This window comes from Hoplias malabaricus, chromosome X2 (genome assembly GCF_029633855.1).
Source record: "Hoplias malabaricus isolate fHopMal1 chromosome X2, fHopMal1.hap1, whole genome shotgun sequence".
In the NCBI taxonomy this organism is placed as follows: Eukaryota; Metazoa; Chordata; class Actinopteri; order Characiformes; family Erythrinidae; genus Hoplias; species Hoplias malabaricus.
The window spans coordinates 29,093,504-29,375,182 of NC_089819.1; the positions used below are offsets into that span (position 1 = coordinate 29,093,504).

Genomic DNA, 281,679 nt, shown 5'->3' on the forward strand with positions numbered 1-281,679 from the left:
AAACAGAAATGAGTCTCATGGGCTAAATCAAGCCTATTTATAGATTTGTATTGAAGGATATTATGTTTAGAAAGTTTTATAAATTAGTGGTCGGTATTGTACTGTTTCGTATTACAGTAGTGTGCTATTCGTCTTGTATTAAGTGTAGAACATTTACTGAGATGTTAAGGCTTTCTGTTATTATTTCAGACACAAGATTAATGTTGCAGCGCCGAGAAAACTCCACCACCCAAATAGGACCTGATTTGTGGGGGTCATGACCTTTGAAATACAGGGTGAAAGGGGGCGGTAGGGTATGAACAGCACATGGTCTTCAGTTGTCCAGCAGAGGGCGCTCTATGAACGCGTGTCGACTTAGTTTACAATCTGTTTTCTGATTAGATTAACTCTGTGCTCTAAATAATACAATACATGCACAATCTGTAAGAACTATATTTCTCCTCATTAGTAACTTATTTGAAAGCTTTTATCAACGTAAAGATCAAGAACCAGCCAGAAATCCTGCTACATGGAAGACTTCACAAGACATTTTAATCAGTCTGTGTACGGACAAAGGCGTTTGAGCACCTGCTCATCCTTAATGTCTCCTAAAATAAAGACAATGAGTTTGTCCTGAGACTCCAGTTCGCACTGCATTGAGCATTAAATGGCAGTCAGCCACGTCACAAACACCACTCCAGCTCAAAGATACTGGATGGTTACTCCAGAGCCCATTGCTAGGAGGCTTTATACTTGGCACTTGGCATTGACCATGGTGACCTTAGGTTGATTGGCAGCTGCTCCAGAGCATCCCTTTCACATATTTTATGACGATTCTAAAAGCTGTGTGTACACTACAAAATAGTGCACTGATGTGTACCAAGAATGTACATTTATCACACTGTGGGCACATGTCTTGCTTGTGGGGACCACATAGGAAGGTTAAAGGTAAATCACCACAAAATTAATAAAAGTCTGTAATGTCCCCATAATTCACGGAGATACAAGAGCTCAGCACACTTGGAGGAGACCGCTAACTGCCTAGTTCTGTGAGTGACAGCCCCGTCAGAGAGAGCTAGCCCTGTTATACCTGAATTGTGATTTACTGTATACTGTATAGGGCGGCACGGTGGCGCAGTCACACAGCTCCAGGGTCCTGGAGGTTGTTGGTTCGAGTCCCGTTCCAGGTGACTGTCTTTGAGGAGTGTGGTGTGTTCTCTCTGTGTCTGCGTGGGTTTCCTCCGGGTGACTGTCTGTGAGGAGTGTGGTGTGTTCTCTCTGTGTCTGTGTGGGTTTCCTCTGGGTGACTGTCTTTGAGGAGTGTGGTGTGTTCTCTCTGTGTCTGCGTGGGTTTCCTCCGGGTGACTGTCTTTGAGGAGTGTGATGTGTTCTCTCTGTGTCTGCGTGGGTTTCCTCCGGGTGACTGTCTTTGAGGAGTGTGGTGTGCTCTCTCTGTGTCTGCATGGGTTTCCTCCGGGTGACTGTCTGTGAGGAGTGTGGTGTGTTCTCCCTGTGTCTGCGTGGGTTTCCTCCAGATGACTGTCTGTGAGGAGTGTGGTGTGTTCTCTCTGTGTCTGTGTGGGTTTCCTCTGGCTGAGTGTCTGTGAGGAGTATGGTGTGTTCTCTCTGTGTCTGTGTGGGTTTCCTCCGGGTGACTGTCTGTGAGGAGTGTGGTGTGTTCTCCCTGTGTCTGCGTGGATGGCCTCCGGGTGACTGTCTGTGAGGAGTGTAGTGTGTTCTCTCTGTCTGTGTGGGTTTCCTCCGGGTGACTGTCTGTGAGGAGTGTGGTGTGTTTTCCCTGTGTCTGCGTGGGTTTTCTCCGGGTGACTGTCTGTGAGGAGTGTAGTGTGTTCTCTCTGTGTCTGTGTGGGTTTCCTCCGGGTGACTGTCTGTGAGGAGTGTGGTGTGTTCTCTCTGTGTCTGCGTGGGTTTCCTCCGGGTGACTGTCTGTGAGGAGTGTGGTGTGTTCTCCCTGTGTCTGCATGGGTTTCCTCCGGGTGAATGTCTGTGAGGAGTGTGGTGTGCTCTCTCTGTGTCTGCGTGGGTTTCCTCCAGGTGACTGTCTGTGAGGAGTGTGGTGTGTTCTCCCTGTGTCTGCGTGGGTTTCCTCTGGCTGAGTGTCTGTGAGGAGTATGGTGTGTTCTCTCTGTGTCTGCGTGGGTTTCCTCCAGGTGACTGTCTGTGAGGAGTGTGGTGTGTTCTCCCTGTGTCTGCGTGGTTTCCTCCGGGTGAATGTCTGTGAGGAGTGTGGTGTGCTCTCTCTGTGTCTGCATGGGTTTCCTCCGGGTGACTGTCTGTGAGGAGTGTGGTGTGTTCTCCCTGTGTCTGCGTGGGTTTCCTCCAGGTGACTGTCTGTGAGGAGTGTGGTGTGTTCTCTCTGTGTCTGCGTGGGTTTCCTCTGGCTGAGTGTCTATGAGGAGTGTGGTGTGTTCTCTCTGTGTCTGTGTGGGTTTCCTCCGGGTGACTGTCTGTGAGGAGTGTGGTGTGTTCTCCCTGTGTCTGCGTGGATGGCCTCCGGGTGACTGTCTGTGAGGAGTGTAGTGTGTTCTCTCTGTGTCTGTGTGGGTTTCCTCCGGGTGACTGTCTGTGAGGAGTGTGGTGTGTTCTCCCTGTGTCTGTGTGGGTTTCCTCCAGGTGACTGTCTGTGAGGAGTGTTGTGTGTTCTCTATGTGTCTGTGTGGGTTTCCTCTGGCTGAGTGTCTGTGAGGAGTGTGTTGTGTTCTCTCTGTGTCTGTGTGGGTTTCCTCCGGGTGACTGTCTGTGAAGAGTATGGTGTGTTCTCCCTGTGTCTGCGTGGGTTTCCTCCGGGTGACTATCTGTGAAGAGTGTAGTGTGTTCTCTCTGTGTCTGTGTGGGTTTCCTCCAGGTGACTGTCTGTGAAGAGTGTAGTGTGTTCTCTCTGTGTCTGTGTGGGTTTCCTCCAGGTGACTGTCTGTGAGGAGTGTTGTGTGTTCTCTCTGTGTCTGTGTGGGTTTCCTCTGGCTGAGTGTCTGTGAGGAGTGTGGTGTGTTCTCTCTGTGTCTGTGTGGGTTTCCTCCGGGTGACTGTCTGTGAGGAGTATGGTGTGTTCTCCCTGTGTCTGCGTGGGTTTCCTCCGGGTGACTGTCTGTGAGGAGTGTAGTGTGTTCTCTCTGTGTCTGTGTGGGTTTCCCTCCAGGTGCTTTAGTTTCCTCCCACTGTCCAAAAACACACTTTGGTAGGTGGATTGGAGACTCAAAACTGACGGTAGGTGTGAGTGAATGTGTGTGTGTGTGTTGCCCTGCAGGGTGTGTTCCTGCCTTGCATCCAATGATTCTGGGTAGGCTCTGGACACACTGCGGCCCTGAACCGGATAAGGGTTACACACAATGAATGAATGAATGTTGGAGCTGTTACCACCAGTAAAATATGCAGTGAATGTGAGATATTTTATTTAAAGGTGCAGTCAGTAAAAGTTCTTTTACAATTGTTTTCCTCATAAAGAGTGCTCTGTGTGAGTGACTGCAGGTTAAGGCTGAAGTAAAGTGTTGTTTTGCCGTGTTGCAGGGCTATGGTGGGAGTGATTGATAAGGGCACACGGTGTAGCCGTTTAAGCCTGTAGTCGAGCTGAAGTGCCGATGGCATCTAATTACCAAGCCTCTCTCACCTGAACAATCTGCCAAAGGAACATACACATACACATACACACACACACACACACACACCTGAGACCTTGCCTTTATTAACCTTCACTGGTGGTATTGGCAGTACTTTGACAGAAGCAAGACCCCAATTATTGTAGGAATCAAAGCAGCTGCTGCTAAGCTGAGGCAGAAGCATGTAGAAGCTCGCAGAGCTGGAGTGGCTTGTTAGGCCGCTTAGTGTTGAGTCCGCTGGGACTCTCTCTCTCCAGCTCCTGTCTCTCGCAGCGTTGTTATTCCAGCGTGAAATCGAACGGCTGGACGTTCCTCAAGCCATTTTTGTCAAGTGCGAGCCGCCTGGTTCTTGAGGGCTAGCAGCAATTTGCTTGGCGTATCCCATTTCCAGCTCTAGATGTAATATCAGCTCACTGGGAAGTCCACCACTAATTCGTTACCGCTGACACATTGATTGTTTAAGGTCGAGAGCATTATCACTAGCACTAATTAATTTAATGACAGACTCTATTTACTGTATTTGATGGACTGATAAACTGAGCAGTCCCTGCCTTGCATGGGATAACAGTGGTCTTCTTGCTCAAGTCTCCGTACATCCAAAGGTTTGTGGAGCCTCTCTCTGAGTGAGTGAAGTGAACTAGTTTAAGGGGCACGCACTGTGGACATGTGCTCCTTTGTGCATGCACAGTTTGCACAATCACACTGGAAAAGCTTGGTAGGATGCTCTGGAGCAGCTGCACATGAGCCTATGGTAACCGTGCTCATTGACAAGCCCCTCCTCCCATCTCTGGATTACGGGAGCTGGAGTGGTGCTAATCATTCAAACTCAGTACCTGACTTCACTGATGTTTATGTGCCTGAAAGCCATCAAATCCTAACAGCTATGTTCCAATATTGCTGCAACAGTCTAAAGCTGCCTCAGACGTGTAGTAGCTGTTTCTGCAGAACGGCAGGGGGCGGATTCCCTTGGTTTAAATCATGGAAATTATTTAAGTTGCCCTCCCATATTTATTTCCATTAGTAGCCTGTTTTGTTGTGTGAAAAGCTAGAAGCAGCCCGTCAGCCAGTGATCAGACCTCCATTCATGTGGCGCTACCATGTCCCTTTGTGATGAGGAGAGCCGCGATCATGAACAAGGCCCTCCATTTGTAAGGCAAAACAGAAACATAAGCAAAGGCTAGCACAGGCCAGCTGTGTTTGTTAGGACATCAGCATGTTTGTAGCGATGCATTCATCACGTTGCTTCATAGCTACAGCCCTGGCTTTGTGTGTTTTGGTGAATTTGCATTCTAAATGTTTCATATCATCCACACAATGGTGGGGACAGAGTCCGTGTGGTGTTGGGACAGAGAGAGAGAGCCTGGAAAAAGAGACCCACAATGGGCCTCGTTGTGAAGTGTTGGCTGATTTATTTATTTATTTATTGGTGGGCTCCAGTTTATTTAAATAATGTGCACATGCACTGAACATGTTTAATAACATGCCTCACACAAACCAAAACATAAGCCAGAGACACATGAAAATTCGTCAACAAATTGATGCTGGATCTACAGTGACATGAACTGTACAAATCATCATTATTATTATTATTATTATTATTGTTGTTGTTGTTGTTGTCATAAATAAATATGCTAAATACAATGAACATTCATTCATCATCTGTAACCCTTATCCAGTTCAGGGTTGCAGTGTGTCAAGAGCCAACCTGGAATCATTGGGTGCACGGCGGGAATACACCCTGTAGGGGGCGCCAGTCCTTCACAGGGCAACACACACACACTCACACATTCACTCACACACTCACACCTACGGACACTTTTTTGAGTCGCCAATCGACCTACCAACGTGTGTTTTTGGACTGTGGGAGGGAACCTACAATGAACATATAAAGTGTAAATAAATGTATATGTCCACCTTGTAGATGTAGAGTCAGAGACAGTAGCTCATCTGTCGCTGCACAGTGTGTGTCGCTCGTCCTCTAGTCCTTCATCAGTGACACAGGACGCTGTCGGCTGGATGTTTTTGGTTGGTGGACTGTTCTCAGTCCAGACACTGAGGGGTTTAAACACTCCAGCAGCACTGCTGTGTCTGATCCACTCTACACCAGCACAACACACACTAACACACCACCACCACGTCAATGTCACTGCAGCACTGAGAATGATCCACCACCACATCTCACCTGCTCTGTGGGGGTCCTGAGCGCTGAGGAACAGGGGGAGAGGGGGGGATAGGAAAGTAAGCTCCTGTGTGTCTCCACAGAACCCACAGATAATCAGGGTGTCTACAAACGTAGCAAAACTAAAGCCAGTGTAGGCCACGTCCGTTAGAGAGCCATCCTACCTTTGAGTTTGAGGCTGAAGCAATGCTGCAGTGTTTATTTTTCCCCGTGAACAAACAGGTGCCTCATTTTAACGCCGCTTCCGGACCGATGCCTTATGGCAGGTTAAGTTCGATTTATGGCCACTCGATGAAATCTGGGCCAGGGGCAATTTACAGTGAATCTGAAGTGATCAATGACTGATTTGTTCATTGATTACATATCCTGTTACTATGGTATTTGTCACCATAGCAACCGCTGGTGATGATTGCAATGCTGTTTCGAGTGACATGGACGACAAAAAGCTAACTTCATTGTTGGGAAGACAATGGGAACGAGTTGATCACTGGCAATTTTCCAGTTCGATGAAGTCGTCCATTACAGACGGGTTACTGTTTAAACGATCGCCTTCGCCTCGCGCTGATCTCGATTGTCACAAATTGCCTCGATGTGGCGTCCAGAACCACGCCAGACAAACTGGCGAAATCACAGAACTGAAATGTCCATAATCCATTTACCTCCATCCTTCAGTTCATTATTCACAAAAACCAAATGCTGAAGAAAAGCAAACCCCTTCACTTCAGCTTCTTCTCAGAGGAAATCTAAGGGTGGTTCGTGGTGTGATGGAGGGAATCCACTAGTCTCAGAAGACTGAAGCCTGATGGACTGTGGCCTAGAAGAAAATAATCCCATCACATTGCCTTAGTCCCTCGCTTAATATTTAGAATTATACAGCCATTCCCCCTCCACTCATCCTTCACACTCCCAGCACCAACAGGATGAATACATGAGCACATCCCATCAGTGCCCACTCAACGTCAGTCAACTTCAACTCTGCTCCCAGACAAAGAGGGCAAATGACCTCAGGATCTGCAGCTCACATCCAGAACGAAGAACACTGCCGCCTCAGTTTACAGACTCCACGATACACCGTACGATGTCAGTTTGTGGACTGCTAAAACCGGTAAGCTACGCGCAATTGTTTACCATTTGCCAAAGAGACGAACACGACCAAGCACCAGAGCAAAATGGAAGCTGAGGCAGATCGGCTTTTAAAGGAACATTATGTCATATATTTACCTTACAATTACAGCTTCAAAATCATTTTCACTGAGCTGTAAAAATGCTACACTTTGCCGCACTGGGCTCAGCACTGAAGAAACTGCATTATGTAGCTTTCCTTCTTCCCACTTTATTTTAGTAAAGTGCTGTACATATGAATTCCACTAGAAGGAGACACAAAAAAAAAAACACATTTTACCTAGTGTTCCATTAATTAAAGTTCACTGATGAATGTCACAGCCCTTTCACAAAAACGGTAAGCGCTAAATACATTTGTATACGTACTGTGTGTGTGAGTGTGTGTGTGTGTATGGGGTGGCCCTGGGATATGACTTATAGGTAGTTTCTGGAGGTTTTGATTTGAGAATGAGATGGTTCCTCTACTGCTCCAGGGCTGGGGGACTTTAAACGACTGTAGTCCACACTTGACATTGGATACAGTGACCGTAAGCTTACTCCAGGGCATATTACAGCATTCTACACTTTTCTATGGAGAACAACCGTTTTTACTTTGATTGACTGAAGCTATCCACCATGGGACCACCTTAAGGTGAGTTAATGGATTATTAGAGGTGTCGTACCCTGTCAGTTTTCACCTGGAACAGATACACTTCATAACTCTGAGCATCACAGCAGTGCCAGCAAAGACCCGGCGTTCGGCCGCTGACGAATCGTCTTCTTGGTTCCCTTTGAAGTGCTGCTTCCTTTGGAGTCTCTGTGGCCCCATAAATCTCAGCGATGAGATCATCCTCATCTGACCACTCCCCCTCCAAGGCAGGTCCGGCAGATGAAAGCCCCTGAACCTGACGACATCACGTCTCACCACAGAAATGGGAAGATGAGCCCTTAACAAACACACGTTGAATCTAATCCACACATCTACCCTTTCTCTTTGTGAGACCCGTGTTATAACAGAACATCCATAGATTACTCTTCAGCAGTTCAACGATCACTTCTGCTTGTTTTAAGTGATTATTGGAGGAAAATGTCTTAATTCATTGCCAGATTGTTTCTGGAAATGATGCTCAAAACAAGGAAAATTACTTGCCACTTTTACAGGAGACAATGGCTGTGTCCCAGTGTATGTTTCTTCCATTCTCCTGTTCTTCCTCCACGTCATCTCCCGCTGCCACAGTCACCCAGATACTCAGATGCGTACCCAGATGTTGTCCTCAATCCGCCCACAAGGATGAGGATGCATCGGTGTGTGACTTGCGAACAAGAACGCCCTGAACTTCCCATCATTCACCGTGGCATCACAGATGTGCTCCTGTGAGGTGAAGTCCATTCTTTGGGTTCTTGGTGCTGAGGAATTCACTGGTAAAATGGTGAACAGTCCATCGACCTCCTCACGTCTGTCTCATAATCATTTTTTTCTACATATTTACATCAGTTAAAGCAACTCTAGGTAAGATTTGGTGTTTGTGCTCATGGGCTCCCCCTACAGGTGCAGAATGTAATTTAGTTTTACAGCACTGTCCTTCATCCAGCTCACACTTCACACCACATACAGGACTTTTAACTGCTTTTACTGCATATACTCCTTCATTTGTATTTAATTTCTCACTGCATTAATTTGCACATTATGTCTTTAATCCACATCTGTATTCCATAGCACGTGTCGGACAGCCATCAAAGCATTTCACTGGAAGTTGTACCGTGTATATTTTTCTATTTTGAAATCAAGAGGGAGGGGGAGGAAGGTGGTTCCTCCAAACGTTACATAGTGCAGTTTCTGCAGTGCTTAGTTTGGAGTAGCCTTCTCTCTACTTTCTCTGTTACAGCTCAGTGGAGCATCACCAAGATTTTAAAGCTGTAACTTTAAGTTAAAAATACTTCCTAGTGTTGCTTTAAAGGGGAAGTTCCACATTTGATCTTTTTAAAACTCGTACAGTTAGGGAAAAAGCTGCATCAGACATGTTTTGTTTCAATACTTTCAAGTTTTAAATAATATTTTCTTCACGAATTATTGTTTTGGAAGAGAATAAAATATGACTCTGATTGTTCTAAATGATACTTTGGTATAAAATTCCTACAGACTTTCGTTCATTCACTCATTGTCTGTAACCTGGTGGGTTGGGAGCCTACCCTGAATCACTGGGTACAAGGCGGGAACACACCCTGGATGGGGCACCAGTCCTTCACGGGGCAACACACACTCACACCTACGGACACTTTTGAGTCAATCCACCTTCCAACCGTGTGTTTTTGGAGCGTGGGAGGAAACCGGAGCACCCGGAGGAAACCCACGCAGACACAGGGAGAACACACCACACTCCTCACAGACAGTCACCCGGAGGAAACCCACGCAGACACAGGGAGAACACACCACACTCCTCACAGACAGTCACCCGGAGGAAACCCACGCAGACACAGGGAGAACACACCACACTCCTCACAGACAGTCACCCGGAGGAAACCCACGCAGACACAGAGAGAACACACCACACTCCTCACAGACCGTCACCCGGAGGAAACCCACACAGACACAGGGAGAACACACCACACTCCTCACAGACAGTCACCCGGAGGAAACCCACGCAGACACAGGGAGAACACACCACACTCCTCACAGACAGTCACCCGGAGGAAACCCACGCAGACACAGGGAGAACACACCACACTCCTCACAGACAGTCACCCGGAGGAAACCCACACAGACACAGAGAGAACACACCACACTCCTCACAGACAGTCACCCGGAGGAAACCCATGCAGACACAGAGAGAACACACCACACTCCTCACAGACAGTCACCCGGAGGAAACCCACGCAGACACAGAGAGAAAACACCACACTCCTCACAGACATTCACCAGGAGGAAACCCATGCAGACACAGGGAGAACACACCACACTCCTCACAGACAGTCACCTGGAGGAAACCCACGCAGACACAGGGAGAACACACCACACTTCTCAGAGACTGTGTGACAGCGACACTACATGTTGCGCCACCGTGTCGTCCTTCCTACAAACATCATTCTTAAAAACATAAAACAGTAAATAAAAACAAAGGCATCTCACATCCACCCCGTCTCCACCCTTTATTCATCTCCAGCGAGGAGCTTGGCTTCGTACGCATTCAGAAGCCGTACTGAATTCCTGCCCAAACTACATCTGAGGTCACCTCCCTGTTTCAGCCTTTACAGGTGTGATCCGCACTATCAAATACATGCTTTAGCCTCTGCTAATGCCTTTTCATGAACAATAACAACAAAGGAGCATTAGTGTCTGCATCTGCACCAGGGGAAAAGAAGTCTTCGTGTATCATTATATTTTCAGCGTATGTTCATTTTCGAGCCCGGCTCTAAGCCCTTGTGGACGAGACCGCGTTAACGGCTGTATGCTGTATCCGTAATGAATGGAGAGGCCAATTAATTGCTAGTGCTTCCTTATTACAGCAGGTATATGCTGAAGCTGCTAATTGGTATTGACAGAGCAGGACCCGACGTTTCAGATCAGCTGAGCTAATCACCCCTGACAGCTATTAGGTGATTTTGGTGTGGAATTTTACTCCCGGGGTGAAAGTTCATCAGCTAATCGATGACTCCTGGGAAAACACAGTGAGGACACACTGCCTTTGTGCTTTCTCTGGTAAGGATTGGTTCATCAGTGAATGGAAGCGAGGGGTGCACACATATGTATTGCATCACTGTGTGAACACAAAGGTTAAAGCAACACTAGGGAGTATTTTTATCTTAAAATTACAGCTTCAGAATCATTGTAATGACCCACTGAGCTGTAACAGGAGAATGGAGCCTCTGTCGTTGCTACTCTGGGCTCAGTGCTGCAGAAACTACACTATGTAACTTTTGGAAGAGGATAGGAAACCACACCCCTTTCCTTCTCCCCTTCCTCTTGATTTCAGGCAGGGCTGTAAAAGTCAGTTACACTCTGCAACTGTAGGGGGAGCCCAGGACCAAAAAAAACCAAATCTTCCCTAATGTTGCTTTAAATATATGACACTGTTTATGTCCAAAGGTTTGTAGACATTTTATAATTCCTGAATTTAATTTAACAACTTAAAGTGACATTCACTGTGGACAGCTTCTCAACATCAACAAGATCTCCTTAATGTCTCTGTAGTTTCTCTTAGACATCAATGAGATCTGATGGAAAGACAAAGGAAACTTTAACATAAGTCTCCTGATGCTCAAATGTGTCTCCTGAGATAAAGAGCTCAGTGTCTCACGAGTCTCATCTTGAGTTTTAGTGGAGATCTCAGTAAAGTCGCAGATTGTGCTCAGATTTCCTTGTTGAACCCTCTCTCCTTTATGTCTCATTTATCTTCTTTAAATCTCTCTAGTGTCTCTTGCTTTTTTTGTCCTAAAGAATTTCAGCAGATTCACCATTGTCTCCTGAGCCATTACAGAGCAACCAATGAGCAATGAAAAATGCTGAAGAGAGCCCCCCCCCACCCCGACCCTTTGTGTTTCATGCTTTGAATAGTTCAGGAGACACAATGCTAAATCACCTAAAATTCCTTAGGAGAAACTGAGACATAAAGGAGACATGAGACACGAGAGAGATAAAGGAGAGAGTAGGGTTTAGTTCATCTGGCGAGAGGAGATACGTGTGAGACACTGAGGTCTTTATCTCAGGAGACACATTTGAGCAGCAGGAGACTTATGCTAAAGTTTCCTTTGTCTTTCCGTCAGATCTCATTGATGTCTAAGAGAAATGACTGAGATATTAAAAAGATCTCCATCCGTTCTCTTAATGAATTTTAGGAGAATCACAATTATGTCTCCTGAGCTATTACAGAGCAACCTATGAGAAATAAAATTGACCTCAGGGAAGTAGTAGAAAGGAGGCCAATGTACTGCTCACTCCCTGAAGTCAGAGAAGAGCATGAAAATCAACCTGGTCCACAAGTTGTTACGTGTAAATATGTGATTGGATTAGCAGAGCTCAGACGACCCCGGGCGCAGTAATCTGACCCTGGGCTCACGTGGGGGCTTTAATGCTCTATTTGCGATGACGATAGTGGCGCAGCACGGTCTTGGGTCAGTCCACAATCAGATCATATTCACACTGCCATACACAGAGGAGGGCAGACGAGCCTTGATCCATTCGCGAGTAAAAGAAAAGTTACCTGAGTTAAAGGTGATATTCATGATTTTAATGAAAACTGAAAACACTTTTTGTAAAGTTTATAAAAGGTTTCCTCTCCATGTGCTGCTCTGCAGTCGGTTTGTGCTGGTGTCTAATGTGTTTATAAAGCACCGGTGTCTGTAAATGTGTAAAAAAACAAAGTGTCTCGGTCTGTTATGCTTGGCTTTCTCTCTCTCTGCTCACAGACAGGATCTGGAGGTTTAACTTGCCATTGGTGAAGTTGGAGTTACAAGCAAGTCATGTTCAATTGAGTAAAGCTGTGAACAAGGATCACATCGCAAACATAAGCAGCTAATGTCAGCTAATTTAACTTTAATAACTTGCTCTATGCTAGCAGAGCTGTCTGTTTGGATTGGATAGTAGCAGAAATGTCATTGTTCTACATCAAGTTAAATGAACATAGATTACTGATTACAAGACTGTGAACAAACATACATTCATTCATTATCTGTAATCCTTATCCAGTTCAGGGTCGCGGAGGGTCCAGTGCCTACCTGGAATCACTGGGTGCAATGTGGGAATACACCCTGGAGGGGGCGCCAGTCCTTCACAGGGCAACACAGACACACACACACACACTCACACCTACGGACACTTTTGAGTCTCCAACCCACCTACCAACGTGTGTTTTTGGACCGTGAGAGGAAACCGGAGCACCCGGAGGAAACCCACACAGACACAGGGAGAACACACCACACTCCTCACAGACAGTCACCTGGAGGAAACCCACGCAGACACAGAGAGAACACTAAGTGTCCCTAAGTGTAAGTGAATGTGTGAGTGTGTGGTGCTCTGTGGGTTGGTGCCCGTCCTGGGTGTGTTCCCACCTTATGCCCTGTGACTCAGGGTAGGCTCCGGACCCACCGCCACGCCGAACTGAATGAATAATGTTTTTCAAAAATAATAAACTTTAAAGGTACACTAGGTAAGATTTGGGTTTCTCTCTCCTGCAGCTCCCCCTAGTGTAATTTATTTTTACAGCACTGTACTGAAATCAGTGGGGAAGGAGAGGGCGAGAAAGTGTGGTTTCCTGCCCTGCTACAAACATTACATAGTGCAGTTTCTTTAGTGCACTGAGCCCAGAATAGCAGCCACAGAGGCTCTGTTCTTGTAGTTACAGATCAGGGAAGCATCACAATGATTTAGAAGCTGTAATTATAAGGTAAAAACATTACACAGTGTTCCTTTAAAAGACTAAAAGTCACGATGTAAAGTGACTCTGTTTATAGCTGTGTGAATGTGATGAGAGACGAAGACTAAATGATGGAAATGATGTCGCGATTGAGACGAGACAGAGGCCGATCTTGAGTCCTGCTGACCACAGCTTCCTGAACCAGTGCGGTGTTGTAGTTCAGAGTAGACTCTTCCTCGGGGAATAATGTGCTAACAGTGAACTCCAAGGAAAAACAGCAGTGAGGCAAGAAGAAGAGGAAAAAAATCTCCTCCTGCACCTGTCCTGCGGTCGGATTGATGGGCTCCTTACTTTATAGCAGCTATATTGATTGTGACGGCGGTTGTCAGTGGTGCATAAAATTAACACTGTGTTATAGAGCATGGATTTCTGTCAGGACCTGACAAGATAACCCATTACGGCCCGGCGCCGCTAATTTGTTTTTGTTTATTCTGAAGTGTAATGTAACACTGCTTGAGCCCCGCGATGATAACTCTATTACCTGCGAATCCCAGGCTGGGCCATTGACAGCCACTAATCTTGGCCCCGGCTCCTAATTACATCAGGTTCTCAGCCCTTAATTAACCAATCTTTACTCCATTTTAGCTGCTTAATGCTGCACACACCCCTGGCATCATTAGTTTAATTACCTGCGCTTGCAGAGTAGGGCTCTGACCTTTGTCCTGCCCAGTCATCTTTTTTTTTCTTGGTCTTTGTTGTAGCAGTGTCAGCTAATGGTTGATTTTGACTTTGTCCCTCTGTAATGCTCAGTGTTTATATTTTGCTGTTCTTTCTTAAAGCTGACACTTACTCCCTCTTCTCCACAGTGGAACACAGTCCTGGATCTTAATGGAAAATCTGTGACCTGCTTTGATCAAAACCCCATAAGGATCAAACCCCACAGCAGCATTCTCCCCGTTCTGTTTTTTAGCCGTTTTCGCTCCGTTCTCTTTCTTCTCCGTTTTTACTCAGTGCTCTTATTTCTCCGCGCTCGTTGTGTCTGTTTTGCTGAGTTTAACCTCGTCTTTGTGCTCTCACATAAACACGGGTCAAGCGCTGTGATTGGACAGACTCAGACGAGGGGGCGGGCCCATTCTAAAGTCTCTGCACTTGACGTCAGAAGTGGGGTAGAGTCAGAACGACTCGTTTTAGCCCGTGTTTTCTGACTTCGGCAGCGCACAGAAAACTGACTGGGGTCTTGTTTCACAGTGTGTGGGTTGGTGGGCTCCAGATCTACACATTAAAGGTGAACATGCTCTGAACATGAAATGTATTCCTAAAATGGCCCCTTTAATTCCCCTCTGCTCTGATGGGGATGAGAGGAGGCAGATTTATGCTGTGTTTCAGGTTTATTTCCGCTCACTGAGTCCCAGTGGAGGACGATGTCATCTCTTCATCATTTTATCTGAAAACCAAGAGAACGCTCTTAATCCAGAGTTGGTTCCCTTTTGCTGTAGTAAATGTCGTGATTGTTCTGGGAAGACTTTGCAGTAGACGTTAGAACATTTTAAGCTCCACAGCCCAACACTAGGGGCATTACACCCCTCTAAACCAGGCTTAGACTCATGTGCAGCTGCTCCAGAGCGTCTCATTTCAGACATCTATATGTAGATGAAACCTCCCTTACACCCCGACCCCCCCCCGGCTCTTATGGTTATATTCTATCCATCCATCCATTATCTGTAACCGCTTGTCCAATTTAGGGTCGCGGGGGGTCCAGAGCCTACATGGAATCATCGGGCGCAAGGCGGGAATACACCCTGGAGGGGACGCCAGTCCTTCACAGGGCAACACAGACACACACACATTCACTCACACCTACGGACACTTTCGAGTCGCCAATCCACCTGCAACGTGTGTTTTTGGACTGTGGGAGGAAACCGGAGCACCCGGAGGAAACCCACGCGGACACGGGGAGAACACACCAACTCCTCACAGACAGTCACCCGGAGCGGGAATCGAACCCACAACCTCCAGGCCCCTGGAGCTGTGTGGCTGCGACACTACCTGCTGCGCCACCGTGCTGCCCTGGTTATATTTCTTTGCTGAAGTAATGATTGCAGAGGTTTGGTTGGTAGTTGAAAGCAGTACTTTATTTCTATTTATGCTACAAGGTAATGGCAAAACAAACAAACAAACAAACAAACAAAAAATCTCTTTCACCTGTTTTTTTTTGTACTTTTTTTTTAAACCCCTGAGCACCACAATCCAGCTTTCCCATAATGCACTGGATTTATCCAAAGTAAATAAAAGAGAAGTTAAAGAAATGTTTTGAAGCTTCATACACAGCGAATAGGATCTAAAATCTACCAGCATAGCATTGTTTACATATCTAACAAAGTAAACCTATTATTTTTTCTTTCATAAGCACATGAGAGAATCCATGTTTTTTCCCCTCAATCGTCAGAAAAAACGACATCGTTCTCTGATGAAGAGCTTCCGGAAGCTCTCCTCGTTCTTCGAGAATCGGAGGAACATAGTTTGCTTGGTTTTGTTGGAAAAAGAGCTTTGGTTACAGGAGCTGTTCTCGCTTCACAGTCGATAAACGCTGCAGATCTGGACACAAATCTCCACAGCTCTGAGATATACGGGGGTTATGAGGGAGCTGAAGGCTGAGTGAGAGAGGAGACTGTGCCTCGTCTGTGGGGAAAAAAAGAACAACAGCACACCCTTTGATATGTCAAACAGAAAACAAGGACAAACACAGGGAAACGTGACGGTTGTGCGGTGATTGTGCTCCATTTTTGGTTTTCCACATAAATATATTCATATATTTCCTTTAGTTTTTGCCTCTACAATGAGAACAATGATCGTCAAGCTGTGATTCACTGTGCTCTACGTCACTGAAACATTTCAACTCACTTCTAAAGTCAGGCATGGAGTGAACACGCAGAGTAGCATCTCAGGGCCCAGTCGCTATTTAATCCCATTTAAATATCAAGATTGTTTACGTTTTAAGAAACGGAACTAGGAAAAGATCAATACAGACATATATTTGGTTGCTGAGGTGAATGGTTAATAGGTTAAAGCTGCATTATGTAACACACAGCAAATGGGATTTGGAGCCCCCTCTGGTCAGAAAGAGTGCGGTAGAATGTTTTGTAACTGGCTCCATCAGTAAAACTTTGATTTGGTGGCTCTCTTCATTGTTTTTGTACCCATTTGAGGTCACGGTTCAGATCTGTGAGTGTGACATTAATACACAGACATTCCAAAGAACTGAAAAAAAAAAACAAAAAAAACATTCCAAATCCCGCTCTGAACTCAGGTCTTTCAGAAAACTACAGGGGACTCAAATCCTGACTCAATGATCCCACTTCTACCCCAACTCTTACACAGTGCAGCTTTAAGGCCCACGACCCCTGATTAGTTTAACATTTCCAGAACATTTCAACATTCAGACCTCATTTCTGTGAAGAAACTCCACGTAGGAAAAGACGAAGCGTTTTTGGTGTTGTTTAAAGGGCCAGGTTTACTGCAGACATTTGAAGTGCATCATTTCCTAGAGTTCTCAAAACCACTGAACTCAGTCAGAGAGTGAGCAAAAGACTTTCATGTGCCGTTCTCAGTCATAACAAAACCTCCCGTCTCTGAAACGGTAACTCTACAGGGGCAGGGTAACCTTCAGAGCTGGTGACGGTAGGAGGGTGTAGCGTGGTTTTACTCCACGTCGCTGTGGACCATTTCTCTCGGGTTCAGAATGAAATATTCAAACGGAGAGAAAGGAGGATTTGATACGACTGTGAAGAAAAGCTTTAATAAACCTAGCCCTCACTCTCCTGAAGCCTAAAAAACAGTGATTCAAGTAAACACCGGGATTGATAAAATATCCGCTCCACACCACTGCACATCATCTGACACCTGAAATCCAGAAGAGGTCTCAGTGGGTGGAGCTCTGTTTAAGTTTTTGGTGCAGATCTTTTAGGAGCGGCATCTCACATCTATATTAAATAGATTGTGTATATACAATAACATCCTTCTGGCATTTGCTGCCACACACACACACACACACACAAAAATAAAAAACACCAAGTGATGCAAAGGAGGTCCGGCTTTAAGCGATGCCTGGACACGAAAGAAAAGGTTACACGTAGAAACTGGCAATCGTGGTGGTGTTTGTTGGCACAGTCTTTAACAAATGAGGTAGATGTGTGTTAACAATATATTCCCTTCTTTGGTAGAACAATACAAAATAGGAAAACAAAATAAAATCCAGTGATCGGTTGAAATAAAAGCATTCATTTTCAAGTGGCGTCACACAAAATAATAGAAATGAAATAAAATGAGGTATATCTTGTTTTCATCCTCTAACATATGTATGTACAGACATCTGTGAGGTATCTGGCTGTATGTAAAATAACTTTAGGGGTTTTTCAATAATAAAAAAAAGAAGAAGAAGGAAAATAAAGGAGCGTGAAGCTGCTGCTCGGGATTAAAAACAAGATGAAAGTGATAATAATAAATAGGATTTGAAATCATGTTTACAGACTTCTAAAAAATAAGGAAACGACATCCTCCCGGTCCCTTTTCAGACGCAGACGCTGTTTCCTTCGGCACCACAGACGTTCATCGGGGAGATGCTCGACGGTATGTTTCTGTAATTGATTTTAAAATACATAATCCAAAAAACGTAATGTAATACACTGAGTAGCTTTGAGAGCCTTTAACGCTGCTTTGATTGATTACGGAATATTTTATTTAATGAAAACGTGCCATTGATTTGAGGCTGATGCAGTGGGTTAGTGATAATTCTCCTCCTGAAAAACAGATTTAAATACCTTCCTGCATCTCCTGTAGGACGCTAACCGCCGTCGTCATGATTCTGGTGATTGCCCTCTGTCTATAAAGGACCATGTGGACAGACCTTGACAGCGGTGTTCGGTTCTAAAGCATCTCCCTGACTGTTGACGTCCTCAGTTAAGTGGGATGTGCTTAATCACCAACAAACACCTGTCTCTGAGTGTGACCGTCCTCATCATCGCTCATATAGAGATACAGATATATATTATCTTCAGTTTCTGAATTGGCATGATCTAGACATGACGACAACGGGAGAGAAGCGGTGCATAAGCAAAGGACGTCACGAACACCATCACAATGTCACCCGTGTGCTCTTTGGTATCAGCTGAGAGTTGCGCGAGTCTCTTGTTCGAGCTGAAGATCCACGTGAAAAGATCATCAAAACAGTTTTAAAAGAAGGACAGAGTGTTTGTTCGTGCTCAGTGGCCGTAAGAGCGGGTTTCTTAAGTGGAAGACCCTGCTTGGGGGTGGGGCGCGGGGGGGTTGTCCTCATCTCACGGCCGCTCGTGATGGTGGCACTGCCTCGCGGAGGAGTTCACACTTAAATAAAAACACGTCCTCGGAGGTAAAGTAAGAGCTTGTCTCGTACGTTTGTTTAATGCACTTCACACACGTGCTGCCGTGAGTCGCTAGGGCAGAGAGGGAACCTTTTATCCTCTCGTGGTCGTACTTTGCAGGAGAGACAGCCGTCTGGCTCAGCCACGAGGATCATGGGAGGACAAAACAAAAAAGAAAAAACAAAAGAGCAGGGAGCCACCGGGGGGAGGATGTGAAGAGGGTGAGACATTAGTACGGCAGTCTGTGTCTGTCTCGGAGAGAAGTGTAGCAGGTCCGGTGGCGTCAGGGAAGGGAGAGAGAGAGAGAGAGAAAGAGAGAGAGAGAGAGAGAGAGAGAGAGACAGAGAGAGAGACAGAGAGAGAGACAGAGAGAGACAGAGAGAGAGACACAGAGAGAGACAGAGAGAGAGAGAGACTCAAGGCGAGGTGGCTGGTCCGTGCTGGGAGGAAGAGGAGGAGGATGAAGAAGAGGACGGCTGGAGGTGGTTGAGCCCGGGGCTGCTGCTCTTTCCCTGAGAGCCGACGTGCTGCTGGACTCGCTGGCTGGCCGGCAGGACAGAGATGGCCGGTTTACGAGCAAACAGCACCCCTGAGGTCAGCACAGGACAAAACAACGTCAGGGACATGGCCATTCAGCTTAAATAACACACACTGACCAGCTACATGCACTATTAATAATTTCAGCTGAAAAGATCTGAATCATAAAGTTCCTGAGCAGTTACTGAGTCATTTAAATGTGTTACGATCAGGACTTATCGTTTAAATCAGAGACGTCCCGATTCGGGACGTCTCAAAGATCGGTACTGGAGCCAATCAAGGCGTGTTTTAATGGATCAGTATTGGATTAATTATTGATTCACAACATATTTATAAGAAACCTGATGAAAATGACACTTAATTAATGAAATATTGGTTTCAGTTTTTTTGTGAGCTGTGCATATTCCATTAAACACAAATGTGACACAGATGTGAAATGTGTAGCTAGCTCAGGTTCTAAGCTGTTAGCTGATAAATCTGTAGCTGTTTCATCAAGTTGCCCACCATCAGATTCACTGCTGTTAATAGGTGAGCTATAAACTAAACCTCTGATTATCAATAAGCTTAGATTCTAAAGGGTTAAACATATTAAACAGTGCTATCTGATCCTGCACATTTTTATATAACATTGCTCTCTAATTAAAACCATGTATCTCCGTGTTTGTGGATGTTTAGTTACTACTTCATTTGAACACAGCAGGTGTCCTTCACACTGTGGGAAAATTTCATGAACGACCAATAGAAATGCTCCAAAATAATTTGGAATAAAATCTTTTTACATTCACTTTTGGAGACACATGTTTTTATTTGGGGAGTGAGGATAAAACAGGGTGAGTCAAAAGTTGCGAGACACCCTTTTATCTGAATACCACAGCAAGTAACGGGTGAGGGGCCTATCTTTTAGACTATGTCCAGAACATGGCAGCCATCTTGAAAGCCGCCATATTGGATCAAGGGCAAGTTTTTGTCCAATGGGAATTTAGTCATGTAGCATATCAAAGAAGATCAGAATTGTCTCAGAAATCGATTGCCGCAGTCAGATTCGGTTCAAAAGTTATCAACACAGAAATTAAAACCTTCTGTTGTTCGTTACAGGTTCATTACAGGCTCGAGCAGACGCTAAATGCTCAGCACCATCTTTGGTCAGAATGGATGGGAACATTGTTTTCTGTAGCAATGCTAGGTAGCGCTGAGCATTAAGAGTGTGGCTGAGCCTGTAGTGAAACTGTAATGAGCCACAAATGTTTTGAAATTCCATTTTTCTCTTGGATTTGGTCCAAATGAATAATTACTTATTTGTTTTATTTTAGTAATAGAGCTATAATTTTTTTTGCCAGGGCTATATATATATATCTGTGTTGTTTACTCTTGAACCATAAGAGATATTGCAAATCTGATTGTGGAAATCAGGTTTAGAGACAATTCTGGTCTTTTTTGATATGCTTCATGACCACCTTCCCATAGGATAAACATTAATAACCCCAGCTGTGTGACAGACTCAGTGTCATCTGTAAGTCACAAAACACTTCTATAAATGTTGTAAACGTGCCTGAGGATGAAATAACAGACTGACTGCTACTATAGAAACAACCTGTTGCAATAAACACAGACATGTCTCAGCTCCTTTGAATCCGTTAAAGTGGCAGAATGAAGTAAACTTTCATCGAACCACAGTGTGATGTCTCTGATGGTGAAACAACCTCTAGCTTTCAGCAGAAATCCAAAAAGCACTAGCAGCTGCCCCCCAGGACGTGGTGTGATATCGCAGTGGCGGAGAAACATTCCGATCGGTCTTTTATGGATGAAGACACCGAGATAAGGTTTTGGACGTGCAGTTCTGCCGAGAGAAAAATGAATCTTCCGTGAAAGAAAAGCACTTCGACTTGATCTCGTTGTGAGAAAAAGTTTCCTGGCGCCGTGACGGAGGCCGCTGCGATGGGCCATCTTCAGGTAATTACAGTCACTTGCTCGCCAGGCACAAGCACTGTATCCACCTTGAGCAGGAGCCCTTTCCTCTCAGGCACGAAAGACAATAAGCCTCATCGACCTCTCGGCGCCGGGGCCCAATTTCGAGATATTTAACTTTTTTAACTCTATTGGACTTGCCACTTCATTACAATGGATTTTATAGCAAAGACATCAAATTGTGTGGAGGACTAAGCGCAGGGGGTGCTGCTATAACTTATTGAATTTCCTGCCTGCAATTACATCAGCAAACGGCCGCTCTATTTACCTGTGTAGACAACTCCATTTATTTCTATTGACATGTTGATGCTGCTAATGCCGTTGGTAGACAGGTTCAATGCGGTCTCTTGTCTATCATCTGTCAGGAGAGGAGCCGGAGAGCGAGGGAGAGAAAAACTCAATATGAGCATTTATAAAAGGAACACAAGAAGCAAGAGGAGCGCCGCTGACTATCGGCGATAACTCATGAGTGACAGGATAAGGAGCAGTTTATTAAAAGAGTTCAGAAGGAGGGAGAGGAAGTGGGCTGGGGGAGAAAGGCCTGTCAGAACCGTGTCGCATCTATTTGAACTTTCTGCTCTTCTCTCCGGAGGAGCTCCTACACACAGGGGCTGTATTATAACACAGAGGTTTTTATGGCATGGAGACATACGTTAATACATTCAGGAATGGCATTTTGGTTTAGTCACAAATAACAAAAGCATGGTTTCCTCTCACACTGGGTCTGAAACAAGTGGAAAATTCTGCCGAATGAAATACGTGCAGCTGGTATGACATTTCTGGAAGGTTAGACATTTAATAACACATTGTACTAGGACAGGGCTCATGAGACTAAAGGACACCTACATGAGCGTGTGATATCAACTGTTAAACATTTATAAACTCTCAATATCTGTTTTTGCTGTAAATTTTTTGCTGGGTATTGTTCATAGAAATAAAGTCAGAAGTGCAGACTCGAACCCACTGGAGAATGCAAATGAAATCTATATAAAATCTAAAGTTCTGGGAGCCAAACTACAGAATCCATAATCAATAAATGACATTTTTGTAATTGAGAAAACTGTCTTTAAAGGCTAAGCAGCAGCTCTGTGAAAGAGTCAAAGAAATAAATACAGTGGAGTTTGAGTTCCTAACTTGTGTTTATTGATAGTCAGAAAACATGTTATTTCTTACTAATTGAAGGAATAAGGTTTAAAAGACTGTTGGTCCCCCCCTTCCCGATGTTGGGAAACTCTAATAGGCGTCTTATCTGTGACGTAGATGGTGGACAACAACTCTAGAAGCTGCACTTAATTTAATGCAAAATGATGAAAAGGTGTGTTGTTTTTGGCTGCAATCATTCAATGTACAGTGGGACATCTGTGCACAAATGGCCCAAAGATCCCAAAATATCCAGAACATGAACTAAATTTGTCCACTTTAAACGGGCACTTTGGAAAGGACCCTCCGCTCACTCCGTTATCTGTAGCTCATTTCACTGGCGCTTTTCCAACAATATGGGCATGTAAGGACACCAACGAAAGGTGTTCAAGAGCCTCTGTAACATGGAGGTAAACAGGGTAAGGACACTCACTTCGCCTGTTTTAGTTGGTGTTAGTTAACGTTAGCTTGACTTGCTAAACTCGGTGGCTCAGATTATACTCGGCTACGTAGCTGCATTACGGAGGTTTATAGTGTCGGATGAATTCGAGTTCGACTTCGATCACATTTACAAGAATAACGGTACCTCTAAATTTGAGTTTAGCTTATTGCTAGGCTATTGTCATGAATAATGTTGGTTATTTAGCTAGCTAGATACTGTCATAACAGTCAGTCATAACAGTGTTTTACCGCGGCGTTGTTCAGCTGTTGTCCACCAGTGACGTCACGGTCGCGTTCAAGAATTTCCGTAGAGAGCTCTGGTTTTTCCGTCAATTTAATAAAATTGTCAGTTTTAAAGCAAATTAAGCTGCTATTTTCATTTTAATTCATACTTGTATCTGTCAGTAACTACAATAATGTGGAATATTCATGGAGGTCCATTAAGTGGTGCTTAGCCTTTAATATTGAGAGTTAATAAAAACAGGTTTGTAAACTGAATATTTCTGTATATAATTCTCTATTTAGAGTTTAATGTCCTTGAAGAATCCGTTTTCACTTTCATTCCACCTTTTCTCAGTTGCGCTTCTCTCCGTCTCGCTGTCGGCTCCAGAAGTTTCTCACTTTTGACAGGGGGCAGGATCTAGACAGCGTTAATAAAAGACATAACCGTTAAAAATAGTTGACCTGGCTTTGACGGTCGGACATTTTCAGGGTCAGATTGACGCGCTCTCGCTGACGTAGCGGAGTGTGCAGAATGTGCTGAGTGGGTGGGGCTTAGCATCAGCAGCCAATGACTGTCTAGATCCTGCCACCTGTCAAAAGTGAGAAACTTCTGGAGCCGACAGCGAGACGGAGAGAAGCGCAACTGAGAAAAGGCGGAATGAAAGTGAAAACGGATTCTTCAAGGACATTAAACTCTAAATAGAGGATTATATACAGAAATATTCAGTTTACAAACCTGTTTTTATTAACTCTCAATATTAATGACCATTTTCTCAATTACTCATTTATAGATTATGGATTGGGTTTTGGTTCTCGGACCTTTAGAACCTATTTTGACACCATTGTGTATACTTTTGAGGTTTGTTGTAAAATATGTTGTAATATGTGTTTGTAAAAGGTCTCGTGTCTGATTGGTTGGTTGTGAAATGACCCCAGGCTGCTTCTGTCTGCAGTTTAACATTAAAACTCTATTATTTAGTATTTATTTGACCAGAGGAGGATGGGTCCCCTGTGAGTCTTGGTTCCTTTCCAGGAAGCTTTCAAGCTTCGAGGGAGTTTTTCTTGCCACTGTCACCTACGGCTGGACTAAGGGTGTAAAAAACAATAAACACATTAATTTGACTTGATCCCCTATTTTTATATTTTATTATATTTATACTTCTACGTGCAATTTCATATTTTATTTTATAATCTATCCATCCATCCATCCATTATCTGTAACCGCTTATCCAATTTAGGGTCGCGGGGGGTCCAGAGCCTACCTGGAATCATCGGGCGCAAGGCGGGTATACACCCTGGAGGGGGCGCCAGTCCTTCACAGGGCAACACAGACACACACACATTCACTCACACCTACGGACACTTTCGAGTCGCCAATCCACCTGCAACGTGTGTTTTTGGACTGTGGGAGGAAACCGGAGCACCCGGAGGAAACCCACGCGGACACGGGGAGAACACACCAACTCCTCACAGACAGTCACCCGGAGCGGGAATCGAACCCACAAACTCCAGGTTCCTGGAGCTGTGTGACTGCGACACTACCTGCTGCGCCACCGTGCCGCCCTTTTATAATCTATATTTAGTTTATTTCGTTAATCTCCATTCAGTTCTACATTTCTATTTTTGTTGTCTGTCTTATTTTTATATTTGACTCTAACTCTCTCTCTCTCTCTATCTATCTATCTATCTATCTATCTATCTATCTAAATATATAAAGTGTATGTTGTTGTGTATCACATTTAAACAGATGTCCCTCAGCCAGGGTTCACCTGGTTCACGGTTCCTATTAATGATTACGTTGGTTCACTCTGTGTTGGGGTTAAGGACGGAGAACGGCGCTGTAGGAGTCAAAGCCTCAGAAACAGACTACGTATCAAAATAAGTCGGACATTTCAATGACATCTGGTAAAATAAGAGCTTCCTAATTTCTCACTGTATTTCTGCACATTTTAGAGTAACTTCCAGTGACTCTCTGAAGTTAACGGATAAAGACGTGAGGCATGAGCCCAGACTTTAATACAGTTTTATTCGGTCAAAATAAAGCAAAGTATTAGTTTTCGCCGGGACACTTTCCTTCACTGAAAGACAATGTGAGGATTGTTGTGCATCGTTACGTGTGATTCCCTTCTTGAGGGAAAACATTACACCGAGGCCTGCAGGTCCTGATGGAGGCTAAATTATTTGTTGCATCATTTTTGGGGCTGCAGCTACAATAAAGAGAGCTTTAATGTCTATCATTTCTATCTCATGTGTCATTACTAGGGACGCCTCAATGTATTTCCAGACGTGGTTAAAGCAAATAACATTTAAAATAATCTTTAAATTGCAGAGTGTTTGAGCGTATTACATCAAGGCCCTGCCCAGCGCCGCGGAATTACGCTTCATTTTCCCATGGTGCAGTATATAAAGCCCGGTCTGTCATTACGACTGATACGAGACTAACACTCATGCAGAAATAACATATTGCTCATAGAGAGATAGACCCCGCAATCTTCTCACGACTCTGTCATTATCCAATGCATGACTTATAGCTCATCTCCCAGCCAGGTGTAGTGGAGTCATTATCATTTTACTAGCGGCCAGACAGCAGCATTTTTATTCATTTGGGAACTGCTCCTGTTTGACCCCAATTTATGGGAGTTGTTGCTCAATAGCAATTATTCTCTCAGCACTTCAGATACTCGGATTAAATGTGATAGATGATTGGAAACTCATTCTGACCCGAGTTCAATCGCTAAGAGAAAGTGTGTCACAGACTCTTTGTGCCTTATTTACAGTTAAAGGAGTTATTCCTCTGTCTGTGTGAATGTTATAGTGACCCTCTGGGTGTCACAGTCCAGTGGAAACAGCTGGGAATGTCACAACCGCTAATAAAGCCTTTAAAACACAACAATATTTTCACCTTAAATCACTTTAACTTTTACAAAATTAACCCCTAGATGTAGAGAGTTGTTTAATTTTACAGTGAATTATAACACAGTAGACGCCACTGCTGTTTAAAACCGATTATAAAATGAATTGCAAATCCATGTCATGGCTTTTGTAAAAGACGTTTTTGGGTTTTGTCTTTTTTAATGAAGCACAGGCTCAGGACGATTTCTGAAATGAATCCATGAACCCAGCTGTGGTCAGAAAAGCAAAAAAAAAAATGTTTGGACACTCCACTCAGGGGGGGTTTCCTTTGTTTTGGGCCGTTTTCCACATGTTGAGAATGTACAGCTCCAGTCAAAAGTTTGGATACAGCCTCAGTCAATGTTTTTTCTTTGTTTTTTATTATTTTCTCTGTTGTAAATGAATGTGGAGGACATTAAAACTATGAAGGAACACATATGGAGTGATGTAGTAAACAGAGAAGTGTTAAAGAAAGCAGACTATGTTTTATTCTTTAGACTCTTCACAGTAGCCCCCTGTTGCTTTGACGACAGCTTCACACACTCTCTCCGTTCTCTCAGTCGGCTTCGTGAGGTCGTCACCTGGAACGGTTTTCAGTGAACGGCCGTGGCCTCGTCGAGAGTTAATCTGTAGAACCGCTCCCTTCTGAATGTGTCTGAGACTGTAACTGGGGCTGTGCAGAGGTAGGGGTTCTCTACAGTTCTCTATTCCACCAATCACTGAGGAGAAGGTGTGTCCAAACCTTTGACTGGTGCTGTACATGTACACAGTTACTACTTCTCACTCATTTTTTGTTTGTAATGAAACACTTTGCCTTACTGTCACTCACTCATCGGTCTCAGACATCTGCAACCCAAAGGAGGTCTTTCCACAAAACAACACAACACCAAAATAAACCCAATCATAAATAATATATTAACCCTTCTGCCTGTGGTTCTGCACTTTTGACTTAATATTTCTTCATTTTTCAATGAGCAGTGTGAGAAATCACTGATATAGAGTTACACCATGCTTTTGTTGACCAATAAAATGACCCATTTCTACGAGTTAAAGAGGGGTTTGAACCACAGGTGGCTCCTGAATGAGAAAACCATCCCTATACGATGTTTTGTAAAAGCAAATTGTGACTGTGATCTGATTTAAAGACGACTCCTGGGTGTATATAAGACGTTGAGGACTCCAGGGTATTTCTAGCTGCTATGAGCTGCTGTGTTTTATGGCGTGAGATGGATGAAGTTTTCCTTTGATGACATTAAAAATGATACATGTAGCGATGATGGGGACCATCTCAGCTCTAAAATTACAGAGCCATAGCATAAACCAGACATCTATTATTACTCCACTGTGAATACTGTAATTACAGTCAAATATATACGTTTTAATGGTAGGTGTTGTTTTTCTCATCATCACTTCAATATCATTAGATGTTTAATGAGAATCTTGGATTAAACGCCATCGTGTTAAAAGGCCACAGTGTACTGAGCTATAATTAAACTATGGTATACTCCAGCAGGAATAGAAGCATCATATATATTCTTCTGTACAGTGGTAAACACCCCTTACACACACACACACACACACACACACACACCTCTGTTGTTGAGCTTGATGTTCATTGGCAGCTGGGTTGCCATGGCGAAGAGGTTCTGCTGAAGGGCGTGCTGCATGATCCTCTGCTGCTCTTCGGCCATCAGCATCACCTTCTTCTCCGGCGGCTCCCCGGACTCCAGCTTCTCGCGCAGTTGCTCCAGCGCAGCTGCCTGCACCGCCGCAGCCGCTGCAGCCTGAGCCGCCGCCGCCCCATGGTGTCCACCCACCGACACTGGGAGACCCACCCGGCCGCTCAGACACCCGGCCACCATCGGGTCTTCTGAAGAAACAGGGGACAGGGACACGGTGAGAAACACTGAACTGACCAGGGCAGGACCTGGCCTTGTCCGTGCTTTTCTCAGGATCTACATCAGATTAAAACTAGTGCTGTTTGAAAAATAGATTTCGATAAAAAAACAATTACAATTAAATGCTTTGTGTTTTTTTTTACAACTGAAGTGTTTATTAATGGACATTTAAATGTAAAATAAACAAATCAATGTAAGATCAACACAAAGGAATTATATAATTAGTGTCTAAATAAAACTGCTGATACGTCACTAGACTGTAAAAAGGGTTAATCATAGGAGGAAGTTGTGGCCAAATTTGGTGAAATGACAAATTAGTGTTAAAAAAATGAACTTCCCATGTGAGTTACATTACCTCTCAATTTTGAGAGCACTAATTAAAATGAAAGAACATTAAAGAAGCTCAGAGATGATCAGGTAGGCATTTACACCGTACGGACAAAAGACATGATCTGTCCCTGGTAGGAAATGGGAAATGAGACGAATGAAAATGTTTCTTTTGTGTTGAGCATGAGTTGTTGATGAAGCTGTATGTTCATTCATTCATTATCTGTAACCCTTATCCAGTTCAGGGTCGCGGTGGGTCCAGAGCCTACCTGGAATCATTGGGTGCAAGGCGGGAATACACTCTGGAGGGGGCGCCAGTCCTTCACAGGGCAACACACACACACACACACACCTACAGACACTTTTGAGTCGCCAATCCACCTACCAACGTGTGTTTTTGGACTGTGGGAGGAAACCGGAGCACCCGGAGGAAACCCACGCAGACACAGGGAGAACACACCACACTCCTCACAGACAGTCACCCGGAGGAAACCCACACAGACACCGGGAGAACACACCACACTCCTCGCAGACAGTCACCCGGAGGAAACCCACGCAGACACAGGGAGAACACACCACACTCCTCGCAGACAGTCACCCGGAGGAAACCCACGCAGACACAGAGAGAACACACCACACTCCTCACAGACAGTCACCTGGAGGAAACCCACACAGACACAGAAAGAACACACCACACTCCTCACAGACAGTCACCTGGAGGAAACCCACGCAGACACAGGGAGAACACACCACACTCCTCACAGACAGTCACCCGGAGGAAACCCACACAGACACAGAGAGAACACACCACACTCCTCACAGACAGTCAGCCGGAGGAAACCCACGCAGACACAGGGAGAACACACCACACTCCTCACAGACAGTCACCCAGAGGAAACTGACACAGACACAGGGAGAACACACCACACTCCTCACAGACAGTCACCTGGAGGAAACTGACACAGACACAGGGAGAACACACCACACTCCTCAAAGTCACCCGGAGGAAACCAGCGCAGACACAGAGAGAATACACCACACTCCTCACAGACAGTCACCCGGAGGAAACCCACGCAGACACAGGGAGAACACACCACACTCCTCACAGACAGTCACCCGGAGGAAAATAAATACAATTATTTAAATCACAGAGTGTCAGAAATGTCCTGCAATGCGACTCTCGAGCACACAGCGACCGTGATGACGATGCTAAAACCATATATCGTGCAGCCCTACTTCGCACGTCTAGACTGCATTAAATAGACTGCATTAAAATGACCACAGGACGTGTGGGTTTCCCACAATCTTCTTGGAGGTGCCACGGTGGCACTTGATCATCTACGAGGTGCATGCTGGCTCTGCAACTGACCGCCGCTGATGGGTTTCTTTCAGCCAGAAACGACACTTCTTTCTGCCCAGAAATGGGTGTATTGGGGCAGCTTAGAACACAGGTTATCAGTCCAATGTCACGGGGGCACAGTTTGCGTGTCCTACATATTACAGACTACAGTTATGTCACTGGCCACTTCTCAGTCCGCAGACTAACCTCAGCATCAGGCAGGACCGCTCCTTTACTGACACTCTATAAAGGTATAAAGCCTTAATTTGGATTAAATCACTGGTTCATATCCCTTCCTAACTAACCTGTCTTTACATTGTGAATATATGTAAATGCCTATTGCTGTGCTGAACGAGTCCTGTGCTGTGGTCATGTGAGTGAAACACTAAATCATGTCATTCATGTCATACACACTCTGATCTATTTTAATCACTTTGGTGACCACCCTGAATACCATCAGACCTTAAAAAAGCCATTGATCCTTTAAGTAGGAAGCTTTGCGTGACTGCTTCTTTTTCCATAAGGAGCCGAAGTGAATCATTCTCACTGTGCTCCAGTGCTCCCACTGCCTTAATGCGGAAACTGGCAGCCAGGGCAAGAGGAAGTCCTGCAAGCTGTTTCCTGTCTGCAGTTACCAACATCCAAGCCACAATGAGCAGTGAGCGTGAGTAAACAAGCACCGTGCCATTGCTCAAGAGAAATGACTTCTCCTTAAAACCTGAGATATGAGTTTGAATGAACTCCAACTTGGGTCAAACTGCAGTCCAGTGTTATACGCGCCAGGATCACTGTCCTAACTATCCATTATAAACATTATTTTAAAACTGAACTTCTCTATGAATCGCCAGTGAATCCTTGAAGTGAAGACAATGGTCTTTTTAAATGCTCCTTTGTTTTGCCCAGTCCCCGGGTTCTGAGGCACGATCCGACTTTAAACTCCAGCCTGAAGGAGCAGGATGGTCACACTCTTAAGTGAGAGGACAAACCTCACACACTGAGGGACTCAGAGGCACTGAGCTAGAGGCTGCATGATCCCTAGAGCCGTGGCTCCCGAAGTGGGGGGCACAATTTATTTTGTTTTACAGAATAAGTTCGGGATTCACTGCCCTAGGGGCTGAAGGATGTCCCCTTGGTTGCCCTATGCCCTCCAGAGAGCGAGGACTGTCTCTCTCTCCACTCCAGGTCCGCTCTACTCCTCCAGGTTGGAGGTAAAAGCTGTCCGTTGTCAGGGGAGTGCCTATTTGTTGAGTTTAAGGTCCTCAGAGTCCAGTGGTTCCTTCATCACATGCCTAAAACCTAAACGCTTGGATTTGTTCGGGTCGTAGTGGGTCCAGAGCCTATCTGGAGCACACACTGGACTGGTTTACTACATTTTTAGTTTATTACATTATTATGTGGTGTGTTCTCCCTGTGTCTCCGTGGGTTTCCTCCGGGTGACTGTCTGTGAGCTAGTGTGGTGTGTTCTCCCGGTGTCTGTGTGGGTTTCCTCCGGGTGACTGTCTGTGAGGAGTGTGGTGTGTTCTCCCTGTGTCTGTGTTGGTTTCCTCCGGGTGACTGTCTGTGAGGAGTGTGGTGTGTTCTCCCTGTGTCTGTGTTGGTTTCCTCCGGGTGACTGTCTGTGAGGAGTGTGGTGTGTTCTCCCTGTGTCTGCATGGGTTTCCTCCAGGTGACTGTCTGTGAGGAGTGTGGTGTGTTCTCCCTGTGTCTGTGTGGGTTTCCTCCGGGTGACTGTCTGTGAGGAGTGTGGTGTGTTCTCCCTGTGTCTGTGTGGGTTTCCTCCGGGTGACTGTCTGTGAGGAGTGTGGTGTGTTCTCCCTGTGTCTGCGTGGGTCTCCTCCGGGTGACTGTCTGTGAGGAGTGTGGTGTGTTCTCCCTGTGTCTGTGTGGGTTTCCTCCGGGTGACTGTCTGTGAGGAGTGTGGTGTGTTCTCCCTGTGTCTGCGTGGGTTTCCTCCGGGTGACTGTCTGTGAGGAATGTGGTGGGTTCTCCCTGTGTCTGCGTGGGTTTCCTCTGGGTGACTGTCTGTGAGGAGTGTGGTGTGTTCTCTCTGTGTCTGCGTGGGTTTCCTCCGGGTGACTGTCTGTGAAGAGTGTGGTGTGTTCTCCCTGTGTCTGCGTGGGTTTCCTCCGGGTGACTGTCTGTGAGGAGTGTGGTGTGTTCTCCCTGTGTCTGCGTGGATTTCCTCCGGGTGACTGTCTGTGAGGAGTGTGGTGTGTTCTCCCTGTGTCTGCGTGGGTCTCGGGGTGACTGTCTGTGAGGAGTGTGGTGTGTTCTCTCTGTGTCTGCGTGGGTTTCCTCCCGGTGACTGTCTGTGAGGAGTGTGGTGGGTTCTCCCTGTATCTGCGTGGGTTTCCTCTGGGTGACTGTCTGTGAGGAGTGTGGTGTGTTCTCTCTGTGTCTGCGTGGGTTTCCTCCGGGTGACTGTCTGTGAAGAGTGTGGTGTGTTCTCCCTGTGTCTGCGTGGGTTTCCTCTGGGTGACTGTCTGTGAGGAGTGTGGTGTGTTCTCCCTGTGTCTGCATGGGTTTCCTCCGGGTGACTGTCTGTGAGGAGTGTGGTGGGTTCTCCCTGTGTCTGCGTGGGTTTCCTCCGGGTGACTGTCTGTGAGGAGTGTGGTGTGTTCTCCCTGTGTCTGCGTGGGTCTTCAGGTGCTCTGGTTTCCTCCCACGCTCCAAACACACACGTTGGTAGGTGGATTGGAGACTCAAAAGTGTCTGTAGGTGTGAGTGTGTGTCACCCTGTGAAGGACTGTAGAGTCCGAGTAGGCTCCGGACCCACCATGACCCTGAAGTGGATAAGCGCTTAAAGACAATGAATGAATTAATATATATTTTTTAAAAAACAGGGCATATTTATTGTATGAGAAGATTAAATATATGTTGAAATTATGCAAAACTCTACCTATATTTTATGCATTTCTGAGTTTCTAAACATCTTTTGTGTTGTCTGCTAGCCTTTGCCTGTCATCATCTGAAGCTTCTGGGGGGAGGGGGGCACGGCTCTACGCCACCTCGAACTCCAGCCCAAACCTTCAGAGTTCAACCCCCTCTCTAATGCTTCTCTGAGCGTGGTCTACTCCAGCAAAACCAAACCCGCGATGGGAAAGTGGTGATGCAGAAGGGGCAGCAGTACATTTTTTAAGGGGTGATAATCATTCTTTTTTCTACTCGGTAACAGAGAATTTTTCTGACCTTTCTTGATGATAGGTGTGTGTGTTAGCTGAGCTCCGTTGGGGCTGGGCATGCTGATGTGAGGCATGGTGAGTTTGGGGGAGGGCAGCAGGGTGGGAGTTCCTACAGGAGAGTAGTTGAAGAGCGCTGAGCCGTAGCTCTGGCGCCGGCCCTCGCGACGGTTGCTGTCAATCGCTGCTTGCAGTTCCCCGGGAGAGCTGAGTCCACGCTTTTCACATTCGTAGGGGTATAGGTACTTCATATATCTGAGGAGAGAGAGGGAGGGGATTCTTTGAGAAGCGCATTTGGGCGTTACGGTTATTTGTGGCCTATTTTCTGTATAGATTGGGGTCGAGGAAACACTGGAGAGTTTTATTCTGATACACTCACTTTCAGAAGCAATCTTAATATGATTAGAAGTAAAGCTCACTTTGACTTTGGGTCAATCAGCTTGATTTAAAGAGTTCCCTGAAAGGCTCTCCCTTACAATCCATAATTACAATACATCACCGCAAACTAATGCACCGATAATTTGAGCTTTTTTTACATTTTTAAACCTCACAGCCTTTGTTCCATATTTTTGTCTGTAGTAAATATATAAACATAAATGCATTAAAATAAACTGAAAAAAGCATTTTCATTTTTCAGATTCATGGTCAACCCCCCCATGAATGGTCAGATTAGGGTCAATTACATTCAGAAACACTTTAGTCACACTGTTAAAAGATTCATTTCACCTAAAAAAAGCAGGGACAGAGGGAGGACACTGAGGAGAAAAACAGGCAGTGAATTTTGTAAACTTTCACCTTCTGTTAGATATTTTTCCATTATCTGTAACCGCTTATCCAATTTAGGGTCGCGGGGGGTCTAGAGCCTACCTGGAATCATCGGGCGCAAGGCGGGAATACACCCTGGAGGGGATGCCAGTCCTTCACAGGGCAACACAGACACACACACATTCACTCACACCTACGGACACTTTTGAGTCGCCAATTCACCTGCAACGCGTGTTTTTGGACTGTGGGAGGAAACCGGAGCACCCGGAGGAAACCCACACGGACACAGAGAGAACACACCAACTCCTCACAGACAGTCACCCGGAGCGGGAATCGAACCCACAACCTCCAGGCCCCTGGAGCTGTGTGACTGCGACACTACCTGCTGCGCCTATTTTTCCTACGAAAGGAAATGAAAGCTATAACATCTCAAAGATAAAACAAATTAAAGACAAATAGAAAGTTACTGTGCTTTCCCTCTCAGTATCTGTGTAATACCTCGGGGTCTCCCGCTTTCCCTTGATCTAAGTGGCTCTGGTTGAAGGACATCTGTTTTAAAGACCACATGAAAGAACACCTTCGTTCTATGAGATGGGTTCATGACCAGGTGAAGCTGATTGCACATGAGTTCTTTGAATGCCATTGTGTATGTTTATGGTGCTCTGCAATGGGGATACTGGAGAATTTGGCTTCTTTGAGGGTGATGTAATTGCTTTAATTGATGGTTTAGAGAACGAACTTGCACAAACAAGCTCTGCTTCAACTCAAGGGGTCAAGATGTTGCATATGGAGCCGACCGGAACCGTCATCAATCTTTCAAAACACACTACACGGAGTAAACATCATAGCTATTTCTGTAGTATTATTTATAGAACGTGGAGGGGTGAGATGTGAACAAAACCATATGGTGGAGGAACAGTGCGTGTGTGTTCTGTGGTTGTGGGAATGATACATAATGTTAGGAGTATTGCCCAAGGACTCCTAGTGGAGCTGGGAATTAAACGGGTCACCTATGAAAGGGAAGACCTCCAGTCTCCAGAGTTCAGCGCTGGTAACGGCCTGTCACTGCTGATGTCTGAGTACTTTAACTTTATAAATAAATCACACAACTGCAGTCGATATTAAATAACTGATATAAGTATTAATAAATAAGTGGACGATACACAAATTAAAATAGAAATAAATGAAGAAATAAACCTTTTTTTGTCGTGAGAACGGGTGTAATTAGGTAAATATGGATTGTAAACGTCATGGTGTCATGGTGGATCTGGAATCACATTTTGTAAATTACAAGGATAACTATGTAAATAACCTTCCATTTAATTCTGCATTCCCATTACAACAGCTTTAATGTGGGCTGTATTTCCACATTTATTAATTTCTGCACCATTTTCACACTGAAATGTCGTAATACAGAAATGAATAAATGTGGAAATAAACAAACATTGAATGAGTAATGAATAATTAATTAGTAAATTAATAAATGTAAAAATACAGAAATAAATAAACATAGAAATAAACAGATACAGAAATATCCCACATTAAATAATCAATAAAAGACTTTTACTTATTTATGTGCTTTAAGATCAGACAAAAGTGCTTTCATTAATCCCTTTGTTTTAAATGATTTATTTGTACATATTTATTTATGATTATGTAATTCCTCTTCCTCCATAAAAAAGGGCACAGGTTCATAAAAATAACTGATATCTGGGTAATTTCTATTTTCCAACACAGTGACTAACTTCTACATGTTTACAGTCAAATCTCACTCTCTGTTTGAGTCTCACACACACACACACACACACACACACACACACACACACACACACGCACACACACACACACACGCACACACACATCACACACACAGTCTGTACTTTAAAAGCAGATAATTGAATTGATGGCCAAGAAGCAGCTGGAGGTTATCAACAGGTTGAAGGTGTGAGAGGTTATCACACTCACTGGGTCCGAAGAGTGAAAGCTGCACTGGTGATGGAGGTAGGGAGGTTCAGGCCTTTGGTAATCTCGCGCCATATTTTCTTATTGATGACTTCCACTAAGCCGCCTTTTTCGGTGACAAGCTTGTAGAGAGTGTAGAGATCCAACACCTGCTTGGCCATGATAGGAATCCGATTCACTGGAGTCCCTGCAGGAGTGGGGGAGACACACACGCGCACACACACAATATCCACAATCAATGCCATTAACTCTACCTCGTCGATGGGTCTCACCACTGCTTATAAGGCCAATCAGTCTGGCATGAGTAAAATGTCCGACATCCTCCCTCTCACGGAACCCTTCTCAGATGCTCAATCAAAAGTCTCTATTGTAGGCTGGAGATTGACTGATAATACATTTCTACAGAAAAGTTTATTATGTGTTTTTTTATGATTTAAAAAGAAGTCAATCTGAAATTATAATAATAAACTGTTTTTGTGTCTCTGAAATGGCAAGTTTACAGCATTATACAGGCTTTAAACACTCAGTGGTATTTCTGAACATGTGCCTGAATACTCAGAATCTGTCAAACAGGTCAGGCTTCAGCCCCGCCTTCTCTCCGTGGTACAGGGACGTGTGCGTGTTTAACGAGGTCATATTATGAAATAAATCCAGTGTTTCAGTGTATATCATCAAATCAAATCCAAATGTATATATACAGCGCTTTTTTACAACAGATTTTGTCGCAAAACTGATGAATGTCCACGTTCACATGGGGATCTAGAGCCCACCAACCCCCACATGGTGAAACAAGGCCACCCAGTTGGTTTCCTGCATCTTGCTCAGATTTCAGACACATTAGAATTGCCCCGCCCCCTCATCTGAATCTGTACAATCACAGCGCTTTTGTGAGAGTGAGAGGGAACATGCTGCTGTGGTGTTTGATCCTTGTGGTGTTTTGACCAAAGCAGGTCACAGATTTTTCATTAAGATCCAGAAGTGTGTTCCCCGTGGAAACAGGAGAGAATATGTTCACTTTTAATAATCGTGTTGATTTTATTTATTTAGAGGTCAGAGGTACCTAAATGTGGCCGGTGTGGTCACACCCCCTCACACAGTAACACCACCACGCAGTGCTTATCATTAAAGTGATTTTGATTAAAACACACAGGATGTGTCTGAGATTCCTCGTGTGACCTGCAAATGAAAACTCATTACTGAAGAGAAATGGTGGATAAACAAAAAAAGAAAACATTCTGTAAAGCTGGCCTTTTTTTAACCTCCTAATTTCCCTGAATCTGTGGCAATAATTTGTGCTCACAATTTAATGCTAGGTCATAAAGAAAGGAGAAGACCAGTCCTTTGTGCGAATCACAGGCCGGCTGACCTCAAGATAATTAACCTGTATTTTGCTGATAGAATTCCATTGTGCCCATCGGATTTACCATAATAGCAATCAATACTGGGAGAAATATAGTGCAAACAACGGCACGCAGGGCTTGGGCTGTGAAAAGAGAGCCAGGAGTGGAGGGCTAGTCCATAATAGTAAAAACACATCAATTAAGCCTTGTAATTACGGCTTCATTTTGCCTCCCTGGCATGTGAACTAAGAGACACTATTAAAACAAAAGATTTATCTGCCCACCTGAAACAGGACAATGATGGAATTACATTTAACTAGCGCCACCATCTACAACAATCAATTGCTATTTCTAACTTCCCCTAAACTGTCCATATATCACACAAGCATTAACAGAAAAAACAGAGCAGGCGTTTCAGCTGATTTCTAGAAGTTTCTCATTGATTTTTCAAACTCACAGTGGGTGTGAAGGTAAGTGTGTGTGCTAATGATATTAACCACATTAATAAGGGCAGGCGGCTTGGCTTTACTTAGATATATGTTCATGTGAAAAAAAATGATATTAATCTTTACGCTACGGATGTTACAGTGTCAAATGCTGCAAAATCACATTAACTAACATTAACAGTTAAAGAGGACACGTTCTGCCTCTTCTCCGCAGTGGAACACAGTTCTGGATCCTAATTAAATGTCTCTGACCTGACACAGCCGCGTTCTCCCTCCGTGTAAACAGCCCCGCTGTTCCTTTAAATGATAACGAGCCGCTCGCCGTTCACCCCGCCCCCGAGCGCACAGCAGTGAGGAGCAAAAGCTCTGGTTTTAGTCGTTTTGGCTCGGTTCTCTTTTTTTTCTCTTTCCCCCATGGGCTCCAGATTCATACATTAATGTGCACATGCACTGAAGCAATACCTGACAGATCTGGCAAATTTTGTACACAATTTCTAGAGGTGTTTAGGGCTGCTTTATTGTAATATTTTCCTGAATTATTGGAGTACTGTAAAGTTATCCAGTGACTGGTCTATAATCCTCCGCCCAATGTTCTCCTCTCATTTAAGGGTTAATTACACCTCCTAATTTAAGAGTAACTTAACAATCAAAAGGAGAGAATACCACATGCGTCCTCCTCAGCCCAGATTTGAAACAATAGGCTTCATAATACACAGCTCCCCAAAGATAATCTATAAAACAATTATTTATCCACATACACAAAAGGCTAAGCCAAAAGAGCTCAGGGCAATAAATAAAAGGCGGCTCGACAAAAGCCAGTGTCGGGTGGAATCTGACCTGGGACAAGCCCTTTTTACAATGAGATTTATGTGTGCTCGATGGCTGAGGTGATGCATTTGCCCCCTCTGATTCCCTGAAAGAGATACAGCGAATAAAAGCCAGAACGAGCTTTTGTCAACCTCAAGAACCTGATGCAGCCATGCATCATTATGACAATGAGCGATGGTAGATCATGAGGTGGGGGTAAGCACACACACACACACACACACACACACACGTTAGGCCGACCCCACCGAACCGTCCGCCCTTTAATTGCTTCCTCGCTAAAAGTGCGTAATTGACAAAGTGGTGAAGGGAATAAGCTGCTGGGAGCCAATCATCTCCATGGCTGGCTTCATTGGTGATGTGTTTCCTTCACTCTCTTCAGGCAGATAATGGAACAGGAGCGTGTCTGTACTCTACATCTCTCCTCTAGAGCGTGAGACATAAGAATAACCAAACCTGACTTCATTCACGTGTATAAACAGGAAATGGCGCTAACTTGCTTGAGTAAGTCTCGTCTGATGCGTTTGTCAGAGACAGAGGGGTGGTTTGTCTGCATCCTTTGCAGTTGAGTGTAAAGAACCGCAGTATCCTCTCTGTGAGGTGGAATGCAATCAGTCTCAGGACAGAGACGCGGGGATAACTGCAGCGGACCGTACACAGAGGTATAGAAGACACTAAAAAGATTTCTTTTCATCTTTTCAGTCCTGTGTTGTCAAATACACAGACACACACAGCACGGACGCTACAGCTGGAACAGCCGAACGGCCTGTGAGCTCACCGTGTTGCAGGCAGAGCATCCATCTGTTACCGTTCTAAAATGGACAAACACACAGTTCACATAGTCCACCGCCTGCTGTTATTTTTGGGCAAATATGAATGGTTTTAAAAAAAGATAAATAAAAAATGATATATGTGTGTGTGTTCTGTATTTAGAAACGAAGGGGAGTGAATCTGATCTGTGCCATAAACTGTGCCCTTACACAGTATCAGGCATCTCCATTGGTCAGAAGCCCTGCTTGTCTGTTGGTAGCAGTGCAGATGAAGCAGGTTTTCAGGTTGTGCACAGATTTAAAGAACACTAGGTATTTTTAGGTAAATCTGGTATTTTCACACCTGAGCTCCTATTACTTTCTCAGATTTAGAGCATTGCCCTGAAATCAAGAAGAAGGAGGAGGAGGAGGGAGGGGAATGGTTTCCTACCCTCCTCTGAAAGTTACATAGTGCAGTTTCTATAGTGCTGAGCCCAGAGTAGCAGTGACAGATATTCTGTTCTCCCTATTACAGCACAGTGAAGCATTACAATGATTTAGAAGCTGCAAATAATAATAATAATAATAATAATAATAATAATAATAATAATAATGGCAGTTAGCCATGCTTTTGTTTCCGTGCAGATGGATTACTGCAAATCACCGCTCAGAGGACTTCCTGCCACTGCCATAAAAAAGCTATAACAAGTACATCATGCAGCAGCAAGAATTCTAACCATAAACCAGGAAGATCACATTAGAGCAGTGTTAGCTACCCTCCACTGGGCATTTGTTTCTTTTAGGACCAGTTACAGCGCTTTAAGTTAGTTTTTAAATATGTTATTGATGCAGCACCTTCATTCATCTCTGAGGGCCTGTGATTTTAAAATCATTTAATGCTAGATTTCATATATGAAATTCACACACACACATTCCTCAGGTTCCCTCTGTCACTGATTTAAAAAACAGATCTTTGCTTTAGTCTTTAACTTTATTTATTCCTGTCCCTATTTCCCTTATTTTACTGTTTTATTCCTTTAATATTTCTATTGTGTGTTTTAACACTGATTTAATTAAAAAGATTTCATCTTTGACCCTACATTTACTGGTGTATTTTAATATTTATTGCCCTTATTTTTACAGGTTCCTAATATTTATGGTGCATCTGAATGTATTCATTTATGATCATTTTTATTTTGATTATTTAAATTAGGCACAAAATACTTTTTCTTGCTCGTTTTTAATTGCACTATAAATCAGTTAGAGCTGCATTTCATTTATAAATAGTTTATTATCTTTTATTATTAACATGGTATTCTCCTCCTCTTCAGCAGACGCCTCAAACAGAGCATCGACTGGAAACAAACATCAGCCCAAAACGAGCCCAAACCGTCTGATCTTTACATAAAGAATAAAAGGGTTGATTGTATTTGACACGTCATGATATTTATCGGTTTTAGATTTTTAAAACATCATTTTTAAGGACTGAAATATGAGAGAAAACTTTCATAAAATGGACCATGTCAAGACTAGCTCTTAAATCTCTTGGACCACAACTTTACCTTGTGACACAACAGCCACTGAACACGTGCCAAAACACCTTCAAATCACAGCACTTTTCCACTGAAGTATTTCAGGTGTGTGTGTCTAAAGTATTAATGCTGTGATGTGAGAAAGGCTCAGAGGAAGGAAGGAAATAAGGGGAGGACTTTGACAAATACAGGAACACCAGTGACTTTCCTGAACATTTTAGTGCCACTGTTTGAGGATTCAGTCTTTCATTAGAATTAGCTCTCAACTGGCCTTTTATTCTCCCCTCAGCGTCTCAGGTTGTTCTGCCGAGGGAAAAAAAAGCCTGCGCTTTACAGAAAGTGCTGAGGCAGCCCGTGATGTGGTGAATTTATGGCTGGGCCCCGGTGGAAATCATGAATCACACCGAGTATTTATCAGTACACAATGGGCTATAACACCTGCATTGTTCCTGTTGCTTAAAGATCAGAAGTTGTAAATGGGTCCGTTGCTTCAAGCTGCTGACGTGGTGCATAATGCATTCTTTAGATTACATCCCTAAGATACCTTCAAGACAAGTCCCAATACAAGGATTTACACACGCAGTTCACACACCTCATTCCTCAACTTCCCAACTTCTCTGACAGCATCGATGTTTGTTTAAAGCTGGTCTCATTTAGAAGAGACTTTAACTGAACTGCACCCAGACCACATCACGGCACACACTCAGGACATCAGCTTCTCTACAGCTGTAATCACTATAAAGGCTTCATTTAAACATTAAAGTAAAACGGTATCTCTTGGTACACTAGGCCTTCACAGTAATTACGCTATCGACTCATTGTACAACACATGGATATTTCCTCAAAAATGCCTCACATAAGAATAAACATCACCAATATTTTATCCACTCGCTCTGTTTTGGTGATGTTCTGTTTATTTGTTTGTAGGTTTATTGTTTTATTCATTTAGGATATTTTACAAAAATAAATATATAATTTAGGGTGGCGCAGCAGGTTAGTGTCGCAGTCACACAGCTCCAGGGGCCTGGAGGTTGTGGGTTCGATTCCTGCTCTGGGTGACTGTCTGTGAGGAGTGTGGTGTGTTCTCTCTGTGTCTGCGTGGGTTTCCTCCGGGTGACTGTCTGTGAGGAGTGTGGTGTGTTCTCCCTGTGTCTGCGTGGGTTTCCTCTGGGTGACTGTCTGTGAGGAGTGTGGTGTGTTCTCCCTGTGTCTGCGTGGGTTTCCTCTGGGTGACTGTCTGTGAGGAGTGTGGCGTGCTCTCTGTGTCTGTGTGGGTTTCCTCCGGGTGACTGTCTGTGAGGAGTGTGGTGTGTTCTCCCTGTGTCTGCGTGGGTTTCCTCCGGGTGACTGTCTGTGAGGAGTGTGGCGTGTTCTCCCTGTGTCTGTGTGGGTTTCCTCCGGGTGACTGTCTGTGAGGAGTGTGGTGTGTTCTCCCTGTGTCTGCGTGGGTTTCCTCCGGGTGACTGTCTGTGAGGAGTGTGGCGTGTTCTCTCTGTGTCTGTGTGGGTTTCCTCCGGGTGCTACAGTTTCCTCCCACAGTCCAAAAACACACGTTGGTAGGTGGATTGGTGACTCAAAAGTGAATGTGTGTGTGTGTGTGTGTGTGTGTGTGTGTTGCCCTGTGAAGGACTGATGCCCCCTCCAGGGTGTATTCCCGCCTTGCGCCCAATGATTCCAGGTAGGCTCTGGACTCACCGCCACCCTGAACTGGATAAGGGTTACAGATAATGAATGAATGAATGAATGAATGAATATAATTTATTTTCTTAAATGCTTAGACATTGAAATTGAAATATATAATTATATCATTATTTTTATTTATAACATAAATAAAAGACATATTTCAATTCCAATGTTTAGGTATTTTTAATAATTAAGGTTTTGCTTAAAGTTCATTATTTTTTCGAAGGGTGTAAGTGCATTGTTATGATTCTATATTATCATAATATTCATGGCATAAAACAGTCCTAAAATGACATTAAGTATCACAATAAAGCTATTGTGACAGGCTTACGGCGCACAGTGTGAAAACACACACAAACAACACACACACACACACACACACACACACACACACACACACACACACACACACATCCATACGCCTCTCTGGGCAGTGCTTATACACAAGCCTGTGTGTGCTGGGCTCCAGAGCAGCGGTGGCCATTTTGATTTGAAAAGAGATACGGCCATTTTAATCCACAGGGGCCCAGCGACAAACCAATGGTGCTTGGCAGATTATGATTGATGATGGCAGGGGCCAAGGGATGCTGGGAAGGCGAGTGACCTTTAAGCTCAGGTCAGGCCTACAGGGGACGGTAGAGTTGGAGACACAAATTCACTTTCAAGTTCCACGCAGCGGGGAGACCTCCTAAATGTGGAGGTTTCTGACGGCGGTTTGACAACCTGAAGCTGAAGAGATTTTCATCAAAGGTTTTCATTTTCATACTTCAGCTCCCCGTAATGAAGCCGTGTCATTCTCAGCTAATGAAAGAAATCTGTATGTAAAAGAAAGCTGGAACCACAGAAGGGTAGTGTCTAGGTTTCAGGTCCGTTTCAGACGGCGGGACAATAAACGAGTGGGTAAACAATATCCTGAGTGGTAGAATGTCTCCTTCTTAAAGAAGAGTTGGCCCTCTTTATTAATCTCCGTTTCTTGGGAAGCTAATAAAGGCATTATGTAAATGTGCAAAATCAAACTACCTGGAGAGTTGTGATGAATACGGATGAAACACCTTTGCTGTACCTTCCTCTCGTTTCATAGAAACACCATCGGCTCCTTTCCTCCCCTTTTTACCCGCAGCCACGTCTTTACGAGCGGGCTTTAATACCAGGACACTTAAGGATAACCCGGGAACACTGCCATGAAAGGAGTGAATTGGAGGATCAGAGGAGGCCATGAGGCACAAGGAGACCCAACTCAAACCTCCACAGCCTAGTGACGTCTCCTCTGTGGACAACAGCGCTCATGGAAATGTATTTCTAAATGTAACAGGTGTGTATGTTGGGACTATAACCTCATATAACACTGGACTGTCACGAGGAGAGATTCACACACACAGAGTCACAGTGGAATAACGGGGTGTGTGTTTATTATAATATTTGGGGTCATTTATTTTGTTTCTTTGTGTAAATCTCTTACTATTCAGTGTGATATTCTTGTGTACTGTATGTTACTGGGTGTGTCCGTATTCTATATGTGTGAGTGGTGTGTGTGTGTGTGTGTATTCACACAGACTTAACTGTACAACCACCTGACTAACAAGGTGTAGGCCTCCCTCCTGCCGCCAAAACAGCTCTGACCTGTTGAGGCACGGACTCCACGAGACCTCTGAAGGTGTCCTGAGGTAAGTATCAGGCACCAAGCCGTTAGCAGCAGATCCTTTAAGTTCTGTAAAGACTTGTTTTTCTGGTACTTGACTGACCTAAGATCTGAGGTGCATTATCTCTGAAAGAGGCCACTGCCATCAGGGCGCACTACTGCCGTGAAGGACCTGGTCCCACCGGGCGTTCTGACCCCTTTCTATCAGGGCCGGCATTAACTCTTTTGGCGCTGTGTGCTGCAGTATCTCTTACATGTGATGGGACCAGACTGGCTTTTCATATCGCAACTGCAATGCATCTTACTTACAAATCAACTTCAAGGACTGACCGTTCTCTTGCTTAATATATCCCACCCCTCAACAGGTGCCCCTTTAATGACATACAGCGTGATCCAGTTCATGCCACAGTGGTTATAATGTTGTGGCTCATTTTATAAAGGCCTCCCAGAGTCTTTAAGTATTCTGGTATTTTAAAAAAACTGCATGATGTATTATTAATGTTATTATTCAGTCCTAAGCCCTCTTCTCTAACCATTAGGCCACAGCTGTCCTTTAGTTTATTACAATCAATTACTCATCATTAAATGTGCTTTATACCGTCAGTGGACAGCACGCAAGCATCGGTGCCATCGCATTTAACACATCTGTGGCAGAGAAAACACACACACACACACACACACCTTGCTCAAGAGCACCTCAGCCGTGGATGTTGAGGGAGGAGATGGTGATCTAAGTTGATCTAAGGCCTCGTAAACGCAGCACTTTGCAGGAGGAATTTTAGAAGGAGAAAGCAGGATCCGCTCGAGACAGTTCTCTGTTTACGTTCATGAAAGCCTAACTGTTTCTTTCAGGGACTCCGGCTGAGTGTGTGTATTTTCACATGTCTGTCTTTCAGCAGGCTTCTGTAAACCTCTTCAGCTTCAGGTGCCGTCCCGAGATTCAGACACGGTCCGGACAACCTGTTTCTATTGAACTAAAGGGCAGAGCTGACCGCTGCAGTGGAGAGGTGGCATGAGGATGAAACAGGACCTGAGTCTTGTCCCTGGTTCTGCTCAGGAAGCTTTTAATAGCCGTAGCTCAAGAGAGGAGTAGTGGGGGGCTGCAGACAGCAGTTGTGGAAACACCAGAGCACCACATTATATTCAGAATGAAACATTTTTTAAAAGACCACTGAGCACTGCGTTTCTAATACAGCGCTATAAATAGATGCTAAATATAGGTTCACCTTCCATTAGGCTTGTGGCTGTATTAACCCTTTGGGGTCAAAGGACATTTTCTCAATTTTCTGAAATTATAACTTGTATTATAATATATTACACACATGCTTTATATCAAAACGTTCGGAACAATCTCTCTTTAAGAGAGGCCCATGTGACCTACAGCATTTCCTAAAGAGATACTCTCTCTCTAACCCTGAAAAACTTAAATCCGAATTTAGAAAGTCTTTAAATTTCTTGTGAAAACATCCCTTTCCTCGTGTGGATGAAGTGTGTTGGTGATTGAAATAGTTTGATCAGAGTCAGAGGAGGCTTGTCTGAGGCTCATACACAGGCTGGTAAGTCGGGATGTACAGTATCAGTACAGTGGTGATAACATACGATCGACAGAGCGGTTTCTGCACATTCACAGAGTGTTTGAACTGTATTTCTGCGCTGTTATCACTGAGATATTAATAGAAACATCGCGAATGGTCGCCGGCGCGTTCTTCGACCCCAGAGAGTTACACATGTGGAGAGTTATGGGGTTCCCAGGAAGGTCGAGGTAAAACAGACCTTATTTACACTTAGTTTTAACCTGAAAGATTTTAGACGCGAGAATTAGGAGTGAAGTGGTCTGTAACCGCTTATCCAATTTAGGGTCGCGGGGGGGTCCAGAGCCTACCTGGAATCATCAGGCGCAAGGCAGGAATACACCCTGGAGGGGACGCCAGTCCTTCACAGGGCAACACAGACACACACACATTCACACCTACGGACACTTTCGAGTCGCCAATCCACCTGCAACGTGTGTTTTTTGGACTGTGGGAGGAAACCGGAGCACCTGGAGGAAACCCACGCGGACACAGGGAGAACACACCAACTCCTCACAGACAGTCACCCGGAGCAGGAATCGAACCCACAACCTCCAGGCCCCTGGAGCTGTGTGACTGCGACACTACCTGCTGCGCCACCGTGCCGCCCAACTAAATCACAGAACTTCAAAAATGTCTTTAAATAAACAATGAAAATGTCTGACTAATGCTTTCTGAGTGTTTGAATGAGTTTCTTTTAAAGTATCACAGAGCATTCGGGAACCACAGCCCATCAGAGGATAATTCAGATTAGTGCTGGAAGTCAATGAGTGCAAATTTCACATCACAAAAGCTGCTGTTTTCATTTAACCACAGCATCATAATGATTTAATGAGTGCATTTAGTCTCTACCACAGTGTGAGACAAATCAAAAATGGCCAAAGACAAATCACAACAGCCACAGCTGACTTCAGTCTGATTCTACATTCATCGCTCCGAATTAATGCCTTGATCCTGTTGGTAACCAGTGACCAGTGACATGTTTTAAGTTTCAACAGTCTGAAACAACATTGGACATTTTTCCATTTAGCACAGAAATAAGACTGTGAATAAACTGAGGGCCGTGATAAATGAAATGTTTAAGAACCTATGACACTTAGCAAACATCCCAGCTATTTAAAGCATGAACGCCGCTATAGAAATGTGCCTAAATATGTGGAAGGTTTAAATATATGGAATCCACAGCACAGGTCAACACACACCTACACAGACACACATACACACACACAAACACACACACACACACACACACACACACACACACACACACACACACACACACACACAAACACAGGCACACACACACCTACACACACACACACACAAGATATAGTGTATATATTAATTACACTCAAAAATATCCACTTGGTTAAAGCTCAGACCGTAACCAACTGTGGCCACAGTTATAAATACAGTGGTGGCAGCCAATCATTGATCAGTGACCTTCCTGGAAAAGCATATGGCTGAATTTAGATATAGTAATCTGACCATTGGCACGAAGAGCTAGATGTATAATGTTGCTCGGTCACCTGCCGGCAACAAGGTGTTTACATTAAAAATACATTTACACAGATGAATCATATAAACACTCAGGGAACTTCAGTGAAATCAAAATATACCACACTGCATTTTTCTTTAAAGGCGACCCATTCTCCCTTTCATTCAGTTCTGGGTCTTAATAAAACACCCTCGACCTGCTTTGGTTAAAACCCCGCAAGGATCAAACCCCACAGCAGCAGCATTCTCCCGAGGTCTAAACTGTTCTGCTCTGTTCAGAACTTTTAATGTTTAAATGATAATGAGCCGTTTGCTGTTCACCCCGACCCCGAGCGCACAGCAGGGAGGAGCCAGTCTGCTTTTAGCCATTTTTGGGGGGGGGGGGGGGTGTTCTTGTTTCACAGTGTGTGGGTTGGTGGGCTCCAGATCCCCACATTAATCTGAACATGCACTGAACTGAAGGGATGTTTTTCATAATATGTGCCCTTTAAACGGTCTGATATCCACAGACCAGACAGACACATGCTGGATTTACCAGGTGGATAATATTAGGACATTAGCAGAGGTCTTTTTAATGCTGGCCTTAATGAGGGTAATAAGTGACAATGTTAAAATGCTAATCTGTCTATTAGCTGTAGTCTCTGAGCGTATATGACAGTATTTTACGGGATAAAAGCTGATGAAGACACTGTGTACCATCCACACAAAACAAGGGTTTAAGTTCTTTTTGAAAGATCATTGCTGGTTTGGTTGAATTCTACGGTTGACTACTCACCATAGCTTTATTTTGGGTTTGCTAGTAAACAGATAACAAATTACCCATTTTTTACAGGAATCTGGGTCCGTGTACCTTTCGTTAATTGGTTTTCCGTTTCTAATCCTGCAGTAGAACAATGGAGAAGGACGCAGCAGGACCAGAGAATGTAGATTTGATTAGTTTTTTTCTTTTCTTCCAACGCTTTAAAACACAAACACAGTGAATACGAGAATCTGATATATTTTTATTGTAGCTCACAATAAGTTTATATTTGGATCCTCAGACCTAACAGGAAGATAACAGACGTGTCACATACTCCTACGGACACCCGCGTCCCCAACGTGCACAGAGATCTCAGCATATGTTCCCCGTCCTCGCCCATGTTTCTAATGAAGTGGTGAAATGGGTGCGATACGTTCATCTTTAATCTACCAGCACAATCAGGTCCTCCAGTTCAAAACACATGTCTCTATTAGTGTTAAAAACGTCTGGTTCTGGCTAAAATCCACAGCCCATCCCATAATCAGCCACAAGCAGCAATGAAAAACAACTCGTTATTTAGCTTTTCTTAAATCAATGATATTTATATTGTTCCAAACAGGGGACTGTTGCAGGATTAGAAACGGAAACCCAGTTAACGAAAGCTACACGGACCCAGTCTTGTTTCACCTCTAATGTAGGGGTCACCAATCTTATTCACAAAGGGAGGGTGTGGCTGCAGGTTTTCATTCCACACAAACAGGAGCACACCCTGTATAACTGTTACAGACCGAGGGCAGTTGATTAAACAAACAGAGTCAGGTGTGCTCCTGTTTAATAGGAATGAAAACCTGCAGCCACACCGGCTCTTTGTGGATGAGGCTAGTGACCCATGCTCTTGAATGTGCCCTTACTGGAATCAGAGCTGTACCACCCCACATAATTGGAGAAATTACGTAAGAACACCTTTAAATAAAAGAGGTAATCTGATATCACTAATCATGAGTGGGATCTTTCTAAAAGGCCAATGGTTACGTTTTAGCTTCTAAATAAAACTTAGTACGTGTCAGAGTGACTCTGCATTTCGATGGGTGTGCCACATATTTGAAAATCTCTGGTGGCTGTGGAGTGATGTGATGTTGATACACTTTCATTATCATTTATCTCACCGTATCACCTGTCAGTGTCAAAATACACAAAGGTGTGTGTTCACATGGGAAGAAAAGGTCAGACGGTTCATCAGGAGAATATTAAAGAGTTTGTCAGTAAATAACATCTTTCTCGAACGAGTCAGCAGTCGTCACTCAGCTTCGCCGAGCTTGTTTGGGACGGGGAAACTCAAACAGAGTACGGAGTGTAGCATGCGATGTACTCATCCATTAAACCACACACAGAGACATGTGTAATCTGCTTGTAATCTAATGGAAGGCTGACGATATTATTCAACCGTGACAACGAACACGTCACCTCAGACCAACACCATTTACTCGATTGGACCCCACCGAACCCTTTATTGACCTTCGCCTTCTTGATAAATCTGCAGAGCTGTTATTTTCTGCATTCATGACACAAGTAAAGTTCATTATTTCAGTTACGTTCCGTCTTTGTCCACTGCTGAATCATCAAATAGATTAATGAGGTTTATTTCAGGCACAAACTTCCTCAATTAGACCCCAAACATTTTAATCTACAGAAACTGATTAGAATTGAAATAGTTCTTTATGTTTCTTTGTGCATTTCTTAAATAAAGCAGAACAGAGCCAAAAAGCATAAGGTTAGGGTTGAGATCTGTGTCTGCATGGGTTTCCTCCGGGTGACTGTCAGTGAGGAGTGTGGTGTGTTCTCTCTGTGTCTGCGTGGGTTTCCTCCGGGTGACTGTCTGTGAGGAGTGTGGTGTGTTCTCTCTGTGTCTGCGTGGGTTTCCTCCGGGTGACTGTCTGTGAGGAGTGTGGTGTGTTCTCTCTGTGTCTGCGTGGGTTTCCTCCGGGTGACTGTCTGTGAGAAGTGTGGTGTGTTCTTCCTGTGTCTGCGTGGGTTTCCTCCGGGTGACTGTCTGTGAGGAGTGTGGTGTGTTCTCCCTGTGTCTGCGTGGGTTTCCTCCGGGTGACTGTCTGTGAGGAGTGTGGTGTGTTCTCTCTGTGTCTGCGTGGGTTTCCTCCGGGTGCTCCAAAAACACATGTTGGTAGGTGGATTGGAGACTCAAAAGTGTCCGTTGGTGTGAGTGTGTGAGTGAATGTGTGAGTGTGGGTGTCACCCTGTGAAGGACTGGCGTCCCCTCCAGGGTGTATTCTTGCCTTGCGCCCAATGATTCCAGGTAGGCTCTGGACCCACCGCGACCCTGAACTGGATAAGGGTTACAGAGAATGAATGAATGGATGAATAAAACTTCATGTTACAATGATCTCATTGTAGTCCACAACAACCAAAACAAACACGTTAAACTGCTGATATTCCTGATGTGTTCTATAAAGAGCTAAAAACAGCCTCAAACTGACCCCAAAGCACACCGGTGTGTACAGGGCACACAGTAAATGTGAATAGGAAACTGAAAACACACCCTCCAGTTAATTTCACGTTTGCCCAGTTTTTCTGTTAAATCAGGAGCCGACATTAAGTGTGAAGCAGGGCAAATGACGTCAGTTGTTTATTTACAGACGTTAAAGTTTGAACAGTCAAACTGACCCCAAAGAGAACAGCAGAGTTAATGTACAGTGACAGTCCAACACCGCACCACACTGAACCTACATCAGTCCGACGTATCATTTCTTGTAGAGGTTTGTGTAGAAAATCAATAACATAAATGGACATTGTGTTGAATATTTAATCCCTGATATTCCTAAAGTGAAGCACCAGGATGAAGTAATCTGTAAGTAGTAATGCTTCATGTGTACTTTCTAAGGCAATTCCTAGACAGTAATGGACTTACATTCGAAACCACTACAGTCATGCAGCTCGGGCTGTGAGTATTGATTAAAACAGTAATCAACTCTTTTATTGATCATTTTGATGAATGAGTTTTTTAAAAAGGCATTTCCAATGGAATTCAAAAAGTAATTTAGGATTATTTCTAAAGGTTTAAAACCTCATTTCTTCCAAAAAGTAACTTTACAGCAGATGTCATTAAATGTAAGTGTAATTAGCAGTTTATAAAAAGCCAAAACTAAATAATTTACTGAGTTTCCCTCATGATTCTACTGCTGCCACTCTGACTGAATTACACTCCACTGAATGTTTATATTATATTTACATTGTTGATTAATAATTCTTGACTGTGGTGTGTTCTCCTTGTGTCTGCGTGGGTTTCTTCCGGGTGACTGTCTGTGAGGAGTGTGGTGTGTTCTCTCTGTGTCTGCGTGTTTCCTCCGGGTGACTGTCTGTGAGGAGTGTGCTGTGTTCTCTCTGTGTCTGCGTGGGTTTCCTCCGGGTGACTGTCTGTGAGGAGTGTGGTGTGTTCTCCCTGTGTCTGCGTGGGTTTCCTCCGGGTGACTGTCTGTGAGGAGTGTGGTGTGTTCTCCCTGTGTCTGCGTGGGTTTCCTCCGGGTGACTGTCTGTGAGGAGTGTGGTGTGTTCTCCTTGTGTCTGCGTGGGTTTCCTCCGGGTGACTGTCTGTGAGGAGTGTGGTGTGTTCTCCCTGTGTCTGCGTGGGTTTCCTCCGGGTGACTGTCTGTGAGAAGTGTGCTGTGTTCTCTCTGTGTCTGCGTGGGTTTCCTCCGGGTGACTGTCTGTGAGGAGTGTGGTGTGTTCTCTCTGTGTCTGTGTGGGTTTCCTCCGGGTGACTGTCTGTGAGGAGTGTGGTGTGTTCTCCCTGTGTCTGCGTGGGTTTCCTCCGGGTGACTGTCTGTGAGGAGTGTGGTGTGTTCTCTCTGTGTCTGCGTGTGTTTCCTCCGGGTGACTGTCTGTGAGGAGTGTGGTGTGTTCTCTCTGTGTCTGTGTGGGTTTCCTCCGGGTGACTGTCTGTGAGGAGTGTGGTGTGTTCTCCCTGTGTCTGCGTGGGTTTTCTCCGGGTGACTGTCTGTGAGGAGTGTGGTGTGTTCTCTCTGTGTCTGCGTGGGTTTCCTCCGGGTGACTGTCTGTGAGGAGTGTGGTGTGTTCTCCCTGTGTCTGCGTGGGTTTCCTCCGGGTGCTCCGGTTTCCTCCCACAGTCCAAAAACACACATTGGTAGGTGGATTGGAGACTTAAAAGTGTCCGTAGGTGTGAGTGTGTGAGTGAATGTGTGAGTGTGTGTCACACTGTGAAGGACTGGCACCCCCTCCAGGGTGTGTTCCCGCCTTGTACTCAGTGATTCCAGGTAGGCTCCAGACCCACCGAGACCCTGAACTGGATAAGGGTTACAGACAATGAATGAATGAATATTTCAGTACTGTTAATTTAGTCTTTGTTCACTGTTTACTAATTTTACTATTTTCTACACTTAGCATTAAACATTCATAAAATGTATTATGCATTATATATATATAAATGAGTTCAAATGAGACATGTATGCTAAAATATTTTTCTCCAAAATCAAACAGTATGGTGTCAGACCTGTTTTTCCAAAGAGTGGAAAACTGCATCCAAATTAAACAACACAAACTAGCCTTGGAACGAATACAGAACAGCTACAGAAAAGCAGAGCTGCTGTGAGTCTAATCTGGGGTTTGCTGAGAGTGGCCTGTACATTACGTGATGTCAGAGTTTTTAATTAAACCGTGTCTTTATGCTTCAGCTGAACTGAAAAAGATTAACGCACTCCCACATTTTTACAGCATGGCATCAGTAGACAGAGCGACTCCTGGCTGTCCGACTCACTGGGATTAGCCAAAAACAACAGCGCGAGTCTCGATAAAAATGACCTCCACATTCCAGTCATCAGAAATCTGATCATGAGCCACTCCCTGAACCGCACTTTCTCACTGTTTCTCACTGTCAATAAATCAGACAGCCCCGGGCCAAAGGAACCTAACACACTCATACGACAACAACACCGACCTGGGTGGAAAACTATGGTAAATATTCAGGATAAACAGCAGACAGCAGCTCTGCTCAGGACTGAAAAAAAAGTCCACAGCAGGACATTTCTGAGCAGAAGACACATCACAGAAAAACATCATAAGTGAATTTTGCCTTTGAGTTTTCTCTTATGAAGGATTTCCTACATAAAATATCTTGAGGGAGATGTTAAAGTGGGAGTTTTTCAGCACTCAAAGTTTAAATTAACCCTTAACGGGAACATATTAATATTTCTATCTGGAGTCTGTCACCCAACAAACAAACTGTGAACCAGGACCTCCTCCCAGTCAGGATTCGTGGGCTGCCCACATCAGAAAACGTGAGGTAAAACAGATTTCAGATTTAGCTTCAATTATTATGTGCAAAAGGGTGACATTAAAGTATTACAAGGCATTAGAAGTGTACCGCCCCTTATCTGAGTATCTCCAATCACAGCGCAGGACTACAAGAATGATATAAAACACACATGACAAGTGCAAAGAAATAAAATCATTTAAAGGAAAAGCGCTTGTTTAGAAGGGGTACAGTGCTGCTGTGGGGTTTGATCCTTGTGGTGTTTGGACCATAGCAGGTCACAGATGTTTAATTAAGACCCAGAACTGTTCACTTGTGGAAAAGGAGTAGAATATTTTCTCTCAAAATCAGAGAAATGAACGCAGAACAACTTTATGCTTGTGTTTTCAGGGGGTTATAAACACAACGTCCTAGAAACAACACATGGATAAAGTACAAAGCATTGTGAAATAGTACATTTCAAGGAATGTTATTTCTATCAACATTGTATCTGTCTCGTTTCCAGTTAATTAACTCTGAAGAATTTACAGATGTGTTGCGACACTTCTCAGGTTCACTGTAAAGGTTCTGTGACTCGATTCACGACTGTAGATCCTTGTACAGACCGAGGAGTGTCCCCGTCGTCAACATAACGTTATAGAACGGTTCAGACAGAAGGGTTAATGCTGCAGACTCTTAGGGACACAAGGCTGTCATTAATGGATTAGGTGCTGGTTTCCCTCTAACCACCCCCCACCCCCCGCCCCCCGACTTCACCTGAAGGAATTTGCCGGACTGTGTCTGAGTGCACTTACTAAATGCTTACAGATTACTGAGCAAGCCCTGTCAGATGCGAGGCATGCATGTTTTACATGAGCATGTTCCAACTAATGCATAGATCCTTCTGCATTTTATGACGTCTGTCTGTAGGTTACGACTGAGAGAGAAAAACATACGACGTGAAGGTTCTTGTTTTCCTTCAGCTGAACACTTCTATCAATTATTCTACTCGACAGCAATGCGGAGATTGTCTGTTAATTACATCAGAGATGTCCCTGCGTCATCAAGAACCTACATTGCTTTATACATATGTACCACATAAGCCTCTGTAGAATCAATCAAAACGGCCTCTATGACCTTTCATTTAGTTTGGACCTTAAAGGGAATGCGTTTATGTGAGGGATAAGAAAACCAAGCAAAAAAAAAAAGAAAGAGAACGGAGTGAAAACGGCTAAAAACCAGAGCTTCTGCTCCTCGCTCCTCACTGCTGTGCGCTCGGGGTCGGGGTGAACAGCGAGCGGCTCATTATCATTTAAAGGAACAGGTCTGTTTAGACAGGGGGAGAACGCTGCTGTGGGGTCTTGATCCTTGTGGTGTTTTAAGCAAAGCAGGTCACAGATGTGTCATTAAGAACCAGAACTGTTTTCCACTGTGAAGAAGAGGGTGATTATTCATTCATTCATGCATTATCTGTAACAGTTAATCCAGCTCAGGGTCGTGGTAGAGGGTGAATAAGTCCCTTTTAAATTAAATTTCAATGAAGTGTAAATATATCCCATTATACACCCTTCATATACGATACTGATATCAGGTGATTATTTCTGAATCAGAAATGCCATCCAAAATTTATACCAAAGCTACTGAATGGTGCTTCATCCCTCCAGAGGGTAGGGTCTTTATAACCTTTTAGCTAGCACTTGGCATTGAGGATTTTGACCTTAGGCTCGTGTGATATTAGGATTCATAGCCCTACGTTTTGTACAGTGACTACAGACAGTGGTATTAAACAGTCCTAATGTTTCACCAGCGTTTTTAAAAAGGCTGCTGTCTGGTAAAAGAGAGCACGCTGACTGTGTAGCTCGGCTTGGTGAAACTGCACGTTCATTACACCATGGCAGACCAACATAATACCAGGATGTTATCCTCCCCACTGTGGCAGGGTCTTCCCCTCTGGGCCGTTTTCACATAATCTTCACATAATTATAAAACAAACAGCAGCCAGCTCTTTGTTTCTGATAACATCACGAGCGAGCCTTTCCACTGCGATGGCAACCACGCTTCACAGAGCTGGAACTGAGCGTTGAGCAGGAAACCCACACTATCACAATACCTTCAACACAATCTGGCATTTTTCCCCAACAATAGAGTTCAGACGACGATTGTGGACGCGGCTGTGTTTACGACTGTTTGTTTCTGGGCTAACTTTCTGGCTGTGCTTTAAGGCAAATATATTGTAGATGCCTTTTTACAGATTCAAGAAACACTCTGCCTCTGTGTGTAATGTGCTTATGTTATCATCAGAGAGCTGCTGGAAAGAGACGTGCTGCAGAACTGGAACTCTCCCTTTTGCTGTTCTTACACTGGAGTGACCTGAAGGTGGCGCAGTCTGTAGAGACGAACGTGTCTTACCTCTTTTCTGCATGAAACTGAAGAGGTCGTCCAGGAACTCTTTCCTTTTCTCGTCGTCGTCGAGCTCATACAGCTGCAGGGGAGAGAGAAAACAAGAGCTAAGTTGTAGAAATACATCTTTTTTAAAAAAATACCTTTATCTTCCAGTCATTAGTCATTCCCTGATCCACACTGTTGAAGTTTAGCCGAACTGAGAGCAAAGACTGCCCAGGTCCGTCACATCAGCTGAGGACGGAGAGAGGACAGACCCGGTGGACGACTGAGGCTTCATCAGCGATCGAACCAGTGATCTCCTGATAATTTATGGGCGTGTGGATGTAGGGTTAGATACATAGATAAATACATAGAGAGACAGCTTTACTAATCCCTGAGGGAAACTGTTTAGGGGTAAGAGTTAACTCTTAGACTGCTGGGCTACTCATTGATACACTTCTTTTATGCACATTTTGGATGGGAAAGTGAATTATGGTCATGCTCCATGTCGCTTACATTTGGATAAATCACCCCCCCCCCCTCTGTGAAACACTTGAAAAATGTTTAAAACGTGTCACTTCCACTTCAACTTTTCAAACATTTGATGAAAAAAATATCATCTGAGGACTGTGAAGATGTCTTTAGTATTTTGTGTCACTTGGCTTTTATTCGGGGGGTGGTGTCCTCGTCTACACGCAGCCTACTGTCCGCCAACACACCGCGTGAGACCGCCAGTTTAATCTCATTCACCTTCATGTAAACCATGATGTACACAATAAGAGACGACTCTGATATTCTGACACTGCACTCACACCCATCGTATTTGAAGTGACTTGCCCCTCGATCGGCGTTTCCATTATTACCTCCGATTCTGCCCTATTCTCTGAATGGACGCGGCGTCAAAGAGGCTTTTAAAAGTCGCCCAGTGAAAGAGAGGACTGCAACCTGATGGAAATGTGTTCCTCAGCCTTCACTTTCAATAAGGCCCAGTCCGTGTTACCGAGCGAGCGGTCGATACAGGAAGACAGAAGGATGACCTTTGGAAACAGCGGGGCACATGGAACGAGGCCCCAGAGATAATAACTGATCATTTAGAAGTGTATTAGCTGTCACCAATATTAAAGGACCAATGCAATCAATGCCTCGGGAAGAAAAAAATAAAAAGCTACAGTGGGGGGAGGAAGTGTGTAGGCACAACAGGCTCTGAATCATGAGTGACATTTTAAAGGTGAGGAAAAATAACCAGAGAACACTGGCATTTCTGATCGTATAAAACTGCAGCTGGAATGTATGTTTATTTTCTATAGGTTTATGTCCAGGCCTGTTTCTCTGAGGCTGTGGTTGAGTGTCTGATTGCTTATCTACAGGCAGTTGACCAACGGTGTGATATTGGGTTAAACTTGTGAACACATCAGTGTTGATGATGCAGGCGTATCATAAAAATGCAGTCCTTGTCATTTTAAAAAGCTCACTCTTGCACATTGTGGCATAAAAGCCATTCACTCGTAGCACAGAGGCAAGTTCACTCTCGAGTTACCTTTAAAACTGCATCTGATCTTTGTCTTTCACCGGAGTTAAATTCAGTGAAATGAATCTATGAGGAAAACAGCAGAAGGGTGGGCTTCACACAGCAGTGTCACACAAACCCAGAGTGCCACACAATCAAGCAACCGCCAAAACTGTCGACAAAGGGGACACAATCATCGGAGCATGATGTTACAGAATGTGTAACTTGATAATCCTGCTCGTCCTGATGAAGAAAACAAACATGTGAAAGGTCATATCTGTGGAGCAATGCCAGCGATGTAAGGCTTAAATGAAGTGTGTTGGTGTGGAACCGGAAAGAGTTCTTGACAAAAAAACACAAATATTATGACAAAATGCAAGTCTATATTTACACTGCCTCTGATGCTAAATTAGCCACAGAAAAAAAGGCTGCGCATGTAGCGTCTTTATAACACGAATAAGCACCGAAAAACAATAACGAAATAAATACGAACAGTTTAAATGGGACGTCTAGGACATCTTCTATGGAGTGAATTATGCTGTTTTTATTCTCCCCCTTTTTCACAAGGAAACACTGTCCTGGGTCTAAATAAAACATCTTTCAACTGCTTTGGTCAAAATACCAGAAGGATCAAACCCCACAGCAGTGAGGAGCGAGGAGCAGAAGCTCTGGTTTTTAGCCGTTTTCACTCTGTTATCTTTCTTCTCCGTTTTTACTCAGTGCTCTTATTTCTCCGCGCTCGTTGTGTCTGTTTTGCTGAGTTTAACCTCGTCTTTGTGCTCTCACATAAACACGGGTCCAGCGCTGTGATTGGACAGACTCAGACGAGGGGGCGGGGCCATTCTAAAGTCTCTGCACTTGACGTCAGAAGCTGAGCAGAATCAGAACAACTCGATTTACCTTATGTGTTTCTGACTCAGGCAGCGCACAGGAAACTGACTGGGTGGGTCTTGTTTCACAGTGTGTGGGTTGGTGGGCTCCAGATTCACACATTAATGTGCACAAGCACAGAACAAGGAAATTATTCATAATATGTCCCCTTTATTTTCAGGGGTCTTGAAATAAAGTAGTGCAATCAATTTGTTTATTTTTTATTAATTCTGTTAATTACAATTTATTACACACTGACAGAGTGAATTACAGATTAATTAGGATAGATGTGATGTAAGAGTGACGCTACGCTCCAGACAGGCCACAGAAAGCTGGGGCAGAGGGAGATGGAGTAATTACGCCACAAGCTTTCAATCCATATGTCACAATAATCTTACCCCACCACCTCCACAACGTTTCATTAAATATTAACCAAAGGAAAATACTGTACATTAGGCTTCTGCTTCCTCTTTCAGGGACTTCTTTACATTGATATTAGCCCTGTTCTAATCAGTGTGAGAGCACATGGAGGACCCGGGGTCAGCGGCGCTGCGAGACGAGTCGTTGTTTTATGTCAAAACTACAGTTTGAAAGAGGGCAGTTTTCAAATCACAAGAGCTGCAGGTTTAACTCTTTAGTCCACATCAAGAGCTATGTCTTAACACAGTTAGCATCTCTGACGGAGTGAGACCAATCAGACGCAGCCAAATATCGTGCTGTGTACATAGCTACAACAACAGAACGACAGTGTGGCTCTCTACATTCAGAGCTCTGAATTAAAGCCGGATCTTCTAGATCTTCTCGTTTATAAAAAACAGGCCTGAACCTTCATTTACAGAAAACAACTGTCATTTTAATCACAATCACCAAAACTGGTCAGAAACACTACCATTAGATATTTCCCCCCAGTCTTGAGTTTTTCAAAATCACGCTGTTTAAAGTGCTTTTATAAATACGCCACAAACTGTTCGTAACCAACCTTTACCACACCTTTAATAAATGACTAAATAAATTGACTTTACAGATGTTTGTGTGATACGCCTCAAAACACAGGGAAGACAATAAAGTCAAAATCAGACAAAGCCTTACAACTCACCACCAAAACTCCCCCTTTACGTCAAACGTTCCCTCTGCTGTGACACAGTCTCAGAGCAGTTTCATTTAATGCAGTATTCAGCTGCTGAGGAACTCAGTGTCTTCTACTAGTTTCTTTTTAATACTTTATTTCAGCTGCTTTCCTGTCAATGAATTATTAATGAGATGAACTATTGGACTCTTTAACTGGACATTAATCAATTCATTAAGGTTTCGGACTTTGGCGTAATTTAAAAGGACACAATTTCATTAGATTTACACAGCCACATCTGTGTTTTACAACATTACAGTAACACTGTGAAACTGAGGGCACCGTGTATAAATAAATGAACTTTGTAAAAGAGGCTCCTGTCCAGAGAAAGATCAGGTTTAGAGCGAATGCACCGTTCTTTCAGTCAAAGCTGACTTTACCCAGGACCCACCGGGGCTCACGTCTGAGTAACGCTTGAGGGCAGTAGGTCACGTGTGTGTGCAGTGACCCAGTCTTTGACTTTAACAGCTAGTCAGCTGCTCTCTGTGTGTATGTGTGTGTATGAGTGTGTTGACTACAAGGCTTCTAAATTATTTCTCCCAGTCTTGAATGTCATGTTCCTCAGTGATCATGCTTGGACTTGACCTTGAATGGTGTCCTGTTGGCGCTTGTAGACGCAGAAAAACCCAGCGCCGCGAAGAAACTGCGTCAGTTCAATTACATGTTTTTGTGGGCCACTTATTTCTAATGAAACATTAACTAAAGAAGGAACGGGTTAAACTCAAAGCTTCTGTCCACTTTAAGACTATGTAGTGTTTCTGTAAAATTAAGTGAGGTGCAGTTCCTAAATATTCCTCCCATCAAAGGTACACACCTTATACAATTTAAACAGCATCTGACAGCGACACCTCCATCCGTCAGTGATCATCAACTACCTTTACATCAGTTTCACGCTGGACACATTTAACACACACTGAACTTGTCTGGCACAGAGTAACACACACATAAAATCTGCCCTGACCAATGAACTCAAGACCAACATTAAAATTAATAGAAATCTTGCCCAAATATTTAGAATGAAAACAAAAACAGCATTAAATGGCTCCCTTTCTCTTCACTTTTAACAGTTTTTTCAGTTTGGTGCTCTGAATCGGTTCTTACGCTGGAGAGAGTCATGCAGTCCTCCCTCTCTCCCTCTCTCTCACATGAACTGACCACGCAGAGTAAACAATGAGATTAGTGTAATTCAGTAAAGCTATTACTGTATTACATGGATTAGCTGCGTCTATTACTGTGACCTTTAAAAATAAAAAGATCTCTGTGAACATTTTTATCAATTCTCATTCATTTATCAAAAACAAAGTGGGCTCAGACGGAGAGAATCATCACTCCTCCCAGGTCCAGACCATGGTCCACCATCAGTTGAGGCCTGGTATATGATGCTGTATCTATTCAATGGTGTTATGTTCCCTTTCTAACTCCCTCTTTATTATAATCACCTCCACTGTTGTGAACTGTCCCCTGTAAAGACGTGATGACTCCAAACGTACGAAACCTCGGTAGATTCTCTGATAAACTGCTCCTCTGGTCATCGATTAAACCCCTCAAATCTCAGGTCAGACGGAGAGATGTAGAAGTTACGGACGAGAAGACGGTGTCACCTTCATTCCGTGTGTGTAGATACACCTTTATCTCCACCTTCCCCTACGCCAGCTGAAGAGACTGGTTCCGTTAATGTGTGACCTATGAAACCCTGGCTGAATCAAAGAGGAGATGCTCGGCCACGGCGCTGATGGCGCTTCATTAGTATCATTTCTCGAGTGCTCTTCCCATCTGCCAGGTTTCAGTAGAGGGAGCTATTCACAATAAAATAAATCCATGTGCTCAGTTAGACAGTTCATATAAAAGATTAGAAACCAGAATGTTCAGAAAACAGCCACTGATTCCTAAATCTACTGAGAACACACTCTTTGTGTTTATATGAACACATATTTCTTCAGAGCAGGCAATGGAAGTGAGGGCAGATATTTAAAGGCCGTTCTGATTCTGCTCTGCTTCTGACGTCAAGTCTAGAATAGCCCCGCCCCCTCGTCTGAGTCTGTCCAATCACAGCACTGGACCCACGTTTATGTGAGAGTGCAAAGAAGAGAAATAAGAGCACTGAGTAAAAACGGAGAAGAAAGAACAGAGTGAAAACGGCTAAAAACCAGAGCTCGGGGTCGGGGTGAACAGCGAGCGGCTCATTATCATTTAAAGGAACAGGTGCTGAAAGTGGGCGTTCTGAACAGGGCTGTTTACACAGGGGGAGAACACTGCTGTGGGGTTTTGGTCCTTGTGGTTTTGAATAAAGCAGGTAACAGATGTTTCATTAGGAACCAGAACTGTGATCACTTGTGAACAAGGTGGAAAACACATCCCTTTTATGACCCAGCAATAAATGCGTGGATGCAGAATTTTACCTGAATTAAATTTTTTTAAGATCCAGTGCCGGTGGGAGTGCAGAAAGTGACTGTGTGCCATTCTTCCGCTCTGAAACGCCTGGGACCTGATTTGTTTTTTCATTGTCAAAGTCAGCAGTGAGCGAAACCTCGGATATGACTTTAAACCGAAGTTCAAGTGAAGCTTCAGGCGCTGAGCTGGTCCTGCAACACATCACGCTGGAGCCTGGCGGGTCGATACATGGACAGCTTGTTGACACAGAAATTTGGAAATGCTTTTGATTCCATCACACGGTGACCTCCGTGACACTGCAAATATTGCACAGTCTGTAACTGTGTGTGTGACTCGTCTAAACAACTATCTCCAGAGACGGCAAACAAAAAAAAAGTCCTCAGTCAGATCTCTGGTTTATTTAAGCGACTCTGTGCTGTTTACTGTCACTGCCCGGCGCTGGTCTGACTTTGTTAAAATAGTTTTTTATTGCCGTACTTTGAATAGAACTGTTATCGGATAGGATTGAGTAAACTGGCTTTGTTTACTTTGGCACATGCTGGTCACTTCATCACGGAACAAACAAAGACAGCACTCTCCCACGTGAACTCGTGGGCACAGTCTAAATAAAGCAGGAGATGGGAGTCGGGTTATTAAGAGTAAGCATGAATAACACTGACAGGGCAGTGCCGGGCATTCGTACAGTGCTAAAAATGGACAGGAAAAAGAACAAAACTTTCTGATGACTCTGTTAGTTTTGTGTAGTGCGCTTTAAGCATTGGAATGGACAGCAATGAATCACAAAGGAATGGAGCAAATCATTTGAATGATAACATTTGACATTAGCGCTGTACGGTGAAAAATGCTCTGGGCTTATTCACACTGGCCTCTGGGTTTAACATACAGCGTTGACCACCTAAGACTGTCTGTGAGGAGTGTGGTGTGTTCTCTCTGTGTCTGCGTGGGTTTCCTCCGGGTGACTGTCTGTGAGGAGTGTGGTGTGTTCTCCCTGTGTCTGCGTGGGTTTCCTCCGGGTGACTGTCTGTGAGGAGTGTGGTGTGTTCTCTCTGTGTCTGTGTGGGTTTCCTCCAGGTGACTGTCTGTGAGGAGTGTGGTATGTTCTCTCTGTGTCTGCGTGGGTTTGCTCTAGGTGACTGTCTGTGAGGAGTGTGGTGTGTTCTCTCTGTGTCTGTGTGGGTTTCCTCCCGGTGCTCCGGTTTCCTCCCACACTCCAAAAACACACGTTGGGACGTGGATTGGTGACTCAAAAGTGTCCGTAGGTGTGAGTGTGTGTGTTGCCCTGTGAGAACTGGCGCCCCCTCCAGGGTGTATTCCCGCCTTGCGCCCCATGATTCCAGGTAGGCTCTGGACCCACTGCAACCCTGAACTGGATAAGGGTTTCAGATAATGAATGAATGAATGAATGAACTTTCTGTAAGTGTGGTGCATGTATAAAACAATGGACAATTACAAAAACATAAAAAGTGTAAAAATAAAATAATATATTTTTTCTAAAACGTGTTGAGTGCGAGGGAAGAATAGTGTGTTTCATATGTTCTTCTGATTCGTATGGATTCATTAAATCAACAGCACACACTTGATTTAACACAATGAAGTGTTTATTAACCCCTAACACTCGGGAGTGGACGATAGCCTCAGATAACTGGACACTGGACTGTCACGAGGAGAGGTGTGTTAAACCAACACTCACCATATCACACTCACTGGAACCATGGGATTTGACTGAATTCCAATTTAAGGTGATTTTCGTTAGTTATAATGAACTAAAATAAAGGAAATACATGGTTTTGAAGTTAGATTTCTCTCAGGTTTAAAACCCTCCACAATCTCTTAGTTATTACTTTATTTCATTGCTTTAACAGTTGACAGAGACATTGCTGTTGTGACCAATCTCACTCCCTTCCAGAGAGGAATGGTGCCAGGGTACTGAGTAAGTCCCTGGCCCAGTAAAGCAACACTTAGCGCTGCCAATACACGCTCAGCTGTGTAATCCAGTCCATCAGCTCAAGCACTCGGACAAATCCCATTAGGAGGAGCTCCGCCGACCAACGAGAGACAAAGATCACCGCTTCACATTAGCTTAGACATCTCATTATGTCAGCACGCTGCTCTGAGGAGGGCCGGCAGTGTGTGTGTGTGTGTGTGTGTGTGTAGGAATGGGAGTAGTGCTGGCACAGAGCCACTTGGCCTGGTGCCATCATGACCAGGCGCACTGTTCTCTAATTAACTCCTGCTCCCTTACACCAGAGCGCCTCACACACACATCCGCCACATCCAGCAGTTCTCCCTGTAGATCTGAGACAGACCGATACACACACACACACACACACACACACAAATACATACACACTTTCATCGTTTCACTGCTTATTAGAGTTCAGACAATAGTTTGTGTTCCATACCACAGCAGTTCTATAGAATGATGTACAGCTCCACACTAAACCACACAACCCTGAGGATCACGGAGCTGTCGGCAGCGCTTTCCTTTTCATTTACTCATTTAATTTAGTCTTAAAGGGTTTTTAATTGTAATTCAGAATTCAGACTTCATCCCGCTCTCTTCTCATTCAACAGAAAAGAACCTAAAAACAAAGCCGTGTGGAGGGTGAAGAGTTTATTGGGCGCTGCGTTGGTTCTGAGCTCCATCAGGAAAAAGCTGCAGAAGACTGTGATGGGTTTGTTCTGTTCTTGGGGACAATACTGTGTCCAAAAGTCTGTGTGAGTTTGGGTTTAGACCAGTTACAGATGGAGATCTCGATGTTAGCGATTGTAAATGTAACATGTTAATTCTTCATTTTTAGATTATTTTTCCTTGAATAAAGTGACAGTTGTCATGTTTACTACGACGCCACAGCGACCAGAACATGACAAAAGAGCAGGAGACAATGACTGATTTCATAAAATAAAAGGCTTTAAAGCTTATTTGGACACACAATAAATAACTTTCCTCAACTAGAAATCAAACGTCCACTGGAAATGAATTAATGTCTCAATTCTGCGCCGCTGCACTGTGATTTCCCCGAAACACAGCCGCTGAAACACACAACACATTCAGAGGTTTATGTACATGCTTCAGGCCTGGGCTCAGTCATGTGCTCATACATAATAATAAGGCTTTTATTGACGCACTAAAAAGACAAACGTCCAAGTTTCCTGAATCCGTGAAAGCCAAAGCGCAGTCGCATCCCGCTGGAATTCATGGAGGAAATGATTCATCCTGTCACGTAAATCCTACCACGCAGCAAATCAGCGTAACTAGATAAGTGCGTCCTACAGCTCCATCACAGCGTGCTGTAGACAGAACCCCAGATAGAGTCGTATCTCGACAGGAGCCCTTCAGCAGAGCTCACCCTCCCTATCAACAGTGAATCACTTCAAACACGGCCACCTGAACCTTTTCTCCAGACTCCACCACTTTATCTCATAAAGTCTCTCTCGATACAGACCGGCTGTCTTCTGTCTGCTGCTGAAAACTGATCCCCTTTAACCCCGCGCTGTATTTCAGAGCGCGGATCAAAGTCGAGCGCCGCACTCATTTATCTGTCCGTTTACAGCCAGAGGCCCGCTGCCGTGGCCCGAGCCCAACGAGCCTGAACGTCCCAGGAGAACGCAAGAGGCGCTGGATTTGTTTGTTTTTCGAGGAGAGAGAGAGAAGCCAATCACAGAAATCACCAACGATCGGACGTTGAACAAAACGTAACCGTTTGGAGTGGGCCTTATCTCCCCATCGTGAAGTTATGACAGACGCCGAGCAGAGTTTATGTGGCACCACTGTGTAAATAAAGAGAAAAGTGGGTTTAATCACACGGAAGTTTGACCTCGATTGAATGAACAACAGATAAGGTATTTTGAATATACAAATACCTTCTCATGCATACGTTACAAGGTCAGGGAAGGCACATGGAAGCTTAGGTTAACGTCATCTGTCTTTGCTTAAGATATCAACATTTAGAAGTGTCTGCTCTGTCCCTGAGTGTGATTTCCACAGAGATAAATAGAGCAGGTTTTAATCAAAGCCAGGGGACAGTGAGACACTCACAAGGGACTCAGAATGTCAGAATGTAAAAGGATCTACTTCACCTTTAAAAGGAACTACATAAATTAGATCCATTTTTAAATTTGTACACGACGATGTTTCACCGTCCTTTAGATTTGATCAGAACTGCAGCTCTCCGGGTAAATTCTGATTGTTTTTGTATTTGGAGTCTTTAAATACACTTTAAATAAAGCAGGCCTTGGCCCTAAAGCAGCATTTTAAAGATTCTAAAGCTGTGTGTCATAGTGACCCACGACCCTGAACTGAATAAACGCTCCCAGGCAATGAATGAATGAATGAATGAATGATACAGTGACCCTTCTGTTGTCCATAAAAACCAACACAAACGTGTAAACCGTTGATATTTCTGATGCGTTTCATAAAGCGTCGTTTCCTCAGGAATCAGGAAAAAATGCCTGTCATTTATTTACAGACGTTAGACTTTGAATTGTGTCGAACTGACCCTGAGCGGAACCAAAGGGTTAAACTGAAAGAGGATGAAAGTCTACGTCACGGTGAGCTTCTTGTGTTGAGATGTCTGCACTTTATTCGTCCGTCTGTGGTTCTCTGACGCTACACAAATGAACCGTGTCTTTGTGCCGTTGATCCAGGACCATACCATTTTTAAAAACATGAATTAATGGGCATCAGCCTCATAATCAGATAAAGACATAAACCCTGACCTGCACTGGGCCACGACTCTTATATCAGGGCTTTGTGGGGGCAGCCGTGGCCTTAAGGTCAGAGACACAGGCCGGGGACTGGAAGGTCTCTGGTATGATCCCGAGGAACAGCAGGGAAATGGATGAGGGGGAGAAGGATCTGTGTCGTCTCCACAGTTGAGATGCTCTCTATTCTCCCTGTGGAGCGTCACCATTATTCTGAAGCTGTAAATTTAATGTAAAAACACCTCCTAGTGTTCCTTTAAAAACGATTAGTGTGAAAGTAATTGAGGACTTTAAACTGTCTGTTAAAAAATAGTGCTGCTGTCCGGAGAAAAACATGTATCTCCGTGTTTGTTTACGTTTACTTTACTACATCGTCTGAACACAGCAGCTGTGTGAACATTTCATGACGAATCGACCAATAGAAACGCTCCAAATAAAAGATGAGAAGGGTTTTTTTTAATTCTCCTGTAGAGCCTCTATTTTGGAGATACGTGTTTTCCTTCGGACAGCGACGATATACAAATCCACCGAGGGTGCGACGGTCAGAAGTGAAGATTACAGTCAGGAGCACCTCCATCATTGGGAAAGTAGTGCAATCAGCAGAAGCCTGAAAAGGTCAGAGCGCAATAAAATACATCAACTCTAGCCTTTTCTCATATTCCCCTTCATTTTTCAGAAGTGCCAGCCTGGCCATTTTCCCGTGTGCTCACACATGAGGATGTGGTTTCTCTGTGAAAAAGCGCTGGTGACGACGCCAGAAACATTTACGGTTCACGGACGCAAGGAGCAAACCCCGTCGTTCTCGTTAGAGCAACCTCTGCTTAAAGAAGGCACAGGCCCCTTTCTGCCCCCTGCACAGACGCACTCCACATCTGGCTCCGATAAGCTCACTTTTACCTCGGTTTAATGTGAATCAGATTCCGTGTGCAAGAGCTCCACTTTGACCTCATTCATTAAAAAACAGAAAGCAGGTCATTTGACAAAAACTGCGACACTTTAATAGTGCGTCCCCGTGGCGTAATTTAGGGATTAAACCTTAAACTGTGCTGCGCTCTCGCGCTTTGCCCTTTAATTAAGGCAGGGGCAGAAGAAGCAGCAAATCATTCAGAGCCAGTCGAGCAGCGCGTCATGAATTATACATCGTCTGATTGGGGACCGTTTCTTTATGTCTGTTTTCTATCAATAATTCAGGGTTATAGCTTGTACGGCCATTCCGCTGATGCGTCCGATGACTTTCCGCTGCTCCTGAAGGCACTGAGGCTCAGAACATAAACGGCTAATGTTCAACTGTGTTATAACTGAAAGAACAGAAAGTGAACAAAGAGCGCTCGGGTGAAGGTTTGATGTTGGTTAATCATTTTTGTAGTAGTCCCACCCTCTGAAATATAAACATTCCTGCCTCAGACCCCGAGGTCATGTCTGTGTTTTGTTTTCTGACTGACCTTAACATCAGACGCACACAGATGAACCTTTACGAGGGATTTGACCTCTGTCCTTCTGTTTCTAGATGTTGCCTTTCACTGTTTTTATATTTCGTTAGAGTCTTAAATCATCAGCCAATTATCCACAATCACACACGGCTCTAGAGCGAGGAATCAGGCCTCAGAAAGACCTCTTACGGTGGGTGTTAGAGAATTCTAAGCCCCTTATCAAGCCTGACCTTTGAGTCACTAATGGGGCATATAAAGGCCTGCGCAGACAGGTGCTAAACGGATAGGTTTATCAAGCCCCTTACTGTCCGCTTCCCAAGCGCCATCACAGCACCATCAGCCACACACTGAGCCACACACTGAGCCACACACACACACACACACGCACACTCCTCCAGAGTATGAAACGAGAGTATGATGCATTAATATATAACTTTAATCAAGATCATTTAAAGACGCTGAGAGTCTGTGTTAAGTCCGTTGGTCGCTGTGATGTAAAACTCAGTGTGTGTGTGTGTGTGTGTCTCACATGTTTTTAGCCATGCCCCTGAGACTCAGTGTCATCAGACCATGTGACTTTAACTACACGCTAAACTGAGATGGAAAAGAGATGTTTCTCGTGTCAAAAGACAAGATTAAAACCAGATTGTGTTCCTGTTGTGTTTAAATTCACTGGCGCTCGCTCTTTAACACAAACAATGGTTGACAGAAGTGACCCAAGACGTTATTTGCGTACTGTATTTGACTCTATACACTGAGCCTTAAAGAGGACACATTCTCCCCTTTTCCTCTGGGTCTAAATGAAACATCTGTGATATACGTTGGTTAAAAAAACCACAAGGATCTAACCCCACAGCAGCGTTCACCTCCTGTCTGAACGATCCTAAAGTCTCTTGTAAAGTGCATCACAAAATCATTACGGCCTGTTGACTGGGTGGTCTTGTTTCACAGTGTGTGTGTTGGTGGGCTCCAGAGCTCCACACCGTTTGAACAGCTACACTGTTTATTAAAGTTTGACTGCTGTAGGAAATTGTAAAGACCTTAAAGAATCCAGTGGCCTTTCATGATCTACATTCCTCTAAAATACAGACAGTTTCACCTGTCAATCAGGAAATACTCACGACTGAGCGGCTGTAGATACAGAGGGAGCCGACTGTCACGGCAGAACGAGTGCATGCATCGGGGCTGATATTTTATTCCACGTGTTCTCACTGTACTGTAGCCATGGAAACTCCAGACTCAGCCTGGGAGAGGGCCTTTAATAATCTGAATGTAAGCGAGTAGCTTGTATACTGTGTCTGAAGAGGTTAAAGGTCAGTAAATTACACCCATCCTCTCCCACACCCTGTTCTCTCTCTGCCCCCCGGTCCTGTTATTACAAGCCGTCACACTGTCGCAGCGCAGAAGCTCCTCCCTTAATCTTGGCCACTTCAAAGCCCTGTGCCCCCTGGCTCTATAACACAGATTGGACCTCACGGTAAATCACTCGGTCCAATCGGCGCATTGTCTCCGTCAGCCTTTTATCGTGGGAGATATCCTGTCTGATGCCTGTCGGCCCTGTTTTGACACAAAACAAGCCTCTTTCTCATGTCACCGCAGGCCACGCCCTTAGAATTAAAGATGGCTTCCTGCTGACGTATCATATAAGTCCACCTGCCATCTATTACCTATAGAGTGGGACGTCTAATCTCTGAGAGATAAACAAGCCCCCAGACATTTAATCTGACTTCTGGTAAACGGTGCTGTCTTTAATTCGATTTTGCTGAATCATGACATACATTTTCAAACATCCAGGTAGATCCAGGCAGGCCACAGATCACCTCCCAACTACAATTAATGTGACAAATGGCTTGGGTGTGTGTTTGATGGATCATGTTTGCTCTAAAAGCTTCCAGTTATGCAAAGCAGAACCCTTCATTCTGCCTGGGCTTTGTGGTGGGATGACTCATGACGTCTCGAAGGACAAAGAGAGAGAGAGAGAGAGAGAGAGAGAAAGAGAGAGAGGGAGAGAGAGAGAGACGGTGAGGATGTAAGCGAAACAGTTCAGGACAGTGATTGTGTAAGTTCAAGAGGTTAATGTCACAGGGTTTTATCGGAAAACAGTCAGACGTCTGAAAAGAGTAAAAGCGAAGGATCAGGACGAGTAACAATGCTGAAGTACCTGTTTTGTTTTGTTTGTCTCCATCATGTTGAACAGGTAACAGCTAGTTACACTACGACCATTAAACACACGGGTGATTCGTACGATCACGCGACGCAACTTTAATCTTTGTTTAAGGAAATCGTATGTAAATTGATCTTTGAATTTTTTAGTCATTAAATTTGAATGTGCTTCCAGACAGCGTCTGGCTTCCTGTAGTTTATTCTCACAGCTTTACATTTCATTTCATACACAGCACTGTGCAAAACGTCTCATTATTATTATTATTATTATTATTATTATTATTATTTAAATAACGGACCTCCTCAATAAGCCTTGTATAATTTATACATAACTACAATAAACTCATAAACATTAACACTGTAGTAAGTAGAAGTGTGAAGAAAGTGAAGAACAGTGTGTTTCAGATGTTCTTCTGATTTGTATGGATTCATTAAATCAGCAGCACACACTTGATTTAACACAATGAAGTGTTTATTAACCCCTAACACTCGGGAGTGGACGATAGCCTCAGATAACACTGGACTGCCCTGAGGAGAGGTGTGTAAAGGGTAAAACCAACATCTTCACACACAGTATCACACTCACTGGAACAATGCTATTCATTTTTATTCTAATAATAGGGTTTTTAACAGATAAATAGATTGTTAAATGTCATTCTGTCAGGGGCCTAAAGCTTAGCACAGTGCCCCACGCAGCTCCCACACAGCTCCAACTAAATATTTATAAGGTTTTAGTAAGATATTCCCAAAATAATGAGAATAATTTTCACCGTTTCACTGAGCTCTTATCTCCTTTATAACACACCACTACATTTATTTACTTTGTTTATTTTATATTAACATCATTTCCATTGCTACAAACATGTGACCAATGATCTCACCGAATAAAACACGAGGAGAAACACAGTGACACTGATTACTGCTGCACTCAGTCCCTTTAAATAAAGACAAACTAAAAAGCAATGATCTAAAAACAGCAGTGTCTTTAATTTGAAACAAAGTAATGTTTATTCTGGAGCTGCTGGTGATGATCACACTGCTAAGTCCAGACTGCGTTATTATTTTCAGATTATAGCTGGAAAAATAAGCTATGATTAGCTCTAAGTACAGAGGCGCAAATTCAATAACAGATTCATGAAGCAGACGTAGGAGAAAACGCAGCGTATACCATTTAAATGTCAATCAATAATCACCTCATGATGCCTTAAATAACCTCAAAGCAGAGGCCTAAAGGGTGGTCTTCAACATATGGCCATTGGTCAGGACCCTTATATTGACTCCCCCTTACTGTCAATCATTAATGTATGGGAAAACGGAGCGAGTGCAACCTTGGAAATTAACTCCATGTTCTGCTGAGGTGTGTGTGTGAACGGCGAGGGCTTCCCTAAACCCTTCGGCCCCGTGTTTCAAGCTCAGGTCATTAGGAGGAAGCCAGAGCTCTGTAGTGATAATAATGTGGCTGTTGGAGGCTGCAGGGTCCTCATGGGAAATGAAAGGCTCCTGCTGGCTGTGGCCAAGTATGTGTGTGTGTGTGTGTGTGTTCTCATGTTTGTTTTTGGACATTTTCCGAAGAGAAATTTGTAAAAAAGATTAATAAAGCAAAAAAACAAAACAAATATTTATATAATATTATAATAATATTTATAAATATATAAAATAAATATTAAAAAATAAATAAAATACAATGTTAGCAAGAATAAAGTTGTTCTAATGGTGTAAACTGACTTAAAATCTAACAAATGGAGCTTGGGCAGCGACCCCAGTACAGTATTTAATGTATGACCCCATGTCCTGACAACGTATAAAAACAAATATGTGTGTATTCACTGACACAAAGACAGTGACACTGTAGGAAACTGTGCAGTCGCCTGGATGTAGGGAGCACATGGGATTATTTTTCCTTCTTTTGGAAGATTATGCAAGGAATGTGTTACTTTGAGAGAGAGAGAGAGAGAAACAAGACAAACTTCCTGTTAATTATAATGTAATTGCAAATAAACAGAAGTTGATAGAGTTCAGAACGCTAATCATTCACTCGTCTGACAGTGGGAAGCTGCTATGGTAAAGTTCATAAGAATGAAGCCAGGTTACAAACATCCACAGCACCATCACTCCACTACAGCTGACCTCACGTCCGTCTCCAGTGACCACACCAGTCCACGTCACTTAGCAAAACTGCCACAGAGCACATTTAGAAACGGATCTTGCCCCTGTGCTTGAGGGTGGTGTAGTAAGTAAAGGTGGTGTATACAGTGGAGTAACTGCAGAGATAACACAAGCTACAAACCTGTTATAAAACAGGTTTAACATTCACTCTTTCACACACAGAAGTAGCTTTCTCTTGAGAAATTTGGGCCAGATCTCTGATTTCTGAAGTGCAAACTAAAGGAGCAATCGGTCACTCCTTAGAACCAAAGTCTTTTTTTATACAACACATATGGGATCATCGTCTGAGCTACAGAGCATCAACCTGCTGTGCAGCCCCTGAAAGAACCAGTTAATGCTCCACACAGTGGGTCCACCATATGGGTGGCAGCCATGTTTTAAGCTCAGTACTGAACCTCTAACACACCCAGGCCTGCAGCTGTCATTAATAAAGGCTCTTAAAAACTGCAGGAATGCCACATACAAATGAGCTTTGAGAACCTTTCGGCCACGTTTATCTGTTCATCAGAAACTACAAAGCAGCTTCATGCTTCGTGCGTTATGACGCGGCTCCTTCCAGCCTCTGAAGCCGGTGTGTTTGCCACTGGAGCCGATATGTATAACGTATAACGTACAGTCACAGTCTATCCCATCATTAAGCTTTTTCTTTTCCTGACCCCCCCACCCCCTCCACTATTTTTCGTCCAGCCCTTGGGCCCCTCCTCCATCCTGTTGTAATTGTATGATGTTTACCCTCTCAGCCCAAGGCCGTGTCTCTAATTATCCCCACATGAAAACTGGAATGTCCAGCACTGTCATTAAAAATAGAGCTAATGCCCAAAGCCCAGCTAGCAGCAAAAACAGGTGTGATCGTTATATCCCAAACCTGTTTTCTTTTTCTTCTCTTCTTTAACTCAAAACTTAGCTTGAGACTTCATTATTATGGGGACAGCAGCTAAGCCTGCTCAGCTTGGGAATCAATAGTAATCCATGTGCTAATGCTAATATTGTAATCATTATTAGATTCTGGTGCATCTCATTAGATACCAAACATCCCAGACATCCCTGCTCACCATTAGTCAATAAATGCCACCGGAACACTTATTGTATGGTTGATGTATAGTAAATCTGTCATGTCCGATGTTACACGTGACTCTGCTGTGAGTAGCCTGTCACAATTAGTGATATTAGTGAGTATTATAGTGTTTATATTTCATACAAATACTTGTGCTATCAGAGATTTCAATAAGGAATTAAAAAGGAAAATCAGTGCGTAGACAGCTAGCTTTTCAAATATTTAAAAATAAACTTGAACAATCATGGCATTAAATATTCATTCATTCATTCATTGTCTGTAACCCTTATCCAGTTCAAGGTCGCGGTGGGTCCAGAGCCTACCTGGAATCATTGGGCGAAAGGCAGGAATACACCCTGGAGGGGGCGCCAGTCCTTCACAGGGCAACATTCACTCACACCTACGAACACTTTTGAGTCTCCAATCCACCTACCAACATGTGTTTTTGGACTGTGGGAGGAAACCAGAGCACCCGGAGGAAACCCACGCAGACACAGGGAGAACACACCACACTCCTCACACACAGTCACCCGGAGGAAACCCACGCAGACACAGGGAGAACACACCACACTCCTCACAGACAGTCACCCGGAGGAAACCCACGCAGACACAGGGAGAACACACTACACTCCTCACAGACAGTGACCGGGAGGAAACCCATGCAGACACAGGGAGAACACACTACACTCCTCACAGACAGTCACCCGGAGGAAACCCACACAGACACAGAGAGAACACACCACACTCCTCATAGACAGTCACCCAGAGCGGGACTTAAACCCACAACCTCCAGGACCCTGGAGCTGTGACAGAGACACTGTCCTGCTTCACCACTGTGTGGTGTATAATATATAAAATAAAATTAAAAACCCCTATAGACGGACCTGACCACCTTTACTGAAAGTTTCGAGTTAATTTAACTGATACAGCACTTTATCAAAAACAAAATTAGAAGAAATTACAAGAAATGAAGTAGAGCTCTGAGTCATGATTCTGAGAGAGATCTGTGAGAGGATTCAAAATACACACACTCCCATTCAAAATAAAAACCCAGAGGCAAAACATTAAGCTCGTAGTGGTATTAAGAAAACAAACTGAGTAGAGAAAAGCTTTAAACCCTTTAAGATTTAAAGTAATCTAAGAAAATATTTCAGAGAAAAGGATTGTAAATCAACCTCAGGTTTAAGAAAAGCATGTACTAAACAATACTATTTGTATTCATTTCCTAAAAACTGTTATTTATTACTAGATTCGCGCTAAATTAAAGCTTAATGTATTACAACTGTCCCGTTCTTGCTCAGGAGTGTACACTATCATCCCCATCACTAATAACGGCTTCATTGAGAAGGTAGATGTTAAGCTCAAGGTCTTGGTCAGGAGTTTCCAGGGGACAGCTGACGAGTGTGGGCTCTTTCTGCACGGAGTGGTGAAGTGGAACAAAGCGCACAAATGTTTAATGCACAAACATTACTGTGCACATGAGCGGCGGCATGGGGCCATGGTCAGAGAACAGTGTAAACGCAGTCTCAGCAGGACTCTGAATGATCGCAACAATGCAGCTGCCCGGCGCCACTGCATGGAAGCTGTTCCATATTTCGGTTTTGCTGACGTTCACAGGTCCGATTTAATTCAGCCGGGGGGTGGGGGGCACAGTGGGGGCAGAGCACACTGGAGCTCTCGTTCAGTCGAGTGCTGGTACAACACGCTTTCATCTGATTCAGTGTAGGTTTTATTATGTGTAAATGCTCAGTGTATAATCATTAGACTCTGGAAAACGGCAGATGGACGTGGAGTGAGACTGTTAACGGTGTGTGTCATATAACGTCACAGCATTGTTTTCTAAAATACACAGTGTCCGATCTTTATAAAGAATGACTTCCCCACAGTGGACGCAGAGACTGAAGAATTTTCACAGAAAATCATGAAATAAAATGGGTCTGAAGCTGCTGATATTCACCATTTCCTAAAGCAGGGTCTACACAGTTATAAAGCCAAGCCACACTGGGATGTGCAGCAGTGAAATGGGGTTCAAAACTATGATGTGCCACACCACTGCTGATATCGTGATATCGATGTGAAATGTGATAAACTAGGATTAAAATATATATAAAATATAAACACGGGAGGAATCCGTTTGTTGTGCTCCAGTGTATCAGTGTTATTTAGTAAACGCTAAAATCATTCTTATCTTACAGCTGTAAACTTCACCAGATCACGTCAGTTTTGTGTGAGAACACGGATCGTTTCTCTTTACGACACCGAAGCCCGGATCATAGAAGGTTATGCTTTTAAAGCTTTGAGGTACAGATCACTGTTCTAAATGCCTCTCGCAGATTTTAGTTGTACTTTTATCTGTGATATAACTTTAGCTATATTATATATTCAATAATAAATCACAGTAACTCATTCCTTAAAGTGGACACAGTACATAAACCACACTTCGGTGCATGTTCACATTAATGTGGGGATCTGGAGCCCATTGTTTTGTTGATGAGCGAAGACAGAAATCATCAAGACAGGAATAAAACGATCCGTTCTGATTCTGCTCCGCTTCTGACGTTAGGTGCAGAGACTTCAGATTTGCCACACCCCCTCATCAGCGAGCGGCTCATTATCATTTAAAGGAACGGGGGCTGAAAGTGGCGGTTCTGAACAGGGGGAGACAGGGGGAGAACGCTGCTGTGGGGTTTGATCCGTGTGGTGTTTTCAGCAAAGCAGGTCACGGAGGTTTGGTTAAGACCCTGAAAGTGTCTCCTTTAGTGCGTTAGTTTTCAGGAGAATATTTGGATGAGCGTGAGTCCATATCTTTGGAAACACTGAGCCCATTTATCACCAAACTATGAGCCGCCATTCCTTTGTTCACAAGAGTCACACAGAACACCTTGACCAAATGTCAGTGTTAATCAGTAGTGGGAATGAACCGTTCCGAATGTGATATTGAGACACCGCTTCACGCTGGCTGGCTGCGTGAGAGCCCGGGTTTAGTTTAATGTTTTCTAATTGTCCTGTTTTCCCTCAGACTGCTTCCTGGGCTGGATTAATGTTTAGGAGTTAAAGCTAAATGAAAAGCATGTGATGTCTGGACAAGTACAGAAAATGCGTAGTTAGTGTTAATGGGATTCCAAGAACACGGAGGACGCTAAAATAAGCCGCCTCATGTCAAACTGTCAAAACCTCCCTGTTTGTGTTTTAGCCAATTAACTACAGCACTGTATCTCTGCATTAAACAGCAGGAGCAGGGGCACAAACACTGACATCTCTGTTGTTTACAGGATAAACCTATTTTATATTTAAACCACCAGCCAACAGAGGACCGCTTTAGAAACCCAGTCTGGTACAAACCATAGGGACAAGTGTTTTTGAACGTTCATCCATTCAACACTGTTTTTAAAACCAAAGGTATGTTATTGTTAATGAGTCTGTTCTGAAAAGAGCTTCGAATTACAAATGCCACTCTGTAACTCCAACTACAAATGAAATGAAAAACGCTTCATCACTCCACAGAATGCAGTCCCACTGCTACAGAGCTGTGAAGACCATAACTTGAACTTCAGGTTGGAAACTTGAAGATTAGCCAAATCTTGATGTTGTCTGTAAATAAATAAATAATAAAAATAATAATGTAATGGTTTTCTGTAGTGAATGAGTCTGTTTCTGAATGTTTGTGTTTGATGTTTGTGTCGGTCCCTTTTCTCCAGTGTGTGTGTGTGTGTGTTGAAGTGTTGATCGTAAAGAGTCCTTGGGTGTGTAGAAAAGCGCTATAAGAGTATAACAGTGAATAAAAAACAAGTATGTATTAATTATTTACTTCGACAATTAAAAAGAACAGAGAGAGGTACGATCTGCACAAATACCAACTGTTTGCTTCTGCATTTTTTCTGTTTTACGACGTGTCACTGGAGTCATCAAATTTGCAAACAGTCCACCAAAACGGCTATTAATACTGTATACGTGAGAAAGACATATCTCACTGTTTTCATGGCTGTGGTCAGTAGTTTTGATTACTCAAGAGTCTCTATGTTGCATGTGTGAACATTAACTCAAAAACGGACCTATTTTTCAACATTTATGACCACAGACACCTCACTCAATGAAACGATGATAGCACAAAGCTTTAAATAATGGCTGTGAAATGAAGAAGTGGGCAGGAATGTGGCATCACAGCTTCTGGAACATCACATGCTTCTGTTGATAAGGAGATGACACTTTCTTCTGGTGTTAACACACTGGCATTTTATGATTACGGCTCCCAGGCATTCGGCTCAACAAAAAGCATTCTGCGTGTGCTGATGGGAATTTAGAGACTAGAGCGGTTTTATTTTCATTATTACATGGTCATATTTAAACAATCTGGAGTCCAGATGGTCAACAAACACAAGCTACACACTGCTCTGAAGATATTTGTTAAGAGATGGTGTTTGTGTCCAATCAGAACAATGGACTTCATCTGAACCCGTGTCTAAACGCTGTAAAGCAGTTTGCAATAAAAGATCAAAAGACTCTTTTTGGGTGAAGCACACATCAGGTAAGAGCTTGATCATCAGACCACCCCCGAACAGCGTAAACGTTAGTTCTAACTGTGATGATCCCATCCCCCGCTGCAGTCCTCTGACGGAGCAGCTTCCTTTTTCTGCCAGCTCCAGTGGTGACTACACACTGTAAAAAACGAGAGACTGGAAGCCTTTCGTACGTGATAAAACCCTCTACTGAGCGAGCGCTATCAACAACGACGTCTGAGAGTCAGATAAACAAAGAACTGCTGCCTGCACGACCAGAGGAATGCAGCTGTTTGGGTTTAATGACCAAATCACTTTCTAGATGGTGCCTAAGGCCTTGTCCACACAGGAACTGTTTTAACGTTGGCTGGTGGTGTGTGTGTTGGCCTGTGGTCCACACTCAGACTGTCTTTTGGAAAGCTCTATCCAGAAGGATGGTATTCATTTTCAGGTTTTGGTTTGTGACATCAGAGCATGCACCGTTATATCCTTTATCTAACTTGAGAAGCTGTTCTGAAACACAAACTCCTGAAGGATCAGGTCCGGAGCTGCTCTTTCACACATGTAGCGTACAGCTGGAGATGTTCTGTGTCCGATGTGTTCACCCTACAATAAATGGTTAAGTTCTGACATGGGGCCTGTGTAGTGGGTACAGTAGCAGCATGAATAATCTTTAGGACTCGACAATACTTCAATATCAATATATATCACAATATAAAATGCTTCAATAACACATTTCAATAACATTTTCAATATTTCCATACACATCCTTCACAGCAGTCATTACAGGGAGCAGCCGTCAGTTCACTGCATTCAATTTTAAATTTACTTTTAATACATTAATATTGACAAAGCCGTCTGAGGGTGAGGTCATGGTTCTTGTTTGTTCTTAGAAGCTTTTTTCTGTGTTATTTTTGTTATTTTTATCGATACCAGAATTATATTGTGATATAAAATTTGTCCATATTTTCCAGCCCTAATCCACTGTGATTTCTCTGGAAAACCACCCCTTCTTTTCAAACACAATTAATGTGAGGCTCTTATTAAAATAACTGAATATTGCAAAGTAATTTTGAAATGTTATTGTGAACCTGATGGAGACTGTAGTGTCCTACACTTTTAGAAATGAACAACTCATTCCTCACGCACATCATTTTTATTTACATTTATAAGGTTTTATTAAATATTAATACCATTCCTGTTTCATCTCACTCCACCGAGGTACTGATAAAAGTTCAATTCAGAGAGGGTACTGTGTTTGCGTTGGACTTTGGATTAAATTTCTACCTGTGAGAACCAAACATCAAAAGTTATTCATTGCTACTTAAACCCAGTGACACAGAGGGTGACTAGCCACATCAAAGCTTTCTGCACAATGTACTTTGGGTTCGGGGGCAGTCAACACAAATCCCCCACCTCTCCAACGCCAATATCATACAAGGAAGGGTCTGCAGTTCTTTCTCGAATTTCAAATGAGAAGTCAAGCCAACCCTGATGTATCTGATGTAATCATCCACAAGGTGCAGATGTTCATTTGAATTTGTGTCCAGTGCTGATCCAAAACATCCCGGCGTCTTATTCTGAAAGCTAAATCTAGTCAAATTAAAAGCCGAGGATGGCTGCCTTGGCGCTAAACGGCCTGTTGTTTAAGAGTGGAGCTTGCGAGGTCACACAGTGTCTAATGTTTAACTGTTCCAATTGAGAGGCTGGTTTAATGTACAGTGATAAAGCATTCATTTATATGTTTATTAATAGAAACAGTCCATTAAGCTCCACCAAAAGAGCAGCATGTTTATCCAAAGTACTCTGTGACCTCCACCACTCACTCACGGCGATTCAAACATTAACCTGAAATCACATCGTAGAAAAGGCACAACAAATCAAAAGAAAAAACAATAACATGTCCTTGTCCCATGTTGGCGCTAGTCACACGTGTGGAATCCATGCCCTGAAATAACACATAACGAGCACTGCTTTGTGAATCAGGCCTTTGAATAACAAACAGAGACCAGTACAAAAACGGAAGGGACATCTGCGTCTTCTGTAGGCCATTTCTTTAAGGCGTCTAGACTCACTTCAAAAGCAAGAACTTGCATTAGGAACACACTCACTGATGGCATTCAAAAAAAGTAAACGTATTTATAATAGAGTTAAATGTAGTATAAATAAATACCACGTAAAACCCGTGAAATGACTGAGCATCTGTTCTGCGTGTTTTTATGCTCTAAATAAAATCTGACAGGTTCAAATGAACGCACCGGTCAGACCAGTTCTCACCCTGCACCTAAACAAGCTCCACTGCATTAGTGCCCCGTCCGACCTTAAATATGTAACTAAACATTTTATTTATTCTGATAATCAATGCTATCTGACCTCTACACCGAGCCAAAGCGATAGCACCGTGGCACGCAACAAACACAAAGCTTTTTTAAACAATGCCAGTGTCCCACGAAGCACATGGTGTTTCCATTCGCTCAAATGTGTTTATATCATTTTACACCCTTGGCTTCGGAGAGCCACGCCGTGCTTTTTTTAAAGCCTAGGAACAGTAACACCCAACAGGACGTCCTAGATCTGATACTCTGATGAATCCAGCAAACCTTCGGATACCAAATCATAATTTAATAACAACATACCTCATGTTTAAAGGAGAAAAGATGAGTCCGTGACCCTGTGAATGACAGAGCTGTGGTCGGAGTCACGTGCATGAGCTTAAACTGTTTACCATGCATGTTTATACTGGAATAGCTGCACATACAAATGCCTTATCAAGAGCTGAGATAATGTCTTCTGCTGCTGTGCAGGAGATGGAAGCCAGTCGATAGGTTCCTGTCAACACCGGAATGTGAGCAGCAGTAATTTACTCACAGCCTGGGACTATGCTGGCCGCGCTAGCCCTCGAAATGGTGGGTAGCTGCTGGGAAATTCCTCAAGAGCCGTCCACCATCGTACCTCTGATTATTTACTATCTCAGAAACAGAAGGAAAGATGAAACGTAATGTTTTTACCTCATGAAGTAACATCCAAACTCTAACAACATTCATTTTCTGTCCATGGAATATACAAAACAAAAGTCCCTGTGGACATGGGTTATTGTAGTTTTAGTGGAGACTGTATACATAACTAAAATGTGAAGTGAAATCCAATCCTTAGACTTCCGCTCCTAATCTCCCTGAGATAAACAACAGTGAACTTACAGAGACGATTATTTCTATTTTATCTCAGTTGCTATCTTCACAATTTACAGACGGCGTTGGTTCTGTTCTGACGATGCCTTTCTCATGATTCTAACTGCAGAGATGGTGCTGAATGTTGTGTTGCTGACTGCTCTCTTGCCCTGTGCTGGTGTAGTAGGAGAGGTGCAATATGGGAGATCACCCTGTCTGAGTGGGCAGTGGGCTCTCTGTGAACAGTGTGTGATGGGAGTTATGAGTGGGAGGGCTTCTATTCTATTATTAAGTCTCTGACCCAGCTCTTTTATCTGTGACTCCATTTTCATAATTAAACAGCTCCATTAAATATTCTAAATATTCAATAACAAATTACATTTATTCATCCCTTAAATGAGACACAATATGAAAACCACACTTCAGTGAATGTTTACATTAATGTGGGGATCTGGAGACCACCCAGTCAGCTTCCTGTGTGCTGCTTCCTTCAAAAAACATGTCAAAAGCAGAGACTTTAGAATAGCTCCGCCCCCATGTCTGACTCTGTCCAATCACAGCGCTGGACCCACGTTTATGTGAGAGCGCAAATACGAGTTTAAATGCCGCACACACACAAAAACAGACACAACGAGCGCGGAGAAATAAGAGCACTGAGAAAACAAGAACAGAGTGAAAACAGCTAAAAACCAGAGCTTCTGCTCCTCGCTCCTCACTGCTGTGCGCTCGGGGTCGGGGTGAACAGCGAGCGGCTCATTATCATTTAAAGGCACAGGTGCTGAAAGCGGGCGTTCTGAACAGGGCTGTTTACACAGGGGGAGAACACTGCTGTGGGGTTTGATCCCTGTGGTATTTTGACTAAAGCCAATTTACAGACATGTATTTAAGCCGTGTGTGTTTGCCTGTGTTTGTGAATGTGTGAATGTAGGCAGGCTGACGTAAGTAAGTAGTCAGTAAGGTAAGCTGTCGAATCATGTCGTTCGGTCCCGGTGAAATGATTGGGTGGAGTTTTTACAGAATCCTATGGTCTTCATAGAAAAAGACTATTTTTATTTACTTTGTCAGAGTATTTGATTCACCCACAAATCACCCACAATGCCTATGCATATAACACAGATCTGCAGTATCTGTTGTACTGCTAATACAGAACTATTACAGAACTATATACAGAACCGTGCACTAACTTCCACGGTAACCTCCATCAACCAAATGGAGGAGACAAAAGGAGCCAGCACCACCTCCACACCACCACCCACCCTCTCAACCACCTCCACACCATACACAGAACCACACCCAGCCATCGAGACAGACAAGTCAAATGCTCCGTGCAAGAGAGGCATAAACCCTAAACCCATTCCACATGCTTGACTGCTCCTCAATGAAGGCTTGCTCCAGCAACGATAATGAAGGTGTCTAGCCTAGGGATGGTGTATTTGTATATACGTGTACGTACAGGGGAAAAGCCAGCAGGAATCTCTGTGACTATGGCATCCGTTTTAATTTATTAAAACACATTGAGTGTTTTCAGTGCATGTCCAACGTATTCATGGTTGAAGAGATTTAAACAATGGTTAGAGAAACACCTTCCGGTGTCGTTCCTGCTCAATCTAGACTTGTGCTTTTAGCAACCAAATAAACAACAGCAAACCCCTTTCACACTTCTATTTTCCAGGCTGTTGCTAAAGCAGAACCTTCCTTATGTGCAGTCTGGCTTTTTCTAAACAAAGCGGGGGAACGTGCCTTGAGCAAAACTTGGTAAATATGCCACATCAAGCTTTAGGTAGGAGCTCCACTTTAAGACGGTTACAAAAGGTTACAAAATGGCAGACGCATCCAGGAGCCGTTCAGAGGGTCTTGAAGACACTGTGCAACCACTGGCTTTGAGTTCCAGGCCTTGCATGTTTGAACACGCTTCCACTGCTCCTTATTAGAACACAGTATATGGCTTGAATGGTATGGGAGGTCGCTGCTTGAGCCTAAAAAGCACTCACAGCCAGATAATTGGGTCTTGCACTTTGATGCTCCACTGTTGCGAAAGAAGTTGAGCTACTGCCTCATTTGTAAAGAAAAAAAATGTCGGTGGGGGCTGGTGAGTTTGGAGAAAACGCTAAGGAAAACAACAAAGCCTACATTAACCGAGCCTTAGCTGGGCCCTGACACCTTAGACTCCCATCATCCACAGGTTAAAACACTCAGCACTGAGCCCTACCTTAGCCTCAATTCAAAGAGATGCCGTCTGCTTGTGTCTGTGGCTGCTGTAAACCTGAGGGTGATCGAGGGTCTTTGTTTTTCCAGAGCGTTAACAGAGGAGTGTCCAATCACAAGCATTTTTCAGTTCTCTTAACAGCATGGATGTAATCATCTGAACATTCTGAAGAAATGATTAAGGCATGTTTCTTATTGTAAAACCCTCAGTCAAATGTGTATGAATCCTTATCCTTAAAGTGGACAAAATCCAAACTGAAGCGTCTGTGACCTGCTTTGGTCCAAACCCCACGAGCCCCACAGCAGTGTTCTCCCCCTGTGTAAACAGCCCTGTTCAGAACGCCCGTTTTCAGCACCTGTTCCTTTAAATGATAATGAGCCGCTCACTGTTCACCCCGACCCCGAGCGCACAGCAGTGAGGAGCGAGGAGCAGAAGCTCTGGTTTTTAGCCATTTTCACTTTGTTCTCTTTCTTCTCTGTTCTCGTTAGGACAGACTCGGGCGAGGGGGTCTAGTTTCACAGCATGTGGGTTGGTGGCCCCCAGATCTCCACACTAATGTGCACATGCACTGAAATGATGATGTTTTTATAATAAATCCTCTTTACTGTTGAGTGTGGATTCACAAGAGGACACAGGAAATGGTTGTTTGTTACAATGTTACTACACAATCTGAGTTTCTAAATCAACCCGCTGCTCACGCTCAGTCCTCTGCAGCCCAGGTCCTGTCTGCCTCGTAATATATTTACCCCGAAGAACAGGGAGGACTCAATGTTTTTCCTTTACTGCCTCTGCTGACACATCCCGGGACAAAAGGAGCCTGTCATGGTGGGAGGTCCTCTCTGGGTAAGTGGCCACTCAGGCCTCGTGTTGTCAGTCTTGGCGACGTGCCCGCTGGCCCCCTGACACCCAGCAATAATGATATTAGTGGAAGGTGGAGGAGACAGGACGTCAATGGGCAGATTTGTTCAATTTAACCCCTCTGACCCTGGCCCGGCCCCCTCAATCTGTCAGCCGGACCCCTCCCCTCCGTGCTAAGAAGCCTTTTAGAGCAAGATTGAGCAGAAGAAAGGGGAGCGAGACAGAGAGTGAGTAGAGAGGAGAAAGGATAGAGATGCACCAAGATAAAGATGGCAAAGCTTTGGGGAGCAGGGCAATGTCTTTACCGAATGTTTAGAGATGGATGAGGGCCGTGGACCAGTGGGGAAACTGAATCAGGAACAAGCTTTAATTCATTTTCATGAGAATAAAGTATGTTACAGACACAGGACACGCTACAGCTGACGAATCAAAAGGGCTCCCGTCAAACGCTCTCCTTATAAAAATGGCCCTAAATGTCAACATGCTCAAAGCTTCACACACTCACCCAGTAACTCACACACTCACCCAGTCACTCACACATTCACCCAGTCACTCACACCCTCACCCAGTCACTCACACCCTCACCCAGTCACTCACACACTCACCCTGTCACACACATTCACCCAGTCACTCATACCCTCACCCAGTTACTCACACATTCACCCAGTCACTCACAAATCTCACCCAGTCACTCACACCCTCACCCAGTTACTCACACATTCACCCAGTCACTCACACCCTCACCCAGTCACTCACACATTCACCCAGTCACTCACACCCTCACCCAGTCACTCAGACACTCACCCAGTCACTCACACCCTCACCCAGTCACTCACACACTCACCCTGTCACACACATTCACCCAGTCACTCATACCCTCACCCAGTTACTCACACATTCACCCAGTCACTCACAAATCTCACCCAGTCACTCACACCCTCACCCAGTTACTCACACATTCACCCAGTCACTCACACCCTCACCCAGTCACTCACACATTCACCCAGTCACTCACACCCTCACCCAGTCACTCAGACACTCACCCAGTCACTCACACCCTCACCCAGTCACTCACACACTCACCCTGTCACTCACACCCTCACCCAGTCACTCATACCCTCACCCAGTCACTCACACACTCACCCAGTCACTCACACCCTCACCCAGTTACTCACACATTCACCCAGTCACTCACACACTCACCCAGTCACTCACATACTCACCCAGACACTCACACACTCACCCAGTCACTCACACATTCACCCAGTCACTCACACACTCACCCAGACACTCACACACTCACCCAGTCACTCACACATTCACCCAGTCACTCACACACTCACCCAGACACTCATACACTCACTCAGTCACTCATACACTCACCCAGTCACTCATACACTCACCAAGTCATCCACACATTCACCCAGACACTCACTCACCCAGTCACTCATACACTCACCCAGTCACTCATACCCTCACCCAGTTACTCACACACTCACCCAGTAACTCACACACTCACCCAGTAACTCACACATTCACCCAGTCATTCATATACTCACCCAGTCATTCACATACTCACCCAGTCACTCATACACTCACCCAGTCATCCACACATTCACCCAGACACTCACACACTCACCCAGTCACTCATACACTCACCCAGTCACTCATACCCTCACCCAGTTACTCACACACTCACCCAGTAACTCACACACTCACCCAGTTACTCACATTCACCCAGTCACTCACACACTCACCCAGTCACTCACACACTCACCCAGTCACTCATGCCCTCACCCAGTTACTCACACACTCACCCAATCACTCACACATTCACCCAGTCACTCACACACTCACCCAGACACTCACACACTCACCCAGTCACTCACACATTCACCCAGTCACTCACACATTCACCCAGACACTCACACACTCACCCAGTCACTCATACACATTCACCCAGTCACTCATACACTCACCCAGTCACTCATACACTCACCCAGTCACTCACAAATTCACCCAGACACTCACTCACTCACCCAGTCACTCATACACTCACCCAGTCACTCATACCCTCACCCAGTTACTCACACACTCACCCAGTAACTCACACACTCACCCAGTTACTCACACATTCACCCAGTCACTCATACACTCACCCAGTTACTCACACATTCACCCAGTCACTCATACACTCACCCAGTCACTCACATACTCACCCAGTCACTCATACACTCACCCAGTCATCCACACATTAACCCAGACACTCACACACTCACCCAGTCACTCATACACTCACCCAGTCACTCATACCCTCACCCAGTTACTCACACACTCACCCAGTAACTCACACACTCACCCAGTTACTCACACATTCACCCAGTCACTCACACACTCACCCAGTCACTCACATACTCACCCAGTCACTCATACCCTCACCCAGTCACTCACACACTCACCCAGTCACTCACACATTCACCCAGTCACTCACACACTCACCCAGTCACTCACAGACACTCACCTAGTCACTCACACCTGTGGACAATTATACACACTTACCCAATCACTCACATTCTAAAACTGACAGACACTTGCCAACAAGTGTTTGGACTGTGAGAGCACACCAGAGCACCCAGAGGAACCCCACACAGACACAAGGAAAACACACCACACTCCTCACAGACAGGCCCTGGAGCTGTGCAGCAGTGACTATACCTGTTACACCAGCAGGCAGCCTCATAATTTCACTGTTTATCTTTCGTTATTTACAGACTTCACCACTCTACTTCTGCAGAATTCTGCCGTGCTGATATTGGAGGCATAATATTTGCAATTACAACTAATTATAATTTCAACAATCAATAATTAGCAATTACCTCTGCAGCCCTAGACCATATGAATTCATTATGTACCCCAATGCAGATCATGTTCTATGTAAGTGCTGGTTAAAAATTGGTGGCTGCAGAGATTTGAAGCACAAGAGGAATTCTCAGAAGGAGTCCTGCACATAATCTGAGTCAGCTGCGTAGTTGAGCAGAGAATCAGCTGAACTCTTGGCTCCCGCTGCAACGTTTCGTTCCCTCAACCTCTGCTTCCCTCTGCCGTGGAGCGTAAATCTCACTCCTTGCCGTCAGGCATCTGTAGTGGACCGCCTGCCCACTGCAGTGGTAACAGCAGCAGCCAGCTGGAGCCAGGCCAACCAAACGCTGCCAGATAAGTCAGCAGGCCACAAGTGTGAGCAAACACTGTGGGGAGAGGTCAAACAAAGTGTTGCGTGACGCAGACCTTGGCAAAAGCTGGGGATTAGGAAAGCGGGGAGGGGGGTGGTCTCGGTGTGGGCCGTCTCTGGAAGCCAGTTTTGACGGATGGCTGGTTCAGACTGGAGCAGCTGCAGCTGCTTTTAAAGGTGCTGTGCAAACAGGGCTAGCTGCTGAATAGAAAAGTCCAAGACAACAACATTAAACTCAGAACAAGGTCATAACTGATGTCGTTCTAATCAGTTTGATTGATACATTCGCACCTAATGGTCAAATAAGGGCTGGAGGTCCTACAACAGCCACGAACTCAGAGACTGCGGTGACACAATAACACACACTGTGTAGTGGGTACAATGCTAATTCATGGAGCCTGAGCTGGTGATAATCTACATCCCCTACATTAGTCTCATGACCCCAGTGTAAAACTAAAGAAGAACACACACATCGAGTTACTTTTTTACGCCAAACAGCTGTGTGATGTTACATTTAAAATGGACTGTTTGTTTATAGGAAAGATGTTGACGTGGTACAAACTCCTCACTACACTAGGTTTACATAAGAGGAGTAGAAACATGGGTGGGGCGGGGCAGAGCAGGGATTCGATCACATTATGTAAGAGAACAGGGCTTTGGCCGTGGTGATGTGTGGTGACACGGCACTGCAGACAACTCACAAACAACTGTAAACAAGGTTCAGAGCAGCTCTGTGCAATTATTAATCTCTAAAGATATGAATAAATCAAGCAGTTTCAACAGATTTTCTCTGAATGTTCTGAGCATCTGATCGTACACAAACCTTTAAAAAATAGCAGTGTTTTTATAGCTGGACAAACACAGGCGTTTATGTAAACACAGCTAAATAACCACATTAAACCTATGTGTACAAGCTGAATAAATGACACAGCACTTTCTGCAATCTGTCCGCATCACAGCGACTGCTAAATGGGGTACATTCTAACGTCATAAAGTGCTGTTTAAAGGGAAAATATACACCCCATTCTTGAAAAGAGAACAATTCTGGTTCTTAATTAAACATCTGTGACCTGCTTTGGTAAAAATACCACAAGGATCAAACCCTTGAGCAGTGTCCTCCCCCTGACCCCGACCCCGAGCGCACAGCAGTGAGGAGCGAGGAGCAGAAGCTCTGCTTTTTAGCCGTTTTCACTCTGTTCTCTTTCATTTGTCTTCTTGTTTTCAGAATCAGAACGGCTCGTTTATCCCATGTTTTCACACAGAAAACTAACTGGGTGGTCTTGTTTCACAATGTGGGGGTTGGGGTTGTCCCCTTTGACATTCTGTAAGGCAATATGCAGCAATATTACTGTGATTCTGGTACGCTGTCCATAATTGTGTGTGGAGCTAGTTTTAAGAAATGTTTTTGATTTTCTGGCCTCTATTCATCTGCTCCTCCACTGACACCACAACTACTCTATGAGGTTCATTCGTGTGTACTCCTGAGTGTCAGACTGAAACTCTGATCAAGAACTTTGTGGAATCAAATTCAGTCAGTATCAAACACAACTTGGAAATACATTTCCTCACAGATGTGCTTTCGAGTAACGAACATCGTAAATCTCGTAAAGCCTTGATATCTGAGGATAATCAGTGAACTCATATTTTTAACGGTAATTTACAACTCCGATGTGGAAATAGCAGGAGCGGAGGCTGGATTAGTCATTTGCTCATCTTCTCTCTTCCTGCCTTTTATTCTCGTGGGTAAACGCACAGTTAATCAGAGTGTCAGAATACAGCCTCGTGACATTTTTGTCAAAAGAAAAAATAGAGATCAGTTGTCCAGGTGTTCCTGCTCTAAAAGCTTGCTGTGTTGAGTGGTGAATTCCTGTCAGGCAATGCCTTTAAAAATAAATGTTCATCCTGTAGCTGCAGTTCAACGGCTGACTGAGAGTCTGAATTTGTTGGGCTCTAAAAGAAGGGAAGAACAGAGGAAGAAGACAGACTGATGTAGTAGTAAAGTGAACCTGTGATGATCTGTACCCGGGAAAACAAAACTATTTAGTAGCATCTTTAACAGCACTAGCGCTGAACAGTTCGGGGGGAAATATCTAACTGAGATTGTGATAAACACTGCAATTATTTTCAATTAAAAAAATTAAAGTCCAGGTAATGACCTTGAATTGTGGCTTAAGTTAGCTCGCTAAATTGAGGAATCCTCTTTTATTAAACAACTGCACACTCCACTCCAATCCACTGCAGCCTGTACCCATAACTAAACAGATGAAATAAACCTGCTTTTCATTTTAAATACAGAATATAGAGCTCCAGACTGAGTGCTGTGGTGGTTATTGTGATGTACACATCGCAGGGTCCAGCTGCCTGATTGTTCTCTCTCTCTCTCTGTGTCATAAAACCTATATTTGATGTAAAACCCTGTTTAAAACAGTGGCTAGAATTAAAATTAAAGTCAGCTCTTGCCATTTGAACACTGCATTGTTGAAATCTTTTCGATGTTGTGATGTAAGTTTGATTTTTCTTTCTGCCCCCGAGCGCATGTTCTTAATCACTTTTAAAAATAATTAATAAAGAACAAATAATAATATTTATGTATTTAAGAGTTAAACCACCCACTGAAACAGAGCCATTTTAATGCTGCTTTAAATCACAACAAACTGTGGCTGCCTTCTCTGAGGCCTTTATATCCCTGTGTCCAGTTTTGGATGAGTTAAAGTTCACTGTCTGGTGCTGTGGCATGTAAAATGTAAGCTCTGTGAGTGTGTGTGTGTGTGTGTGTGTGAAGGCTCCAGTTGAAGATGTGCATATACAGAGGAGTGTCTACCCTGACATATCAACAATCTGGCTCCTGTGTGAGGCAGCCTTTTATGGCTTTGACAGCAGGGCTCGAGATGGTTACCATGCCTCCATGAGTGGACCTATAACCGACCTCCACCAGCAATACAGCCCTCCTATCCTTATCTGGCCAATTAACAACCGTCCGATGCTCTTACCACTCTTCTCATGTTTATATCATTGCACGGGCACATTTCACACTCCCTGTTCTTTAGGCCACTCTCTGTGATCCTTATAAAACCTTTAAATCAATAGCCACAGGGATTATTCTGTACGGCGGTCGCTGGGAGTGGCTTGAACGGTGCGTGACGTCCTGTAGTCAGTGGCTATTTGGGAAAAAAAGTTTTTTGGCTTTTCCTGAAGTGTCGAGTCATTACTGTCTTTCTGCTTTCAAATTCGACAGGGATCCTGTCCCACCGTCACCGCAGTACAAGTCTCAACTCTTTTCCTACGCTTTCAGAATGAGGGTTGGAACATTGGTGTGAGGATGCGATTATGGCATTGATGCTGGGAGATGTTGATCAGTGAAACCACTACAACTCATCCCAAAAGTCTCTTTAGAGGAGGCAGGACAACTATGCCTCAGCGCTTCACGTGGGGGCTTTATTCCTCTGGGCCTAGGGTATGAAGAGCGTGCTGTGATGGCTTCAAAGTCATGAAATTCATCACGATAAACAACTCCTTTTCTACTTCAACACACAAATGTAGTAGCCACTAAATGTTTAGAAATCCAGTTCAGACTTTTTTCTGTGTACAAGTGTGAAACTGATATGAAATAACACCTGGCTGTTATCACTGTTGCCTAGAGCCGCAGTTAGAGACTTCTAATGGCACTGATCTCAGATCTGCAAATACTAAACATGTCCAAACAACTGCTGATGAAGCAGAGCATGGTCTAAAAAAAGGAACGGTTGTTCTTTCGCCTTCGTCACATAGGTATCATTCTAATCTGTGTTTGTTCTGACGTTCTGCTCTCCGCTCGTGACACGTGTGTTCTTGTGGGTTTGTGGCACTTCTAACAATGTTGAGTCTCAAAGAGAAAACACACCACAGCTATTGTTTTTTCATGTTTTTAAAAAACCACAAAATTCAGTGATAATCTTATTGACAAAACACTGTTCTTGGCCTGTGTTGGTTTGCATTATTCATGAGATGGAAATGACATTATGCATATGTAACACAGCAGTGCAGTCAGCTTTACTAAAGGCACTCTGCGGTTCTGTGGAGGTCATGGGTCTGGGTTTGACGTCTAGGCAATTTTTTTTTTAATATTTGAGTTGCATTTTTTTCAGTCACATTTTAAAATATCATTTCATTGGTTTTATTCTTCCCTAAAAATATTTATTAGTAGAGAAACATATAGCATAGTAATAATAATAAAATACATTCAATAAACGTAAAGGCTCCATTGCATTAACAAATAGATTTGTAATCATCCATTAAAAGATTTTGTAAAACTACTCCAAAAAAACTCACATTAAAAAGCACCCTAATAAAATGTCTCTGCTTTTCACCAAACGAATAAAAACATCCATCTTATTCAGCCGTTTCCAACAGAAAGGTAGGCCACAGATACACATCTAGTTTCTAAATACGTACAAAACCATTTTCTGCATTAATACCCCTGCCCCCCTCCACCTCCGCCATAGCTCCAGGACCTCTAACTTCGTTATGATAACCTAATATATATAATAGATGACCATAAATCAGGCCATAAATCAGCAGGAGCACGGCAGCGGGAGTTTAAATGACAGGAAATCGCTGGATTCCTCTCATCAATTCTCTCCTCCTGTTGCCGCTCACAAAGGTTGAAGGAGCCGAGCCGCGTGGAGCGGAGAATCTGCATATCATAACATAAACACGGGGAGGGGGAGGGGAGTGAGGCTCAGCCCACGAACGCATCCCTTGTGGCCACTTTCCGATGCTCTAAACAAATTGGAGGAACGCACAAAAAATTAGGAGGCCAAATAATTGAAGGAAGGAGGTCAGATATCCTGAGAGGAGGGGGTCGAAAAAAAGGAGGAGGAGATGGGAAAGGAGGAGCAAGGAAAGGGAGGGCAAGCTATTACATTTATGGCTCAGACTGCCACATCATCAGCTGGGGGGTTGCCACTTCCTTCCTGCCAGAGGACGAGTCTGTCCAGCATTGTGTAAGCCGACGGTGGATATATCACCACAAATTATACCTTCCACCAGCAGTTCCACTCGAGGCACACGGAGAAAGAACACAGTGATTGCCATCTAATCCGCCCTCGGCCCGCGCCCAGATGGAGGATCTTCTCCGTGTTGTTGGTTGAAACACTGCACTGTCGTGCATGCGTAAAGAATTTGGCTCAGAGTGATTATGAAGGGCGTTATATAAACAGGAACACGGCTTGTTTTGGTTTTGAGGAGTTATAGGACAATTAGGAAAGAACTGAGCTCTACTTGAAACAAATGAAAACTCAGTTCTTATCTCTTTTCATGTGTTTTTTTAAAGCATCTCTCATCTAAGCTCAGAAATTAGAATCTGAAATCACTTAAACACATGGTTTTTACTTTTCAAGGAAGATGCAGCACCCAGAAAACAGTAAGTGCCGGTCTGCAAAACAAAGCCGTGAAGTTCGTTAGTGAGAATAACTCAGTCTGTGTTTATCAGTGAATCGGTGGACACTGTTCTGTTGATCACCAGACTGCCCAGTCTTTGTTGTAGTGTTGATAATAAAACACCCCTCCACCATGACGACGCACTGTTGTGGGACCGCAACTAAGCCTACATAATGAAACCTGACTGAAGAAGCCCTTAAATAAGAGCTTTATGGCTCTGGCCCTAAATAATTGAAGAAGGGGAACGTGAGTCCAGGTTTTCTGAGTGGACAAAACATTTTCTCTTGGAGTTAACAAAAGAAGTGCGATGACAATACTAGAGCTGCCATGTAGATTGTGCTGTAACCTGCTTAATAAACTACTCAGCAATGTAACGTGCTCATAATATACTGTTTTAACAATATACGGTTTTTACCTTTCAATCGTGTTTGTTTTTTATTATCCAACATCTTCTCCTTGTTAAATACGTTAAAATTACCCCCTAACTTGATCAGCGGTGTAGCTGAGAGTGACGGACATGCTGGCCTCATGGAAAGCAGGCTCTCGTTCTCATCTTCCTGCCTCAGTAGATAAAGTCTTTCAACGTACATTACACATGCTTTTGTCATGAGGCGCTATAACAGATTTGCGCCCGCCACCGTGGCCATGTGTGTGCCATCCCTGACCTTCTTTTCCTTCTGACGCTTTGATCCTGCTAATGATCTCTGACCTAGTGAGGAATCTATGAGCTGTGGACGTTGTTTTATGGCGAACTGGAAGAGGGGGAGGGGGCTTTGAGTAGGTCAAAGGTCATCAGATTCTGCTTATGCTAAACAGAAACAAAGTGTCAGCAAGCCCATGTTAGATTTCACAGAGGCAAATGCTGATTAAAGAGGATCATGTTGCTCTGCTGTCTTAAAGGGACAGGAGCGCCATTTCTCAGAGTGTTCACGGTGGTGGGCTACGTCTGAAGAGTTAACCCTGCTCTAGTAAATGCACTTATTCAGGACTGAGGAAAGTCAAAAAGTTTCCAAAAATACTTCAAGGTGTTTCTTGAAATGGTCTCAACTCAAAGTGTGGACAGTAACATGAAGATACACTGATGTTACTGGGGAAAATTATATCAACGAAACCTTCTGAGTGTTTTGTGGTTACGCTGACAGTCGTTTGTTACTAATCTACAGGCAGGAGAAGAACTTAAGGACTATAAAAATAATGATAATATCTTTAATGTTTCCCAAGTTGTGTTTACTTTAGACCACGATGCCCACCATTAGCGTGGACAAGCGTTTAAATAATAGCAGTTTTTCAACTTTACTGCCCTCTTTTAATCAAGTCTCACTTCAGGCCACATAAAAATATATATTCCTGATGATGGCTAAAAGGACCTCAGCTCCTGCTCGTTCAGTGGGGTTCCTCCACAAACGACTTCCTCTCTCCTATCTGTTATAAAGTTTTATTGGTCAGGGATCACCCCCTAAAGAGGGGCCTGTCCTTACGATCCACTCAGTGCTGTCCGAGAACCCACGTCTTCTGCGTAAGTGCTGACTCGTTGCCAAATTATAAAGCCTCCATTGGATTTCTCTCATTTCTTTTCCTTTTCTGTTTTTTTTTGGGCAAAAGGGTCAATATTGATCTTTCATCCCCCTTGAGAGTAACCTTGAGTAATCCTTTTCCTGCTAAGTTCCTTTCTGCACAAATACGTTTGTCATGGGCACCGAAGGGAAGAGAAGGGGATGGAGGAAGGAAAAACAAATCCATTACCTTGTCAAATTTCTATTTAACGTCATTAGGCCTTATCCTAGGAGATGGGGATAATGTCCTCTGTTGATAGAACCGCCTGCTTTTCAGCAGCGTAGTCAATCATGATCAGACATGTTCGGCTCCCGACGTCTGAAATATTTATCTCTGAGGGTGGCTGAAAGTTTCACAGAGAGATGCTGCAGTTTTAGGCAGTTTAATACGGACAGGCTGCAAATGACAACGTATGATATGACTTGCAGTATGTTAAAGACGCATTACTGAATGAACCAACACTGCAGCATGTTAAAGACCGGACTGTCCTCATGTGACAAAAAGCATTTCCTTTTTTTTGACGGTTTGCAAAACAACCTTGATTCATCAAAACACCCATCAATAACTTCATCTGTAAATGTGGCTCAAGTGATCACAGCTCTGGGTCTTAATGAAATGACAAAGACAAAACCCCACAGCAGTGTTCTCCCCCTGTGTAAACAGCCCTGTTCAGAACGCCCGCTTTCAGCACCTGTTCCTTTAAATGATAATGAGCCGCTCTCTGTTCACCCCGACCCCGAGCGCACAGCAGTGAGGAGCGAGGAGCAGAAGTGCAATTCTATTCTAATAAATGTATTAGTTAGTGGGATTGTTTGCAAATTGCCAAGGCCAATGTCATGATCAACAATAGATGACAGTCTGTTTTTAATGTAAGGCCTTTTAACTTGTTGCCAGTTTAATTTGAGTTCTTATAGAACTGGGTTCTAACACATGGGCCACCCGGTCTCTTTCGTACGGTTCCGGGAAGACAGCTAAAAAAAGAAAACGTGAGGAAATACAACTGCCTTGTCTTAATTGGTCAAAGATCTACAACATTAGGAGATGTATCTAGTTTGTATTGATTTTCAGTGGACTTCAATCTAAATTTACTGATTGCTTCCCTGCCCTTGTTGCAGGCTGCTGGATACCAGCCGTGAGCTGGGTGTATTACTGATACAATGTCCACGGATATGGGTTTTAACTCAATTAAACCAAGTGAGTCCTCCTCCTTTTAAGACACAGACTCTTGTTAACAGTGAGCCAAGACAGTCCCAGAGGACACAAGCCTTGCAACTGGTTTAAAATAAGAGCTCAAAATCTCTGACACCTGAAGTCATAAACCCTCCTTTACTTCGATCCCAACTCAAATAATCCATCAGCTGGAAGATCAAATGAAAGATATGACATCATTGCCCTGAATAAAGAAGGGGAAGGTAAGAAATAAATAACACATACATAGAATATCAGTTTGAGAAAATGGGACTTTAAGCAGACAACAGGTAAACGATAAGCAGACGTCTCATTTCCCAACATGCTCTTCTTCTACTTTTGAGAAGAAATCTCGTTTATTTTCTTTCAAAAAACAAAAGCACTTGCTATAATTCACTTTGCATTGTCGCCGATGTAAACCATCATCTAAAAAACAAATATCCTTACTGCATTCGCTGAGGCACAGACAATAGACGTTTGTGTCTGTGGTAATGACAGCATCAAAAATAAATGACCGTGCCCGGCTCTGTTTATTTTCACAGACAGAATGTGAAACAATGCGCTCAGCGAGACTGCGGCCGTGTTCTGGAGAAATCAAACATTCCTGCCTCTCCGGACGTGCACTTGAGGAATTGTCCCCACAGGAAAACCCACAGAGGTGTAGATGTTTCTCTCTAGAAGCAGACATTAAAACACAGACTTCCTCACTTTTTGTTTTGTTTGTTTGTGTTTGCTGTGATCATGATTCTTTCGAGTAAGTGACTTGTCTTTGTCAGCTGTGATCAGCCAAACAACAAAACTAAGCAGCGTCCATCGTGCCAAGGGTAACATGCGCTTGTTTTTCGTTCCAAATGCTTCATCGCTCCCCTCAGACCTGATAAATCTTCTCTACAGCTGCTGGAGAGGAACGGGGTGCGGGGTGAAAATCTGTTAAACAAACAGCCTCTGGGGTTCGGCCGGCTGGTCGCTGTTTTCACTATTAATTGTGCTCCGTTTCTTTGCTGCCGAGGTACTGTCCCCCTCCCTTTTTTCCATTTCTTTCACTGACCTGCAAATCTTTTAGCACGGAGGCATTAGTCTGTCTGCGTTCTGAGAGAACGTCTATTAGACAGAGCGCTAACAGAGCGCTGTATTCACTTTTCAAAAGATTAAGAGAGAAATTTAAATGAACCCCTCACAGCCTGACACTGAGGGGGTGTTGTTCTGTTATTAATAAGGTGTATAAATGCCTAATATATTCATCTGCACATTAGATGATGTCCACTAGAGTGGCTCTGTTCTCTCACAGAATGCTGTATGAAGCAAAGAGGATCTGTGTCCAGTCACAATGTTATATCACTGTGTGCCGAGGGGCTGTATCTGTGAATATTTTAATGAATGTGATCCAACAAAAGTTTATTCATTCATTCATTCATTCATCTGCAGTAACTGCGTCATCGTGATCAGCGTCGTGGTGGGATCAAATCACTGAGCAATGACAGTAACAGGAACACACCCTGGTTAGGGCTCCATTCACTCACAAGGCACTCACCCAGTCACTCACACACTCACTCACTCTGTCACTCTCTCTCTCACACACACACACACACAGACCTGGGGACGATTCCACACACTCACTCAGGAAGCAGACCAATAATGAATCATGTAGCATCATTAATTCGACACCATGTGTTCAATATGCCTTTAGACATTCCACAATAAAAAATACATGGAAACTGAACCCAGAACCAGCCTTTTATCACCTGAAACTAAAGCGTACACGGTCAGAGTGAGGGATTAGAGTTAACAGAAAGGTTAGAGGACTGGGTTAAATCCTTTTACAGCAGAACATGCGGAACAATAGCCTTCTTCCAGTGTTTAATGTATTTGCATGCAAAAAAAAAAGCAGCCCTGTTTATCTGCGCTACCTGTTTATGCAGCCTCACCGCTCAGTAACATGATCAGCGGCACTGTCCAGAGATAAGCTGAGATAACCACAGATAAGCCATGGTTTTATTTGGATTTATGCTTAAATATTGGGAAGTGCTTGAAGTGCAGCAGGAGACACTGGAGCGCATCAGAAGGGTGTATCGTCTTTCACCATCTCATCAGAACAAGAGAGACACAGGATTTGGGCTATTGTTAGTCCTCTTGACTGTCATCGCTTCGGGTGGGGGGTGACACTGAGAGGTTTCTCTTTGTGAAGCAGAGGGGGGAGGGTTCGGGTCGAGGGAGTGTTAGTCAGAAATAAGTGACGGAAGAGGGTTGGGAAGGTGTACTACTGACCTTCTGAATCAGAGATGAGGAGCTGCCACCGTCACTTGAATTTCCCAGCTTCCTCTCCGGCCTGCTGTCTCTCCCTGACTGAACACATGTCAAGGGCACAGTCCGAATCACAAGCAGTAGTGGACACAGAGGCAACAATATTCACAGTCTGACAAGGTGTAGGTGAGAAAATACCTGACTTTACCAACATTCAATAGCAATTATAACCAGCGCTCCCATTTTAATTCAAGTGAAAGGGACATTTCATTTTTTTTTTAAATCAGTTTTTGTGATCTGTTTATAAACACGGGCTAAAACGAGTCGTTCTGATACTGCTCCGCTTCTGATGTCAAGTACAGAGACTTTAGAATGGCCCCGCCCCCTCGCCTGAGTCTGTCCAATCACAGCGCTGGACCCGTGTTTATGTGAGAGCACAAAGACGAGGTTAAACTCAGCAAAACAGACACAATGAGCGCGGAGAAATAAGAGCACTGAGTAAAAACGGAGAACAAAGAGAACAGAGTGAAAACGGCTAAAAACCAGAGCTTCTGCTCCTCGCTCCTCACTGCTGTGCGCTCGGGGTCGGGGTGAACAGCGAGCGGCTCATTATCATTTAAAGGAACAGGTGCTGAAAGCGGGCATTCTGAACAGGGCTGTTTACACAGGGGGAGAACACTGCTGTGGGGTTTGATCCTTGTGGTCACAGATATTATATTAAGACCCTGCAATATGGAAAATGAGAATATGTCCTTTTTAAAAGATTAAGAATTTGAATTATTACATGAGACGTAACTATCTTCACTGAAATAAACAGACCATGTGCCAGATTTTACTGTTGTCTTTTGAGTACTGTTCATAAATCATAGAACACACTTTCATTTTATCATCGGTCTCAATCACCATGAAGCACCATGAAGACACTAAAAAACAACAAAATACATTTGAAACAAGCGTGATGCATTTGTTTTGTTGGTGAATAAATGCAAAGCTTGTTAATGTTAGCTATTTGTCTGTTATTTTTCTGATCAGAATCAGAACTGAAATTGTGCAGAAACCTGGAGCTGAACATGCTCTGTATCTCAAGCTCAAAGGACAGGACGGGTAAAAGTAGAAAACATGAGCCGACGTGACGTTTAAGAACATTTCCACTGCTCATTACACATCTATCTCCTGAAACCTGTGCAAAGAGGCCACGCTCTCAGAGACAAAAATAATAACACTTCCTCCTGTCTCTCTTCCTCTCCGCTCTGTGTTTCTCTATTTCTATCCCCTCCTCCCTGGTCTTTGTTTCTCTACACGGTGCGAAGGGACCAGATGCTAAAGTGATTCATCCGACTGCTCCATCATCAAAACAAACAGACCTGCTCCGCCAGTGGGATTAGCAGAGGTAATTGACTTATGTTACATCTGATCTTTACAACGACTGTTCCTCTGAAGCACAGTGAATGGCCCAGGCTGAGATTACCCTAAATCTCTTACATTATTTAGTAGCAGAGGAATTGGAGCAAAGGCTACCTTGGGGATAGAGTTTCTCACAGCGACGTACCGTCCACTCAAACTTCACCAAACCTGCACAGTTATTTCTCACATGTAGCTTATTAAAACAAGTGGAAAGACCTGTTCAAAGGTTAGTTATAGATTATTTGTCAACGTGCTTCTAAGTGAATTTTATCTTAATATAAACAAGTTTATTATCATGTCTCTGGATTGATTTAATAAAGAGGAAAACTTCTTGAAATTTTTGAAATTGAAATTTTTGAAAACAAAAGTTAAAGTTCAGAGGCGAAAATATCCAAGAGAATGTTCATTAGGTGTAAATGTCTTTCTATGGAACTACAAAAGACGTGATGATTTTTAGGTGTAAGTGCGTGCATATGTGACGTGTGTGTGAGTGTGTGTGTGTTTTTGTGGAAGCCCAGAAGAAGCTAATCCTGGAAATGTGAATATCTGATGCTGACCCTAAACCTAAGACACTCAATGCTTGATTCCTGTCTATCTTACGTTACTCCTCGTGGCCTTAATGAATGCTGACACCGAGGCCATATGGAGCGAGACCAATGACATGCAGCCTCAGCTGCTCCAGCGTCCTGACCGCAGCATGCCGCACTGAGGGGCTGTTTATATCTCTACTGTGAGCAAATCAATTCAGTCCAAACTGAGGATTAAACACTGAAATATTCTTCCTTAACGTTACTCAGAATACACCACACTGGTCACGTCGGGTGAAGGGTGGAAAACACTGCTGTGGCTTAAAAAAAGGACAAACACTGACTGAGTAAAATATTCACCTCTAAACATACGATACGACACGGTGCAAAACACACAGCAGTCATTGTTTGTTTAATTTCCACTAAAAAATCGCTCATTTTCAGGAGACATTTCTGAGAAATCATTTATTTCCATTAAAACAGAAGAAGAAAACAGAAATAAAAATAAATGAAAAATAAAGACCACAAGCTTTCTTCATCAGGAGAAACACAGAGGGTTAAATCTCTCCATCCGTCCACTGTGAGAAGACAACCCAGCGCTGCAGATTATCCATTTTCTCTAAGGCCCTAGCCGCCGTAAATAAAGCAGAGTGGACGTTCCTAATGCTTCTGTGTAATTTTCTTTTTTTATTCTGCTGATACTTTAATGGTCATTTTGAGTGTAAATTAAATAAATAAAGGCTGGTCTCTCTGGTTTTGCAGAGTACTGTACATTTAAATATAACGCACCCAGAGCAGTGGGCATCTGTCCCAGCACCTGGAGAGTAGTGGGGGTTTTTGGGCAAGGACACCTCAGCTGTGGATGTTGAGGGAGGACACAGTGCTGTTCCTTCACTCCCAAGCCCCCAGTCCTTTTGTCAGTTGAGGGGATCGAACTAACCATTAACCCACGACTGCCCCTATATACATGTAACTGTTTATGTACAAGTAGAGGCTAAAGTGCATTAAAGACTCACTGTAAGAGGGATCTAACAAATACAAAACAAAACAATGTCACAGTCAACAGAAACAGGTTTGAAAAAAAAACATTCGTTCACTTCGCCTGCGCTCCAGCCCTTTTCAAACATCACAGAGAAACAACAGCAGCATCCCTTCCACTGTAAGACCTGGCCTTCAAATACAAACTGTTTTTATTGTACTCCCATTCAGGAACCGCATACCTTTCAAAACATGAGCCCTACGCTGTGTGTCATTACATGAACATTACATCTTTCAAAATGACTGTAATCACAGGTGCCCTACTCTGAAGCTATAAAACCTTGCCTTGGGTGTTACCTCACTCTAAAAAACGCTGAGCCATAGCTGCGCAGTGGGCACGGTAATTCATTATGAGCTTAATGACATGCCTTGTACAAATCTGTATCACGCTACAACACCCGTGATTCATAGTAAAGAACTTTAAAGGAAACCACGCAGCTTCTCACGCTGTTAAACTCCAGCTAATGATGCCATGTGGCCCATGAGCTGTTCAGAATCACACCTCATTCTCCAAATAAAGGTAGAGATCTGGAAACGTGTTACAAACAAAAAAAAAGAAAAGTAAAAAGCACTGGACACCATTAGCTGTAGGTAAGGGTTACAGTGCACAATGTAAAACACACTGCTGCTGTGAGGAGGAGTGGAAACATACTGTATACTGTGGGTAATCAAAGTGTCACCTTTCTGTAATAAGTTTCAAAGCCCTTTTGTCTGTCATATAACTGTAATTCAAAATTCAAATATTCTTCCTCTTCATTTTATGGTAACTATGGTAACATAGTATTAAATATGAAAATGTTCACTTTATTCAACGAAGTTAGACATGGGAAAGCAATCCCACTGTAGCTTCAAAAAATGTCTCTGACCGATATGTGCTTTTGATCAAGACCACTCAAGAATTAAAGGAACACTAGGTAAAAGTTGGTATTTCTTTTGCTCCTGAGCTCCCCCTACAGCTGCAGGGTGTAATTGACTTTTACAGCACTGTACTGAAATCCAGAGGGAGGTGAGAGGAAGGTAGAGTGGTTTCTCTCAAGTTACATAGTGCAGTTTCTGCAAGTGCTGAGGCCAGAGAAGCAACAACAGAGTTGGCAGTGAAATACAACTAATCACACAATACATTTTTGCATTTCGAAAGATAAAGCACTGTGGCTTTGTGGCTACGACAGAAGACAAATTATTCAACCACTGTTAGCATTCCTTGGTAAATTCAGACTAGCTACCACAACACCTCTTTAATTAAGTCAAAACCTTTATACGGAACTACAGTCACTGTCCATCTGCACAGATTCTGAGCTGGCCAACACACAGTCATCTTAAGAAGCTGCAGAAATCCAGGGCTCACACCAATAAAATCGAGCGCTCTGAGTAAGACTGTTCAAACAAGCCAGCCTCCGCATGTTTACATGAATAAGGAGCCCTTTACTGACAAAACACAAGAGCTTCAATGGCACATTGTATGGCCACAGGCATTTTATTGGCACTCCTTGCTTGAGGTATGGTGAAAAAAGTTCCATGCATACTTTCACTGACAGAGCTCGAAGAGCCAGGCCTTGACAAACACACACTTAAAACAGAACAGAGTGAGCAGTGACGAGGGCACTTTCTTCAGGTGGTGTTTTTAAACGCTGCTCCTGTTGCTGATCTGAGAACGGTGTGGAAGGTTTCCTCACAATGGCTGGTTTCTTTAGAAACCCTGCTTTTACAAAACTGAAACGGTAAGCTTAGCAGAAATGCTATTAAAGAAGACACATTCTGCCCTTTCTCCACAGTGCAACACAGTTCTGAAAAGTCTATGACCTGCTTTGTCAAAACACCACAAGGATCAAACCCCACAGCAGTGTTATCCCCCCTGTGTAAACAGCCCTGTTCAGAACGCCCGCTTTCAGCACCTGTTCCTTTAAATGATAATGAGCCGCTCGCTGTTCACCCCGACCCCGAGCGCACAGCAGTGAGGAGCGAGGAGCAGAAGCTCTGGTTTTTAGCCGTTTTCAATCTGTTCTCTTTCTTCTCCATTTTTACTCAGTGCTCTTATTTCTCCGCGCTCGTATTTGTGCTCTCACATAAATGTGGGTCCAGCTCTGTGATTGGACAGAATCAGACAAGAAGGCAGGGACAGTGCTTAAAGCCACACTAGGCTGTCCCTCCAGTTGCAGAGTGTAATTACTTTTTAAAGCATCATGCCGTAAAAATCAAGGGATAAGAGAGGAAGGGGCGGGGCTACCCTCCTCCTTCAGTTACATAGTGCAGTTTCACCAGTGGAGCATCATAATGATTTTGAAGCTGTAATTTTAAGGTCTGTGAGGAGTTGGTGTGTTCTCCCCGTGTCCGTGTGGGTTTCCTCCGGGTGCTCCGGTTTCCTCCCACAGTCCAAAAAAACATGTTGGTAGGTGGATTGGCGACTCAAAATTGTCCGTAAGTGTGAGTGTGTGAGTGAATGTGTGAGTGTGTGTGTTGCCCTGTGAAGGACTGGCGCCCCCTCCAGGGTGTATTCCTGCCTTGCGCCCAATGATTCCAGGTTGGCTCTGGACCCACCGCGCCCCTGTACTGGATAAGGGTTACAGATAATGAATGAATGAATAATTTTAAGGTAAAAAATACTACATATTGTTGCTTTAAAAAGCAACACAAAGTTAGTTTTTAGACTTACGCAGCCCACACTATACAGTGACTGAGTTGTTTAATTTTACAGTGTGTGGATTGGTGGGCTCTAGATTCCTATACTAATGTGAGCTTGCTATGAACAAGGGATTTTTCCAAAATATGTACCTTTAAATATTTCTAGTGATGGCACACATTCAAAAATGCACTGCCACAGCTGTTGGGGGAAACTGTGGCTCATACCAAAGCGCTACTGCTGCAGGGTGAAAAAAATATCACCACCTTCTCGCCATATGGAGGCTTCTGCTCCATGCATGTGTTTCAGCTTGACAGAGGCTCCATGCTGAGTGACTTAATGGATCTCCGGACTCAAAAGGTACAGCCTTAGCTCCACAATCGTCCAGGAGGGGCTACCACGGGGTGGAGGGGAGCGCCATAAAAAAAGAAGGAATTTCTAGTATTGACGCTGAGCTTTGTGTGTGTGTGTGTGTCTAAGCCCAAGGCAGCCAGCGGGTACTTTATCAAGATATTAATGGGTGTAAATTGGCACAAGGCGTGTTACTTGAGAGCAGTCATGGACGGGTCGTTTAACCCTTTAATGTCACGTCAAAAATTGGATGCTGCTGCCTTTGATTCAGCTCTGATTTCATTCATGATTCTTGAGTCAAGGAAACAAACCACATCTCTGCCTTCTGTTTTCACTCATGTTCCTTCATCAAAACAAAGAAGAGTGTATCATCAAGCCCCAGCCCAATAACACGGCATAATTGATCACAAAGCCCGTGTTGGTCTTCCTGGCCGAGGAGGAACTCTGTCTTCCTTTCAGCGATTTCACAATTGCCTCATTTCCCTTTTTGTCCAGAAGATGTTTAGCTTCACCTCCAGTTCCTCACAGTGTGAGTGAGGTCACTGCTGGCTGCTGCTGTACTGAGTAATCTGGTGTGCGGTTACGTGTTGAATATATAACAGAGGAGAGGGATCAGTGTGTTATAAAAATAGCCATGGTGTTTATATTTTAGGAAAATATTTATTTAATAAAATGTTTATATCTGGGACAGTTCGGTGAATTATAAAATAATCCTCCTGCGCAGGAGAAGGAAAGGTCAAGTGAAAACAAAGAGTTTTCAAACCAGATAAAAAAATGTAAATATATATTATTCGTTTGATGATTCGGATCAGATATCAACTCATCTACAAACATACGTTTATATATCGCCACTATCAACAATTCTCATTTTTGTAGATTTTTTTTTGGCCTCTACATTGACTTCAGTTGAAAGAATCAAGGTCTTTTCCTTCTGCAGTAAACTTGCTATTCCTGTTCTTATTGGACAGCAGTAATATTTATTAATATATATTATATATGTTATATACATACACAATGTCCCATATACTTCATTAATTCACTCTACTCCTGGGAGAAAACCCATGCACAGCCTCGTTAATCCTAGCACAAGCGCTGCCCTCGTTTCAGAGTTAACACTTTCGGAGTCAAGAAGCCAGCCATTAGCCCTGATCTAGCAAAGCAAACAAAAGAGGGAAACACAAACCTCCTCTCTGCAGGCTTCTGTAGTGAAACCATACACCGACGCTCCCTGCCCCTCCACCCCTCCCTCCGCCTCCTCCCAGCCCCCTCCACAGCCCACAGAGAGACTGGGTTATGGGGGAAAAGCCATTCTGATAGTTTTTCATGTTTGTAAAACATGGCATTGGGACGACAGGAGCAGCAGGAGGATCAAACCCAATGTTCAGACCGGACTGAGCCGTTAAACGCTAGTCTGCTTCACTGAGGGGAAAAAGTACACATTCCTCTCCAGATTTAGGCTCTGATTGGACGATTTTACCTGGTTTTAAAGGCTTCCAGAATAATGCAATGAGACTAAGATGCACAGATAATGCAGTATACACCAACACACACTGACCTTCTGGGTGTTATTTAAACCTGCAGCAGACTGCAGTGACACTACATGTTTAATTCACAATTAAATGATTTATTTTTCACACATGCATCAGGGTCAAGGCAAATCAACACGGCATTGTTTTCATTTAATGATAAAACCACAGAGTTTAAGTCAAAACCTGAACAGTGTGATCCTTAAAGAAACCTAGCCATCAGTGTCCTCCCAAAGCCTGAGACTAAAGAGGAAAGTGTGTCAGGGGACGAGGCTCTTTGCGGACACACTCGTGCACGTTTGTATGGCTGGATTGTGTTGAAGTATGCAGTTTGCTCTTGTTTCGTAATGGCTTGGCTGCGAGCCGACACACACACACACACACACACACACACACACACACGTGCTGCCAGAGAGGGAGATCCCAGCGTTTTTGGGCGGGAGCCAGACTGGAATGCCACCGGGTCTAGTTTTCTGTGCTGCTGCCAAAACTACACACAAACTTCTCACTTATTTTCCCCCGCGTCACCTCACACTTTCTCTTTTTTCCTTTCTGTTTTGTTTGGCAATATCTGAGGTAAACATTGTTTAAGATGTACACATACCACTTGGCCTAAGGAAAACACATATCTCCATGTTTGAGGATGTTTAGTTTACTACGTCGTCTGAACACAGCAACTGTCCTTCACACTGTGTGAGAACTTCATGACGAAACGCTCCAAAACGACTCTGAATTAAACCTTTTTACACTGACTTCCACTGACAGTTAAAGGTTTTTCCCTCCTCCTGTGAAGTTACTATTTTGTTTGGACTGTGAAGATTAAGAATTGGAATAAAATGTACACAGCACCACTCTACAGCAGTAACACAGTCTGAATGTAGACACAAGGGAGCAAAGGAATAATGTGTGTTTGTTACTCACTAATTAGAAAAACAGAGTTAAAATCTCACGCAATTGTGAAACAGCAGCTGAACCCTTCAGATCTAAAAACACAGATATTCACCGTCACGAACGCAAAGATGAGACTGCAGTGTCCAGAGCAGTGTGTCCCACCAAAGCCCCCCTCAAGCCACATCTTGTTCTTATTTCAGAGAGGCATTTATAGCCTTTAAATGTGCTTTTCTTTTGCAATGTCCAAAACAGGCAGTATACTGGCTCCAGGGAGTCTGCCAAATGCCAGCAGCATCCTTTCATTGTTCCTGTGTGTGACTTGATTTGTGGAAATATCTTAAGGCTGATTAGACGAGGCCATGCCACTTCACTTCTGTGCAACAGCCGTCTGTCTTCTTTTTTGTTAAGTTTTTTGTCATTTGTTAACAGGCTTTCACTGATCTCCCACTACTACGATGTAAAACCCTGTCCCTCAGTTCCTCCTGGTTCTGACGGATTAGACATGTTTTGAGATTAAAGTTAAATTATACCTATGTAGTTAACATTTTGCCTGTGTTTTTAATACATTACTTCAATGAGTAAATAGACGAGGCTCCGCTGTCCACTTTCCTCTGAGAGTTGGCTTCATGTGCGAATCAAAGAGAAGGCTCCTCTATCATCCTGTTCCATTTTATGAGCCTCAATTAAGGCCCGAGCCCTTGTTTGAATTGCATTTCCACGCCTTAAATTACACCGGCGCATTCACTAATGCAGCCCCCTAATGTACATATCTCATTTAGCCATGGCTCTGAATGATCTGTCATAAATAAAGAATGAAAAGTCCATCCAGGCCCACTCTGTATAGATCTGTGTTAGCTTAAGAGCTCAGAGCTCATTATATCAGTCTAAATTATCCTCAGAGAATACACTTGAGCTATCTTCTGGGGGAGATTACAGGAGCACTATGCCAACACTACTGAAGTGCATAACTCTGCTGTGCCATTACCGCCATGTCCCACGTAACAGTTACCTCGGGTTTCTCAGATCGGACGTTCCTCCGCAGTGGAAATAGCTCAACCACTGACAGAGGTTTCATTTCTATTTAACTTTATTCCGTGTAGATCCAGTGTGCGGTGACATTCTGGAAATGTTCCGTCTTTCTGTTTGTCGGCTGAGGTATATTTCAAGCGCGTTAAAGTCACAATAAAGAGAGCTGTGCGAGCCTCGCACGGAAACAATGCTATAGTTTTCAGCTGTAGCACTTTCACCACGTCGAGCGTGTCCTGGGTAACATTCCTAAGAGTGAGGCGGCTAAAGAAAGATGCAGAGACGTGTCTAAGGCGTACAGCATACACCAAATAAACCCAACGTCCATAGCTTCAATAAGGCTGAGGTGTTTCCTGTGTCTTGAATTCAAGGCTAAGGGATAAAGGACAGAGGGGGGGTTTATGTAAGTTAGTAAGGAACAGGGACAGGAACCAGTTAATAAGAGACAGACACGTCGTACGGCTGCTCATTTGAGAAGTAAAGATACCAGTAAGAGTCAGTTAAATAAACTAGACTTTAATGTGCCGGCAAAAAAAGGAAAGATGCATGCTGCATTTATTTAAATAACTTGTTTATTATAGGATCAGCCTTGCTCCATTAAAGTAAAGCACATGAGTCCAATTTGAGATGTCCATCCCGTATGTATTTTCCTCCACATTAAAAGGGGTATTATTTATACATTATACATTTACTGGCTGTCCCCAAAGTGATCTACTCCACGAATTTTAAACGTTATTTCTGTGTTTCTCTGGGTCTGGTGTTATTTGGGAGTTGGGTGGGAGTTTACTGTATGTTTTGCAGCAGAGAGAAAGAGAACCTTCAAACAGAAAAGGGCTGAGAATTGAGGGAATAGAAAATGGGCCCCAGATCATTAAAGGGTCTCATGTTACCCGTCCCTGCGCTTTACCTGTCTTCGGACTCTCGCGTATCAAATAAAGGACTAGGCCAAGCTTTCTCTGTTACTTAATGCTCCATCATTTCTCCCCCTGTTTATCCCAAACCGTCCCTGTCTCTGGATCAGTGAATAAACACAGACATCCCAACTACACATGCCATAGTGTGCTCTACTCTGTGTCCTTCATTATCTGGGAGTGCTATATCTGGGCTATTTCTCATACGTCTTAAATACCTGATGCCACTTGGTTGGCTGGTCTTGTGCTTGTGGATGAAAGCCTCTTCTCATTACCTGATGTCTTATAATACTTTGACGATGCTATATTTAAGCTATCTGTCGCTATAGACGTGGACAAAGATAGCATTTCTGACTCTTGTTTAGGACATTACTGTGTTTATAGAAGGTGAAGTTGGGTCTCAAGGACCCCCTGCCCCCTGATGTCCAGTAATACCTGGGTATACACTGCTTATGGAAATGACCGCTCTCTCTGCAGAAGTGGATTAAAGGCAGCATTTGGGACTCTACTACTGTGTGTTGCACAATTCCTGAATTTACCCTCACGGTCGTCCTCATCTCTTTAAGCCATGTTTTTACAAGACAACCGAGGGCAACCTACTCTCACAGAGAGCCTCGTGCATGTACAGGCCGAGTTGGCCGTTTACAGAGAAGGCAGCAGCATGCATGGGTTGAAACTGGAATGCGCAGGTTTCCTCAAGCGTCCCCTATTACCTGATATCTACCTGTATATCCTCTGTTTATGGAAAGTGTTAGTGTGATTATGGTCATAGAGGAAAGCAGTGTTTCTGACCAAGTGCCATGGCTTTTTACAGCACAGGCAAGTTTCTGGGGTTCTAAATAACTGGATCCTCTCCATTATTTCTGGGGTTTTTTGTCCCTGCAAGTCTGTGCATCACTAGCCTCCAAACAATGCAGCAGAAGTGAAAAGAAGTTTGTTTAAATGTCATGTATCCGGCTAACCTGGAAAAGCATCCGTGTCCACTCTTGTTGGAGAATGAAATTGTATGTTAAACGCAACCCAAGAGCCCCTCATCCTACTTTTCCTTACTTCTGAGTCTCAGTTTGTGGTGCTTACCTGCTTGAACTGCTCCTCGTAGGTCCACTCGTGCTGCTGTTGCTGCGGGTGGGTGTGGGTGGTGAGGCCGCTTGGAGAGGTGGGCTGCCGGGGCGCGGTGACGTACGGAGGCTGCGGGACTCGGGCGAGAGAGAGAGCGCTTTTCGGGGACGGGAGGCTGTGGCGAGGCGGATAATGCGCCAGGACACTGTCCACTCCTTCAATTTCTTCGTCTAAATCAGCGTCGTTGGCGCTGTCGCCTTCCCCGAGGTCGTCGTCGTCGTCGTCTTCCTCTTGGCCGCCGTTCTCCAAGTCCTCCGGGTCCTGGTCCTCGTCCGTGTCGGAGCGCTGAGCTCCACCGCTGGCTCGGTGCCTCTCCGCGGCTCGGACGGAAGCGTGGTACCGGCGGAAGGCGAGCGCCTGCTGCTGATGGATGTGGCTCTCCACCGCCGCCCTGAAGCCGCTGTCTCTCTCCGCTTGCCGGAGCTTCTCCTCCAGGGCTAGTCTCGCCGCCTGCTGCCGCTGAAGGTTCTCCATAACCGCCTCCAGTTTCATACCACCACCGTGGGGCTGCTGCTGCTGCTGGGGTGAAGCGCTCGGAAAGTGGCCGTGAGAGGCGCCCGAAGACTGGATTAGCAGCGGGAGGCTGTCCGCGGAGGAAAAGGACGCTTGCTGGAGAAAAAAAGAGAAAATATAAAAGACCGGGGCGTTAGTTTTATATCAGAGAGCAGAGTTTTAAACAATTACAGGTTAAAGGCATGCGCGCGCGAGCAGAAAAATAACCGTCAAAAAATTGAGTTGGGTTGAGTCACAGTTAAAACAAGAACATTAACTCAACAAGCGTCTGTTTTTACGCCTTGTTTAAACGTATTCACGTAAAACGTCGACACACACTGCGAATAATGTTCAGAATGAGTAATATGTGACTTAAATCAGTTGGAAACCGTATAGTGTGGTTTTGTTGTGGTTGAGGATAGTTCACGTTAACGGTCAGAAACGCGGGGACACGCTTTAACTACTGAGATATCACCCTTTAAAACGTGTAAAAAGTAATGTAAAGTGCTTATTGCTGCTAGAGTGATCAGTAGAGAGCAACTTATTCTCCATCTATTGTAACGGTAAATTAAGATAAAGTAAGTTATTCGTTGATTTAAACTCGTTTAGACGTGTACATATTCGCTTAAACATCCTGTAAGTTAATGTAAGACCATTAAAACCGTCTGAAACGGCTGTACAACACTTGAAGCGTGTGAATTGAACACTTTTTCAAGTGGTGTCCTTTCACAACTGAAAACACTCAACACGTGCGGATGAAAAGTTTAAAGACGAGGATAAAACACACCGTTCTTCACCAATAAGACTTTCAGCCTTATAAAGTTGGTTCTTACCAGTGCAGATTTAGTTGCTATGCTCGCGTTGTCCACCATGCTTTTCCCGTCAAAGGCAATTAATCTGTTTTACGAAAAAATAAAAAAGGAAAAAAAAAGATCCCTTCTTTCGGACAGAAGTCAAAAAGCGATGGATTCCCGTCTCAACATGGACGTGACGAACTGCGATTAAATTCAGCTTTGAAAAATTAAAAAGAGAAGTGGAAATATAAATAAAATTATATATAGGTGTGTTTTCGCGGCGAGTGCGCGGATTTTTTTGGCAACAAGTGGCAGCTGTGGGCGGAATGACCTCTGGAGGCGAGAGACAAGCCTCTTGCTCCCATTCGCTTCAGCGCGTCAATGAGGCGATAAACAGCGAGGGCAGGGTCTCCTCTGCTCTACTCAGCTCACAGTGCTTAGCATACACTGTATATACAGTCTACACCACTCACAACACAGCTCCAGACTTACACACACTGTATATACAGTCTACACCACTCACAACACAGCTCCAGACTTACACACACTGTATATACAGTCTACACCACTCACAACACAGATCCAGACTTACACACACTGTATATACAGTCTACACCACTCACAACACAGATCCAGACTTACACACACTGTATATACAGTATACACCACTCACAACACAGATCCAGACTTACACACACTGTATATACAGTCTACACCACTCACAACAAAGCTCCAGACTTACACGCACTGTATATACAGTCTACACCACTCACAACACAGATCCAGACTTACACAGACTGTATATACAGTCTACACCACTCACAACACAGATCCAGACTTACACAGACTGTATATACAGTCTACACCACTCACAACAAAGCTCCAGACTTACACACACTGTATATACAGTCTACACCACTCACAACACAGATCCAGACTTACACAGACTGTATATACAGTCTACACCACTCACAACAAAGCTCCAGACTTACACGCACTGTATATACAGTCTACACCACCCACAACACAGATCCAGACTTACACACACTGCATATACAGTCTACACCACTCACAACACAGATCCAGACTTACACACACTGTATATACAGTCTACACCACTCACAACACAGATCCAGACGTACACAGACTTTATATACAGTCTACACCACTCACAACACAGCTCTAGACTTACACACACTGTATATGCAGTCTACACCACTCACAACACAGCTCCAGACTTACACACACTGTATATACAGTCTACACCACTCACAACACAGATCCAGACTTACACACACTGTATATACAGTCTACACCACTCACAACACAGCTCCAGACTTACACACACTGTATATACAGTCTACACCATTCACAATACAGCTCCAGACTTACACACACTGTATATACAGTCTACACCACTCACAACACAGCTCCAGACTTACACACACTGTATATACAGTCTACATCACTCACAACACAGATCCAGACGTACACAGACTGTATATACAGTCTACACCACTCACAACACAGCTCCAGACTTACACGCACTGTATATACAGTCTACACCACTCACAACACAGATCCAGACTTACACACACTGTATATACAGTATACACCACCCACAACACAGATCCAGACTTACACACACTGTATATACAGTCTACACCACCCACAACACAGATCCAGACTTACACACACTGTATATACAGTCTACACCACTCACAACACAGATCCAGACGTACACAGACTGTATATACAGTCTACACCACTCACAACACAGCTCCAGATTTACACGCACTGTATATACAGTATACACCACTCACAACACAGATCCAGACTTACACACACTGTATATACAGTATACACCACCCACAACACAGCTCCAGACTTACACACACTGTATATACAGTCTACACCACCCACAACACAGCTCCAGACTTACACACACTGTATATACAGTCTACATCACCCACAACACAGATCCAGACTTACACACACTGTATATACAGTCTACACCACTCACAACACAGCTCCAGACTTACACACACTGTATATACAGTCTACACCACTCACAACACAGATCCAGACTTACACACACTGTATATACAGTATACACCACCCACAACACAGCTCCAGACTTACACACGCTGTATATACAGTCTACACCACCCACAACACAGATCCAGACTTACACACACTGTATATACAGTCTACACCACTCACAACACAGATCCAGACTTACACACACTGTATATACAGTCTACACCACTCACAACACAGATCCAGACTTACACACACTGTATATACAGTCTACACCACTCACAACACAGACCCAGACTTACACACACTTTATATACAGTCTACACCACTCACAACACAGCTCTAGACTTACACACACTGTATATGCAGTCTACACCACTCACAACACAGCTCCAGACTTACACACACTGTATATACAGTCTACACCACTCACAACACAGATCCAGACTTACACACACTGTATATACAGTCTACACCACTCACAACACAGATCCAGACTTACACACACTGTATATACAGTCTACACCACTCACAATACAGCTCCAGACTTACACACACTGTATATACAGTCTACACCACTCACAATACAGCTCCAGACTTACACACACTGTATATACAGTCTACACCACTAACAACACAGCTCCAGACTTACACACACTGTATATACAGTCTACACCACCCACAACACAGATCCAGACTTACACACACTGTATATACAGTCTACACCACTCACAACACAGCTCCAGACTTACACAGACTGTATATACAGTCTACACCACTCACAACACAGATCCAGACTTACACACACTGTATATACAGTCTACACCACTCACAACACAGATCCAGACTTACACACACTGTATATACAGTCTACACCACCCACAACACTGCTCCAGACTCACATACACTGTATATACCGTGTATACCACTCACAACACAGATGCAGACTTACACACACTGTATATACAGTCTACACTACTCACAACACAGATCCAGACTTACACACACTGTATATAGTCTACACCACTCACAACACAGATCCAGACTTATTAAATTTACAGCACGGGTGTACAGTGCAATAAACCATGCAAAAGAAATACAAATCACATTGAAACTTTGCTAATTCAGCACAGGTATTCTTAAAAATATGTACTGTACAATTATAATATTGATTATTATATCATTAATGTCTATATCAGCTTCCCAAACAGGAGGTGGCAATGCTGTGAACTTACATTTTACATTTTTAACATCTATTATAAAGCCTTCCAAGACAAGTGGGAGCTGATGCTGAAGCAAATGTACACATTATTTCTTTACACTTCTATTCAGAAGAAATGCTGAATGAGCAGGTGTCATATTAAAAGTCATATATATCATTGAATATCTCATGTTTTATTGTTTACATCAAAAAAGACTCTGCACTGTTGTTATTTTAAAAGGGGTTTCAGGTGATCTAGCATTAAACCCGCCATATTCAGACGTTTCCTGAATTCCACAAACATTTGAAAGATGTGAGCTTCTGCACAGTCCTTGCATCAGGGTGTGAATTCAAGAACAACAAGGTTCAGAAATAGCTTTGGCACAGGGACTGTCTGTGATAAGCTCCAGCACACACACACACACACACACACACACACATACACACATACACACACACACACATAGAGAGAGAGAAAGAGAGAGAGAGAGAGAACCCTGGACTGTATCATGCACTCTATGTATATGACACCTTACTCTGGACTTTTGTTTTTTGTGGTTAAAAGCTCTTAGTCATTTCAGGAGAACCCTACATGTTTCATAATGCACACTTCAGTGTCTTCACTGCACACCGTACATGATACATTCATTCATTTGCTTCTCTCATTTTTCTGTTTCTCCTTTTTAATATTTTCCTATTTATTAATTTCTTGGCCATAACAGAATAATACAGAATAACTCAAGAAAGGAATGACATCTCTCCATTTTTGTGGATGTTTCGTTTACTACGTTTTTAAATGTAATTCGTCCTTCACACTGTGTGAAATTTTCATAATGAATGGACCAATAAAGATGCTCCAAAATGACTTGGAATAAAATCTTTTTAAATTTGGCTTCCATTGAAAGATAAGAGGGATTTTCATTGGACAGCAGCAATAAGAGTTTCCTTGAGCAGTGTAACTGAGAATTCCTGCACAGACAATAAACATCATGATAAATAAACTCCTGAGTCCTGAGTCTTTTTGCTTGATGTAGACTTTAGAGAATATTTCTTTTAGTTTGAGAGTGTGGTCTGTAGAGTAATAAGACGTATTTTTCAACCAGCAAACTACGTCAAATCCTAAGATTAAAATATAATAACACAAAGCTTGTCTGCTGTTTCTTATTACTTTTACTGAACCCTTGCAACTAAGAACCACATATCAGCCATGTCCATTTTCAGCACCGCTTGTTTGTCCGGTCCTAGCAGTGGAGGTAAACACGGACATGTTATTAAACAGAAAAATACAGAATAATAAAAGAGAAAAGCTTAAAACAACTGTTTTATTTTAAACAGAGGGGATCAAACAATGTCATTTCAAGCTTAAGCTGTGTCTCTGAAAGTTTTCATACGTGGTTCTTCTACTGCTCAGCCGTGATTTGTCATGTTTTGTAATAATTAATGAACAGTCCCAAGAGAAGTGCTTAAATATGTAGTGGAGGTCTTTACGTGCGTCTCTGCTTGGGAAGTGGACAACTTGCTGAAATATGAAATCACAATGAGCAGTGGCTTTCTTTGAATACACCCTACTATTTACAGAGTGTATAATTGCTGTGTGCCTTTCAATTACAGCAGATTTGTAATTATGAAGCCATTTCAGAGCCTGGGGTAATTTAGGGAAGCGAATTAATCACCATCCCAGAGATCAGATATGAGCTGTGAGGATTTCGCAGCCACGCTCATGTGATTACAGTCTTGCTGTAATATTAGATATGAATTAGAGTGATGATAGGCAGAAACAGACAGGCAGCAAATAAGTAAAAATCCCTTAACACATTTGTTGTCTTGAAATAATTCATAAAGTCTATATTCAGTGGTAAACACGTACCAACGCATGGAGGCAGAGAGTCAGAGAGTGTACACAGCACAGCTCCGGCTGCCTCTGATTGGTAGCAACTATTTTAAAGTTCCATTTTAAAACTGTTTACGACATTTTTTTGTTTTTTGATAATTCAGTCTACAATTGGAAACTCCTGACATTTGAAACTTCACTCTGTCAAACAGATTTTGTTATAGAAATTATTTTCCAAACTAAAATCACTCTTGCTTTAGTATGTGGTCTAAAATCACAAGAGCTACCTTAGGCTATTATTCAGTTCCTTATCAATTACACACAGATGTGTCCGTGGGGCTAAGGTTTTGACGCTGTGATTAGGTTGAAGTGACTGGATATCAATGTGTGATCAGCACAAAATGCATCTAAACTGTGGTTTCTAAATATTTATGATCCCTGAAATATGTCCAACCTCAATCAGATTGGTTTCTAAGGAATTGAAACATATTTATTTATCGATTAATTATTTAGTTCAAGTTTTACTTGTAATTAGTCCTCTATAATGTCCATGTCACAGGATCTCCCCCAATATCACTCCGTACCACGGGCCTCAAGAGAGCGATGAGTATCTTATGTTTCCTCTAAAACGCATGAGGCCAGTCAACTGCTTCTTTTCAAACTGCCACTAATGCAATGCTATAGTTTTGTGTCGGCAGAGAATGCAAACTGCCCATATCTGTCACATCAGCTGACACACAACTGTGTGCAATGGAATATTTCATACTGCAGCTCATACACAACAGCAGCCAAAATCCTAAAGTAATAAAAGACACACAGTCACTGGCAAAATGAAGGTGTAATGTTTAATGCTCCAAGAGCGCCACCTATTGTTCCTAGTCATTACATGCAGTGCTTGGCTAGTGTTGAATGGCTGAAATAATACAATTTTTCTTTTATTTAGTTCACTTTACGGTGAGGATAAAAGTCATAAAGAGTCTTTGCTCAGTCCTGTAACAAACCACACACACACTGCATAGTTTTATTTCAGTGTACAAACCCAGACAGCGAGCATTTATCGGTCCACTCCCATCCACTACTAGTGGACCATAACTCCTTTTTTAAAGGAGATTTTAAATTCACTGAGACACCAAGACTCAAACAAACAAATACAAATATTACCAACAACTATAAGAATGAGTATAAGCCTGATATAAAATGATTAAATGCTGAAAATGTTGAGACTGTGCTGGAATACATTTGTTTACTAATCTTATTTATAAAGGATAACAAATCAACCCAATAAAGGAAACGTTAGTAAATTGAACTATGAATGGAAAAGTGCTAAAATGCAGAACCAGAAATCCACAGGGAGAGGTTGGGTGTGATCCAACTCCTCCCTCATTGTGTTTTCATTGGATTACAACCGGCTCTTTCCAGTACGACCTAAACCTTACCCTTACCCTAACCCTAACTCCAAACACCCATGAAGAAGGAGCTGGATGTGATCTGACTTCACCCAGTGGATTTCTGGTTCTACAGAGTGAGAAGTACTTGGGCAAAACCATTGGATCTCCAATTTTGCCACCCGGAGGAAACCCACGCAGACACAGGGAGAACACACCACACTCCTCACAGACAGTCACCCGGAGGAAACCCACGCAGACACAGGGAGAACACACCACACTCCTCACAGACAGTCACCCGGAGGAAACCCACACAGACACAGGGAGAACACACCACACTCCTCACAGACAGTCACCCGGAGAAAACCCACGCAGACACAGGGAGAACACACCACACTCCTCACAGACAGTCACCCGGAGGAAACCCACGCAGACACAGGGAGAACACACCACACTCCTCACAGACAGTCACCCGGAGGAAACCCACGCAGACACAGGGAGAACACACTACACTCCTCACAGACAGTCACCCGGAGAAAACCCACGCAGACACAGGTAGAACACACCACACTCCTCACAGACAGTCACCCGGAGGAAACCCACGCAGACACAGGGAGAACACACTACACTCCTCACAGACAGTCACCCGGAGAAAACCCACGCAGACACAGGTAGAACACACCACACTCCTCACAGACAGTCACCCGGAGGAAACCCACGCAGACACAGGGAGAACATACCACACTCCTCACAGACAGTCACCCGGAGGAAACCCACGCAGACACAGGGAGAACACACCACACTCCTCACAGACAGTGACCCGGAGGAAACCCACGCAGACACAGGGAGAACACACCACACTTCTCACAGACAGTGACCCGGAGGAAACCCACGCAGACACAGGGAGAACACACCACACTCCTCACAGACAGTCACCCGGAAGAAACCCACGCAGACACAGAGAGAACACACCAGTGCGTGTGTGAGGGTGTTTCTTGCTACTTTAAATGCGGAGGTACAGTTTTATTTTGAGTCGTACAAGACATTAAAGGCACGCCTATGTTTAGTCTTTTTATGTTAATGCCTTTCGCTTTCAGAAGAAATGTTGGATGGGCTGGTGTTCACAAACGTTTGGCGATACACTCTTCCAGCTGCTTAAAGGTGATGTACACAATTTTAATCCAATGCACCTTTTTTTTTATATAAAATTCAAAGAATGTTCCCTCACCATTTGCTCTTGGCTCTGTTTGTGCTCTAGAAAAACGTCTGTTGGTTGTACACAGCCCTGGCTCTGTTAAAGGGACATAAAGTAATAGCTTGGTCTGAAGTGTGAAGATCAGCGGCACGGTGGCGCAGCAGGTAGGTGTCGCAGTCACACAGCTCCAGGGGCCTGGAGGTTGTGGGTTCGATTCCCGCTCCGGGTGACTGTCTGTGAGGAGTTGGTGTGTTCTCCCCGTGTCCGCGTGGGTTTCCTCTGGGTGCTCCGGTTTCCTCCCACAGTCTAAAAACACACGTTGCAGGTGGATTGGCGACTCAAAAAGTGTCTGTGAGTGAATGTGTGAGTGTGCGTGTTGCCCTGTGAAGGACTGGCGCCCCCTCCAGGGTGTATTCCCGCCTTGCGCCCAATGATTCCAGGTAGGCTCTGGACCCACCGCGACCCTGAATTGGATAAGGGTTACAGATAATGAATGAAGTGTGAAGATGGTCTGAAGAAATAGAATCTGGATGTGTTTGTTTGGTGGAGAGACCTCAGAACCTTGAAAAGCTTGAAAATGGAAGAGGATGTTGCTCTAGTCCTGGTGCATAGGTGGGTAACACTGACTTTTTTTGCTGATACAGTGACATTATTTAAGGTGGAAATGACTTAAATTTCGGTAGACAGTAAATGAAAGTAAACACAGTGTAAACGTGCTACAAAACTAAACCGCTCAAATTTCTGTGATAATTCAAACACTGAACAAAAACTTACACCTCAGACACCAACAAGATTCAATCGGCTTCTTGGTCAAACACATCGTTCCACCTTAAAAGATGCTGCACGTTTGAATGAACACAAGCATTAGGTGGGACTTAGTTCTCCAGAATCATATACGGTGCCTTTAAATCTGCAGCTCTGCTAGAAAACTGGTGGATGTGTTTTTGATGGAGGATATCAACCTATTCACTCAGGCCAGAAGATAGAGTGCTCAGCCAAGGGAGGAGCAATTGACGGAGGAAAGGAAAAGGACAGCAGATGAGGAAATCAATATTGATCAGGGATATTGATCCGCCTGCAGAAATGGAAACAGCTTTTGTCTAAAAACATTAGTCAGCTCGGGTTAACAGGACTGGAATTAAGCGTATGATAATAAATGAGACCCCACGTCGATTCTGAGTGCAGCACGTTCGTTGACTCGCCCTCGTAAAACAATGCTACGATACACATTACACACACCACAGCCCTTTATCAGCGCTCAGGACCCCCACAGAGCAGGTGAGATGTGGTGGTTGATCATTCTCAGCGCTGCAGTGACACTGACGTGGTGGTGGTGTGTTAGTGTGTGTTGTGCTGGTGTAGAGTCTAATATGTGCTCCTTTATGGTCACCCTTTTTCCAGAAATTATAACTTTATTTTTTTTATTTTTTTATTGGGGTATTATTATGAAACACAGGGTAAATGACAACCACAACACACACACATGCCTGTGGACAGTGTCACACACTCACCCAGTCACTCACACACACTCACACCTGTGGACAGTTTCACACTCTCACCCAGTCACTTACACACTCACACTTGTGGACAGTGTCACACACTCACACAGTCACTCACACACTCACACTTGTTGACAGTGTCACACACTCACACAGTCACTCACACACTCACGCCTGTGGACAGTGTCACACACTCACACAGTCACTCACACACTCACGCCTGTGGACAGTGTCACACACTCACCCAGTCAGTCACACACACACACACGCACACACACACACACCTGTGGACAGTGTCACACACTCACCCAGTCACTCACACACACACACACACACACACACACACACACACACACCTGTGGACAGTATCACACACTCACCCAGTCACTCACACACACACACCTGTGGACAGTGTCACACACTCACCCAGTCACTCACACACACACACACACACACACACACACACACACACCTATGGACAGTGTCACACACTCACCCGTTCACCATCTACAGTACCACGATGCCACACCATAAATAAACATTTAACCTCAAGTCTGAAGCTTCCCCAGAATCACAGGATCTGTGAGAGACTCTTATGGCTTCACTGTACAACAGCTCATCTCTCAGAGTGTGTTTCATGGAAGCGACCAGCAGGTGGCATCAGGAACACACCTGGAACACTCAGGTCAGCAGCAGGTCAGAGGCTTCGACACAATGTGGGCCACAGCCGAGTTCAGCTTCTCCCTCACAGGAGTATACACTACATCACCACCAGGGCTGGCTTCATCAACAGGGATGAATTTACACTCCCTGATGGAGAACCGCTGTGAGGATCTGATAGATTACGGCCACAATAGGTTTGGAGCTTTAAGGGCAGGGGGTCATTTAGATTGGTCAGTCCTAACAACCTCTGTTTAGAGGAAAAAGTGTGGATACACAGACAGATAGATTTCAGTAGACTTTCAATAGAAGTCAATGTAAAATGATTTTATTCCAAGTTCTAAGTAATTTGGGAACATTTCCATTGGTTCATTCGTCATGGAATTCTTCCTACAGTGTGACGGACAGCAGCAGTGTTTAAAGTATGTAGTAAAATAACATCCACAAACATGGAGACGTGTTTTTCAGTGGACAGCGATGATAGATAAACAGAATATTTATGCATAAAGAGAAGAGCTGTTCATTTGAGACTAGTGTCGACCTCCAGAGAGTAAAGTACAGATAAATCACAGTAGAAGTAAATGCAGATGTGTTCCTTCACAGTTTGTGGTGGTCATCCTTTAGTCCTTCATCATTGAACACAGGACAAAGTCGTCTTAGTGGGCAATTTCCAGTCCAGCAGAGGCACTGAAGGCTTTAAAAACTCCAGCAGCACTGCTGTGTCTGATCCACTCTACACCAGCACAATACACACTAACACACAGCCACCACTGCAGCACCGTACCTGCCCTGTAGGGGTCCTCGGCACTGAAGAACTTTGAGAAGGGGGCTAACAAAGTATGCGGAGCCACAGACGGACTGTAGAACCACAAAGTGCTCCTGTGTGGTCAGTGGAGCTGAGAGAATGGACAGTGAGTGTTGAAACAAGGAGGTAGTCATAATGTTATGGCTGTGTAAGGGCTTACAGAGAGACAGGCAGGAAATGAACACGTCCGATTGTGTGAAGGGATGAATCAGTGAATGTGAATGAATCAGGAGAGTTCAGGTGCTAATATTTCTGAAGAAACGTGTCCATGATTTACAGGATCCTGTGTAACACAGGCCTGAAATTCAAGGTTGACCTACATCTCAAAACACTGTTAATTGCAGTTTGGGAGTAATTCGCGAGGACTGACGTAAATGAGGCTAAAGATAACACTCAGGAAAGGCCTCTCTCAGCAAACTGCGTGTAGTTCTCTGTTCCCCAGACCAGAATGATATAATAGCTCATAGTGCCACCACTGTTCGCGGAGGCTATATGCAGATAAATTGCTCAATTGCCCCTAAAACGTTCCTGCTGTTTAGGAAGGACATGAATGGAATATTGTGCCTGGTCTCGACGGAGTGGGTGAGTCGTTTTCAGTCCACCTTTAATGAGCCGAGCTAAATCCACCTCGCCATGTTTCCTCCCTCCGCGCTGTCGCAGGGTGTCTGAGGTCTTGGACACAGACGCAGTGGTCGTATAAAGTTGGAGGAGCCTAACTCTTCCTTCACAGAGCGTCCTTTCAACCTCAACCTTTTAAAAAGCTCACAACACGGAAAAAGAACTTTCCCTCCTGTTCAGCTCGAAATGAAGTGTGGGTGAATGTGTGAATTTGTCCAAACTGTGAGTGTGTACGTGACCGGGTGAGTGTGTGAGATTTTCCACAGGTGTGAGCGCGTGAGTTACCGTGTGAGTGACTTGGTGAATGTGTAAAATTGTCTACAGGTGTGTGTGTGTGTGTGTGTGAGGGAGAGTTAAAGAACAGATACGAGTGGTGTGTGTCTGCTGTACTGTGGCTACACCTCCACTAGATGCCGCTGTGTAAGAGTCTCAGCAGTTCCTGCTTCTGATGCAGATTCTCAGTGAAGTGAAACCATAATAAAAGTCATAAATGTGCAGCCATTCGATGGATATGTTCCTAAAGAAATTGTTAGGAAAGTAATAACTGTGTGTTTCCATCCCCTGATGAATGTGTGTGTCAATTGTAGGTGTTTCATTAGCATCACCAATATTAGCACAGACCACCAGTCAGTTCTCTGTGTGCTGCCTAAGTAAAAAATACACGGGCTAAAACGAGCCGTCAAGTGCAGAGACTTTAGAATGGCCCCGCCCCCTCGTCTGAGTCTGTCCAATCACAGCGCTGGACCCGTGTTTATGTGAGAGCGCAAAGACGAGGTTAAACTAAGCAAAACAGACACAACGAGCGCGGAGAAATAAGAGCACTGAGTAAAAACGGAGAAGAAAGAGAACAGAGTGAAAACGGCTAAAAACCAGAGCTTCTGCTCCTCGCTCCTCACTGCTGTGCGCTCGGGGTCGGGGTGAACAGTGAGCGGTTCATTATCATTTAAAGGAACAGACGCTGTTAAATGGGGGGAGAACACTGCTGTGGGGTTTTGATGAAAGCTTGATGATGTTATCAACTTCAGTGTGAAATAATAATGCAGCTTATCTCATTCCTCTTAAAACACACGATGGCCCTGGCACCTGGCTGTTTATTAACACTCACAAAACACACATGAAAACTAACCCCAACAGCCTTTCAGCGCTTTTTCCAATTAACAGAGTCTCTCTCTCTTTTTAGATCTCCCACCTCCCCAACTCTCTTCAGCCCTCGATACCTGGCAGCGCATCTTTTCCAGGTGTTTCTCATCCAGAGTACAACAGGGACAAATCTAGTGAGGGAGTCACATGTCTCTGTGGGTCCTGGGTTGAAGTTGCCCCCTCGGCGCAGTAGGCCCCCTGCATCCGGCCTCCGGGGGCTCAGGACACACACTGAGAAACACATCAAGACAGACATTTCCTGAAAGCAGAGCGTAAGTGCTGGTTTTCTTCTGAAGAGGATAATTAGCAGACAAAGTGTGTGTGTGTGTGTTTACACACTCATATTGTGGGGACTTGTCTTCGTTGTGGGGACCACCAGCTGGTACATCATTATATTTTAAGGGGAAGACATGTTCTAAGATAGGGTTAAGTCAGTAGTGAGTGAGTGTGTGTCTGTGTGTGTGTGTGAATACAGAAAAGTCCTGTTTGGGAGGATGATTGAAATTCTAAAAGCAATGAACAGCAGGTTAATTCACTTTTACAGCACTGTCCTGAGATAAAGGGGGGGGGGGTGTTTACCTATCCTCCTGCTACAGTTACATAGTGCAGTTTGTGCAGTGCTGAGCCTGAAGTAGCACCAACAAAGGCTCAGTTCGCCCTATTACAGCTAATTGGAGCATCACAATGACTTTGATAATTTTGATTTTACATACATACTGTTACTTTAAGGTCAGATATGCAGAGATTTCAAAAGCCATAATTTGGGCACTGCGTAAAAACGGAGAAGAAAGAGAACAGAGTGAAAACGGCTAAAAACCAGAGCTTCTGCTCCTCGCTCCTCACTGCTGTGCGCTCGGGGTCGGGGTGAACAGCGAGCGGCTCACTATCATTTAAAGGAACAGGTGCTGTTTACACAGGGGGAGAACGCGGCTTCTCCTACAGTCAAAACACACGTGACCTAGGGAAGAAATGGCTCCAGAGCGCTCTGTGGGTAGAAGGTCAGCCGGGGAAGGCAGTGTGATGTTCTGGTGGATGTTCTGCTGGGAAATCATGGGCTCTGGCATTCATCTGGATGTTACTTTGACAAAGACCACCCCCCTAAACAGTGCATACCTTTACAGCCTCTTTCTGCAGGATAATGCACCCAGCCTCACTCTAAACACTGTTCAATATCCACCGAGGACCACGAGAAAGAGGTTCTGCCATTGACTTGTGCTCCACATTCCACAGATCTCCAGTCTGATCCAGCATCTGTGGGACGTGCTGGAAAACCAGTGCAGTCCATAGAGGCCCACACCTTACAGAGTTTAAAGGGTTGCTGCTAACGTCCTGGTGCAGGAAATCACAGGAGGCCTACAGCCTAAATGTTAAAACATCATCATTGTACTTCACTTTTTTATTGGTCTACCAATTAAAACTGACCAGCCGTCTCCAGTACGTCAAGAATTCAGCAGCTGGGGCTCTTCCTTTCACCAAGTCTAGAGCTTGTATCTCTCCTGTTCTTCAACAATTGCATTGCCTTCCTCTAGTGTATTTTGTATTAGGTACAAATGTCTTGCTCTAAGCTTTAAGGCTCTACACCGTCTGGCTCCTACACGTCTCTCTGATCTTATTTCTTCACATCATCCCTCTCATTGTCTTAGATCTTCTAACTCTGGACTTCTTACTGTGCCTTCTTTTAGACTTTCTACAACGGCTGGTAGATTTTTCAGCGCTGCTGTCCCCAAACTGTCCTCCTGCCCTTCATTTCAGTTCATCTTCAAATTTCTGCTCAAAATTTCTCTCTTTCCTTCTTTGTGTCTAGAATTTTTTTTCCTCCTCTGTGATTGTATTTGTGAAAGGCCCTATATGAGTTCTAACTAATATTTATTCATTCATTGTCTCTAACCCTTATCCAGTTCAGGGTCTCGCTGGGTCCGGAGCCTACCTGGAACCATTAGGAACAAGGCAGGAATACACCCTGGAGGGGGCGCCAGTGCTGCGCAGGTCAACACACACTCACACATTCACTCACACACTCACACCTACGGACACTTTTAAGTCTCCAATCCACCTACCAACGTGTGTTTTTGGAGCGTGGGAGGAAACCGGAGCACCCGGAGGAAACCCACGCAGACACAGGGAGAACACACCACACTCCTCACAGACGGTCACCCGGAGGAAACCCACGCAGACACAGAGAGAACACACCACACTCCTCACAGACAGTCACCTGGAGGAAACCCACGCAGACACAGGGAGAACACACCACACTCCTCACAGACAGTCACCCGGAGAAATCCCACACAGACACAGAGAGAACACACCACACTCCTCACAGACAGTCACCCGAGGAAACCCACGCAGACACAGAGAGAACACACCACACTCCTCACAGACAGTCACCTGGAGGAAACCCACGCAGACACAGGGAGAACACACCACACTCCTCACAGACGGTCACCCGGAGGAAACCCACGCAGACACAGAGAGAACACACCACACTCCTCACAGACAGTCACCTGGAGGAAACCCACGCAGACACAGGGAGAACACACCACACTCCTCACAGACAGTCACCCGGAGAAATCCCACACAGACACAGAGAGAACACACCACACTCCTCACAGACAGTCACCCGAGGAAACCCACGCAGACACAGAGAGAACACACCACACTCCTCACAGACAGTCACCTGGAGGAAACCCACGCAGACACAGGGAGAACACACCACACTCCTCACAGACAGTCACCCGGAGGAAACCCACGCAGACACAGGGAGAACACACCACACTCCTCACAGACAGTCAGTGGAGCTTGAACCCTAGAGCTGTGTGACTGTGACACTACCTGCAGCACCACCGTGCTGCCCTGAAGTAATTACTATTATTATTATTCAGCCCTTGTCCACCAATGTCGAACTGGTTTGGATCCCATTTGCAAATCTTTTGGAACCATTTAGAGCGTTTCCACCAACATAAATTGGTTTACAAACCAGAAACGTTCACTCCTAGCTCTGACCAAAGAACAGTACGTCCTTCAGGGCTGAGTTTAGAGCGACTCGAGGAGCGCCAGCTACTTTTCTCCACTGTTCACGAGCTCCTCAGGACGCCTCCGAACTCTGCATCATTTCCACATGTGTATCATATCTCACTGTGATCTGACCGCGCTGTAAACAGTGGATTAGCCATGACTCTGTCCTGACGCTGTCTGTTTATCTCTGGCTCTGGAGCTGAATTCAGACACAGCCACGCTGGACCTCAGCCCCCACAGCGCCCCCCGCTGGTGACGTATCCTTTGTTTCCATCAAAACTGGAGGAAATGTGAGGGGCCACAGTCCATTTGGTGAAACAAAATCTGGTGGTTTCAATGTTATGGTCGATAGGAGTCCAGTCGAGTCTCAGCCACAGACGCCCTGCTCAGAAGTTAACGGAGAGTCTGATAAATTTAGTGCACTTATCTGGCCTCTGAGGGATTCTGGCAGTTATGTTCTGATTGGCTATCTACCTCCTCCTCCTCCTCATCATGCCAAAATAGCAGGCTTGTGATTGGTCCGTTTGTGTGTCACTCAACATCTTTCCTGCAGTAGCAGGCGGTTCTTGGAAGTGGCGAACGGTACCAGACTCCCTCAAGAGACTGTAGTACAGAAGTAGTGCACCTTGTTAGGTTTGGGGGCGGGGCCAAGGCTGCGGTTGCGAGGCGCCTTTAAGAAGGGGGCGTGACCAGGGTGTGATGACGCAGGAATAATAATGACAAGGATGCTTCAAAATTCCTGAGCGAGCGCAGGCAGCGTGTGGGGCGAGTTCAGCAACAGCGCAGTCCACACAGGAGAGAGAGAGAGAGAGAGAGAGAGAGAGAGAGAGAGAGAGAGAGAGAGAGCGCAAGTGATGGATGATTGAAGTAGAGAAAGAAAGACACAACAACACGTAAAGCAGAGAGAGAGAGAGAGAGAGAGAGAGTTGATATTGAGTGACCTGCTCTGACTGAATGAGCGAGAAACGGACGAGTTAAAGCGAGTTAACTTGTGGGAACGAGTTACCCAGGTGTCTTAGTGGACCGGGGGAACGAGTTACGTCCGTCCCCCGCGCGAATCAGGCTCCGTCTCTACGGGAACCCGAGCCGGAGGTCCACGGTACGCAAACATGCTGTGTCTCGTGCCCCTGTGCGTCTCCGCGTGGCTGCTCGCGCTCCCGCAAGGAGCTCGCGCGCAGAGCGAGACTGAGAGCGTGAGCGTGGACGTGCTCGTGCTGCTGCCGCACAACGACTCCTACATCTTCTCGAAGTCGCGCGTGGCCCCCGCGCTCGAGTACGCGCGGCGACGGCTATCCGACGGGCCGGCCAGCCGCGCGCGCTTCACCCTCCGTTACGAGAACTCCAACTGCGGCATGGACGCGCTGTTCGCGCTCGTAGACGTGGCGCCGGACGCGCGCCCGGACCTGGTGGTGGGTCCCGTGTGCGAGTATGCGGCGGCGTCGGTGGCGCGCGTGGCCTCGCACTGGAACATTCCCGTGGTGTCGGCGGGGGCGCTCGCGACCGGCTTCCTCCCCAAGGAGTCCGAGTACTCCCTGCTCACACGCATGGCACCCAGCTACCTGAAGATGGCCGAGACCTTCGACGCCATGTTCACGCGCTTCACCTGGGGGGACGCGCTCCTGCTGTTCCACGACGACAAGGAGGAGCGCAACTGCTACTTCACCATTGAGGGGGTCCACGTCCTGCTGGAAACTCAACACGACGTCGTCCCCTTCGCCATAGACCCCAGGGAACGGCTCACGCACCACGACGAGGTCTTCAAGGTGATGCAAGGCCACCAGGGTGAGTGCTGCATTCACTCGTCTTAGCCACGTGATTTAATAAGGGGCAGCCAGGGGGCACTGCAGGTAGCGTCTCTGTCACAGCTGCAGGGTCCTGGGTTCCAGCTTCTCCTGAGGTAGAGTGTGTGAGTGACTGAGTGAGTGTGTGAAACTGTCCACAGGGGTGAGTGTGTGAGTGACTGAGTGAGTGTGTGAAACCGTCCACAGGTGTGAGTGTGTGAAACTGTCCACAGGTGTGAGTGTGTGGCTGTCTGGGTGAGTGTGTGCATGAATGTGTTAGTGTGTGAGTAACTGGGTGAGTGTGTTAGTGACTGGGTGAGTGTGTGAAACTGTCCACAGGTGTGGGTGTGTGTGACTGGTTGAGTCTGTCACACTGTCCAGATGTGTGAGTGTGTGAGTGACAGAGTGAGTGTGTGAAACTGTCCACAGGTGTGAGTATGTGAAACTGTCCACAGGTGTGAGTGTGTGGCTGTCTGGGTGAGTGTGTGCATGAATGTGTTAGTGTGTGAGTAACTGGGTGAGTGTATGAGTGACTGGGTGAGTGTGTTACAATGTCCGCAGGTGTGAATATGTGTGTGACTGGGTGAGTGTGTGTGAGACTGGGTGAGTGTGTGACACTGTCCAGAGGTGTAAGTGACTGGGTGAGTGTGTGACACTGTCCAGAGGGGTGAGTGTATGAGTGACTGAGTGAGTGTGTGAGTGACTGGGTGAGTGTGTGACACTGTCCAGAGGTGTGAGTGTGTGGGTGACTGGGTGAGTGTGTGACACTGTCCAGAGGTGTGGGTGTGTGAGTGACTGGGTGAGTGCGTGACACTGTCCAGAGGTGTGAGTGTGTGAGTGACAGGGGGAGTGTGTGAGTGACTGGTTGAGTGTGTGACACTGTCCACAGGTGTGGGTGTGTGAGTGACTGGGTGAGTGTGTGAGTGACAGGGTGAGTGTGTGACACTGCCCAGAGGTGTGAGTGTGTGAGTGACTGGGTGAGTGTGTGACACTGTCCAGAGGTGTGAGTGTGTGAGTGACTGTGTGAGTGACTGGGTGAGTGTGTGACACAGTCCACAGGTGTGGGTGTGTGAGTGACTGGGTGAGTGTGTGAGTGACAGGGTGAGTGTGTGAGTGAGTGGTTGAGTGTGTGACACTGTCTAGAGGTGTGGGTGTGTGAGTGACTGGGTGAGTGTGTGACACTGTCCAGAGGTGTGAATGTGTGAGTGACTGGGTGAGTGTGTGAGTGACTGGTTGAGTGTCTGACACTGTCCAGAGGTGTGAGTGTGTGAGTGACTGGGTGAGTGTGTGACACTGTCCAGAGGTGTGAGTGTGTGAGTGACTGTGTGAGTGACTGGTTGAGTGTGTGACACAGTCCACAGGTGTGGGTGTGTGAGTGACTGGGTGAGTGTGTGAGTGACAGGGTGAGTGTGTCAGTGACTGGTTGAGTGTGTGACACTGTCCACAGGTGTGGGTGTGTGAGTGACTGGGTGAGTGTGTGACACTGTCCAGAGGTGTGAATGTGTGAGTGACTGGGTGAGTGTGTGAGTGACAGGGTGAGTGTGTCAGTGACTGGTTGAGTGTGTGACACTGTCCACAGGTGTGGGTGTGTGAGTGACTGGGTGAGTGTGTGACACTGTCCAGAGGTGTGAGTGTGTGAGTGACTGGGTGAGTGTGTGACACTGTCCAGAGGTGTGTGTGAGTGACTGGGTGAGTGTGTGACACTGTCCAGAGGTGTGAGTGTGTGAGTGACTGTGTGAGTGTGTGACACTGTCCAGAGGTGTGAGTGTGTGAGTGACTGGGTGAGTGTGTCATACCCTGTGTTCAAGTCTCTTTGAGATGAGTCAGTGTGGTGTCTCTGATCCAGAACTAATCCTCTAACATCAGCACCTGACCTCACTGTCGTTCTCATAGTTGAATGCCATCAAATCCTCACAGAAATGTTCCTCCAACACGTAGAATAAAGCCTTTCCACCAGAGCAGGTGCTGTTAACCACAGAAAAGTGGATGAATCTCCACTCAGGGCCCTCGATCACAGAAAAGGTGTTGGAGGAGCAGACGTCTGCAGACTTTTGTCCGGTCGGTGTGTTTGGGTTCCAGGCGCCGGGACTCGTGTTGTGAGACGGGGAAGAGGTCAGCAGAGTTGCACAAGAGCGCTGGTGGAAAAAATGATCAGAATCCTGAGCGGAGCGCTGGGCAGACGTCGGGAATGTGAGGTACCAGTTCAGGATTAAACACTCCCCCATGTCCTTCCACACGGAGCTAAACAAGGCCCGGTGTTCTCCGCTCAGCCTCAGCCTTCGCTCTCTAGACCCCTGACCCTCTCATGCTGTGGAATGTGCAAATTATTCTGTGTATCTAGAGCCCACAAACACACACACTGTGAAACAAGTGTGTCTCTGTGATCTGCGTAAGTCAGAAAACACGGGATAAAACAAGCAAAACTGATTCTGCTCCTCTGCTCTCGTCAAGTGCAGAGACTTTAGAATCGCCCTGCCCCCTCATCTGAGTCTGTCCAATCACAGCGCTGGACCTGCGGTTATGTGAGGTCACAAAGACGAGGTTAAACTCAGCAAAACAGACACGACGAGTGCTCAGAAATACTCCACAGGTCTGTCCCAACACCTAGTGAGCCGTCTAAGCAGGCACTGACTCCATAAGCAGCTGTTTAAGTCGGCAGCAGACGTCTGTCCTCATGAGGCAGATTACTGAGACGCCCGCCCACTGCACATGACCGGTGTTTACTTCCCTCAGCTGCTAGCATCGCATCTGCATTTGCGCTATGGATTCTCTTCTTCCCGTTTTATTCTGATTGTAATTACTTTTGCTCTGGGAGAAGAGCACAATACACTGGAGTTGTGGTTGCGCTTCATCATGGGATTGCCTTCGTGGCGGAGGAAGGGTTCGACACTGCGTTAAATTTCAGTCCGATTAAGGCACCTCACTAGGCATTTTTAAGGTGTCTGAGATTTGGGACACCCTATGTGTTGGGAGTGTGCACACTGCGACCTGAAATGCTCTCTGTGTAGACAGCTCACTAGGTTTTGGGACAGACCCTTAATGTGTTGTCACAGTTGGTTTGTTCTGGTCTGAATCTGTTTAGTGGTTCGTAGTCTTGGAGTGTTTTCCCCTTGGTTTGGTTTGTTTTCAAACAGAATGATCCAAACACCAAAACAGTTCACCGCCAATGATGTGAGAGTTCTCACCGCGATTGGTTAGAGCTGACAGGGGCGGGAGCAGTAAACACAGGAGAGTAAACACAGGAGGAAGGTCTTGTGTTCTGGACTAGTGCAGGTTTCTCTTTTGTCCAGTTATCGGCTGAACTTTATTCGGCTCTGATGGGTCTGATACACAGTGCGCCCCCTGGCTATGGGAGCGTTCAGCTCAGACCCGCGGCATTCACCTGATAGTTGGGTCGATTGAGGTTGGATCTCGTTCTCAGTGGAATCAAACCACTCCTGAGTTCGTTTGTGACTGGACCGACACCACCTCTTGTCGAGGGTCTGCATTTGAGTGCGATTACGTCTTTCAAACCTGCCCAAACAAACCGCAGTTTAAATGCTTCTTTATGGACAGAAACATGGTTCTTCTAGGGCATCGCTCAAAAAACCTTTTGTTCCACCCTTTTTCTTAAAGTGAGCACTGAGTAAAAACAGAGAAAATGAGAACAGAGAAGAAAGAGAACCGAGCAAAAAAAGCTAACTGCTGTGCGCTCGGGGTCGGGGTGAACAGTGAGCGGCTCATTATCATTTAAAGGAACAGGTGCTGAAAGCGGGCGTTCTGAACAGGGCTGTTTACACAGGGGGAGAACACTGCTGTGGGGTTTGATCCTTGTGGTGTTTTGACCAAGTGTTGACTTGTGGAAAAGGGGCAGAATATGTGACCTATTAGTGGCTGTGTAGTTAATGAGCAGTGAGTCTTGTGGTTAACAATTGAACATCAATTCGAGGGTCCAGAGAGTTAGGAAACTCCTGTTATTCTCTTGCTATGACTTCCACTTGTGCCCAGTCGTTCTTTTAAAAGGAAGGGTGTTAATCAGGAGTTTGTTCCCCCTTTGGGGCAGTTACAGCTCCTACTGTTCTGGGAAGACATCTGTGATTCGATGGCATTCAGCCGTGAGTAAGTTCGCAAAGTCATGTGCTGATGATGGAGGATTAGCTCTGGATCACAATCACCACTCCACCTCATCCCAGAGGAACTGGGTGGAGCTCCATCACTCCAGAGAATACAGTATCACTGCCCTTCAGCCCAGATCTGAGCATCTGATAGCACCCGGTGCTGGGTATTGATCTTGGAGAGCTTAGACTCATGTTCAGTTGCTCCTCTTGGTCCTAAAGCAGCACCACTAAACAAGGAACGGAATGTTGTTTGTTTTTTCTGTGGTAGGTGTAAGTTAGCAAAAGCAAATATGTAAACGAGTGAAATACCAACAGAACTCCAGCTATTCCAGCTATTCCCATCTGCCCCAAAGGCACTGCTTTGTTCCCCACCGCCATCCTCCACCCTTCTCTCAATGCTGTGAAGCATTTGGTCTTTGTTAACATATACAATAAGTTCCAATAACCACTGGGTGTTGTGTGTAGGTGCTGTTCATGAGGCATCTGCACATGCTTAGGAATCCAGACATGTTAGAAATACCAAGAATTACGCATTGGCCTCTGGAGTGGGCTGTGACCGCTTCTGGTCTCTGACAGAGAGGCCCACAGCTGTTACATAGCTGTCATTTCATCAGGAATCAGGTGTTTTTACAGGGCATTGAAAATGGACATATTGTCCCCTTTTTCCACAGTGGAACAGTTCTGTTTCTTAATGAAACGTCTGTGACCTGCTTTGGTCCAAACCCCAGCGCAGTGTTCTCCCCCTGTGTAAACAGTCCTGTTCAGAACGCCCGCTTTCAGCACCTGTTCCTTTAAATGATAATGAGCCGCTCGCTGTTCACCCCGACCCCGAGTGCACAGCAGTGAGGAGCGAGGAGCAGAAGCTCTGGTTTTTAGCCGTTTTCACTCTGTTCTCTTTCTTCTCCGTTCTTGTTTTCTCCATTTTTACTCAGTGCTCTTATTTCTTTGTGCTCTCACATAAACGAGGGTCCAGCGCTGTGATTGGACAAACTCAGACGAGGGGGCAGGGCTATTCTAAAGTCTCTGCACTTGACGTCAGAAGTGGAGCAGAATCAGTGGCTTGTTTTAAACAGTGTTTTCTGACTCAGGCAGAGATTAGTCACATTAGTCAATTAGTTTGTACGTGCAGTAACAGTTTTTTATTTTTTGTCTCATTTAAGGGATGAATAAATGTAATTTGTTATTGAATATTTAGAGTATTAAATGGAGTAGTTTAACTATGAAAATGGAGTCACAGATAAAAGCTGAGGGCCCTGTTCTATAGCAGTAACCCTGATGTTACACTTACACAACACTGAAATGGACAAGTCCCTGTGTTAAAGTGTACTCAGTATTTTGATGGATGTATTACACTTATGTCAGAGACTTAATAATAGAATAGAAGCCCTCCCACTCATAACTCCCATCACACACTGTTCACAGAGAGCCCACTGCCCACTCAGACAGGGTGATCTCCCATAATGCACCTCTCCTACTACAGCAGCACAGGGCGAGAGCAGTCAGCAACACAACATTCAGCACCATCTCTGCAGTTAGAATCATGAGAAAGGCATCGTCCCTCACACACACACACACACACACACACACACACACGCAAACACACACACACACACACACACACACACACGCAAACACACACACACACACACACACACACACACACACACGCAAACACACACACACACACACACACACACGCAAACACACACACACACACACACACACACACACACGCAAACACACACACACACACACACGCAAACACACACACACACACACACACACACACGCAAACACACACACACACACACACACACACACAAACACACACACATCCCTGTGGACAGTTTCACACACTCACCAAGTCACAATCACACATTCAATTTTAAATCTCCATCTTTGTCTCTTAACTCACTGTCCGTTCTCTCAGCTCCACTCACTGTACAGAATCACTTCAGTTCTACCCTTTCCCCCCTGTTCTTCAGTGCTGCAGTGACACTGACGTGGTGGTGGTGTGTTAGTGTGTGTTGTGCTGGTGTAGAGTGGATCAGACACAGCAGTGCTGCTGGAGTTTTTAAACCCTCAGTGTCACTGCTGGACTGAGAGCTGTGCACCAAGCCGACAACGTCCACTGATGAAGGACTAGAGAACGACCAACTGCAGCGCCGTTCAAATCATACCTTCTCTGTAGGGGTCCTGACCTGGGTAGATACATAGAGGTGGCTTTAATATTATGGCTGATCTGATCTGTTTGTCTTCACCCAGTCGTCAGGAACTGATTAAGAGTCAGTAATTCAGTTATTTACCTGCGTCCATCCGGGGCAGGGTCTGGTTCTGTGCCTGTGTCTCTTCCTCTCCTCCCTCCTCCTCCTCCTCCTCATTCACCATTAGTGCTGTGACTTACAGAGGATGAGTGAATGAGTGCATGAACAAACGACACAGCACTCATCGTCTTTCATGTACTTTCTTGTGGTCAGGCACTGAATGGACTCTTAAAATGAGTGAAATCTGCTACTTCAGGATGCACCCGTTGTGGACAACGACATTCACATCTGAATAAATACAGATGTCAACGCCAAGCAGGCACATCTGCTTACTATGAAAAAAATATACCAATATTGACATAATGAGGTTTTTTCAAGTGCGTCTTCTAAAGGATGCTCTGGATCGTTGGCTAGAGAAGTGTAATTGTGATTTATATACAGTGCTGGAAATAACTGCGATACATGATGTTATTGTCATTTTAAGACCACTGATATAATGATTATATAACAGCATAGTGATGCAGTTTCACTCCTTTAAAGAGCAGTGAACTTTTAGCAATAACATCCATTCATCCATTATCTGTAACCGCTTATCCAATTCAGGGTCACAGTGGGTCCAGAGCCTACCTGGAATCATTGGGCGCAAGGCGGGAACACACCCTGGAGGGAGCGCTAGTCCTTCACAGGGCAACACACACTCACACATTCACTCACACACTCACATCTACGGACACTTTTGAGTCGCCAATCCACCTACCAACGTGTGTGGAGCGCGGGAGGAAACCGGAGCACCCGGAGGAAACCCACACAGACACAGGGAGAACACACCACACTCCTCACAGACAGTCACCCGGAGGAAACCCACGCAGACACAGGGAGAACACACCACACTCCTCACAGACAGTCACCCGGAGGAAACCCAAGCAGACACAGAGAGAACACACCACACTCCTCACAGACAGTCACCCGGAGGAAACCCACGCAGACATAGAGAGAACACACCACACTCCTCACAGACAGTCACCCGGAGTGGGAATCGAACCCACAACCTCTAGGTTTCTGAAGCTGTGTGACATTGTTATTAATAATATTCAGACATTGGAATTTAAATATAGAAAATGTTTAAATATCTGTCTGTGTCCAATGGAGAACATGTATCTGTGTTTGTGGATGTTTAGTTTACTACACAGCAAATTCACCAGTGTTAAATCAACCCTGTTAGTGTTAAATTAACACTATTAGCACAGGGGAAGTGACTGTGTACATCTTCTGAACACAGCAGCTGTCCTTCACACTCTGTCAAAATTTCTTGAAGAATGGACCAATAGAAATGCTCCAAAATGACTCTGAATAACATCTTTTTACATTCATTTCCATTGACAGTTTTCTCCTGGAAAATTACTCTTTTGGAGATACATGGTTTGATTTGGACAGTGATCGTAAATAAAGCCACTTTTTCAAATAAACCCACACATGTCTCCAGAACCGAGCCCGGAGAAAACCCTAGAACAGGACAGAACATGCTCATGATGTTTATAATTATGTAAAAAACACTGAGGTCAGACACAAATTACTGAGGAAATTGCCATATATTGTATGATAAGTTTATGATGTAAGTGTGGTGACAGGGTCAGGGAAGCCCCCGGTGTTGGGCCGTGGAGTATGAACCGGTTCCTTCAGGATGAGACCCGTGCTGTGGTTGCTGGATGCAATCATCTCCTCGCAGCAGTGTTCCTAGTGTATCTAAAGTAAATACTTCACAGAAGAGAAAGGACTGTGGGCTACTGGGATTAACTGGCCTTTAATACCCAGGTCAGAGCGAACAAGGAAGCGGGGTCTCGGGCCCCTGGCCTTGCAGCGTGTATCTGAAGGATATGAGAGGGTCAGTGCAGTGCAGTCAGTGTCCAGTTACTGATTAATGACTGCCCTTCTTTCCCGTTGAGCGCCGCTCCACTGTAGTTTCTCACCGAGAGATTGACATCAGTGTGAAGTGGGTGAGCAAGGCCATTGATTGTGGACCTCGCTCCTAGTTAAGAGCGTATGTATGGAATGTTTAACTCTTCATCTTAATCACAAGCCCGAGCAGATCGACGTGCACCTCCCTCTCGGCCCGAGACAAGGTGAAAGGGGATGTCGTCGCTGGGCCGGGCTCCAGCTCCTGTGACGTCGGATTTGATTCAGAAAGCGCTGAAGTGATGGGGTTATCGCCATCGCAGTGTGTTTTTTAACCTTCACCTTGAGTGTAATCAATTCAAATATGACATTATTTATAGATTTATTATTTATTAATTACAGATAATACTTCAGCTAACCCTAAATACATATATAATGAGTAAACATTACAAATATAAATATAATATATATATAATAACATACATAAAGCACTATACAGAAATAATAAAAAAAATATAAATATAAATACAACCACATTCATTCATTTATTCATCACACCCTGAAAGGGGCGCTTGTCCTTCACAGGGAGACACACACTCAGACAGAATGTGTACAGAAATGAATAAATCTGCGTGGGTTTCCTCCGGGTCACTGTCTGTGAGGATTGTGGTGTGTTCTCCCTGTGTCTGTGTGGGTTTCCTCCGGGTGACTGTCTGTGAGAAATGTGGTGTGTTCTCCCTGTGTCTGCGTGGGTTTCCTCCGGGTGAATGTCTGTGAGGAGTGTGGTGTGTTCTCTCTGTGTCTGCGTGGGTTTCCTCCGGGTGACTGTCTGTGAGGAGTGTGGTGTGTTCTCTCTGTGTCTGCGTGGGTTTCCTCTGGGTGACTGTCTGTGAGGACTGTGGTGTGTTCTCCCTGTGTCTGCGTGGGTTTCCTCCGGGTGACTGTCTGTGAGGACTGTGGTGTATTCTCCCTGTGTCTGCGTGGGTTTCCTCCGGGTGACTGTCTGTGAGGAGTGTGGTGTGTTCTCCCTGTGTCTGCGTGGGTTTCCTCCGGGTGAATGTCTGTGAGGATTGTGGTGTGTTCTCCCTGTGTCTGCGTGGGTTTCCTCCGGGTGACTGTCTGTGAGGAGTGTGGTGTGTTCTCTCTGTGTCTGCGTGGGTTTCCTCCGGGTGACTGTCTGTGAGGACTGTGGTGTGTTCTCCCTGTGTCTGCGTGGGTTTCCTCCGGGTGACTGTCTGTGAGGACTGTGGTGTGTTCTCCCTGTGTCTGCGTGTGTTTCCTCCGGGTGACTGTCTGTGAGGAGTGTGGTGTGTTCTCCCTGTGTCTGCGTGGGTTTCCTCCAGGTCACTGTCTGTGAGGATTGTGGTGTGTTCTCCCTGTGTCTGTGTGGGTTTCCTCCGGGTGACTGTCTGTGAGGACTGTGGTGTGTTCTCCCTGTGTCTGCGTGGGTTTCCTCCGGGTGACTGTCTGTGAGGAGTGTGATGTGTTCTCCCTGTGTCTGCGTGGGTTTCCTCCGGGTGACTGTCTGTGAGGATTGTGGTGTGTTCTCCCTGTGTCTGCGTGAGTTTCCTCCGGGTGACCCTCTGTGAGGAGTGTGGTGTGTTCTCCCTGTGTCTGCGTGGGTTTCCTCCGGGTCACTGTATGTGAGGATTGTGGTGTGTTCTCCCTGTGTCTGTGTGGGTTTCCTCCAGGTGACTGTCTGTGAGGACTGTGGTGTGTTCTCCCTGTGTCTGCGTGGGTTTCCTCCGGGTGACTGTCTGTGAGGAATGTGGTTGTGTTCTCCCTGTGTCTGCGTGGGTTTCCTCCGGGTGACTGTCTGTGAGGATTGTGGTGTGTTCTCCCTGTGTCTGTGTGGGTTTCCTCCGGGTGACTGTCTGTGAGGAGTGTGGTGTGTTCTCTCTGTGTCTGCGTGGGTTTCCTCCGGGTGCTCCGGTTTCCTCCCACGCTCCAAAAACACACGTTGGTAGGTGGATTTGAGAAGTGTCAGTGAGTGAGTGTGTGAATGTGTGAGTGTGTGTCGCCCTGTGAAGGACAGGCACACCCTCTAGGCTGTGTTCCCTCCTTGTGATTTCGGTTAGGCTCATACAATGAATGAATGAATAATTAATATATTTACAATTTAAAATAAGCAGATGATTGCAGATGTTGAAAGATTTCTGTGAAGATTTGATTGCATCAGTGAGAGTCAAATCATCAGTGAGAGCATGTGCTGATGTTGGATGATTAGCTCTAGACCACAGGCCCCACTCCATCTGTTCCCAAAGGCATTGGATGGTGCTTGATTACTCCAGAGAACAGTGTTCTGTGGCCTGGGGGTCCGGTGTTGAACGTGGAGACCCTAGTGTAGCTTCTTGGTTCATTTTAAAACCAGTTGGAGATGCTCACTTTATACACGAGGTGTGATCTCTGTGTGGAGAAGACGCAGGACGTTTGAGGACAGGGGACGTGGAGTCTGGTGGCTCTGAAAATCCGTTCAGCTGATCTTAATCAATCTTCCGTGCAAACTGAATCCCAGCCTTGTTCAGAGAAACCTGCAGAATTTTGCTCTGGATCTAGTCTCCAGCTCTGGTTCAGACTCACCTGACCCAGTTAATCAAGGCCATAAGGAGCGTCTGAAGATTAGATCCAGGTGTTAGAGCATAACAGAGCACATCTGGCCACCACTGCTCAAAGATTCTTTAAATCCAGCCACATAACTACTGTCTGACTGCTGCGAGTTCAGCAGGTTATTGATTATATGAGTGTGACATGCACTCACCCAGTCACACTCACTCACCCAGTCACACGCACTCACCCAGTCACAAACACTCACCCAGTCACACTCACTCACCCAGTCACACGCACTCACCCAGTCACACGCACTCACCCAGTCACAAACACTCACCCAGTCACACACGCACTCACCCAGTCACACACACAAACCCAGTCACACGCACTCACCCAGTCACACACACTCACCCAGTCACACTCACTCACCCAGTCACACGCACTCACCCAGTCACACTCACTCACCCAGTCACACTCACTCACCCAGTGGCACACACTCACCCAGTCACACACACTCATCCAGTCACTCAAACACTTACCCAGTCACACACACTCACCCAGTCACACGCACTCACCCAGTCACACACACTCACCCAGTCACACGCACTCACCCAGTCACACACACTCACCCAGTCACTCACACACTCACCCAGTCACACACACTCACCATAACAACAACCTGAAATATCTTGAAACTACTTTATATACCATAGCAATGGCCTTGCAACACTGTAGCAACCACATAGCAACAACCTGGAATACCATAACAAACACCCGGTGTAAATAGACATTATTATCAAAATGTTTCTGAAAATATTTCAGCTTTTCAGACACTGTGAGTTTCCTCTCCTGAGATTAAACAGCCTGTCCCTGTCTACTCCACACTGCTGCCTTTCTGCGTCAGGGCCTTGCTGTGAACACATGAACTGGGGGTCTCTAACCGTACACTGGGAGTCTGTACAGTGATATTACCTGCATGCATTCACAACACTACACTTTTAAAATCAGCCACTCCCCCACTCCCTCCCCACCAGACAAACTGTGGCACCCCTGCTGTAAGTGTGCCATGTGTTGCCCCTCGCATTCCTCAGCTCATTTGTAACTAGCGTCAGTGGGAAAATCCAGATTTCTGAAATATTGCTGGCTGGGGCTGCACCCCATGGACTGGTCAGAGAGTGGACACAGGGCCGCAGTGTTACAGCACACGCCGTAATTAAAGCTGCCATAGAGTAGGAGGACTGAGGTGAAGTGTGTCCCACTCAGCTGAGGATATTTCAGGCTCTACGCTACACTGACAGAGTTGTAGGGAATGTTCCAGCGCTCTGAATCTTCCTATTTATGGGACACCTCCAGGATTTTCTAAAAAAAACTTCAGTGTTTGCACGCTTGTTTGTTTGTTTATTTGTTTATTTTTCGCTCCATGGGAAAATATTTCGCACACCGTACACAGTGTCTGGTGGTAGCTCGGCCAAAAAATGAAGCTATTCTTCAGCTTTCACATGACATAATTTCTTAACACTTAAATTGTAGGTTTATGTCAGGGACCAGGTTTTGATAATTGAATGAGAATATACACAGTCCTCTCATAATAATATAACCACCTCCTTGTTTCTAAACTCACCGTCCATTCTCTCAGCTCCACTGACCACACAGGAGCACTTTGTAGTTCTACAGTTACAGACTGTAGTCCGTCTGTTGCTCTGCATACTTTATTACCCCCCTTCCCCCCTGTTCCTCAGTGCTCAGGACCCCCACAGAGCAGGTGTTATGTGGTGGTGGATCATTCTCAGCGCTGCAGTGACACTGACGTGGTGGTGGTGTGTTAGTGTGTGTTGTGCTGGTGTAGAGTGGATTAGACACAGCAGTGCTGCTGGAGTTTTTAACCCCTCAGTGTCTGGACTGAGAACAGTCCACCGACCAAAAACATCCAGCCGACAGCGTCCTGTGTCACTGATGAAGGACTAGAGGACGAGCGACACACACTGTGCAGCGACAGATGAGCTACTGTCTCAGACTCTACATCTACAAGGTGGACCAACGAGGGAGGAGTGTCTCACAGAGTGGACAGAGAGTGGACACAGGGTTTAAAGACTCCAGCAGCATACAATACATATATTGTAGGATAAGTCAATAATGTAAGTAGCGTTTTACTGTATTACAGTCTGCTATGTTGGCACTGTCCTAAATAACGGTCACTGTGTGTGATGGTGAGGTCAATAATCGGCTCAGAGAGATCCTCAGACTGAAAGAACAGCCTCCAACATCTCATCACTCCATCACTGCTCCTTTGGGCAGATTTTCTGACATCACTTCCCTGACAGTGAATATTGTGCTCGAGTTGTCTGTGGACACATGAGGTCTACTTCCACGCTGATGATGATTGTTTTTTTTAACGTGTCTCAAAAAGTAACCTTTAACATTTGTGATAGATTCATGGCCTGTAAAACCTTTTATGAGAGCGCTTTATTGTCCCAGCATTTCTGTCGTAAACATAATGAGAAAAGCCCGTCCGAACACATTTTCCTCATCAGAGAGCTGTAAAACCAGGGGAGTGCACATGTCCAGCGCTGCCAGGCAGAGCTCTGTGATACAGGCCTGCGTCTGGTGTCTGTTAACCCAGTCGCCATGGCAGCAGCCTCCAAAACCCATGGACCTCTGCTTTTAAAAACTGGTTTTTAAGTTTATAAAAATATTTAATGTTTATTTGAGTTTAAAAGCTCTAAAAATCACTGTCAGCTGTGGGGGAGCAGTAGCACCAGGGAGCAGCTAGACCCCTGTTAGCATGGGTTTGGATGTCCCTGCAGTGGAAGAGAGCTGGTGTGTGAAACAGTCCACAGGTGTGAGTGTGTGAGTGACTGTGTGAGTGTGTGTATCTGTCTACAGGTGTGAGTGTCTGAGTGACTGGGTGAGTGTGTGAGTGACTGGGTGAGTGACTGGGTGAAACTGTCCACAGGTGTGAGTGTGTGAGTGGCTGTGTGAGTGTATGTATCTGTCTACAGGTGTGAGTGTGTGAGTGACTGGGTGCGTGTGTGGAACTGTCCACAGGTGTGGGTGTGTGTGTGACTGGGTGAGTGTGTGAGTGACTGGGTGAGTGTGTGAAACTGTCCACAGGTGTGAGTGTGTGAGTGACTGAGTGAGTGTGTGTAACTGTCCACAGGTGTGTGTGTGTGTGTGACTGGGTGAGTGTGTGAAACTGTCCACAGGTGTGGGTGTGTGAGTGACTGGGTGAGTGTGTGAAACTTTCCACAGGTGTGTGTGTGTGAGTGACTGGGTGAGTGTGTGAAACTGTCCACAGGTGTGTGTGTGTGTGAGTGACTGGGTGAGTGTGTGAAACTGTCCACAGGTGTGAGTGTGTGAGTGACTGGGTGAGTGTGTGAAAATGTCCACAGGTGTGAGTGTGTGAGTGACTGGGTGAGTGTGTGAAACTGTCCACAGGTGTGAATGACTGGGTGAGTGTGTGAAACTGTCCACAGGTGTGTGTGTGTGAGTGACTGGGTGAGTGTGTGAAACTGTCCACAGTTGTGTGTGTGTGAGTGACTGGGTGAGTGTGTGAAACTGTCCACAGGTGTGAGTATGTGAGTGACTGGGTGAGTGTGTGAAAATGTCCACAAGTGTGAGTGTGTGAGTGACTGGGTGAGTGTGTGAAACTGTCCACAGGTGTGAGTGACTGGGTGAGTGTGTGAAACTGTCCACAGGTGTGAGTGTGTGAGTGACTGGGTGAGTGTGTGAAACTGTCCACAGGTGTGAGTGTGTAAGTGACTGGGTGAGTGTGTGAAACTGTCCACAGGTGTGAGTGTGTGTGTGACTGGGTGAGTGTGTGAAACTGTCCACAAGTGTGAGTGTGTGAGTGACTGGGTGAGTGTGTGAAACTGTCCACAGCTGTGAGTGTGTGAGTGACTGGGTGAGTGTGTGAAACTGTCCACAGGTGTGTGTGTGTGTGTGAGTGACTGGGTGAGTGTGAGAAACTGTCCACAGGTGTGTGTGTGTGTGACTGGGTGAGTGTGTGAAACTGTCCACAAGTGTGAGTGTGTGAGTGACTGGGTGAGTGTGTGAGTGACTGGCTGAGTGTGTGAAACTGTCCACTGGTGTGAGTGTGTGAGTGACTGGGTGAGTGTGTGTAACTGTCCACAGGTGTGGGTGTGTGTGTGACTGGGTGAGTGTGTGAAACTGTCCACAGGTGTGAGTGTGTAAGTGACTGGGTGAGTGTGTGAAACTGTCCACAGGTGTGAGTGTGTGAGTGACTGGGTGAGTGTGTGAAACTGTCCACAGGTGTGTGTGTGTGTGTGAGTGACTGGGTGAGTGTGTGAAACTGTCCACAGGTGTGAGTGTGTGAGTGACTGGGTGAGTGTGTGAAACTGTCCACAGGTGTGTGTTTGTGTGTGAGTGACTGGGTGAGTGTGTGAAACTGTCCACAGGTGTGAGTGTGTGAGTGACTGGGTGAGTGTGTGAAATTGCACAGGTGTGAGTGTGTGAGGGACTGGGTGAGTGTGTGAAACTGTGCACAGGTGTGAGTGACTGGGTGAGTGTGTGACACTGTCCACAGGTGTGAGTGACTGGGTGAGTGAGTGAAACTGTCCACAGGTGTGAGTGACAGGGTGAGTGTGTGAAACTGTCCACAGGTGTGTGTGTTTGAGTGACAGGTTGAGTGTGTGAAACTGTCCACAGGTGTGAGTGTGTGAGTGAGTGTTTGAGTGTGTGGAACTCTCCACATTTGTGAGTGTGTGAGTGACTGTGTGTATGTGTGTGAGTGTGTTAGGACTGGGTGAGTGTGTGAAACTCTCCACAGGTGTGAGTGTGTGAGTGGGTGGTTACAGAAGACAAATGAAGGAATGAAGGGATGAAAGGGTTATCTCCTGTGTCTCAACACTCACCCAGTTTGTGTTTCTTTTTCTTCACAGTGGTGATCATGTGCCTCCAAGCAGATACTGTGAGAGAAGTCATGCTCATGGCTCATAGTCAAAGATTAACCACCAGCGACAGACTCTTCTTCAACATCGAGCTCTTCAACTCCACGTCCTACGGTAACACTCACAAACTCATATCTCCACTTTGGTTCAGCGTTCTGATAACTAGGTGTGTAACGATGCACTCGACACACACTTCGATTCTTCGGTGGTAGAGTGTAGTGGCCAACACTGCTACTGTACATACAACAGATGGGTTCTGCACCAGTAGGTGGTACTTTACCTTGGGCAGGACTTCTTACACAGCATTAACCCACACCTGTAAAGGTGATTTTCCACACCATGGTGCCTACTGTACTTAGATATACACAGTTTTTTATATTTTGGTCCTGGTTCTGGAAGCGGGTTCTTGTTTAGTGGCTATTCTCTCGTGGTTCAGAGCGAGTCGAGTAGGGATTAAACCGTGGCGTGTAAACCTTGCAGAGCGCTGATTGCTCCTTGGATCGGTGGCCGACGAAAGAATCCAGCGAGAGCTGGACGCTGCAACAAGGAAGGAACAAACTCTACTGATCTGTCTGAACTGATGACGGAGCTGTGTTCAGTCCCAAACAACAACAACACGCCAATACACCATGAGTAAAAACTGCTTAACGTTACCACTGCCGTTGTTGTGGTTTCCAGTGTTACCGACTACATTTCGGGTGGTGGGGAACTGTGGTAGGGGAAAAATGAACCACGGACCAAACAGAGAGTAGAGGCTGGTAGTGTACGTACCACGCAGTGGAAACACGTCATAACAAGAATTATAGTTTTAAGGTGCTCTGGATAAGAGAGTCCATTTCCCATGCTGCATTGTGATACCTCTACATTGTCACAGTTTTGTATTGTGGTTTTTACAATGCCTGATCACACCCCTAATGATTACTGACTTTATCAACACAGTCAAGATGTTCTCTGCTCAATAGAGATTGCATTCAAAGGCTGCAGGCTCCAAAACACTAGGCTCAGCAGAGCAGCAGCTCTAGATGTTCCACTGTAGTAAAGAAGAGATCCTGAACCCACTATTATTCTAGACATTATCTCGCTCTGGGGTTGAGGCAGTCGATAGGATTCAAAACATCGTCTGTGTGTATTTCACCTCTGTTTCAGCTCACGGTCATTTATAATTCTCATACAGTATTTGTGCTCAGCTCCCAACCGTTTATTACCAGAAATATTGTCAAATAATTTCATTTGGCACCGTGACCCTGAACTTAATTAAGTTTAAAAGAAGATGATGATGATGATGATGATTTTATCTCTTCGAAACTGGCATCAACAAACCTGCACATGAGCCAGAATTAGCAGGAAAAGGCTAATATATTCTAATTTCATATTAAGAAAGTTGGGACAGGGGTCTAAGCACAACTGACCTGGTGTTGTTGGATGATCTCTGCTCTGTGTACTAGCACGGGTGGTTATCAGCTGATGTGACAGATCTGGGCAATGTGCCTTCTCCTCCAGAGCATTACTTTGCTCTGTTGCGTTAGTGTTTGTATGAAAAGAAGCTGTGGGTTTCCCTCGTGTCCCAGAGGAAGCATGTGTTTACCCCGCCCTCTTGAGGCAGCTGGCACTGTGTGTGACTGAGGGGGCGACTCAGTAATGAGGGGAACCAGTGAACTCAGGAGGTCTTTTGGTAGGACTTCTGTGCGAATTAATCCCCCTCGGCCGAGATAAGTGTGGACAAAGGAGGAGAGAATTAAGAGGAGTGTTCAAGTTTGTTTGTCACAGTGGAAGTTGTGGGAATATACCGTACTGACTGAAGGGGACGAGACTGGGTGTGGTCCATCTCCCAAAATTTCATTATGCCATAACTGCACTTGTGGAGAAAGTTTGGTGAAAAGTTAATATATAGAAAAAATGTAACAGTAAATTTAAAAAAGAGGAGTTGGGATAGAGTAGTGGCTAATATTGCTGCCCTACGTGTGGTAGACTAGGGTTTGATTCCCAACTGAGGCAAGAGCACCATGCCACACTAGTAAAAGTCCTTGGGCAAGACTCCTAACACACCTATACTTTGGCACTTGCCTCCATCTGTAACTTGATTAGCCTACAGTACACACATTGAAAATGCACATCAACCAACAAAGAAACAAACCTGCAATGTACTCAGTGCTGTTTTACCTGCTGTGATTGGTTCATGCAAATTCAAAGTGTTATTTCCCAGGGGATGGATCCTGGAGGAGAGGAGATAAACTGGATGATTACGCCAAGGAAGCATACTCTTACCTGCACACCGTGACCCTGCTGAGGTCCACAAAGCCGGAGTTTGAAAAGTTCACGATAGAGATGAAGAAATCCCAGCAGAAGGCAAGTGGTGACGTCTGTGAAGACTGCAGTGATGTACGTAAGTCTTGGACATGTAACGGTGTAGTGCTGCTGTTGAATAGCGAGCCCAAATAGCTGTGAACGGCCCGAATGTGGCACATTGCTGTCTGGGAACGGTCAGCTACATTTTGTTTACAATTTGTTCTAAATTCTGGAGCATTGTTGTTTAAAAATGGTACGAGAAAAAGCGTTTCAGACAAAAAAATTCAATTTCCTTTAAAGTGTTGAGAGATGAGTGGGTTGTGAGTTAAATCGAGCCGTTAAGAACTTTACTATTGATTATTGCAATATAATGCAGTACATTAACATACACGACAATACACAAGTCTCATGTCATTGTTAAGTATATGTTAATGATGTGGTTTTATTTGACAATGGTAACAGAATAAGAGAATATGAATATTCTTTATTGTTATTTTGTAATTGTGTCATTGTAAATTTTTTTAAAGGTTACATACCTCTTCTCCACAGTGGAACACATTTCTGGGTCTTAATGAAATGTCTGTGACCTGTTTTGGTCAAAATTCCACATGGATTAAACCCCACATGCACATACTCCCTCTGTCTGAACAGCACTGTTCAGCTTCTCGCTGTTCACCCCGACCCCGAGCGCACAGCAGTGAGGAGCGAGGAGCAGAAGCTCTGGTTTTTAGCCGTTTTCACTCTGTTCTCTTTCTTCTCCGTTTTTACTCAGTGCTCTTATTTCTCCGCGCTCGTTGTGTCTGTTTTGCTGAGTTTAACCTCGTCTTTGTGCTCTCACATAAACACGGGTCCAGCGCTGTGATTGGACAGACTCAGACGAGGGGGCGGGGCCATTCTAAAGTCTCTGTTCTTGATGTTGTTTTCTGACTATTGCAGCTCACAGAAAACAAACAAGGGGGTCTTCTTTCACAGTGTGTGGGTTGGTGGACTCCAGATCCGCACATTAATGTGAAAATGCATTGAAAGTATTTTTTTTAGAACTTGTGTCATTTAGTAATCATTTGGGGACAAAGGACATTAATGAATTTAGATTTTAAAGATCTGCTGTGCTTTCATTTATCCTTTCATCTTTACTCAAAAACTTCTGTTTAGTTTTTTGCTGCTTGATCGGTACATACAGTGATTTCCCTAGAGGTCCTGAATCTTTAAATTTGCACTTATTACACTTGGGGATTTGGGGACTTTGACCCATCCTGGCTCTTAAAGGACTAGGCCTTTAGTGGATGCTGCTTTTATACTCAAACATGATTACATCACCTGCAACTTTTCACAGTGTTTCTAATCCTCGGTCCCAACAGAGACAGGTCTGCATTTGCATATTGTTGCTGTCCAAAGATAAACAGGTGTCTCCCATTAGTTTAGTACATCATTTGAACACAGCAGCTGTCTATCACACTGTGTGAAAATTTCATGGAGAATGAACCAATAGAAATGCTCCAAAATGTTTTTACTTCCATTAAAAATTCATTCTCAGATGTTTCTTACTCCTGTAAAGTTACTATTTTGGACTTACACCTTTTTCTTCGGACACTGTTGAGAGACTGAAACCAACTGAAGATTACAGCTGTGAACTAGACCGTCCTTTCTAACAATTCTCCCTCCACCTCTCCTTCACTTCCCCTCAGACTTTTCCCCGTGTGTAAGTGGCTTGTGGCAGAGCCTCGGATTCAGTGTGAGAGCTGGCTCGTGAGAGAAAGGCTGAATGAGGAACCTGGACTCAGTAAAGTGTCGGTATGAGGCTCTCAGTCTCTCAGGGACTGGACTGCAGAGCTGAGCTCTTTTGTCTGTGGCTCGTCAGCGCTCTCTGAAAAGCTGTCAGTGGTTTGTCAGCGGGGGCGGTGGGAGCTGTCATGTCCAAACACACAGACGTTGATAAATGGACTCTGCAAGGTTAATAGGCTCAGCGGGTTCCTGCCATTTTCCACCAGCTCAGTTGCCCCCTCAACACAGGCCAGAGAAGGCAGGAGGTGGTCTCCAGTCAGGGATACTTTGCTGAGGTTAGTGTCCTTAAGAACCACAGTCAGAATCTGAGGGCATTCTGCGAGATTCTGACGTTGTAGTTCCAGTCGTTCTGGATCATAAACATAACAAAAATTCCTTGTTCTGTGCTCGTGCACATTAATGTGAGGATCTGGAGTCCACCAACCCACACACTGTGAAACAAGACTCCAGTCAGTTTTCTGTGTACTGCAGAAAACCTAGAATAAAACGTTCTGATTCTGCTCCACGTCTGAGGTCAAGTGCAGAGACTTGAGAACGGAGAAGAAAGAGAACTGAGCAAAAACGGCTAGAAACCAGAGCTTCTGCTCCTCGCTCCTCACTGCTGTGCGCTCGGGTCGTCTCACGATCATTTAAAGGAACGAGGCTGAACGAGGCCATTCTGAACAGGGCTGTTTAGACACTGCTGTGGGGTTGATCTTTATGGTATTTTCACCAGAGCAGGTCACAGATGTTTCGTTAAGAACCAGAACTGTGTTGCGCTGTGGGAAAATATGGGAGAAAATGTCTCCTCTTAATTCACTAATTTTTCACTAATTTCACTAATTATGAGGAGTGCTGCAAACGTTTGGACACAGTGTAAATTCGATCAGTGGCTGGTCCTATTGCAGCGTCTGATGGGTTTTGCTGAGTTTGGCGTTGTGCGGATGCATACCAAATGAGTGAGTGGCTGAAGAACGCTGGCTTTATTCATTAAGGAGGTGATACATTTTTTGGGATGGGCTTACAGTGGCTCATGTTCTTCTGGCTCTGGAGTGTGTTTTCAGGGCTTCATGTGCACTGCCAGGGAATGAAAACCTGGCCATTTGCACAGTACTCATCACATACGTAAACGTTGCAGGAGAAATGACGCTCTAATGCAGCTGAATGCTCCATTTTCTTCAGGGAAAACGGATTTTTTCCACATGCTGCTTTTTTCACTTGTTTTGAAGGTCTTCGTTTAGGATCAACATTCACTTTAGAATTTAAGGAGGATATTCCCTGCTTTTCCAAGGGTGAAGAAAATGAAACGTCTGTGACCTGCTATGGTCAAAACACCAAAAGGATCCAATTTCTCTGCACTCATTGTGTCTGTTTTGCTGCGTTTTACCTCATCTTTGCGCTCACACATGAACAAGGGGGCGGGGCCATTCTAAAGTCTGTAGCTGCGTTCTAAATCCTGGGCTAAGGCTGAACTCGACTGCATTTCTCAGCCGCTACGTCATAGAAGGCTGCTTCAATGTGAAGGGTCCTTCGCGTATGGCCTATAAATGCAGCCTACGTTCTAAGCGATTTCGAGGAGTCAACAGACGTATCCTTCATGGCCCACAATTCTCTGAGCAAGTATGGTGCGTTGGACAAAATAAACAATTCCTGGGTTCTGGGTTTTTTTTAGAAGTTTCAAGTGTAGAGTTTGTTTTCCCTGTAAGGTGTAAACATATTTGTCTCTGTACCATTTAATCAATAAGTTAATTACAGTAACATAGAGAGCCATTATTTCATTTAGTAGTATTTTATAATTAATTCCAGCTGAAATCTGAATGCTGACATTTGAGTATTTAAGGTTGAAGAATGAGTTTTAACAACATTAAATAATATTAAAACAGTAATATCTTGCAGAATAAAATTAATAAACAAATACAATCTATTTTAACCTACAGTCGTTAGCTCTTTGAGGCAGATCAGATCTTTCCAGTGATGTCCTTAGCCTCCATAGACCGTACCATTTGTGTGACCTAGGCTACTAACAAGGAGTATACATAGGACCGGCCTACTGAGGACACGTCCTACCTCGGCTGCAGCCTAGGCTTTGGAACTCAGCTTATGTACTCTATGTAAAATGTTGCAATAAGATTATTTCCTTTACCTTCCCCTTTATCTTTTTTAACAGCACTTCGCAGAACTCCCCCTACATTTATTTCATTACCAGCTCTTAAGTACCAAATATTTCAATTTCTTTTATTTGAAAAAAAACAAACAAACAAACAACACCCAGATGGCGCGTGGGCGTGAACAACCTCTGGCCGAGCCGCAGCAGTACTGGCCCAATGCTGGTGCTACATACCACATATGATCAAAAACAGGCCCACGTCTAATACACTCACTTGACCACATCACAAAACAGAGTAGACCCACTTCTCACCAAATGTGGTTCGAGAAGTGACCTCTGGCACCATGTGGCAGTAGTTTGGTGTTTATTTGGTTGGTGTATTGTAGTAGGTAACACAGTATGTGCCTGTCCCTCAGCCTAATGCTCCAGAACACTGCCTCTGAGACAGGAATAGAACTGTAATGCTGTAAATGTATGTGTTCAAAAAAGTTGTAGTGTTTTTGTGTAAAATATAATTGTAATTCAGAATTCAATCGTTCTCACACTATTTTGTTATTTTGTGGTAACTTTTGCATAGAATTAAGAACGACAATTTTCAATTTATAAATAAAAACCCTCTAAAAATGAGGGTTTAAGACGCTACATTCACAATCACTAACATCGAAATCGTCAGCTTTAAATCAGATAAAAAACAGAAATTACACATATTTTTGGATACAGTATTATCCCAAGAAAACGGAACAAATCAATCCGCATGCTCCAAAAATCCCAAAATCAACAGTGTCCATAGGTGTGAGTGTGTGAGTGAATGTGTCAGTCAGTAATGCCCTATGAAGGACTGGCGCCCCCTCCAGGGTGTGTCCCTGCCTTACACCCAGTGATTCCAAGTAGGCTCCGGACCCACTGCGACCCGGAATGGATTAGCGATTACAGACTGAATATGACTATGAATAAACGAATGAATGTTACACAAAAACACTTAAAAATGTATTTAATGCATTCAATAATACTCTTTAGTATAAAACCAGAACCCGAGTTTAGTGTGTCCACTCTCGGCCTGGGGCTTGTTTCTGTTCACCACAGGAGAGTCACTGCAGCAGGTTTCAGAAACACCTTCGATGTTTAGTCTCACAATTTACAAGTTGGTCTTGACTTCTGCTTCTTACAACTCATCCCCAAGTCGCGTTTGTATAAGAACCCGTCCTTTACTCAGTGCTGGTTCTTCTCTGCAGCTCCACATCCTTTCAGACCCAGTGTTCAGTTGCCTTTTCCACAGCCTGTGTATTTTTCAAAGCTTTAGTGAGAGCTGTTGTTTTCCTCAGGGGTGAGAGCTGGAGGAGCTGTGTATCTGAGGAGGACAAGTTTGGTGTCTAATAATTTGCATTCAGTAAATTCAGTGCCTGGCTTTGTTTTTCGTGCAGAAAGCGACAGGTCTGTGAAGGTCAGTGGTGTCGTCTCACTGGACGTTGGTCACACACTGAGAGACTGAGAGCTCAGGGCTGAGAGATGGAGATAAGGAACAAAGACTCTCACGTTCTGGCTCCAACAAAGCCCTGTGCCCACGCACCATCATAAAAAGACTTACACACACACACACTGATATACACACACTCAAACATAGTTACACAAGCAGAGACACATACATGTACATACACACATTCACACACACACACAACATTCCCTGCAGTCAATCCCTACTACACCCAACATCCTCAGAATGATTATTCCTCATCAGCACAAGGGGAGTGTCAGTTTTCTGACCCCCAGGAGGTGGATGTGTTGGGTTACTACACCCTCTCTGAACAACTCCACCCCCTGCTCCACCACCGCACATCCGTACTCCCCCCAGTCTGTTTTCTGTGAGCTGCCCAAGTCAGAAATCATGGGATAAAACGAGCCTTTCTGATTCTGTCAAGTGCAGAGACTTAAGAATTGCCCCGCCCCCTTATCTGAGTCTATCCAGTCACAGCGCTGGATGAGGTTAAACGCAGCAGAACAGATAAAACGAGCGCGGAGAAATAAGAGCACTGAGTAAAAACGGAGAAGAAAGAGAACAGAGTGAAAACGGCTAAAAAACAGAGCTTCTGCTCCTCGCTCCTCACTGCTGGGTCGGGGTGAACAGCAAGCGGCTCATTATCATTTAAAGGAACAGGTGCTGAAAGCAGGGCTGTTTACACAGGGGGAGAACACTGCTGTGGGGCAGGTCACAGATGTTTTATTGAGACCCAGAACTGTGTTCCACTGTGGAAACTGGGGAGAATATTTCTTGATATTCTTGAAAAGAATTCACTGGTCAGAGGTCCAGTCTGTCTTATACCTCGTGGTGGTCATTCACGGTGGTCCCTGCAGACAGCAGATAAACATAATTCCACCCAAGATTGCTTCTTTCCTCCGAGCCGTGGTCCAGCTCTTATCTCGTTGGAGATGTGCAGACAACTTTTTCTTGTTTGTTCTGGACCATTAAGCCGAGCTGAAGCCCCCTGGGGCCTGAACTGGCTTTGACACGTTGGCGAGAAAGAGACAAACAAAGGAAGTTACACACCCAGCGTTATTACGGACTGTCCATTCCACCTCATTCATCTGCAGCTGATAAACAGAGCAGGATATCACAGCGTCCGGGACAATCGCTGTCACACAAGGTCGACCCTCTCTGTACAACACATTCTCATCCCTCCTCAAGGACGGGCCTCTCTTTGTAGCTGGCCAAGTAAACACACTGGAACATGGGGCCATTGCCCATTGAGCCAATAGCAAGAGGACTATGTTTTTAACCCTCTGGGGTCTGAGGACTTGTTCTGGAGAGCAGCAGATCTTCTTAAACTCTCCTTTAAAGGCTCTTGATCTCCATCTGTAAATCGTCTAAACCCACACTCACAAAGACTTTTGGACACAGTATTGTCCCATCACAGATCCATCACAGTCTTCTGCAGCTTTTTCCTGATGAAGCTCAGAACGAATGCAGCCAAAAAAATCTTCACTCGCTGCTTTTTCAGGTTTCTGTTGAATAATATGAACGTTTTAAATTTTAAATATACACAACATTTACCATAAAATTATAAAAGAGCGAGCAGCAGGTAGTGTCTCTGTCACAGCTCCAAGGTCCTGGAGGTTGTGGGTTTGAGTCCCGCTCCGGGTGACTTTCTGTAAGGAGTGTGGTGTGTTCTCTCTGTGTCTGTGTGGGTTTCTTCCGGGTGACTGTCTGTGAGGAGTGTGGTGTGTTCTCTCTGTGTCTGCGTGGGTTTCCTCCGGGTGACTGTCTGTGAGGAGTGTGGTGTGTTCTCCCTGTGTCTGCGTGGGTTTCCTCCGGGTGACTGTCTGTGAGGAGTGTGGTATGTTCTCTCTCTGTCTGCGTGGGTTTACTCCGGGTGACTGTCTGTGAGGAGTGTGGTGTGTTCTCTCTGTGTCTGCGTGGGTTTCCTCCGACGCTCCAAAAACGTTGATAGGTGGATTGGCGACTCAAAAGTGTTTGTAGGTGTCAGTGTGTTTATTGACCTGTGAACGACTGGCGCCCCCTCCAGGGTGTGTTCCTGCCTTGCGCCCAATGATTCCAGGTAGGCTCTGGACCAGCCACGACCCTGATAAGGGTTACAGACAATGAATGAATGAATTAATATCAATATCTCTGTAAAGACACATCATACAGCACGGGGAAGTCTGAGATGGTGACAATGATCTATTTCATCTCCAGCAGGAGCGAATATCTAGGAAGCAAATAAGGGAGACACTTTCACAGTGGCCAATCAAAAACCAGCACCACATTATGCTCAGTTCTCATTGGTTATCATCACATCACTTCGCTCCTAATTTACTCCACTTTAGTTTGTTGTATCCCTGACTCCACCCACTTTGCATCAGCAACAATCGCTCCACCTCCTTTCGCTGGAAATCGCCAGCTCTCATTGAAAGTGAATGTACCGGTAGCTTTTCCGTGTCACGTCTTTGTTGGTATGAAAGCCTGAACATGGCGGGGGCCGGGTTTCTCTGGCGAACATGGGAACTGAGTAGGAAATGAGACCTGACACAGTGAGTTTGTTTGAGAACAGCAAAACAAGAATAATTTGTTAATAATTTGAGTAAATAAATTACATAGATCTTTCCTCACTGCTGGCAGCATGAAATGTAATATTCTTACCGTAAAATGACATCTTCAAAACCATTGTGATGATCCACTGAGCTGTCACAGGGAAATGGAGCCTCTGCTGTTACTACTCTGGGTAGAAACTGCACTATGTAACTTTTGGATCTGATTTGGACTGGGTCCGTCCACAACCTCTAAGATGAGTTGAAATAATGTTTGTGATTTAAAACTGATCATTCAACATCAGTCGTCTGACCAATGCTGACATGGCTGAATGCCATCATATCCTCACAGCAATGTTCAAGCATCTACTGTAAAGCCTTCTCAGAAGAGTAGAAGCTGTTACTGCAGCATGAAGGAGGCATACTCATCGTTAATGCTCTTTATTTTGAAGAGATATATAACGAGCTGGTGTCCACTTTGGTCATAGAGTTCATTTCTGGAGAAACATGGGGCAGGTCCAGTGCCGAGGGCTTTACACCCCTCTGGCCAACGCTTGGCATTGAGCTTCCATCAGCATATATCCTGCAGCCACAGGAGGCGTGAGAGTGTTTCTGTTGGTAAAGTAAGTCACCCTGAGAGACCGCTTCTCTGAAACAGGGCTCAGACTGTGAGGCAGCAGAGAATAAATCCAGGAGCAGGAGAGGGGTCTCATCTCATTCCAGAGAAGACGTCACCCTCATGGTTTACCTCTCTCTCTCTCTCTCTCTCTCCTCTGACACTAAAGCTGTAGCTCTGTGTGGTCTTCATCTTCACGGCTGGTTTCTCCTGACCCCCAACACTTAGCCACTTGTATGTTACACACAGCTCCGTGATGGATTTCCTCTTTTCAGAGAGGATTCCCAGGCTCATGCCCAAAGAACCTAAGATGTTTCCCGTCCAGAACCTCTGCCAACCTGCCGTCTGTTCCAAACACAAGCGGGAGGGGACATACCCCTCTCCACTCTTTCTTTCTGTCTTCTCTATCTTTTCTTCCACAAGACGGGCTGTAAAGAAGATGCATTCTCTCTTCATTCTGGAAAAAGTCTCAGGGACCCCCCAGGCCCCAGTCAGCGCTCTGCAAGCGCTCCAAGATGCTTAATTTCAGTATGTTTTCTTTAGTGCTGTCAACTTCATTTATCACGTAATTAATCTGGAAATTAATCCGTTACCAGGCGTTACGGTGGAGCAGCAGGTGGTGTCTCTGTCACAGCTCAAGGGTCCTGAAGTTGTGGGTTTGAGTCCCGCTCCGGGTGACTGTCTGTGAGGAGTGTGGTGTGTTCTCTCTGTGTCTGTGTGGGTTTCCTCCGGGTGACTGTCTGTGAGGAGTGTGGTGTGTTCTCCATGTGTCTGTGTGGATTTCCTCCAGGTGACTGTCCGTGAGGAGTGTGGTGTGTTCTCCCTGTGTCTGCGTGGGTTTCCTCCGGGTGACTGTCTGTGAGGAGTGTGGTGTGTTCTCCCTGTGTCTGTGTGGGTTTCCTCCAGGTGACTGTCTGAGGAGTGTGGTGTGTTCTCCCTGTGTCTGCATGGGTTTCCTCCGGGTGACTGTCTGTGAGGAGTGTGGTGTGTTCTCCCTGTGTCTGCGTGGGTTTTCTCCAGGTGACTGTCTGTGAGGAGTGTAGTGTGTTCTCCCTGTGTCTGCATGTGTTTCCTCCGGGTGACTGTCTGTGAGGAGTGTGTTATGTTCTCCCTGTGTCTGCGTGGGTTTCCTCCGGGTGACTGTCTGTGAGGAGTGTGGTGTGTTCTCTCTGTGTCTGCATGGGTTTCCTCCGGGTGACTGTCTGTGAGGAGTGTGGTGTGTTCTCCCTGTGTCTGCGTGGGTTTCCTCCAGGTGACTGTCTGTGAGGAGTGTAGTGTGTTCTCCCTGTGTCTGCATGTGTTTCCTCCGGGTGACTGTCTGTGAGGAGTGTGTTATGTTCTCCCTGTGTCTGCGTGGGTTTCCTCCAGGTGACTGTCTGTGAGGAGTGTGGTGTGTTCTCCCTGTGTCTGTGTGGGTTTCCTCCAGGTGACTGTCCGTGAGGAGTGTGGTGTGTTCTCCCTGTGTCTGCGTGGGTTTCCTCCGGGTGACTGTCTGTGAGGAGTGTGGTGTGTTCTCCCTGTGTCTGTGTGGGTTTCCTCCAGGTGACTGTCTGTGAGGAGTGTGGTGTGTTCTCCCTGTGTCTGCATGGGTTTCCTCCGGGTGACTGTCTGTGAGGAGTGTGGTGTGTTCTCCCTGTGTCTGCGTGGGTTTCCTCCAGGTGACTGTCTGTGAGGAGTGTAGTGTGTTCTCCCTGTGTCTGCATGTGTTTCCTCCGGGTGACTGTCTGTGAGGAGTGTGTTATGTTCTCCCTGTGTCTGCGTGGGTTTCCTCCAGGTGACTGTCTGTGAGGAGTGTGGTGTGTTTTCTCTGTGTCTGCATGGGTTTCCTCCGAGTGACTGTCTGTGAGGAGTGTGGTGTGTTCTCCCTGTGTCTGCGTGGGTTTCCTCCGGGTGACTGTCTGTGAGGAGTGTGGTGTGTTCTCCCTGTGTCTGCGTGGGTTTCCTCCAGGTGCTCCGGTTTCCTCCCATGCTCCAACAACACATTAGTAGGTGGACACTCAAAAGTGTTCATACCCGGAACACTGCATCAGTTCTATTTAGTTCAGAGGGTAGATATTTTTAATGCTGAAATGTGGATTAAATCTCATAACTAGCTCCTAATGTCTCTCTCTCTCTCTCTCTCTCTCTCTCTCTCTCTCTCTCTCTCTCACACACACACACACACACACACACAAACATGCATACACAGAAAAGCTGCTTCAATATGCTGAGACACATTCTGCCCATTTTTCCACAAGGGAACACAGTTCCTGGTGTCAGTGAAAAAAGTCTGTTACTTGGTCAAGACACCACAAGGACCAAACACCACAGCAGAATTCTGTTATGTACACAGCCCTTTTCCAACCCCCCCCCCCCCCCCAAACAAATGTTTCTGTTCTTTGTTTTTGCAGTTTTTGCTTCATTCTCTCATTTCTTCACTGTTTTTTTTTTTCGGTTTTTTTCTCTGTTGTCTTATCTCTCCACTTTTGTATGCACTGTTTTCACTCAAATTTCTTATTTCTTACTTCATGCACAAAAATGCTGCAAGAACTTCGGCACATTTTTTGCCTCATGCCTGGTTAATCCCCAGGTTTCCCTCTTATAAAGCTGTTGAAGCTGAATGTGGAGGTGTATCAGTGTCTGAGCTGTGAGCTGCTCGCTGCAGTTTTCTCGATTAAAGCCTGTGTCTGAGCTTTGTTTTGTTTGATGTTAATTCTCTCCCTGAAACTTTTACTCAGCAACAAGAGTCTAATTCAAACATAAAAACTACTCTGAAATGTTAAAATAAAGTAAAAAGAATGGTTTGTCACGCACACATTTATTTGTTTAGCCTTCCCTCCAAAAAACAAACAAACAAACAAACAAGGAAATACTAGCACTTTGTGTTGTGAATAATCAGGATTAATCGTAGAAGACTGCTGTGATTAAAACGGTTGAATTTTTCGTTGATTGACACCATTATTTCTCTTGCACAAGGCCATAAAGTGAGACCTCTGTAAATTAGACCCCTGGTCTCAGTCCATGAGGGGGTTGGAGGGGGGGGCAGGGGGGTGTTAGGAAAACTGTTATGGACGATGCCTGATCTCGAATGTCGGTGAGAGTTTATGTTTCGCAACAAGAGAGCACGACATATTTCAAGCGTGGAATGTCCATGTGGATACTTGGTGTTGCTGAATCGCAAACTGTGCTTTCTGTGAAAACACCGGGGGGCTCTGTTATGATCAGAGCGCTCTGAGACTTCTCCGTAGCTCACACATCCACAAAAGAATATGTATATAAACACGTGTAGAAGTATATCAGCTTTTCCTGCTGCTCCATTCCTATTAGGCAGTGGAAGGTGAATGTAAATATACAACCAGCCCAGACGCCAGTTATTGAATCTCCCCCCGAGCTGCCGTCCCACAAAGCCCTGGGTTTTACTATTGTTTGCTTTGGGAAACAGACACGCAACTCACTGCAACGCGGGAACGGACCCTTATTCCCTATCATAACACAAGCAGCTATTAGCGTTAGCGCTTGGTTCTCTCGAGAGTGGAGCATTCTTCAGCAGATAATCCACACTGTGTCGACACATTTGTGGACAGCCCTTTGTCTTTAGTGATTTCAGAAACTTTCAGGTGCTCCCACTGCACACTGATGTTCACAGCTTGTGTAGAAGTGATGGGGCGCTCTGAGGCCTAGTCCACACCTACGTGGGTATGAAACAGAACGTGTGTTTTCATCTTTCTTCATTTTTTACACCATCCCCTCCACACAAGCATCATTTTAAAATGACCTCCATCCACATGAAAACATACAGACACACAGCCCTGTGTTCAGCTGCTTACTCAACAACAAAAGCCATGCCCTTGAGAAAGGAAAATGTTCTTCTTATCTGCCACAACCACTTTGTTGTCTCACCAGCTGGGGTCTGACTGATTCTTGTCCAGAGCCAGTGGTGCTGGGGGTGGGGTCTGTGTGGTGGGAGCACTGGATGTAGCAGTGACCTCTCTAGCAATCACTTAACACGTCCTCTTTTAGTTTTAGTTCATTTTACTTTATTTGCACAAGCTTACCTAACACTCACACCTAGGGACACTTTTGAGTCATCAACGTGTGTTTTTGGCGTGTGGGAGGAAACTGGAGCACCCAGAGGAAACCCACGCAGACACAGGGAGAACACACCACACTCCTCACAGACAGTCACCCAGAGGAAACCCACGCAGACACAGGGAGAACACACCACACTCCTCACAGACAGTCACCCGGAGGAAACCTACGCAGACACAGGGAGAACACAACCACACTCCTCACAGACAGTCACCCGGAGGAAACCCACGCAGACACAGGGAGAACACAACCACACTCCTCACAGACAGTCACCTGGAGGAAACCCATGCAGACACAGAGAGAACACATCCACACTCCTCACAGACAGTCACCCGGAGGAAACCCACGCAGACACAGGGAGAACACACCACACTCCTCACAGACAGTCACCCAGAGGAAACCCACGCAGACACAGGGAGAACACACCACACTCCTCACAGACAGTCACCCGGAGGAAACCCACGCAGACACAGGGAGAACACACCACACTCCTCACAGACAGTCACCCGGAGGAAACCCACGCAGACACAGGGAGAACACACCACACTCCTCACAGACAGTCACCCAGAGGAAACCCACGCAGACACAGAGAGAACACACCATACTCCTCACAAACAGTCACCCGGAGGAAACCCACGCAGACACAGGGAGAACACTGTTCGAACCCACAACCTCCAGGTCCCTGGATCTGTGACAGAGACACTACCTGCTGCTCCACCGTGCCGCCCTATAAATGAGACATATTCTCCCCATTTTTCCACATGGGAACACAGTTCTGGGTCTTAGTGAAAAAAGTCTGTTACCTGCTTTGGTCAAAACACCGCAAGGACCAAACACCACAGCAGCATTCAGTGAAGCGAATGGTCTGTCTTGAGGTGTGTGTTTACTGTGGTGTGTTGCAGGTGAACATCTTCATGGAGGCCTTTCACGATGCTTTGCTGCTGTACGCGCTCGCGCTGGACGAGGCCATGAAAAGCGGCTTCTCCAAGAAAAACGGAACCGAGATCTCACACCGAATGTGGAACAGAACCTTTGAAGGTAAGTCATGACTTAGTGGGAGCTGATTAATAATAGCCCTACAGTTCTTTAATGTTCTTAATAGGGTTCTGAAAAACACAGCTTAATCCAGGCCTTTATTGCATGTGACATGTTTGTGGGACTTCCTGACTGCCTCATGACCTTCTCTGGTGTAAACGGAGCAGCGGTTGTTTATACGCTGAAGTGTTTCCTGAGAAGCATGGTTTCACCCGTTTGGTTTGTTCTGCTGTGGAACCGGATGGAAAAAGTAAACAAGGGCAACAAATGCGTCAGGAATCAGGAGCAGCATCAGCCTCTTCATTAGTGAAACAGCGTCAGACGTGAGAACACCTCACTCTCTCGCTCACAGCCTAAACCTAATCATGCTAATACACTAAAAACTGACAGACACCTGCTCATCCTACACTTCCCCTGAAATCAAGCACAGATTCTTCCCTTCTTAGAAGGCTTTAGACTTGATGTTGTGTCATTTCTGTGAGGGTTTGATGGCTTTCAGCCACAAAAACTTTAGTGAGGTCAATTACTGATGTTGAATGATCAGTTCTGGATCACAGACACTACTCTGTGTGTGGGCTCAGTGGATCAGAGGAACTGGGTTCCCTGGAATGATTGATCCTGATTTAGTACCTTTGAGATGAGTTAGAGTGGTTAAAGTGGTGTTTGTAATCCACAACTCATCCAACAAACCCACTAAACACCATAGAATTCTCACAGAAATGTCCCATCATCCAGCCCAACATAAATCCTTCCCAGAACAGTAGAAGCTATAAATGCATCTCCCTCTTCTTCACAGTGGAGCAAAGGACCAAACCCCAGCGCAGTGTTCTTCCCCTGTGTAAACAGCCCTGTTCAGAACACCCGCTTTCAGCACCTGTTCCTTTAAATGATAATGAGCCGCTCGCTGTTCACCCCGACCCCGAGCGCACAGCAGTGAGGAGCGAGGAGCAGAAGCTCTGGTTTTTAGTCGTTTTCACTCTGTTCTCTTTCTTCTCCGTTATTACTCAGTGCTCTTATTTCTCCGCACTCGTTGTGTCTGTTTAACCTCGTCTTTGTGCTCTCACATAAACATGGGTCCAGCGCTGTGATTGGACAGACTCAGACGAGGGGGTAAGGCCATTCTAAAGTCTCTGCACACAGTGTCTTGCTTCACAGTGTGTGTGTTGGTGGTCTCCAGATTTGCACAGAGCAACACATTTTTTCATGACATGTTTAAGATGGTTCTATAAATGAAAATGAAGTTTGAGGACGGCTCGTGCCCAGAGCTGCGGAGCTCCTGAGGAGCGGCGTGTAATTGGATTTAACCGGATTATCACATATTCTTTTCCGCTTCCACTCATAAGCCTCTCCTCCAGAGAAGGTGCTCTGCTGCGTCTGCAGCTTCAAACCAAACGTGTAACAATCATGTTTTCTTCTGTGGGAATGGTCAGGAAACAGGGTCATGTTTTCTCTTGTTAAATGAAATAATATTTTAAAAATGTCAAGAATTTGGAAACACAGGCGCGGGGATGAAATTACCGTTTCTGCTCGCCATGCCAAAGAAAACGGCGGGAGGCAGATGAGATTTCCTGTTGTATCGGCCGCCTGGAATTTTGTCCACTCGCGCTGGTGTTTTCCTTGGAATGTCTGACTCTTCCAGATAATTAATTTCCACATTCCTCACATTCTGCATCCCAGGCATCGCTGGCCAGGTGTCTATGGACGCCAACGGTGACAGAAACGGAGATTTCTCCGTGATCAGCATGACCAACACTGAAGCTGGAACCTATGAGGTAAGGCCATGGACTGAGTGTGTAAAATGTCAGGGCACAACACAGGGGACACTGATATTGAATGTGGAGTGGAGACTCTATTACACAGAGTAATAGGCCTGGATTCAGGAGTGGGCAAAGTGACAAAAAAAAACAAAACAGGACAACCGAGTGTGCAGAGGAGTCTTAAAAACAAAGGTGATGCACTCTCAAGGGGTGCAGTGGTCTAAGAGTTGGCCCTATCCTCAGGGGGGTCTCTGGCTTGATCCCTGGTAATGCCATCAGAGCCTGGGAATCCTGGAGAGCATAGTTGGTATCACTCTCTGTGTGGATAGGATGACCCCTCCTTGCAGTTCGAAAACAATAGGTGGGTTGGCTTCAGGGGTCCTAGACCATCATCCCGAGGCTCGTGGCACTGTCTGCGATCGGGGGACACTCACTGACGGGATAACTAGAGATTTCAAAACAACTGCAGAGAAAAATCAGCAAAAACTTGCAATAATTAAATAATATGACTGCCTGTGAGGAATGTGGTGTGTTCTCTCTGTGTCTGCGTGGGTTTCCTCCGGGTGACTGTCTGTGAGGAGTGTGGTGTGTTCTCTCTGTGTCTGCGTGGGTTTCCTCCGGGTGACTGTGTGAGGAGTGTGGTGTGTTCTCTCTGTGTCTGCATGGGTTTCCTCCGGGTGACTGTCTGTGAGAAGTGTGGTGTGTTCTCCCTGTGTCTGCGTGGGTTTCCTCTGGGTGACTGTCTGTGAGGAGTGTGGTGTGTTCTCTCTGTGTCTGTGTGGGTTTCCTCCGGGTGACTGTCTGTGAGGAGTTGGTGTGTTCTCTCTGTGTCTGCGTGGGTTTCCTCCGGGTGCTCCGATTTCCTCCCACGCTCCAAAAACACACGTTGGTAGGTGGATTGGAGACTCAAAAGTGTCTGTAGGTGTGAGTGTGTGAGTGTGTGTTGCCCTGTGGAGGACTGGCGCCCCCTCCAGGGTGTATTCCCGCCTTGCGCCCAGTGATTCCAGTTATGCTCTGGACCCATTGCGACCCTGAACTGGATAAGGGTTGCAGACAATAAATGAAGAAAGGAATGCACATAGCAAACAAGGGTTTGATTCCCAGCTCAGTAACGAGCACCATGCAACACTAGTAAAAGTCCTTGGGCAATACTCCTAACACTACCTTAATAATGAGTGTGGACAATATCCACAAAACACTCAGAACGGTATTGCCCACCTCTGCCCATAGGGAACAGGGGTGAATCCTGTAAGGGGAATCCTATAAGAGATGTTTGATTACCTGTGATTGACAACAAGGAGTGTCTGAATTGTAATGATTTAAATATGAAAACATTGTCTCAAACACTGATCCGGCAGCTCTCTGAAAAGCCCAGTGCATCTAAGATTAGCCAGTGCTTCTTCAGCTGCTACATTATTTGCCCGGTTCTGTTCTCAGCGACTCTTAGGCAGAACCCATAGTCTGTGCAACATCGGACAGTTTTAAAAGGCAGAATTCCTCTGATGCAGCTGTTTGTTTTTTTCCTCCTAGGCTGTGATGCACTACTTTGGCACCAACAGGAGTATCCAGATCCTGCCTGGCTTCAACTCTGAGAGGTTCTCTCTCATAAGTCCTTCCAAGCCTCAGAGCCCAGAAGACTCAGACAAATCATGTAAATTACCTCTGCTACTTTAAGACCTGTAAACATTTGCTTTGTGTGGAGATTTTGAAAGGTTTGATAAAACACATCAACTCTTAGTGGCCAAAAGTTTGTGGACACATGCTCTTGAACACAAAGATAATGAGCCGCTCGCTGTTCACCCCGACCCCGAGCGCACAGCAGTGAGGAGTAGAAGCTCTGGTTTTTAGCCGTTTTCACTCTGTTTTCTTTCTTCTCCGTTTTTACTCAGTGCTCTTATTTCTCCGCGCTCGTTGTGTCTGTTTTGCTGAGTTTAACCTCGCCTTTGCGCTCTCACATAAACACGGGTCCAGCGCTGTGATTGGACAGACACAGACGAGAGGGCGGGTCTCCACACTTGACGTCTCAGAAGTGAAGGGTAATAATCAAAATGGCTCATGTTTTCTGACTGAGGCAGCAGACAAAAACTGAGAGGGTGGTCTCTTTTCACATTTGGTGGGCTCCAGATTCACACATTAACTTGCACATGTGTTTTTCCAGAATAGATCTCCTTTAAAAACACTCAATACCAAGAGCTTTATTTTCTCATAAATGATTCACTGGATTAAGAAATTTCATGCATTCTTTATTTCCCCATCTTCTGTAGAAATCGAAACCTATTCTATTTCCTAAACCCCTCAGATTCAAATGAAAATGCTTTGGACGCACATTCACACATCATTCCTCACTGCTGCCGTGATTATTTTTTATTTCATTGTGTCTTTAAAGCATTTGAACACTCATTCTACAAGCTGTCTACAAACATTTGGCCACGTAGTGTATAATCCACTGCACGGCCGCTGTCTTTAGGATTTAGATGTTTATAAGGGGCAGAGGTAGATCAAGCCGCACCGTTTTTTTAATGACTTCATTTTCTCTCCTAAGCAGGTGGACTAGGTTTATCAGCAGCGACTGGGATCATAGTGGGGGGTCTCCTCGGAACAGCGCTACTTCTGGCCTTCTACTTTTTTAGGTAAAAATAAGACATGAAATAAATGAATACTTTCATATGTTTAGATAATGGAATCAGGAACATGGGCAGAGAGTTGTGGACGGTGAAGTGAGTAGCGTACGGTTTACATCATCCTCATTCTCAGCAAACCCTTCAGGGACCTCTCGTGTCCTGTGGAAATCAGGATAAAAATGGAACGTGTGGATGTCAGAGAAACTTGCCATTAATTTACTGATGTTTGGACCCGGGCGGCACGGTGGTGCAGCAGGTAGGTGTCGCAGTCACACAGCTCCAGTGGCCTGGAGGTTGTGGGTTTGATTCCCGCTCCGGGTGACTGTCTGTGAGGAGTTGGTGTGTTCTCCCTGTATCTGCGTGGGTTTCCTCCGGGTGCTCTGGTTTCCTTCCACAGTCCAAAAACACACGTTGGTAGGTGGATTGGTGACTCAAAAAGTGTCCGTAGGTGTGAGTGTGTGTTGCCCTGTGAAGGACTGGCGCCCCCTCCAGGGTGTATTCCCGCCTTGCGCCCAATGGTTCCAGGTAGGCTCTGGACCCACCGCTGCTCTGAATTGGATAAGGGTTACAGATAATGAATGAATGTTTGGACCCAAATGTGTCAGTCACAATCCCCCCCTGAACCCAACCCACAACATACAGAACTACCCAAAGTCTGTTCATGTCTCAGATGTGACATTTTTCAAATGTGAATCACCTCATGGAAATGGCTCATAACTCACTCACTCACTCCCTGACGTTTAAGAATTTGTCCACAAGGGGTGCTGTTTATTGCTTCAGGCCCTGAATGTGCTCTTTCAGTCAACCTGCTTTCTGAGAACTTTCGCTTACATCCCAAAGACATGGGGAAGTCTTTTTAAAAGATTTCAAAATCATTGAAAAAAATTCCCATAAATCCCAGAGCCCTTTGAAAATTTTTCCCATAGATCCCAAAGCCATTGGGAATTTTTTGCCAGAGATCCCAAAGCCATAGTGTTCTCCTCTGATTGTGTTAAGGTCCAGTGATGTTTAGTGCTGTAAAACATCCCCCTGCTTTGTAAAGTTGATTAAAATGGCTCTCTTAACCAAGATGGAATCTGCTGTGTTCCTCAGGAAGAATTACAGAATAACCATCGAGAGGAGGACACGGCGGGAACTGTGCGACGGAAAGCATCGTCAGTTAAGAGAGGACTCCATCAGATCCAACTTCTCGGCAGCGTAGGGTTCCCTGGACAGACAGACAGACAGACAGAAGACGGATGGACAGACAGGTCCAGGGAAGGTGTCATGTCTCAGACGAGCCTCTCAGAGACTCAAACGGCCCACCCAGGAGCCCTGAAATATTTAAAGACATACTGTAGTGTTTATCTTGTACATGTCTCTTGTTTTTGACTTTTCGTAAACTCAGGAAAGTTGTATGTGTCACAGAGAGCTGCTTCGAAGGCTTCTTGAGGCGGGGGGTGTGGGGGGGGTCTAGGGGAGGTCTGTTTCTGTTCAACTTCAGGCCTCGTGCTTTCTCAACGAGCTAGTCTTGAGAAGGAATTCGTAAAGGCCCCTTATTTGTACAGGCTACTCAGCTGAAACCTGCTCCCTCTGGATGGGGAGGGACTGGCGGCGGTGAGCTGGGGGTATATCGGTGACCCTGATGGATGGAGAGGAAGTGGTTTGTGGAAGAGGGAATGTTTTCCTCCTCATGCCTCATTAAAAAAAACATGAGAGGTGAGAATTCTGCTTTGATCTGGGTGTAGTTTTTGTTCGGAGCAACTGATCCACACCAAAACCAGCATGAACTGTAACCGGAGCTGATATTAAGCTTGTGCACGTCTGCTCAAAAGTTTGTGGACACCTGGTCATCCAGCGATTCTTCGGAAACCAAGTGAATTCGTCGGAAGTTTGCCCCCGACCCATAGGCTTTCCATTTCTGTGAGGAATTTAGGGCACTCCGTCATAAGAACGACACTGACGCAAGGCACTGATGCTGGAGAAGCTGATGCTTGCTCCAGAGAAGACAGTCCCACTGCTCCACAGCCAGCACTAGGCACTGAGCAGGGTGACCTTAAGCAGCTTCTTCAGAGCATGGTCTTCTAGTGGTTAACGCTTTACTGTGGAGTTCACACAGCTGTCGACAGTGGGCCTGAATAAATTCTCTAACAGTAGTGAGTGGGTGTCTACAAACTTTTGGACAGGTAGTGCATGTAAGATTGCCAACCCTAAGATGGGTGCACTGAGTGATACTGGACAATGAGATCGGTCTCAGAGAAGACTTTAAAAGCGGGTGGGCGTGGATGGAGAAGCTCCTGGAGGGGAAAAACACAGATTTGATCAAGAACAGAAGAATGTCTCCTTCAAGTGTTTTTGGAAATAAAGCTATGTTTATATGTAGAATTTATATTGCACATGTACATTTTTGAAAGAAATTCATATCTTTATCTAAATTTACTATGTCAGGAAATGCTTACTAATAATCTTGATTTAATTCTACATTTAAAAATATAAAAATATCTATCTGTATTTTCCTCGTGTCGATTGTAAGTGTAAAATTGTGAGAAATGCCACATTTACAGCTGTCATCAAAAGTTGTGCGAACACTTTTTGTAGGACGTTATTCAGAGGCTAGGGTGACAGCGCGTGTGTGCTGATATGAGTAAATGTATCGACGTAAAGATGTGATGTGATTATTTATTGAGGTTTTTTAGTGCTTAGTGTTGGTTTTAATATTGTTGTTATTTCCTGGTGTGGAACATACAGACTTTTTTTTTTTTTTTTTAGAAAACAGTTGCTGCAGAGCGTATCATATTTTGCTTGATTATGGTGTACATTGTAAACAAACCCGGCAGAACTGTAACTTATTTATATTCCAGTAGATCTTGATATTGATAAATATTGACAATAAACAAAATGAAAATACATCATTTCGTACAGAATGTGATTTTATTTTTGCATTTCTCCAGTGTTCTGACATTTTTGCTGATGTCTGACCGTTGTGTGTAGTTTATTTTGCTCATAAACAAGTGTGTGTGCCGTGTGATGGACTGGTGCCCTGTGCGAGTTCACCCTGATGAGGATGAAATGGTTACAGAAAATGAATGAATATTTCATGTTAATTTCACTCAATAACTCAATGTTTACATTGTTTCCATTGTCAGCCCAGTGCTTTTCTACAGCATGTTTTAGGGACGTTAAAAGTAAGAATTAAATACTATGACATTGTAATATTTAAAACCAATAAAGGCATAACACTGTCCCATATTCATCAAAGTTACAACAACTAATCACAAACATTTCCATCGGCTGCTTCATGAAACATTCATACAATGTGGAAACAAGGGGAGGTTAAAGCGCAGTTGATGAATCAGCTTCAGTTTGAGAAAACTCCAAATCCCAGTGCCTCATTTACAAATAATCAACCTAAGGCATGGCCGAATGCATTTAGAGTTCAGAGGCTCATGAGCCAATGGCTGTATACACTACTCCTCCAGCTACACACATTCTAGGTTTTCAGGAGTCAGGAAAGTTAAGAGTTAAAGTAAAGTGAAATAAAAGTTATAATCTTAATAGAGTACAGCCCATTGTGAGGCTGAAGTTCCACTGAAATGGGTGACGTAATGATGCTATTTAAACATTAACTTTCTGTTCTAATTGTCCTGTAAATTCTTTCACTGGTAGAAGATGAATTTGAAAAGGTGGAGTTTGCTTCTAATTTTACATTCCACCTTAAATGAGGAATCTTATTGTGCCAAATTTGGCTTCTTACACTGCCTGTATAAAACAGGGAAACAACACACTTCCTAGCTAACTGCTGGCTGCCTGGGGGTCATGTTGCTAAAACGCTAGCACAACGCAAGTGTGTGCAGAATCCAAGAGCTTGTAACAGAGGATATGACATATGATTGAATTGCTCTGATTGGCTGCTGACCTGCAAAACATACTTCTGATTTACATAAAATTAATTTAATTGCATTTATTCTCAGAATGCTCTGTGTGCAAATGAAATGCAATTCTCCTCACACCACTGCAGTGTAAATGCACCACTTTTTTCAGATTCTGTTCCGCCTTAAATGGTAAACCGTTTACCTGCCAGACCATTTAAGGTGGAATCAAAACAAATAAAAGGCCATTCCAACCACTTTAAATTTAGCATTTAAGGTGGAATGAAACGCTTTGGCCTTGTTAAGTTGTATTCTTGGAGGAATGTACAAAATCAAACAAAGAACTTAACTTCTAACTAGCTTCAACTTAGAAAAAACTATTCTCACGTTTAAAGGGGAATGGAGAATATATAAAAGAAACTAACTTAGACACACTGGTCATGTTTTGACACCGGAAGGCCGAAGAGAAAAATTAAACTATTTCCCACTTTCTGACCATTTAAAATGGAATACAAATGTATGATATTGTGATGTATAATATTTGGCATCTTATGGAAACTGCAAATGGCAATTTGAGCTCATTCACACACACACACACACACACACACACACACACACAGAGAGTTACTAACCTGACTTAACACTGAGATTTTTAAACTTCTAATGATAGGTTCATAGAGCACAAATCAGTTTTACATACAAAGTTCATTCATCTCAAAATTTTAAAGCAGTCCTGTGAGCAACATTCTTAACAAATTAACTTTACATTAATAAGTGTATATTTATTGTAAGTAGTAAAGCTGATGTATTTGAGTGAGCCCAGTAGTTCAGGACTAATTCAGAGTCACTGCTTCTTCTGCAGAGCACTGTGCAGAGCCTATGGCCAAATTCACAGGTTAGAAATTCCTCATGGACCTGAGACAGGGTGTGGACAACCGAAACACTGAGGGCTGATCTCTCCTGTTTACTAAACGTCCAAAATTTTGTGGACACCGCAGATAGCAAAACTATTCTGGCCCACATCCCCCATTTTCATGACCCACTTGCCAAATGGATTGACAGCACTTGAGGGGGCCACTCCCGCTTGCAACTTAAGACCAAAACCTAGGGCCAGAGGTCACCGGAGGTCATCTTTTGGGCCACTTTTGACTCGTTCGTTGTCACAGACTAAATATCAGTGTCGTGTGTGGGAGCACGAGGTTAACCATTTCAGTGAGTGAGGAAGCAGGACAGCATCCAGAAAAATCCCACAAGATGAATAGCTTATTGGTCACCATAATATAACAATAATAACCATTTATAATTAACATAAGGGAAAGCAGCTTATTAATCTAAAATAATCTAATAAAGTCATTCTAAATTATTGCAAAGCAAACAATCACGTGACTAACAGATGCATTTCACGTCACTGTGCTGCAGAACTCGCAGCACCTATAGCCTTCAGTGAAAAATAATATCTCATACAACCTTCAGGATTCAGTTGGATAACTTTTATTTATAGGCTACGCATTTGTTAAATATAAAGCTTTATTAATGTTTATTTGTTCTATTTTTAATTTTTATTCATAGTATTCTAGTAAAGCTAGAGGCTGCACCTTTATTTGTAATAATTTAGTCTATTTCATCATTTCAAATGTAGGTGTATGTTTATAGAATATTTACTGTTTACTGCTGTAGATAGATGTACAGTGAGATATGAAGGACAAACTGACGAGAGGAAATGAATGCTACACATATATTTCGGAATAAATAAAATGCAATTAACCCTTTGAACTCAACAGGAGTGACCGTGTGTTTACATCGCTAAATAAAACAATTAATACGTGACTATGATTAATTAGCATAAAAAACTGTACCATGTGTTATCTTGTTAATATTGACAGAAATATTCATTAATTCATTGTAGCCATTATCCAGTTAAGGGTCGCAGTGGGTCCGGAGTCTACCCGGAATCACGGGCACAAGGCAGGAACACACCCTGGAGGGGGCACCAGTCCTTCACAGGGTGACACATACTCACACATTCACAACTACGGACACTTTTGAGTCTCCAATCCATCTACCAAAGTGTGTTTTTGGAGCGTGACACCCACGCAGACACAGGGAGAACACACCACACTCCTCACAGACAGTCACCTGGAGGAAACCCACGCAGGCACAGGGAGAACACAACACACTCCTCACAGACAATCACCCGGAGGAAACCCACGCAGACACAGGGAGAACACACCACACTCCTCACAGACAGTCACCCAGAGGAAACCCACATAGACACAGAGAGAACACACAGCACACTCCTCACAGACAGTCACCCGAAGGAAACCCACGCAGACACAGGGAGAACACACCACACTCCTCACAGACAGTCACCCGGAGGAAACCCATGCAGACACAGAGAGAACACAGCACACTCCTCACAGACAGTCACCCGGAACGGGACTCGAATCCACAACCTGCAGGACCCTGGAGTTGTGACAGAGACTCTACCTGCTGCACCACTGCACCGCTTGACAGCACTATTATAAATTTAAATTCTTTATTTCTGTTTATAAACAAAAGATAAAACAGGACGCTTAAGAATAAAACTAAAGTGGCATTCTGTCCAGTATCTATACTACATCAGAAGTAAATGGGTTTTTTGGGTGAAGTATGTGGCACTGTGGGCAGGACCGGCCCAAAATATTTACGGTGTGGGCCAGAGCGGGACTAATGCTGCAGATTAAATGCTGCAGTGTCCTGTCCTGTGCAGACCTCCAGTTCACATGCAGGTTACAGCACTAACATGGGGCCAGCAGTTCCTCAGCTTTGTTAGAAATGCCCCAGATTTGTTGTCCAGGACCCCCTTATAATGAGTGACCTCAGCTATTTTAGAGTGCACCCAGTGTGGACAAAGTTATGGAACCATGCTCAGTACGAAGCACGGGCCAAAGGGTTATAAAGCCTCTCAGCTTCGGGCTGAGGAGCAATGGAACTGTGTTCTGTGGAATGAAGTGTCACCATCCCATACCTTTAGGATGAGTTGGAGTGGAATTTGTGATCCAGAACTAAACATCCAGCCTCAGTCCCTGACCTCATTAATGTTTCTGCCAAAGTGTCCTCACAGTAATGTTCCAGCAGCTACTGCAAAGACTTTTCAGAATAGAGGAAATTAAAATACTTTTGGAAAGTTATACACAACTTGACTGTCAAGGCTCTGGGAATACCAACAGATTTGACACCTATACAACACCTGTTTGGTACTGATCTGGAAAGGACCTTGGACCCTATCCTTGTCAATGGCAATGACATCATTTATGGCAAAGAAATGCATCTTACTTTAACTGGAATCAGCAAAGGCTTCCAACTTTCAATCTGTTCAGAGGAATCTTGACTGAAACATTGCAACTGGAACAAGAAACTCTTATATTATTAGATAAAGATGTCTTCTGAAGTATATTATGTATTTGTGACCCTCATTTGTTGTTTTTTTTTCGTCTATTTACTTGTATGTTTGTTTATTCTTAATTTTTAGAGCTGTTAAAAGTTGGAAATGAGAAATAAATAAATGAAAAAAAAAAAAAGGACAGCAGAAATTGCTACTGAATAAATGGGGAACCCGGCACAAGCAGGTGTCCACAAACCTTTGGCCAAATTGAGCATAGACACAAAATGACTGGAGTCGGGAACAGACAGTGGACCAAAGGTAAACTCTTTCTCTGAAGGTAAACATGTCTTTGCGAAGGAGAAGGAGTGGGACATGACTCATTGAACCAATTCTCCGTCACTTTTTCCATTGCCCAGGGATCCAGGCTTTATGCCCTTTACACTGTGTTATGCTCATTAGTGCACTGGCCCTGGATACGTGAGGACTGGGAAGATGAGCCACTTTCCTTGTAACCCTTGAATCCTTCTTCTGGGGTAGGGACGCCGGTTCCTCTTCACCAGCGTGGGGTGTGTTCTCATGGCTGTCAAGACTTTCCTTTTGTTAGGCCCCATCCCATTTCTTATTTTGACACCTACCCCTTGTTTTTTTTGAGTGTTCTCTTGCCCCCTGGTTAAAATCTTCCTCTGTGAAAGGTGATGACTTCATCAGAACAAAAATAAAACAGAGCAGCGCTTCAATCCCAGGCGACTAGCGCCGCTCTGTAGCAGCTCTGCACCAGTCTGCAGTGATATCAGAGGAGCTGCTGGACTTTAGTTAGAGCCTCGTTCTCCTTCAGAAGAGTTCCACAATCAGAGATTACCCCCTTATTCACAGGATTACCCACTTCTATCAGCCAGATAAAAGTTGTAATCACATTTGTCTCAATCAGATCATGGGGTTTAAGAGCACAGCACCCTCTAGAGCTGTAAAAAAAACCATGTATAATACCTACAGCTATCTACACTGCTTTAAAATGCTGAATGTCCAATGGCTCCCTGCTCTCTGTGTAGTGCACTGTGCTGTTTCAGAAAGTGATTTCTACTTTCATTCTTTCTTTCTGTCTTTCATTATTCTATTTTTCTTATTTTGTGTCTGTTTTTGAGAGAGGGAAGAGAGAGTGTGAGAGAAAAAAGAGCAGAAAGTGACAGAAATAGACAAACACACACACACACACACACACACACACACACTATTTCAACAGTTAAAACTTAACACATCTATGTCATCTACAGATGCAAAACATGCATTTAATACATTAATTAGTTAATAATGAAGAAAGAATGAAGACAAAGATGCACAGAGAAAAGGGAGGGAGACAGAGAGAGAGAGAGAGAGAGAGAGAGAGAGAGAGAGAGAGAAACAGAGAGAGATGAACAGAGAAAAGGGAAACAGAGAAAGGGATAAAGAGAGAGAGAGAGAGAGAGAGAGAGAGAGAGAAATAGGAGAAATATATAACGTATAAAAATCAGTTTTGAAAGACTACATTTCTGTATGAAAGCAGTGTTAATGGAGCAGGTCGCTCGGCTACGCGCTCAGTTCAAAGGAATATCTAAGGCCCATGAAATTACACTCGATACAAAGTCATCCTTTACCCCACATCTGGAAACAGAAAACTGAACGGAAAAATTCCTTGAATGCTTCTTAATCAAAAGACTGTGGACTATGTGACTAAATCTGCTCACAGGGCCCTGGCCCTCAGTGAGAAACCTGTCGATGGGAGAGTTAAGTGACCAGGTGGCTCCCAGTCCTGAAGGTGAGGGAGAGATGATGTCCACACTTCTCTCAGATGCCTGGCTACAAAGACAGGCCTGGATTTTTGTTCATTTTATTAGCTCCACTAACTATAGAGGTGCACTTGGTAGTTCTGCGTACTTTTAACCCTCTTTCACCCTGTACTTTAATGGTCAGGACCCTCACAGAGCAGGTATGGATTGGGTGGAATGACACTGAAGTGATGGTAGAGTGTTAGCGTGTGTTGTGCTGGTACGAGTGGATCAGACACAGCAGTTGCTGCTGGAATTTGTAAACCCCACTGTGTCACTACTGGACTCTGACTTTACATCTACAAGGTGGACCAACGAGGTAAGAGTGTCTAAGTGAGGGGACACCGGGTTTAAAAACTCCGGGTGAACTGCTGTGCACGGTGTGTAATTGTAGAACAACAAAGTGCTCCTGTGTGGTCAGTGGAGCTAATCAGTGCAGAAACCTGGGGTGGTTTTAATGTTATGGCCAATACATGTAATTGTGAATGTAAGCTGATGTGGTGTGGTGTAGTGTGGTCTGGTCTGGTCTGGTGTTGTCTGGTTTGGTCTGGTGTGGTCTGGTGTGATCTGGTCTGGTCTGGTCTGGTCTGGTCTGGTGTGGTGTGGTCTGGTGTGGTCTGGTGTGGTCTGGTCTGGTCTGGTGTGGTCTGGTCCGGTCTGGTGTGGTATGGTCTGGTCTGGTCTAGAGTGGTCTGGTCTGGTCTGGTCTGGTGTAGTCTGGTGTGGTCTGGTCTGGTGTGGTCTGGTCAGGTGCGGTCTGGTCTGGTGTGGTTTGGTCTGGTGTGGTCTGGTCTGGTGTGGTCTGGTGTGGTCTGGTCTGGTCTGGTCTGGTCTGGTGTGGTGTGGTGTGGTCTGGTATGGTCTGGTGTGGTCTGGTGTGGTCTGGTGTGGTCTGGTTTGGTCTGGTTTGGTCTGGTGTGGTCTGGTCTGGTCTGGTCTGGTGTGGTCTGGTCTGGTATGGTATGGTATGGTATGGTCTGGTGTGGTCTGGTGTGGTCTGGTGTGGTCTGGTTTGGTCTGGTTTGGTCTGGTGTGGTCTGGTCTGGTCTGGTCTGGTCTGGTGTGGTGTGGTCTGGTCTGGTATGGTATGGTATGGTATGGTATGGTTTGTATGGTATGGTCTGGTATGGTCTGGTGTGGTCTGGTTTGGTCTGGTTTGGTCTGGTGTTGTCTGGTGTGGTCTGGTCTGGTGTGGTCTGGTGTGATCTGGTCTGGTCTGGTCTGGTCTGGTCTGGTGTGGTGTGGTGTGGTCTGGTGTGGTCTGGTCTGGTCTGGTCTGGTGTGGTCTGGTCTGGTCTAGTGTGGTCTTGTCTGGCCTGGTCTGGTGTAGTCTGGTCTGATCTGGTCTGGTCTGGTCTGGTGTGGGCTGGGCTGGTCTGGTCTGGTCTGGTCTGGTCTGGTCTGGTGTGGTGTGGCCTGGTCTGGTCTGGTGTGGTGTGGTGTGGTGTGGTCTGGTGTGGTGTGGTCTGGTGTGGTGTGGTGTGGTCTGGTCTGGTCTGGTATGGTCTGGTGTAGTCTGGTCTGGTCTGGTCAGGTCTGGTGTGGGCTGGTCTGGTCTGGTGTGGTCTGGTCTGGTGTTGTCTGGTCTGGTCTGGTCTGGTCTGGTGTGGTCTGGTCTGGTCTGGTCTGGTCTGGTTTGGTCTGGTCTGGTGTGGTCTGATCTGGTCTGGTCTAGTGTGGTCTGGTGTGATCTGGTCTGGTGTGGTGTGGTCTGGTGTGGTCTGGTGTGGTCTGGTCTGGTCTGGTGTGGTCTGGTGTGGTCTGGTGTGGTCTGGTCTGGTCTGGTGTGATGTGGTCTGGTCTGGTGTGGTGTGGTGTGGTGTGGTCTGGTCTGGTCTGGTCAGGTCTGGTGTGATCTGGTCTGGTCTGGTCTGGTCTGGTCTGGTGTGGTCTGGTCTGCTCTGGTCTGGTCTGGTGTAGTGTGGTCCGGTCTGGTCTGGTCTGGTGTAGTCTGGTTTGGTCTGATCTGGTCTGGTCTGGTGTGGGCTGGTCTGGTCTGGTGTGGTCTGGTCTGGTGTTGTCTGGTCTGGTCTGGTGTTGTCTGGTCTGGTCTGGTGTGGTCTGGTCTTATCTGGTCTGGTGTTGTCTGGTTTGGTCTGGTCTGGTGTGGTCTGGTCTGGTCTGGTCTGGTTTGGTCTTGTCTGGTCTGGTGTGGTGTGGTGTGGTGTGGTCTGGTCTGGTGTGGTCTGGTCTGGTCTGGTTTGGTCTGGTCTGGTGTGGTCTGGTGTGGTCTGGTCTGATATGGTATGGTATGGTATGGTATGGTATGGTATGGTATGGTATGGTCTGGTGTTGTCTGGTGTGGTCTGGTTTGGTCTGGTCTGGTGTGGTGTGGTGTGGTCTGGTCTGGTCTGGTGTGGTCTGGTCTGGTCTGGTTTGGTCTAGTGTGGTCTTGTCTGGTGTGGTCTGGTGTAGTCTGGTCTGATCTGGTCTGGTCTGGTGTGGGCTGGTCTGGTCTGGTGTGGTCTGGTCTGGTGTGGTGTGGTGTGGTGTGGTGTGGTGTGGTCTGGTCTGGTCTGGTGTGGTGTGGTCTGGTCTTGTCTGGTCTGCTCTGGTGTGGTCTGGTCTGGTCTGGTCTGGTCTGGCCTGGTCTGGTGTGGTCTGGTGTGGTGTGGTGTAGTGTGGTCCAGTCTGGTCTGGTCTGGTGTAGTCTGGTCTGGTCTGATCTGGTCTGGTCTGGTGTGGGCTGGTGTGGTCTGGTGTGGTCTGGTCTGGTCTGGTGTGGTCTGGTCTGTGATCTGGTCTGGTCTGGTGTGGTCTGGTGTGGTCTGGTCTGGCGTGGTCTGGTGTTGTCTGGTATGGTCTGGTGTGGTCTGGTCTGGTGTGGTGTGGTCTGGTCTGGTCTGGTCTGGTCTGGTGTGGTGTGGTCTGGTCTGGTCTGTTGTGGTGTGGTGTGGTATGGTCTGGTGTAGTCTGGTCTGGTCTGGTCTGGTCTGGTGTGGTCTGATGTGGTCTGGTGTGGTCTGGTCAGGTCTGGTGTGGTCTGGTGTGGTCTGGTCTGGCCTGGTCTAGTGTGGTCTGGTCTGGTGTAGTCTGGTCTGGTCTGGTCTGGTCTGGTCTGGTCTGGTGTGGTCTGGTCTGGTCTGGTACTGTCTGGTGTGGTGTGGTCTGGTCTGGTCTGGTGTGGTCTGGTGTGGTGTGGTCTGGTCTGGTCTGGTCTGGTCTGGTGTGGTCTGGTGTAGTCTGGTCTGGTCTAGTGTGATCTGGTGTGGTCTGGTGTGGTCTGGTCTGGTGTGGTCTGGTGTGGTGTGGTCTGGTCTGGTCTGGTATGGTCTGGTGTAGTCTGTTCTGATCTGGTCTGGTCTGGTGTGGGCTGGTCTGGTCTGGTGTGGTCTGGTCTGGTGTGGTGTGGTGTGGTGTGGTGTGGTGTGGTCTGGTCTGGTGTGGTGTGGTCTGGTCTTGTCTGGTCTGCTCTGGTGTGGTCTGGTCTGGTCTGGTCTGGTCTGGCCTGGTCTGGTGTGGTGTGGTGTGGTGTGGTGTAGTGTGGTCTGGTCTGGTCTGGTATGGTCTGGTGTAGTCTGGTCTGATCTGGTCTGGTCTAGTGTGGGCTGGTCTGGTCTGGTGTGGTCTGGTCTGGTGTGGTGTGGTGTGGTGTGGTGTGGTCTGGTCTGGTCTGGTGTGGTGTGGTCTGGTCTTGTCTGGTCTGCTCTGGTCTGGTCTGGTGTAGTCTGGTCTGGTCTGATCTGGTCTGGTCTGGTGTGGGCTGGTGTGGTCTGGTGTGGTCTGGTCTGGTCTGGTGTCGTCTGGTCTGTGATCTGGTCTGGTCTGGTGTGGTCTGGTGTGGTCTGGTCTGGCGTGCTCTGGTGTTGTCTGGTATGGTCTGGTGTGGTCTGGTCTGGTGTGGTGTGGTCTGGTCTGGTGTAGTCTGGTCTGGTCTGGTCAGGTCTGGTCTGGTGTAGTGTGGTGTGGTGTGGTCTGGTCTGGTCTGGTCTGGTCTGGTGTGGTGTGGTCTGGTCTGGTCTGTTGTGGTGTGGTGTGGTATGGTCTGGTGTAGTCTGGTCTGGTCTGGTCTGGTGTGGTCTGGTGTGGTCTGGTGTGGTCTGGTCAGGTCTGGTGTGGTCTGGTGTGGTCTGGTCTGGCCTGGTCTAGTGTGGTCTGGTCTGGTGTAGTCTGGTCTGGTCTGGTCTGGTCTGGTCTGGTCTGGTCTGGTGTGGTCTGGTCTGGTCTGGTACTGTCTGGTGTGGTGTGGTCTGGTCTGGTGTGGTCTGGTCTGGTGTGGTGTGGTCTGGTCTGGTCTGGTGTGGTCTGGTGTAGTCTGGTCTGGTCTGGTGTGATCTGGTGTGGTCTGGTGTGGTCTGGTCTGGTGTGGTCTGGTGTGGTGTGGTCTGGTCTGGTCTGGTATGGTCTGGTGTAGTCTGGTCTGGTCTGGTCAGGTCTGGTCTGGTCTGGTCTGGTCTGGTCTGCTGTGGGCTGGTCTGGTCTGGTGTGGTCTGGTCTGGTGTTGTCTGGTCTGGTCTGGTGTGGTCTGGTCTGGTCTGGTCTGGTCTGGTTTGGTCTGGTCTGGTCTAGTGAGGTCTGGTCTGGTCTGGTCTAGTGTGGTCTGGTGTGATCTGGTCTGGTCTGCTCTGGTCTGGTGTGGTGTGGTCTGGTGTGGTCTGGTGTGGTCTGGTCTGGTCTGGTGTGGTCTGGTGTGGTCTGGTCTGGTGTGATGTGGTCTGGTCTGGTGTGGTGTGGTGTGGTGTGGTCTGGTCTGGTCTGGTCAGGTCTGGTGTGATCTGGTCTGGTCTGGTCTGGTCTGGTCTGGTGTGGTCTGGTCTGGTCTGGTCTGGTCTGGTGTAGTGTGGTCCGGTCTGGTCTGGTCTGGTGTAGTCTGGTCTGGTCTGATCTGGTCTGGTCTGGTGTGGGCTGGTATGGTCTGGTCTGGTCTGGTGTGCTCTGGTGTGGTCTGGTCTGGTCTGGTCTGGTGTGGTCTGGTCTGGTGACGTGTGGTCTGGTCTGGTGTTGTCTGGTCTGGTCTGGTGTGGTCTGGTCTTATCTGGTCTGGTGTTGTCTGGTTTGGTCTGGTCTGGTCTGGTCTGGTCTGGTGTAGTCTGGTCTGGTCTGATCTGGTCTGGTCTGGTGTGGGCTGGTATGGTCTGGTCTGGTCTGGTGTGGTCTGGTGTGGTCTGATCTGGTCTGGTCTGGTGTGGGCTGGTATGGTCTGGTCTGGTGTGGTCTGGTCTGGTCTGGTGTGGTCTGGTGTGATCTGGTCTGGTCTGGTCTGGTGTGGTCTGGTCTGGTGTGATGTGGTCTGGTCTGGTGTGGTGTGATGTGGTGTGGTCTGGTCTGGTCTGGTCAGGTCTGGTGTGATCTGGTCTGGTCTGGTCTGGTCTGGTGTGGTCTGGTCTGGTCTGGTCTGGTCTGGTGTAGTGTGGTCCGGTCTGGTCTGGTCTGGTGTAGTCTGATCTGGTCTGATCTGGTCTGGTCTGGTGTGGGCTGGTATGGTCTGGTCTGGTCTGGTGTGGTCTGGTGTGGTCTGGTCTGGTCTGGTCTGGTGTGGTCTGGTCTGGTGTGGTGTGGTCTGGTCTGGTGTTGTCTGGTCTGGTCTGGTGTGGTCTGGTCTTATCTGGTCTGGTGTTGTCTGGTTTGGTCTGGTCTGGTCTGGTCTGGTCTGGTGTAGTCTGGTCTGGTCTGATCTGGTCTGGTCTGGTGTGGGCTGGTATGGTCTGGTCTGGTCTGGTGTGGTCTGGTGTGGTCTGATCTGGTCTGGTCTGGTGTGGGCTGGTATGGTCTGGTCTGGTCTGGTGTGGTCTGGTGTGATCTGGTCTGGTCTGGTCTGGTGTGGTCTGGTCTGGTGTGGTGTGGTCTGGTCTGGTGTTGTCTGGTCTGGTCTGGTGTGGTCTGGTCTTATCTGGTCTGGTGTTGTCTGGTTTGGTCTGGTCTGGTCTGGTCTGGTCTGGTGTGGTCTGGTCTGGTCTGGTCTGGTTTGGTCTGGTCTGGTGTGGTCTGGTGTGGTCTGGTCTGGTATGGTATGGTATGGTATGGTATGGTATGGCATGGTCTGGTCTGGTCTGGTGTGGTGTGGTGTGGTGTGGTGTGGTCTGGTCTGGTCTGGTCTGGTCTGGTCTGGTGTGGTCTGGTCTGGTCTGGTTTGGTCTGGTCTGGTGTGGTCTGGTGTGGTCTGGTCTGGTATGGTATGGTATGGTATGGTATGGTATGGCATGGTCTGGTCTGGTGTTGTCTGGTGTGGTCTGGTTTGGTCTGGTCTGGTGTGGTGTGGATTGGTCTGGTCTGGTCTGGTGTGGTCTGGTCTGGTCTGGTGTGGTCTGGTCTGGTCTGGTTTGGTCTAGTGTGGTCTTGTCTGGTGTGGTCTGGTGTAGTCTGATCTGATCTGGTCTGGTCTGGTGTGGGCTGGTCTGGTCTGGTGTGGTCTGGTCTGGTCTGGTCTGGTGTGGTGTGGTGTGGTGTGGTGTGGTCTGGTCTGGTCTGGTGTGGTGTGGTCTGGTCTTGTCTGGTCTGCTCTGGTGTGGTCTGGTCTGGTCTGGTCTGGTCTGGCCTGGTCTGGTGTGGTCTGGTGTGGTGTGGTGTAGTGTGGTCCGGTCTGGTCTGGTCTGGTGTAGTCTGGTCTGGTCTGATCTGGTCTGGTCTGGTGTGGGCTGGTGTGGTCTGGTGTGGTCTGGTCTGGTCTTGTGTGGTCTGGTCTGTGATCTGGTCTGGTCTGGTGTGGTCTGGTGTGGTCTGGTCTGGCGTGGTCTGGTGTTGTCTGGTATGGTCTGGTGTGGTCTGGTCTGGTGTGGTGTGGTCTGGTCTGGTGTAGTCTGGTCTGGTCTGGTCAGGTCTGGTCTGGTGTAGTGTGGTCTGGTGTGGTGTGGTCTGGTCTGGTCTGGTCTGGTGTGGTGTGGTCTGGTCTGGTCTGTTGTGGTGTGGTGTGGTATGGTCTGGTGTAGTCTGGTCTGGTCTGGTGTGGTCTGGTGTGGTCTGGTGTGGTCTGGTCAGGTCTGGTGTGGTCTGGTGTGGTCTGGTCTGGTCTGGTCTAGTGTGGTCTGGTCTGGTGTAGTCTGGTCTGGTCTGGTCTGGTCTGGTCTGGTGTGGTCTGGTCTGGTCTGGTACTGTCTGGTGTGGTGTGGTCTGGTCTGGTGTGGTCTGGTCTGGTGTGGTGTGGTCTGGTCTGATCTGGTCTGGTCTGGTGTGGGCTGGTATGGTCTGGTCTGGTCTGGTGTGGTCTGGTGTGGTCTGATCTGGTCTGGTCTGGTGTGGGCTGGTATGGTCTGGTCTGGTCTGGTGTGGTCTGGTGTGATCTGGTGTGGTCTGGTCTGGTGTGGTGTGGTCTGGTCTGGTGTTGTCTGGTCTGGTCTGGTGTGGTCTGGTCTTATCTGGTCTGGTGTTGTCTGGTTTGGTCTGGTCTGGTCTGGTCTGGTGTGGTCTGGTCTGGTCTGATCTGGTTTGGTCTGGTCTGGTCTGGTGTGGTGTGGTGTGGTGTGGTGTGGTCTGGTCTGGTCTGGTCTGGTCTGGTCTGGTGTGGTCTGGTCTGGTCTGGTTTGGTCTGGTCTGGTGTGGTCTGGTGTGGTCTGGTCTGGTATGGTATGGTATGGTATGGTCTGGTCTGGTGTTGTCTGGTGTGGTCTGGTTTGGTCTGGTCTGGTGTGGTGTGGTGTGGTGTGGTCTGGTCTGGTGTGGTCTGGTCTGGTCTGGTGTGGTCTGGTCTGGTCTGGTTTGGTCTAGTGTGGTCTTGTCTGGTGTGGTCTGGTGTAGTCTGGTCTGATCTGGTCTGGTCTGGTGTGGGCTGGTCTGGTCTGGTGTGGTCTGGTCTGGTCTGGTCTGGTCTGGTGTGGTGTGGTGTGGTGTGGTGTGGTCTGGTCTGGTCTGGTGTGGTGTGGTCTGGTCTTGTCTGGTCTGCTCTGGTGTGGTCTGGTCTGGTCTGGTCTGGTCTGGCCTGGTCTGGTGTGGTCTGGTGTGGTGTGGTGTAGTGTGGTCCGGTCTGGTCTGGTCTGGTGTAGTCTGGTCTGGTCTGATCTGGTCTGGTCTGGTGTGGGCTGGTGTGGTCTGGTGTGGTCTGGTCTGGTCTGGTGTGGTCTGGTCTGTGATCTGGTCTGGTCTGGTGTGGTCTGGTGTGGTCTGGTCTGGCGTGGTCTGGTGTTGTCTGGTATGGTCTGGTGTGGTCTGGTCTGGTGTGGTGTGGTCTGGTCTGGTGTAGTCTGGTCTGGTCTGGTCAGGTCTGGTCTGGTGTAGTGTGGTCTGGTGTGGTGTGGTCTGGTCTGGTCTGGTCTGGTGTGGTGTGGTCTGGTCTGGTCTGTTGTGGTGTGGTGTGGTATGGTCTGGTATAGTCTGGTCTGGTCTGGTCTGGTCTGGTGTGGTCTGGTCTGGTCTGGTACTGTCTGGTGTGGTGTGGTCTGGTCTGGTGTGGTCTGGTCTGGTGTGGTGTGGTCTGGTCTGGTCTGGTCTGGTCTGGTGTGGTCTGGTGTAGTCTGGTCTGCTCTGGTGTGATCTGGTGTGGTCTGGTGTGGTCTGGTCTGGTGTGGTCTGGTGTGGTGTGGTCTGGTCTGGTCTGGTATGGTCTGGTGTAGTCTGGTCTGGTCTGGTCAGGTCTGGTGTGGTCTGGTGTGGTCTGGTCTGGTCTGGTCTAGTGTGGTCTGGTCTGGTGTAGTCTGGTCTGGTCTGGTCTGGTCTGGTGTGGTCTGGTCTGGTCTGGTACTGTCTGGTGTGGTGTGGTCTGGTCTGGTGTGGTGTGGTGTGGTCTGGTCTGGTCTGGTCTGGTCTGGTGTGGTCTGGTGTAGTCTGGTCTGGTCTGGTGTGATCTGGTGTGGTCTGGTCTGGTCTGGTGTGGTCTCGTGTGGTCTGGTCTGGTCTGGTGTGGTCTGGTGTGATCTGGTCTGGTGTGGTCTGGTGTGATCTGGTCTGGTCTGGTCTGGTCTGGTGTGGTGTGGTCTGGTGTGGTCTGGTGTGGTCTGGTCTGGTCTGGTGTGGTGTGGTCTGGTCCGGTCTGGTGTGGTATGGTCTGGTCTGGTGTAGTCTGGTGTGGTCTGGTCTGGTTTGGTGTGGTCTGGTCTGGTGTGATGTGGTCTGGTCTGGTGTGGTGTGGTGTTGTCTGGTCTGGTCTGCTCTGGTTTGGTGTGGTCTTGTGTGGTCTGGTCAGGTCTGGTCTGGTCTGGTCTTGTCTGGTCTGGTGTGGTCTGATCTGGTCTGGTCTGGTGTGGTCTGGTCTGGTCTGGTGTAGTGTGGTCCGGTCTGGTCTGGTCTGGTGTAGTCTGGTCTGGTCTGATCTGGTCTGGTGTGGGCTGGTCTGGTCTGGTCTGGTCTGGTCTGGTGTGGGCTGGTCTGTTCTGGTGTGGTCTAGGCTGGTCTGGTGTGGTCTGGTGTGGTCTGGTCTGGTCTTGTCTGGTCTGGTCTGGTCTGGTGTGGTGTGGTCTGGTCTGGTCTGGTGTGGTCTGGTGTGGTGTGGTGTGGTTTGGTCTGGATTGGTCTGGTTTGGTCTGGTGTGGTGTGGTCTGATCTGGTCTGGTCTGGTGTGGTCTGGTGTGGTCTGGTGCGGAGTGGTTTGGTCTGGTTTGGTCTGGTTTGGTCTGGTATTGTCTGGTCTGGTGTGGTCTGGTCTGGTCTGGTCTGGTGTGGTGTGGTGTGGTCTTGTCTGGTCTGGTGTGGTCTGGTCTGGTCTGGTCTGGTGTGGTCTGGTGTGGTCTGGTCTGGTGTTGTCTGGTGTGATCTGGTGTGATCTGGTCTGGTCTGGTCTGGTCTGGTCTGGTGTGGGCTGGTCTGGTCTGGTGTGGTCTGGGCTGGTGTGGTGTGGTGTGGTCTGGTCTTGTCTGGTCTGCTCTGGTCTGGTGTGGTCTGGTCTGGTGTGGTCTGGTCTGGTCTGGTCTGGTCTGGTGTGGTGTGGTGTGGTCTGGTCTGGTCTGGTGTGGTCTGGTGTGGTCTGGGCTGGTGTGGTGTGGTGTGGTCTGGTCTTGTCTGGTCTGCTCTGGTCTGGTGTGGTCTGGTCTGGTGTGGTCTGGTCTGGTCTGGTCTGGTCTGGTGTGGTGTGGTGTGGTCTGGTCTGGTCTGGTGTGGTCTGGTGTGGTCTGGTGTAGTGTGGTCCAGTCTGGTCTGGTCTGGTGTAGTCTGGTCTTTTCTGGTCTGGTCTGGTGTGTTGTGGTCTGGTCTGGTCTGATGTGGTCTGGTCTGGTCTGGTGTGGTGTGGTCTGGTCCGGTCTGGTGTGGTATGGTCTGGTCTGGTGTAGTCTGGTGTGGTCTGGTCTGGTTTGGTGTGGTCTGGTCTGGTCTGGTGTGATGTGGTCTGGTCTGGTGTGGTGTGGTGTTGTCTGGTCTGGTCTGCTCTGGTTTGGTGTGGTCTTGTGTGGACTGGTCAGGTCTGGTCTGGTCTGGTCTTGTCTGGTCTGGTGTGGTCTGATCTGGTCTGGTCTGGTGTGGTCTGGTCTGGTCTGGTGTAGTGTGGTCCGGTCTGGTCTGGTCTGGTCTAGTGTGGTCTGGTCTGGTCTGGTCTGGTGTAGTCTGGTCTGGTCTGGTCTGGTCTGGTCTGGTGTGGGCTGGTCTGTTCTGGTGTGGTCTAGGCTGGTCTGGTGTGGTCTGGTGTGGTCTGGTCTGGTCTTGTCTTGTCTGGTCTGGTCTGGTGTGGTGTGGTCTGGTCTGGTCTGGTGTGGTCTGGTGTGGTGTGGTTTGGTCTGGATTGGTCTGGTTTGGTCTGGTGTGGTGTGGTCTGATCTGGTCTGGTCTGGTGTGGTCTGGTGTGGTCTGGTGTGGAGTGGTTTGGTCTGGTTTGGTCTGGTTTGGTCTGGTATTGTCTGGTCTGGTGTGGTCTGGTCTGGTCTGGTGTGGTGTGGTGTGGTGTGGTCTTGTCTGGTCTGGTGTGGTCTGGTCTGGTCTGGTCTGGTGTGGTCTGGTGTGGTCTGGTCTGGTGTTGTCTGGTGTGATCTGGTGTTATCTGGTCTGGTCTGGTGTGGGCTGGTCTGGTCTGGTGTGGTCTGGGCTGGTGTGGTGTGGTGTGGTCTGGTCTTGTCTGGTCTGCTCTGGTCTGGTGTGGTCTGGTCTGGTGTGGTCTGGTCTGGTCTGGTCTGGTCTTGTCTGGTCTGATCTGGTCTGGTCTGGTCTGGTGTGGTGTGGTGTGGTCTGGTCTGGTGTGGTCTGGTGTGGTCTGGTGTAGTGTGGTCCAGTCTGGTCTGGTCTGGTGTAGTCTGGTCTGGTCTGGTCTGGTGTGGTGTTGTCTGGTCTGGTCTGATGTGGTCTGGTCTGGTCTGGTCTGATGTGGTCTGGTCTGGTCTGGTCTGGTCTGGTGTGGTCTGGTCTGGTGTGGTCTGGTCTCGTGTGGTCTGTTCTGGTCTGGTGTGGTCTGATGTGGTCTGGTGTGATCTGGTCTTGTCTGGTCTATTGTGGTCTGGTCTGGTCTGGTGTGGTGTGGTGTTGTGTGGTGTGGTCTGGTGTGGTGTGGTGTGGTCTGGTCTGGTCTGGTGTGGGCTGGTCTGGTCTGGTGTGGTCTGGTCTGGTCTGGTGTGATCTGGTGTGGTGTGGTATGGTCTGGTGTGGTCTGGTCTGGTGTGGTGTGGTGTGGTCTGGTCTGGTCTGGTCAGGTGTGGTCTGGTGTGGTCTGGTCTGGTCTGGTGTGATCTGGTGTGGTCTGGTGTGGTCTGGTCTGGTGTGGTCTGGTCTGGTGTGGGCTGGTATGGTCTAGTGTGGTCTTGTCTGGCCTGGTCTGGTGTAGTCTGGTCTGATCTGGTCTGGTCTGGTCTGGTGTGGGATCGTCTGGTCTGGTGTGGTCTGGTCTGGTCTGGTCTGGTGTGGTGTGGTGTGGCCTGGTCTGGTCTGGGTTGGTGTGGTGTGGTGTGGTCTGGTCTTGTCTGGTCTGCTCTGGTCTGGTCTGGTCTGGTGTGGTATGGTGTGGTCTAGTGTGGTCTGGTCTGTGATCTGGTCTGGTCTGGTCTGGTCTGGTGTGGTCTGGTCTGGTGTGATCTGGTGTGGTCTGGTATGGTCTGGTGTGGTCTGGTCTGGTGTGTTGTGGTCTGGTCTGGTGTGGTATGGTCTGGTGTAGTCTGGTCTGGTCTGGTCAGGTCTGGTCTGGTCTGGTGTGGTGTGGTGTGGTGTGGTCTGGTCTGGTCTGGTCTGTTGTGGTCTGGTCTGGTGTGGTGTGGTCTGGTGTAGTCTGGTCAGGTCTGCTCTGGTCTGGTGTGGTCTGGTGTGGTTTGGTCTGGTCTGGTCAGGTCTGGTGTGGGGTGTAGTCTGGTCTGATCTGGTCGGGTCTGGTCTGGCGTGGTGTGGTCTGTTCTGGTGTGGTCTGGTCTGGTCTAGTGTGGTGTGGTGTCGTGTGGTGTGGTCTGGTCTGGTGTGGTGTGGTGTGGTCTGGTCTGGTCTGGTGTGTTCTGGTGTGAACTGGTCTGGTCTGGTCTGGTCTGGTCTGGTGTGGTGTGACCTGGTGTGGTCTGGTGTGTTCTGGTCTGGTCTGATGTGGTCTGGTCTGGTGTGGTGTGGTGTGGTCTGGTCTGGTCTGCTCTGGTGTGGTCTGGTCTGGTCTGGTGTGGTCTGCTCAGGTCTGGTCTGGTCTTGTCTGGTCTTGTCTGGTGTGTTCTGGTCTGGTCTGGTGTGGTCTGGTGTGGTCTGGTCTGGTCTTGTGTAGTGTGGTCCGGTCTGGTCTGGTCTGGTGTAGTCTGGTCTGGTCTGATCTGGTCTGGTCTTGTGTGGGCTGGTCTGGTCTGGTGTGGTCTGGTCTGGTCTGGTGTTGTCTGGTCTGGTCTGGTGTTGTCTGGATTGGTCTGGTCTGGTGTGGTGTGGTGTGGTCTGGTCTGGTCTTATCTGGTCTGGTGTTGTCTGGTTTGGTCTGGTTTGGTGTGTTGTGGTGTGGTCTGGTGTGGTCAGGTGTGGTCTGGTTTGGTCTGGTCTGGTGTGGTGTGGTCTGGTCTTGTCTGGTCTGGTCTGGTGTGATGTGATGTGGTGTGGTCTAGTCTGGTCTGGGCTGGTATGGTCTGGTCTGGTCTGGTGTGGTCTGGTGTGGTCTGATCTGGTCTGGTCTGGTGTGGGCTGGTATGGTCTGGTCTGGTCTGGTGTGGTCTGGTGTGATCTGGTCTGGTCTGGTCTGGTGTGGTCTGGTCTGGTGTGGTGTGGTCTGGTCTGGTGTTGTCTGGTCTGGTCTGGTGTGGTCTGGTCTTATCTGGTCTGGTGTTGTCTGGTTTGGTCTGGTCTGGTCTGGTCTGGTGTGGTCTGGTCTGGTCTGATCTGGTTTGGTCTGGTCTGGTCTGGTGTGGTGTGGTGTGGTGTGGTCTGGTCTGGTCTGGTCTGGTCTGGTCTGGTCTGGTGTGGTCTGGTCTGGTCTGGTTTGGTCTGGTCTGGTGTGGTCTGGTGTGGTCTGGCCTGGTATGGTATGGTATGGTATGGTCTGGTCTGGTGTTGTCTGGTGTGGTCTGGTTTGGTCTGGTCTGGTGTGGTGTGGTGTGGTGTGGTCTGGTCTGGTGTGGTCTGGTCTGGTCTGGTGTGGTCTGGTCTGGTCTGGTTTGGTCTAGTGTGGTCTTGTCTGGTGTGGTCTGGTGTAGTCTGGTCTGATCTGGTCTGGTCTGGTGTGGGCTGGTCTGGTCTGGTGTGGTCTGGTCTGGTCTGGTCTGGTGTGGTGTGGTGTGGTGTGGTGTGGTCTGGTCTGGTCTGGTGTGGTGTGGTCTGGTCTTGTCTGGTCTGCTCTGGTGTGGTCTGGTCTGGTCTGGTCTGGTCTGGCCTGGTCTGGTGTGGTCTGGTGTGGTGTGGTGTAGTGTGGTCCGGTCTGGTCTGGTCTGGTGTAGTCTGGTCTGGTCTGATCTGGTCTGGTCTGGTGTGGGCTGGTGTGGTCTGGTGTGGTCTGGTCTGGTCTGGTGTGGTCTGGTCTGTGATCTGGTCTGGTCTGGTGTGGTCTGGTGTGGTCTGGTCTGGCGTGGTCTGGTGTTGTCTGGTATGGTCTGGTGTGGTCTGGTCTGGTGTGGTGTGGTCTGGTCTGGTGTAGTCTGGTCTGGTCTGGTCAGGTCTGGTCTGGTGTAGTGTGGTCTGGTGTGGTGTGGTCTGGTCTGGTCTGGTCTGGTGTGGTGTGGTCTGGTCTGGTCTGTTGTGGTGTGGTGTGGTATGGTCTGGTGTAGTCTGGTCTGGTCTGGTCTGGTCTGGTGTGGTCTGGTCTGGTCTGGTACTGTCTGGTGTGGTGTGGTCTGGTCTGGTGTGGTCTGGTCTGGTGTGGTGTGGTCTGGTCTGGTCTGGTCTGGTGTGGTCTGGTGTAGTCTGGTCTGGTCTGGTGTGATCTGGTGTGGTCTGGTGTGGTCTGGTCTGGTGTGGTCTGGTGTGGTGTGGTCTGGTCTGGTCTGGTATGGTCTGGTGTAGTCTGGTCTGGTCTGGTCAGGTCTGGTGTGGTCTGGTGTGGTCTGGTCTGGTCTGGTCTAGTGTGGTCTGGTCTGGTGTAGTCTGGTCTGGTCTGGTCTGGTCTGGTGTGGTCTGGTCTGGTCTGGTACTGTCTGGTGTGGTGTGGTCTGGTCTGGTGTGGTGTGGTGTGGTCTGGTCTGGTCTGGTCTGGTCTGGTGTGGTCTGGTGTAGTCTGGTCTGGTCTGGTGTGATCTGGTGTTGTCTGGTCTGGTCTGGTGTGGTCTCGTGTGGTCTGGTCTGGTCTGGTGTGGTCTGGTGTGATCTGGTCTGGTGTGGTCTGGTGTGATCTGGTCTGGTCTGGTCTGGTCTGGTCTGGTCTGGTGTGGTGTGGTCTGGTGTGGTCTGGTGTGGTCTGGTCTGGTCTGGTGTGGTGTGGTCTGGTCCGGTCTGGTGTGGTATGGTCTGGTCTGGTGTAGTCTGGTGTGGTCTGGTCTGGTTTGGTGTGGTCTGGTCTGGTGTGATGTGGTCTGGTCTGGTGTGGTGTGGTGTTGTCTGGTCTGGTCTGCTCTGGTTTGGTGTGGTCTTGTGTGGTCTGGTCAGGTCTGGTCTGGTCTGGTCTTGTCTGGTCTGGTGTGGTCTGATCTGGTCTGGTCTGGTGTGGTCTGGTCTGGTCTGGTGTAGTGTGGTCCGGTCTGGTCTGGTCTGGTGTAGTCTGGTCTGGTCTGATCTGGTCTGGTGTGGGCTGGTCTGGTCTGGTCTGGTCTGGTCTGGTGTGGGCTGGTCTGTTCTGGTGTGGTCTAGGCTGGTCTGGTGTGGTCTGGTGTGGTCTGGTCTGGTCTTGTCTGGTCTGGTCTGGTCTGGTGTGGTGTGGTCTGGTCTGGTCTGGTGTGGTCTGGTGTGGTGTGGTGTGGTTTGGTCTGGATTGGTCTGGTTTGGTCTGGTGTGGTGTGGTCTGATCTGGTCTGGTCTGGTGTGGTCTGGTGTGGTCTGGTGCGGAGTGGTTTGGTCTGGTTTGGTCTGGTTTGGTCTGGTATTGTCTGGTCTGGTGTGGTCTGGTCTGGTCTGGTCTGGTGTGGTGTGGTGTGGTCTTGTCTGGTCTGGTCTGGTCTGGTCTGGTGTGGTCTGGTGTGGTCTGGTCTGGTGTTGTCTGGTGTGATCTGGTGTGATCTGGTCTGGTCTGGTCTGGTCTGGTCTGGTCTGGTGTGGGCTGGTCTGGTCTGGTGTGGTCTGGGCTGGTGTGGTGTGGTGTGGTCTGGTCTTGTCTGGTCTGCTCTGGTCTGGTGTGGTCTGGTCTGGTGTGGTCTGGTCTGGTCTGGTCTGGTGTGGTGTGGTGTGGTCTGGTCTGGTCTGGTGTGGTCTGGTGTGGTCTGGTGTAGTGTGGTCCAGTCTGGTCTGGTCTGGTGTAGTCTGGTCTTTTCTGGTCTGGTCTGGTGTGTTGTGGTCTGGTCTGGTCTGATGTGGTCTGGTCTGGTCTGGTGTGGTGTGGTCTGGTCCGGTCTGGTGTGGTATGGTCAGGTCTGGTGTAGTCTGGTGTGGTCTGGTCTGGTTTGGTGTGGTCTGGTCTGGTCTGGTGTGATGTGGTCTGGTCTGGTGTGGTGTGGTGTTGTCTGGTCTGGTCTGCTCTGGTTTGGTGTTGTCTTGTGTGGTCTGGTCAGGTCTGGTCTGGTCTGGTCTTGTCTGGTCTGGTGTGGTCTGATCTGGTCTGGTCTGGTGTGGTCTGGTCTGGTCTGGTGTAGTGTGGTCCGGTCTGGTCTGGTCTGGTCTAGTGTGGTCTGGTCTGGTCTGGTCTGGTGTAGTCTGGTCTGGTCTGGTCTGGTCTGTTCTGGTGTGGTCTAGGCTGGTCTGGTGTGGTCTGTTGTGGTCTGGTCTGGTCTTGTCTTGTCTGGTCTGGTCTGGTGTGGTGTGGTGTGGTGTGGTCTGGTCTGGTGTGGTCTGGTGTGGTGTGGTCTGATCTGGTCTGGTCTGGTGTGGTCTGGTGTGGTCTGGTGTGGAGTGGTTTGGTCTGGTTTGGTCTGGTTTGGTCTGGTATTGTCTGGTCTGGTGTGGTCTGGTCTGGTCTGGTGTGGTGTGGTGTGGTGTGGTCTTGTCTGGTCTGGTGTGGTCTGGTCTGGTCTGGTCTGGTGTGGTCTGGTGTGGTCTGGTCTGGTGTTGTCTGGTGTGATCTGGTGTTATCTGGTCTGGTCTGGTGTGGGCTGGTCTGGTCTGGTGTGGTCTGGGCTGGTGTGGTGTGGTGTGGTCTGGTCTTGTCTGGTCTGCTCTGGTCTGGTGTGGTCTGGTCTGGTGTGGTCTGGTCTGGTCTGGTCTGGTCTTGTCTGGTCTGATCTGGTCTGGTCTGGTCTGGTGTGGTGTGGTGTGGTCTGGTCTGGTGTGGTCTGGTGTGGTCTGGTGTAGTGTGGTCCAGTCTGGTCTGGTCTGGTGTAGTCTGGTCTGGTCTGGTCTGGTCTGGTGTGGTGTTGTCTGGTCTGGTCTGATGTGGTCTGGTCTGGTCTGGTCTGATGTGGTCTGGTCTGGTCTGGTCTGGTCTGGTGTGGTCTGGTCTGGTGTGGTCTGGTCTCGTGTGGTCTGTTCTGGTCTGGTGTGGTCTGATGTGGTCTGGTGTGATCTGGTCTTGTCTGGTCTATTGTGGTCTGGTCTGGTCTGGTGTGGTGTGGTGTTGTGTGGTGTGGTCTGGTGTGGTGTGGTGTGGTCTGGTCTGGTCTGGTGTGGGCTGGTCTGGTCTGGTGTGGTCTGGTCTGGTCTGGTGTGATCTGGTGTGGTGTGGTATGGTCTGGTGTGGTCTGGTCTGGTGTGGTGTGGTGTGGTCTGGTCTGGTCTGGTCAGGTGTGGTCTGGTGTGGTCTGGTCTGGTCTGGTGTGATCTGGTGTGGTCTGGTGTGGTCTGGTCTGGTGTGGTCTGGTCTGGTGTGGGCTGGTATGGTCTAGTGTGGTCTTGTCTGGCCTGGTCTGGTGTAGTCTGGTCTGATCTGGTCTGGTCTGGTCTGGTGTGGGATCGTCTGGTCTGGTGTGGTCTGGTCTGGTCTGGTGTGGTGTGGTGTGGCCTGGTCTGGTCTGGGTTGGTGTGGTGTGGTGTGGTCTGGTCTTGTCTGGTCTGCTCTGGTCTGGTCTGGTCTGGTGTGGTATGGTGTGGTCTAGTGTGGTCTGGTCTGTGATCTGGTCTGGTCTGGTCTGGTCTGGTGTGGTCTGGTCTGGTGTGATCTGGTGTGGTCTGGTATGGTCTGGTGTGGTCTGGTCTGGTGTGTTGTGGTCTGGTCTGGTGTGGTATGGTCTGGTGTAGTCTGGTCTGGTCTGGTCAGGTCTGGTCTGGTCTGGTGTGGTGTGGTGTGGTGTGGTCTGGTCTGGTCTGGTCTGTTGTGGTCTGGTCTGGTGTGGTGTGGTCTGGTGTAGTCTGGTCAGGTCTGCTCTGGTCTGGTGTGGTCTGGTGTGGTCTGGTGTGGTTTGGTCTGGTCTGGTCAGGTCTGGTGTGGGGTGTAGTCTGGTCTGATCTGGTCTGGTCTGGTCTGGCGTGGTGTGGTCTGTTCTGGTGTGGTCTGGTCTGGTCTAGTGTGGTGTGGTGTCGTGTGGTGTGGTCTGGTCTGGTGTGGTGTGGTGTGGTCTGGTCTGGTCTGGTGTGTTCTGGTGTGAACTGGTCTGGTCTGGTCTGGTCTGGTCTGGTGTGGTGTGACCTGGTGTGGTCTGGTGTGTTCTGGTCTGGTCTGATGTGGTCTGGTCTGGTGTGGTGTGGTGTGGTCTGGTCTGGTCTGCTCTGGTGTGGTCTGGTCTGGTCTGGTGTGGTCTGCTCAGGTCTGGTCTGGTCTTGTCTGGTCTTGTCTGGTGTGTTCTGGTCTGGTCTGGTGTGGTCTGGTGTGGTCTGGTCTGGTCTTGTGTAGTGTGGTCCGGTCTGGTCTGGTCTGGTGTAGTCTGGTCTGGTCTGATCTGGTCTGGTCTTGTGTGGGCTGGTCTGGTCTGGTGTGGTCTGGTCTGGTCTGGTGTTGTCTGGTCTGGTCTGGTGTTGTCTGGATTGGTCTGGTCTGGTGTGGTGTGGTGTGGTCTGGTCTGGTCTTATCTGGTCTGGTGTTGTCTGGTTTGGTCTGGTTTGGTGTGTTGTGGTGTGGTCTGGTGTGGTCAGGTGTGGTCTGGTTTGGTCTGGTCTGGTGTGGTGTGGTCTGGTCTGGTCTGGTCTGGTCTGGTGTGATGTGATGTGGTGTGGTCTAGTCTGGTCTGGGCTGGTATGGTCTGGTCTGGTCTGGTGTGGTCTGGTGTGGTCTGATCTGGTCTGGTCTGGTGTGGGCTGGTATGGTCTGGTCTGGTCTGGTGTGGTCTGGTGTGATCTGGTCTGGTCTGGTCTGGTGTGGTCTGGTCTGGTGTGGTGTGGTCTGGTCTGGTGTTGTCTGGTCTGGTCTGGTGTGGTCTGGTCTTATCTGGTCTGGTGTTGTCTGGTTTGGTCTGGTCTGGTCTGGTCTGGTGTGGTCTGGTCTGGTCTGATCTGGTTTGGTCTGGTCTGGTCTGGTGTGGTGTGGTGTGGTGTGGTCTGGTCTGGTCTGGTCTGGTCTGGTCTGGTGTGGTCTGGTCTGGTCTGGTTTGGTCTGGTCTGGTGTGGTCTGGTGTGGTCTGGCCTGGTATGGTATGGTATGGTATGGTCTGGTCTGGTGTTGTCTGGTGTGGTCTGGTTTGGTCTGGTCTGGTGTGGTGTGGTGTGGTGTGGTCTGGTCTGGTGTGGTCTGGTCTGGTCTGGTGTGGTCTGGTCTGGTCTGGTTTGGTCTAGTGTGGTCTTGTCTGGTGTGGTCTGGTGTAGTCTGGTCTGATCTGGTCTGGTCTGGTGTGGGCTGGTCTGGTCTGGTGTGGTCTGGTCTGGTCTGGTCTGGTCTGGTGTGGTGTGGTGTGGTGTGGTGTGGTCTGGTCTGGTCTGGTGTGGTGTGGTCTGGTCTTGTCTGGTCTGCTCTGGTGTGGTCTGGTCTGGTCTGGTCTGGTCTGGCCTGGTCTGGTGTGGTCTGGTGTGGTGTGGTGTAGTGTGGTCCGGTCTGGTCTGGTCTGGTGTAGTCTGGTCTGGTCTGATCTGGTCTGGTCTGGTGTGGGCTGGTGTGGTCTGGTGTGGTCTGGTCTGGTCTGGTGTGGTCTGGTCTGTGATCTGGTCTGGTCTGGTGTGGTCTGGTGTGGTCTGGTCTGGCGTGGTCTGGTGTTGTCTGGTATGGTCTGGTGTGGTCTGGTCTGGTGTGGTGTGGTCTGGTCTGGTGTAGTCTGGTCTGGTCTGGTCAGGTCTGGTCTGGTGTAGTGTGGTCTGGTGTGGTGTGGTCTGGTCTGGTCTGGTCTGGTGTGGTGTGGTCTGGTCTGGTCTGTTGTGGTGTGGTGTGGTATGGTCTGGTGTAGTCTGGTCTGGTCTGGTCTGGTCTGGTGTGGTCTGGTCTGGTCTGGTACTGTCTGGTGTGGTGTGGTCTGGTCTGGTGTGGTGTGGTCTGGTCTGGTCTGGTCTGGTCTGGTGTGGTCTGGTGTAGTCTGGTCTGGTCTGGTGTGATCTGGTGTGGTCTGGTGTGGTCTGGTCTGGTGTGGTCTGGTGTGGTGTGGTCTGGTCTGGTCTGGTATGGTCTGGTGTAGTCTGGTCTGGTCTGGTCAGGTCTGGTGTGGTCTGGTGTGGTCTGGTCTGGTCTGGTCTAGTGTGGTCTGGTCTGGTGTAGTCTGGTCTGGTCTGGTCTGGTGTGGTCTGGTCTGGTCTGGTACTGTCTGGTGTGGTGTGGTCTGGTCTGGTGTGGTGTGGTGTGGTCTGGTCTGGTCTGGTCTGGTCTGGTGTGGTCTGGTGTAGTCTGGTCTGGTCTGGTGTGATCTGGTGTGGTCTGGTCTGGTCTGGTGTGGTCTCGTGTGGTCTGGTCTGGTCTGGTGTGGTCTGGTGTGATCTGGTCTGGTGTGGTCTGGTGTGATCTGGTCTGGTCTGGTCTGGTCTGGTCTGGTCTGGTGTGGTGTGGTCTGGTGTGGTCTGGTGTGGTCTGGTCTGGTCTGGTGTGGTGTGGTCTGGTCCGGTCTGGTGTGGTATGGTCTGGTCTGGTGTAGTCTGGTGTGGTCTGGTCTGGTTTGGTGTGGTCTGGTCTGGTGTGATGTGGTCTGGTCTGGTGTGGTGTGGTGTTGTCTGGTCTGGTCTGCTCTGGTTTGGTGTGGTCTTGTGTGGTCTGGTCAGGTCTGGTCTGGTCTGGTCTTGTCTGGTCTGGTGTGGTCTGATCTGGTCTGGTGTAGTGTGGTCTGGTCTGATCTGGTCTGGTGTGGGCTGGTCTGGTCTGGTCTGGTCTGGTCTGGTGTGGGCTGGTCTGTTCTGGTGTGGTCTAGGCTGGTCTGGTGTGGTCTGGTGTGGTCTGGTCTGGTCTTGTCTGGTCTGGTCTGGTGTGGTGTGGTCTGGTCTGGTCTGGTGTGGTCTGGTGTGGTGTGGTGTGGTTTGGTCTGGATTGGTCTGGTTTGGTCTGGTGTGGTGTGGTCTGATCTGGTCTGGTCTGGTGTGGTCTGGTGCGGAGTGGTTTGGTCTGGTTTGGTCTGGTTTGGTCTGGTTTGGTCTGGTATTGTCTGGTCTGGTGTGGTCTGGTCTGGTCTGGTCTGGTGTGGTGTGGTGTGGTCTTGTCTGGTCTGGTGTGGTCTGGTCTGGTCTGGTCTGGTGTGGTCTGGTGTGGTCTGGTCTGGTGTTGTCTGGTGTGATCTGGTGTGATCTGGTCTGGTCTGGTCTGGTCTGGTCTGGTCTGGTGTGGGCTGGTCTGGTCTGGTGTGGTCTGGGCTGGTGTGGTGTGGTGTGGTCTGGTCTTGTCTGGTCTGCTCTGGTCTGGTGTGGTCTGGTCTGGTCTGGTCTGGTGTGGTGTGGTGTGGTCTGGTCTGGTGTGGTCTGGTGTGGTCTGGTGTAGTGTGGTCCAGTCTGGTCTGGTCTGGTGTAGTCTGGTCTTTTCTGGTCTGGTCTGGTGTGTTGTGGTCTGGTCTGGTCTGATGTGGTCTGGTCTGGTCTGGTGTGGTGTGGTCTGGTCCGGTCTGGTGTGGTATGGTCTGGTCTGGTGTAGTCTGGTGTGGTCTGGTCTGGTTTGGTGTGGTCTGGTCTGGTCTGGTGTGATGTGGTCTGGTCTGGTGTGGTGTGGTGTTGTCTGGTCTGGTCTGCTCTGGTTTGGTGTGGTCTTGTGTGGTCTGGTCAGGTCTGGTCTGGTCTGGTCTTGTCTGGTCTGGTGTGGTCTGATCTGGTCTGGTCTGGTGTGGTCTGGTCTGGTCTGGTGTAGTGTGGTCCGGTCTGGTCTGGTCTGGTCTAGTGTGGTCTGGTCTGGTCTGGTCTGGTGTAGTCTGGTCTGGTCTGGTCTGGTCTGGTGTGGGCTGGTCTGTTCTGGTGTGGTCTAGGCTGGTCTGGTGTGGTCTGGTGTGGTCTGGTCTGGTCTTGTCTGGTCTGGTCTGGTCTTGTGTAGTGTGGTCCGGTCTGGTCTGGTCTGGTGTAGTCTGGTCTGGTCTGATCTGGTCTGGTCTTGTGTGGGCTGGTCTGGTCTGGTGTGGTCTGGTCTGGTCTGGTGTTGTCTGGTCTGGTCTGGTGTTGTCTGGATTGGTCTGGTCTGGTGTGGTGTGGTGTGGTCTGGTCTGGTCTTATCTGGTCTGGTGTTGTCTGGTTTGGTCTGGTTTGGTGTGTTGTGGTGTGGTCTGGTGTGGTCAGGTGTGGTCTGGTTTGGTCTGGTCTGGTGTGGTGTGGTCTGGTCTGGTCTGGTCTGGTCTGGTGTGATGTGATGTGGTGTGGTCTAGTCTGGTCTGGGCTGGTATGGTCTGGTCTGGTCTGGTGTGGTCTGGTGTGATCTGGTCTGGTCTGGTCTGGTGTGGTCTGGTCTGGTGTGGTGTGGTCTGGTCTGGTGTTGTCTGGTCTGGTCTGGTGTGGTCTGGTCTTATCTGGTCTGGTGTTGTCTGGTTTGGTCTGGTCTGGTCTGGTCTGGTGTGGTCTGGTCTGGTCTGATCTGGTTTGGTCTGGTCTGGTCTGGTGTGGTGTGGTGTGGTGTGGTCTGGTCTGGTCTGGTCTGGTCTGGTCTGGTCTGGTGTGGTCTGGTCTGGTCTGGTTTGGTCTGGTCTGGTGTGGTCTGGTGTGGTCTGGCCTGGTATGGTATGGTATGGTATGGTCTGGTCTGGTGTTGTCTGGTGTGGTCTGGTTTGGTCTGGTCTGGTGTGGTGTGGTGTGGTGTGGTCTGGTCTGGTGTGGTCTGGTCTGGTCTGGTGTGGTCTGGTCTGGTCTGGTTTGGTCTAGTGTGGTCTTGTCTGGTGTGGTCTGGTGTAGTCTGGTCTGATCTGGTCTGGTCTGGTGTGGGCTGGTCTGGTCTGGTGTGGTCTGGTCTGGTCTGGTCTGGTCTGGTGTGGTGTGGTGTGGTGTGGTGTGGTCTGGTCTGGTCTGGTGTGGTGTGGTCTGGTCTTGTCTGGTCTGCTCTGGTGTGGTCTGGTCTGGTCTGGTCTGGTCTGGCCTGGTCTGGTGTGGTCTGGTGTGGTGTGGTGTAGTGTGGTCCGGTCTGGTCTGGTCTGGTGTAGTCTGGTCTGGTCTGATCTGGTCTGGTCTGGTGTGGGCTGGTGTGGTCTGGTGTGGTCTGGTCTGGTCTGGTGTGGTCTGGTCTGTGATCTGGTCTGGTCTGGTGTGGTCTGGTGTGGTCTGGTCTGGCGTGGTCTGGTGTTGTCTGGTATGGTCTGGTGTGGTCTGGTCTGGTGTGGTGTGGTCTGGTCTGGTGTAGTCTGGTCTGGTCTGGTCAGGTCTGGTCTGGTGTAGTGTGGTCTGGTGTGGTGTGGTCTGGTCTGGTCTGGTCTGGTGTGGTGTGGTCTGGTCTGGTCTGTTGTGGTGTGGTGTGGTATGGTCTGGTGTAGTCTGGTCTGGTCTGGTCTGGTCTGGTGTGGTCTGGTCTGGTCTGGTACTGTCTGGTGTGGTGTGGTCTGGTCTGGTGTGGTCTGGTCTGGTGTGGTGTGGTCTGGTCTGGTCTGGTCTGGTGTGGTCTGGTGTAGTCTGGTCTGGTCTGGTGTGATCTGGTGTGGTCTGGTGTGGTCTGGTCTGGTGTGGTCTGGTGTGGTGTGGTCTGGTCTGGTCTGGTATGGTCTGGTGTAGTCTGGTCTTGTCTGGTCAGGTCTGGTGTGGTCTGGTGTGGTCTGGTCTGGTCTGGTCTAGTGTGGTCTGGTCTGGTGTAGTCTGGTCTGGTCTGGTCTGGTCTGGTGTGGTCTGGTCTGGTCTGGTACTGTCTGGTGTGGTGTGGTCTGGTCTGGTGTGGTGTGGTGTGGTCTGGTCTGGTCTGGTCTGGTCTGGTGTGGTCTGGTGTAGTCTGGTCTGGTCTGGTGTGATCTGGTGTGGTCTGGTCTGGTCTAGTGTGGTCTCGTGTGGTCTGGTCTGGTCTGGTGTGGTCTGGTGTGATCTGGTCTGGTGTGGTCTGGTGTGATCTGGTCTGGTCTGGTCTGGTCTGGTCTGGTCTGGTGTGGTGTGGTCTGGTGTGGTCTGGTGTGGTCTGGTCTGGTCTGGTGTGGTGTGGTCTGGTCCGGTCTGGTGTGGTATGGTCTGGTCTGGTGTAGTCTGGTGTGGTCTGGTCTGGTTTGGTGTGGTCTGGTCTGGTGTGATGTGGTCTGGTCTGGTGTGGTGTGGTGTTGTCTGGTCTGGTCTGCTCTGGTTTGGTGTGGTCTTGTGTGGTCTGGTCAGGTCTGGTCTGGTCTGGTCTTGTCTGGTCTGGTGTGGTCTGATCTGGTCTGGTCTGGTGTGGTCTGGTCTGGTCTGGTGTAGTGTGGTCCGGTCTGGTCTGGTCTGGTGTAGTCTGGTCTGGTCTGATCTGGTCTGGTGTGGGCTGGTCTGGTCTGGTCTGGTCTGGTCTGGTGTGGGCTGGTCTGTTCTGGTGTGGTCTAGGCTGGTCTGGTGTGGTCTGGTGTGGTCTGGTCTGGTCTTGTCTGGTCTGGTCTGGTCTGGTGTGGTGTGGTCTGGTCTGGTCTGGTGTGGTCTGGTGTGGTGTGGTGTGGTTTGGTCTGGATTGGTCTGGTTTGGTCTGGTGTGGTGTGGTCTGATCTGGTCTGGTCTGGTGTGGTCTGGTGTGGTCTGGTGCGGAGTGGTTTGGTCTGGTTTGGTCTGGTTTGGTCTGGTATTGTCTGGTCTGGTGTGGTCTGGTCTGGTCTGGTCTGGTGTGGTGTGGTGTGGTCTTGTCTGGTCTGGTCTGGTCTGGTCTGGTGTGGTCTGGTGTGGTCTGGTCTGGTGTTGTCTGGTGTGATCTGGTGTGATCTGGTCTGGTCTGGTCTGGTCTGGTCTGGTCTGGTGTGGGCTGGTCTGGTCTGGTGTGGTCTGGGCTGGTGTGGTGTGGTGTGGTCTGGTCTTGTCTGGTCTGCTCTGGTCTGGTGTGGTCTGGTCTGGTGTGGTCTGGTCTGGTCTGGTCTGGTGTGGTGTGGTGTGGTCTGGTCTGGTCTGGTGTGGTCTGGTGTGGTCTGGTGTAGTGTGGTCCAGTCTGGTCTGGTCTGGTGTAGTCTGGTCTTTTCTGGTCTGGTCTGGTGTGTTGTGGTCTGGTCTGGTCTGATGTGGTCTGGTCTGGTCTGGTGTGGTGTGGTCTGGTCCGGTCTGGTGTGGTATGGTCAGGTCTGGTGTAGTCTGGTGTGGTCTGGTCTGGTTTGGTGTGGTCTGGTCTGGTCTGGTGTGATGTGGTCTGGTCTGGTGTGGTGTGGTGTTGTCTGGTCTGGTCTGCTCTGGTTTGGTGTTGTCTTGTGTGGTCTGGTCAGGTCTGGTCTGGTCTGGTCTTGTCTGGTCTGGTGTGGTCTGATCTGGTCTGGTCTGGTGTGGTCTGGTCTGGTCTGGTGTAGTGTGGTCCGGTCTGGTCTGGTCTGGTCTAGTGTGGTCTGGTCTGGTCTGGTCTGGTGTAGTCTGGTCTGGTCTGGTCTGGTCTGTTCTGGTGTGGTCTAGGCTGGTCTGGTGTGGTCTGTTGTGGTCTGGTCTGGTCTTGTCTTGTCTGGTCTGGTCTGGTGTGGTGTGGTGTGGTGTGGTCTGGTCTGGTGTGGTCTGGTGTGGTGTGGTCTGATCTGGTCTGGTCTGGTGTGGTCTGGTGTGGTCTGGTGTGGAGTGGTTTGGTCTGGTTTGGTCTGGTTTGGTCTGGTATTGTCTGGTCTGGTGTGGTCTGGTCTGGTCTGGTGTGGTGTGGTGTGGTGTGGTCTTGTCTGGTCTGGTGTGGTCTGGTCTGGTCTGGTCTGGTCTGGTGTGGTCTGGTGTGGTCTGGTCTGGTGTTGTCTGGTGTGATCTGGTGTTATCTGGTCTGGTCTGGTGTGGGCTGGTCTGGTCTGGTGTGGTCTGGGCTGGTGTGGTGTGGTGTGGTCTGGTCTTGTCTGGTCTGCTCTGGTCTGGTGTGGTCTGGTCTGGTGTGGTCTGGTCTGGTCTGGTCTGGTCTTGTCTGGTCTGATCTGGTCTGGTCTGGTCTGGTGTGGTGTGGTGTGGTCTGGTCTGGTGTGGTCTGGTGTGGTCTGGTGTAGTGTGGTCCAGTCTGGTCTGGTCTGGTGTAGTCTGGTCTGGTCTGGTCTGGTCTGGTGTGGTGTTGTCTGGTCTGGTCTGATGTGGTCTGGTCTGGTCTGGTCTGATGTGGTCTGGTCTGGTCTGGTCTGGTCTGGTGTGGTCTGGTCTGGTGTGGTCTGGTCTCGTGTGGTCTGTTCTGGTCTGGTGTGGTCTGATGTGGTCTGGTGTGATCTGGTCTTGTCTGGTCTATTGTGGTCTGGTCTGGTCTGGTGTGGTGTGGTGTTGTGTGGTGTGGTCTGGTGTGGTGTGGTGTGGTCTGGTCTGGTCTGGTGTGGGCTGGTCTGGTCTGGTGTGGTCTGGTCTGGTCTGGTGTGATCTGGTGTGGTGTGGTATGGTCTGGTGTGGTCTGGTCTGGTGTGGTGTGGTGTGGTCTGGTCTGGTCTGGTCAGGTGTGGTCTGGTGTGGTCTGGTCTGGTCTGGTGTGATCTGGTGTGGTCTGGTGTGGTCTGGTCTGGTGTGGTCTGGTCTGGTGTGGGCTGGTATGGTCTAGTGTGGTCTTGTCTGGCCTGGTCTGGTGTAGTCTGGTCTGATCTGGTCTGGTCTGGTCTGGTGTGGGATCGTCTGGTCTGGTGTGGTCTGGTCTGGTCTGGTCTGGTGTGGTGTGGTGTGGCCTGGTCTGGTCTGGGTTGGTGTGGTGTGGTGTGGTCTGGTCTTGTCTGGTCTGCTCTGGTCTGGTCTGGTCTGGTGTGGTATGGTGTGGTCTAGTGTGGTCTGGTCTGTGATCTGGTCTGGTCTGGTCTGGTCTGGTGTGGTCTGGTCTGGTGTGATCTGGTGTGGTCTGGTATGGTCTGGTGTGGTCTGGTCTGGTGTGTTGTGGTCTGGTCTGGTGTGGTATGGTCTGGTGTAGTCTGGTCTGGTCTGGTCAGGTCTGGTCTGGTCTGGTGTGGTGTGGTGTGGTGTGGTCTGGTCTGGTCTGGTCTGTTGTGGTCTGGTCTGGTGTGGTGTGGTCTGGTGTAGTCTGGTCAGGTCTGCTCTGGTCTGGTGTGGTCTGGTGTGGTCTGGTGTGGTTTGGTCTGGTCTGGTCAGGTCTGGTGTGGGGTGTAGTCTGGTCTGATCTGGTCTGGTCTGGTCTGGCGTGGTGTGGTCTGTTCTGGTGTGGTCTGGTCTGGTCTAGTGTGGTGTGGTGTCGTGTGGTGTGGTCTGGTCTGGTGTGGTGTGGTGTGGTCTGGTCTGGTCTGGTGTGTTCTGGTGTGAACTGGTCTGGTCTGGTCTGGTCTGGTCTGGTGTGGTGTGACCTGGTGTGGTCTGGTGTGTTCTGGTCTGGTCTGATGTGGTCTGGTCTGGTGTGGTGTGGTGTGGTCTGGTCTGGTCTGCTCTGGTGTGGTCTGGTCTGGTCTGGTGTGGTCTGCTCAGGTCTGGTCTGGTCTTGTCTGGTCTTGTCTGGTGTGTTCTGGTCTGGTCTGGTGTGGTCTGGTGTGGTCTGGTCTGGTCTTGTGTAGTGTGGTCCGGTCTGGTCTGGTCTGGTGTAGTCTGGTCTGGTCTGATCTGGTCTGGTCTTGTGTGGGCTGGTCTGGTCTGGTGTGGTCTGGTCTGGTCTGGTGTTGTCTGGTCTGGTCTGGTGTTGTCTGGATTGGTCTGGTCTGGTGTGGTGTGGTGTGGTCTGGTCTGGTCTTATCTGGTCTGGTGTTGTCTGGTTTGGTCTGGTTTGGTGTGTTGTGGTGTGGTCTGGTGTGGTCAGGTGTGGTCTGGTTTGGTCTGGTCTGGTGTGGTGTGGTCTGGTCTGGTCTGGTCTGGTCTGGTGTGATGTGATGTGGTGTGGTCTAGTCTGGTCTGGGCTGGTATGGTCTGGTCTGGTCTGGTGTGGTCTGGTGTGGTCTGATCTGGTCTGGTCTGGTGTGGGCTGGTATGGTCTGGTCTGGTCTGGTGTGGTCTGGTGTGATCTGGTCTGGTCTGGTCTGGTGTGGTCTGGTCTGGTGTGGTGTGGTCTGGTCTGGTGTTGTCTGGTCTGGTCTGGTGTGGTCTGGTCTTATCTGGTCTGGTGTTGTCTGGTTTGGTCTGGTCTGGTCTGGTCTGGTGTGGTCTGGTCTGGTCTGATCTGGTTTGGTCTGGTCTGGTCTGGTGTGGTGTGGTGTGGTGTGGTCTGGTCTGGTCTGGTCTGGTCTGGTCTGGTGTGGTCTGGTCTGGTCTGGTTTGGTCTGGTCTGGTGTGGTCTGGTGTGGTCTGGCCTGGTATGGTATGGTATGGTATGGTCTGGTCTGGTGTTGTCTGGTGTGGTCTGGTTTGGTCTGGTCTGGTGTGGTGTGGTGTGGTGTGGTCTGGTCTGGTGTGGTCTGGTCTGGTCTGGTGTGGTCTGGTCTGGTCTGGTTTGGTCTAGTGTGGTCTTGTCTGGTGTGGTCTGGTGTAGTCTGGTCTGATCTGGTCTGGTCTGGTGTGGGCTGGTCTGGTCTGGTGTGGTCTGGTCTGGTCTGGTCTGGTCTGGTGTGGTGTGGTGTGGTGTGGTCTGGTCTGGTCTGGTGTGGTGTGGTCTGGTCTTGTCTGGTCTGCTCTGGTGTGGTCTGGTCTGGTCTGGTCTGGTCTGGCCTGGTCTGGTGTGGTCTGGTGTGGTGTGGTGTAGTGTGGTCCGGTCTGGTCTGGTCTGGTGTAGTCTGGTCTGGTCTGATCTGGTCTGGTCTGGTGTGGGCTGGTGTGGTCTGGTGTGGTCTGGTCTGGTCTGGTGTGGTCTGGTCTGTGATCTGGTCTGGTCTGGTGTGGTCTGGTGTGGTCTGGTCTGGCGTGGTCTGGTGTTGTCTGGTATGGTCTGGTGTGGTCTGGTCTGGTGTGGTGTGGTCTGGTCTGGTGTAGTCTGGTCTGGTCTGGTCAGGTCTGGTCTGGTGTAGTGTGGTCTGGTGTGGTGTGGTCTGGTCTGGTCTGGTCTGGTGTGGTGTGGTCTGGTCTGGTCTGTTGTGGTGTGGTGTGGTATGGTCTGGTGTAGTCTGGTCTGGTCTGGTCTGGTCTGGTGTGGTCTGGTCTGGTCTGGTACTGTCTGGTGTGGTGTGGTCTGGTCTGGTGTGGTGTGGTCTGGTCTGGTCTGGTCTGGTCTGGTGTGGTCTGGTGTAGTCTGGTCTGGTCTGGTGTGATCTGGTGTGGTCTGGTGTGGTCTGGTCTGGTGTGGTCTGGTGTGGTGTGGTCTGGTCTGGTCTGGTATGGTCTGGTGTAGTCTGGTCTGGTCTGGTCAGGTCTGGTGTGGTCTGGTGTGGTCTGGTCTGGTCTGGTCTAGTGTGGTCTGGTCTGGTGTAGTCTGGTCTGGTCTGGTCTGGTGTGGTCTGGTCTGGTCTGGTACTGTCTGGTGTGGTGTGGTCTGGTCTGGTGTGGTGTGGTGTGGTGTGGTCTGGTCTGGTCTGGTCTGGTGTGGTCTGGTGTAGTCTGGTCTGGTCTGGTGTGATCTGGTGTGGTCTGGTCTGGTCTGGTGTGGTCTCGTGTGGTCTGGTCTGGTCTGGTGTGGTCTGGTGTGATCTGGTCTGGTGTGGTCTGGTGTGATCTGGTCTGGTCTGGTCTGGTCTGGTCTGGTCTGGTGTGGTGTGGTCTGGTGTGGTCTGGTGTGGTCTGGTCTGGTCTGGTGTGGTGTGGTCTGGTCCGGTCTGGTGTGGTATGGTCTGGTCTGGTGTAGTCTGGTGTGGTCTGGTCTGGTTTGGTGTGGTCTGGTCTGGTGTGATGTGGTCTGGTCTGGTGTGGTGTGGTGTTGTCTGGTCTGGTCTGCTCTGGTTTGGTGTGGTCTTGTGTGGTCTGGTCAGGTCTGGTCTGGTCTGGTCTTGTCTGGTCTGGTGTGGTCTGATCTGGTCTGGTGTAGTGTGGTCTGGTCTGATCTGGTCTGGTGTGGGCTGGTCTGGTCTGGTCTGGTCTGGTCTGGTGTGGGCTGGTCTGTTCTGGTGTGGTCTAGGCTGGTCTGGTGTGGTCTGGTGTGGTCTGGTCTGGTCTTGTCTGGTCTGGTCTGGTGTGGTGTGGTCTGGTCTGGTCTGGTGTGGTCTGGTGTGGTGTGGTGTGGTTTGGTCTGGATTGGTCTGGTTTGGTCTGGTGTGGTGTGGTCTGATCTGGTCTGGTCTGGTGTGGTCTGGTGTGGTCTGGTGCGGAGTGGTTTGGTCTGGTTTGGTCTGGTTTGGTCTGGTTTGGTCTGGTATTGTCTGGTCTGGTGTGGTCTGGTCTGGTCTGGTCTGGTGTGGTGTGGTGTGGTCTTGTCTGGTCTGGTGTGGTCTGGTCTGGTCTGGTCTGGTGTGGTCTGGTGTGGTCTGGTCTGGTGTTGTCTGGTGTGATCTGGTGTGATCTGGTCTGGTCTGGTCTGGTCTGGTCTGGTCTGGTGTGGGCTGGTCTGGTCTGGTGTGGTCTGGGCTGGTGTGGTGTGGTGTGGTCTGGTCTTGTCTGGTCTGCTCTGGTCTGGTGTGGTCTGGTCTGGTCTGGTCTGGTGTGGTGTGGTGTGGTCTGGTCTGGTGTGGTCTGGTGTGGTCTGGTGTAGTGTGGTCCAGTCTGGTCTGGTCTGGTGTAGTCTGGTCTTTTCTGGTCTGGTCTGGTGTGTTGTGGTCTGGTCTGGTCTGATGTGGTCTGGTCTGGTCTGGTGTGGTGTGGTCTGGTCCGGTCTGGTGTGGTATGGTCTGGTCTGGTGTAGTCTGGTGTGGTCTGGTCTGGTTTGGTGTGGTCTGGTCTGGTCTGGTGTGATGTGGTCTGGTCTGGTGTGGTGTGGTGTTGTCTGGTCTGGTCTGCTCTGGTTTGGTGTGGTCTTGTGTGGTCTGGTCAGGTCTGGTCTGGTCTGGTCTTGTCTGGTCTGGTGTGGTCTGATCTGGTCTGGTCTGGTGTGGTCTGGTCTGGTCTGGTGTAGTGTGGTCCGGTCTGGTCTGGTCTGGTCTAGTGTGGTCTGGTCTGGTCTGGTCTGGTGTAGTCTGGTCTGGTCTGGTCTGGTCTGGTGTGGGCTGGTCTGTTCTGGTGTGGTCTAGGCTGGTCTGGTGTGGTCTGGTGTGGTCTGGTCTGGTCTTGTCTGGTCTGGTCTGGTCTTGTGTAGTGTGGTCCGGTCTGGTCTGGTCTGGTGTAGTCTGGTCTGGTCTGATCTGGTCTGGTCTTGTGTGGGCTGGTCTGGTCTGGTGTGGTCTGGTCTGGTCTGGTGTTGTCTGGTCTGGTCTGGTGTTGTCTGGATTGGTCTGGTCTGGTGTGGTGTGGTGTGGTCTGGTCTGGTCTTATCTGGTCTGGTGTTGTCTGGTTTGGTCTGGTTTGGTGTGTTGTGGTGTGGTCTGGTGTGGTCAGGTGTGGTCTGGTTTGGTCTGGTCTGGTGTGGTGTGGTCTGGTCTGGTCTGGTCTGGTCTGGTGTGATGTGATGTGGTGTGGTCTAGTCTGGTCTGGGCTGGTATGGTCTGGTCTGGTCTGGTGTGGTCTGGTGTGGTCTGATCTGGTCTGGTCTGGTGTGGGCTGGTATGGTCTGGTCTGGTCTGGTGTGGTCTGGTGTGATCTGGTCTGGTCTGGTCTGGTGTGGTCTGGTCTGGTGTGGTGTGGTCTGGTCTGGTGTTGTCTGGTCTGGTCTGGTGTGGTCTGGTCTTATCTGGTCTGGTGTTGTCTGGTTTGGTCTGGTCTGGTCTGGTCTGGTGTGGTCTGGTCTGGTCTGATCTGGTTTGGTCTGGTCTGGTCTGGTGTGGTGTGGTGTGGTGTGGTCTGGTCTGGTCTGGTCTGGTCTGGTCTGGTGTGGTCTGGTCTGGTCTGGTTTGGTCTGGTCTGGTGTGGTCTGGTGTGGTCTGGCCTGGTATGGTATGGTATGGTATGGTCTGGTCTGGTGTTGTCTGGTGTGGTCTTGTCTGGTGTGGTCTGGTGTAGTCTGGTCTGATCTGGTCTGGTCTGGTGTGGGCTGGTCTGGTCTGGTGTGGTCTGGTCTGGTCTGGTCTGGTCTGGTGTGGTGTGGTGTGGTGTGGTGTGGTCTGGTCTGGTCTGGTGTGGTGTGGTCTGGTCTTGTCTGGTCTGCTCTGGTGTGGTCTGGTCTGGTCTGGTCTGGCCTGGTCTGGTGTGGTCTGGTGTGGTGTGGTGTAGTGTGGTCCGGTCTGGTCTGGTCTGGTGTAGTCTGGTCTGGTCTGATCTGGTCTGGTCTGGTGTGGGCTGGTGTGGTCTGGTGTGGTCTGGTCTGGTCTGGTGTGGTCTGGTCTGTGATCTGGTCTGGTCTGGTGTGGTCTGGTGTGGTCTGGTCTGGCGTGGTCTGGTGTTGTCTGGTATGGTCTGGTGTGGTCTGGTCTGGTGTGGTGTGGTCTGGTCTGGTGTAGTCTGGTCTGGTCTGGTCAGGTCTGGTCTGGTGTAGTGTGGTCTGGTGTGGTGTGGTCTGGTCTGGTCTGGTCTGGTGTGGTGTGGTCTGGTCTGGTCTGTTGTGGTGTGGTGTGGTATGGTCTGGTGTAGTCTGGTCTGGTCTGGTCTGGTCTGGTGTGGTCTGGTCTGGTCTGGTACTGTCTGGTGTGGTGTGGTCTGGTCTGGTGTGGTCTGGTCTGGTGTGGTGTGGTCTGGTCTGGTCTGGTCTGGTCTGGTGTGGTCTGGTGTAGTCTGGTCTGGTCTGGTGTGATCTGGTGTGGTCTGGTGTGGTCTGGTCTGGTGTGGTCTGGTGTGGTGTGGTCTGGTCTGGTCTGGTATGGTCTGGTGTAGTCTGGTCTGGTCTGGTCAGGTCTGGTGTGGTCTGGTGTGGTCTGGTCTGGTCTGGTCTAGTGTGGTCTGGTCTGGTGTAGTCTGGTCTGGTCTGGTCTGGTCTGGTGTGGTCTGGTCTGGTCTGGTACTGTCTGGTGTGGTGTGGTCTGGTCTGGTGTGGTGTGGTGTGGTCTGGTCTGGTCTGGTCTGGTCTGGTGTGGTCTGGTGTAGTCTGGTCTGGTCTGGTGTGATCTGGTGTGGTCTGGTCTGGTCTGGTGTGGTCTCGTGTGGTCTGGTCTGGTCTGGTGTGGTCTGGTGTGATCTGGTCTGGTGTGGTCTGGTGTGATCTGGTCTGGTCTGGTCTGGTCTGGTCTGGTCTGGTGTGGTGTGGTCTGGTGTGGTCTGGTGTGGTCTGGTCTGGTCTGGTGTGGTGTGGTCTGGTCCGGTCTGGTGTGGTATGGTCTGGTCTGGTGTAGTCTGGTGTGGTCTGGTCTGGTTTGGTGTGGTCTGGTCTGGTGTGATGTGGTCTGGTCTGGTGTGGTGTGGTGTTGTCTGGTCTGGTCTGCTCTGGTTTGGTGTGGTCTTGTGTGGTCTGGTCAGGTCTGGTCTGGTCTGGTCTTGTCTGGTCTGGTGTGGTCTGATCTGGTCTGGTGTAGTGTGGTCTGGTCTGATCTGGTCTGGTGTGGGCTGGTCTGGTCTGGTCTGGTCTGGTCTGGTGTGGGCTGGTCTGTTCTGGTGTGGTCTAGGCTGGTCTGGTGTGGTCTGGTGTGGTCTGGTCTGGTCTTGTCTGGTCTGGTCTGGTGTGGTGTGGTCTGGTCTGGTCTGGTGTGGTCTGGTGTGGTGTGGTGTGGTTTGGTCTGGATTGGTCTGGTTTGGTCTGGTGTGGTGTGGTCTGATCTGGTCTGGTCTGGTGTGGTCTGGTGTGGTCTGGTGCGGAGTGGTTTGGTCTGGTTTGGTCTGGTTTGGTCTGGTTTGGTCTGGTATTGTCTGGTCTGGTGTGGTCTGGTCTGGTCTGGTCTGGTGTGGTGTGGTGTGGTCTTGTCTGGTCTGGTGTGGTCTGGTCTGGTCTGGTCTGGTGTGGTCTGGTGTGGTCTGGTCTGGTGTTGTCTGGTGTGATCTGGTGTGATCTGGTCTGGTCTGGTCTGGTCTGGTCTGGTCTGGTGTGGGCTGGTCTGGTCTGGTGTGGTCTGGGCTGGTGTGGTGTGGTGTGGTCTGGTCTTGTCTGGTCTGCTCTGGTCTGGTGTGGTCTGGTCTGGTGTGGTCTGGTCTGGTCTGGTCTGGTCTGGTGTGGTGTGGTGTGGTCTGGTCTGGTGTGGTCTGGTGTGGTCTGGTGTAGTGTGGTCCAGTCTGGTCTGGTCTGGTGTAGTCTGGTCTTTTCTGGTCTGGTCTGGTGTGTTGTGGTCTGGTCTGGTCTGATGTGGTCTGGTCTGGTCTGGTGTGGTGTGGTCTGGTCCGGTCTGGTGTGGTATGGTCTGGTCTGGTGTAGTCTGGTGTGGTCTGGTCTGGTTTGGTGTGGTCTGGTCTGGTCTGGTGTGATGTGGTCTGGTCTGGTGTGGTGTGGTGTTGTCTGGTCTGGTCTGCTCTGGTTTGGTGTGGTCTTGTGTGGTCTGGTCAGGTCTGGTCTGGTCTGGTCTTGTCTGGTCTGGTGTGGTCTGATCTGGTCTGGTCTGGTGTGGTCTGGTCTGGTCTGGTGTAGTGTGGTCCGGTCTGGTCTGGTCTGGTCTAGTGTGGTCTGGTCTGGTCTGGTCTGGTGTAGTCTGGTCTGGTCTGGTCTGGTCTGGTGTGGGCTGGTCTGTTCTGGTGTGGTCTAGGCTGGTCTGGTGTGGTCTGGTGTGGTCTGGTCTGGTCTTGTCTGGTCTGGTCTGGTGTGGTGTGGTCTGGTCTGGTCTGGTGTGGTCTGGTGTGGTGTGGTTTGGTCTGGATTGGTCTGGTTTGGTCTGGTGTGGTGTGGTCTGATCTGGTCTGGTCTGGTGTGGTCTGGTGTGGTCTGGTGTGGAGTGGTTTGGTCTGGTTTGGTCTGGTTTGGTCTGGTATTGTCTGGTCTGGTGTGGTCTGGTCTGGTCTGGTGTGGTGTGGTGTGGTGTGGTCTTGTCTGGTCTGGTGTGGTCTGGTCTGGTGTGGTCTGGTGTGGTCTGGTCTGGTGTTGTCTGGTGTGATCTGGTGTGATCTGGTCTGGTCTGGTCTGGTCTGGTCTGGTCTGGTGTGGGCTGGTCTGGTCTGGTGTGGTCTGGGCTGGTGTGGTGTGGTGTGGTCTGGTCTTGTCTGGTCTGCTCTGGTCTGGTGTGGTCTGGTCTGGTGTGGTCTGGTCTGGTCTGGTCTGGTCTTGTCTGGTCTGATCTGGTCTGGTCTGGTCTGGTGTGGTGTGGTGTGGTCTGGTCTGGTGTGGTCTGGTGTGGTCTGGTGTAGTGTGGTCCAGTCTGGTCTGGTCTGGTGTAGTCTGGTCTGGTCTGGTCTGGTCTGGTGTGGTGTTGTCTGGTCTGGTCTGATGTGGTCTGGTCTGGTCTGGTCTGATGTGGTCTGGTCTGGTCTGGTCTGGTCTGGTGTGGTCTGGTCTGGTGTGGTCTGGTCTCGTGTGGTCTGTTCTGGTCTGGTGTGGTCTGATGTGGTCTGGTGTGATCTGGTCTTGTCTGGTCTATTGTGGTCTGGTCTGGTCTGGTGTGGTGTGGTGTTGTGTGGTGTGGTCTGGTGTGGTGTGGTGTGGGCTGGTCTGGTCTGGTGTGGTCTGGTCTGGTCTGGTGTGATCTGGTGTGGTGTGGTATGGTCTGGTGTGGTCTGGTCTGGTGTGGTGTGGTGTGGTCTGGTCTGGTCTGGTCAGGTGTGGTCTGGTGTGGTCTGGTCTGGTCTGGTGTGATCTGGTGTGGTCTGGTGTGGTCTGGTCTGGTGTGGTCTGGTCTGGTGTGGGCTGGTATGGTCTAGTGTGGTCTTGTCTGGCCTGGTCTGGTGTAGTCTGGTCTGATCTGGTCTGGTCTGGTCTGGTGTGGGATCGTCTGGTCTGGTGTGGTCTGGTCTGGTCTGGTCTGGTCTGGTCTGGTGTGGTGTGGTGTGGCCTGGTCTGGTCTGGGTTGGTGTGGTGTGGTGTGGTCTGGTCTTGTCTGGTCTGCTCTGGTCTGGTCTGGTCTGGTGTGGTATGGTGTGGTCTAGTGTGGTCTGGTCTGTGATCTGGTCTGGTCTGGTCTGGTCTGGTGTGGTCTGGTCTGGTGTGATCTGGTGTGGTCTGGTATGGTCTGGTGTGGTCTGGTCTGGTGTGTTGTGGTCTGGTCTGGTGTGGTATGGTCTGGTGTAGTCTGGTCTGGTCTGGTCAGGTCTGGTCTGGTCTGGTGTGGTGTGGTGTGGTGTGGTCTGGTCTGGTCTGGTCTGTTGTGGTCTGGTCTGGTGTGGTGTGGTCTGGTGTAGTCTGGTCAGGTCTGCTCTGGTCTGGTGTGGTCTGGTGTGGTCTGGTGTGGTTTGGTCTGGTCTGGTCAGGTCTGGTGTGGGGTGTAGTCTGGTCTGATCTGGTCTGGTCTGGTCTGGCGTGGTGTGGTCTGTTCTGGTCTGGTGTGTTCTGGTGTGAACTGGTCTGGTCTGGTCTGGTCTGGTCTGGTGTGGTGTGGTGTCGTGTGGTGTGGTCTGGTCTGGTGTGGTGTGGTGTGGTCTGGTCTGGTCTGGTGTGTTCTGGTGTGAACTGGTCTGGTCTGGTCTGGTCTGGTCTGGTGTGGTGTGACCTGGTGTGGTCTGGTGTGGTCTGGTCTGGTCTGATGTGGTCTGGTCTGGTGTGGTGTGGTGTGGTCTGGTCTGGTCTGCTCTGGTGTGGTCTGGTCTGGTCTGGTGTGGTCTGCTCAGGTCTGGTCTGGTCTTGTCTGGTCTTGTCTGGTGTGTTCTGGTCTGGTCTGGTGTGGTCTGGTGTGGTCTGGTCTGGTCTTGTGTAGTGTGGTCCGGTCTGGTCTGGTCTGGTGTAGTCTGGTCTGGTCTGATCTGGTCTGGTCTTGTGTGGGCTGGTCTGGTCTGGTGTGGTCTGGTCTGGTCTGGTGTTGTCTGGTCTGGTCTGGTGTTGTCTGGACTGGTCTGGTCTGGTGTGGTGTGGTGTGGTCTGGTCTGGTCTTATCTGGTCTGGTGTTGTCTGGTTTGGTCTGGTCTGGTGTGTTGTGGTGTGGTCTGGTGTGGTCAGGTGTGGTCTGGTTTGGTCTGGTCTGGTGTGGTGTGGTCTGGTCTGGTCTGGTCTGGTCTGGTGTGATGTGATGTGGTGTGGTCTAGTCTGGTCTGGTCTGGTGTGGTCTGGTGTGGTCTGGTCTTGTCTGGTGTGGTGTGGTCTGGTCTGGTCTGGTGTGGTGTGGTCTGGTCTGGTCTGGTCTGGTCTAGTGTGGTCTGGTCTGGTCTGGTCTGGTGTAGTCTGGTGTGGTCTGGTGTGGTCTGGTCTGGTCTGGTCTGGTCTGGTGTGATGTGGTCTGGTCTGGTCTGGTCTGGTCTGGTGTGATGTGGTGTGGTGTGGTCTAGTCTCGTCTGGTATGGTATGGTATGGTCTGGTGTGGTCTGGTTTGGTCTGGTTTGGTCTGGTGTTGTCTGGTGTGGTCTGGTCTGGTGTGGTGTGGTCTGGTCTGGTCTGGTGTGATGTGGTGTGGTGTGGTCTAGTCTGGTCTGGTCTGGTGTGGTCTGGTCTGGTCTGGTGTGGTGTGGTCTGGTCTGGTCTGGTGTGGTGTGGTCTGGTCTGGTCTGGTCTGGTCTGGTCTAGTGTGGTCTGGTCTGGTTTGGTCTGGTGTAGTCTGGTGTGGTCTGGTGTGGTCTGGTCTGGTCTGGTCTGGTCTGGTGTGTTGTGGTCTGGTCTGGTCTGGTCTGGTCTGGTGTGATGTGGTGTGGTGTGGTCTAGTCTCGTCTGGTATGGTATGGTATGGTCTGGTATGGTCTGGTGTGGTCTGGTTTGGTCTGGTTTGGTCTGGTGTTGTCTGGTGTGGTCTGGTCTGGTGTGGTCTGGTCTGGTGTGGTCTGGTGTGATCTGGTCTGGTCTGGTCTGGTCTGGTGTGGTGTGGTCTGGTGTAGTCTGGTCTGGTCTGGTCTGGTCTGGTGTGGTCTGGTCTGGTCTAGTGTGGTCTTGTCTGGCCTGGTCTGGTGTAGTCTGGTCTGATCTGGTCTGGTCTGGTCTGGTGTGGGCTGGGCTGGTCTGGTCTGGTGTGGTCTGGTCTGGTCTGGTCTGGTCTGGTCTGGTGTGGTGTGGCCTGGTCTGGTCTGGTCTGGTGTGGTGTGGTCTGGTCTTGTCTGGTCTGCTCTGGTCTGGTCTGCTGTGGTATGGTGTGGTCTGGTGTGGTCTGGTCTGTGATCTGGCCTGGTCTGGTCTGGTCTGGTGTGGTGTGGTGTGGTCTGGTCTGGTGTGGTCTGATGTGGTCTGGTATGGTCTGGTGTGGTGTGGTGTGGTGTGGTATGGTCTGGTGTGGTATGGTCTGGTGTAGTCTGATCTGGTCTGGTCAGGTCTGGTCTGGTCTGGTCTGGTCTGGTCTGGTTTGGTCTGGTCTGGTCTGGTGTGGTCTGGTCTGGTGTGGTCTGGTCTGGTCTGTTGTGGTGTGGTCTGGTCTTGTGTAGTCTGGTCTGATCTGGTCTGTTGTGGTGCGGTCTGGTCTGGTCTGGTGTGGTCTGGTCTGGTCTGGTGTGGTGTGGTGTGGTGTGGCCTGGTCTGGTCTGTTGTGGTGTGGTGTGGTCTGGTGTGGTCTGGTTTGGCGTGGGCTGGTCTGGTCTGGTCTGGTGTGGTGTGGTGTGGTGTTGTCTGGTCTGGTCTTATCTGGTCTGGTGTTGTCTTGTTTGGTCTGGTCTGGTGTGGTCTGGTGTGGTCTGGTTTGGTCTGGTCTGGTCTGGTATGGTATGGTCTGGTCTGGTTTGGTCTGGTCTGGTCTGGTGTTGTCTGGTGTGGTGTGGTCTGGTGTGGTCCGGTGTGGTCTGGTCTGGTCTGGTGTGGTCTGGTGTGGTCTGGTATGGTTTGGTGTGATCTAGTGTGGTCTGGTGTGATCTGGTCTGGTCTGGTCTATGGTGGTCTGGTCTGGTCTGGTCTGGTCTGGTCTGCTCTGGTCTGGTCTGGTGTGGTATGGTCTGGTGTGGTGTGGTGTGATCTGGTCTGGTCTGGTGTGGGCTGGTCTGGTCTGGTGTGGTCTGGTGTGGTGTGGTATGGTCTGGTGTGGTCTGGTGTGGTGTGGTATGGTCTGGTGTGGTCTGGTCTAGTGTGGTGTGGTCTGGTCTAGTCTGGTCTGGTGTGGTCTGGTGTGGTGTGGTCTGGTCTGATGTGATCTGGTGTGGTCTGGTGTGGTCTGGTGTGGTGTGGTCTGGTGTGGTCTGGTCTGGTGTGATCTGGTGTGGTCTGGTCTGGTGTGGTCTGGTGTGATCTGGTCTGGTCTGGACTGGTCTGGTGTTGTGTGGTGTGGTGTGGTTTGGTCTGGCTTGGTCTGGTCTGGTGTGGTGTGGTGTGGTGTGGTGTGGTGTGGTGTGGTGTGGTCTGGTCTTATCTGGTCTGGTGTGGTCTGGTTTGGTCTGGTCTGGTCTGGTCTGGTCTGGTCTGGTGTGGTGTGGTCTGGTGTGGTGTGGTGTGGTCTGGTATGTTGTGGGCTGGTCTGGTCTGTTGTGGTGTGGTATGGTCTGGTGTGGTCTGGTCTGGTCTGGTGTGATCTGGTGTGATCTGGTGTGGTCTGGTGTTGTCTTGTTTGGTCTGGTCAGGTGTGGTCTGGTGTGGTCTGGTTTGGTCTGGTCTGGTCTGGTATGGTATGGTCTGGTCTGGTTTGGTCTGGTCTGGTCTGGTGTTGTCTGGTGTGGTCTGGTGTGGTCCGGTGTGGTCTGGTCTGGTCTGGTGTGGGCTGGTCTGGTCTGGTGTGGTGTGGTATGGTCTGGTGTGGTCTGGTCTGGTGTGGTGTGGTGTGGTCTGGTCTGGTCTGGTGTGGTGTGGTCTGGTGTGGTGTGGTCTGGTCTGGTGTGATCTGGTGTGGTCTGGTGTGGTCTGGTGTGGTCTGGTCTGGTGTGGTCTGGTGTGGTCTGGTCTGGTCTGGTGTGATCTGGTGTGGTCTGGTGTGGTCTGGTGTGGTCTGGTCTTGTCTGGTCTGGTCTGGTGTGGTCTGGTGTGGTCTGGTCTGGTCTGGTGTAGTGTGGTCCGGTCTGGTCTGGTCTGGTGTAGTCTGGTCTGGTCTGGTCTGTTCTTGTCTGGTGTGGTCTGGTGTGGTCCGGTCTGGTCTGGTCTGGTGTAGTCTGGTCTGATCTGATCTGGTCTGGTCTTGTGTGGGCTGGTCTGGTCTGGTGTGGTCTGGTCGGGTCTGGTGTTGTCTGGTCTGGTCTGGTGTTGTCTGGTCTGGTCTGGTCTGGTCTGGTCTGGTCTTGTGTGGTGTGGTGTGGTGTGGTCTGGTCTGGTCTCATCTGGTCTGGTGTTGTCTGGTTTGGTCTGGTCTGGTCTGGTGTGGTGTGGTGTGGTCTGGTGTGGTCTGGTGTGGTCTGGTCTGGTCTGGTGTGGTCTGGTCTGGTCTGGTCTGGTCTGTTGTGGTCTGGTCTGGTCTGGTCTGGTGTGGTGTGGTCTGGTGTGGTCTGGTCTGGTGTGGTGTGGTGTGGTGTGGTCTGGTCTGGTCTGGTGTGGTGTGGTCTGGTCTGGTCTGGTCTGGTCTGGTCTGGTCTAGTGTGGTCTGGTGTGGTCTGGTCTGGTGTAGTCTGGTGTGGTCTGGTCTGGTCTGGTGTGGTCTGGTCTGGTGTGATGTGGTCTGGTCTGGTGTGGTGTGGTCCGGTCTGGTCTGGTCTGGTGTAGTCTGGTCTGGTCTGATCTGGTCTGGTGTGGTGTGGTCTGGTCTGGTCTGGTCTGGTCTTGTCTGGTGTGGGCTGGTCTGGTGTGGTCTGGGCTGGTAAGGTGTGGTCTGGTGTGGTCTGGTCTGGTCTGGTGTGGTGTTGTCTGGTCTGGTCTGGTGTGGTCTGGTGTGGTCTGGTGTGATGTGGATTGGTCTGGTTTGGTCTGGTGTGGTGTGGTGTGGTCTGGTCTGGTCTGGTGTGGTCTGGCGTGGTCTGGTGTGGTGTGGTTTGGTCTGGTCTGGTCTGGTGTGGTCTGATGTGGTGTGGTTTGGTCTGGTTTGGTCTGGTGTGGTCTGATGTGGTGTGGTTTGGTCTGGTTTGGTCTGGTCTGGTGTGGTCTGGTCTGGTCTGGTCTGGTGTGGTCTGGTCAGGTCTGGTCTGGTATAGTATGGTATGGTATGGTCTGGTCTGGTTTGGTCTGGTCTGGTCTGGTGTTGTCTGGTGTGGTCTGGTGTTGTCTGGTCTGCTCTGGTGTGGTGTGGTTTTGTCTGGTCTGGTCTTATCTGGTCTGGTGTTGTCTGGTTTGGTCTGGTGTGGTCTGGTGTGGTCTGGTTTGGTCTGGTCTGGTCTGGTCTGGTCTGGTATGGTATGGTCTGGTCTGGTTTGGTCTGGTCTGGTCTGGTGTTGTCTGGTGTGGTGTGGTCTGGTGTGGTCTTGTGTGGTCTGGTCTGGTCTGGTCTGGTCTGGTGTGGTGTGATCTGGTGTGGTCTGGTGTGGTCTGGTCTTGTCTGGTCTGGTCTGGTGTGGTCTGGTGTGGTCTGGTCTGGTCTGGTGTAGTGTGGTCCGGTCTGGTCTGGTCTGGTGTAGTCTGGTCTGGTCTGGTCTGTTCTTGTCTGGTGTGGTCTGGTGTGGTGTGGTCTGGTGTGGTGTGGTCTGGTCTGGTGTGATCTGGTGTGGTCTGGTGTGGTCTGGTCTGGTGTGGTCTGGTGTGGTCTGGTCTGGTCTGGTGTGATCTGGTGTGGTCTGGTGTGGTCTGGTCTTGTCTGGTCTGGTCTGGTGTGGTCTGGTGTGGTCTGGTCTGGTCTGGTGTAGTGTGGTCCGGTCTGGTCTGGTCTGGTGTAGTCTGGTCTGGTCTGGTCTGTTCTGGTGTGGTGTGGTCTGGTCTGGTCTGGTGTGGTCTGGTCTGGTCTGGTCTGGTCTGGTCTGGTCTAGTGTGGTCTGGTCTGGTCTGGTCTGGTGTAGTCTGGTGTGGTCTGGTCTGGTCTGGTGTGGTCTGGTCTGGTGTGATGTGGTCTGGTCTGGTGTGGTGTGGTCCGGTCTGGTCTGGTCTGGTGTAGTCTGGTCTGGTCTGATCTGGTCTGGTGTGGTGTGGTCTGGTCTGGTCTGGTCTGGTCTGGTCTTGTCTGGTGTGGGCTGGTCTGGTGTGGTCTGGGCTGGTAAGGTGTGGTCTGGTGTGGTCTGGTCTGGTCTGGTCTGGTCTGGTCTTGTCTGGTCTGGTCTGGTCTGGTCTGGTGTGGTGTGGTCTGGTCTGGTGTGGTGTGGTCTGGTGTGATGTGGATTGGTCTGGTTTGGTCTGGTGTGGTGTGGTGTGGTCTGGTCTGGTCTGGTGTGGTCTGGTGTGGTGTGGTTTGGTCTGGTCTGGTCTGGTGTGGTCTGGTGTGGTGTGGTTTGGTCTGGTTTGGTCTGGTTTGGTCTGGTCTGGTGTGGTCTGGTCTGGTCTGGTCTGGTGTGGTCTGGTCAGGTCTGGTCTGGTATGGTATGGTATGGTATGGTCTGGTTTGGTCTGGTCTGGTCTGGTGTTGTCTGGTGTGGTCTGGTGTTGTCTGGTCTGCTCTGGTGTGGTGTGGTTTTGTCTGGTCTGGTCTTATCTGGTCTGGTGTTGTCTGGTTTGGTCTGGTGTGGTCTGGTGTGGTCTGGTTTGGTCTGGTCTGGTCTGGTATGGTATGGTATGGTCTGGTCTGGTCTGGTTTGGTCTGGTCTGGTCTGGTGTTGTCTGGTGTGGTGTGGTCTGGTGTGGTCTTGTGTGGTCTGGTCTGGTCTGGTCTGGTCTGGTGTGGTCTGGTGTGGTCTGGTCTGGTCTGGTCTAGTGTGGTCTGGTCTGGTGTAGTCTGGTCTGGTCTGGTCTGGTCTGGTGTGGTCTGGTCTGGTCTGGTCTGGTACTGTCTGGTGTGGTGTGGTCTGGTCTGGTGTGGTGTGGTGTGGTCTGGTCTGGTCTGGTCTGGTCTGGTGTGGTCTGGTGTAGTCTGGTCTGGTCTGGTGTGATCTGGTGTGGTCTGGTCTGGTCTGGTGTGGTCTCGTGTGGTCTGGTCTGGTCTGGTGTGGTCTGGTGTGATCTGGTCTGGTGTGGTCTGGTGTGATCTGGTCTGGTCTGGTCTGGTCTGGTCTGGTCTGGTGTGGTGTGGTCTGGTGTGGTCTGGTGTGGTCTGGTCTGGTCTGGTGTGGTGTGGTCTGGTCCGGTCTGGTGAGGTATGGTCTGGTCTGGTGTAGTCTGGTGTGGTCTGGTCTGGTTTGGTGTGGTCTGGTCTGGTGTGATGTGGTCTGGTCTGGTGTGGTGTGGTGTTGTCTGGTCTGGTCTGCTCTGGTTTGGTGTGGTCTTGTGTGGTCTGGTCAGGTCTGGTCTGGTCTGGTCTTGTCTGGTCTGGTGTGGTCTGATCTGGTCTGGTGTAGTGTGGTCTGGTCTGATCTGGTCTGGTGTGGGCTGGTCTGGTCTGGTCTGGTCTGGTCTGGTGTGGGCTGGTCTGTTCTGGTGTGGTCTAGGCTGGTCTGGTGTGGTCTGGTGTGGTCTGGTCTGGTCTTGTCTGGTCTGGTCTGGTGTGGTGTGGTCTGGTCTGGTCTGGTGTGGTCTGGTGTGGTGTGGTGTGGTTTGGTCTGGATTGGTCTGGTTTGGTCTGGTGTGGTGTGGTCTGATCTGGTCTGGTCTGGTGTGGTCTGGTGTGGTCTGGTGCGGAGTGGTTTGGTCTGGTTTGGTCTGGTTTGGTCTGGTTTGGTCTGGTATTGTCTGGTCTGGTGTGGTCTGGTCTGGTCTGGTCTGGTGTGGTGTGGTGTGGTCTTGTCTGGTCTGGTGTGGTCTGGTCTGGTCTGGTCTGGTGTGGTCTGGTGTGGTCTGGTCTGGTGTTGTCTGGTGTGATCTGGTGTGATCTGGTCTGGTCTGGTCTGGTCTGGTCTGGTCTGGTGTGGGCTGGTCTGGTCTGGTGTGGTCTGGGCTGGTGTGGTGTGGTGTGGTCTGGTCTTGTCTGGTCTGCTCTGGTCTGGTGTGGTCTGGTCTGGTGTGGTCTGGTCTGGTCTGGTCTGGTCTGGTGTGGTGTGGTGTGGTCTGGTCTGGTGTGGTCTGGTGTGGTCTGGTGTAGTGTGGTCCAGTCTGGTCTGGTCTGGTGTAGTCTGGTCTTTTCTGGTCTGGTCTGGTGTGTTGTGGTCTGGTCTGGTCTGATGTGGTCTGGTCTGGTCTGGTGTGGTGTGGTCTGGTCCGGTCTGGTGTGGTATGGTCTGGTCTGGTGTAGTCTGGTGTGGTCTGGTCTGGTTTGGTGTGGTCTGGTCTGGTCTGGTGTGATGTGGTCTGGTCTGGTGTGGTGTGGTGTTGTCTGGTCTGGTCTGCTCTGGTTTGGTGTGGTCTTGTGTGGTCTGGTCAGGTCTGGTCTGGTCTGGTCTTGTCTGGTCTGGTGTGGTCTGATCTGGTCTGGTCTGGTGTGGTCTGGTCTGGTCTGGTGTAGTGTGGTCCGGTCTGGTCTGGTCTGGTCTAGTGTGGTCTGGTCTGGTCTGGTCTGGTGTAGTCTGGTCTGGTCTGGTCTGGTCTGGTGTGGGCTGGTCTGTTCTGGTGTGGTCTAGGCTGGTCTGGTGTGGTCTGGTGTGGTCTGGTCTGGTCTTGTCTGGTCTGGTCTGGTGTGGTGTGGTCTGGTCTGGTCTGGTGTGGTCTGGTGTGGTGTGGTTTGGTCTGGATTGGTCTGGTTTGGTCTGGTGTGGTGTGGTCTGATCTGGTCTGGTCTGGTGTGGTCTGGTGTGGTCTGGTGTGGAGTGGTTTGGTCTGGTTTGGTCTGGTTTGGTCTGGTATTGTCTGGTCTGGTGTGGTCTGGTCTGGTCTGGTGTGGTGTGGTGTGGTGTGGTCTTGTCTGGTCTGGTGTGGTCTGGTCTGGTGTGGTCTGGTGTGGTCTGGTCTGGTGTTGTCTGGTGTGATCTGGTGTGATCTGGTCTGGTCTGGTCTGGTCTGGTCTGGTCTGGTGTGGGCTGGTCTGGTCTGGTGTGGTCTGGGCTGGTGTGGTGTGGTGTGGTCTGGTCTTGTCTGGTCTGCTCTGGTCTGGTGTGGTCTGGTCTGGTGTGGTCTGGTCTGGTCTGGTCTGGTCTTGTCTGGTCTGATCTGGTCTGGTCTGGTCTGGTCTGGTGTGGTGTGGTGTGGTCTGGTCTGGTGTGGTCTGGTGTGGTCTGGTGTAGTGTGGTCCAGTCTGGTCTGGTCTGGTGTAGTCTGGTCTGGTCTGGTCTGGTCTGGTGTGGTGTTGTCTGGTCTGGTCTGATGTGGTCTGGTCTGGTCTGGTCTGATGTGGTCTGGTCTGGTCTGGTCTGGTCTGGTGTGGTCTGGTCTGGTGTGGTCTGGTCTCGTGTGGTCTGTTCTGGTCTGGTGTGGTCTGATGTGGTCTGGTGTGATCTGGTCTTGTCTGGTCTATTGTGGTCTGGTCTGGTCTGGTGTGGTGTGGTCTGGTGTGGTGTGGTGTGGTCTGGTCTGGTCTGGTGTGGGCTGGTCTGGTCTGGTGTGGTCTGGTCTGGTCTGGTGTGATCTGGTGTGGTGTGGTATGGTCTGGTGTGGTCTGGTCTGGTGTGGTGTGGTGTGGTCTGGTCTGGTCTGGTCAGGTGTGGTCTGGTGTGGTCTGGTCTGGTCTGGTGTGATCTGGTGTGGTCTGGTGTGGTCTGGTCTGGTGTGGTCTGGTCTGGTGTGGGCTGGTATGGTCTAGTGTGGCCTTGTCTGGCCTGGTCTGGTGTAGTCTGGTCTGATCTGGTCTGGTCTGGTCTGGTGTGGGATCGTCTGGTCTGGTGTGGTCTGGTCTGGTCTGGTCTGGTCTGGTCTGGTGTGGTGTGGTGTGGCCTGGTCTGGTCTGGGTTGGTGTGGTGTGGTGTGGTCTGGTCTTGTCTGGTCTGCTCTGGTCTGGTCTGGTCTGGTGTGGTATGGTGTGGTCTAGTGTGGTCTGGTCTGTGATCTGGTCTGGTCTGGTCTGGTCTGGTGTGGTCTGGTCTGGTGTGATCTGGTGTGGTCTGGTATGGTCTGGTGTGGTCTGGTCTGGTGTGTTGTGGTCTGGTCTGGTGTGGTATGGTCTGGTGTAGTCTGGTCTGGTCTGGTCAGGTCTGGTCTGGTCTGGTGTGGTGTGGTGTGGTGTGGTCTGGTCTGGTCTGGTCTGTTGTGGTCTGGTCTGGTGTGGTGTGGTCTGGTGTAGTCTGGTCAGGTCTGCTCTGGTCTGGTGTGGTCTGGTGTGGTCTGGTGTGGTTTGGTCTGGTCTGGTCAGGTCTGGTGTGGGGTGTAGTCTGGTCTGATCTGGTCTGGTCTGGTCTGGCGTGGTGTGGTCTGTTCTGGTGTGGTCTGGTCTGGTCTAGTGTGGTGTGGTGTCGTGTGGTGTGGTCTGGTCTGGTGTGGTGTGGTGTGGTCTGGTCTGGTCTGGTGTGTTCTGGTGTGAACTGGTCTGGTCTGGTCTGGTCTGGTCTGGTGTGGTGTGACCTGGTGTGGTCTGGTGTGGTCTGGTCTGGTCTGATGTGGTCTGGTCTGGTGTGGTGTGGTGTGGTCTGGTCTGGTCTGCTCTGGTGTGGTCTGGTCTGGTCTGGTGTGGTCTGCTCAGGTCTGGTCTGGTCTTGTCTGGTCTTGTCTGGTGTGTTCTGGTCTGGTCTGGTGTGGTCTGGTGTGGTCTGGTCTGGTCTTGTGTAGTGTGGTCCGGTCTGGTCTGGTCTGGTGTAGTCTGGTCTGGTCTGATCTGGTCTGGTCTTGTGTGGGCTGGTCTGGTCTGGTGTGGTCTGGTCTGGTCTGGTGTTGTCTGGTCTGGTCTGGTGTTGTCTGGACTGGTCTGGTCTGGTGTGGTGTGGTGTGGTCTGGTCTGGTCTTATCTGGTCTGGTGTTGTCTGGTTTGGTCTGGTCTGGTGTGTTGTGGTGTGGTCTGGTGTGGTCAGGTGTGGTCTGGTTTGGTCTGGTCTGGTGTGGTGTGGTCTGGTCTGGTCTGGTCTGGTCTGGTGTGATGTGATGTGGTGTGGTCTAGTCTGGTCTGGTCTGGTGTGGTCTGGTGTGGTCTGGTCTTGTCTGGTGTGGTGTGGTCTGGTCTGGTCTGGTGTGGTGTGGTCTGGTCTGGTCTGGTCTGGTCTAGTGTGGTCTGGTCTGGTCTGGTCTGGTGTAGTCTGGTGTGGTCTGGTGTGGTCTGGTCTGGTCTGGTCTGGTCTGGTGTGATGTGGTCTGGTCTGGTCTGGTCTGGTCTGGTGTGATGTGGTGTGGTGTGGTCTAGTCTCGTCTGGTATGGTATGGTATGGTCTGGTGTGGTCTGGTTTGGTCTGGTTTGGTCTGGTGTTGTCTGGTGTGGTCTGGTCTGGTGTGGTGTGGTCTGGTCTGGTCTGGTGTGATGTGGTGTGGTGTGGTCTAGTCTGGTCTGGTCTGGTGTGGTCTGGTCTGGTCTGGTGTGGTGTGGTCTGGTCTGGTCTGGTGTGGTGTGGTCTGGTCTGGTCTGGTCTGGTCTGGTCTAGTGTGGTCTGGTCTGGTTTGGTCTGGTGTAGTCTGGTGTGGTCTGGTGTGGTCTGGTCTGGTCTGGTCTGGTCTGGTGTGTTGTGGTCTGGTCTGGTCTGGTCTGGTCTGGTGTGATGTGGTGTGGTGTGGTCTAGTCTCGTCTGGTATGGTATGGTATGGTCTGGTATGGTCTGGTGTGGTCTGGTTTGGTCTGGTTTGGTCTGGTGTTGTCTGGTGTGGTCTGGTCTGGTGTGGTCTGGTCTGGTGTGGTCTGGTGTGATCTGGTCTGGTCTGGTCTGGTCTGGTGTGGTGTGGTCTGGTGTAGTCTGGTCTGGTCTGGTCTGGTCTGGTGTGGTCTGGTCTGGTCTAGTGTGGTCTTGTCTGGCCTGGTCTGGTGTAGTCTGGTCTGATCTGGTCTGGTCTGGTCTGGTGTGGGCTGGGCTGGTCTGGTCTGGTGTGGTCTGGTCTGGTCTGGTCTGGTCTGGTGTGGTGTGGCCTGGTCTGGTCTGGTCTGGTGTGGTGTGGTCTGGTCTTGTCTGGTCTGCTCTGGTCTGGTCTGCTGTGGTATGGTGTGGTCTGGTGTGGTCTGGTCTGTGATCTGGCCTGGTCTGGTCTGGTCTGGTGTGGTGTGGTGTGGTCTGGTCTGGTGTGGTCTGATGTGGTCTGGTATGGTCTGGTGTGGTGTGGTGTGGTGTGGTATGGTCTGGTGTGGTATGGTCTGGTGTAGTCTGATCTGGTCTGGTCAGGTCTGGTCTGGTCTGGTCTGGTCTGGTCTGGTTTGGTCTGGTCTGGTCTGGTGTGGTCTGGTCTGGTGTGGTCTGGTCTGGTCTGTTGTGGTGTGGTCTGGTCTTGTGTAGTCTGGTCTGATCTGGTCTGTTGTGGTGCGGTCTGGTCTGGTCTGGTGTGGTCTGGTCTGGTCTGGTGTGGTGTGGTGTGGTGTGGCCTGGTCTGGTCTGTTGTGGTGTGGTGTGGTCTGGTGTGGTCTGGTTTGGCGTGGGCTGGTCTGGTCTGGTCTGGTGTGGTGTGGTGTGGTGTTGTCTGGTCTGGTCTTATCTGGTCTGGTGTTGTCTTGTTTGGTCTGGTCTGGTGTGGTCTGGTGTGGTCTGGTTTGGTCTGGTCTGGTCTGGTATGGTATGGTCTGGTCTGGTTTGGTCTGGTCTGGTCTGGTGTTGTCTGGTGTGGTGTGGTCTGGTGTGGTCCGGTGTGGTCTGGTCTGGTCTGGTGTGGTCTGGTGTGGTCTGGTATGGTTTGGTGTGATCTAGTGTGGTCTGGTGTGATCTGGTCTGGTCTGGTCTATGGTGGTCTGGTCTGGTCTGGTCTGGTCTGGTCTGGTCTGCTCTGGTCTGGTCTGGTGTGGTATGGTCTGGTGTGGTGTGGTGTGATCTGGTCTGGTCTGGTGTGGGCTGGTCTGGTCTGGTGTGGTCTGGTGTGGTGTGGTATGGTCTGGTGTGGTCTGGTGTGGTGTGGTATGGTCTGGTGTGGTCTGGTCTAGTGTGGTGTGGTCTGGTCTAGTCTGGTCTGGTGTGGTCTGGTGTGGTGTGGTCTGGTCTGATGTGATCTGGTGTGGTCTGGTGTGGTCTGGTGTGGTGTGGTCTGGTGTGGTCTGGTCTGGTGTGATCTGGTGTGGTCTGGTCTGGTGTGGTCTGGTGTGATCTGGTCTGGTCTGGACTGGTCTGGTGTTGTGTGGTGTGGTGTGGTTTGGTCTGGCTTGGTCTGGTCTGGTGTGGTGTGGTGTGGTGTGGTGTGGTGTGGTGTGGTGTGGTCTGGTCTTATCTGGTCTGGTGTGGTCTGGTTTGGTCTGGTCTGGTCTGGTCTGGTCTGGTCTGGTGTGGTGTGGTCTGGTGTGGTGTGGTGTGGTCTGGTATGTTGTGGGCTGGTCTGGTCTGTTGTGGTGTGGTATGGTCTGGTGTGGTCTGGTCTGGTCTGGTGTGATCTGGTGTGATCTGGTGTGGTCTGGTGTTGTCTTGTTTGGTCTGGTCAGGTGTGGTCTGGTGTGGTCTGGTTTGGTCTGGTCTGGTCTGGTATGGTATGGTCTGGTCTGGTTTGGTCTGGTCTGGTCTGGTGTTGTCTGGTGTGGTCTGGTGTGGTCCGGTGTGGTCTGGTCTGGTCTGGTGTGGGCTGGTCTGGTCTGGTGTGGTGTGGTATGGTCTGGTGTGGTCTGGTCTGGTGTGGTGTGGTGTGGTCTGGTCTGGTCTGGTGTGGTGTGGTCTGGTGTGGTGTGGTCTGGTCTGGTGTGATCTGGTGTGGTCTGGTGTGGTCTGGTGTGGTCTGGTCTGGTGTGGTCTGGTGTGGTCTGGTCTGGTCTGGTGTGATCTGGTGTGGTCTGGTGTGGTCTGGTGTGGTCTGGTCTTGTCTGGTCTGGTCTGGTGTGGTCTGGTGTGGTCTGGTCTGGTCTGGTGTAGTGTGGTCCGGTCTGGTCTGGTCTGGTGTAGTCTGGTCTGGTCTGGTCTGTTCTTGTCTGGTGTGGTCTGGTGTGGTCCGGTCTGGTCTGGTCTGGTGTAGTCTGGTCTGATCTGATCTGGTCTGGTCTTGTGTGGGCTGGTCTGGTCTGGTGTGGTCTGGTCGGGTCTGGTGTTGTCTGGTCTGGTCTGGTGTTGTCTGGTCTGGTCTGGTCTGGTCTGGTCTGGTCTTGTGTGGTGTGGTGTGGTGTGGTCTGGTCTGGTCTCATCTGGTCTGGTGTTGTCTGGTTTGGTCTGGTCTGGTCTGGTGTGGTGTGGTGTGGTCTGGTGTGGTCTGGTGTGGTCTGGTCTGGTCTGGTGTGGTCTGGTCTGGTCTGGTCTGGTCTGTTGTGGTCTGGTCTGGTCTGGTCTGGTGTGGTGTGGTCTGGTGTGGTCTGGTCTGGTGTGGTGTGGTGTGGTGTGGTCTGGTCTGGTCTGGTGTGGTGTGGTCTGGTCTGGTCTGGTCTGGTCTGGTCTGGTCTAGTGTGGTCTGGTGTGGTCTGGTCTGGTGTAGTCTGGTGTGGTCTGGTCTGGTCTGGTGTGGTCTGGTCTGGTGTGATGTGGTCTGGTCTGGTGTGGTGTGGTCCGGTCTGGTCTGGTCTGGTGTAGTCTGGTCTGGTCTGATCTGGTCTGGTGTGGTGTGGTCTGGTCTGGTCTGGTCTGGTCTTGTCTGGTGTGGGCTGGTCTGGTGTGGTCTGGGCTGGTAAGGTGTGGTCTGGTGTGGTCTGGTCTGGTCTGGTGTGGTGTTGTCTGGTCTGGTCTGGTGTGGTCTGGTGTGGTCTGGTGTGATGTGGATTGGTCTGGTTTGGTCTGGTGTGGTGTGGTGTGGTCTGGTCTGGTCTGGTGTGGTCTGGCGTGGTCTGGTGTGGTGTGGTTTGGTCTGGTCTGGTCTGGTGTGGTCTGATGTGGTGTGGTTTGGTCTGGTTTGGTCTGGTGTGGTCTGATGTGGTGTGGTTTGGTCTGGTTTGGTCTGGTCTGGTGTGGTCTGGTCTGGTCTGGTCTGGTGTGGTCTGGTCAGGTCTGGTCTGGTATAGTATGGTATGGTATGGTCTGGTCTGGTTTGGTCTGGTCTGGTCTGGTGTTGTCTGGTGTGGTCTGGTGTTGTCTGGTCTGCTCTGGTGTGGTGTGGTTTTGTCTGGTCTGGTCTTATCTGGTCTGGTGTTGTCTGGTTTGGTCTGGTGTGGTCTGGTGTGGTCTGGTTTGGTCTGGTCTGGTCTGGTCTGGTCTGGTATGGTATGGTCTGGTCTGGTTTGGTCTGGTCTGGTCTGGTGTGGTCTGGTGTGATCTGGTCTGGTCTGGACTGGTCTGGTGTTGTGTGGTGTGGTGTGGTTTGGTCTGGCTTGGTCTGGTCTGGTGTGGTGTGGTGTGGTGTGGTGTGGTGTGGTGTGGTCTGGTCTTATCTGGTCTGGTGTGGTCTGGTTTGGTCTGGTCTGGTCTGGTCTGGTCTGGTCTGGTGTGGTGTGGTCTGGTGTGGTGTGGTGTGGTCTGGTATGTTGTGGGCTGGTCTGGTCTGTTGTGGTGTGGTATGGTCTGGTGTGGTCTGGTCTGGTCTGGTGTGATCTGGTGTGATCTGGTGTGGTCTGGTGTTGTCTTGTTTGGTCTGGTCAGGTGTGGTCTGGTGTGGTCTGGTTTGGTCTGGTCTGGTCTGGTATGGTATGGTCTGGTCTGGTTTGGTCTGGTCTGGTCTGGTGTTGTCTGGTGTGGTCTGGTGTGGTCCGGTGTGGTCTGGTCTGGTCTGGTGTGGGCTGGTCTGGTCTGGTGTGGTGTGGTATGGTCTGGTGTGGTCTGGTCTGGTGTGGTGTGGTGTGGTCTGGTCTGGTCTGGTGTGGTGTGGTCTGGTGTGGTGTGGTCTGGTCTGGTGTGATCTGGTGTGGTCTGGTGTGGTCTGGTGTGGTCTGGTCTGGTGTGGTCTGGTGTGGTCTGGTCTGGTCTGGTGTGATCTGGTGTGGTCTGGTGTGGTCTGGTGTGGTCTGGTCTTGTCTGGTCTGGTCTGGTGTGGTCTGGTGTGGTCTGGTCTGGTCTGGTGTAGTGTGGTCCGGTCTGGTCTGGTCTGGTGTAGTCTGGTCTGGTCTGGTCTGTTCTTGTCTGGTGTGGTCTGGTGTGGTCCGGTCTGGTCTGGTCTGGTGTAGTCTGGTCTGATCTGATCTGGTCTGGTCTTGTGTGGGCTGGTCTGGTCTGGTGTGGTCTGGTCGGGTCTGGTGTTGTCTGGTCTGGTCTGGTGTTGTCTGGTCTGGTCTGGTCTGGTCTGGTCTGGTCTTGTGTGGTGTGGTGTGGTGTGGTCTGGTCTGGTCTCATCTGGTCTGGTGTTGTCTGGTTTGGTCTGGTCTGGTCTGGTGTGGTGTGGTGTGGTCTGGTGTGGTCTGGTGTGGTCTGGTCTGGTCTGGTGTGGTCTGGTCTGGTCTGGTCTGGTCTGTTGTGGTCTGGTCTGGTCTGGTCTGGTGTGGTGTGGTCTGGTGTGGTCTGGTCTGGTGTGGTGTGGTGTGGTGTGGTCTGGTCTGGTCTGGTGTGGTGTGGTCTGGTCTGGTCTGGTCTGGTCTGGTCTGGTCTAGTGTGGTCTGGTGTGGTCTGGTCTGGTGTAGTCTGGTGTGGTCTGGTCTGGTCTGGTGTGGTCTGGTCTGGTGTGATGTGGTCTGGTCTGGTGTGGTGTGGTCCGGTCTGGTCTGGTCTGGTGTAGTCTGGTCTGGTCTGATCTGGTCTGGTGTGGTGTGGTCTGGTCTGGTCTGGTCTGGTCTTGTCTGGTGTGGGCTGGTCTGGTGTGGTCTGGGCTGGTAAGGTGTGGTCTGGTGTGGTCTGGTCTGGTCTGGTGTGGTGTTGTCTGGTCTGGTCTGGTGTGGTCTGGTGTGGTCTGGTGTGATGTGGATTGGTCTGGTTTGGTCTGGTGTGGTGTGGTGTGGTCTGGTCTGGTCTGGTGTGGTCTGGCGTGGTCTGGTGTGGTGTGGTTTGGTCTGGTCTGGTCTGGTGTGGTCTGATGTGGTGTGGTTTGGTCTGGTTTGGTCTGGTGTGGTCTGATGTGGTGTGGTTTGGTCTGGTTTGGTCTGGTCTGGTGTGGTCTGGTCTGGTCTGGTCTGGTGTGGTCTGGTCAGGTCTGGTCTGGTATAGTATGGTATGGTATGGTCTGGTCTGGTTTGGTCTGGTCTGGTCTGGTGTTGTCTGGTGTGGTCTGGTGTTGTCTGGTCTGCTCTGGTGTGGTGTGGTTTTGTCTGGTCTGGTCTTATCTGGTCTGGTGTTGTCTGGTTTGGTCTGGTGTGGTCTGGTGTGGTCTGGTTTGGTCTGGTCTGGTCTGGTCTGGTCTGGTATGGTATGGTCTGGTCTGGTTTGGTCTGGTCTGGTCTGGTGTTGTCTGGTGTGGTGTGGTCTGGTGTGGTCTTGTGTGGTCTGGTCTGGTCTGGTCTGGTCTGGTGTGGTGTGATCTGGTGTGGTCTGGTGTGGTCTGGTCTTGTCTGGTCTGGTCTGGTGTGGTCTGGTGTGGTCTGGTCTGGTCTGGTGTAGTGTGGTCCGGTCTGGTCTGGTCTGGTGTAGTCTGGTCTGGTCTGGTCTGTTCTTGTCTGGTGTGGTCTGGTGTGGTGTGGTCTGGTGTGGTGTGGTCTGGTCTGGTGTGATCTGGTGTGGTCTGGTGTGGTCTGGTCTGGTGTGGTCTGGTGTGGTCTGGTCTGGTCTGGTGTGATCTGGTGTGGTCTGGTGTGGTCTGGTCTTGTCTGGTCTGGTCTGGTGTGGTCTGGTGTGGTCTGGTCTGGTCTGGTGTAGTGTGGTCCGGTCTGGTCTGGTCTGGTGTAGTCTGGTCTGGTCTGGTCTGTTCTGGTGTGGTGTGGTCTGGTCTGGTCTGGTGTGGTCTGGTCTGGTCTGGTCTGGTCTGGTCTGGTCTAGTGTGGTCTGGTCTGGTCTGGTCTGGTGTAGTCTGGTGTGGTCTGGTCTGGTCTGGTGTGGTCTGGTCTGGTGTGATGTGGTCTGGTCTGGTGTGGTGTGGTCCGGTCTGGTCTGGTGTAGTCTGGTCTGGTCTGATCTGGTCTGGTGTGGTGTGGTCTGGTCTGGTCTGGTCTGGTCTGGTCTTGTCTGGTGTGGGCTGGTCTGGTGTGGTCTGGGCTGGTAAGGTGTGGTCTGGTGTGGTCTGGTCTGGTCTGGTCTGGTCTGGTCTTGTCTGGTCTGGTCTGGTCTGGTCTGGTGTGGTGTGGTCTGGTGTGATGTGGATTGGTCTGGTTTGGTCTGGTGTGGTGTGGTGTGGTCTGGTCTGGTCTGGTGTGGTCTGGTGTGGTCTGGTGTGGTGTGGTTTGGTCTGGTCTGGTCTGGTGTGGTCTGGTGTGGTGTGGTTTGGTCTGGTTTGGTCTGGTTTGGTCTGGTCTGGTGTGGTCTGGTCTGGTCTGGTCTGGTGTGGTCTGGTCAGGTCTGGTCTGGTATGGTATGGTATGGTATGGTCTGGTTTGGTCTGGTCTGGTCTGGTGTTGTCTGGTGTGGTCTGGTGTTGTCTGGTCTGCTCTGGTGTGGTGTGGTTTTGTCTGGTCTGGTCTTATCTGGTCTGGTGTTGTCTGGTTTGGTCTGGTGTGGTCTGGTGTGGTCTGGTTTGGTCTGGTCTGGTCTGGTATGGTATGGTATGGTCTGGTCTGGTCTGGTTTGGTCTGGTCTGGTCTGGTGTTGTCTGGTGTGGTGTGGTCTGGTGTGGTCTTGTGTGGTCTGGTCTGGTCTGGTCTGGTCTGGTGTGGTCTGGTGTGGTCTGGTCTGGTCTGGTCTAGTGTGGTCTGGTCTGGTGTAGTCTGGTCTGGTCTGGTCTGGTCTGGTGTGGTCTGGTCTGGTCTGGTCTGGTACTGTCTGGTGTGGTGTGGTCTGGTCTGGTGTGGTGTGGTGTGGTCTGGTCTGGTCTGGTCTGGTCTGGTGTGGTCTGGTGTAGTCTGGTCTGGTCTGGTGTGATCTGGTGTGGTCTGGTCTGGTCTGGTGTGGTCTCGTGTGGTCTGGTCTGGTCTGGTGTGGTCTGGTGTGATCTGGTCTGGTGTGGTCTGGTGTGATCTGGTCTGGTCTGGTCTGGTCTGGTCTGGTCTGGTGTGGTGTGGTCTGGTGTGGTCTGGTGTGGTCTGGTCTGGTCTGGTGTGGTGTGGTCTGGTCCGGTCTGGTGAGGTATGGTCTGGTCTGGTGTAGTCTGGTGTGGTCTGGTCTGGTTTGGTGTGGTCTGGTCTGGTGTGATGTGGTCTGGTCTGGTGTGGTGTGGTGTTGTCTGGTCTGGTCTGCTCTGGTTTGGTGTGGTCTTGTGTGGTCTGGTCAGGTCTGGTCTGGTCTGGTCTTGTCTGGTCTGGTGTGGTCTGATCTGGTCTGGTGTAGTGTGGTCTGGTCTGATCTGGTCTGGTGTGGGCTGGTCTGGTCTGGTCTGGTCTGGTCTGGTGTGGGCTGGTCTGTTCTGGTGTGGTCTAGGCTGGTCTGGTGTGGTCTGGTGTGGTCTGGTCTGGTCTTGTCTGGTCTGGTCTGGTGTGGTGTGGTCTGGTCTGGTCTGGTGTGGTCTGGTGTGGTGTGGTGTGGTTTGGTCTGGATTGGTCTGGTTTGGTCTGGTGTGGTGTGGTCTGATCTGGTCTGGTCTGGTGTGGTCTGGTGTGGTCTGGTGCGGAGTGGTTTGGTCTGGTTTGGTCTGGTTTGGTCTGGTTTGGTCTGGTATTGTCTGGTCTGGTGTGGTCTGGTCTGGTCTGGTCTGGTGTGGTGTGGTGTGGTCTTGTCTGGTCTGGTGTGGTCTGGTCTGGTCTGGTCTGGTGTGGTCTGGTGTGGTCTGGTCTGGTGTTGTCTGGTGTGATCTGGTGTGATCTGGTCTGGTCTGGTCTGGTCTGGTCTGGTCTGGTGTGGGCTGGTCTGGTCTGGTGTGGTCTGGGCTGGTGTGGTGTGGTGTGGTCTGGTCTTGTCTGGTCTGCTCTGGTCTGGTGTGGTCTGGTCTGGTGTGGTCTGGTCTGGTGTGGTCTGGTCTGGTCTGGTCTGGTCTGGTGTGGTGTGGTGTGGTCTGGTCTGGTGTGGTCTGGTGTGGTCTGGTGTAGTGTGGTCCAGTCTGGTCTGGTCTGGTGTAGTCTGGTCTTTTCTGGTCTGGTCTGGTGTGTTGTGGTCTGGTCTGGTCTGATGTGGTCTGGTCTGGTCTGGTGTGGTGTGGTCTGGTCCGGTCTGGTGTGGTATGGTCTGGTCTGGTGTAGTCTGGTGTGGTCTGGTCTGGTTTGGTGTGGTCTGGTCTGGTCTGGTGTGATGTGGTCTGGTCTGGTGTGGTGTGGTGTTGTCTGGTCTGGTCTGCTCTGGTTTGGTGTGGTCTTGTGTGGTCTGGTCAGGTCTGGTCTGGTCTGGTCTTGTCTGGTCTGGTGTGGTCTGATCTGGTCTGGTCTGGTGTGGTCTGGTCTGGTCTGGTGTAGTGTGGTCCGGTCTGGTCTGGTCTGGTCTAGTGTGGTCTGGTCTGGTCTGGTCTGGTGTAGTCTGGTCTGGTCTGGTCTGGTCTGGTGTGGGCTGGTCTGTTCTGGTGTGGTCTAGGCTGGTCTGGTGTGGTCTGGTGTGGTCTGGTCTGGTCTTGTCTGGTCTGGTCTGGTGTGGTGTGGTCTGGTCTGGTCTGGTGTGGTCTGGTGTGGTGTGGTTTGGTCTGGATTGGTCTGGTTTGGTCTGGTGTGGTGTGGTCTGATCTGGTCTGGTCTGGTGTGGTCTGGTGTGGTCTGGTGTGGAGTGGTTTGGTCTGGTTTGGTCTGGTTTGGTCTGGTATTGTCTGGTCTGGTGTGGTCTGGTCTGGTCTGGTGTGGTGTGGTGTGGTGTGGTCTTGTCTGGTCTGGTGTGGTCTGGTCTGGTGTGGTCTGGTGTGGTCTGGTCTGGTGTTGTCTGGTGTGATCTGGTGTGATCTGGTCTGGTCTGGTCTGGTCTGGTCTGGTCTGGTGTGGGCTGGTCTGGTCTGGTGTGGTCTGGGCTGGTGTGGTGTGGTGTGGTCTGGTCTTGTCTGGTCTGCTCTGGTCTGGTGTGGTCTGGTCTGGTGTGGTCTGGTCTGGTCTGGTCTGGTCTTGTCTGGTCTGATCTGGTCTGGTCTGGTCTGGTCTGGTGTGGTGTGGTGTGGTCTGGTCTGGTGTGGTCTGGTGTGGTCTGGTGTAGTGTGGTCCAGTCTGGTCTGGTCTGGTGTAGTCTGGTCTGGTCTGGTCTGGTCTGGTGTGGTGTTGTCTGGTCTGGTCTGATGTGGTCTGGTCTGGTCTGGTCTGATGTGGTCTGTTCTGGTCTGGTCTGGTCTGGTGTGGTCTGGTCTGGTGTGGTCTGGTCTCGTGTGGTCTGTTCTGGTCTGGTGTGGTCTGATGTGGTCTGGTGTGATCTGGTCTTGTCTGGTCTATTGTGGTCTGGTCTGGTCTGGTGTGGTGTGGTCTGGTGTGGTGTGGTGTGGTCTGGTCTGGTCTGGTGTGGGCTGGTCTGGTCTGGTGTGGTCTGGTCTGGTCTGGTGTGATCTGGTGTGGTGTGGTATGGTCTGGTGTGGTCTGGTCTGGTGTGGTGTGGTGTGGTCTGGTCTGGTCTGGTCAGGTGTGGTCTGGTGTGGTCTGGTCTGGTCTGGTGTGATCTGGTGTGGTCTGGTGTGGTCTGGTCTGGTGTGGTCTGGTCTGGTGTGGGCTGGTATGGTCTAGTGTGGTCTTGTCTGGCCTGGTCTGGTGTAGTCTGGTCTGATCTGGTCTGGTCTGGTCTGGTGTGGGATCGTCTGGTCTGGTGTGGTCTGGTCTGGTCTGGTCTGGTCTGGTCTGGTGTGGTGTGGTGTGGCCTGGTCTGGTCTGGGTTGGTGTGGTGTGGTGTGGTCTGGTCTTGTCTGGTCTGCTCTGGTCTGGTCTGGTCTGGTGTGGTATGGTGTGGTCTAGTGTGGTCTGGTCTGTGATCTGGTCTGGTCTGGTCTGGTCTGGTGTGGTCTGGTCTGGTGTGATCTGGTGTGGTCTGGTATGGTCTGGTGTGGTCTGGTCTGGTGTGTTGTGGTCTGGTCTGGTGTGGTATGGTCTGGTGTAGTCTGGTCTGGTCTGGTCAGGTCTGGTCTGGTCTGGTGTGGTGTGGTGTGGTGTGGTCTGGTCTGGTCTGGTCTGTTGTGGTCTGGTCTGGTGTGGTGTGGTCTGGTGTAGTCTGGTCAGGTCTGCTCTGGTCTGGTGTGGTCTGGTGTGGTCTGGTGTGGTTTGGTCTGGTCTGGTCAGGTCTGGTGTGGGGTGTAGTCTGGTCTGATCTGGTCTGGTCTGGTCTGGCGTGGTGTGGTCTGTTCTGGTGTGGTCTGGTCTGGTCTAGTGTGGTGTGGTGTCGTGTGGTGTGGTCTGGTCTGGTGTGGTGTGGTGTGGTCTGGTCTGGTCTGGTGTGTTCTGGTGTGAACTGGTCTGGTCTGGTCTGGTCTGGTCTGGTGTGGTGTGACCTGGTGTGGTCTGGTGTGGTCTGGTCTGGTCTGATGTGGTCTGGTCTGGTGTGGTGTGGTGTGGTCTGGTCTGGTCTGCTCTGGTGTGGTCTGGTCTGGTCTGGTGTGGTCTGCTCAGGTCTGGTCTGGTCTTGTCTGGTCTTGTCTGGTGTGTTCTGGTCTGGTCTGGTGTGGTCTGGTGTGGTCTGGTCTGGTCTTGTGTAGTGTGGTCCGGTCTGGTCTGGTCTGGTGTAGTCTGGTCTGGTCTGATCTGGTCTGGTCTTGTGTGGGCTGGTCTGGTCTGGTGTGGTCTGGTCTGGTCTGGTGTAGTCTGGTCTGGTCTGGTCTGGTCTGGTGTGGTGTTGTCTGGTCTGGTCTGATGTGGTCTGGTCTGGTCTGGTCTGATGTGGTCTGTTCTGGTCTGGTCTGGTGTTGTCTGGACTGGTCTGGTCTGGTGTGGTGTGGTGTGGTCTGGTCTGGTCTTATCTGGTCTGGTGTTGTCTGGTTTGGTCTGGTCTGGTGTGTTGTGGTGTGGTCTGGTGTGGTCAGGTGTGGTCTGGTTTGGTCTGGTCTGGTGTGGTGTGGTCTGGTCTGGTCTGGTCTGGTCTGGTGTGATGTGATGTGGTGTGGTCTAGTCTGGTCTGGTCTGGTGTGGTCTGGTCTGGTCTGGTCTGGTCTGGTCTGGTGTGATGTGGTGTGGTGTGGTCTAGTCTCGTCTGGTATGGTATGGTATGGTCTGGTGTGGTCTGGTTTGGTCTGGTTTGGTCTGGTGTTGTCTGGTGTGGTCTGGTCTGGTGTGGTGTGGTCTGGTCTGGTCTGGTGTGATGTGGTGTGGTGTGGTCTAGTCTGGTCTGGTCTGGTGTGGTCTGGTCTGGTCTGGTGTGGTGTGGTCTGGTCTGGTCTGGTGTGGTGTGGTCTGGTCTGGTCTGGTCTGGTCTGGTCTAGTGTGGTCTGGTCTGGTTTGGTCTGGTGTAGTCTGGTGTGGTCTGGTGTGGTCTGGTCTGGTCTGGTCTGGTCTGGTGTGTTGTGGTCTGGTCTGGTCTGGTCTGGTCTGGTGTGATGTGGTGTGGTGTGGTCTAGTCTCGTCTGGTATGGTATGGTATGGTCTGGTATGGTCTGGTGTGGTCTGGTTTGGTCTGGTTTGGTCTGGTGTTGTCTGGTGTGGTCTGGTCTGGTGTGGTCTGGTCTGGTGTGGTCTGGTGTGATCTGGTCTGGTCTGGTCTGGTCTGGTGTGGTGTGGTCTGGTGTAGTCTGGTCTGGTCTGGTCTGGTCTGGTGTGGTCTGGTCTGGTCTAGTGTGGTCTTGTCTGGCCTGGTCTGGTGTAGTCTGGTCTGATCTGGTCTGGTCTGGTCTGGTGTGGGCTGGGCTGGTCTGGTCTGGTGTGGTCTGGTCTGGTCTGGTCTGGTCTGGTCTGGTGTGGTGTGGCCTGGTCTGGTCTGGTCTGGTGTGGTGTGGTCTGGTCTTGTCTGGTCTGCTCTGGTCTGGTCTGCTGTGGTATGGTGTGGTCTGGTGTGGTCTGGTCTGTGATCTGGCCTGGTCTGGTCTGGTCTGGTGTGGTGTGGTGTGGTCTGGTCTGGTGTGGTCTGATGTGGTCTGGTATGGTCTGGTGTGGTGTGGTGTGGTGTGGTATGGTCTGGTGTGGTATGGTCTGGTGTAGTCTGATCTGGTCTGGTCAGGTCTGGTCTGGTCTGGTCTGGTCTGGTCTGGTTTGGTCTGGTCTGGTCTGGTGTGGTCTGGTCTGGTGTGGTCTGGTCTGGTCTGTTGTGGTGTGGTCTGGTCTTGTGTAGTCTGGTCTGATCTGGTCTGTTGTGGTGCGGTCTGGTCTGGTCTGGTGTGGTCTGGTCTGGTCTGGTGTGGTGTGGTGTGGTGTGGCCTGGTCTGGTCTGTTGTGGTGTGGTGTGGTCTGGTGTGGTCTGGTTTGGCGTGGGCTGGTCTGGTCTGGTCTGGTGTGGTGTGGTGTGGTGTTGTCTGGTCTGGTCTTATCTGGTCTGGTGTTGTCTTGTTTGGTCTGGTCTGGTGTGGTCTGGTGTGGTCTGGTTTGGTCTGGTCTGGTCTGGTATGGTATGGTCTGGTCTGGTTTGGTCTGGTCTGGTCTGGTGTTGTCTGGTGTGGTGTGGTCTGGTGTGGTCCGGTGTGGTCTGGTCTGGTCTGGTGTGGTCTGGTGTGGTCTGGTATGGTTTGGTGTGATCTAGTGTGGTCTGGTGTGATCTGGTCTGGTCTGGTCTATGGTGGTCTGGTCTGGTCTGGTCTGGTCTGGTCTGGTCTGCTCTGGTCTGGTCTGGTGTGGTATGGTCTGGTGTGGTGTGGTGTGATCTGGTCTGGTCTGGTGTGGGCTGGTCTGGTCTGGTGTGGTCTGGTGTGGTGTGGTATGGTCTGGTGTGGTCTGGTGTGGTGTGGTATGGTCTGGTGTGGTCTGGTCTAGTGTGGTGTGGTCTGGTCTAGTCTGGTCTGGTGTGGTCTGGTGTGGTGTGGTCTGGTCTGATGTGATCTGGTGTGGTCTGGTGTGGTCTGGTGTGGTGTGGTCTGGTGTGGTCTGGTCTGGTGTGATCTGGTGTGGTCTGGTCTGGTGTGGTCTGGTGTGATCTGGTCTGGTCTGGACTGGTCTGGTGTTGTGTGGTGTGGTGTGGTTTGGTCTGGCTTGGTCTGGTCTGGTGTGGTGTGGTGTGGTGTGGTGTGGTGTGGTGTGGTCTGGTCTTATCTGGTCTGGTGTGGTCTGGTTTGGTCTGGTCTGGTCTGGTCTGGTCTGGTCTGGTGTGGTGTGGTCTGGTGTGGTGTGGTGTGGTCTGGTATGTTGTGGGCTGGTCTGGTCTGTTGTGGTGTGGTATGGTCTGGTGTGGTCTGGTCTGGTCTGGTGTGATCTGGTGTGATCTGGTGTGGTCTGGTGTTGTCTTGTTTGGTCTGGTCAGGTGTGGTCTGGTGTGGTCTGGTTTGGTCTGGTCTGGTCTGGTATGGTATGGTCTGGTCTGGTTTGGTCTGGTCTGGTCTGGTGTTGTCTGGTGTGGTCTGGTGTGGTCCGGTGTGGTCTGGTCTGGTCTGGTGTGGGCTGGTCTGGTCTGGTGTGGTGTGGTATGGTCTGGTGTGGTCTGGTCTGGTGTGGTGTGGTGTGGTCTGGTCTGGTCTGGTCTGGTGTGGTGTGGTCTGGTGTGGTGTGGTCTGGTCTGGTGTGATCTGGTGTGGTCTGGTGTGGTCTGGTCTGGTGTGGTCTGGTGTGGTCTGGTCTGGTCTGGTGTGATCTGGTGTGGTCTGGTGTGGTCTGGTGTGGTCTGGTCTTGTCTGGTCTGGTCTGGTGTGGTCTGGTCTGGTCTGGTGTAGTGTGGTCCGGTCTGGTCTGGTCTGGTGTAGTCTGGTCTGGTCTGGTCTGTTCTTGTCTGGTGTGGTCTGGTGTGGTCCGGTCTGGTCTGGTCTGGTGTAGTCTGGTCTGATCTGATCTGGTCTGGTCTTGTGTGGGCTGGTCTGGTCTGGTGTGGTCTGGTCGGGTCTGGTGTTGTCTGGTCTGGTCTGGTGTTGTCTGGTCTGGTCTGGTCTGGTCTGGTCTGGTCTTGTGTGGTGTGGTGTGGTGTGGTCTGGTCTGGTCTCATCTGGTCTGGTGTTGTCTGGTTTGGTCTGGTCTGGTCTGGTGTGGTGTGGTGTGGTCTGGTGTGGTCTGGTGTGGTCTGGTCTGGTCTGGTGTGGTCTGGTCTGGTCTGGTCTGGTCTGTTGTGGTCTGGTCTGGTCTGGTCTGGTGTGGTGTGGTCTGGTGTGGTCTGGTCTGGTGTGGTGTGGTGTGGTGTGGTCTGGTCTGGTCTGGTGTGGTGTGGTCTGGTCTGGTCTGGTCTGGTCTGGTCTAGTGTGGTCTGGTGTGGTCTGGTCTGGTGTAGTCTGGTGTGGTCTGGTCTGGTCTGGTGTGGTCTGGTCTGGTGTGATGTGGTCTGGTCTGGTGTGGTGTGGTCCGGTCTGGTCTGGTCTGGTGTAGTCTGGTCTGGTCTGATCTGGTCTGGTGTGGTGTGGTCTGGTCTGGTCTGGTCTGGTCTTGTCTGGTGTGGGCTGGTCTGGTGTGGTCTGGGCTGGTAAGGTGTGGTCTGGTGTGGTCTGGTCTGGTCTGGTGTGGTGTTGTCTGGTCTGGTCTGGTGTGGTCTGGTGTGGTCTGGTGTGATGTGGATTGGTCTGGTTTGGTCTGGTGTGGTGTGGTGTGGTCTGGTCTGGTCTGGTGTGGTCTGGCGTGGTCTGGTGTGGTGTGGTTTGGTCTGGTCTGGTCTGGTGTGGTCTGATGTGGTGTGGTTTGGTCTGGTTTGGTCTGGTCTGGTGTGGTCTGGTCTGGTCTGGTCTGGTGTGGTCTGGTCAGGTCTGGTCTGGTATAGTATGGTATGGTATGGTCTGGTCTGGTTTGGTCTGGTCTGGTCTGGTGTTGTCTGGTGTGGTCTGGTGTTGTCTGGTCTGCTCTGGTGTGGTGTGGTTTTGTCTGGTCTGGTCTTATCTGGTCTGGTGTTGTCTGGTTTGGTCTGGTGTGGTCTGGTGTGGTCTGGTTTGGTCTGGTCTGGTCTGGTCTGGTCTGGTATGGTATGGTCTGGTCTGGTTTGGTCTGGTCTGGTCTGGTGTTGTCTGGTGTGGTGTGGTCTGGTGTGGTCTTGTGTGGTCTGGTCTGGTCTGGTCTGGTCTGGTGTGGTGTGATCTGGTGTGGTCTGGTGTGGTCTGGTGTGGTCTGGTCTTGTCTGGTCTGGTCTGGTGTGGTCTGGTGTGGTCTGGTCTGGTCTGGTGTAGTGTGGTCCGGTCTGGTCTGGTCTGGTGTAGTCTGGTCTGGTCTGGTCTGTTCTTGTCTGGTGTGGTCTGGTGTGGTGTGGTCTGGTGTGGTGTGGTCTGGTCTGGTGTGATCTGGTGTGGTCTGGTGTGGTCTGGTCTGGTGTGGTCTGGTGTGGTCTGGTCTGGTCTGGTGTGATCTGGTGTGGTCTGGTGTGGTCTGGTCTTGTCTGGTCTGGTCTGGTGTGGTCTGGTGTGGTCTGGTCTGGTCTGGTGTAGTGTGGTCCGGTCTGGTCTGGTCTGGTCTGTTCTGGTGTGGTGTGGTCTGGTCTGGTCTGGTCTGGTGTGGTCTGGTCTGGTCTGGTCTGGTCTGGTCTGGTCTAGTGTGGTCTGGTCTGGTCTGGTCTGGTGTAGTCTGGTGTGGTCTGGTCTGGTCTGGTGTGGTCTGGTCTGGTGTGATGTGGTCTGGTCTGGTGTGGTGTGGTCCGGTCTGGTCTGGTCTGGTGTAGTCTGGTCTGGTCTGATCTGGTCTGGTGTGGTGTGGTCTGGTCTGGTCTGGTCTGGTCTGGTCTTGTCTGGTGTGGGCTGGTCTGGTGTGGTCTGGGCTGGTAAGGTGTGGTCTGGTGTGGTCTGGTCTGGTCTGGTCTGGTCTGGTCTTGTCTGGTCTGGTCTGGTCTGGTCTGGTGTGGTGTGGTCTGGTGTGATGTGGATTGGTCTGGTTTGGTCTGGTGTGGTGTGGTGTGGTCTGGTCTGGTCTGGTGTGGTCTGGTGTGGTCTGGTGTGGTGTGGTTTGGTCTGGTCTGGTCTGGTGTGGTCTGGTGTGGTGTGGTTTGGTCTGGTTTGGTCTGGTTTGGTCTGGTCTGGTGTGGTCTGGTCTGGTCTGGTCTGGTGTGGTCTGGTCAGGTCTGGTCTGGTATGGTATGGTATGGTATGGTCTGGTTTGGTCTGGTCTGGTCTGGTGTTGTCTGGTGTGGTCTGGTGTTGTCTGGTCTGCTCTGGTGTGGTGTGGTTTTGTCTGGTCTGGTCTTATCTGGTCTGGTGTTGTCTGGTTTGGTCTGGTGTGGTCTGGTGTGGTCTGGTTTGGTCTGGTCTGGTCTGGTATGGTATGGTATGGTCTGGTCTGGTCTGGTTTGGTCTGGTCTGGTCTGGTGTTGTCTGGTGTGGTGTGGTCTGGTGTAGTCTTGTGTGGTCTGGTCTGGTCTGGTCTGGTCTGGTGTGGTCTGGTATGGTTTGGTGTGATCTGGTGTGGTCTGGTGTGGTCTGGTGTGATCTGGTCTGGTCTGGTCTATTGTGGTCCGGTCTGCTCTGGTCTGCTCTGGTCTGGTCTGATGTGGTGTGGTGTGGTCTGGTCTGGTCTGGTGTGGGCTGGTCTGGTGTGGTGTTGTATGGTCTGGTGTGGTCTGGTCTGGTGTGGTCTGGTGTGGTCTGGTCTGGTCTGGTCTGGTGTGGTGTGGTCTGGTCTGGTGTGATCTGGTGTGGTCTGGTGTGGTCTGGTCTGGTGTGGTCTGGTGCGGTCTGCTCTGGTCTGGTGTGATCTGGTGTGGTCTGGTGTGGTCTGGTCTGGTCTGGTCTGGTGTGGTCTGGTCTTGTCTGGTCTGGTCTGGTCTGGTGTGGTCTGGTCTGGTCTGGTGTAGTGTGGTCCGGTCTGGTCTGGTCTGGTGTAGTCTGGTCTGGTCTGGTCTGGTCTTGTGTGGCCTGGTCTGGTCTGGTGTGGTCTGGTCGGGTCTGGTGTTGTCTGGTCTGGTCTGGTGTTGTCTGGTCTGCTCTGGTCTGGTCTGGTGTGGTGTGGTGTGGTCTTGTCTGGTCTTATCTGGTCTGGTGTTGTCTGGTTTGGTCTGGTCTGGTCTGGTGTGGTGTGGTGTGGTCTGGTGTGGTCTGGTGTGGTCTGGTGTGGTCTGGTCTGGTCTGGTGTGGTGTGGTCTGGTCTGGTCTGGTCTGGTCTGGTGTGGTCTGGTCTGGTCTGGTCTGGTGTGGTCTGGTCTGGTGTGGTTTGGTCTGGTCTGGTGTGGTGTGGTGTGGTGTGGTGTGGTCTGGTGTGGTGTGGTCTGGTCTGGTCTGGTCTGGTCTGGTCTAGTATGGTCTGGTCTGGTCTGGTCTGGTGTAGTCTGGTGTGGTCTGGTCTGGTCTGGTGTGTTCTGGTCTGGTGTGATGTGGTCTGGTCTGGTGTGGTGTTGTCCGGTCTGGTCTGGTCTGGTGTAGTCTGGTCTGATCTGGTGTGGTCTGGTCTGGTCTGGTCTTGTCTGGTGTGGGCTGGTCTGGTCTGGTGTGGTCTGGGCTGGTAAGGTGTGGTCTGGTGTGGTCTGGTCTGGTCTGGTCTGGTCTGGTCTTGTCTGGTCTGGTCTGGTCTGGTGTGGTCTGGGCTGGTAAGGTGTGGTCTGGTGTGGTGTCGTATGGTCTGGTGTAGTCTGGTCAGGTCTGGTCTGGTCAGGTCTGGTGTGGTCTGGTCTGGTCTAGTCTAGTGTGGTCTGGTCTGGTCTGGTCTGGTCTGGTGTGGGCTGGTCTGGTCTGGTCTGGTGTGGTCTGGTGTGGTGTGGTTTGGTCTGGTTTGGTCTGGTTTGGTCTGGTCTGGTGTGGTCTGGTCTGGTGTGGTCTGGTCAGGTCTGGTCTGGTATGGTATGGTATGGTATGGTATGGTCTGGTCTGGTTTGGTCTGGTCTGGTCTGGTGTTGTCTGGTGTGGTCTGGTGTTGTCTGGTCTGCTCTGGTGTGGTGTGGTTTTGTCTGGTCTGGTCTTATCTGGTCTGGTGTTGTCTGGTTTGGTCTGGTGTGGTCTGGTGTGGTCTGGTTTGGTCTGGTCTGGTCTGGTCTGGTATGGTATGGTCTGGTCTGGTTTGGTCTGGTCTGGTCTGGTGTTGTCTGGTGTGGTGTGGTCTGGTGTGGTCTTGTGTGGTCTGGTCTGGTCTGGTCTGGTCTGGTGTGGTCTGGTATGGTTTGGTGTGATCTGGTGTGGTCTGGTGTGGTCTGGTGTGATCTGGTCTGGTCTGGTCTATTGTGGTCTGGTCTGCTCTGGTCTGCTCTGGTCTGGTCTGATGTGGTGTGGTGTGGTCTGGTCTGGTCTGGTGTGGGCTGGTCTGGTGTGGTGTTGTATGGTCTGGTGTGGTCTGGTCTGGTGTGGTGTGGTGTGGTCTGGTCTGGTCTGGTGTGGTGTGGTCTGGTCTGGTGTGATCTGGTGTGGTCTGGTGTGGTCTGGTCTGGTGTGGTCTGGTGTGGTCTGCTCTGGTCTGGTGTGATCTGGTGTGGTCTGGTGTGGTCTGGTCTGGTCTGGTTTGGTCTGGTCTGGTCTGGTGTTGTCTGGTGTGGTGTGGTCTGGTGTGGTCTTGTGTGGTCTGGTCTGGTCTGGTCTGGTCTGGTGTGGTCTGGTATGGTTTGGTGTGATCTGGTGTGGTCTGGTGTGGTCTGGTGTGATCTGGTCTGGTCTGGTCTATTGTGGTCCGGTCTGCTCTGGTCTGCTCTGGTCTGGTCTGATGTGGTGTGGTGTGGTCTGGTCTGGTCTGGTGTGGGCTGGTCTGGTGTGGTGTTGTATGGTCTGGTGTGGTCTGGTCTGGTGTGGTCTGGTGTGGTCTGGTCTGGTCTGGTCTGGTGTGGTGTGGTCTGGTCTGGTGTGATCTGGTGTGGTCTGGTGTGGTCTGGTCTGGTGTGGTCTGGTGCGGTCTGCTCTGGTCTGGTGTGATCTGGTGTGGTCTGGTGTGGTCTGGTCTGGTCTGGTCTGGTGTGGTCTGGTCTTGTCTGGTCTGGTCTGGTCTGGTGTGGTCTGGTCTGGTCTGGTGTAGTGTGGTCCGGTCTGGTCTGGTCTGGTGTAGTCTGGTCTGGTCTGGTCTGGTCTTGTGTGGCCTGGTCTGGTCTGGTGTGGTCTGGTCGGGTCTGGTGTTGTCTGGTCTGGTCTGGTGTTGTCTGGTCTGCTCTGGTCTGGTCTGGTGTGGTGTGGTGTGGTCTTGTCTGGTCTTATCTGGTCTGGTGTTGTCTGGTTTGGTCTGGTCTGGTCTGGTGTGGTGTGGTGTGGTCTGGTGTGGTCTGGTGTGGTCTGGTGTGGTCTGGTCTGGTCTGGTGTGGTGTGGTCTGGTCTGGTCTGGTCTGGTCTGGTGTGGTCTGGTCTGGTCTGGTCTGGTGTGGTCTGGTCTGGTGTGGTTTGGTCTGGTCTGGTGTGGTGTGGTGTGGTGTGGTGTGGTCTGGTGTGGTGTGGTCTGGTCTGGTCTGGTCTGGTCTGGTCTAGTATGGTCTGGTCTGGTCTGGTCTGGTGTAGTCTGGTGTGGTCTGGTCTGGTCTGGTGTGTTCTGGTCTGGTGTGATGTGGTCTGGTCTGGTGTGGTGTTGTCCGGTCTGGTCTGGTCTGGTGTAGTCTGGTCTGATCTGGTGTGGTCTGGTCTGGTCTGGTCTTGTCTGGTGTGGGCTGGTCTGGTCTGGTGTGGTCTGGGCTGGTAAGGTGTGGTCTGGTGTGGTCTGGTCTGGTCTGGTCTGGTCTGGTCTTGTCTGGTCTGGTCTGGTCTGGTGTGGTCTGGGCTGGTAAGGTGTGGTCTGGTGTGGTGTCGTATGGTCTGGTGTAGTCTGGTCAGGTCTGGTCTGGTCAGGTCTGGTGTGGTCTGGTCTGGTCTAGTCTAGTGTGGTCTGGTCTGGTCTGGTCTGGTCTGGTGTGGGCTGGTCTGGTCTGGTCTGGTGTGGTCTGGTGTGGTGTGGTTTGGTCTGGTTTGGTCTGGTTTGGTCTGGTCTGGTGTGGTCTGGTCTGGTGTGGTCTGGTCAGGTCTGGTCTGGTATGGTATGGTATGGTATGGTATGGTCTGGTCTGGTTTGGTCTGGTCTGGTCTGGTGTTGTCTGGTGTGGTCTGGTGTTGTCTGGTCTGCTCTGGTGTGGTGTGGTTTTGTCTGGTCTGGTCTTATCTGGTCTGGTGTTGTCTGGTTTGGTCTGGTGTGGTCTGGTGTGGTCTGGTTTGGTCTGGTCTGGTCTGGTCTGGTATGGTATGGTCTGGTCTGGTTTGGTCTGGTCTGGTCTGGTGTTGTCTGGTGTGGTGTGGTCTGGTGTGGTCTTGTGTGGTCTGGTCTGGTCTGGTCTGGTCTGGTGTGGTCTGGTATGGTTTGGTGTGATCTGGTGTGGTCTGGTGTGGTCTGGTGTGATCTGGTCTGGTCTGGTCTATTGTGGTCTGGTCTGCTCTGGTCTGCTCTGGTCTGGTCTGATGTGGTGTGGTGTGGTCTGGTCTGGTCTGGTGTGGGCTGGTCTGGTGTGGTGTTGTATGGTCTGGTGTGGTCTGGTCTGGTGTGGTGTGGTGTGGTCTGGTCTGGTCTGGTGTGGTGTGGTCTGGTCTGGTGTGATCTGGTGTGGTCTGGTGTGGTCTGGTCTGGTGTGGTCTGGTGTGGTCTGCTCTGGTCTGGTGTGATCTGGTGTGGTCTGGTGTGGTCTGGTCTGGTCTGGTCTGGTCTGGTGTGGTCTGGTCTTGTCTGGTCTGGTCTGGTCTGGTGTGGTCTGGTCTGGTCTGGTGTAGTGTGGTCCGGTCTGGTCTGGTCTGGTGTAGTCTGGTCTAGTCTGGTCTGGTCTTGTGTGGCCTGGTCTGGTCTGGTGTGGTCTGGTCGGGTCTGGTGTTGTCTGGTCTGGTCTGGTGTTGTCTGGTCTGCTCTGGTCTGGTCTGGTGTGGTGTGGTGTGGTCTTGTCTGGTCTTATCTGGTCTGGTGTTGTCTGGTTTGGTCTGGTCTGGTCTGGTGTGGTCTGGTGTGGTATGGTGTGGTCTGGTCTGGTCTGGTGTGGTGTGGTCTGGTCTGGTCTGGTGTGGTCTGGTCTGGTCTGGTCTGGTGTGGTCTGGTCTGGTGTGGTTTGGTCTGGTCTGGTGTGGTGTGGTGTGGTGTGGTCTGGTCTGGTGTGGTGTGGTCTGGTCTGGTCTGGTCTGGTCTGGTCTAGTATGGTCTGGTCTGGTCTGGTCTGGTGTAGTCTGGTGTGGTCTGGTCTGGTCTGGTGTGTTCTGGTCTGGTGTGATGTGGTCTGGTCTGGTGTGGTGTTGTCCGGTCTGGTCTGGTCTGGTGTAGTCTGGTCTGATCTGGTGTGGTCTGGTCTGGTCTGGTCTTGTCTGGTGTGGGCTGGTCTGGTCTGGTGTGGTCTGGGCTGGTAAGGTGTGGTCTGGTGTGGTCTGGTGTGGTCTGGTCTGGTCTGGTCTTGTCTGGTCTGGTCTGGTCTGGGCTGGTAAGGTGTGGTCTGGGCTGGTAAGGTGTGGTCTGGTGTGGTGTCGTATGGTCTGGTGTAGTCTGGTCAGGTCTGGTCTGGTCAGGTCTGGTGTGGTCTGGTCTGGTCTAGTCTAGTGTGGTCTGGTCTGGTCTGGTCTGGTCTGGTGTGGGCTGGTCTGGTCTAGTGTGGTCTAGGCTGGTGTGGTGTGGTGTGGTCTGGTCTGGTGTGGTGTGGTCTGGTGTTATCTGGTCTGGTCTGGTCTTGTCTGGTCTTGTCTGGTCTGGTGTGGTCCGGTGTGGTCTGGTGTAGTGTGGTCTGGTGTGGTCTGGTTTGGTCTGGTCTGGTCTGGTGTTGTCTGGTGTGGTTTGGTCTGGTTTGGTCTGGTGTGGTCTGGTCTGGTCTGGTGTAGTCTGGTGTGGTCTGGTATGGCTTGGTGTGATCTGGTGTGGTCTGGTGTGGTCTGGTCTGGTCTGGTGTGGTCTGGTGTGATCTGGTCTGGTCTGGTCTATTGTGGTCTGGTCTGGTCTGGTCTGCTCTGGTCTGGTCTGGTGTGGTATGGTCTGGTGTGGTGTGGTATTGTCTGGTGTGGTCTGGTCTGGTGTGGTGTGGTGTGGTGTGGTCTGGTGTAGTCTGGTCTGGTGTGGTCTGGAGTGGTGTGGTCTGGTCTGGTGTGATCTGGTGTGGTCTAGTGCTGTCTGGTGTGGTGTGGTCTGGTGTGGTCTGGTCTGGTCTGGTGTGATCTGGTGTGGTCTAGTCTGATCTGGTCTGGTCTGGTGTGGTCTGGTGTTATCTGGTCTGGTCTGGACTGGTGTGGTGTGGTGTGGTGTGGTGTGGTGTGGTTTGGTCTGCTTTGGTCTGGTCTGGTGTGGTATGGTGTGGTCTGGTCTGGTCTTATCTGGTCTGGTGTTGTCTGGTTTGGTCTGGTCTGGTCTGGTCTGGTGTGGTGTGGTGTGGTCTGGTGTGGTCTGGTGTGGTCTGGTTTGGTCTGGTCTGGTATGGTGTGATGTGGTCTGGTCTGGTCTGGTGTGGTGTGGTGTGGTCTGGTCTGGTATGGTGTGATGTGGTCTGGTCTGGTCTGGTCTGGTGTAGTCTGGTCTGGTCCGGTCTGGTCTGGTGTGGTCTGGTGTTGTCTAGTCTGGTGTGGTCTGGTCTGTGCTCTGGTCTGGTCTGGTCTGGTCTGGTGTTGTCTGGTCTGGTCTGTTGTGCTGTGGTGTTGTCTGGCCTGGTCTTATCTGGTCTGGTGTTGTCTGGTTTGGTCTGGTCTGGAGTGGTCTGGTGTGGTCTGGTTTGGTCTGGTCTGGTTTGGTCTGGTCTGGTGTGATCTGGTGTGGTCTGGTGTGGTCTGGTCTGGTGTGGTCTGGTGTGGTCTGCTCTGGTCTGGTGTGATCTGGTGTGGTCTGGTGTGGTCTGGTCTGGTGTGGTCTGGTGTGGTCTGGTCTTGTCTGGTCTGGTCTGGTCTGGTGTGGTCTGGTCTGGTCTGGTGTAGTGTGGTCCGGTCTGGTCTGGTCTGGTGTAGTCTGGTCTGGTCTGGTCTGGTCTTGTGTGGCCTGGTCTGGTCTGGTGTGGTCTGGTCGGGTCTGGTGTTGTCTGGTCTGCTCTGGTCTGGTCTGGTGTGGTGTGGTGTGGTCTTGTCTGGTCTTATCTGGTCTGGTGTTGTCTGGTTTGGTCTGGTCTGGTCTGGTGTGGTGTGGTGTGGTCTGGTGTGGTCTGGTGTGGTCTGGTGTGGTGTGGTCTGGTCTGGTCTGGTCTGGTCTGGTGTGGTCTGGTCTGGTCTGGTCTGGTGTGGTCTGGTCTGGTGTGGTTTGGTCTGGTCTGGTGTGGTGTGGTGTGGTGTGGTCTGGTCTGGTGTGGTGTGGTCTGGTCTGGTCTGGTCTGGTCTAGTATGGTCTGGTCTGGTCTGGTCTGGTGTAGTCTGGTGTGGTCTGGTCTGGTCTGGTGTGTTCTGGTCTGGTGTGATGTGGTCTGGTCTGGTGTGGTGTGGTCTGGTCTGGTCTGGTCTGGTCTGGTGTGGTCTGGTCTGGTCTGGTCTGGTGTGGTCTGGTCTGGTGTGGTTTGGTCTGGTCTGGTGTGGTGTGGTGTGGTGTGGTCTGGTCTGGTGTGGTGTGGTCTGGTCTGGTCTGGTCTGGTCTAGTATGGTCTGGTCTGGTCTGGTGTAGTCTGGTGTGGTCTGGTCTGGTCTGGTGTGTTCTGGTCTGGTGTGATGTGGTCTGGTCTGGTGTGGTGTTGTCCGGTCTGGTCTGGTCTGGTGTAGTCTGGTCTGATCTGGTGTGGTCTGGTCTGGTCTGGTCTGGTCTTGTCTGGTGTGGGCTGGTCTGGTCTGGTGTGGTCTGGGCTGGTAAGGTGTGGTCTGGTGTGGTCTGGTGTGGTCTGGTCTGGTCTGGTCTTGTCTGGTCTGGTCTGGTCTGGTGTGGTCTGGGCTGGTAAGGTGTGGTCTGGTGTGCTGTCGTATGGTCTGGTGTAGTCTGGTCAGGTCTGGTCTGGTCAGGTCTGGTGTGGTCTGGTATGGTCTAGTCTAGTGTGGTCTGGTCTGGTCTGGTGTGGGCTGGTCTGGTCTAGTGTGGTCTAGGCTGGTGTGGTGTGGTGTGGTCTGGTCTGGTGTGGTGTGGTCTGGTGTTATCTGGTCTGGTCTGGTCTTGTCTGGTCTTGTCTGGTTTGGTGTGGTCTGGTGTGGTCTGGTGTAGTGTGGTCTGGTGTGGTCTGGTTTGGTCTGGTCTGGTCTGGTGTTGTCTGGTGTGGTTTGGTCTGGTTTGGTCTGGTGTGGTCTGGTCTGGTCTGGTGTAGTCTGGTGTGGTCTGGTATGGCTTGGTGTGATCTGGTGTGGTCTGGTGTGGTCTGGTCTGGTCTGGTGTGGTCTGGTGTGATCTGGTCTGGTCTGGTCTATTGTGGTCTGGTCTGGTCTGGTCTGCTCTGGTCTGGTCTGGTGTGGTATGGTCTGGTGTGGTGTGGTATTGTCTGGTGTGGTCTGGTCTGGTGTGGTGTGGTGTGGTGTGGTCTGGTGTAGTCTGGTCTGGTGTGGTCTGGAGTGGTGTGGTCTGGTCTGGTGTGATCTGGTGTGGTCTAGTGCTGTCTGGTGTGGTGTGGTCTGGTGTGGTCTGGTCTGGTCTGGTGTGATCTGGTGTGGTCTAGTCTGATCTGGTCTGGTCTGGTGTGGTCTGGTGTTATCTGGTCTGGTCTGGACTGGTGTGGTGTGGTGTGGTGTGGTGTGGTGTGGTTTGGTCTGCTTTGGTCTGGTCTGGTGTGGTATGGTGTGGTCTGGTCTGGTCTTATCTGGTCTGGTGTTGTCTGGTTTGGTCTGGTCTGGTCTGGTCTGGTGTGGTGTGGTGTGGTCTGGTGTGGTCTGGTGTGGTCTGGTTTGGTCTGGTCTGGTATGGTGTGATGTGGTCTGGTCTGGTCTGGTGTGGTGTGGTGTGGTCTGGTCTGGTATGGTGTGATGTGGTCTGGTCTGGTCTGGTCTGGTGTAGTCTGGTCTGGTCCGGTCTGGTCTGGTGTGGTCTGGTGTTGTCTAGTCTGGTGTGGTCTGGTCTGTGCTCTGGTCTGGTCTGGTCTGGTCTGGTGTTGTCTGGTCTGGTCTGTTGTGCTGTGGTGTTGTCTGGCCTGGTCTTATCTGGTCTGGTGTTGTCTGGTTTGGTCTGGTCTGGAGTGGTCTGGTGTGGTCTGGTTTGGTCTGGTCTGGTTTGGTCTGGTCTGGTGTGATCTGGTGTGGTCTGGTGTGGTCTGGTCTGGTGTGGTCTGGTGTGGTCTGCTCTGGTCTGGTGTGATCTGGTGTGGTCTGGTGTGGTCTGGTCTTGTCTGGTCTGGTCTGGTCTGGTGTGGTCTGGTCTGGTCTGGTGTAGTGTGGTCCGGTCTGGTCTGGTCTGGTGTAGTCTGGTCTGGTCTGGTCTGGTCTTGTGTGGCCTGGTCTGGTCTGGTGTGGTCTGGTCGGGTCTGGTGTTGTCTGGTCTGGTCTGGTGTTGTCTGGTCTGCTCTGGTCTGGTCTGGTGTGGTGTGGTGTGGTCTTGTCTGGTCTTATCTGGTCTGGTGTTGTCTGGTTTGGTCTGGTCTGGTCTGGTGTGGTGTGGTGTGGTCTGGTGTGGTCTGGTGTGGTCTGGTGTGGTGTGGTCTGGTCTGGTCTGGTCTGGTCTGGTGTGGTCTGGTCTGGTCTGGTCTGGTGTGGTCTGGTCTGGTGTGGTTTGGTCTGGTCTGGTGTGGTGTGGTGTGGTGTGGTCTGGTCTGGTGTGGTGTGGTCTGGTCTGGTCTGGTCTGGTCTAGTATGGTCTGGTCTGGTCTGGTCTGGTGTAGTCTGGTGTGGTCTGGTCTGGTCTGGTGTGTTCTGGTCTGGTGTGATGTGGTCTGGTCTGGTGTGGTGTGGTCTGGTCTGGTCTGGTCTGGTCTGGTGTGGTCTGGTCTGGTCTGGTCTGGTGTGGTCTGGTCTGGTGTGGTTTGGTCTGGTCTGGTGTGGTGTGGTGTGGTGTGGTCTGGTCTGGTGTGGTGTGGTCTGGTCTGGTCTGGTCTGGTCTAGTATGGTCTGGTCTGGTCTGGTGTAGTCTGGTGTGGTCTGGTCTGGTCTGGTGTGTTCTGGTCTGGTGTGATGTGGTCTGGTCTGGTGTGGTGTTGTCCGGTCTGGTCTGGTCTGGTGTAGTCTGGTCTGATCTGGTGTGGTCTGGTCTGGTCTGGTCTGGTCTTGTCTGGTGTGGGCTGGTCTGGTCTGGTGTGGTCTGGGCTGGTAAGGTGTGGTCTGGTGTGGTCTGGTGTGGTCTGGTCTGGTCTGGTCTTGTCTGGTCTGGTCTGGTCTGGTGTGGTCTGGGCTGGTAAGGTGTGGTCTGGTGTGCTGTCGTATGGTCTGGTGTAGTCTGGTCAGGTCTGGTCTGGTCAGGTCTGGTGTGGTCTGGTATGGTCTAGTCTAGTGTGGTCTGGTCTGGTCTGGTGTGGGCTGGTCTGGTCTAGTGTGGTCTAGGCTGGTGTGGTGTGGTGTGGTCTGGTCTGGTGTGGTGTGGTCTGGTGTTATCTGGTCTGGTCTGGTCTTGTCTGGTCTTGTCTGGTTTGGTGTGGTCTGGTGTGGTCTGGTGTAGTGTGGTCTGGTGTGGTCTGGTTTGGTCTGGTCTGGTCTGGTGTTGTCTGGTGTGGTTTGGTCTGGTTTGGTCTGGTGTGGTCTGGTCTGGTCTGGTGTAGTCTGGTGTGGTCTGGTATGGCTTGGTGTGATCTGGTGTGGTCTGGTGTGGTCTGGTCTGGTCTGGTGTGGTCTGGTGTGATCTGGTCTGGTCTGGTCTATTGTGGTCTGGTCTGGTCTGGTCTGCTCTGGTCTGGTCTGGTGTGGTATGGTCTGGTGTGGTGTGGTATTGTCTGGTGTGGTCTGGTCTGGTGTGGTGTGGTGTGGTGTGGTCTGGTGTAGTCTGGTCTGGTGTGGTCTGGAGTGGTGTGGTCTGGTCTGGTGTGATCTGGTGTGGTCTGGTGCTGTCTGGTGTGGTGTGGTCTGGTGTGGTCTGGTCTGGTCTGGTGTGATCTGGTGTGGTCTGGTCTGATCTGGTCTGGTCTGGTGTGGTCTGGTGTTATCTGGTCTGGTCTGGACTGGTGTGGTGTAGTGTGGTGTGGTGTGGTGTGGTTTGGTCTGCTTTGGTCTGGTCTGGTGTGGTATGGTGTGGTCTGGTCTGGTCTTATCTGGTCTGGTGTTGTCTGGTTTGGTCTGGTCTGGTCTGGTGTGGTGTGGTGTGGTCTGGTGTGGTCTGGTGTGGTCTGGTTTGGTCTGGTCTGGTATGGTGTGATGTGGTCTGGTCTGGTCTGGTGTGGTGTGGTGTGGTCTGGTCTGGTATGGTGTGATGTGGTCTGGTGTTATCTGGTCTGGTCTGGACTGGTGTGGTGTGGTGTGGTGTGGTGTGGTGTGGTTTGGTCTGCTTTGGTCTGGTCTGGTGTGGTATGGTGTGGTCTGGTCTGGTCTTATCTGGTCTGGTGTTGTCTGGTTTGGTCTGGTCTGGTCTGGTCTGGTGTGGTGTGGTGTGGTCTGGTGTGGTCTGGTGTGGTCTGGTTTGGTCTGGTCTGGTATGGTGTGATGTGGTCTGGTCTGGTCTGGTGTGGTGTGGTGTGGTCTGGTCTGGTATGGTGTGATGTGGTCTGGTCTGGTCTGGTCTGGTGTAGTCTGGTCTGGTCCGGTCTGGTCTGGTGTGGTCTGGTGTTGTCTAGTCTGGTGTGGTCTGGTCTGTGCTCTGGTCTGGTCTGGTCTGGTCTGGTGTTGTCTGGTCTGGTCTGTTGTGCTGTGGTGTTGTCTGGCCTGGTCTTATCTGGTCTGGTGTTGTCTGGTTTGGTCTGGTCTGGAGTGGTCTGGTGTGGTCTGGTTTGGTCTGGTCTGGTTTGGTCTGGTCTGGTGTGATCTGGTGTGGTCTGGTGTGGTCTGGTCTGGTGTGGTCTGGTGTGGTCTGCTCTGGTCTGGTGTGATCTGGTGTGGTCTGGTGTGGTCTGGTCTTGTCTGGTCTGGTCTGGTCTGGTGTGGTCTGGTCTGGTCTGGTGTAGTGTGGTCCGGTCTGGTCTGGTCTGGTGTAGTCTGGTCTGGTCTGGTCTGGTCTTGTGTGGCCTGGTCTGGTCTGGTGTGGTCTGGTCGGGTCTGGTGTTGTCTGGTCTGGTCTGGTGTTGTCTGGTCTGCTCTGGTCTGGTCTGGTGTGGTGTGGTGTGGTCTTGTCTGGTCTTATCTGGTCTGGTGTTGTCTGGTTTGGTCTGGTCTGGTCTGGTGTGGTGTGGTGTGGTCTGGTGTGGTCTGGTGTGGTCTGGTGTGGTCTGGTGTGGTGTGGTCTGGTCTGGTCTGGTCTGGTCTGGTGTGGTCTGGTCTGGTCTGGTCTGGTGTGGTCTGGTCTGGTGTGGTTTGGTCTGGTCTGGTGTGGTGTGGTGTGGTGTGGTCTGGTCTGGTGTGGTGTGGTCTGGTCTGGTCTGGTCTGGTCTAGTATGGTCTGGTCTGGTCTGGTCTGGTGTAGTCTGGTGTGGTCTGGTCTGGTCTGGTGTGTTCTGGTCTGGTGTGATGTGGTCTGGTCTGGTGTGGTGTGGTCTGGTCTGGTCTGGTCTGGTCTGGTGTGGTCTGGTCTGGTCTGGTCTGGTGTGGTCTGGTCTGGTGTGGTTTGGTCTGGTCTGGTGTGGTGTGGTGTGGTGTGGTCTGGTCTGGTGTGGTGTGGTCTGGTCTGGTCTGGTCTGGTCTAGTATGGTCTGGTCTGGTCTGGTGTAGTCTGGTGTGGTCTGGTCTGGTCTGGTGTGTTCTGGTCTGGTGTGATGTGGTCTGGTCTGGTGTGGTGTTGTCCGGTCTGGTCTGGTCTGGTGTAGTCTGGTCTGATCTGGTGTGGTCTGGTCTGGTCTGGTCTGGTCTTGTCTGGTGTGGGCTGGTCTGGTCTGGTGTGGTCTGGGCTGGTAAGGTGTGGTCTGGTGTGGTCTGGTGTGGTCTGGTCTGGTCTGGTCTTGTCTGGTCTGGTCTGGTCTGGTGTGGTCTGGGCTGGTAAGGTGTGGTCTGGTGTGCTGTCGTATGGTCTGGTGTAGTCTGGTCAGGTCTGGTCTGGTCAGGTCTGGTGTGGTCTGGTATGGTCTAGTCTAGTGTGGTCTGGTCTGGTCTGGTGTGGGCTGGTCTGGTCTAGTGTGGTCTAGGCTGGTGTGGTGTGGTGTGGTCTGGTCTGGTGTGGTGTGGTCTGGTGTTATCTGGTCTGGTCTGGTCTTGTCTGGTCTTGTCTGGTTTGGTGTGGTCTGGTGTGGTCTGGTGTAGTGTGGTCTGGTGTGGTCTGGTTTGGTCTGGTCTGGTCTGGTGTTGTCTGGTGTGGTTTGGTCTGGTTTGGTCTGGTGTGGTCTGGTCTGGTCTGGTGTAGTCTGGTGTGGTCTGGTATGGCTTGGTGTGATCTGGTGTGGTCTGGTGTGGTCTGGTCTGGTCTGGTGTGGTCTGGTGTGATCTGGTCTGGTCTGGTCTATTGTGGTCTGGTCTGGTCTGGTCTGCTCTGGTCTGGTCTGGTGTGGTATGGTCTGGTGTGGTGTGGTATTGTCTGGTGTGGTCTGGTCTGGTGTGGTGTGGTGTGGTGTGGTCTGGTGTAGTCTGGTCTGGTGTGGTCTGGAGTGGTGTGGTCTGGTCTGGTGTGATCTGGTGTGGTCTGGTGCTGTCTGGTGTGGTGTGGTCTGGTGTGGTCTGGTCTGGTCTGGTGTGATCTGGTGTGGTCTGGTCTGATCTGGTCTGGTCTGGTGTGGTCTGGTGTTATCTGGTCTGGTCTGGACTGGTGTGGTGTAGTGTGGTGTGGTGTGGTGTGGTTTGGTCTGCTTTGGTCTGGTCTGGTGTGGTATGGTGTGGTCTGGTCTGGTCTTATCTGGTCTGGTGTTGTCTGGTTTGGTCTGGTCTGGTCTGGTGTGGTGTGGTGTGGTCTGGTGTGGTCTGGTGTGGTCTGGTTTGGTCTGGTCTGGTATGGTGTGATGTGGTCTGGTCTGGTCTGGTGTGGTGTGGTGTGGTCTGGTCTGGTATGGTGTGATGTGGTCTGGTCTGGTCTGGTCTGGTGTAGTCTGGTCTGGTCCGGTCTGGTCTGGTGTGGTCTGGTGTTGTCTGGTCTGGTGTGGTCTGGTCTGTGATCTGGTCTGGTCTGGTCTGGTCTGGTGTTGTCTGGTCTGGTCTGTTGTGCTGTGGTGTTGTCTGGTCTGGTCTTATCTGGTCTGGTGTTGTCTGGTTTGGTCTGGTCTGGTGTGGTCTGGTGTGGTCTGGTTTGGTCTGGTCTGGTCTTATCTGGTCTGGTGTTGTCTGGTTTGGTCTGGTCTGATGTGGTCTGGTGTGGTCTGGTTTGGTCTGGTCTGGTCTGGTTTGGTCTGGTCTGGTCTGGTGTTGTCTGGTGTGGTGTGGTCTGGTGTGGTCTGGTGTGGTCTGGTCTGGTCTGGTGTAGTCTGGTGTGGTCTGGTATGGCTTGGTGTGATCTGGTGTGGTCTGGTGTGGTCTGGTCTGGTCTGGTGTGGTCTGGTGTGATCTGGTCTGGTCTGGTCTATTGTGGTCTGGTCTGGTCTGGTCTGCTCTGGTCTGGTCTGGTGTGGTATGGTCTAGTGTGGTGTGGTGTGATCTGTTCTGGTCTGGTGTGGGCTGGTCTGGTCTGGTGTGGTCTGGTCTGGTCTGGTGTGGTCTGGTGTGGTGTGGTATTGTCTGGTGTGGTCTGGTCTGGTGTGGTGTGGTGTGGTGTGGTCTGGTGTAGTCTGGTCTGGTGTGGTCTGGAGTGGTGTGGTCTGGTCTGGTGTGATCTGGTGTGGTCTGGTGCTGTCTGGTGTGGTGTGGTCTGGTGTGGTCTGGTCTGGTCTGGTGTGATCTGGTGTGGTCTGGTCTGATCTGGTCTGGTCTGGTGTGGTCTGGTGTTATCTGGTCTGGTCTGGACTGGTGTGGTGTAGTGTGGTGTGGTGTGGTGTGGTTTGGTCTGCTTTGGTCTGGTCTGGTGTGGTATGGTGTGGTCTGGTCTGGTCTTATCTGGTCTGGTGTTGTCTGGTTTGGTCTGGTCTGGTCTGGTGTGGTGTGGTGTGGTCTGGTGTGGTCTGGTGTGGTCTGGTGTGGTCTGGTTTGGTCTGGTCTGGTATGGTGTGATGTGGTCTGGTCTGGTCTGGTGTGGTGTGGTGTGGTCTGGTCTGGTATGGTGTGATGTGGTCTGGTCTGGTCTGGTCTGGTGTAGTCTGGTCTGGTCCGGTCTGGTCTGGTGTGGTCTGGTGTTGTCTGGTCTGGTGTGGTCTGGTCTGTGATCTGGTCTGGTCTGGTCTGGTCTGGTGTTGTCTGGTCTGGTCTGTTGTGCTGTGGTGTTGTCTGGTCTGGTCTTATCTGGTCTGGTGTTGTCTGGTTTGGTCTGGTCTGGTGTGGTCTGGTGTGGTCTGGTTTGGTCTGGTCTGGTCTTATCTGGTCTGGTGTTGTCTGGTTTGGTCTGGTCTGATGTGGTCTGGTGTGGTCTGGTTTGGTCTGGTCTGGTCTGGTTTGGTCTGGTCTGGTCTGGTGTTGTCTGGTGTGGTGTGGTCTGGTGTGGTCTGGTGTGGTCTGGTCTGGTCTGGTGTAGTCTGGTGTGGTCTGGTATGGCTTGGTGTGATCTGGTGTGGTCTGGTGTGGTCTGGTCTGGTCTGGTGTGGTCTGGTGTGATCTGGTCTGGTCTGGTCTATTGTGGTCTGGTCTGGTCTGGTCTGCTCTGGTCTGGTCTGGTGTGGTATGGTCTAGTGTGGTGTGGTGTGATCTGTTCTGGTCTGGTGTGGGCTGGTCTGGTCTGGTGTGGTCTGGTCTGGTCTGGTGTGGTCTGGTGTGGTGTGGTATTGTCTGGTGTGGTCTGGTCTGGTGTGGTGTGGTGTGGTGTGGTCTGGTGTAGTCTGGTCTGGTGTGGTCTGGAGTGGTGTGGTCTGGTCTGGTGTGATCTGGTGTGGTCTGGTGCTGTCTGGTGTGGTGTGGTCTGGTGTGGTCTGGTCTGGTCTGGTGTGATCTGGTGTGGTCTGGTCTGGTCTGGTCTGGTCTGGTGTGGTCTGGTGTTATCTGGTCTGGTCTGGACTGGTGTGGTGTGGTGTGGTGTGGTGTGGTGTGGTTTGGTCTGCTTTGGTCTGGTCTGGTGTGGTATGGTGTGGTCTGGTCTGGTCTTATCTGGTCTGGTGTTGTCTGGTTTGGTCTGGTCTGGTCTGGTGTGGTGTGGTGTGGTCTGGTGTGGTCTGGTGTGGTCTGGTTTGGTCTGGTCTGGTATGGTGTGATGTGGTCTGGTCTGGTCTGGTGTGGTGTGGTGTGGTCTGGTCTGGTCTGGTGTGGTGTGGTCTGGTGTGGTGTGGTGTGGTCTGTTCTGGTCTGGTGTGGTGTGGTGTGGTCTGGTCTGGTCTAGTGTGGTCTGGTCTGATCTGGTCTGGTGTAGTCTTGTGTGGTCTGGTCTGGTGTGGTGTGGTCTGGTCCGGTGTGATGTGGTCTGGTCTGGTGTATTGTGGTGTTGTCTGGTCTGGTCTGCTCAAGTCTGGTGTGGTCTTGTGTGGTCTGGTGTGGTCTGGTCTGGTCTTGTCTGGTCTGGTGTGGTCTGGTCTGGTCTGGTCTGGTCTGGTGTAGTGTGGTCCGGTCTGGTCTTGTCTGGTGTAGTCTGGTCTGATCTGATCTGGTCTGGTATGGGCTGGTCTGGTCTGGTGTGGTCTGGTCTGGTGTAGTCTGGTCTGGTCTGGTCTGGTCTGGTCTGGTGTGGTGTGGGCTGGTCTGGTCTAGTCTGGTATGGTCTGGTGTGGTGTGGTCTGGTGTGGTGTGGTTTGGTCTGGTTTGGTCTGGTGTGGTGTGGTCTGGTCTGATCTGGTCTGGTGTGGTCTGGTGTGGTGTGGTTTGGTCTGGTGTGGTCTGGTCTGGTCTGGTCTGGTATGGTATGGTATGGTATGGTATGGTCTGGCCTGGTTTGGCCTGGTGTGGTCTGGTGTTGTCAGGTGTGGTCTGTTCTGGTTTGGTGTGATCTGGTGTTGTCTGGTGTGGTCTGGTCTGTTGTGGTCTGGTCTGGTCTGGTGTGGTCTGATGTGATCTGGTAAGTTCTGGTCTATTGTGGTCTGGTCTGGTCTGGTGTGGTGTGGTATGGTCTGGTGTGGTGTGGTGTGGTCTGGTCTGGTCTGGTGCGGTCTGGTGTGGTCTGGTCTCGTCTGGTCTGGTGTGGTCTGGTCTGGTCTAGTGTGGTCTGGTCTGGTCTGGTCTGGTGTGGTCTGGTCTGTGATCTGGTCTGGTCTGGTCTGGTCTGGTCTGGTGTGGTGTGGTGTGGTCTGGTCTGGTCTGGTGTGATCTGGTGTGGTCTGGTGTGGTCTGGTCTGGTGTGGTCTGGTCTGGTCAGGTGTGGTCTGGTGTGATTTGGTCTGGTCTGGTCTAGTGTGGTCTGGTCTGCTCTGGTCTCTTGTGGTGTGGTGTGGTGTGATGTGGTGTGGTCTGGTCTTGTCTGGTTTGGTCTGGTTTGGTCTGGTCTGGTGTGGTCTGGTGTGGTCTGGTCTAGTGTGGTCCGGTCTGGTCTGGTCTGGTGTTGTCTGGTCTGTTCTGATCTGGTCTGGTCTGGTGTGGTCTGGTCTGGTCTGTGATCTGGTCTGGTCTGGTGTGGTCTGGTGTGGTCTGGTCTGGTGTGGTCTGGTGTGGTGTGGTCTGGTCTGGTCTGGTCTGGTGTGGTCTGGTCTGGTGTGATGTGGTGTGGTGTGGTGTGGTGTGGTGTGGTATGGTCTGGTGTAGTCAGGTCTGGTCTGGTCTGGTCTGGTCTGGTCTGGTGTGGTGTGGTCTGGTCTGGTCTGGTCTGGTGTGGTGTGGTCTGGTCTGGTCTGGTCTGGTGTGGTGTGGTATGTTCTGTTGTAGTCTGGTCTGGTGTGGTCTGGTCTAGTGTGGTCTGGTCTGTTGTGGTGTGGTCTGGTATGGTCTAGTGTAGTCTGGTCTGGCCTGGTCTGGTCTAGTGTGGTCTGGTGTGGTCTGGCATGGTCTGGTGTGATGTGGTATGGTCTGGTGTAGTCTGGTGTGGTCTGGTCTGGTCTAGTGTGGTCTGGTCTGTTGTGGTGTGGTCTGGTCTGGTCTGGTGTGGTCTGGTCTGGTCTGGTCTGGTGTGGTGTGTTCTGGTCTTGTCTGTTCTGCTCTGGTCTATTGTGGTCAGGTCTGGTCTGGTCTAGTCTGGTCTGGTCTGGTCTGGTGTGGTGTGGTGTGGTCTGGTGTGGTCTGGTGTGGTCTGGTGTAGTGTGGTCCGGTCTGGTCTGGTCTGGTCTGGTCTGGTGTTGTCTTGTCTGGTCTGATCTGGTCTGGTCTGGTGTGGGCTGGTGTGGTCTGGTCTGGTGTGGTCTGGTCTGTGATCTGGTCTGGTCTGGTCTTTTCTGGTCTGGTCTGGTGTGGTCTGGTGTTGTCTGGTGTGGTCTGGTCTGGTCTGGTGTGGTCTGGTCTGGTGTGGTCTGGTGTGGTCTGGTCTGGTGTGGTCTGGTGTGGTGTGGTCTGGTTTGGTCTGGTCTGGTCTGGTGTGGTCTGGTCTGGTGTGATCTGGTCTGGTCTGCTCTGGTCTGGTGTGGTGTGGTCTGGTGTGGTGTGGTCTGGTCTAGTGTGGTCTGGTCTGTTGTGGTGTGGTCTGGTATGGTCTAGTGTAGTCTGGTCTGGTCTGGTCTGGTCTAGTGTGGTCTGGTGTGGTCTGGCATGGTCTGGTGTGATGTGGTATGCTCTGGTCTGGTGTGGTGTGGTCTGATGTGGTGTGGTCTGGTCTAGTGTGGTCTGGTCTGTTGTGGTGTGGTCTGGCATGGTCTGGTGTGATGTGGTATGGTCTGGTGTGGTCTGGTGTGGTCTGGTCTGGTCTAGTGTGGTCTGGTCTGTTGTGGTGTGGTCTGGTCTGGTCTGGTCTGGTCTGGTCTGGTGTGGTGTGGTCTGGTCTGGTCTGGTGTGTTCTGGTGTGGTCTGGTTTGGTCTGGTCTGGACTGGTTTGGTCTGGTCTTTTGTGGTCTGGTCTCTTCTGGTATGGTCTGGTCTGGACTGGTGTGATCTGGTGTGGTCTGGTCTGGTCTGGTGTGGTGTGGTGTGATCTGGTCTTATCTGGTCTGGTGTTGTCTGGTTTGGTCTGGTCTGGTCTGGTGTGGTGTGGTGTGGTCTGGTGTGGTCTGGTTTGGTGTGGTCTGGTGTGGTCTGGTGTGGTCTGGTCTGGTCTGGTGTGGTGTGGTGTGGTGTGGTGTGGTCTGGTCTGGTATGGTCTGGTGTGGTCTGGTGTGGTCTGGTATGGTATGGTCTGGTTTGGTCTGGTTTTGTCTGGTGTTGTCTGGTCTGGTGTGGTCTGGTGTGGTGTGGTGTGGTCTGGTGTGGTGTGGTGTGGTGTGGTGTGGTGTGGTCTGGTCTGGTCTGGTCTGGTGTGGTGTGGTCTGGTCTGTTCTGGTGTGGTCTGGTCTGGTGTGGTGTGGTATGTTCTGGTGTATTCTGGTCTGTTCTGGTCTGGTATGGTCTGGTGTGGTGTGGTGTGGTCTGGTCTGGTCTGGTCAGGTCTGGCGTGGTCTGGTCTGGTCTGGTGTGGTATGGTATTGTCTAGTTTAGTCTGGTCTGGTCTGGTCTGGTCTAGTGTGGTCTGGTGTGGTCTGGCATGGTCTGGTGTGGTCTGGTCTGGTGTGATGTGGTATGATCTGGTGTAGTCTGGTGTGGTCTGGTCTGGTCTAGTGTGGTCTGGTCTGTTGTGGTCTGTTGTGGTGTGGTCTGGTCTGGTCTGGTCTGGTCTGGTGTGGTCTGGTCTGGTGTGGTCTGGTGTGGTCTGGTTTGGTCTGGTATGGTCTGGTTTGGTCTGGTCTGGTGTGGTCTGGTCTGGTCTGGTGTTGTCTGGTGTGGTCTGGTCTGGTCTGGTCTGGTCTGGATTGGTCTGGTCTGGTCTGGTGTTGTCTGGTGTGGTCTGGTCTGGTCTGGTGTGGTCTGGTCTGGTCTGGTGTGATCTGGTGTGGTCTGGTCTTTTCTGGTGTGATCTGGTGTGGTCTGGTGTGGTGTGGTCTGGTCTGGTGTGGTCTGGTCTGGTCTGGTGTGGTCTGGTCTGGTGTGGTCTGGTCTGGTCTGGTCTAGTGTGGTCTGGTCCAGTCTGGTCTGGTGTGATCTGGTGTGGTGTGATCTGGTCTGGTCTGGTTTGGTCTGGTCTGGTCTAGTCTGGTCTGGTGTGGTCTGGTTTGGTCTGGTCTGGTCTGGTTTGGTCTGGTCTGGTGTGGTCTGGTCTGGTCTGGTGTTGTCTGGTGTGGTCTGGTCTGGTGTGGTCTGGTGTGGTCTGGTTTGGTCTGGTCTGGTCTGGTTTGGTCTGGTCTGGTGTGGTCTGGTCTGGTCTGGTGTTGTCTTGTGTGGTCTGGTCTGGTCTGGTCTGGTCTGGATTGGTCTGGTCTGGTCTGGTGTTGTCTGGTGTGGTCTGGTCTGGTCTGGTGTGGTCTGGTCTGGTCTGGTGTGATCTGGTGTGGTCTGGTCTGGTCTGGTGTGATCTGGTGTGGTCTGGTGTGGTCTGGTCTGGTGTGATCTGGTGTGGTCTGGTGTGGTCTGGTCTGGTGTGGTCTGGTGTGATCTGGTCTGGTCTGGTCTAGTGTGGTCTGGTCTGCTCTGGTCTCTTGTGGTGTGGTGTGGTGTGATGTGGTGTGGTCTGGTCTTGTCTGGTTTGGTCTGGTTTGGTCTGGTCTGGTGTGGTCTGGTGTGGTCTGGTCTAGTGTGGTCCGGTCTGGTCTGGTCTGGTGTTGTCTGGTCTGTTCTGATCTGGTCTGGTCTGGTGTGGGCTGGTCTGGTCTGGTGTGGTCTGGTCTGGTCTGTGATCTGGTCTGGTCTGGTGTGGTCTGGTGTGGTCTGGTCTGGTGTGGTCTGGTGTGGTGTGGTCTGGTCTGGTCTGGTCTGGTGTGGTCTGGTCTGGTGTGATGTGGTGTGGTGTGGTGTGGTGTGGTGTGGTATGGTCTGGTGTAGTCAGGTCTGGTCTGGTCTGGTCTGGTCTGGTCTGGTGTGGTGTGGTCTGGTCTGGTCTGGTCTGGTGTGGTGTGGTCTGGTCTGGTCTGGTCTGGTGTGGTGTGGTATGTTCTGTTGTAGTCTGGTCTGGTGTGGTCTGGTCTAGTGTGGTCTGGTCTGTTGTGGTGTGGTCTGGTATGGTCTAGTGTAGTCTGGTCTGGCCTGGTCTGGTCTAGTGTGGTCTGGTGTGGTCTGGCATGGTCTGGTGTGATGTGGTATGGTCTGGTGTAGTCTGGTGTGGTCTGGTCTGGTCTAGTGTGGTCTGGTCTGTTGTGGTGTGGTCTGGTCTGGTCTGGTGTGGTCTGGTCTGGTCTGGTCTGGTGTGGTGTGTTCTGGTCTTGTCTGTTCTGCTCTGGTCTATTGTGGTCAGGTCTGGTCTGGTCTAGTCTGGTCTGGTCTGGTCTGGTGTGGTGTGGTGTGGTCTGGTGTGGTCTGGTGTGGTCTGGTGTAGTGTGGTCCGGTCTGGTCTGGTCTGGTCTGGTCTGGTGTTGTCTTGTCTGGTCTGATCTGGTCTGGTCTGGTGTGGGCTGGTGTGGTCTGGTCTGGTGTGGTCTGGTCTGTGATCTGGTCTGGTCTGGTCTTTTCTGGTCTGGTCTGGTGTGGTCTGGTGTTGTCTGGTGTGGTCTGGTCTGGTCTGGTGTGGTCTGGTCTGGTGTGGTCTGGTGTGGTCTGGTCTGGTGTGGTCTGGTGTGGTGTGGTCTGGTTTGGTCTGGTCTGGTCTGGTGTGGTCTGGTCTGGTGTGATCTGGTCTGGTCTGCTCTGGTCTGGTGTGGTGTGGTCTGGTGTGGTGTGGTCTGGTCTAGTGTGGTCTGGTCTGTTGTGGTGTGGTCTGGTATGGTCTAGTGTAGTCTGGTCTGGTCTGGTCTGGTCTAGTGTGGTCTGGTGTGGTCTGGCATGGTCTGGTGTGATGTGGTATGCTCTGGTCTGGTGTGGTGTGGTCTGATGTGGTGTGGTCTGGTCTAGTGTGGTCTGGTCTGTTGTGGTGTGGTCTGGCATGGTCTGGTGTGATGTGGTATGGTCTGGTGTGGTCTGGTGTGGTCTGGTCTGGTCTAGTGTGGTCTGGTCTGTTGTGGTGTGGTCTGGTCTGGTCTGGTCTGGTCTGGTCTGGTGTGGTGTGGTCTGGTCTGGTCTGGTGTGTTCTGGTGTGGTCTGGTTTGGTCTGGTCTGGACTGGTTTGGTCTGGTCTTTTGTGGTCTGGTCTCTTCTGGTATGGTCTGGTCTGGACTGGTGTGATCTGGTGTGGTCTGGTCTGGTCTGGTGTGGTGTGGTGTGATCTGGTCTTATCTGGTCTGGTGTTGTCTGGTTTGGTCTGGTCTGGTCTGGTGTGGTGTGGTGTGGTCTGGTGTGGTCTGGTTTGGTGTGGTCTGGTGTGGTCTGGTGTGGTCTGGTCTGGTCTGGTGTGGTGTGGTGTGGTGTGGTGTGGTCTGGTCTGGTATGGTCTGGTGTGGTCTGGTGTGGTCTGGTATGGTATGGTCTGGTTTGGTCTGGTTTTGTCTGGTGTTGTCTGGTCTGGTGTGGTCTGGTGTGGTGTGGTGTGGTCTGGTGTGGTGTGGTGTGGTGTGGTGTGGTGTGGTCTGGTCTGGTCTGGTCTGGTGTGGTGTGGTCTGGTCTGTTCTGGTGTGGTCTGGTCTGGTGTGGTGTGGTATGTTCTGGTGTATTCTGGTCTGTTCTGGTCTGGTATGGTCTGGTGTGGTGTGGTGTGGTCTGGTCTGGTCTGGTCAGGTCTGGCGTGGTCTGGTCTGGTCTGGTGTGGTATGGTATTGTCTAGTTTAGTCTGGTCTGGTCTGGTCTGGTCTAGTGTGGTCTGGTGTGGTCTGGCATGGTCTGGTGTGGTCTGGTCTGGTGTGATGTGGTATGATCTGGTGTAGTCTGGTGTGGTCTGGTCTGGTCTAGTGTGGTCTGGTCTGTTGTGGTCTGTTGTGGTGTGGTCTGGTCTGGTCTGGTCTGGTCTGGTGTGGTCTGGTCTGGTGTGGTCTGGTGTGGTCTGGTTTGGTCTGGTATGGTCTGGTTTGGTCTGGTCTGGTGTGGTCTGGTCTGGTCTGGTGTTGTCTGGTGTGGTCTGGTCTGGTCTGGTCTGGTCTGGATTGGTCTGGTCTGGTCTGGTGTTGTCTGGTGTGGTCTGGTCTGGTCTGGTGTGGTCTGGTCTGGTCTGGTGTGATCTGGTGTGGTCTGGTCTTTTCTGGTGTGATCTGGTGTGGTCTGGTGTGGTGTGGTCTGGTCTGGTGTGGTCTGGTCTGGTCTGGTGTGGTCTGGTCTGGTGTGGTCTGGTCTGGTCTGGTCTAGTGTGGTCTGGTCCAGTCTGGTCTGGTGTGATCTGGTGTGGTGTGATCTGGTCTGGTCTGGTTTGGTCTGGTCTGGTCTAGTCTGGTCTGGAGTGGTCTGGTTTGGTCTGGTCTGGTCTGGTTTGGTCTGGTCTGGTGTGGTCTGGTCTGGTCTGGTGTTGTCTGGTGTGGTCTGGTCTGGTGTGGTCTGGTGTGGTCTGGTTTGGTCTGGTCTGGTCTGGTTTGGTCTGGTCTGGTGTGGTCTGGTCTGGTCTGGTGTTGTCTTGTGTGGTCTGGTCTGGTCTGGTCTGGTCTGGATTGGTCTGGTCTGGTCTGGTGTTGTCTGGTGTGGTCTGGTCTGGTCTGGTGTGGTCTGGTCTGGTCTGGTGTGATCTGGTGTGGTCTGGTCTGGTCTGGTGTGATCTGGTGTGGTCTGGTGTGGTCTGGTCTGGTGTGATCTGGTGTGGTCTGGTGTGGTCTGGTCTGGTGTGGTCTGGTGTGATCTGGTCTGGTCTGGTCTAGTGTGGTCTGGTCCAGTCTGGTCTGGTGTGATCTGGTGTGGTGTGATCTGGTCTGGTCTGGTTTGGTCTGGTCTGGTCTGGTCTGGTGTGGTCTGGTTTGGTCTGGTCTGGTCTGGTCTGGTCTGGTGTGGTGTGGTGTGGTCTGGTCTTGTCTGGTCTGCTCTGGTCTGGTGTGGTCTGTTCTGGTCTGGTCTGGTCTGGTCTGGTGTGGTGTTGTGTGGTGTGGTCTGGTCTGGTGTGGTCTGGTCTGGTGTGGTCTGGTTTGGTCTGGTGTGGTCTGGTGTAGTGTGGTCCGGTCTGGTCTGGTCTGGTCTGGTCTGGTGTTGTCTTGTCTGGTCTGATCTGGTCTGGTGTGGGCTGGTCTGGTCTGGTGTGGTCTGGTCTGGTCTGGTCTGGTGTGGTCTGGTCTGTCATCTGGTCTGATGTGGTGTGGTCTGGTGTGGTCTGGTCTCGTCTGGTCTGGTGTTGTCTTGTCTGGTCTGATCTGGTCTGGTCTGGTGTGGGCTGGTCTGGTCTGGTGTGGTCTGGTCTGGTCTGGTCTGTTGTGGTCTGGTGTGGTGTGGTGTGGCCTGGTCTTGTCTGGTTTGGTCTGGTCTGGTCTGGTCTGGTGTGGTCTGGTGTGGCCTGGTCTAGTGTGGTCCGGTCTGGTCTGGTCTGGTGTTGTCTGGTCTGTTCTGATCTGGTCTGGTCTGGTGTGGGCTGGTCTGGTCTGGTCTGGTGTGGTCTGGTCTGTGATCTTGTCTGGTCTGGTCTGGTCTGGTGTGGTCTGGTTTGGTCTGGTCTGGTGTGGTCTGGTGTGCTGTGGTCTGGTCTACTGTGGTCTGGTCTGTTGTGGTGTGGTCTGGTATGGTCTAGTGTAGTCTGGTCTGGTCTGGTCTAGTGTGGTCTGGCATGGTCTGGTCTGGTCTAGTGTGGTCTGGTCTGTTGTGGTGTGGTGTGGTCTGGTCTGGTCTGCTCTGGTGTGGTGTGGTCTGGTCTGGTTTGGTCTGTTCTGGTGTGGTCTGGTCTGGTGTGGTCTGGTCTGGTCTGGTCTGGTCTGGTATGGTATGGTATGGTCTGGTATGGTATGGTCAGGTTTGGTCTGGTTTTGTCTGGTGTGGTCTGGTCTGGTGTGGTCTGGTGTGGTCTGGTGTGGTGTGGTGTGGTCTGGTGTGGTGTGGTGTGGTCTGGTGTGGTGTGGTGTGGTGTGGTCTGGTCTGGTCTGGTCTGGTCTGGTGTGGTGTGGTCTGGTCTGTTCTGGTGTGGTCTGGTCTGGTGTGGTGTGGTATGTTCTGGTGTATTCTGGTCTGTTCTGGTCTGGTATGGTCTGGTGTGGTGTGGTGTGGTCTGGTATTGTCTAGTGTAGTCTGGTAAGGTCTGGTCTGGTCTAGTGTGGTATGGTATTGTCTAGTGTAGTCTGGTAAGGTCTGGTCTGGTCTAGTGTGGTCTGGTCTGGTCTGGTGTGGTATGGTATTGTCTAGTGTAGTCTGGTAAGGTCTGGTCTGGTCTAGTGTGGTCTGGTGTGGTCTGGCATGGTCTGGTCTGGTCTAGTGTGGTCTGGTCTGTTGTGGTGTGGTCTGGTCTGGTGTGGTCTGGTCTGTTGTGGTGTGGTCTGGTCTGGTCTGGTCTGGTCTGGTCTGGTCTGGTGTGGTCTGGTCTGGTCTGGTGTGGTCTGGTGTGGTCTGGTTTGGTCTGGTCTGGTCTGGTTTTGTCTGGTCTGGTGTGGTCTGGTCTGGTCTGGTGTGGTCTGGTGTGGTCTGGTCTGGTCTGGTGTTGTCTGGTGTGGTCTGGTCTGGTCTGGTGTGGTCTGGTCTAGACTGGTGTGATCTGGTGTGGTCTGGTCTGGTCTGGTGTGATTTGGTGTGGTCTGGTGTGGTCTGGTCTGGTGTGGTCTGGTCTGGTCTGGTGTGGTCTGGTGTGAACTGGTCTGGTCTGGTCTAGTGTGGTCTGGTCCAGTCTGGTCTGCTCTGGTGTGGTGTGGTCTGGTCTGGTTTGGTCTGGTCTGGTGTCGTCTGGTGTGGTCTGGTGTGGTCTGGTCTGGTCTGGTCTGGTTTGGTCTGGTCTGGTCTGGTCTGGTGTGGTCTGGTCTGGTCTGGTCTGGTGTGGTGTGGTTTGGTCTGGTCTTGACAGGTCTGCTCTGGTCTGGTCTGGTCTGGTCTGGTCTTGTCTGGTCTGGTCTGGTGTGTTGTGGTGTGGTCTGGTCTGGTGTGGTCTGGTGTGGTCTGGTGTAGTGTGGTCCGGTCTGGTCTGGTCTGGTCTGGTGTTGTCTTGTCTGGTCTGATCTGGTCTGGTCTGGTGTGGGTTGGTCTGGTCTGGTGTGGTCTGGTCTGGTCTGGTCTGGTGTGGTCTGGTCTGTGATCTGGTCTGGTCTGGTCTGGTCTGGTCTGGTGTGGTGTGGTGTGGTCTGGTCTGCTCTGGTCTGGTGTGGTGTGGTGTGGTGTGGTGTGATGTGGTGTGGTCTGGTCTTGTCTGGTTTGGTCTGGTTTGGTCTGGTCTGGTGTGGTCTGGTGTGGTCTGGTCTAGTGTGGTCCGGTCTGGTCTGGTCTGGTGTTGTCTGGTCTGTTCTGATCTGGTCTGGTCTGGTGTGGGCTGGTCTGGTCTGGTTTGGTCTGGTCTGGTCTGTGATCTGGTCTGGTCTGGTGTGGTCTGGTGTGGTCTGGTCTGGTGTGGTCTGGTGTGGTGTGGTCTGGTCTGGTCTGGTCTGGTGTGGTCTAGTCTGGTGTGATGTGGTCTGGTCTGGTGTGGTGTGGTATGGTCTGGTGTAGTCAGGTATGGTCTGGTCTGGTCTGGTGTGGTGTGGTGTGGTGTGGTCTGGTGTGGTCTGGTTTGGTCTGGTCTGGTGTGGTCTGGTCTGGTCTGGTGTTGTCTTGTGTGGTCTGGTCTGGTCTGGTCTGGTCTGGATTGGTCTGGTCTGGTCTGGTGTTGTCTGGTGTGGTCTGGTCTGGTCTGGTGTGGTCTGGTCTGGTCTGGTGTGATCTGGTGTGGTGTGATCTGGTCTGGTCTGGTTTGGTCTGGTCTGGTCTAGTCTGGTCTGGTGTGGTCTGGTTTGGTCTGGTCTGGTCTGGTTTGGTCTGGTCTGGTGTGGTCTGGTCTGGTCTGGTGTTGTCTGGTGTGGTCTGGTCTGGTGTGGTCTGGTGTGGTCTGGTTTGGTCTGGTCTGGTCTGGTTTGGTCTGGTCTGGTGTGGTCTGGTCTGGTCTGGTGTTGTCTTGTGTGGTCTGGTCTGGTCTGGTCTGGTCTGGATTGGTCTGGTCTGGTCTGGTGTTGTCTGGTGTGGTCTGGTCTGGTCTGGTGTGGTCTGGTCTGGTCTGGTGTGATCTGGTGTGGTCTGGTCTGGTCTGGTGTGGTCTGGTGTGGTCTGGTCTGGTCTGGTGTGGTCTGGTCTGGTGTTGTCTGGTGTGGTCTGGTCTGGTCTGGTGTGGTCTGGTCTAGACTGGTGTGATCTGGTGTGGTCTGGTCTGGTCTGGTGTGATTTGGTGTGATCTGGTGTGGTGTGATCTGGTCTGGTCTGGTTTGGTCTGGTCTGGTCTGGTCTGGTGTGGTCTGGTTTGGTCTGGTCTGGTCTGGTCTGGTCTGGTGTGGTGTGGTGTGGTCTGGTCTTGTCTGGTCTGCTCTGGTCTGGTGTGGTCTGTTCTGGTCTGGTCTGGTCTGGTCTTGTCTGGTCTGGTCTGGTCTGGTGTGGTGTTGTGTGGTGTGGTCTGGTCTGGTGTGGTCTGGTCTGGTGTGGTCTGGTTTGGTCTGGTGTGGTCTGGTGTAGTGTGGTCCGGTCTGGTCTGGTCTGGTCTGGTCTGGTGTTGTCTTGTCTGGTCTGATCTGGTCTGGTGTGGGCTGGTCTGGTCTGGTGTGGTCTGGTCTGGTCTGGTCTGGTGTGGTCTGGTCTGTCATCTGGTCTGATGTGGTGTGGTCTGGTGTGGTCTGGTCTCGTCTGGTCTGGTGTTGTCTTGTCTGGTCTGATCTGGTCTGGTCTGGTGTGGGCTGGTCTGGTCTGGTGTGGTCTGGTCTGGTCTGGTCTGTTGTGGTCTGGTGTGGTGTGGTGTGGCCTGGTCTTGTCTGGTTTGGTCTGGTCTGGTCTGGTCTGGTGTGGTCTGGTGTGGCCTGGTCTAGTGTGGTCCGGTCTGGTCTGGTCTGGTGTTGTCTGGTCTGTTCTGATCTGGTCTGGTCTGGTGTGGGCTGGTCTGGTCTGGTCTGGTGTGGTCTGGTCTGTGATCTTGTCTGGTCTGGTCTGGTCTGGTGTGGTCTGGTTTGGTCTGGTCTGGTGTGGTCTGGTGTGCTGTGGTCTGGTCTACTGTGGTCTGGTCTGTTGTGGTGTGGTCTGGTATGGTCTAGTGTAGTCTGGTCTGGTCTGGTCTAGTGTGGTCTGGTGTGGTCTGGCATGGTCTGGTCTGGTCTAGTGTGGTCTGGTCTGTTGTGGTGTGGTCTGGTCTGGTCTGGTCTGGTGTGGTCTGGTCTGGTCTGGTCTGGTGTGGTCTGATCCAGTCTGGTCTGCTCTGGTGTGGTGTGGTCTGGTCTGGTTTGGTCTGTTCTGGTGTGGTCTGGTCTGGTGTGGTCTGGTCTGGTCTGGTCTGGTCTGGTCTGGTATGGTATGGTATGGTCTGGTATGGTATGGTCAGGTTTGGTCTGGTTTTGTCTGGTGTGGTCTGGTCTGGTGTGGTCTGGTGTGGTCTGGTGTGGTGTGGTGTGGTCTGGTGTGGTGTGGTGTGGTCTGGTGTGGTGTGGTGTGGTGTGGTCTGGTCTGGTCTGGTCTGGTCTGGTGTGGTGTGGTCTGGTCTGTTCTGGTGTGGTCTGGTCTGGTGTGGTGTGGTATGTTCTGGTGTATTCTGGTCTGTTCTGGTCTGGTATGGTCTGGTGTGGTGTGGTGTGGTCTGGTATTGTCTAGTGTAGTCTGGTAAGGTCTGGTCTGGTCTAGTGTGGTATGGTATTGTCTAGTGTAGTCTGGTAAGGTCTGGTCTGGTCTAGTGTGGTCTGGTCTGGTCTGGTGTGGTATGGTATTGTCTAGTGTAGTCTGGTAAGGTCTGGTCTGGTCTAGTGTGGTCTGGTGTGGTCTGGCATGGTCTGGTCTGGTCTAGTGTGGTCTGGTCTGTTGTGGTGTGGTCTGGTCTGGTGTGGTCTGGTCTGTTGTGGTGTGGTCTGGTCTGGTCTGGTCTGGTCTGGTGTGGTCTGGTCTGGTCTGGTGTGGTCTGGTGTGGTCTGGTTTGGTCTGGTCTGGTCTGGTTTTGTCTGGTCTGGTGTGGTCTGGTCTGGTCTGGTGTGGTCTGGTGTGGTCTGGTCTGGTCTGGTGTGGTCTGGTCTGGTGTTGTCTGGTGTGGTCTGGTCTGGTCTGGTGTGGTCTGGTCTAGACTGGTGTGATCTGGTGTGGTCTGGTCTGGTCTGGTGTGATTTGGTGTGGTCTGGTGTGGTCTGGTCTGGTGTGGTCTGGTCTGGTCTGGTGTGGTCTGGTGTGAACTGGTCTGGTCTGGTCTAGTGTGGTCTGGTCCAGTCTGGTCTGCTCTGGTGTGGTGTGGTCTGGTCTGGTTTGGTCTGGTCTGGTGTCGTCTGGTGTGGTCTGGTGTGGTCTGGTCTGGTCTGGTCTGGTTTGGTCTGGTCTGGTCTGGTCTGGTGTGGTCTGGTCTGGTCTGGTCTGGTGTGGTGTGGTTTGGTCTGGTCTTGACAGGTCTGCTCTGGTCTGGTCTGGTCTGGTCTGGTCTTGTCTGGTCTGGTCTGGTGTGTTGTGGTGTGGTCTGGTCTGGTGTGGTCTGGTGTGGTCTGGTGTAGTGTGGTCCGGTCTGGTCTGGTCTGGTCTGGTCTGGTGTTGTCTTGTCTGGTCTGATCTGGTCTGGTCTGGTGTGGGTTGGTCTGGTCTGGTGTGGTCTGGTCTGGTCTGGTGTGGTCTGGTCTGTGATCTGGTCTGGTCTGGTCTGGTCTGGTCTGGTGTGGTGTGGTGTGGTCTGGTCTGCTCTGGTCTGGTGTGGTGTGGTGTGGTGTGGTGTGATGTGGTGTGGTCTGGTCTTGTCTGGTTTGGTCTGGTTTGGTCTGGTCTGGTGTGGTCTGGTGTGGTCTGGTCTAGTGTGGTCCGGTCTGGTCTGGTCTGGTGTTGTCTGGTCTGTTCTGATCTGGTCTGGTCTGGTGTGGGCTGGTCTGGTCTGGTTTGGTCTGGTCTGGTCTGTGATCTGGTCTGGTCTGGTGTGGTCTGGTGTGGTCTGGTCTGGTGTGGTCTGGTGTGGTGTGGTCTGGTCTGGTCTGGTCTGGTGTGGTCTAGTCTGGTGTGATGTGGTCTGGTCTGGTGTGGTGTGGTATGGTCTGGTGTAGTCAGGTATGGTCTGGTCTGGTCTGGTGTGGTGTGGTGTGGTGTGGTGTGGTCTGGTCTGGTCTGGTGTGGTGTGGTATGTTCTGTTGTAGTCTGGTCTGGTCTGGTGTGGTCTGGTCTAGTGTGGTCTGGTCTGGTCTTGTCTAGTGTGGTCTGGTGTGGTCTGGCATGGTCTGGTGTGATGTGGTATGGTCTGGTCTAGTCTGGTGTGGTCTGGTCTGGTCTAGTGTGGTCTGGTCTGTTGTGGTGTGGTCTGGTCTGGTCTGGTCTGGTCTGCTCTGGTCTGCTCTGGTGTGGTGTGGTCTGGTCTGGTTTGGTCTGGTCTGGTGTGGTCTGGTCTGGTGTGGTCTGGTGTGGTCTGGTCTGGTCTGGTCTGGTCTGGTATGGTATGGTATGGTCTGGTATGGTATGGTATGGTCAGGTTTGGTCTGGTTTTGTCTGGTGTGGTCTGGTCTGGTGTGGTCTGGTGTGGTCTGGTGTGGTGTGGTGTGGTCTGGTCTGGTCTGGTCTGGTGTGGTGTGGTCTGATCTGTTCTGGTGTGGTCTGGTCTGGTGTGGTGTGGTATGTTCTGGTGTATTCTGGTCTGTTCTGGTCTGGTATGGTCTGGTGTGGTGTGGTGTGGTCTGGTCTGGTCTGGTCAGGTCTGACGTGGTCTGGTCTGGTCTGGTGTGGTATGGTATTGTCTAGTGTAGTCTGGTAAGGTCTGGTCTGGTCTAGTGTGGTCTGGTGTGGTCTGGCATGGTCTGGTGTGGTCTGGTCTGGTGTGATGTGGTATGGTCTGGTGTAGTCTGGTGTGGTCTGGTCTGGTCTGTTGTGGTGTGGTCTGGTCTGGTCTGGTCTGGTCTGGTGTGGTCTGGTCTGGTGTGGTCTGGTGTGGTCTGGTTTGGTCTGGTCTGGTCTGGTTTGGTCTGGTCTGGTGTGGTCTGGTCTGGTCTGGTGTTGTCTGGTGTGGTCTGGTCTGGTGTGGTCTGGTGTGGTCTGGTCTGGTCTGGTCTGGTCTGGTTTGGTCTGGTCTGGTGTGGTCTGGTCTGGTCTGGTGTTGTCTGGTGTGGTCTGGTCTGGATTGGTCTGGTCTGGTCTGGTGTTGTCTGGTGTGGTCTGGTCTGGTCTGGTGTGGTCTGGTCTGGTCTGGTGTGATCTGGTGTGGTCTGGTCTGGTCTGGTGTGATCTGGTGTGGTCTGGTGTGGTCTGGTCTGGTGTGATCTGGTGTGGTCTGGTGTGGTCTGGTCTGGTGTGGTCTGGTGTGATCTGGTCTGGTCTGGTCTAGTGTGGTCTGGTCCAGTCTGGTCTGGTGTGATCTGGTGTGGTGTGATCTGGTCTGGTCTGGTTTGGTCTGGTCTGGTCTGGTCTGGTGTGGTCTGGTTTGGTCTGGTTTGGTCTGGTCTGGTCTGGTCTGGTGTGGTGTGGTGTGGTCTGGTCTTGTCTGGTCTGGTGTGGTCTGTTCTGGTCTGGTCTGGTCTGGTCTTGTCTGGTCTGGTCTGGTCTGGTCTGGTGTGGTGTTGTGTGGTGTGGTCTGGTCTGGTGTGGTCTGGTCTGGTGTGGTCTGGTTTGGTCTGGTGTGGTCTGGTGTAGTGTGGTCCGGTCTGGTGTGGTCTGGTCTGGTGTTGTCTTGTCTGGTCTGATCTGGTCTGGTGTGGGCTGGTCTGGTCTGGTGTGGTCTGGTCTGGTCTGGTCTGGTGTGGTCTGGTCTGTCATCTGGTCTGATGTGGTGTGGTCTGGTGTGGTCTGGTCTCGTCTGGTCTGGTGTTGTCTTGTCTGGTCTGATCTGGTCTGGTCTGGTGTGGGCTGGTCTGGTCTGGTGTGGTCTGGTCTGGTCTGGTCTGTTGTGGTGTGGTCTGGTGTGGTCTGGTGTGGTGTGGTGTGGCCTGGTCTTGTCTGGTTTGGTCTGGTCTGGTGTGGTCTGGTGTGGCCTGGTCTAGTGTGGTCCGGTCTGGTCTGGTCTGGTGTTGTCTGGTCTGTTCTGATCTGGTCGGGTCTGGTGTGGGCTGGTCTGGTCTGGTCTGGTGTGGTCTGGTCTGTGATCTTGTCTGGTCTGGTCTGGTCTGGTGTGGTCTGGTGTGGTCTGGTCTGGTGTGGTCTGGTGTGCTGTGGTCTGGTCTAGTGTGGTCTGGTCTGTTGTGGTGTGGTCTGGTATGGTCTAGTGTAGTCTGGTCTGGTCTGGTCTAGTGTGGTCTGGTGTGGTCTGGCATGGTCTGGTCTGGTCTAGTGTGGTCTGGTCTGTTGTGGTGTGGTCTGGTCTGGTCTGGTCTGGTGTGGTCTGGTCTGGTCTGGTCTGGTGTGGTCTGATCCAGTCTGGTCTGCTCTGGTGTGGTGTGGTCTGGTCTCGTTTGGTCTGGTCTGGTGTGGTCTGGTCTGGTGTGGTCTGGTCTGGTCTGGTCTGGTCTGGTCTGGTCTGGTATGGTATGGTCTGGTATGGTATGGTCAGGTTTGGTCTGGTTTTGTCTGGTGTGGTCTGGTCTGGTGTGGTCTGGTGTGGTCTGGTGTGGTGTGGTGTGGTCTGGTGTGGTGTGGTGTGGTGTGGTCTGGTCTGGTCTGGTCTGGTGTGGTGTGGTCTGGTCTGTTCTGGTGTGGTCTGGTCTGGTGTGGTGTGGTATGTTCTGGTGTATTCTGGTCTGTTCTGGTCTGGTATGGTCTGGTGTGGTGTGGTGTGGTCTGGTCTGGTCTGGTCAGGTCTGAAGTGGTCTGGTCTGGTCTGGTGTGGTATGGTATTGTCTAGTGTAGTCTGGTAAGGTCTGGTCTGGTCTATTGTGGTCTGGTGTGGTCTGGCATGGTCTGGTGTGGTCTGGTCTGGTGTGATGTGGTATGGTCTGGTGTAGTCTGGTGTGGTCTGGTCTGGTCTAGTGTGGTCTGGTCTGTTGTGGTGTTGTCTGGTCTGGTCTGGTCTGGTCTGGTGTGGTCTGGTCTGGTGTGGTCTGGTGTGGTCTGGTTTGGTCTGGTCTGGTCTGGTTTGGTCTGGTCTGGTGTGGTCTGGTCTGGTCTGGTGTTGTCTGGTGTGGTCTGGTCTGGTGTGGTCTGGTGTGGTCTGGTGTGGTCTGGTTTGGTCTGGTCTGGTCTGGTTTGGTCTGGTCTGGTGTGGTCTGGTCTGGTCTGGTGTTGTCTGGTGTGGTCTGGTCTGGTCTGGTCTGGTCTGGTCTGGATTGGTCTGGTCTGGTCTGGTGTTGTCTGGTGTGGTCTGGTCTGGTCTGGTGTGGTCTGGTCTGGTCTGGTGTGATCTGGTGTGGTCTGGTCTGGTCTGGTGTGATCTGGTGTGGTCTGGTGTGGTCTGGTCTGGTGTGATCTGGTGTGGTCTGGTCTGGTGTGGCCTGGTGTGATCTGGTCTGGTCTGGTCTAGTGTGGTCTGGTCCAGTCTGGTCTGGTGTGATCTGGTGTGGTGTGATCTGGTCTGGTCTGGTTTGGTCTGGTCTGGTCTGGTCTGGTGTGGTCTGGTTTGGTCTGGTTTGGTCTGGTCTGGTCTGGTCTGGTCTGGTCTGGTGTGGTGTGGTGTGGTCTGGTCTTGTCTGGTCTGCTCTGGTCTGGTGTGGTCTGTTCTGGTCTGGTCTGGTCTGGTCTTGTCTGGTCTGGTCTGGTCTGGTGTGGTGTTGTGTGGTGTGGTCTGGTCTGGTGTGGTCTGGTCTGGTGTGGTCTGGTTTGGTCTGGTGTGGTCTGGTGTAGTGTGGTCCGGTCTGGTGTGGTCTGGTCTGGTCTGGTGTTGTCTTGTCTGGTCTGATCTGGTCTGGTGTGGGCTGGTCTGGTCTGGTGTGGTCTGGTCTGGTCTGGTCTGGTGTGGTCTGGTCTGTCATCTGGTCTGATGTGGTGTGGTCTGGTGTGGTCTGGTCTCGTCTGGTCTGGTGTTGTCTTGTCTGGTCTGATCTGGTCTGGTCTGGTGTGGGCTGGTCTGGTCTGGTGTGGTCTGGTCTGGTCTGGTCTGTTGTGGTGTGGTCTGGTGTGGTCTGGTGTGGTGTGGTGTGGTCTGGTCTTGTCTGGTTTGGTCTGGTCTGGTCTGGTCTGGTGTGGTCTGGTGTGGCCTGGTCTAGTGTGGTCCGGTCTGGTCTGGTCTGGTGTTGTCTGGTCTGTTCTGATCTGGTCTGGTCTGGTGTGGGCTGGTCTGGTCTGCTCTGGTGTGGTCTGGTCTGTGATCTTGTCTGGTCTGGTCTGGTCTGGTGTGGTCTGGTGTGGTCTGGTCTGGTGTGGTCTGGTGTGCTGTGGTCTGGTCTAGTGTGGTCTGGTGTGGTCTGGCATGGTCTGGTCTGGTCTAGTGTGGTCTAGTCTGTTGTGGTGTGGTCTGGTCTGGTCTGGTCTGGTCTGGTGTGGTCTGGTCTGGTCTGGTCTGGTGTGGTCTGGTGTGGTCTGGTTTGGTCTGGTCTGGTCTGGTTTGGTCTGGTCTGGTGTGGTCTGGTCTGGTCTGGTCTGGTGTGGTCTGGTGTGGTCTGGTCTGGTCTGGTCTGGTCTTGTCTAGTCTGGTCTGGTCTGGTCTGGTGTTGTCTGGTGTGGTCTGGTCTGGTCTGGTGTGGTCTGGTCTGGACTCATGTGATCTGGTGTGGTCTGGTCTGGTCTGGTGTGATTTGGTGTGGTCTGGTGTGGTCTGGTCTGGTCTGGTGTGGTCTGGTGTGAACTGGTCTGGTCTTGTCTAGTTTGGTCTGGTCCAGTCTGGTCTGCTCTGGTGTGGTGTGGTCTGGTCTGGTCTTGTCTGGTCTGGTCTGGTGTGGTGTGGTGTGGTGTGGTCTGGTGTGGTGTGGTGTGGTGTGGTCTGGTGTGGTCTGGTGTGGTCTGGTGTAGTGTGGTCCGGTCTGGTCTGGTCTGGTCTGGTCTGGTGTTGTCTTGTCTGGTCTGATCTGGTCTGGTCTGGTGTGGGCTGGTGTGGTCTGGTCTGGTGTGGTCTGGTCTGGTCTGGTGTGGTCTGGTCTGTGATCTGGTCTGGTCTGGTCTTTTCTGGTCTGGTCTTTTCTGATCTGGTCTGGTCTGGTCTGGTGTGGTCTGGTCTGGTCTGGTGTGGTCTGGTGTGGTCTGGTCTGGTGTGGTGTGTTCTGGTCTTGTCTGGTCTGGTCTGCTCTGGTCTGGTGTGGTCTGGTGTGGTCTGGTCTAGTGCGGTCCGGTCTGGTCTGGTCTGGTGTTGTCTGGTCTGTTCTGATCTGGTCTGGTCTGGTCTGGTCTGGTGTGGTCTGGTCTGTGATCTGGTCTGGTCTGGTCTGGTGTGGTCTGGTGTGGTCTGGTCTGGTGTGGTCTGGTGTGGTGTGGTCTGGTCTGGTCTGGTCTGGTCTGGTGTGGTCTGGTCTGGTGTGATGTGGTCTGGTCTGGTCTGGTGTGGTGTGGTGTGGTGTGGTGTGGTCTGGTCTGGTGTGGTGTGGTGTGGTCTGGTCTGGTCTAGTGTGGTGTGGTATGTTCTGTTGTAGTCTGGTCTGGTCTGGTCTGGTGTGGTCTGGTGTGGTCTGGTCTGGTCTGGTCAGGTCTGGCGTTGTCTGGTCTGGTCTGGTCTAGTGTGGTCTGGTATTGTCTGGTGTGGTCTGGTCTGGTGTGGTGTGGTATGGTCTGGTGTAGTCTGGTCTGGTCTGGTCTAGTGTGGTCTGGTGTGGTCTGGTATGGTCTGGTATGGTCTGGTATGGTCTGGTCTGGTGTGGTGTGGTATGGTCTGGTCTGGTTTGGTCTGGTCTGGTCTAGTGTGGTCTGGTCTGGTGTGGTGTGGTCTGGTCTGGTGTGGTCTGGTCTGGTCTGGTATGGTCTGGTGTGGTCTGGTGTGGTCTGGTTTGGTCTGGTCTGGTCTGGTTTGGTCTGGTCTGGTCTGGTGTGGTCTGGTCTGCTCTGGTCTGGTGTGGTCTGGTCTGGTCTGGTCAGGTCTGGTCTGGTGTGGTCTTGTGTGGTCTGGTCTGGTCTGGTGTGTTCTGGTGTGGATTGGTGTAGTGTGGTCCGGTCTGGTCTGGTCTGGTGTAGTCTGGTCTGGTCTGATCTGGTCTGGTCTGGTGTGGTCTGGTCTGGTCTGGTGTGGTCTGGTGTTGTCTGGTCTGGTGTGGTCTGGTCTGGTCTGATCTGGTCTGGTCTGGTGTGGTCTGGTGTGGTCTGGTGTGGTCTGGTTTGGTCTGGTTTGGTCTGGTCTGGTCTGGTTTGGTCTGGTCTGGTCTGGTGTGGTCTGGTCTGCTCTGGTCTGGTGTGGTCTGGTCTGGTCTGGTCAGGTCTGGTCTGGTGTGGTCTTGTGTGGTCTGGTCTGGTCTGGTGTGGTCTGGTCTGGTCTGGTGTTGTCTGGTCTGGTCTGGTCTGGTGTGGTGTGGTGTGGTCTGGTCTTATCTGGTCTGGTGTTGTCTGGTTTGGTCTGGTCTGGTCTGGTGTGGTCTGGTCTGGTCTGGTGTGGTCTGGTCTGGTCTGGTCTGGTCTGGTCTGGTATGGTATGGTATGGTCTGGTATGGTCTGGTCTGGTTTGGTCTGGTCTGGTGTTGTCTGGTGTGGTCTGGTCTGGTGTGGTCTGGAGTGGTCTGGTGTGGTCTGGTCTGGTGTGGTGTGGTGTGGTGTGGTCTGGTCTTATCTGGTCTGGTGTTGTCTGGTTTGGTCTGGTCTGGTCTGGTGTGGTGTGGTGTGGTCTGGTGTGGTCTGGTTTGGTGTGGTCTGGTGTGGTCTGGTGTGGTCTGGTCTGATGTGGTCTGGTCTGGTCTGGTGTGGTGTGGTGTGGTGTGGTCTGGTCTGGTATGGTTTGGTGTGGTCTGGTGTGGTCTGGTTTGGTCTGGTTTGGTCTGGTCTGGTCTGGTCTGGTCTGGTATGGTCTGGTATGGTATGGTCTGGTTTGGTCTGGTCTGGCGTTGTCTGGTGTGGTCTGGTCTGGTGTGGTCTGGTGTGGTCTGGTCTGGTCTGGTGTTATCTGGTGTGGTCTGGTGTGGTCTGGTGTGGTGTGGTCTGGTCTGTTCTGGTGTGATCTGGTGTGATCTGGTCTGGTCTGGTCTAGTGTGGTCTGGTCTGCTCTGGTCTGGTGTGGTGTGGTCTGGTGTGGTGTGGTGTAGTCTGGTCTTGTCTCGTTTGGTCTGGTCTGGTCTTGTCTGGTGTGGTATGGTGTGGTCTGGTCTGGTCTTGTCTGGTCTGCTCTGGTCTGGTTTGGTCTGGTCTGGTCTGGTCTGGTGTGGTCTGGTCTGGTCTGGTGTGGTGTGGTGTGGTGTGGTGTGGTCTGGTCTTGTCTGGTCTGCTCTGGTCTGGTGTGGTCTGGTCTGGTCTGGTCTGGTCTTGTCTGGTCTGGTCTGGTGTGGTCTGGTGTGGTCTGGTCTGGTCCGGTGTGTTCTGGTATGGTCTGGTGTGGTCTGGTCTGGTCTGGTGTGGTCTGGTGTGGTCTGGTCTGGTGTGGTCTGGTCTGGTCTGGTCTGGTCTGGTATGGTCTGGTTTGGTCTGATCTGTTCTGGTGTTGTCTGGTGTGGTCTGGTCTGGTCTGGTGTGGTCTGGTCTGGTCTGGTGTTATCTGGTGTGGTCTGGTCTGGTCTGGTCTGATCTGCTGTGGTCTGGTGTGGTCTGGTCTGGTGTGGTCTCGTCTGGTCTTGTGTGGTCTGGTGTGATCTGGTCTGGTCTGGTCTAGTGTGGTCTGGTCTGGTCTGGTCTGTTCTGGTCTGGTGTGGTGTGGTCTGGTCTGGTCTGGTTTGGTCTGGTCTGGTCTGGTCTGGTGTGGTCTGGTCTGGTCTGGTGTGGTGTGGTGTGGTGTGGTGTGGTCTGGTCTTGTCTGGTCTGCTCTGGTCTGGTGTGGTCTGGTCTGGTCTGGTCTGGTCTGGTCTTGTCTGGTATGGTCTGGTGTGGTCTGGTGTGGTCTGGTCTGGTCCGGTGTGTTCTGGTATGGTCTGGTGTGGTCTGGTCTGGTGTGGTGTGGTCTGGTCTGGTGTGGTGTGGTATGGTCTTGTGTAGTCTGGTCTGGTCTGGTCTGGTCTGGTGTGGTGTGGTCTGGTCTGGTGTGGTGTGGTATGTTCTGGTATGGTCTGGTGTGCTCTGTTTTGGTCTGGTCTGGTCTGGTCAGGTCTGGCGTGGTCTGGTCTGGTCTGGTCTAGTGTGGTCTTTTCTGGTCTGGTCTGGTCTGGTCTGGTGTAGTCTGGTCTGATCTGGTCTGGTCTGGTCTGGTGTGGTCTGGTCTGGTGTGGTGTGGTATGGTCTGGTGTGGTCTGGTCTAGTCTGGTGTGGTGTGGTCTGGTCTGGTCAGGTGTGGTCTGGTGTGGTCTGGTCTGGTCTGTTCTGGTCTGGTCTGGTCTGGTGTGGTCTGGTCTGGTCCGGTGTGTTCTGGTATGGTCTGGTGTGTTCTGGTCTGGTGTGGTGTGGTCTGGTCTGGTGTGGTGTGGTGTGGTATGGTCTTGTGTAGTCTGGTCTGGTCTGGTCTGGTCTGGTATGGTGTGGTGTGGTCTGGTCTGGTGTGGTGTGGTATGTTCTGGTATGGTCTGGTGTGCTCTGTTTTGGTCTGGTCTGGTCTGGTCAGGTCTGGCGTGGTCTGGTCTGGTCTGGTCTAGTGTGGTCTTTTCTGGTCTGGTCTGGTCTGGTGTAGTCTGGTCTGATCTGGTCTGGTCTGGTCTGGTCTGGTGTGGTCTGGTCTGGTGTGGTGTGGTATTGTCTGGTGTGGTCTGGTCTGGTCTGGTGTGGTGTGGTCTGGTCTGGTCAGGGGTGGTCTGGTGTGGTCTGGTCTGGTCTGGTGTGGTCTGGTCTGGTCTGGTCTGGTCTGGTGTGGTGTGGTATGGTCTGGTGTAGTCTGGTGTGGTCTGGTCTGGTCTAGTGTGGTCTGGTGTGGTGTGGTGTGGTCTGGTCTGGTCTGGTGTGGTTTGGTCTGGTGTAGTCTGGTGTGGTCTGGTCTGGTCTAGTGTGGTCTGGTGTGGTCTGGTGTGGTCTGGTGTAGTCTGGTCTGATCTGGTCTGGTCTGGTCTGGTGAGGTCTGATCTGGTGTGGTCTGGTCTGGTGTGGTGTGGTGTGGTCTGGTCTTTTCTGGTGTGGTCTGGTCTGTTCTGGTCTGGTGTGGTCTGGTGTGGTGTGGTGTGGTCTGGTCTGGTGTGGTGTGGTGTGGTGTGTTCTGGTGTGGTGTGGTGTGGTCTGGGCTGCAGGAGAATCCAGCAAACAATCTTCCATCAGTTTGCCATTTTCTCAGAAAACAATAAAGGGAAGCAGTTAGTTTGGTTGAGTGCAGCAGAGAAAAAAAGTTATGAATATTTTCATTAGTGTCTGGTCACTAGTGACCAGTGTAGTGACAGATCTGAGTGTAACAGACTGGGAGGAGGGAAACCAGAAGGAGCTCAGGCAAAGACATCCTTCTGCTCCAAACAAGAGAAATTGTGAGCACATCATCCGCGTTTACCCTGATTCCCCATGTCCATGAGTTCCTGAAACAACAACCTTAAACTAGACAGAGGTTAGCTGCCAAAGGCTAAACTGAACAAGTGTGTTTTGAGCCTAGACTTAAACATAGTGACTGTGTCTGCGTCCCGAACACTAGCTGGAAGATTGTTCCAGAGCTGAGGGGCTTTGTAGGAGAAAGCTTTCCCCACCGCTGAGGCTGTCTGGTGTCCTCAAAACCATGGGCCGCCCGCCCCAGCACCCGGATCGGATTTGTTTGTGTTTGCGAGAGGTAGAAAACACAACGTATTTCGCCTGCAGATGTTTGGCAGTTCCTTGGGCCATGGCGGAGAGGGGTCAATAAGAGCACGTCCTTGTTGTAGCGGCCCTTCTGCTAAAGCTCACAGAGCAAGGGGCTATTAGGGGGTCTGGGCCTTTTATCTCGATCCAAAAGATCAGTTTGTGATTCTTGATCTTGTTCCAAAGATTTGGGACTTCCTTATTTCTTCCTGATCACCAAAATGTTGTTTACACCAGTTCCTTACTTTTACATAAGAGCTGGAGCGCTCAGTAATGCAATTAGGAAACGCATAACGAAGCTGCTCAGGCTTATTGCACTATTGCATGTGATGTTGAGTAAATATTATCATCCAGGCGGGATGTTGTGAGCTATGCCTTCATTACGTTTCCTAGATTAGCATCAGCGGTGTTAGAAACATGGCAACAGTGAGACAGTGTCTGCAGGAGCACTGACATTTACTCTTTGTCTCTCTTTGTCTCTCTCTCTCTCTCTCTCTCTCCTGAACCTCTAATGGCTCCCTGCTCCCTATGTAGTGCACTAAGTAGTTCAGAAGCATAAACACGCTTCTTCAACATCCAAACAGTGGAATTGTTGTCCAAAGTCAAACAAGTTATTTTCAGCCTTACACTGCAGACTCCCTCCCTACGTCTAACTTCATCTTCCTATTAGTTTATGACCTGTGTAGTGCCCTCTTAAGTGCAGTAGAGAGCTATTTGAGATCCAGCCAAAGACTTCATCATCAGGTCACAACCTGTGTGGCCTTAACGTTTCCTCTCACCCGACGTCAGAGAACACTTATCAGCTCCCACTTCGCCCTCAGTTTTCCTTGTTTGAAATTCACGCTTTTATTTTTTCACAAGTCTCTCGGGGTAATTTGAGTCTTCCTTCCTTCTTAACGCCGAGTTTCCTTTCTCATGAGACTTGTTCCATTAAGTTCCCCCTACAAGAGCAAATAAAAATAGACATTTAGTGGTCTAGGATCCGTCAGTGTCCTGTCAGGAGCTGATTGGCCTATGGAAGTTATGTAAAGATGTGATTGCACTATGGAAGTCTTGTTTAATGGAAATCCTGTCTAGATTCACTGGTCTATGGAAGTTCTATAAAATATTCATTGGTCTGTGAATCAACACTTGATTGACCTATGGACATTTTATCAAGAGTGGATTGGCCTGCAGACGCCCTATGAAGTCTTGATTGATGTATAGACGTCCTGTCAAGACTTGATTGGCCTTTATTATTCTGCCACACCCACATCCATCAGTTTGTTTCTCCCACGTTTATGTTAGGATTTCTGCTCTCTGTAAAGTACAAAAGCATTTGTCTGGATTAATGGGGAGAAAGTGGGAAATAAAATGCTTTATTTAATGTGTAAAAGTCATGGATTGTGTGTTTCATACGAAGAAAGAGGGATAACTGACACATTTAAGGTGGAAATCCTTGTTTGAAAAGAACATTTGAGAATAGCAAGCAAACATCTGCATCCTAAAAGGACATTTAAGGTGGAAGGGGTAAAAATCGATAAGGAAGATGACATCAAGCTTGACTAGTGACGCATTTAACCCTAGAAGGTGTTTGTTTGAGCGCTGTGACTGACTTCACTCAGAGTGCCGTGTTGATGTTGTTGTGTCAGCGCAGGGCTCAGAGTCTGTCACAGCATCAAACCAGCAGCTCTCTGTGCTTCTAGCGTTAAGGTGGAAGTGAAAATACAATTATGAAACTGGTAAATAAAGTACCTCCAGCGGAAAAAACCACGGTGGCTTATTTGCTCTTTTGCTTCACTGTCTCCTCCCCCTACTTCTGTGTTTTCTTTTTCATCCACCACGTCACTGCAGCACTATGTCTTTAACACTTATTGAATTTAGAGTCAGGGCGGCACGGTGGTGCAGCAGGTAGTGCCGCAGTCACACAGCTCCAGGGACCTGGAGGTTGTGGGTTTGATTCCCGCTCCGGGTGACTGTCTGTGAGGAGTTGGTGTGTTCTCCCTGTGTCTGTGTCGGTTTCCTCTGGGTGACTGTCTGTGAGGAGTGTGGTGTGTTCTCCCCGTGTCCGCGTGGGTTTCCTCCGGGTGCTCCAGGTTTCCTCCCACAGTCCAAAAACACACGTTGGTAGGTGGATTGGCGACTCAAAAGTGTGTGTGTCTGTGTTGCCCTGTGAAGGACTGGCGCCCCCTCCAGGGTGTATTCCTGCCTTGCGCCCAATGATTCCAGGTAGGCTCTGGACCCTCTGCGACCCTGAATTGGATAAGGGTTACAGATAATGAATGAATGAATTTAGAGTCATATAAAAATGTGTGTTTATTATCACTGTGATTGTAATAGATTGACGTTCTATCACACACACACAATGTAAACAAAGATGGGCCTCTTTTGTTGTCGTTGAAAATAAGGTGAATGAATGTCCTGTCAAGACTTGATTGGCCGACATAAGTCTCATCAAAAGCTTTATATTGTCTAATGTTACTATAATTCTAGATGAAGCTGTGCTGAATGTTTATCTGAACATCTAAATGTATGTAAAGACTGGCGCCCCCTCCAGGGCGTGTTCCCACATTGCGCCCAGTGATTCGGGGTTGGCTCCGGACCCACCGCGACCCTGAACTGGATAAGGGTTACAGACAATAGATGAATGATAGATGTATGTAGTAAAAGCACAGAGCCAACTGCATGATGTTCCCCAGACACCTGCTCATCCAGCATTTGACCTGAAATTAAAGATATTGATACTTTAGTTCAGTTTGCGGTTGCTGCGGTAACAGCTTCTACTCGACAAAAAAGGCTTTTCACTAGATGTTGGAACATTGCTGTGAGGATCTGATGGCAGCCACAAGAGCACGGTTGAGGTCAAACTCGGCAAGTTCCTCTAGAATTACACGTTTCTCACCAAAGCACCCAGAATGATTTTGTTTACTACTTAACCTTCTCATTATGCAGCAAAGCTTAAAAATCCGGGGAATTCGCCTCGCAGCACCATCCATCCGTCCTTGTCTAAGCCCTGAATGGTTAATTATTAACCAGGAAGTTGTATTAGGACGTGTTACAGAGCCAGCCTGGGGGCAACGGGGGCAAAGAAAGACTCCCTTAACAGGAAGCTTTAATCGGAACTAAATGACACAGGACATTGGAGCTGCGCTTTAAATAATACAGGTTCATAAATGAAATTAACACAGAAAATCAGAATCAGCTGAGACAGGAGTGAGATCTCTGAGAGCACAGGCAGGTGGTGTCGCTGTCACACAGCTCCGGGGTCCGGGGGTTACAGGGCCACCTCGGTTTGGGGTGTTCTCCCTGTGTCTGAGTGGGTTTCACCCTGCAGTCTGTTAACGCATCTTTTTAGATGGATTGGCTTTTCAAAAACTGTCCACAGGTGTGTGTGTGTGTGTGTGTGTGTGTGTGTGTGTGTGTGTTTGTGTGTGTGAGAATGAGTGACAGGGTGAGTGTGTGTGTGAGTGACTGGGTGAGTGTGTGTATTTGAGTGATTGGATGAGTGTGTGTGTGTGTGAGTGACTGGGTGAGTCTGTGTGTGTAAGTAACTGGGTGAGTGTGTGTGTGTGTGAGTGACTGGGTGAGTGTGTGTGTGTGTGAGTGACTGTGTGTGTGTGTGTGTGTGTGTGTGTGTGAGTGTGTGAGTGACTGTGTGTGTGTGTGTGTGTGAGTGTGTGTGAGTGACTGTGTGTGTGTGTGTGTGTGTGTGTGTGTGTGTGTGTGGGTGAGTGTGTGTGTGTGTGAGTGACTGGGTGAGTGTGTGTGTGTGTGTGTGTGAGTGACTGGGTGAGTGTGTGTTTGTGTGTGTGTGTGACTGGGTGAGTGTGTGTGTGTGTGTGTGTGAGTGACTGCGTGAGTGTGTGTGTGTGTGTGTGTGTGTGACTGGGTGTGTGTGTGTGTGTGAGTGACTGTGTGTGTGTGAGTGACTGTGTTGGTATTTCCCCCTCTGTGAGGACCACATATTGACATCCCACCTTTCTTGTGAGGACATTTTTGGTTGTGAGGACCTTTTGCCCGGTCCTCACAAAAAATAGCTTCTATAATGTAATTCTCTGTGCATAAATGTCACTCTGAGTGAATTTCACTAATTTCTATTTGAGTCCTCACATGAATGTCCATTACCCATGCAGCAGTGTGTGTGTGTTTTCTCTGAGATTCTGTGCTGTCCTGAAGCTCCTGTACACACCACCCTCTGGTCTCTGCAGGGAATTTTCTGATTGGACGATTCAAATTTTGGAGTGAACCTTGGCTCAAAATCAGAACTTGGATTTAAAAGCAAGAAAAACAAATACTGAAACATTACACAGGTCCAACACAGGCTAAAAATATATAGTTTCTCATGGAATATTAATTTTGGAGAGAAAATAATATTTCACAAAATATATTTGTGAAAAAAGGAGTTTAAAATCGGCTGCTGCTGTTATTATTTTAAACAGACGTTTTATTTAGAGGCTTGTGAGACATGTAATTCTTCTTAATATTTATGAAAGTTAATATAAAGTTTTAAATACACTTCAGGATTGAACAGTTGTATTAAATACTCTCTCTGTATCAGGGTCTTGTCTTTGGCTTGATATTAGAAGACACTCAGGCACAATATTAAAATACGGTAGGAGTCGTCCAATCAGCTCTGACTCACCCATCCCCCACAGCTCACTGACTCTCTCTGGGTCTGTTTCTGTAAATTCACTCTCACACCCAACACAGACCTGTGTGACAAAATACTGAGGACATATTAATTGATTTATTTTTCTTTAATTAAATGAGACTATGATTGTTCTCCTCTATAAACAGGAAAGACAACCTACGATATAAATTACAAATATAACACAAAGTGCACAGTTCTTTTATATAAACTGGGGTCAAAGTTGACTCGAAGATTATGTTAAACATAAAATATTTTGTTTATAACTCAATTGTGAGTAAGAGGGAAAAAGTTAAGATGCCGACAAAACCGCCCAAACCCTAGATGACTACATGTGCATTTTTAGATTGTGTCTCCTGTTCATTTGGACACAGTTATATTTTCACTAAGACATTGTGCTGCATGACTCCAGTTTACTCTGAATCTGTACTGTGCACTTAGAGTTGGATTCTTACTAAGACAGTGTGCAGTACTTCTATAAAAACTCATGCTACACAATGTCTTAGTGAAAATATAACACAAAGTGCGCAGTACTTTCAAATAAACTGGAGACACAATATAAAAAAGCACATGTAGTCAGCTAGGGTTAGTGCAGTTTTGTTATAAACAAGTTTTTTCAGCTTTAAGACCATGATTCCCATTCTTTTTTGGCTGGTGTCCTTCGAAGTGGAGTCCATGGCCTCTTCATCTGAGACTGATCGGAGATTTACTCTGTGGAGATAATACATATCACTGAGTAGTCATATGACAGTATTCTGGAAATTTAAACAGGATCAAGGTGATCAATATTGTCAGACATTTGGAAAGAAACACTGATATCGTCACTGTCCAATTAAAAACACATATCTTTTTAATAATTATTGTGATTAATTATAGCCACTGCTCTAATATTTCACGTGAGTAAACGTGAGATCAGTCGTTAACTTTAGCACGGACACTCAGACAGCACCAGGAGAATTGGGGAGGGGGGGAAATGCATGGTTTTGATGGACAGGTCTAGCAGCCAATGAGATACTTGTTAAAGAAACTTTATATTTTGATATTATAATCATACAGGAGATGTAAAATATCCTATGCCAATCCATTAGAATTTCACACAGGGCCCGCCCCACTCTCTTCTTACTGGCAGCCACATAATTTCTATTGTTCCAATCCTAGAGTTACACCCTAATGTCGCTTTTCCACCGCACGGGTCCGGCTCTAATCGACTCAACTCTACGCGGCTCGGCATGCTTAAAGCTGGGTGCTTTTCCACTGGCAGGGCTCCCCCGTGAAATGGACCCGGTGAGGTTGCAAAACCCCGTCTCTAACAGGAATCACTGGCTTTTCAAAATCCACAACACCGGCAGCAGAAAAGTTAGGCGCTGTTAACTCATCATGTATTTGCATGACTGGAACCCCAAGGAAGCTGGGACTGAAAACCTACCTAGTTCCAGTAACCAGGTACCAGATTTGACCAGTGCAAATCAAAAGAGCCTTGCCGAGTCGAGTAGAGTTGTGTAGGTTCTCACAGTGGAAAAGCGCCATAAGTGTGCTGTGGCCGTTTATGATCTGATTAGCAACCAGCTAACATCTACGATTAATCATCGATCCCATCACGAGTACCCAAAACACCCACAGCATCACTAGCTCTTCACAGTGGTCATCAGGTAGGCACCTCTCCCTCATCAATGTTTTGCATAATTAAGCCCACAAAACCTCCACACTTGCCTCCCTGGTGACTAAGGCTGAACCTAGCCCCACTGGCACTGTTAATGCATGCTCAGTGCCACCAGTTCCAAGTGATCTTTATGTGCTACATCACCAACCACCACAACAGCATCTGTACAGTCTATGTTCTCCTTATCCACAACCACTGACTAGAACTTTAAGGTGTTTCTGATAACTCATTCACAACTGCTCTTAATAATAACGTGGCAGACTTGGCTAAAAATCCCCTAACACCCATCTTGAACGGTCTAAAATGTGACTGCCACCTATGTTCCCTCACCTCAGCCGCCAGGTCTCCTCCTCATTGCACTTTGCCAATCACATCCCTTAGCTCTGATGAGCTCCTGGCTACCTGCACAGCCACTTTTGGATTTCACTTCCTTCCTGCTGTTTTGACTGGCATTGCTACTTTTACCACTGCATCTTTCGATCCTGACAGAATGATCTCACGACTCACCTTTGCACATTTTAAAATCCTCAACTAAACTTGAGTGGTAACTCTAGTACCCATCTCCCATACCATGCCACACTACTTAAACACTGTGACACTAGCCACTTCATTATAGCATATACCATATCGGTAGATGGGGTGAAGCACGAAATTGGAAATTACTGGTGTACGTAGGTAAAAAACTGCAGGTCCAAGAGTGTATTGCGTTAACTACACTGAGGCCAGACATGGTGCTGTGCTCTGAAAGTAAACGGATAGTTTATTTCATAGAGTTAACAGTTCCGTTTGAGAATGCAGTTGATGAAGCATTTGAAAGGAAGAAGCTGAAGTATGCAGACTTGATGGCTGAGGTGAGGTAACGCGGGTGGCAGGCATATGCAAGACCGGTGGAGGTAGGTGTTAGGGGATTTGTAGGCAAGTCTGCCACATCCCTGCTTGTGCAGTTCGGTATTAGGGGCCGGAAAATATGGGTAGCTGTGAAGGAGTTATCAGAAACAGCTGAAAGGTCTAGTCAGTGGTTGTGGAACACAGACTAGTTGGGGAAATGCACTGTAGAGGTGCTGTTGTGATAGTTGGTAATGTAGCACATAAAGATCACATGGAATTTGTGGCATTGAGCATGCATTAACGGTGCCAGTGGGGCTAGGTACAGCCTTAGTCACCAGGGAGGCCAGTGTGGATTTACGTTTGTTGATGGTTAAGGGTATGGAATGACTGTAAAGCTGGCTTGGAGGGGGGGGGGGGTGTTTGGGACGCCAGACTTCACTGTTGAGCCTTCTGGAGGTGTTGTGGGTTTAATTCCGTGAAATACTGATGAGAGGAGGTGCCTACCTGATGACCCCTGTGAAGAGCTAGTGATGCAGTGGGTGGTTTGGCACTATGTGAAGCTCTAATGGATTGTCATAGGATATTTTAAATCTTATCATGTGTATGATTATTATATATGGCCATACAGTCAACATGTGAAACAACATTTACTCTGTCATAACACATATTATAACTGGTCTGTAATATTACGATGGCTATATTAAACCAAATATGATTAAATACTCTGATGTAGTATTTAATAATTCTGCAACATTCATGGAAGTCTGACAACCATGTAAAGAAACAAAAAGATATTTGTTTAAAACATACACTGTTTATCTTCTGAGAACTCAC

At 49.0% G+C, this 281,679-nt stretch overlaps 2 protein-coding genes and 1 long non-coding RNA gene across 6 annotated transcripts in view; 1 reads left to right on the forward strand and 2 right to left on the reverse strand.

The window, feature by feature from the left end:
- Positions 1-15,350: 15,350 nt before the first annotated feature.
- LOC136676788 (AT-rich interactive domain-containing protein 3A-like) lies at positions 15,351-109,559 on the reverse strand. Of its 3 annotated transcripts, XR_010796319.1 has the most exons (10): positions 109,453-109,559; positions 108,086-108,736; positions 96,742-96,819; positions 54,977-55,049; positions 35,290-35,473; positions 32,570-32,814; positions 27,408-27,686; positions 21,390-21,479; positions 18,041-19,208; positions 15,351-15,902 (listed from the first exon to the last, which is right to left on the reverse strand). XR_010796319.1 is itself a non-coding variant. In XM_066654006.1 (9 exons), the coding sequence occupies exons 1-9, from the start codon at positions 109,489-109,491 to the stop codon at positions 19,036-19,038; spliced, it is 1,812 nt and encodes a 603-aa protein (XP_066510103.1). In that variant the 5' UTR covers positions 109,492-109,559; the 3' UTR covers positions 17,463-19,035. The 3 variants fall into 3 exon arrangements, 2 of the variants coding, with proteins under 2 accessions (XP_066510103.1, XP_066510104.1); XM_066654006.1 differs by lacking the exon at positions 15,351-15,902 and having other exon boundaries at positions 17,463-19,208; XM_066654007.1 differs by lacking the exons at positions 15,351-15,902; positions 96,742-96,819 and having other exon boundaries at positions 17,463-19,208.
- Positions 109,560-125,573: 16,014 nt separating this feature from the next.
- LOC136677437 (atrial natriuretic peptide receptor 3-like) lies at positions 125,574-165,707 on the forward strand. Of its 2 annotated transcripts, none has more exons than XM_066654956.1 (8): positions 125,574-126,581; positions 142,280-142,402; positions 144,492-144,667; positions 158,049-158,184; positions 159,859-159,953; positions 161,469-161,589; positions 162,481-162,568; positions 163,652-165,707. In XM_066654956.1, exons 1-8 carry the CDS (start codon positions 125,909-125,911, stop codon positions 163,758-163,760), a joined length of 1,521 nt encoding a protein of 506 aa, XP_066511053.1. In that variant the 5' UTR covers positions 125,574-125,908; the 3' UTR covers positions 163,761-165,707. The 2 variants fall into 2 exon arrangements, with proteins under 2 accessions (XP_066511053.1, XP_066511054.1); XM_066654957.1 differs by having other exon boundaries at positions 162,484-162,568.
- A 112,591-nt stretch (positions 165,708-278,298) lies between these two features.
- LOC136677458 (uncharacterized) overlaps positions 278,299-281,679 on the reverse strand; it is a 6,330-nt gene continuing 2,949 nt past the window's right edge. Inside the window, exon 3 of the long non-coding RNA XR_010796358.1 lies at positions 278,299-279,068. This is a non-coding gene — a long non-coding RNA (uncharacterized lncRNA). The remainder of the gene's footprint in view (positions 279,069-281,679) is intronic.

What these genes read in the sequence shown, in the direction of transcription:
- LOC136677437 (XM_066654956.1), top strand. Translation starts at nt 125,909, where the DNA reads ATGCTGTGTCTCGTGCCCCTGTGCGTCTCCGCGTGGCTGCTCGCGCTC. An exon ending in CTGAAGCTGGAACCTATGAG is followed by an intron (nt 159,954 to 161,468) that starts GTAAGGCCATGG and finishes TTTTCCTCCTAG; the next exon opens with GCTGTGATGCACTACTTTGG. An exon ending in AGAAGACTCAGACAAATCAT is followed by an intron (nt 161,590 to 162,480) that starts GTAAATTACCTC and finishes TTCTCTCCTAAG; the next exon opens with CAGGTGGACTAGGTTTATCA.
- LOC136676788 (XM_066654006.1), bottom strand. Translation starts at nt 109,491, where the DNA reads ATGGTGGACAACGCGAGCATAGCAACTAAATCTGCACTG. An exon ending in CACACCTATCATCAAGAAAG is followed by an intron (nt 27,687 to 32,569) that starts GTCAGAAAAATT and finishes CTGTTTCTTCAG; the next exon opens with AAGACCCGATGGTGGCCGGG. An exon ending in AAATGGAGTTGTCTACACAG is followed by an intron (nt 19,209 to 21,389) that starts GTAAATAGAGCG and finishes TGCTGACCTCAG; the next exon opens with GGGTGCTGTTTGCTCGTAAA.